Source organism: Castanea sativa, chromosome 12, assembly GCF_040712315.1.
Source record: "Castanea sativa cultivar Marrone di Chiusa Pesio chromosome 12, ASM4071231v1".
Taxonomy (NCBI): Eukaryota; Viridiplantae; Streptophyta; class Magnoliopsida; order Fagales; family Fagaceae; genus Castanea; species Castanea sativa.
This window is the reverse complement of record NC_134024.1, coordinates 2,469,976-2,758,333: the sequence shown is the minus strand read 5'-3', so window position 1 is coordinate 2,758,333 and position 288,358 is coordinate 2,469,976. Positions and strand designations below refer to the sequence as shown.

Below are 288,358 nucleotides of genomic sequence, written 5' to 3'. Positions count from 1 at the left end.
TACACTTTCTTCACTTCTATTTTTTTTAATAAGGGATTAAATTATTTGCATATTGCACTAATTAAGTTCATCCCATATGATATGGCACCTTTAAAGAAGAAAACCAAAAAAGCAAAGTCAGGAGTAAATGCATTTAAGAATAACTGGTCGGGGTATTAATTAAAGATAAAAGAAAAGTAACTTTAGAACGGTATGCAGAAGCATTGTTTTAAGAGGTTCTAGAGCTTTATATCCAATTGTACACATTTATGTCTTTTATTTCCCTCCTTGAAATAAAAATCTCCACAACAAAATGTTTTCCCTCTTCTCTAATTTATCTTCCTTCTAATTGTTTTACTTCAGTTTTAAATTTTATTTGAATGTACTTTTTGTATAAAATTGTGGTTCTAAGATTTATTGGTATATACTACGATTTATTCCTTTGGGTTTAGTGGGTCGGTGGATTTTGTGATTTGGGTCAATGCAAAGTAAAGTATTAAAACCAAAGTAGGTAGAATTTTCCACCGAAAGTACTGGCATTTAATATTTATTGATGATCAAGCTTTTCAACTTTCCACAAAGTACAGGCTTTTCCATGTAGCATAAGTGAAAATGACGAGGAAGGAATCATGTAGACTTTTCTTTTCAGGTCAATTCGCTGAAGGTCAAGAAGGGGACACCAATGGAGTTCCCTCTCCTTTAACGGAAGATGCTGAGAAATTATCATAGTGAGGAAAAGTTGTTTGGTAATTGCAGATAAAGTGGCTTTGTAGAGGTCACAAAGTGAATGGATTGCTTTTGTTTTTATTAAAGTAACTAATCAAGATTAATGCTGCAAGGGAATCTTTATCCAACTATCTGAACTATATTACATGGTATAGTTGAAATAACATTAGATTATTTATTTATTTATATTTAAATTAAAAATAAAATAAAATCTGCAATAGATATGCTCTTTCTTTTTTCTTTTTTTCTTTTTTGATAAAGTTTCAAACTTCAACTTATGGTATTTATTTCTGATGATTATATCTTTTATCATCAGAAGAAGACACTAATTGGTTTTTGATATAATCAAAAATTGAACTTTAGATATCTTATTCAATTATTAGAAACTTCGGACTTTGTATTGGCCTAATTTAGTCGTGGTTAACCAATTATGGGTGTGTGGGGTTCCAACTACAATAGAACCAAGGGAATCTAGCGGGTTTCTGTTATATCAAATTAAAATCTAATGTTCACAAGTTATAAAAAAAGGTAAATAAATAAATATAGAAGAAAAAATTATAATTCAAGAGGAAAAAGATATAAAACTAATTGTCTACCTTTCAAAAGTGTTATGAGTTTAACTTTAAATTATTTATGTTTTGATTTTTTTTTCATAAAAATGTATAACTAATAAAATTTGGAACTAATTATATAAACTTAAAAGAAAATGATATTCTTTTCTTTAAAAGTTTAGACGCACAAATGGTTACTATATGGTTTAAAATTGTAATAATTTAATCATTTTATGAGTCTAACAAAAACGGATATAAATTGTATTTATGATCATGAAATTATTAAAAATCATTATTGAGAATTATAAGTGAAATTTTGACTAAGAAAATACAATACAACTTACTCTTTTATATATATATTTTGACTGAGAAATAGTTTGACGAGACAAATTTCTTATATCCAAAAAAAAATAAAAAATCAAATTATGCTTACCATTCCTTATAATAGCCTCTATATTATATTATAGAAAAGCAAAATAAATTGGAATTTTTTCCTGGTCACACACTCACGTGATGACATCATACAGGGGTGTGTCTTGATGGTAGGGGTCCTTATCCCAACACTCAGAGATAACTGGTTTGAGCGATAGCACCAACAAGGGCCGTTTGGTACACATAGTATTACTTATTGCCGTTGCGTGGTGTGGGGTTGATGAGCCCATGCCGGAAACCCTTTTTTTCATTCAGCAGACAAAAGAAAAAAATTACTCACATGATGACAATGTGTGTCTTCTATTTTCTCTATTTCCACACATGTACATGTCTCACATGGTTGAAAATAGATGCCCCATCATATCATCTTTTCCCAAAAATGGGTCATGGAGGTGAACACAAAAAATCAAAAAGAGCACGAAAGTCTCGTCAAAAAAAAAAAAAAAAAAAGCACGAAAGTGCATAGAGTTTACCTCACTCCATTGGATAATCTTCCCTGGAACTAGAAGTGGGCCAAAGTAGAACACTACAATCAAGGAGAGTAGAGTTTTCCTCCCATATTGATGATCAAATTCTATTAAAGCATTTTTGCATCCACACTATGATTACTACTTCTAAATAGAAAAAATCAATATCAACATACTTTTAGCAGATAACCATGAAGCTACACCTATTTTCCCACTTCCCATTTTTTTTTTGTTTTTTTTAAAGCCGATGACCCCTAAAAAATTACTATTATAAAGTTTAGAGTAAACTACGTATTTGGTTCCTATCTTATACATCATATTTCAATTTGATCCCTAACCTTTTAATTGTGTCAATTTGGTCCCTAACCTTTCAATACCGTGTCAATTTAATCCCTACAGTTATCTTTTAGATGAAAATTAATGACGTGTCTAATGACCAAAATAAAAAATTAGCTTCTATTGATGTGACAATAAACTAAAATTTTATTTTGGCTGTTTGCTATGTAAGAAATTTTCATCTAATATATAATGGTAAAGACTAAATTGACACGACACTAAAAGATTAAGGATCAAATTGACATAATTGAAAGGTTAAGGACCAAATTAAAATATGGTGTAAAGGTTAGGGACTAAATATGTAGTTTACCCTCAAGTTTAATATAACCTTAGTATACAACACATAATATAACCAGTTGTTTTAATTGCTGGACTTCAGTGTATTGTTCTTGTTTAATTGGTTGGTAGTACCAATGAGCTAAGTAGTAAGGAGTTTTTTTTTTGTTGATGGGAAGTAGTAAGGAGTTGTGTCATATGTTTAATGGTTGCTCCACCAAACCAAAGTGACCAACTTATTAGTAAACTTATTATAAAGAATAGAATTCGCTAAAAAGCATTATGAAAAGAATCTAAAATTGTTCAACAGTTTAATTTGTTAAAATTTCGCCTTCGCCTCAGTATATAAGTTTCATGGTCAGATAATATTTTTGTTTTTATTTTTTTAATAATTCTTAGAGATTTCACGTTATGAAAATCATGAAAATAATAAAAAGTCAGTAACTTTGATATTTTTAATTATTTTAGGAGTGGAGTAAGTGGAAGGAAATCAAAGAAAGCTCAATTATCTAGTCGCAACAATCGACTAATTTCCGATCAATTTTACTCTACTCCCTTTCCCTCCCCTCAATTTAAAGGAGCAATAAAAGTCAGATAATATATTATTTTGATTTTAGAAATTTTACATGATCTCTTTCTATATATATACATATATATATATATATATATATATATATATATATATAATTTTAAAAAATATTAAAATCATATTGTGTCATTTAAAAAATTAATTAATTTTTTTCTTTTTCAGCTTCTTGGAATAACACTTATTTTCCTGCTTGACCACTGGCTAACCTAAAAAAAAAGTAATTATTGCATATAAATTTTAAAAATATTATGATTTTTTTATCCTTAAAACATATTTGTGACATTGACCATCTTAAAATTTTTTAGACTCAACATAATTAAAAAATAATTAATTGAATTTAAAAAAAGATCTCTAAATAAATTTGTTACTAGAAATAAACCAGTTATGACAAAAAACTTTAGTCCACTAATCTCACAAGTAAACAAAAAATTTATATAAAAAAATTGTTAGAATATAATGAAATGATACAACAGGAAGTTGAGAATAAAAAATAATTATAATGATGTTCAAATAGATTGTAATATAAAAATTCTTGATAATAACATCAAAATATAAGAAAAATAAATTTTAAATAAAAAATTATTAATATTTAATAGAGATTTAAATAATAAATAAAAAACTCCTTTTAAAATAACACGTTTGGCCTCAAATAGCTTGAGCCAGCCTGTATATAGCATTAAACAAATCAATAGATCTTTTCTTGGGTCTATCTTTTTTCTTGGGTCCGTCTAAATTAATTATGGAATTCACCATTATCATGACGTCACTTTTTCTTATTTAATCATTGTCATGATGTTACATAATTGCTTCAAATAATCGTCAATGACTTATTTCTTAAAATATATATATATATATATATATATTTATTTTGATAGGATCCAAAAGATACGTTGCTATGACTAGACTTATTTACCTTATGAAAATCATAAAAAGCATAAATAAAGTTATAATTTTGATAAATAGAGGAAGGAAAATAGGGTGAAAAATATTGTTTTTTACTGTTCGTTTGGGGAAGGAAAATAGGAAGAAGAGAAAACTGGGGAGAAAGTTTTCTCTCCGGGTTCACATTTTTTTTCCTTCCAAATCGGAAAGAAAATCTGGAGAGAAAAATGTTATGGTAGCACTTTTACAAAAATACCCTCTTCCCACATTTTTTTTTTCAACGTTCTCTTCTCTTTCTTTTTCTTTTTTTCCTTTTTTTTTTCAACGTGACCTGATCTTCAACGTTCTTTTTTTTTTTTTTTTTTTTTTTCAACGTTCAGGTAATGTTTCTCTTCTTCTCAACATGACCTGAACGTTTTTTTTCTTCTCAACGTGACCTGAACGTTTTTTTTTCTTCGACGTAACCTAATCTAATTTTTACATTATAATAATAAAAATAAAAATTTATATATATGATGTGATAAATTTTATATTATGTAATGAATATAAATAAATATATTTCTTATATATTATGTAACAAGAGTATAATAGTCAATTTATATAAATTACATTTTTCATCCTTTCATTTTTCTCTCCAATCGAACAAAAGAATTTTCCACCCTCCTACTTTTCCACCCCTCCAACCGAACATACAAGAGGGAAAACTAATTATTTTCCATCCTCCCACAATATTCCATCCTCCCACTTTTCCACTCCTCCAACCGAACGGACCCTAAGAGTCAATCCGGAAACTTCGAGGAACTTTCCTAAGCTCTCTAACATGAACAAAACTCAACACTTCATTAATGTACAAACCATTATTGTCCACAAGTTCTCGATCCGATAGGTATTACACTGGGTGCAATTCACCTTCCTTTGTCTCACAATTTTTTTTTCACATTTTACTTCTCCTAAATCTTTTCTTAACGTTTTTTTAATCAATGATTGAGATTGAAAGTTGCTTGTTTACAACTATCAATCTCAACTATTTATAGTAATTGCACTAATGATCTCAATCCATGCTGGCCACCAAGAAGTAAATTCCAATCATGAAGCTTCCTACAACTTTCCTCTCAACTCTTCAACTTAATACTAATAGTTTTCCTCTTCAATTATTGTCTCTCTATTTTTTTTTTTTTTTTTTGTCTTCTCAGACTATGAAACTGAGCACAAGGAAAGTTTTAGTTAGGTATATAATTTTCCCAAATCACAGTGTCAATCTCTTTGTTCTTAATCACATAGGGGTCTAAACCTAATCATTTATCATATTTTTAAAATCGGTTGATAATCATCTCTCTCTTGAAGCCACTCAATCAATCCAAAAATAACAATTAAAAATTAAATACATTCTTATAAAATAAAGTGACTAGGGTCTTATAAAACGGAGTCTTATAAAACGGATCTAGCTAAGGTAGAAGCATTGCCTTACAGTATCTTCATCATACATTGTCCTAGTGAAAGGTATGAACTTTGTACAAAAGGGAAAAGATTAATGGCAACATCACTCACAAAGTTCAAAAAATGACAAATTGTGCAGTTATATACATACTTTGCAGTCTACAAAGAAATAAGCCCAATATAATCCTACTTGGTGAAATTTTTACTTTTTACCTCATATAAATGTAAAAGTTTTTCTCTAAAATTTGAAAAATCGACAAACAATTCAATGAAAAAAATGGAACCAATGACAACACTTCATGAAAAGGCATGGAACAGATTAATTTGCTATTACCAGCCTGGATTTTTTGGACACCCTTTCATTAATTGGCATGTTCAATTTTTTAAAGAACAATTAGGTTATTTGCCGAATGATCCTAGTATTCATTTTAAAGAAGCATAGTCATCAATTTGAAATGGTAAAGATTCTTCAGTTGATGTTAAAGCAACTCTAATATCAATGATCTTGATGTCGGCTATGAACTTTGCTTGCTTCTAATTCTCACTTTTTTTTCTCACATTATTTGTTCTTAAATAAATGTCTAAGTCACCCTATATGTGTACTTTTTTTCTCAAATTATTTGTGACCTGAAGTGCATAGTTATTTTGCACTCTGTTTATATTAAATTAATTAGTGGTTGTTGTAAGTGCACAATTGCGCCTGGACCCAAAAACACACGTGGGCTCAGGCCCAATGAGCTTTAAACAATGAAATTTGTAGAGGTGGGCTCGCAATCTAGTTTAGTGATATTTGAAACTTGATGAACAGGCTAAAATATTACAGTATTTGCAAATAATAAACAAACGGGGCAAAATAAACCTCTTCGGACGTAAGCCAAGGACAAATTATATATTATTTCTCTTTTTTCTCTCAAAGGTCACAGTTCTTAATATTTGTCTCTCCCCTTTCTTTACTCTCTTTTCTCCTTAAATACTTCTTCTTCTTCCCTCTTTATCCACGTGTAACACAAATCACCCTATTAGACATCTGTCCCATCCACCACCCTCTGGAAGTCTTTAAATTATAGCAAGAAGGCTGACTTCTACTATTCAGGGGTCACTCTCCCATTAATGCGGCCAGGGAGGTAGGTGCAGGGTCTTTAATGTGGAGGTAGCAGCCTTTTTCTAGGATATTTCTCTCACACCGTTGCGTCTGGAGGGTGCTTAAATCTCCCTCTTAACCAACGGTTTTTCCAGAACTCTGCCTTGATCTTTTTGGCGAATCCTAGGGTCATCGTGGGTCTGTCTGAAGAGATATTCGTCCTCAGACGAATCCTCGGACTCTGGACTCATGGGCCGACCTACAGTTCTAGGAGGTTTTTAGTCTAAAACAAACTAGCGCCCATCAACAAAGCCCAAGGCCCAAACACTTACTTAGGTCCTTTTAGTCCCCACAGTTGTATTACTTATAAAGTTTCCAGATTTCACTAAACATTTAAATAAAAATAACTTTATAATTTTTCAAAAAAAAATTAGAACAGGACTTCTAGAAAATTACGTAGAATGTGTAGCAGTAATTGTCATCTCATTTCTCATAAAGCCTAAACAATACTTTACTAATTAACTGAAACTTATCTTTCTTCTCTTTTCTTAATGGGAGAGTAAATTACTTGCATATAGCTCTAATTAAGTTCATCCCATGTCTCACAAGAGCACAAATTAGGTACTCTCGGAGCACGGAGAATGGTGCTCCCTCCTCTCACATTCATGGTAGGGTCTGTTCATTAAATTCATGGTGTGGTCCACTATGAATGTAAGAGAAGGAAGCACCATTTCATTATACTCTGAGACTACCTAAGAATTTCCCGTCTCACAATATCACATGTTCGAAAATGGTTTTGCTCCATTAGATAATATTTCTAAAATAATTGGTCAATGCAAGGTCAACACACACACCAAAAAAAAAAAAAAAAAAAAAAAGAGCACCGAAAGTCCATAGAATTTACCTCTCTCCATGAGAAAATTTCCCTGGAAGTGGAAGTGAGCCCCACTTGGAGGGTAGAATTTTCCACCGAAAGTACTGGCATTTAATATTTATTGACGATAAGCTTTTCAACTTTCCACGTACAAAACTGGTATTTAAAAATAAAATAAATAAAAAAGTTTTCCGCTAGAGCATTTATGCAGTCCACGATGAAATGAAATTGAAGAAAACAATATTAACAAACTTTACAGCGGATAACCATGAAGCTAAACCTACTCTGTTTAAATAAATAAACAAACGAGTGTTGTTGACTGAAAACAGAGGATGTGAGTCCCCCTCTTCTCTTTCACAAACACACAAATAATAGAGGCCATTCCCTTATTAAAAAGGCAATTACATAATAGGATCTGAATCCGACATTGTTTCCAAAAAAATTAAAAATATCTCTAAACAAAACTTTATACTAGTTACCAGCAACTTACTCATTCTTCTCTTTTATTTTCTTTATGGAGTAAGTTACTTGCATATAGCACTAATAATTACGTTCATCCCACATGCCCCACATCTAAAAGAAACCAAAAAGCAAAGTCAAGAGTAAATGCATTTAATAAGTCGGTGGTAGTAAGGATAAAAGAAGACATTGGAATATTTTTTTTCCTCATACAAAGGTGAGAGCATTGCCTAAGCACAATAACAAATACTACAAAATAAGAAAATTTTCTATTACAACTCTATTCAGGAGCGTTGTTTCAAGAGGTTTTAGAGCTTTACTTCACGACAGCCAATTGCTGCAGTTCTCCATATCCGTAAGTTCTTACTCTTCTACTTCTTGCTCGTATTCATGTCTTTTGTTTCTCTCCTTTCACTCCCTCTCTGAAAAAAAAGAAAAAGAAAAAAAAAACACATCGAATCGTTTTTTCTTATTCCTTGAACTATTTTCCTATTATTTATTTTCTTCAGTTTTAATTGATACCTAATCTATGCTCTTATATGGTTAATTCCTTACAATTTGGATGAGAAAATGTCTAATCTATTGGTGATGTTCTTATATACCAAACACAATCTTAGTGGGTGTTTGTGTCTAGTGAAGCATTTATGCTGTTCACATCACAATAATTCTGTAGAGATAGTCATAGAACAAAGCAATATGAATAGAATTTTTTTTTTTTTTTAATGAAAATATGAATAGAACTTTATAGTTGGTCAAAACGAGATATATATATATATATATATATATATATATATATAACTTATATAACTACCACCAGGAGGTTATTCTTTCCTCTTTTTGGGAACGCTGAGTGTGTTGACACTTGACGGTATTTGTCATCAAATCTTTACTCCACAAAAGTACTTACCTGCGAGAGATACAATTTTAGGCCCCAATATTACAGCTGAAGTCAATTTTAAGCTAATTACATAATTAAGTCCAATTGTTTAAGTCATTAGCCAATAGAAATATGTGTGGACATTAAACACAACAATAAATCCCAATCACAACACAAACACCCCACACAGTGTTTTCAAAGAGAAAACCCCGAAATCTGGGCAAAAAAACTCTCAAGATCTGTAGCACCAAACAATCCACTAAACAAGAATAGTTGCAATACAAATCACTTAACAAAACTTGGTAAGTTAAGTAATGACTATAAACTTGAGCCTCCAGCAACAACTAGCAACTAATTTCTCAAATCTTTTTTTTAAGTTAGTCTCTGGATCTGTGAATTTAACCACCAATATCAAGACAAAGTCTCCTTAGCCACTCAAAGGCCCCTTAGAGATTTAGGGATTGCTTCAATGTTTGGTAGAGTAGTTTGAGTAATGTTGTTTGAGTATTTTTGATATACATGTGAAGGAAAAAGTGTGTTGAAATGTGTGTAAGTGTGTTTAAAATGTGTTGTTTTGTGTTTGAGTATGCTTACCAAACGGGGCCCAAATAGCACCAAGAACTTAAAAGGTTTCTTTGTGCGTATTGGATTTAGTCTCTTCAAATGGAATTGGCAATTAAAGAGGGAGAAGTTTGATAGAATTGAGAAGGTCTTAGCTCTAGGCTTTTAGGTCACTCCACAGCTCTTCAATATAGAAATTGGGTTTAAAATTTTGTGAGAAATTGGGCTCATAAAGTGGAGTCTAAGGGTCCGTTTGGTTGGAGGAGTGGAAATTAAAGTGGAAGGATAGAAGAAATTTAGTTTTCTCTCTTGTATGTTTGGTTTAAGGGGAAGAAAAGTGGAGAGATGAAAAACTCATTTACTGGGATGAGAAGAAAAGTGAAAAGATAGAAAATAAAGTTTGTATAAAATTTCTCTCATACCCCTATTACATAATATAAAAAATAATTTCCTTCCAATCATTAAAAAAATACTTATTATCAATAAAAATTTAAAGAATAACATATTATAAAAATTAATATACTATTAATATTATATTATTATTTTTTGCTATTTTATTTATATATAACAATTAGAGGTGCTTTCTTAAATAATAATATATAAAAAAAAGAGTGAAAGCCCCCCATTTGATAACACCACCGTTGATTAAAAAAAGGGAAAAACAAAAAGCCAAAAATGCAAAAGCAACTGTTTAAAGCTTTGAATAAAAATGCAATACGAATTCAGAAAAAGAAAAAAGAAATAAATAAAAGAAGAAGAAGAAGAAGAAGAAGAAAAAGAAGAAGAAGAAGAATAAAGCAAGACATTGAAAATAAAAAAAAGAACACAATGTGAACGTAATTCAATGCATAAACAATATGCATAGTCGTTACACTGAAAAGAGGGGTAAATCTAGTATTAGGCTAGCATGGTGTTTTCTCCCAAATTGGGGATAAAACATTTTGGTGGGCTCAGGGAAAAAATACTCGAGCCCTACCAATTTTTTTTTCCTCTTCTCCCTCTAACCAAACAACCATCAAAAGTGTTTTCTCTCTCTTTTTCTCTCATTTTTTTTTTCATCCTCCCTAAAATCCACCCAACCAAACATACCCTAAGGGCCCATTTGGATTGAAGGAGGAATGAGGGCGAATAGAGTAGATTTGGCTGAAAATAGGCTAATAAATTATAACTAATTTCTCTCGAGTTTTGAGCAGTGAGAGGCGACAAAGAGGCAAGGATGCTGCCTCAGGCTTTCAGTAATAATTTAAACACTTTTTCCAATAAAGTATTACATTTTATATAATATACTTCAATTATATTCCAAAATTTTAAATCTATCAAATCTAATTATCAAAATACCAAAATTAATCAAACTAAAAAAAAAAAGAATATAAAATAAACTCATATACATAGTGGGTTGGGTTGGGTTATATGGGTTGAAAAAATTATAAACTTGACATGACTGAAGGCTCCAAACATGTCTTTTTCCCAAAAAGAAAAAAAAAATAGAAATAGAGTGCAAACAAAGTAACCTTTGTCTTTATCAACGATCTGAAGTGCAATATTAGGTAGCAGATAAAAGAAAAATAAAGTAATTATGCACTGCTTGTACCTTTCTTCAGCTACTTTACACATATTGCTTATACTAAATTAATTAGTGGATGTATTATTAGTCATAAAGTTTCCAGATTCTACTAGGGCATGTTTGGTTCACTGAAATATGCCCTTAATATAATACACATTACGATTATGTGATATTAAAATTTTTGGTTTATTTAATTTTTTTTAATATTACTATAATTTAAAATTACAAAATATATCACATCACCTTAGTCTTATCACATTCCTAAACAATGTAATATTGTATTCTTGTATTGAGATTACATTAATGTAAGATTACAATAACGTAATATTACGGTGTAATATAACATCACAGCGAACCAAAAGCCCCTTAAGCGTTTATGAGTGTCACATCACGATCAGTGGCATTTGGAATATATAGAAAGATAGCAATATGAATAAAACCTTATAGTTTTTTTTCTTTTAAGTGAATAGAACTTATTGTCCCGTCTCAAAAAAAAATCTTTATTGTTGATAAAAAAAATCAATATAAATACTATAAATACGACTTTATAGCCGCCAGGAAATTCCTTGTCATCAAATTTCCACTAAAGCACTCAAAAATAAAAAAATTTCACTAAAGCAAGTAAAAAAGCTAGAGAAAGTAATATAAAGTATAAACAAAACTTTAGTTAAAATTTAAAAAGACCGAATGAGATTTGGTTCAATTGCAAACACATTCCCTGCACTTTTAATTTTGTATTGACCATTTTATTTCGGTAATGACAAAATTCTTATTTCAAGTAATCATGTATAGTGCACGTGACCATTTTATTTTATAATCATTAAAAAAATTATTGTTTGTAACGAATTATAATAATAAAAATTCTTTCTAAATTAAAGTTTAATAAACAAATTCTTGAAATGCAAACTGGCGGTATTGGTTTGAGGGCTATTTGTATTTGGTGGCGTTTCCATGGATTTATGGGTCATTACTGAAAGCCTTAAGGTGTATGATACAAAATTAAAAGCACAGAGGATGTGTTTTGAAATTGACCCAAACCTCGGGGATATTTATGCAAATTGTTTGTCCTCTTCGCCAATCTATTTTCATTTCAAGTACTTTGTTTCTTCAATTTTGCCTGATTGTACTTTTTATGTAATTTTTGGTTCAAGATTTTCTAGGATAATTTCAATGGCTTCCATGAGCACTGGAAGAGCCTTCTCACCATCATCATCTTCTTCTTTTACACCTCGATGGAAATACGATGTGTTCCTAAGTTTTCGAGGCAAGGATACCCGGAATAATTTTACAGACCATCTATATTTAGCTTTGAAACAGAAGGGTATTTTCACTTTTAGAGATGATGAAAAACTAGAGAGAGGAAAATCAATTTCACCAGAGCTCTCAAAAGCAATAGAAGAATCAAGGCTTGCTATTGTCATATTCTCAAGAAACTATGCATTTTCTACATGGTGCCTAGATGAACTTGCAAAGATCATTGGATGTGTGAAAGAGACGGGAATGACAGTTTTACCAATTTTTTATAATGTGGATCCATCTGATATACGAAAACAAATCGGAACTTTTGCAGAAGCTTTTGCTAAACACGAAGAACGTTTTGAGAAGAACATAAAGAAAGTGCAGAAATGGAGAGATGCTTTGAGAGAAGCGGGCAATCTCTCTGGGTGGCACTTACAAGATAGGTAATTTAATTTGAGATATATTTTTCTTCCGTATGTGTCAAACATATCTCCCTATATTTACCATGTGAATTATACTGCCAAACATATACACAAGATTTTGACCATAGTATATTCCACATTTAATATGTGAACATTATATTTCTTATGTAATCTATACTATATCAATAAAATAGGATTTTTTTACTCAAAAAAAAAAAAGGATTTGATGGTTTCGCTTTTAATTTAGGAAAACAATATTCATTAAATAATAAGAAATAAAATTATAGAATTTTAAAGAACAAAATATCATGACCTTAAATGTCGGATAATAATAATAAAATGTTGGAAAGTGTGAGAAAAACACAGAGGTATAAAGAGGTGGTTATCTCTTAAAATCAAACTATCCATACATACATATAAAGTGGAGGAGTTAATGATAGTTATAAAAATTAGGGAAAATAACAATTTATTAAAAAAATATCTCCAAATAAGCTTTTTACTAACTTGTAACTCTACATATTCATGGACACATTTAAGAATAAATACAATTAGATAAATATTAAACATTCATATCTAAGCTTAATACAACTGATATTCATTTTAGTATTTTTGTTAATTCTTTAACAATACTTTGTAATGATAACTTTGAATAGAGTATGCACATTTTTTATTATGAATTCCTTGATTTTATTTTTTATTTTGAAGAAAAGGTAATTTGACTATTTATATACTTAAGTTTGATTTACTTTTGAACGTAATTTTTGTTAATTTTAACAGAATGAAATTACTTAATGTTTAAAATTTCAAATAATGAATATGTTATGAAAATTGAGTTGATATAAAAATATAAAGAAGATAACAACCAATTCTTTAGAACACTATAGAATTTTTCATTGACATTTATGCATGAATTAAAAACAAGTTTTAAGGCCAAAAAGTTCAATTCAAAAAGTCTATATTTTACCCACAATAGAAAACTCTAAAACAAATAAATTCAATCTCAAAATCAAAGCACATAGTAATCCATCTTATCTCCAAAATCAACCTGGGTGACTCATAGTATGTTAATAAATTCAATAGATGTTAACATAAAAATTAGCTATGTATATAGAAACAATAGCTCAAATCATATGAATAGCAAAGAATAAACTTAGTATCACAAATAAGACATTTAAGATGTCATGTCATGTGTATAGTCCCTACAGGATGGGTCACACCCACATACTGCCCCCATCGATAGGGTCACTAGAAAATAAACAACTGCCAATTAAAATCACAACATCACAACTTCCACAACACGAACAAATTATAATCCGGATAGTGTACAAAGATCAAATGAGTTTCACAAATGCAATAGCAATAGCTCAAAGATATAAGAATGGAATTTGAGATTAAAAGGGTCACATGAGATGGTACAATGTGTAAAGAAAATGGCAATGAGTTGAGGACACTAAAAAAACATGGAAATTTATCAAGAATGAACTTTTAAATGGGTTCATCAATGAATATGGTAAAACAAGAGGAATAGTGTGTAAAGTCCCACTTATATATTTGGATCCATAAAAACCTCAAGAGGAGAGATTGTTATTTATATAAATGTATGGGAGGAGCGTCATCTTGATTCTTGATAAAACTTGAGGAATGTTGGTGGAATTTACTCTAATTTTAATTATTATAGTATATGTATGATATGATTTTGAGATGAGCTTATATATATAATATCTAATTTTAATGTGAATGTTTTGGTGCCAATAACTAAATGACTAATTGTTATATAATTCTAAAACTCTCATATATTGTACCAAATATATAATTTCAAATATATATCTTATAATTTCACATGGAATGATTTTTTTTAAAGATAGATTTGAGTCAAAAGTTATTTCAAATTTTGTTATTTTTAGTCAATAGTAACTTATTAAGGGCACAAATCGAAACAATTAAAAAGGTTAATGGTTTTCGTTGAAAATTTTAGAAATTGAAGGTTAATTTGAAACCAATCCAAGCTTTATGGGAATTATGTAATTTATAATTCTAACACAACTCCTAATTAGATTAATATTCTGACAATCAAAATAATTCCGCTATTAGATCACACGTTCTAGTAGGTGTAATTTTAAGTTGGCTTTCCACTGTTCAATGGCCAACAAGGATAATGACCGTTGCTATCATAAGAAATAGGATTGGATGATGACATTAAATTTCCTCATTTCTAAATATTTTGCAGCTGCTCTCTTCCCTCTCTTTTGTAGGCTTTCTTCTTCTTCTTCTAATTGTATAGTTAAAATACGGGTAGTTCTTTGGATTTTGGCTTGAAGCATTCATTTACATTATTATCAAAAAAAATAAAAAAAGAGGCATTCAATTACATAAATTCAACCCAATTTCAGATTTAACCAACTAAACTTAATGCCACATGTCTACATAATTTTTTTGTTGGATATATCCTGTCCTTGTAAATTCAGATTCACAACTTATTGTTCTCTCTTCTTTGTAGGTCTGAGGCAGAATGTATCGAAGACATTGTGCAAGTGATATTAAATATATTGAGAAATACATTCTCAGCACATACAATGGGACTAATAGGAATAGAATCCCGAGTGGAGAAATTGAAGTCATACTTAGCTATAGAGTCAAATGATGTTCGCATTATAGGAATTTGGGGGACAGGAGGAATGGGTAAGACAACTCTTGCAAGAGTTGTTTATAGTATGGTTTCCAATCATTTTGAAGCTTGCTGTTTTATTGCTAATGTTAGGGAAGAATCTAAAAAATGTGGTTTATGTAAGTTACAAAAAATACTTTTGAAAAAACTTTTGATGCTAGAAAAATTGAATCTACAAGATGTCGATGATGGAGTTCAAATGATCAAGAATAGGTTACATAACAAAAAGATTCTTCTTGTTCTTGATGACGTAAATGAATTAGACCAATTGAAGAAGTTAGCTGGGGAGCATTGTTGGTTTGGTTCAGGTAGTAGAATTATGATAACAACAAGAGATAGGCATTTGTTGGTGAATCATGAAGTAAATGAAATATATGAGGCTGAAGTGTTGAATCATGATGAAGCTCTTAAACTTTTTAGGTTGAAAGCTTTTAAAAAGGACCATCCGGCTGAAGATTATGAAAAGCTATCTCAAGCTTTTGTAGATTATTCTAAGGGGCTTCCTTTGGCCCTTGAAGTTTTGGGTTCTTTCTTGTTTAGAAAAAGCATTGATGAATGGAAAAGTGGACTGGATAGGCTCACCAAATTTGGTGAAAGAAGAATTCTCAATGTGCTTCGAATAAGTTTTGATGAACTACAACCACCAGAGAATGAAATTTTCTTATATATTGCATGCTTTTTTAATCACAAGAATCAAGATGAGGTCATAAAAATACTAGACTATCTTGGGCTTTGTCCTACATATGCATTAAGTGTTCTCATTGATAAATCTCTAGTAAAATTGCATGAAAATAAATTGTGGATGCATGATTTACTACAAGAATTGGGCAGAGATATAGTTCGTCAAGAGTGCCCTAAAGACCCTGGAAAACGTAGTAGATTGTGGTTGTTTGAAGATATTGACAATGTGTTGACAAAAAATACGGTAAGGGGCTATTGAAAGAAACTAAGCATATATCTTATTTTATTATTCAACTTAATTTCTTTTATAAAGAATGATATGGAGTTTAAATTATATTAGTCGAGTAATAATATAATACATTTTATACTAATCCCTCTTATTCTTATTAATAGGGAACGGAGGCAATTCAAGGCATAGTACTAAAGTTGCATGAACCAAAAAAGGTATATTGGAATCCTGAAGCCTTTTCAAAGATGGGAGATCTAAAATTGCTTAAAATTTATGGTGTTCAACTTATGCATGATCTCAAACATCTTCCTAATAGCTTAAGGGTTCTTGATTGGAGAGGGTACCCTTCAAAATCGTTGACATCAAGTTCCCAATCAAAGGTAATTTAGGTACCCTTATACTACTTTTTTTTATATATATAATAAGTTTGTTTGTAGAAACTAATTATTTTACTCTCTTTTTCTTTTTTGTCTTTTAACAGAGTTTTGAGAATTTGAAATTCATTGAGCTGAGTGAATCTCTAAAACTTATTGAAGCCCCAGACATCATTGAAATCCCAAATCTTGAGAGTTTGGTTCTTCAAGATTGTAAAAATTTATGTAGGATTCACCCATCAATTGGAATTCATAAAAAGCTTACTATTCTTAATTTAGATGGGTGCAAGAACCTCAGATGTCTTCCAAGCAAGTTTGAAATGGAGTGTCTCACGGAACTTAGACTTTCTGGTTGCTCAAAAATAACAAAAATTCCAGAATTTGGGAGAAACATGAAACGTGTACGCAGCCTTTATTTGAGTGGTACTGCGATTACAACACTACCCACGTCAATTGAGCATTTGACTGACCTTTTTTTGTTGAATTTAAATAATTGCAAAAATCTTGTGCATTTACCTGATACCATTTTTAATTTAAAGCGGATTGCAATAGTCAATCTTGAGGGATGCTCAAAACTGGATAGACTGCCAGAGAACCTAGGGAATGCCGAAAGTCTAGGCCTATTGTATTTGAGCAAAACTGCTATAAGAAAGGTCCCTTCTTCCATTGGTCTCTTAAAACATCTTGATTTGCTAGATTTCACAGGATGCAAGGGGTTATCATCTAATAAATCGAGGTATGAGTTCCTCCCGTTTTTTTCAATGCCAACAATTCCTCATCCCATCGACTTGCTATTATATTATCTTCTCTATCAGGTGCGTCTCTTTTGTGCCAATTGCATTTAGATAACTGCAATCTCAAGGAAATCTCCAATGATATCGGTTCCTTATTCTCTTTAAAATGGTTGGTTCTAAGTGGAAATGATTTTGTTTGCCTTCCGGAAAGCATCATTCAACTTTCAAATTTGGAATGGATGGACTTGAATAATTGCACAAGTCTTCGATCATTGCCAAAGCTTCCATTGAATCTTGAACGCGTTGAGGCAGAAGGTTGTATCTCACTGGAAATGTTACCAGATCCATTAAAACCAAGCGATTCATTGGAACCATCTCTCAGTCTTAAAAATTGCTTTCAATTGGCTGACAATCTAAGCTGCGTAGACTGGTTTATCTCAGGGATAAAAAAATCCCTCAAGCTCTCTCCCTCTCTCCCTCTCCGATTCCCAAAATCCCAGCCTTCTTATCCATGTGTCATTAAAATTTCTATTCCTGGAAGTGAAATTCCTGAGTGGTTTAGCCACCAAAGCATGGGGAATGAAGTGAACATAAAACAACCTTTTCATTTGTGTAAGAACGTGGGAATTGCTATTTGCGTTGTGTTTTGTAGGAATGATGATTACTATCCCAATCTTAGTTATTCGTTGATAGCAAATGGAAAAAGAATTCATATTGAAAACTCTAAATCATTCGACAAGGTTTCATCAGATCACGTTTCGCTAGCCTATGTGGTTCCTAAATTCTTCGACAAGGAATCAAATAAATTATTGTGGGAAGGAGAGGTGAATGGATTCAGTCAGATTAGAATTCAAATTAAAACCACAGATTCAAGAATGAAGATAAAAAAATGGGGGATCCGTATGATACACAAGAAAGACATAGAAGATCTTGATCGAACAATGGTCCAGTACAGCAACAACAGCATCACTCCTTATGATGGCATGGATGTTCTCCATCATAATTTTGACAATTCGTCAGTGGTAGTGGAATGTCACAAAGTCAAGCACAGTCGTGATGATTACAATGGGGCTGAACCCAGTGGAGAAAGAAGCTCAAAAAGGATTAAAAGGCACACAGAAACCAATGGTAACTCTGATTCTGAGGAGTCAAGTGAGTACATGGACTGTGATGAGGAGTTAAGGGATTGTGAAGAATCTAATGAACGAAACCCTGATGGTTAATCAACTTTTCAGTAAGTCACTGTCTTTCCCCTGTTGGTTTCTGCGTTTTCTTTTTCTTTTAGTGTACATTTTTTAATGGATTGCCCACCACATGTTTGAGTAGAGTTGTCAATGAGACTCCTAGTGGTTTGACAACAAAGAATGGCAAGAAAATGCTTTTGTTGGTGTTTTAAAAGCATGCTTTTAATGTGATTAAAAGTGAGTAAACATCAAAATTGGAAGTTTTTGCTGCCAAATCTCATCTTAAATAGACATATCTTTTTCCTTTGCATTTTCTTACCTAGACTTTTTTTTTCCTATTCTATTTTTTCCTCCCCAGACATTTAGGAGCTTAACAGAATATATATAATGTCAAGTTTGAATGGAAAGGGTGCTATAGCCTATCACATGTATTGCCTCCATCTGTAATATAATTACCTCATTTATCTATGATATTAATACTTTAAAACTCATTTTATAATTGCTTTTTAATTATGGAAGTGTTTGACATATGATTATTGTTCTTTGGCTCTTGATATTCTTGAAATTTTCCAGGTTGTTTCGGATCATAACCAAGTTCAACCACCCATGCCCATCTCACATGTTCATCTTTATAGTAATTAGACCCAAGCAGGCAAGCAAGTATTTAACAAGATTGAAAATGGGAGAAGGTAGCATGCTTAGATTCGTAAACCCCACTTTACTTGTTATTGTCGTTTTGATGCATTACACCTACAATTTAAGTTTTGTCACATTTTTGTCATTGTTTTGCCATTTTAGCCTGATTTATTACATCTCATAGTAAATTGATAATATACCTTTATAGACATCCAAGTATATACATATGGTTCTAATTTTTTTGCATGTCAACAAAGGGGTGTCCTATGAAATTGTTTAGGTTCTGTAAATGTTGTAGCAGATGTGCTAGTCAAAGATACTTTTAGCCGGGGTGGAATTCTGGATTCATTTGAAAAGTCTTTAGCCAAAATGATTCTAAGAGAATTTTACAAATTCATGTTTGTATTGCTGACAAGCTCATAAGGTCTCATTTTAAATCTGGTGCTTATTTGGTTGAAAAGGATAATGGCTGTTGCTTAGCAGAAATTGTAGAAACCATGCCGGCAGGTCCTTTTTTTATCTTACTAGCACAATCATAAGTGAAGACCTTGAGCATTGGAGCCATTTTGTAGGTTACAATCACCTTCTAAAATTATTGTCGTTCTTTGGAGGATTTTATTGAATTTTCTTCTTGTGAGGGCAGAATTGAGAAGACTTGTGAGGACTTTTTCCTGTGTGTCAAAGATGTAGAAACCGTAGACCTTATTTTTTTCCCTTGTCATCTAGAGAAATCTGGTTTGGTTTGATCTATCCATTAGAACTTATTTCATTCAGCCTTACTTGATTCAAGCATGGATGAAGAGAAATCAGGGAAATTTAGAGAACTTAAAGTACTTCTCGTTGTCTTTTGTCTCTATTTTATGGTCTATTTGGACTTATAGGAACAAGGCAACCGTGAAGAAAGAGCCTTTCTCTGCCACTAATGTGGCCAAGTTTTTTAAAAGTTTGTTTGATTTCAATGTGCAGGGTAACTAATAGTTCAAAAAATAAAGAAAAGCCTCAACAGCAGCAAGAAAAGCAAATCCAGACCTTTAGAGAGGGTTCAATTGCAACCAATCCTGTTGGAGGAGAGCTGCAAGGGTAGGGGATGGAACTAGGGGGATCCAATTTCTTTTTTAAAAATAGAGAATATGCATGTCCATAGCTGCTTGTGAGGAGTCAAGTGAGTGATTAGTGACCTGAGGTTTTTTCATTGGAAGGAATTTTGTGAAGTGACCCAGAAGGTTGATCAACGTTTTTCTCTCTATTGCTCGTAAGTCACCATCCTTCTAAATTCGAGTTTTGTTGGTTGATGCATCATCGCTTTCCCTTTCCTTTGGCATATACTTGTACTCTTTTGGGTTAATTTTAACTTCAAAAAAGTTTCTTGCTAGCTGTACCTTAGTTAATTATTAGCACTTATTCAAACTCCCTTCTAGTTTGTTTAATCAAAAAACACAAAGCAATACTCCTAGCTAATTTGATATGCATATAAAAAATTGAGTCTTATGAAAGAAATAATGATTAGGGCCATCTTGGTTTAGTGATTGTGTTACTTGTTTGTGCTGGTTGCCCCCTTGATGTTGGATCATTGGACTATTTCATGAGGTGAATCTGTCACATGCCAAGAGACAAAAAGATAAGTGCAGTCTGTTGTATGCTTTTTAATTTCTCTCGTCATTGTTTTAAAAATTTTCAAGGTGCAAAAACAATATATGCATGCCACTGCAAACATTACAATCGAAATTATTTTTTATCTCATTACATATCATATATGTAAAGTTATGCATAGATTGCAGTCAGAATGATTAGTCTAGCTAGGAGTAGCATCTAGCTTCCTCCCTAGTTGAAAGTTCTCTAAAGTTGTGTACTAACCTTCGACCAAAGAAAATGCTCTTTTTTTTTTCTTTTTCTTTTTTTCTGTTTAAGAGAACAGCTGCGTTTTCTGTTCTAGTTCTTGTTCCTTTTATTTTTGTTTTGCTTCGAAAATTCTTATTAATTTAAAGTATGACAACAGTTATATAACTTTTCCCCACTCCACTTGCTATATAGCTAAAGACAATCAGGATTCCAATTCTAAAATGTACAAACTTTACAATCAAATGTAGTTATAAAATTTAAAATCTTCAGCAACGAGGAACTTGATAATAACTTTTATGAGGAATTGATTTGGATATTTAAAATATCTGTAAAGAACAAATCATTAAAACAAGTTCTTGATACGTCCAAATATCAACATTATTGACAATTGATCGTATCGGAACTGATATTAGTCTTCCAAATATCAACATTGTTGAAGGTTTTTTAGGGTTGTTTACTAACTTGAAACCAAAGCAGATGCTCTTTTTCTAATTAAGAGAATAACTGATTTTTCTATTCATTTCTTTTTATTTTTTGCTTTTGCTTTTCTCTGAATTTTTATTATTTAAAAGTACGACAACAATCATAAAGTTACTAAAATGACTTGTATTAGCATGTTTGAGGACATTGTTATTGCAATTCTCATAATGCAACAATCGTTAGAATCAAATCATGGTTAGTGATGGTTCAAAATTTTCAACCATGAGGAGCTTGATCATAACTTACCTTATGGGGATTTAATTTTGATACGCAAAATTTCTTCAATGACCAAGTCATTACCACGTTCTTGATACATCCAAATATTGTCATGTTGTTGACAATTGATCAGTTCATTGATCAACAGAGAAAGGTCTGCAACAGCAGCAGTAATATTCTTGGTGAACTACTTAAACTATCAGCATTGGGAACCTAAACTTGTACCTATATGTTAATAGATTTGCCATCACCAACTAATTGAGAAGCTCTCACAGGAGACAATCTTCAAAGTTAAAAGCATTTAGTCCAATTTTATGTGTCACCAAAAAAATGTTGTGACTGACTGCATATTACTCAATTGTTAGACCTGTCTTGTCAGATCTGTGATTTACCATTAGAGTAGTGTATTTGGATCTATTACTAAATGACCTTAAGCCAACTGATGCCTTTATTCAATGTTGGGAAATCATCAAAGACTTCATCTTCCCATGTAATGCTTGTCAAGAAGAATTGGTAAGACCTTTATAATATTTGAATTTCATTTTTAAAGTGTCATATCTTTCTTCCTTTGATTTCTTATTTAGATATTTCTTTCATTCATTCTTTCTTCTCCTTCCTCTTTTACTTCAGAGATTTAGGAGTTTAATAGGTGCCCGTGACATATCTTTTTTCTCTTGTGCTTTCTTGTATATATAATTTAGTAGACAGGTACTACCACATGTAAGTGCCCCGTTACTTTTTAATAGTAATAGTTTGAAACTCTTTTTATATGTAGTACTGCTCTTTAATTGTTTAAGCTTTTACCAAATAAATTTTGTGCTATTTCCTCTTGATGTTCTTGAAGTTTTCTACCTTTTATACCTTTAACTCTAAATGAAATTATTGACTGAAATTTGTACTTACCCATATCAGATCACGAGCAGGGCAAAACTGTACATGCTCATTTCACAGGATAAAACAAACCAAAAGACTTATCTCGATAGGTAACTAAGCTTGGCTACCCTATCAAAGTGACTCAACTAGAATTAGAATCAAAGGATAACAGAAGTTAAACCTGAGCATACAACAAACTTAGCCATAAATTACTAACCTAATTCTCTGGTGCATATTCAATCAGGCAAGCAACTGTGCAGAAAAGGTTGAAAAATAAAGAAGGTATCCTGCTTTGATTGATAAGCCTTGCTCTAATTGTTATCGTTGTTTTGATGCGTTACATCCAGAATATAAGTTTTCATATTTTTCTGCTTGGTTGTCTTTTTAGCCTGATGTATTGTATTTTGTAGTGGAAAGATCCTACAGTTTCATTTTGATGTGTTTTGTCCAGAATTTAAGTTTAGTCGTGTATGTGTGTGTCAATCTTTTTCAATAATACTAAAAATATTATTTCGCTAGGTTATAAAACCCATGCTTTAGTAATCCCTCAATTAAGTCAAAATAAGCTACTACTATTAATAGGTATTTAAACTTATCTTTACACTTTGGGTTGAAAACAGGACCTGATTAGAGAGTTGTATTCTCCAGAAGTGGCTGCTCAAATTTTAGCTATCCCTATCTCAAGCTGTTAAGTTACTGATAAGCTGCTATGGCCACATACAACACAACATAGTGAGTGAAACCAAGTGTCTTGTGCAATGAGGAAGAGAACTTGGATCGTTTATTCCTAAAGCACAGTCTTGCTTGGGCCGTATAGCCTCAACACAATTGTGTTTGAGGGACGAGGGTGCAAAACAGTTACTCATGATGTGCTAATGCTCAGTAAAGTTTTGTTTTGTAGGTATGCACAAGCCTATGATGCACAACATGTTGATTAGAGAAACTACTAGAGTGTCCCAGGGCAAGTGTGTCCAGTCGTGGAAGGATGGCAAGTGTTGCTGACAGTTGAAGGGCACTGGCAGAGCAGGTGCAAATGGGTTTGTTTTGCCTATGTAGCTAAATCATGTGCTGGCAGATAATTTTTTGGCTGTTCCAGTAATGCTGTATGCAAACGAGTGGAAGCTTACTGTTTGAGGAGCATTTTTTCCAGGCTTGTATTTTTGGTTAGTGGAAGATTGGAGGACCTGTGTTTGGAAAAGAAGAAGGTTCCTTGGCAACTTGCTGCGCTGACTGAAGAACACAAGTGCAAGGGAGTTGGAGAACGCCAGTGGTGTACATTGGCTGTGCATGGGAGTCACTAATGAGGCTAAAGCCCAGGTTACTCTTGCTTCTAACTCTTTTATGAACATTTTTGGGGCTTGTAACTCTATTACTAGAGTTAACTTTAGTAGTCTGGATAATATATAGCCAATTTGTTTCAATAGTGGGACTTTAGAGTTACTTTCAGCAAAAACTGTTCATGTTTAGTTGATATTCTCCACATGTTAATAGATAGTCAAAATTGCCAATGAGCTGGGTAGCTCAAATGTTATTTTCTACCCCCTCAAATTTTATACCAACAGGTAATCACAAGGCTCATGAACCTGAGAGTTGCCTTGGAACGTCAATCAACAAGGCTAGCCAAATTTGGATAACAATGGTAAATTACTGATTCTCTCAAAAGTTTAAGCTATTAGGAAATTGTGAATTTAATCATTTAACCATAATTTTAACACTTCCTCTCACATGTGGACCTAAACCTCTTCCTAAAAAGTAGGGCCCAACTTGTGGGGTTTTTAACATTTTAAATTAAAGATAGAGTGGAGATAGGATTGAACTAAGGATCTCTTGCTCTTATAGCATAGTAAATTACATATTCACCTAAAAAGATAATAATTACTTAATTAGTAATTTATCAAAGAGTGGAGACAGGATTGAACTAAGGATCTTGTGTTCGTATAGTTGTAAGTCGCAACTCAAGAGTTATCAATAGCAAAGTTGAAAATTACTAGATTATAAGTGAATCTAGCTAAGGAAGAAGCATTGCCTTGCAGGCTTGCATTTAAAGTAGATAAAAAATTAGCTCACAGTTTCTCTTAGCATCTTCATCATACATTTTGTTATAGTGAAAGGTCTGAACTTTGTACAAAAGGGCAAAGATTAATGGCAACATCACTCAAAAAGATCAAAAATTGACAAACAATGCAATTATATATAATCCTATCTGGTGACATTTTTACTTTTTACCTCATATAAATGTAAAAGAAAACTAAAGTAATATGACCTGCTTGAACACTTTCTTCAGCTACTTTACACTGCTAATACTAAATTAATTAGTGGATGTATTAGTCATAAAGTTTCCAGATTTCACTAAAGCATTTGTACATGATACATCATGATGGAACCTTGATTGTGAATAGATAGATAGAAAGAAAGCCATACGAATAAAAAAAAGTTTATAGCTTTTCAAAAAATGTATTACGAGCAGGACTTATATAGCTTGGCACTAGGAAATTACGCAAAATGTGTAGGAGTAATTGTCATCAAATTTCCACTGCAGTACTAATCCAGTAAAAAAAAAAAAAGTTTTCATAAAAGCATGATAAAGTATATTCATCCCATTACCGCCACCACCAGCAGAAGATTTTGATTCATTAGAACCTACTCATGCATGTGTCTCACTCTCTCACATCTTTGAAAATAGTTTTGCCCCATTAGTTAATCTTCTTGAAAAATGGGTCAATGCAAGGTCAACACAAAAATTTAAACTTTGACTTGGAACACAGGACCTGGTTAGGAAGCTATACTCTCCTGAAGTAGTGAAGTGGCTGCTCAAATTTTAGCCACCCCTATCTCAAGGTGAGGAGCTACTAATAAACAAATGTCACCTCAATGTAACACATGGTGATATCAAAATTAAGCTACTGTTGAAAGTAGGGGGAATTCAGGTAATGGATTCTCATTGGAGGGTCATAGCTCTTAGATGGAGACGTCAGTAGGAATTGAAGCTTCCTTTGAAGTTAATAATTGCTATGTGGAAGTTTGGCATGAGGACTTACTGATTAAAGCAAAATAGTGAAATGAAACATAGTGAGTGATAGAAATTGTGTGAGGAAGAGGAAAACTTGGTTCATTTATTCTTGAAATGCAATCTTGCTTGGGCTGTATTGTTTGGATAGATTTGAGCCTTAGAACTGAGTTCATTTCTCCCTGCTCTTTGAAGCGGTGGTTGGCTCAGTGGATGGAGGATCCAAATTTTCAAAAATAGGAATATATTATGTTCTCTAGATTGATGTTTAAGGGTGCAAAATAGCTTCTAAAGAAGTGCTAATGGTTTGTTTTGCAGGTCTGCACAAGTCTTTAATGCACAACAAGCAGATCAGAGTAACTGCAGGAAAGTACCAAGGCAGGTGTTTCAAGTTGTGGAGGGTTGTAGGTTGCTGACAATTGAGGGACACTAGTAGAGATAGTGTGAACGGGATGGTTTTGACTTTGTAGCCAAATCAAGTGTCGGCAAGCTGTTGCAGTTCTTCCATATGCAATCAAATGGCAGGTAGCTAGATGCCACTGTTCAGAAAGCATTAACTAAGGCTATACAGCTTGGTTTTTATTGACTTGTTTCCATAATTTGTATGAGTGGAGGACCTCTTTTTGAGAAGAAGGTTTCCTTGGCAACTTGCTGTGCTGATTGAAGACCACAAGTGCATGGAAGTTGGAGAACACTAGTGATTGTATATTTTGTGCATAAGGGAGTTGCTATGTTGGGGCCTTGTTGTTGCTTCAAAGTCTTTGAATATTTTTGGACTATACTACCAGCCAACGCTTCAGACATTATTTTGTATTAATCAACCGTACCCAAAAAGAAAAGAGAAGACGAAAAGAAAGAAGTTAAATTAACACCTTTTCTGGACTAATTTAAGCTATGGCATGCAACTACATGCAATCATTAACATTGTAAGACATCATATAAGAGATTCATGTCCTTGTGTGAAAATCATATTCAACTCTCCTTTTAGATTCAAATAAGAGCAATTGAATTAACTATCTAATGGCTCTGACCTAGAAGCATGCTTTATTTTTTTGGTGCCGTACAAATGGATTGTTATGTCAAACTTCTATCAAATACAAAAATTGAAATTTCTCTTCCTTATGTAAAGGTTGTTATATATTTCGATTGTTTTTATTTTTCCCCATCTGGATCTTTTGGGTCACGTTAAAATAATTTTTTAACAGAAATTTGGCTCCAACCGAAGTCACATTAAATAATTTTTTTACATAAAAACTTGGCTCAAATTGGCCAGAGGGTAATGATAAGAAGATAAATGAAGTTTAGAATGACATACATTTTGTTTGTTATTGGAAGGTTGAAATTTGCTTAATTGATTTCCAATTTAAATGGATCTAAGCAAAATCACCTAGTCTTTTCAAGCAAAAAAATGGTTAATTTCTGCCATGCTGCAAAAACATGAGCATTTGGTTTCAAATAAGGTTAGGCAAAACGTATTAAGAAATCTCATTAGTACTTGATCTTTTCTGTTTCAATAAATATCACCAGTGAACTTATTGAAACTCTCATATAGCTCATGATGCAAGTCCATTTGCAAAGTCAAAAAATTCTATGGAAGGGTTCCCACTGAAGTTTTAGAATACATTTTCAATCTTTCAGATATTATAAATTCTCCAAAAAAGAAATCTTTCAAATATTAAAAATAATTTGAAACAGTTACATCTAAAATTAGTAATAAGTCTTCAACTGCCTTCTAAATACCCCCCCTGCCCTCCTTCCATTTCCTTTTTTTTAAATCTCTTTTTCAACGAACGCGGCGAGCTTTCTCTTCTTGTCCTATCCCTAACGATTTTTGGGCATTTGCTATACCTTCTGGATCTGCAATACAACAAATCATATAAACTACATTACACATCAAAAATCAGCTATTCTGTAATGGAAGGGAAACATGTCAAAGGTTTGATCGCACGACACAACTTTTTTTTTTTTTTTTACTTTCAAGTAACTTGAGTGCAATCATGAGACCAAGATTAGCATGTTTTTAAAAAAATTTATAATAAGCGTGAGACAAAGTTAGCTATTGTTTGAAAAGATCAAACCAAAATATAGAATCAAGAGAAATGTCTAACAATTCTAAGTTTAAAAGTTTTGCAATTTAAATCACTTGATTGGACATTGAAAATCTTTCTAAATTAGTTGTATTCCCTGAATTTATATTTCTCAGTCCTTCTAAAAGATGTAGGAGTCAATCCCATTGTAACTTTCAGTGAAGTTATAGACTTGATAGCCCCAAATGCATTGAAAAAAGGTTCAGACCTTCAACAAGCATATACTCATTATGCTGAAGAAATTGCACAACTCTAGGTTCAGTGAAAGAAACAGATTACTAGACAAATAGAAATAAAAGAGAGAAAAAAGAGTCGGGGGGAGCAGAAACAGAAGCTGCAAAGGAAGACTAGGAAAAAGAACCCTCAAAAGTAATTAAGAGTGACATCGTTATCTTGTTCTATAGAATTTGTAATATATCCCATCTTCTCTGCTAGCTATAAATGACACAAAGAAATCAATACTCACCAAAGAATTGAGTGAAAATGCGCGTAAAGAAGTTCAAGTTGCGGGAAACATTGTAGGCTGTGGCAGGTGGAAGAGGTTTCACAATGGTGTCAATGCTGAATACTCGTTGAAGAAACTGCATACACAAAACTCAAAAGAAGTACCATATCACAAACTCAATTATGAACAAATTTAGATGCAAAATTATACAAAGTAAGCAGATGGAAGAAGAATAGAGGAGTAAAGATATTATTGAGAGCCAAACAAACATAGATGTAAACTGAATAAATTCCAAGCGTGAGTGATGGATAGGCTATAAAAGTCTCAATCAACAGAAAAACAGAACATGACAATAAAGACTATATCAATTAATTGATACATACATCCTACAGACATGCCCTTGCCCATAATAACAATGTGGATATTGATGGCATTCACACACACACACACACACACACACACACAAAAACCCTCAATCAATTTCAGTTATCTACATCATAGAAGGCACAAATATGTAACCTCACTTCACAAAACTTAGGCTTCAACCATATTAAGAATCAACTATATGAAGCCTCAATAATAAGAAGCTTCAACCTCAGGTTAGTTGCCTTACCACTTATAACAAAAGCTTAAACGATTAAGAAATAGTAGATTTAATCATCTAACCATTATTACAACACTTTCTCTCACAAGTGGGTCAATACTCCCCTTTAATAAGTAAGAGCCCAGCAGATTTGATTTTGAACTTTTTTTAATTGAGACGGTAGAACAAAGATAGGGTTAGCTCAAGACCACCTAATTTGATACTATAATAAATTATCAGATGTCCCAAAAGCTGAAACTGTTAGAAAATAGTGAGTTTAATCATTTAACTATTACTCTAATTGTTTGAAACAAAATGACCTGCCATGATCTATCAACTTGAAACTATATATTGGGTAAAAGTTCTCATCCACTGCAAGAATAAATTGCTTCTTTCTTTCCTTCTGCTTTCAGTTTTCCCTGCTGGGTAGAAGTTATCAACCACTACTACAATGGGTTATCCCAAGTTGTATTTCTAATTTGGTTTATTATAGTAATACTGAGGTTTTGAGTAGTTTAACCCAGAGATATCATAGAGTTGCAACACATTGGCCAACTGGTAGGAGCTCACATTCCCAATTTATCCTTAAACAAATTAAAAATCTCTCATATAACACATAACTCAAATCTATTAAAACACAATTGAGAACAACCAGGAATCCCCAACACTGCAAAAGGGTACACTACTAATGACAAAGACATGAACTTTAAACAACCAATAGCAAGTTACTAGGAAACTAAGAATTGGGTAACCAAAGATACACAAATTAAACCAAGTAATCCAGAATGTTCTCAAGTGGGTAACCAAAGAAACACAATTTAAAGCAAGTAATCAAGAAACTAAGAATTGGGTAACTAAAGAAACAAAATTTAAAGCAAGAAATCAAGAAACTGATAATTGGGTAACCAAAGAAAAAAACTTTAAAGCAAGAAATCAAGAATTCTCTCAACTGGGTAAGCAAACAAAAAAAAAAAAAAAAACTAAGAAACAAAAATGAAAATCAAGAAAATAGAGACCTGGTAGTTACGTTGAAAGTTGTAGCAAAGCTGGGGATCAATCTCGACGAGTGAATCATCATCGTAATTGTTGTGGTCGTGGCGTTTGGACTAGTCTTTCTTCTTGCGAGGCACGTGTATCACTGACTCGGCTCCAGGCTGCTGCTTTGTGACTTTGAGCTTCGCGTCTTGGAGCTCTTCCGCGGCTTCCTCTTCGTCCCTCCATGGCGCCGATGACTCAACTTCTTCCCAATTGCCATTTTTATTCGTCGGAGTTTACACACAGAGAGAGGTGTAGTGTTGTTTGAATAGGTGATAAAGGTTTGTGTTTGGCTTTGTGGGTTTTTATTGCTTGCATTCTATGTTGGGTTAAAGCCCATTCCTGTTTCGTTCGACCTTTAAATAAGAAGGAATAGTTATAGACTTAAGCTTCGTGTGAATAGTACCGTATGACCCATTTTTAATAAAAAAAATTGCTAAAAAGTGAGGTTTGTAGGTCTCGTGAACAGTACACGAGACCCACTGGTGTGCATTATTCACACAGAAAAAGTCAACAATCATGACTCCAAAAAAAAGCAAACGTTGGACGTGGGAAGCACGTTTTGCACTTCCCAAACACTCCTCAAGTCACCAAATTGGTTTTGGTATACTAAGATTTTGGGGGAATCTAGATGCGCATTAGTATTTAGATTCCTTTGAGCTCTTTGCAATAAAATATAAGAATGTATCTTTTTTTTAAGATTATTGTAAATTGTAAGTGTTAATTTAAACCAAACAATTTTTGAATTAGTAAAAGTTCAGCAGAAATTGCTTGTGTAACTCATAATTGATGGTGCAAAAATGGAATATTAAGGCCTGATTATTGTCACATGTTAGCCCTGTGGTGTGTGTCCAATTCTTGGAGTTCCATGTTGTTGATTAGAAGTGTGCTCATATTTGAGTTTATTTACACTATTATGCACTTCTCTTGGTATCTTTTAGACAAGAGACCTAGCTTGGGCATGGCCTTATCTATATCATACATGATACATGTGCATCCTATCTTGTCTCATGCATGTGAATTTGGTTTAAACCATTCAGTTTTGCTTTGACCCATTTATCTTTCATCCTTTTATAGACTTTTGGCTATTGGGCTTTTTATTGCCATTGGTGTTGGCCCATTGATACTTAGCTTATTTTGTGAAGTTAATTAGTTATTTAATATAAAAAAAAAAATTTGCCACACCATTGCGTTATTACTTAACACACCACCAGAGCTTTTGTCTCTCAACTTTATCTTCTCTAAAATAAATCAGATTTGTAAAATTTAATATGATCTATGACTATAAATCCAGGACAGACAACACGAGTTGTGCAAGTTGATTCAGGCAAATTTCTTGAAAGTTTCAGCATAAACATGGGGTGCATTACAAATGAAATGGCTGAGTTCTTATCCCAAGAAAGGACCATGAAAACTTGATTTTTCTCAATCTCCTTTGTGAATTTTTTTTGCCATAATGATGATAGAATGGTAAAAAATTTCCACTATACAATGTCGGGCAACAAACTATGGTGGTTGTTAGTCATTATCGGGGGAAAACATTAATTGATTTGATAATTGTTCAACTGTAGTGCATGTCACTTTTTCCCCCCTTTTTCTATGCTGTTGGTGATGTTATTTGCCAAGCTAAGTTGATGATTTAAAAAGGAACCCATGATTTGCGGTCATTAAAAGATAATTGTTTTATATATATATGAAGGATCTTAAAAATAATTGTTAAAAATGATTATTCCATCCTTTTCTATTTTGATTACTAACTGATTTTCTATTCTGGAATGTCCCACTTTAAAAGCTTAATAACACAATTTTATAATTTTTCAAACTAGTCCTTTATCATTTGAAAAGTCAATACTGATTTCCATTTGCTTCATTTGAGTTTTAATTAAGACTGGTAGCTTTGTGTTTTTTTTTTTTGAAAATTAAAACTGAAAATTTTCAGTTTTAGAATTTAATAACTTTTTTTTTCTTTATTTCCAAGATAATATTCCCATAAAATGTATTTTTTAAGTAACAAAAAATGGGAGAGAAAATATAAATGACCAATGCAAAAAATATTTGAATTTGTATCATAACGCTTCAAGGTAAATATATTTAAAACAATTTGATAGCTACATCTTTATTATATGTCTTGTTCGTGTTATAATGAATTCGATGTAAAGTTCACTCAATCCTCCTGCTTCTAGGTTCCCAAATCTAAGGATTCTAGTACTTAGATTTGTAGAGTTTGCAAACTCTGAGAATCTCTCCCCACCCTCCTCACTGCCCTCCCTATCCCCATTTTAGAAATCCACAAGCAAAATCTCATTTTGTTTGCATGACAGGTTTTTCAAAATGAATAAAGTAGAATTCCATGAATTTATGATTGCAATTGAGGATAAAGTACAAAAAATTAATAATGTCACTAATTTTAATCAACAAATTAGATGAAGATGCAAGAGGCACACACCATAAATTAATAATTGTGATTGAAGAAAAAGTTCAAAAAGGTAGTAATGTCACTAATGGAAATCACAAATATTGTGAATAATAGATAGTATTGAACACTAAGTATTACAAAGACTTAATAATTTCTCAACACGTTCTGATTTTTCCCTTTTTCGTTTTATATATTTTGTTTTCTGTGAAATTCAATAAGCAAGAAGGAGAAAAAGAAGAAAATTGCACGGTGAGTTTCAATTCAATGTTCTGAACAGCGTAACCAGTGGTAGAGAATTCACACAGGAGCAAGTACAAAGCAAGCTCACTCTAGTGAACTTACTAAAACCCTACAGGCATAGCTCATGCGGTACAGCAATTCCTTTTGCAAGGTCATTAATTTTTTAAAAACATGTACGTACGAAGGAAATCTACTGAATTTTAAGATTAAATTTTCAATATTTAGAGATATGTTAAACAGTGTAAAATTAGTTACTGACAACATCAAAAACAAATGAGTTAAATCTAAAAATTTCCAATAAGCTCTTCACCTAGATCACTATATATTAAACAAAGAAAAATAGTTGGCACGTTCAATGTTTTAATTAAAGAATAATCAGGCTGTTGGGCGAGATCCCTAATTGCTTTTTGTACTACATGTTGATGAAGAGCTTTGCACCCAGCCGTCATTGTAGTCTCTCATAATTATATTCCTTTTTTATTTTATATAGTTGAACTGTGTCCTCATTTACAGCTCTATCAGTTTATCTCTTCGATTCCCATGCCCATTTTCTAATACACTCTTAATGTTTGGGATTACTTACATTTTACACCTTGAAGATTGCTTAGATTTTACACCTTTAAGTTTAGTTCTGTTAGCAAAACTTCACTATCCGTTAGTTTTAAACTATTAAGTGATATGCTGGCATGTTAATGTGTGATTTTTTTTTTGTTTAGTGCCAAATTAGCTTTCGAAAATGGAGTTGTTTCACTTAAAACAAAGAGCACTGCTGGTGCTTCCAAAACGGTGTTATTTTAGGAGGCTAATTTAGGGGGAAAAGAATACACATCAATACGCCAACATGTTATTTAACAACCAAAACTTACGAAGGGTGGGGTTCTACTAGCAGAACTAAACTTTAAGGTGTAAAATACAATTTCTCAAATTTCAGAATGTAAAATTCAAACAACCCTAAATTTTAGGAGTGTACTTTGCAATTTATCCTAATTTTAACAAGCATTTATGTAATATGCAGTTATGCACTGAATTTGGCTTTCAAATGAATTAACAAATTGGAATCAGAAGTTGGTTTTAGCAAAAATGGTCAAAACTTTGTGGTTTGTTTTTTTTTTTTTTTTGCTTTGTCTTTGTTTTTAAAAAAAAAATCAAAATAGTCAAAATGAACGAAATCCATTGTCAATGATCCATAACCGAACTAAAGGCATTTTGGACAATTTTAAGTTTTGTTGTTGTTAATTCGTTTTTCCTTGAAGATAAAAAGAAGCCAGCAAGCAACGTGCACGCCTATATACACTGACGGTGGTGGCTATAGATAACGTCGTTACATATTGCTAATTAAGTTCATCCCATGTTTTTCTCAAAAAAAAAAAAAAAAAAAAGTTCATCACATGTGCTACGCTTAAAGAAGCCAAATAGGGGGAAATAAAAGAAGGGTTCAAGACCAAATTGCATTAAAAGCTCAACAAAGGTGGTGGTTATAGGTTTTTTTTTTTTCCAAAAAAAAAAGTGAATAGAACAAAAGATAGTTGGTCAAAAATCAATATAAATACAACTTTATAGCTGATCACCAGGAAATTACTCTTTCTCCTCTTTTCGAGAACTTACTCAGTACGTTTCATCAAATTTCCACTTAACTACACTTATGACTTATACCAAAAAATAAATAAATAAATAAAAAGTCTTCACTAAAGCAAGCAAAAAAAGCTAAAGAAAGTAATATAAAGTATATAAACAAAAGTTCAGGGTGAATTCAAAAAGACCAAATGAGGTTTGGATCAATAGCAAATACATTCCCTGCGCTTCTAATTTTGTGTTATTCACCCCTAAGCTTTCAGTAATGACAAAATTCTTATTTCAGGATCACGCGTGGTGCACGTGACCATTTCATCATATAAAAAAAAAAGTCGGCCTTCAGTTTGAGGCCCCCACCATATATGTACAATTCAACTCTTAAGAAATTACGCTATGAGACAATTATTCTTATTACCAGCTCATAGTCATGTCCTAAAGAATGTTGTCTAACAAGTTGATGAATGTTAGTGACCTCAAATGCTTGTATTTTTTATTATGTCCGGCTAAAACCTCTGCTTAAATTCTATTTCTGGTTCCAAGTATATATAGCATGTTGCATCAAATGCATTGTTGCTCCCTTTCACACTAGAGTTGCTGGAATCGTGTTAAGAGTTGAGGCCTCAAGTTGTGAAAGAATTGAAGGGATGACATCAACATCATTATCACATGTTCGTATTTCCAACATCACTTTTATTAACATCAATAAGCAAAACACACTATCTCAAGAGTTGTAAAAAGTATTAAGAAAATTTGGATATCTTGTAATTAAGCCGAATCTTATACCTAAGAGCACTAGCATCTGAGTGGCCAAAAAAATTCTATTTTACAACTTAAAAGTTACTTTATCTATTATACTAACTCATTTTACAATACATCCAACATCCCAGTTTTTATATTTATACCATCTCATTTAAATATTCAATTTTATTCATTCTTTATTTTTTCTTTATTTATACCATCTCAATTTTATTCATTCTTTAATCTTTTTCCATTAAAATAATATTATTATTTTACAACCAAGTGAATAGTAGGTTCTATATATACAAACCCACTGCTCACAGGTTGCAAAAAATTTTAAGAACTCATACTCGGATGGTGGGTAATTTTTGAGCTTTTAGATGCAAAATAGAAACTAGGGGGTGTTTACAACCCATGCTAGTGCTCTAATCATCAGGAATTACTCAACGTCCTATTGTCTTCTTTTCATGAATGTAGAGTGTGGGTCACACTACTCATAAGCCTTCCTTGCCAACCTAGTTAAGTTTGACCAAAAGAAAGAAAGTTACTACCAGTACCTCAGATTCTACTGTAATGATGCATGTTGTCCACGCCATAATGATCTTTTCAAAAACGTGGAAAGTAGGCTAAGCTTGAAAATTTGTTGGAGTAATTTTAGCACTACCTAAAAAGTTATAATTTTTATTCTAATTAATTTATATGACAGATTGCGATTAATTACATGTCATTTTCATATGATCTTAATATTTTTTACTCACCATTCATAACTTGCCACGTAGATAATTATGGCAAAAATTATACTCTTTTTATGCTACTAGATTTTTTGGACTCATTGTTAAAGGTACCGAGGAGCAAAAATAATAAATCATTGTTATAGGTAATGTAATTTTTTATCAAATTAATTTGAAGAAAAATTCTTCAACTCATTGCTTGTCAATTTCAATAACTATTTATTGTACTATTCATTTCCTAGATTATTAAAAGGCGAAAAACTCATTTTAGTCTCTACATTTTTATGCGATTTCCACTTGGGTTCTTATATTTTTTTTTTCATCATTTTTAGTACCTAGTTAGAAAAACACTTTTTATTTTCGTCTTTTTTGTCAATGCCCTAACGACAAAATTCTACGTTACAGACGAAACTATTAAAATAATAATAAAATTTTTTATTTTGACATTAAAAAATGTAACGTCAGCATCTAAATTAAAAAAATCAATTTATAAATTTTAACTAAATAAAAAAATTAAAAACAGAACTAAAAACCAAAAATCACATAAATTGAGATTTAAGTGTGTCTTGAACAAGAACAACAAAAACACAAACCCAAATCTAAGAACACAAAATTAAAATTCAAAAATCACAAGCCCAAAAAATAAGAACAAAAAATTAAACTATAGATCCACGTAAAAACACATGCCCAAATGTTCTAGCATTTTCTTGCCCTTTCTTGTCAACCAAACACAAAAACACAAACACAAACGGATTTCCACCAAGACCAAAACCAAAAACACAAACCCAACAACAGATCTTCCTTGTCAACCAAACACAAAACCAACAAACACAAACCCAGTTAGAAGCAAACAATTAAAAACAGTCTCTGACTCTCTCTCTCTCTCACTGGCCACTACTCTCCCTCACTCACACTCTCTGCTATCTCTCTCTCTTTCTCTCACGGCTTGAACATCCATGGACAAACTCAAGTTGTGCTACTCCTTCCTCAAACCACCGTTCACCATCTCTGGAGTTCACCGTTGTGCATCTCTCTCTCTCTCTCTCTCTCAATTGCAACCAAATTAGTCAAAATTGTCTTGGGTTAATTGATTTCGCCATTGATGATGGTCGTCTAAGTGTGGGTTGGTTGATTAGGCAGTGGGTGTGGAGTATTCAAGTTGGTTGGGTCACGATCTGGGTGGAGGTGGTGGCTGGGTCGTGATTTGGCGTCTAAGCATGTGTCATTGTCGTGGATTGTTGGGTAGCACTGGTGGTGCGTTGCCATCGTGGTCACCGTGTGTGGGTTTTGTTTTTGTTGAATTGTGTTTGTTTGATTTGTGGTTGGGTTGATCTGTGTTTCTTTTGCTTTGGTTTGGTTTGGTTGTTGATGTTGTGACTTGATTGTTTGATTTGGGTATGAGCATGGTTTTAAAAACCGGTACAGTGAACGAACCGGAAAAGCAGCTAATTACCGGTTTTAAGGTCAGACCCTGATGGTCGAACTGATGACGTCATAAATAATTTAATTATTATTTATTTAAATTATATAAATAATTAATAAAAATTTTTAAGAAGTATATAACATTTTTTAAAGAATTTAACATAAAAACATTACAAAAAAATCGTGCTTAACATAATAAACTTTCAACAAAACCAAATAAATAAGTTCATTAGTCATTATATTTACATCCAAATGGCAAATAACAAATAAGTTCATTACATCCAAATAGCAAATAAGTTTTAAAGTTTCAAACAAACAACTAATAAGTTTGAAGACTCAAGCATCATTTGTTATGAAGAAAATTGAAATCAATATTATCATGTGAACCAAATGCTCCACCATTAGCATCATTATCATCATCCTCATCCTCATCTTCTTCATCTTCAATAGGAATAGGATGATTTTTATCTCTAAATCCAGGAGGAGCATCATCTTCATCACCAAATGATTCCAAATTGATGTCATCATCATTCTCAATCACTTCATTATCCATATCTATACAAATTCCAAAACCAAAGAACAATAAATGAAATAACGATTCTAATAATCATTTATCATAAATTATAAATAGTCTAATTAAAATATGCAATTAGGCAAAGAATTGTTATAAGCTAACCTCTTTGTACATGACTAGAAGACCCTTCTTTGATTGGATGAGCTCCCTCTTCATATAATGCATTCTCTATCTCCTCATGATCCAGAAATGGAGGTTCCTCATCTTCCACTACCCAAAATTCAGTTTTATCGATACTTGTATAATCAATAGGATCAAAATTGAACTTCTTCCTTTTGACTCTATATCACAAAATGAACATAATGAATAATTGATAACCAAATCACTTATATTTCACAATCACAAAGAACTCACTTGACCAAATTAGTGAATCACTCATATTTTCCCACAACAATGTTAGTTAAAAGAGATTATATAATATATACCTTTCTTTCAATCGATAGTTATAATGAACATACACAAGATCATTAAGTCATTGATGCTCCAATCTATTTCTTCTTTTGCTATGTATTTGTTAAAAAACACTCCAATTCCGCTCATATCCTGAAGAGGCAGCTATTTGGCTAAGGATCCGAATTGCAAACTTTTATAAGGTTGGAGCACAAGATCCAAACAACTTCCACCACTCATCTAAGTTCCTTATACAACACAAAACAAAGATACAATGAATCAATAAACACACTTATCCCAAAAATATAAAAAAGAGCTATGAACTTTAAAACATAATTAGCTAAAGTAAATAATATTTTACCCGGCTGAGATGTCTTGGCTGATTCTTGAGCAAGTTGGGTTCCAAAAGTTTGTTCACACTCTCGAAATAGCCTTAATTCCTCCACCATCTTCAATCGGCCAACTGAAACTTTTGATCCAATAACATCTGTCACAGCAGATTGTGTCTCTAGCCTCTTATTAAAAGTAGATGAGTCATATTGGAATGCAGGATTCAACCAATAAGCAGCAGCATGAATATCTCTATAGAATTGATTATCCCAACGATCCTTGATAATATTAACATAAGGCTCCCATAGTCTCTTCTTGTCCTTAAATTTTTTTTTGATTCCATCAATTACTTTATACATGCCATCATATACATAACCCATAGCTGGTTTTTCATCAGAATCAACAATGCGTAATAAACGAATCAATGGTGACATAATATGCACAATTACATGACAATCATTCCAAAATTGATTGTCAAGAATGATTTTCACTACTGCCTTTACTTTCTTATCTTTTGCATATCTTGATTCAACATAAAATTTGCTAGTCACCAATGCTTGTAAGTCATACTTATGTTCCTTAAGACTCCCTAAAGCAATGAAAGTAGTAGCAAACCTAGTTGGCCTTGGACGCACAATTTCCGTCCAATTTTTCCTAGTCCTCAACCAAGCTTGCAAAGCCACATGATTATAGATGAACACTGTGATCTTGGATGCATGCTTTGCAAGTTTAGCTACATGATCCATCTTCCCAGTCTCCTTAAAAATTAAGTTTAGACAATGTGCTACACAAGGTAACCAACTAATGTTCCTATATTTTCCACACAAAATTCTTCCAGCAGCTACATAATTTGTAGCATTGTCAGTAACCAAATGTACTATATTTGCAAGACCAACCTAATTAACAATTTCATCAAACAAGTTACTCAAATTAATAGCATCCTTAACCAAGTCAGAAGCATCAACAGAGCGTATAAAAACAATTCATTTAGGACAATAGACAAGGAAATTAATCAATGTTCTATGCCTAGTATCAGTCCACCCATCAACCATTATTGTACAACCAGTGTCAACCCAATATGAACAATGAGAATCAACAATCAATTGGACTTCTCTTTTTGCTTCTCTCAACAAAGGCACTCGAAGGGCATGATAATTTGGGCCTCTATATCCAGGACCATAAGAAGCTACAGCATTGAGCATAGGTTGATAATAACTAGAATTCACAGCATTAATTGGAATGCAAGCATCATACATCCATCTTGCTACAGCCATATCAACCCTTAATTTCTTTTCTTTGCCAGCAAAAACACTTTTAATAGAAGGTTAAGCTCCCGGTGTTATTCTAGGAGCGAAGTAATTACCAATGTCACCAACGTCACCAACCTTTCTCTTGCCAAAATTGAATCTTGATGGAAAACTACTAGGACCACCACTTCTATTTCCCCTACATAACCTCCTACCTCTAGGAGTAATTTCTTGGACATCTTCACATTCTGGTGAGTCCTCTAATGGCGAATAATTAGATGCTTCTTGATCCTTTTTTGTTTGTTCTTTAGATTTAGTAATTTCCTTCAAATTCTCAACCATTTGAAACCTAACATCATAAGGTACACCCATGCATGCAGCCACATCACTTTTAATTCCAGCTAGATGTCTTTTCATCCTATTGATGCCCCCTCCTTTATAACTTTTCCCACAATGTATACATCTATAACTACTTTTTCCGTCTTTCAACTCTTTAGTCACATGATCCCATGCAGGATCACATTTCGCTCTCACAGGTGAAGAATTAGCATTAGACCCGGTTGTAGAAGCATGTTCATTAGATGGTACAGAGGCGGACTCAATTTCACTCAACAATTTCAGACTTGCAGCAACTATTTTATCAACAAATAAATTCATCAACACAACAATCAACATAGTGACATACACAAACAATCGTATAATTCTCTATAAAAAATATTTCACAAACAATGATCTCTGTAAATCAAATCCACAACAAATCCACATCATACAGAGAATCCACAACATGATCAAAAGCAAAATCAAAAGGAAAGAATTTTACCTGATGAAGCCGAGCCGAGAAACAGAGAGCAGCACTTCAAAGGAAAAAAAAAGCCCAGCACTTCAGACTTCAGAGTCCACGATCACAACCATAAATTTCTCCTGCAAACGAGAATTGAAGCATGGAAATGAGAAATTTAAGTGAAAAAAGAAAAGAAAAATGAAAAGAAAGAAAGGGAAATTGAAATGAAAAAACAAAGGGAAAAATGAAAAACGAAATTGAACCATACCCATTTTTAATTTCCATCAGGTCGCAGACGCCGTTATGTGTGGAGGCAGAGAGAGTGATGGTGGGCGTGGCGGCATGCGTGGAGAGACGAGGGCTGCGAGGCAGAGAGGGTGAGGTTGCGAGGCAAAGAGGCTGAGGGAGTGAAGGGCGAGGCAGAGAGAATGATGGTGGGTCGCGAGGGGGCGAGGGGCTGGGGCTGAGAGAGGGCGAGCGCGAGGGGCGAGGGGCGCATGAGGGGGCGAAGGGCTGAGAAAGGGCGAGTGCGAGGGGGCGAAGGGCTGGGGCGTGCGCGCGCGCGCACGTGAGGGGGTGAGCCATGAGGGGCTGAGGGCGTGAGGGAGAGTGTGACTGTGAGAGGCTGAGAGCTTGAGGAATGAGGAGGCTGGAGGCGTGAGGACTGAGGAGAAGTGAGACTGTGAGAGAGCTGAATCTAATAGGTTAGGAACTTAGGAGTTAGGGTTAATTTTTTAGGGCAAAACGACACAGTTTTGCCTGATGACCGGTTCCCGGTTCGACCGGCCGATTTTGCAGTTCTTAAGGTTGAACCGGCCGCTCAGAACTATTCAGGGTTTTTTGCATTATTTTCGGTTTTATGTCATAACCGGACCGGATTTAAGGCCGGTTCCCGGTTGAACCGATCGGACTGACCGGTTCGGTTTTTAAAACTATGGGTATGAGGCATGGCTATGATGGGTTTTCATTTTAATTTACTAGAGCAGGGCTATGATGGTTTGAGAAGAAATGGGTCCGAGGTAGAGAAATTTGCTAAAAAGTGAAATTTCCGATGCGTTTGAGGTGCTCCTTCCCGAGGCGTTTTGAGTCGTACTCTCTCACAATAGCCCCAGTGACCCATCCCAGTGCCGATTTTCTTGTGTTTTTGTTTTTGATTTTCTGGGTTTGTGCTTGAAATTTCTGGGTTTGTGTTAATTTTCTAGGTTTGTATTCTTTGGGTTTTGAAAATTTTGGGTGCTCAATCTAGGTTTTTTCTCTCATCTCACATTAGATTTTTTTTTTTTTTTTAATTTTTCTTAACCAATCTATGGTATTTATGGGTTTTGGCTAATCGTGTGTGTTTCAGCTGATATTGTGTTTGGTTGCCAACAAAACAATGACTGAGTTCGTGTACTTGTTTGTTTTTGCTAAGAATAAAACTAGATCTCAATTTATATTATTTTTTGTTTTTATTTCTGTTTTTTCCTTTTTCTCATTTAGTTAAAATTCATAAATTTTTTTTAAAGATGATGTGGCATTTTTAATGCTGACGTCAGCATTTAGTGTGTCAACGATACATTCTTGTCACGTAGGATTTTGCCATTAGGGTACTGACGGAAAGGACGAAAATGAAAGGCATTTTTCTAAATAGGAACTAAAGGCAGTGAAAAAAAAAAAAGATAGGGACCAAAGTGAGAATCGCATGAAAATATAGTCTTATTAAAATCATACGGTCGTGTCTTGATTGGACATGCAACCATTATCATATGAAAAAGATGGGATTGGATTTTGTGAAATAATTGCATTGCAAGTTGCAATTATCGTGATGTAAAAATTAAAAGGTCTTGCAAGTTGCAAGACTAGAACATTGAATATTTTTTTTTAGAAACAAACATATACAAGGAAGAGAAGAAAAAAAAAAGTTATAACACAAAAACACATCACAAACTACACTCCAAAGTCATGGTAACTTTTAAGGGAATGAGTAAAACATTGAATAGTTAAAAAAAAAATTATGATCTAAATGTAGAAATTAAAAGTGAATTTTCAATTTTCAATCTTACCTATAAATTCACTATTCCATGCTTAATAACATGTATTATTGCACCTTCACTTAATTATGAAAGTATTCTTTTCTCAAAAAAAGGAAAATTATGAAAGTATTTTAGTCTAAACCTGGAAAATGTATTCGCTATTTTATTCAATGGATGGGATAAATCAACACAATACAACTAAAAATATTATTTATTAGGTTAACAATTAAATACTTAAAAATTTAATCAAATAATATTTTTGCTATCTTTAAATTATTATTTTTGTTATCAACTTGTGTGTATATATATTAAAATAAATTTTGTAGATAACATTTTATTTTAAAAAAAAAAAAAACAGTGGACTTGGTCAAGTGGCTATGTAAAAGCCACAAACCAACTAGTTAGTACTTTCAAATAACCTACATTGTAATAACCTAGTGTGTATGGGAGTTTATGGGAAAGGAGATTGTACATGCCTTAGTGAATAGTGAAATATTAAAAGAAATCTTTTTTTTTTCTTTTTTTGAGAGAGAGTTTTAACTTATGAGATTCACTCCTGATAATAGTTCTTTATCATCAAACCAAGATACCAATCGATTTTTAGTGTAGGCGGAGATTGAATCCCAGATTTATTAAAAGAAACCTAAATACCTATGTTTGTAAAAAAAAGTACTTTCAAGTAAGACAATGGACGTGGACTATCAAATAAGGTGAAGAAATGCAAGTTGTGTATTGTATACAAGAAACAAGCAAAAGATTTCAACCCATTTATGGCTAAGAGAGGAAACAATGGCTTCACTCCTCATGAGGGCTTCGATATTCCCCAAAATAATTTCGCCATTACGACAGTGATAGTGGAAGATTACAAAGCCATGTGACGTCATGGTAACTCTAATTCTGAGGAGTCAAGTGAGTACAAGGAATGTGGTCAAGAATCTAGTGCGAGTGACCTCGCAAGTTGATAAATTTTTTTTTCTCTTAATTACCTTTATGTCACTGTCTTTCTTCTCAATTCAAGCTTTGTTGGTTGTTGCAATTTCTTTTTGTACATTTGTTAATGGATTGCCCACCATCTATTTGATTAGAGGTGTCTCAATGGCAATCCTAGTATTGAAGACAAAGTTCAAAAGGTTAATAATGTTACTTATGGAAATCAACAAATACTGTTAATATATTCTTCTTCTTTTTTCTATGTTCTTGTTTTCAGACATTTAGTACCTTAATAGATTATAAAAATATAATGTCAAGTTTGAATGGAAACGGTGCTATCAGCCTATCACATGCATTGCCTCATTGATCTGTAATATTAATAGTTAAGCAAGGAGTATTGGAGGAAATCACTATTGAAGGATTCCAAAGATTCTAGGACAATTACAATAGGAAGGCAAGCGGCACGCTTGTAAAGGTTATATAGAGTTTGTGCCTTAAAGGTGTCCCCTTAGTGGTTTTTTCCATTTAAGAAGTTTTCCTATGGTTTTCCACTTCGTAAACAAATGATCGTGTCAATCTCTTTTTTCATAATCACATTAGGGTCTAAATCTAATCATTTATCATATTTTTAAAATTGGTTGATAATCATCTCTCTCTAGAAGCTACTCAGTCAATCAAAAAATAACAATTAAAAATTAAAAACAGAGTCTTATAAAATAAAATGACTAAGGTCTTATAAAACAGTTTTATAATCAAATCTATAGCCAGGGTAGAAGCATTGCCTTGTAGTATCTTCATTATGCATTCTCATAGTGAAAGGTTTGACCTTTGTACAAAAGGGAAAAGATTAATGACAACATCATTCACAAAGATCAAAAATTGACAAACAATGCAGTTATATACATACTCTACAATCTGCAAAGAATTAAGCCCAATATAATCCTAACTGGTGACATTTTTACTTTTTACCATATATAAATGTAAAAGTTTTTCTCTAAAATTTGAAAAATCAACAAACAATTCAATGAAAAGAAATGGAACCAATGAAGTCATTTCATGAGAAGGCATGGAACAAATTAACTTGTTATTACCAGCCTCGATTTTTTGGACACCCCTTCATTAATTGGCATGTTCTGTTTTTTAATGAACAATTATGTTATTTGCAGAGTGATCCCATTATTCATTTTCAAGAAGCATAGTCATTACCACCGCGCACCCTTGGTGCGATGGTCACTCCACAGATATAAGTGCTTGTGGGGTGTGGGGGGCAAAAGCTAGAGTTCAAGTCTCCCTCTTGATGTCAAAACAGCTCTAATATAAATAATCTTGATGTCAATTACATACTTTCCTTGCTCCTAGCCTTCACTTTTTTTCCCCACATTATTTTTTACTCTCTTCATTTTCAATTTCTAAATGTCTAAGTCATCCTATCCGTGTACTTCTATATTTTGGTTGCACCCTTTGCCTTTTGTCATAAAATTATTCCTACTTATCATAGAGAGACCAAAAAATAAAAATCAGCCTTAATAAAAAAACCCCAAATGAAATTACTCTAAATAGGAAAGAAAAAAAAAGTAAAACAAAAACCGAGTGCAAACCATGAGATAATTTCCACTAAGCTTTTCAACTTTCCACTTAGCCTAGTATTTAAAAATAAATAAATAAATAAAAAGTTTTCCACTAGAGTATCTATGCCATCCACGAGACGACAACATCTAAATTGAAGAAAGTTATATTAACAAACTTCACAGAGGATAACCATGAAGCTAAATTTATTGTCCCACAATTTTTTTTAAAGCCTATTGCCCCTAAAAACTTGCCACTAGAAAACTTAAGTTATTATAGAAAATTTTATGCTACAAAAAAAGTTTTTATAGGAAATTTAACATAACTTTAGAATATGTTACAAAATATAATTGTAACTTTCATATATACGTACAAAACATACATTAAAAAGAATTTAGAAAGAAATAGAAATCCATAGGATTTTAAGGCTGTGTTTCTTTTGGGAGTAAATGATTTCCGAAAAATATTTTACACCCGGCTCCATGTTTGGCACCACTTGAAAATAGAATTCAGTTTGACCAAAAAAATCCTTGCCAACCCGTAAAATCATTTCCGTTCCTATTTTACCTTCAAATGCTTTCCGGAATTGCTCACTCCTCACACACTCCTCTCACACACACACCAACCGCATTTCAGCTCTAGCCCACGTACCAACCTCAACTCCACACACAGTCCGACGCCAAGCTCTGGCCGCCCAGCCAAGCCAAGGCCAACACAGATCGTGCTGCCCCCTCTGCCCAGATCACGTCGCACCACCGAGATCGTACCCTAGCATCGGCTCGTTCGCACCAAGATCGCACCCTAGCACCTACGAGATCTCACCCACTCAACCTCACCGCCATGCTCCACTGCTGCATGTCTCCGATCCACAACCGCCATCAACACCCCCACCATCATCAAAGCTACCCTCCTCCAGCTCCATGAGCTCCGATCCACATCCAAGCTACCCATCTACCCACATAACTCAATCCCCATTTCGGCAAACCCACACCCACCTTGTCCGATCCACACCCACCCGATCTAGTTGCCACCGTCCTCCGTTGGTATCAATCTCTCTATTTCCCAATCTGGCCACCGCCGTCCTCCGTTGATACCGATCTCTTTCTTTCCCGATCTATCTCTCACTCTTTCTTCCTCCTCTCATTGAGTATATTATGTATATATTGTGAATAAATGATTTTATTTTTATTTTTGGTTGTGTTGATTGTATATTTTGAAATTATTCTGTTATAAAATTTGTTTGGAAACTGAGAATATGGTTGAGAAAATGTGAAGCATTTGTAGGAAAATAGCATTTTTAGAACGTTACCAAACACCAAAAATCGTTTTCCAGACTATTTTCCATTGCAGAACCAAACACTTAGATTTCATTTTCCTTACGGGAATTCATTCTCCCCTGCATTCATTTTACACTTGGAATTCGATTTACATTGAACCAAACACAGCCTAAGATTACATTTTGCTGTTTAGAGAGAAATTCCTTATAATATATGTTGATGACGACAAACGGTAAGGCTATTCTAAGGACTTGATTTGGTTCCTAAGCCTAAAGGAAGAAGGATTGAGGCCCAAAGCAATACAATAAATTTATAGAGAATGGGTTGGGAGACTAGGTTTTAATGGATCAAACAATGATCGTAGTGAGCCGAGATGAAATGAAGAACTAGAATACAACTATTTTGCACGAAATAAATCGTCATCGGCACAGTCCGAGGAGAGTGAATCTTATATATATATATATATATATATATATATATATATATATATATATATATATATATATATATATATATATCCTTTTCTTCAATTGGGTTACAAGTTTTGTTCTTATTACTACATTTTTTCTTCTCTTTCTTCCACCCTCTTCTTTTGTAAGGGGCTTCCTTCCTCATTATATATTCTTCCTTTCTCCTTCTCCATCATCCACGTATAGGTCAAGATGTTGGCTTTGATCCCTGTCCCATCAACACTTTCCTGAAGTCTTTGGGAGTAGCTGTAAGGCTACTGACCACTGTTCAGGTATCACTTCCACGTTAATGTGGCTAGGAGATTAGCTGCAAAGTATTCAATGCGGTGGTAGTAGCTTTCTCCTAGATATTTCACAGCCTCTCTTCGTTTTATGCTTCCATGATGTTTACCCTTATTAGTAGAACCTTTTGGAATGTTGCCCTTGATGGCAAACCAATCCTCCTCACCTCTGCTTTGATTAGCCGATGAGGCATTCCTCCTTAGACTATTTTCCACAACTCTTGCAGCTATAACTTGTTCGTGGTATTCTATCTTTTATGCCTTCCCTGTTGCCTCTATGTCCTTGGACCACTAAGTGTCCTCAGACAAGGCCTACGGCCCAACATCCTTCCCTGGGCCTTCATCCCTACAACTGTCATTTTAGTGTCTCATAATTATCTTCCAATTCGTTTAACATAGTTGAATAATTTTCTCACTTTTGCACCTGCTTACTTTGTGTTTAACAATTGATTTGTTGACTCTCTCTTTGATATCAATATGGCAATACCCAATGCCCATTCTTAAATTTATTAGTAGAATAGTTTTAGTTGTTGTTTATGATTTTGCTTTCTTTAAAACATGGAAAGCCCACTTTACATTAAACAACACTATTTTATCATTTTTATTTTATTTTTGCTAAGAAAAACACCATTTTATAATTTAATGGCACGACAGAGTTGACAACATTTTGCCATTAAAGAAGAGCTATATATATAATTAAAAAAATTAAATAATTTTTTACTTTTTCAACTCCTCTAAATAATACTTATTTTCCTTCTTTTTGGTACCGCTAGTTAACTTGGAAAAAAGTAATTATTATATATAAATTTAAAAAATATTTGTGACCATCTTAAATTTTTTTAGGCACAACATAATTAAAAAATAATTAATTGAATTTCGAAAAAGATCTCTAAATAAATTTAATACTAGCAATTAAATAAGGAAGTAGTTGGTTTGCCACATGTTCAATCTTTTTTAAAGAAAATTGTTGTTGCACATATGAATATGCACACAACCATACACAGTACACGAGGCAAAATTTCAGTTCTAATTTTGAAATAGTGAAATTGTGTTTTGTACAAAACACAATTATATTATATTATCAAGAAAGCTCCTGGTAACCTAGCGGCAAGGACACGCTCAATTCCACCAATCCCAGCCCAGGTTCGATCCATAGTGATGCCCTTTTGTTTTTTTCTCTCCTTATTACCAAAACCACGTAGTTTTGGGTTTGCTTTATAACCCTGCTAACCCTATTTTTCAGCATTTGTCTCTCTCACTTCAACAGCATTCGTTCTCCCTTTTCACTCTCCAGTCATTCTCTTCCTCCCCATCTCTCTCTTTCTCTCATAGTTTTCCTCTTCAATTATTGTCTCTCTGTTTTTTCTCTTCTCAAACTGAGCTCACGGAAAGTTTTTTTTTTTTTACCACCAATTGTTCAAGCTTATTCGTCTCCTCGATCTTCACAACGTGATCCGCATACTCAAGGTCCTCTCTTTTCTCTTATTCAATGCTTTGTGTAAATTCTTTGATTTTTTTTTTGAATTGATATTTAGTTTGCGATTCAATTTATATTTGGATGATGACAAAGATTTTTATCCTGGGTTTTGTGTTTCACTTTTGTTTTTATAGTATTAGTATCTGAAATTCTCCTCTTATACCAACTGCGATTGTTAAATTACAAACGTTCTTCTCTTAATACTATTTTGTGAAAAGCTAACTGTATATAGGATCAAGAGGATTGATGCTTAAAGAAATCATTGAAAACACAGAGGATGCTTTTTTAATGATTTTACGTTAGTTAATTAAATTTCTGCAAAAGTAATAACTATAATAACGTGAGTTAAATAATTTTCAGTTTGAGATTCCCACATCCACTTTGTTTAAAAAATAAACAGAAAAAAATAAAAAATGTAGACTTCACTGAAAACAGAGGATGTGAATGGCCAACAATGCTAGGATCGCCACAAAATTCACAAGAATTTACAATACCCAATTTCACTGCTACCCTTTACTTGGGCCTATCACTATTAATTAATTAATTTTATTTTTTTAATGGCCCATGTGCGAGGTAGTTGGCAAATTGAGTGTAGTTGTAAGATTGTTGTGAATTTTGTGGTGACCTTAGTTTTAGTAATGCCTCCCTCCTCTCTCTCTCACAAAGTCGCAAGCAAAAGAAAGAATGGTGATCATTCATTTATTAAACATGAAATTATATAATAGGAATTGAATTATGTGTTGTTTCTACTTTCTAAGAGATAGTGATAGGCCTGTTATCTCTTAGAATAGTGAGCTTTACAAATTACAATCACTGCTGCAAATTCATTTCTCATATTTGTAAGTTTTCACTTTTCATACATGTCCATCTCTTTTATTCAGTACTTTCAGTCAAAGAAATGAAAAGTTTAAACTATAAGAAAATGATGTAATATTTAATAATTTAACCATATACTTTTAACAAAATTTATTATTGATAATGTTCATGTTATAGTTGTAGTAGAAACAGGAGCAAGAAGAGTAAATATAAGGTACAATCACTTTATAAACAAGTTAGAAGGTTGTTGATATTTCTTAAACTTTGCTAACCACTTCACACAATTTAGAAAGAAATATGATGAATAAAGAACACGTGTGTTACAAGAGCATGCGTGCACAAACACATATAAGGCAAGAAATTAATTTTAAATAGAATTGAAAGAGCAAGCTCGCTTAAAGCATTAGTCCCTTATTTTTCAATTTGGCCTCAATATATTGATTATGAAAAGATTGTTTTCTTAAATGATTTAAAGTGCATCATTTGGCTGATAAAAGAAAAATAAAATAATTATGCACTACTTATGTACTTTCTTTAGCAACTTCACCCACTTTTTTGTATTTTTTTGGATAATCACTTCACACACTGCATATGTTAAAGTAATTAGTGGATGTATTATTAGTTGTAAAGTTTCCAGATTCCACTAAGGGGGCATTTGGTTCACCATGATATTACATTATACCGTAATATTACGTTATTGGAATATTACATTAATGTAATTTCAATACAAGAATACAACATTATATTGTTTAGGAAGATAATGAGATTAAGATGATATGATATATTTTGTAATTTTATATTATGTAATGTTAGAAAAAATAAATAAAAAAATCTTAATGCCACATTATTGTAATGTGCATTACATCCAAAGCACGTCACAATGAACCAAACTCTCCCTAAAGTGTTTATGTATGTCACATTTGATGGCATCTGGATTCCGAATAGATAGAAAGAAAGCAATATGAATAGAGCTTTATAGTTTGTCTAAATTAATATAAATAAATAGGACTTTATAGCTGGCCACCTTGAAGTTACTCTTTCTCTTCTTTTCCACCATGCATAGGAGAAATTGTCATCAAATTTCCACCAAAGTATATACTTTGTAACAGGTTTTAGATGACAAGTTGTCACTTGCTGTTACTAGTTGGCAAAAAAATAATTTTAGTGATGGATTCATGTTAAAAACCCATAACAACCTACTATTTAGAATTTATTGTGAAAAAGTTGAGTGTGGAAGTAGCACTTCTCAAAGTACTTATTTCAAAAAAAAAAAAAAAAGTTTCCTCTAGACTAAAGCAAGTAAAAAAGTGGATAAAAAGGAAAAAAGAAGTGTAAATGAAACTTTAGACTAGTTACCAGGAACTTACTCTTTCTTCTCTTTTCTTTTCTTAGTGGAGGAGTACATTACTTGCATCCCACGCACCACGCCTAAAGAAACCGAAAAAGAAAAGTCAAGAGTAAATGCATTAAGAAGTCTGTGGTAGTAAACAACAAAGGTGACAGTATTGTCTAAGCACAATAACAAATACAACAGAATAAGAAATTCTTCTATTAGAACTCTATTCAAGAGCGTTGTTTCAAGAGGTTTTGTTTCTCTCAGTTCACTTCCTCTTTGAAAAAAAAAAAATCCACATCAAATCGTTTTTTCTTCTTCCTTACTCTATTTTCCTTTCTTCTTTTTTTCATCAGTGTTAATTGATACCTAATCTATTGGAGATGCTCTTATATGATTAATTTATTACAATTTGTGTGAAAAAATGCCTTATTTATTGAAGATACTCTTATATGTAAGGGAAAAATTAATTCCTTGCATTATGGAGTGGTTTTTTTTTTTTTTGAGAGAGTATGGAGTGGGTAATTACATAGTAAGAAACAATTCATTTTTTTTTGTATATAAATTAAAATGAGGAAGTTACTAATAGAGAAAGGGTTCTCAACCACAAATCAACAATTTTATTTCTCTCAACGGAATACATTCCCAGAGTAAAATTACCAAACACAATCCTAGTGGATGTATGTGTCACCAAGTTTCCAGTGAAGCATTTATGCTGTTCACATTACATTTGGTATCCAAAGAGGTAGAACAAAGCAATATAAATAGAACTCAGGTTTTACTTCAGAAAATTTTTTATAGAAAAATAAAAAGTACCTCATTTTTTTATTACAGCTTTTTCAATTTTTATCTAATTTTTCATAAAAAGTTTTCTAAAATTGATAATTAATGTATGATGCTCTTATAGTTGGTCAAAATGCAAGATATAATGTGCATACAGATGGTCCCTAATTCTTGTGCAACAAACAACGGGTATAGCCTAAGCTAATCACATCATAATGACATATCAGAAAAAGAAAGAAATCATGCACTGCTTGTGCCCCTTATTCAGCATTTATGCATATCACATCATAATGGCATCTGAATTCTGAACAGATAGAACAAAAGCAATATGAAAAGAACTTAAGTTGGTCAAAAAGAATAGAAGATAGGACATTACTACTGGAACGAGGAAGTTTCTCTTTCTCCAATTTCTTCTATTATAAACTTTTTCTCGTATCAGATACCCACTCGCGTTGTTTCAAGAGATTTTTTGAGCTTTATAATACTCACTGCAATTCACCAAATCTGCAAGTTCTCACTTTTCTTTCATGCGTCCGTATCTTTTATTTCTTTCTTTTCCTATTTCCTAATTTATTTTCCTTGTTATTTGATCTTCCGTTTTAATTGAGTTTACATTTTATCTAAATTGTGATTGAAACTTTATCAGGATATTTTCAATGGCTTCCATGAAGACCGAAAGAGTCTCATCATCTTCCTCTTTTACCCATCGATTGACATATGAAGTATTCCTCAGTTTTAGAGGTGAGGACACTCGCAGTGGTTTTACGAGCCATTTATATACTGCTTTGGATCAAAAGGGCATTTGCACCTTTATAGATGATGAAAAACTTGAGAGGGGAAAATCAATTTCACCTACACTCATGAAAGCAATAAAAGAATCGAGATTTGCTATTGTCATTCTCTCAAAAAATTATGCATCTTCAACATGGTGCCTAGAGGAACTTGAAGAGATCATTGGATGCATAACCAAGACGGGAATGATAGTTTTACCTATTTTTTATAATGTGGATCCATCTGATGTACGAAAGCAGTCAGGAACTTTCAAACAAGCTTTTGATGAACACGAACAACGTTTCAAGGAGAACACAGAGAAGGTGCAGAAATGGAGAGCTGTTTTGAAAGAAGTGGCCAATACCTCAGGATGGCATTTACCAAAGAGGTAATTTAATTCAAAATATTTATGTTTAAATAACATTTAGTTGCTTTGGATGGTTTTAGTTAATGCAAGTCAAGTCCATGATTTTTCAAAACTTACCAACTTGGTCCTAATTATTGTAAGAAATGAGAAAATGAGTAACAGATTAGGGTTCAAGTTGGATTTACCAATTTAGAGACTAAGGTTATGTTTAGTAACAATTTTTTTTTCTATTTTCAAAAAATTGTTTTTGAGAATATAAAGAAAAAACAATTTTCTTGTATTTTTGAAATCAAAAACATGTTTGGTTAGTTGAAATTAAAAAAAAGTAGTTTTTTTTTTAAGAAATAATAGAAAATACTAAAATATGTTGTTACTAAAATTTGAACTTTAGTCTTAACTCATTAAATGAGACAGATTCATTAAATCAAATGCGTGTTTTCATTAAATTTTAAAATTAGAAATTGAAAACAACATTTTGCATATTTTCAGTTTCTTTCACAAATTGAATTTGAGAACAGTTTTTGTTTTTTGTCTATTTTGAGTTGCCAAACAAGTTTTTTAGTTTTAAAAATAAAAATTTTTTTTTGGAAACAAAAAATAAGGGGAAAAACAGTTACTAAACATACCCTAAATTAGTTAATTTTAAAAAGTCTTAAATCTAGCCGGCATTAATAAATCTATACCCTTTTAAAACCAACTTTTATTACATAGAGTATAATGTACTCTATACAAATATAAAAACAAAATATTATATGATGGTTTAATCTTTTAATTACTAAAAAAGTTATCATTAAATAGTTAAAAGGTAACATGACAAAATTTGAGGTACAAAATATGATGAGTTTACTTTAAAAGAAAAAGAAAAGAAGAGACTATGATGAGCTTAAACTTATCAAAATAAAAAGATACTATATATATATATATAAACAGGATAGAGGAACAATCTTATATGTTGAAAGGTGGGAGAAAAAAGAAGAAGAGTGATGTGTTTTTTTTAGATAGAGATAGTTATATTTTAAAATCAAAACTTCTTATTGATTTTAGTAGTGTAAAATAAAAGTGACTTTAGTTGTGAGTTCATGTGAAAGTATGTTCCTATAAAAGAAATTGTAAAAAAAATTGTGGAATAAATTATGTTCATAGCAAAGTTGTATAATTCCCACTGTGCAAAGATAACATTAAATAACCCACACAATGCGATCTCTCTTAAAAAAAAAAAAAAAAAAAAAAAAAAACCATACAATGCGCAGGTATTTTCCTTTTATTATTTATATTGACTACACTGGTTTCCCTCTAAGCAAAGTCAAATAAAGAAAAGGGTAGACAATCCCAAGTTTTGCCATTACAATCAGAAATCACTTCTTGCTTACGTTTTATTGAAATTATTACACACAAACAACTATGTAAAGAAAGGTACGTTAGGCCCTTTTGTAGTTGTACTCTGGTTAAATAATGTATTATAAACCCGGTTTAAAATATTAATATTATTATTTTCGTGTGTGTTCTAACAAGTATTACTGTTTACAAAAAAAAAAAAAAAAAAACTATGTAAAGAAAAAGGTAATTTAGATATAAGACGCTTTCACAATAAAGTTTAATTATGTTAGGAAGAGTGTATTAAACCAGGTCAATATTTTTATTCTGTTTATATTGACCACATGACATAAGGAGATAAAAAAAACAATAATAATAAATAACTGGACATCCATTGGACCCAATCACAACCTTTAGAAACCATATAAAATTGCCTGGTGCACAAAATTTAATTTACATCTTCTTCTTATATCTTCCATGCTTGCAAAATTTTTAGAAAATTAAAGATCAATAGCTATGGTATTAATAAATTGTTTAAATTGCTAGTTTTTGTCATTCAAAATTATGTATAGTAAAATATAAAATATAAACTTATAGATCATATAGTAAATAATATTTGATTGACACAAAATTTGACATGTATATTAAGAGTATAAAGAACATACAATTTAATGGTTAGATTTTCAAAATATATAGTAATATTTATTTTATTGAGTAAGTTTGTAGCCTTAGGTTACAACCAATTTTGTAACTAAACTTTGTCTATAGTAAATTGTAATTTATAATATATTATGATATATATATATAGAGAGAGAGAGAGAGAGGATAAAATTTAGGTATTGTACCATATATGCTGTTTCTTAGGTTCTCATCTTAAGATTTAGCCTTGTAGCTATATAACTAAAAAATATACTTTTATCTCATGAGAAAAAATTCACATAGCCAAATTTTAAGAGGGGAACGTAAGGAACAACACATAAGTACTATACCTAAATTTTACCCATATATATATATAGACACACACAAGCACGATAAGTATAAGTACTTGTGGGACGTGGAGGGGCAAGAGTCGGAGTTCAAGTCTCCAGGGAAGAGCTTCACACACATATACATCTAGATTAGGTTAGAGTAAAATTTCTATCTTGTATATAAAAAATAAAAAAAAACTTTTAAGAGTTTTAAATGCAAAATATTTATAACATACCATTAATTTAGGATTAAATGTATTGCCACATGTCAAATGTGATATGTTATGAACAAATTGCTACTTGTCATGTGGCACTATTAGTCCATGTCATTCTAAATATATAAAAAATTGTGCCACTTGTCATTGTTTTGTGCATCCACCAGTTGTAGGATCCAATATATATATATAAAAGAGGATTCGCCTCTTTAAACTGGACTTTTATGTAGTTTTAAAATACCTTCATTAATAAAGGGTAATTTCATTTAATAATAGAGTCATAAATGTCAAATAACAAATTTGATTTTGAATTCAAAAAGAGAATTTTTAAAATTTAGGATTTTTTTTCTTCCACGTTCAAAAAAGAAATTACAATTACGGCTTATCTTTGAAATTTGTCTTTTTGCCCACGGCAAATGCTTTGTACCATGACTCTTTACATATTAATGAATGATTGAAATCTTTGCTCTCAAATTTATCTTTTCATTTGTTTGAAAAAAAAATGTATTTCTAAATTATAATAGATGCAAATTATTAATTTTTACCAAAAAAATAGAAGCGGGTGATTGTGCCACTTGTTGTGTGCATCCACTAGTTGTAGGATCCAATATATATATATATATATATATATATATATATATATATTTGAAAAGACTTTTATAATATATTATAGATAGATAAATAGATAGATAGAGATTGATATTGATTTTGTGGTTGCTTGTTTTCCCTCTCTTTCATTGATTTTCTTCTTCTTCCTAACTCCCTAGAAATTTAAGCTCTAGTTTGAAGAGCCATGATCTTGGGAATTAGGGAAGCGTTTTAGACGAAATTATACATAAAGAGGTAAAACATGTTAAAGATTGAGGATGTAAAATCTAGGAACCTTCAACCACAATAATTGAAGAAAATTAAGAAAGGAATCAAGGAACGGTCCATAATTGTATTATTAAAAATGAACGATAGTTTCCCGATACTTATATGGATAGTTCTTTGGATTTTGTTTCTCCAAAGAAAAAAAAATCTTTGGATTTTGGTCTGAAGCATTCAATTGCATTATTATAAAAAAAATATATATATATATATATATATATAAAATAGAGGCATTCAATTACATTTATTTGTCCCAATTTCAGTTTTAAGCTACTAAACTTAATGTCATAGATTCAGATTCATAGTTATTGTTCTTTCTTCTCTGTAGGTCTGAGGTAGAATGTATCCAAGACATTGTGGAAGTGATATTAAATAAATTGAGTAATACCTTCTCAGAACATACCACGGGACTAATAGGAATGGAATCCCGAGTTGAGAAATTGAAGTCACACTTAGCTATAGAGTCAAATGATGTTCGCATTATAGGAATTTGGGGGACAGGAGGAATGGGCAAGACAACTCTTGCAAGAGTTGTTTATAGAATGGTTTCCAATAAATTTGAAGCTTGCTGTTTCATTGCTAATGTTAGGGAAGAATCTAAAAAATGTGGTTTATGTAAGTTACAAAAAATACTTTTGAAAAAACTTTTGATGCTCAAAAATTTGAATGTACAAGATGTTGATGATGGAGTTCGAATGATCAAGAATAGGTTACGTAACAAAAAGATTTTTCTTGTTATTGATGACGTAAATGAATTAGACCAATTGAAAAAGTTAGCTGGGGAGCGTTGTTGGTTTGGTTCAGGTAGTAGAATTGTGATAACAACAAGAGATAGGCATTTGTTGGTGAATCATGAAGTAACTGAAATATATGAGGCTGAAGTATTGAATCATGATGAAGCTCTTAAACTTTTTAGTTTGAAAGCTTTTAAAATGGACCATCCAATTGAAGATTATGGAAAGCTATCTCAAGCTTTTGTAGATTATTCTAAGGGGCTTCCTTTGGCCCTTGAAGTTTTGGGTTCTTTCTTGTTCAAAAAAAGCATTGATGAATGGAAAAGTGAATTGGATAGGCTCATGATTGAATTTTGTGACAGAGGAATTCTCAATGTGCTTCGAATAAGTTTTGATGAACTAGGTCAAACAGAGAAGGATATTTTCTTAAATATTGCATGCTTTTTTAATCACAAGAAACGAGATGACGTCATAAAAATGCTAGACTATCTTGGGCTTCATGCTATAATTGGATTGAGGGTTCTTATTGATAAGTCTCTCATTAAATTGCATGAAAATCTATTGTGGATGCATGATTTATTACAAGAAATGGGTCGAGATATAGTTTGTCAAGAGTGCAAAGATCCTGAGGAACGTAGTAGATTGTGGTCATTTAAAGATATCGACAATGTGCTGGTAGAAAATACGGTAAGGGGTTATTGAAAGAAACTAATAAGCATATATTTTATTATATTATTCAACATAATTTTTTTTATAAGTAATAATGGAGTTTAAATTATATTATTCTAGTAATTATACATTTTATACTAATCCCTCTTATTTTTATTATTAGGGAACAAAGCAAATTCAAGGCATAGTACTAGAGATGCATGAACCAAAAAATGTAGATTGGAATCCTGAGGCCTTTTCAAAGATGCGAAATCTAAAATTGCTTAAAATTTGTGGTGTTCAACTTACACATGATCTCAAACATCTTCCTACAAGCTTAAGAATTCTTGATTGGAGAGGGTACCCTTCAAAATCGTTGATATCAAGTTCCCAATCAAAGGTAATTTAGGTACCTTTATACTACTTTTTTTTTTTTTTTTATATATATATAATAAGTTTGTTTGTAGAAGCTAATTGTTTTACTATTTTCTTTTTCTTTTTTTGGCTTTTAAAAGAATTTTGAGGATTTGAAATTCATTGAGCTGAGTGAATCTCAAAAACTTATTGAAGCCCCAGACATCATTGAAGTCCCAAATATTGAGAGTTTGGTTCTTGTAGGTTGCATAAATTTACGTACTATTCACCCATCAATTGGAATTCATAAAAAGCTTACCATTCTTAATTTACAAGGATGCAAGAACCTCACAAGTCTTCCAAGCAAGTTTGAAATGGAGTGTCTTACGGACCTTGATCTTCATGGTTGCTCAAAAATAACAAAAATTCCAGAATTTGGGAGAAACATGAAACGTGTACAGAGTCTTCTATTGAGTGCTACTGCAATTACAACACTGCCCAAGTCAATTGAGCATTTGACCGACCTTGTTATTTTGAATTTAAGTGACAGCAAAAATCTTGTGTGTTTACCTCATACAATTTTTAATTTTAAGTTTATTAGATACGCCATTCTTGCGAGATGCTCAAAACTGGATACACTGCCAGAGAACCTAGGGAATGCTGAAAGTCTACAGCGGTTGGATTTGAGAGGAACTGCTATAAGAAAGGTCCCTCCTTCCATTGGTCTCTTAAAAAAACTTAAATCGCTATCTATCCATGGATGTAAGGGGTTATCATCTAATAAATTGTGGTATAAGGTCCTCCCGTTTTATTCAATGCCAACAAGTCCTGATCCCATGGACTTGCTATTGTCTTCTCTATCTCTATCAAATTGTGCATCTTCTTTGACTAGCTTGTTTTTGAATGACTGCAATCTCAAGGCAATCTCCAATGACATTGGTTCCTTATTCTCTTTAATGTGGTTGGATCTAAGTGGAAATGATTTTGTTTGCCTTCCGGAAAGCATCATTCAACTTTCAAAATTGAAATTGATGAACTTGAATAATTGCACAAGTCTTCGATCATTGCCAAAGCTTCCATTGAATATTGCCGAAGTTGAGGCAGAAGGTTGTATCTCACTGGAAATGTTAACAGATCCATTAAAACAAAGAGATTCATTGGAACCATCTCTCTATCTTCGAAATTGCTTTCAATTGGTTGACAATCAAAGTTGCATAGATTGGTTTATCTTAGGGATAAAAAAGTCCCTCAAGCTCTCTCCCTCTCTCCGTCTCTCAATCCTAAAAGATTCATATAACATTGTTATTCCTGGAAGTGAAATTCCTGAGTGGTTTAGCCACCAAAGCATGGGGAATGAAGTGAAAATAAAACAACCTTCTCATTTGTATAAGAAGGTGGGAATTGCTATTTGCGTTGTGTTTTGTACGCATTATGTTGTTCCAAATCAAATTTACTCTCTTCCCTGTTCGTTGACAAATAATGGAAAAACACTCGCCTTTTAGTAGCCGTTCCTTAATTGATAAGGTTTTATCGATCACCTTTGGCTAGGCTATGTGGCTACTCAATTCTTAGACGAGGAATTTAATAAATTATGGTCGGGAGGTGATGCGAATGGATTCTCGTCAGATTGGAATTGAATTTCGAACCAAAGACTCAATCTGGAAGGTAAAAAAATGCGGGTTGCGTGTGATTTATGAAAAAGACATAGAAGATCTTGACCGAACAATGGTCCAAGATAGCAACAACAGCATCACTCCTTATGGGGACTTGGATGTTTTCCATCACAATTTCAACAATTCGACAGTGGTAGTGGAATGTCACAAAGTCAAGTGCGCCGTGATGATTGTGACGGGGCCGGACCTAGTGGAGAAGGAAGCTCTAATGACATACCAAACCCAAAAAGAATTAAATGGCAACACGTAAACCCATGGTAACTCGATTCTCGAAGAGTCAAGTGAGTACAAGGATTGTCTGAAGAGTTAAGTGACCGTGATGCTTAATCAACGTTTCGCAAGTCACTGTCTTTCCTCTGTTGGTTTTTGCATTTTCTTTTTCTTTTAGTGTACAGTTTTTAATGGATTACCCACCACATGTTTGAGTAGAGTTGTCAATGAGACTCCTAGCTATTTGACAACAATGAATGACAAGAAAATGCTTCTGTTGGTGTTTTAAAAGCAGAAGAAATAATGTGATTAAAAGTGAGTAAACATCAAAACTGGAAGTTTTTGCTTCCAAATCTCATCTTAAAATGACATCTTTTTCCTTTGCATTTTCTTAGCTAGACTTTTTCTTTTCTTTTCTTTTCCCCTATTCTTTTTTCCTCCCCAAACATGTAGGAGCTTAACAGAATGAATATATATATATATATATATATATATATAATGTCAAGTAATGGAAAGGGTACCATAGCCTGTCACATGCATTGCCTCCTTCATCTATAATATAATTACCTCATTGATCTATGATATTAATACTTTAAACCTCATTTTATAATTGCTCTTTACTTATGGAAGTATTTGACATATGATTATTGTTCTTTGGCTCTTGATGTTCTTGAAATTTTCCAGGCTCATTTCAGATCATGACCAAGTCCAACCACCCATGCCCATTTCACATGTTCATCTTTATTGTAATTAGACCCATGCAAGCAAGCAAATATTTAACAAGATTGAAAATGGGATAAGGTAGTATGCTAGATTTGTAAACCCTGCTTTACTTGTTATTTTCATTTTGATGCATTACGCCTACAAGTATATACCTTTATAGTAAATTGATAATATACCTTTGTAGACATCCAAGTATATACATATGGTTCCAATTTTTTTGCATGTCAACAAAGGTGTTCTATGAAACTGTTTAGGTTTTGTAAATATTGTGGCAGATGTGCTAGTCAAAGATACTTTTAGCTCGGGTGGATGTGCAGTGGTAACTAACGAGTTCAAAAAACAAACATTAGCCTAAACAGCCCAAGATAAGCAAATCCGTACCTTCAAAGAGGGTTCAACCGCAACCAATCCCATTAGAGGAGAGCTGCAAGGGTAGGGGATGGAAATAGCGGGGATCCAATTCCTTTTTAAAAAATAGAGAATGGTCATGTTCATAGCTGCTTGTGAGTAGTCAAGCGAGTGATTAGTGACTTGAGATTTTTTCATTGGAAGTAATTTTGTGATGTGGCCAGAAGGTTAATCAACTTTTTTCTCTTTATCACCGGTAAGTCACCATCCTTCTTAATTTGAGTTTTGTTGGTTGATGCATCATCACTTTCCCTTACCATTGGCATATACTTATACTTTTTTGGTTAATTTTAACTTCGTAATAGTTTCTTGCCGGTTGTACCTTAGTTAATTATTGGCACTTATTCAAACTCCCATCTAGTTTGTTTCCTTAATCAAAAAAGACAAAGTAATACTCCTAGCTAATTTAATATGCATATAAAAAACAGTCTTATGAAATAAACAATGATTAGGGTCATCTTGGTTTAGTGATTGTGTTACTTGTTTTGTGCTGGTTGCCTCCTTGATGTTGGATTATTGGACTATTTCATGAGGTGAAACTATCACATGGCCAAGAGACAAAAATATAAGTGCAGTCTGTTGTATGTCTTTACTCTCTCGTCATTTTTAAAAAAAATTTCAAGGTGCAAAAACAATATATGCATGCCACTGCAAACATTACAATCGAAATTAAATATTGAAAAGATGGACGCAAGATGCAAAGGCTGGTTCTATCAAGGACTATCATGGCATTGATATTAAAGGTAATGCTCAAGAGTCGATAGGAAAACGCTACTATTATTTGAGTCACAATGCTCGTGAAATTTCCACACTTGCAGCAGAGAATAAGATAATGTATGAACATACCAAAGAATGTTTTGAAAAATTAATGAGGGATTTGTAAGAGATTAGAAAAAAAAAATGTCATTCGAATAATATGGAGAGTTGCATAGAGGTCCATGGTGATGTTATTGTTGGGCTTTGGAGAATTTAGTTGTGTTTGATCCGGTTGACGACTAGACCCGACTCAAATAATGTTGCGTGGTTTTTAATGGGAGATTTTCTAAGGCTTAATCCATGGAGCGGAGGTTTGAGCCAAGAGGCCCAAGCCAGAGATTTTTGGCCCGTTTTGTAGCCCATTGTGAATCTTGTGTGCAAGATGTAGAAAACATTTTTTTTTGTGATTAGGGTTTATTGTTATCGGTTTTTTGAGAGAGAAAACAAAAACTGTAGCCGCACTTTGAATTTTTTTCCTGATAATAGTGAAATACCTGCAACTCCGTGGATATAGGCAAATTGCCGAATCACGTAAATACTGTTGTAGGGGTATTGGGCCCAATAGTATATGAAGGATGGCCCAACGAAGTATTTTGGGCTGGAAACCCAAAATCCGAAGACATCAAAATGGTCGTGGACTATTTACATATCCAAACACGTCCGAGGAGTAGATTTGTCCTCGGATTGCAAGGCCGAGGACATAGAAAGAGAAGTTTGGTATCCCTGGGTTATATTATAATGAGTCCTACAATTATGGGGATGCACGGTATACGTGGAGGGCGAGAGAAAGAACGGTGGAATGTCTAAAAATAAAGCTGCTACCACCGCCCATACATTAAAAGCTCTGTAAATTGATACGCTGACTGTATAGATGGAAGGATGGGACCTGAACATCGAGCTTGGAACTTGGTCCCTAATCCCAGCGGGCTTTAGGGAAGAATGGATGGGACAAGTATCCAAAAAGGGGGATTGCAACCAGGAAAGTGGAAGGTGATGAAGGGAAAGGAAAGGATATAAATAGGAGGAAAGGCATACGAAGAAGAAAAAGGACTTTTCTGAGTAAAAGAGATAGAGCCAATAGTAAATGATAATCAACACTTGTATCCAAACTTGAGAAATATCATTAGAAACCATCCTCGGACACAATCCGAGGACGATTTCTCAGTCTTACTCTTTGCAAACGATTCTTTGTTCTGTTCTATTGGGCCCAAAGCCCGTTCTTTTTGTAATTGTCTAAACCATCCTTGAAATCTAAATTACAAGCCCATCATCTACAAATTCATTGTAAAGAAAGGCCTTTCAAGCCCATTTTTCTCCCAGTCGTAGTTTGGGAACTTGAATTGTGTCCTTACAATTGGCGCCGTCTGTGGGAATTTAGTCTTTAAGGAAGTTTAGGACATCATGGTAGGATCAGGACCACAACGCAGTGCGGAGTCCGTGGGCTCTCAGCGTGAGGATCTCTCCTTGCATCCTGATCACGGAGAGAACCGAGAGGGAAGTGTACATACTACACATACCATCAGAAGTGCAAGTCATTCGCAAGGAGGAAGCAGAGCTCCTTATGAAAGAAATGCCAGGGCCATGCAGAAGGAGATTGACGGCCTAAAGAGGAGATTGCGCCACGAGAGGCGAAGGAGAACTCCTCCGACCTCTGACCCCTCTTCGGAAGGATCCGAGGATGACAATTACGGGCAAAGATCCAGAACTCCCCCAGGTGAATATGCCTCTTCCGAAGAAGACAATCTGCATGGGAGACGTGGCAGAGACTACCCCCCTAGGGGCTTAGGAAATGACGCAATGGGAAGAGCATTGCACCAAATCTCCAGGTCACCCTTCGCGCGCAGATTGGAAGAAGGAAGGTTGCCTCGGCGCTTCACACAACCGGCCTTCACTCTTTACAATGGTCGGACGGATCCCGTAGAGCACGTAAGCCACTTCGGCCCGGAGAATGGCGGTGCATTCCAGAATGAAACTTTGTTATGCAAGATTTTTCCTTCTAGCCTAGGGCCCGTAGCCATGAGATGGTTTGACGGCTTAAGGGCGGGCTCCATTGATTCTTTCAAAGAGCTTACTAGGGCATTTGGTTCTCGCTCTATCACGTGCGGTAGAGTTCCTCGTCCATTGGATTCTTTACTATCCATGGCCATGAGGGAAGGGGAAACCCCGAAAACATATTCGGACCGGATCGGGAAATGTTCAACGAAATTGACGGAGACTTTGACGATGTAGCAATAAGGACCTTCAAGGTCGGCCTACCAACGGAGCATGACTTGAGGAAATCCTTAATGAAGAAACCTGTCAGAAGCGTACGTCGACTGATGGATCGCATCGACGAGTACAAAAGGGTTGAGGAAGATCGGCAGCGAGGGGAAAGGGCAAGGCGAAGGTTATCCCACAAGAAAGGAGGGATTTCGGGTCGGACCGATACAACAACAATAGGCCTACGCGGGATTTTTCCAGCAGGCTGGCCACATACCCCCACAAGTGGTCAACACCGTCTTCGGGGAGCCGGTGCGGCGAGCTGTTGGAGAAAATAAGGCATGAGCCTTTTTTCAAATGGCCAAATAAAATGGCAGGGGACCCTTTGAGACGCAACCAAAATCTCCACTGCCATTATCACCAGGAGAAAGGTCATACCACCGAGGACTGTCGCACTTTGTGGAATCATCTGGAACAATTGGTTAAAGAGGGAAAGTCAAGCAGCTTCGTACCAACCCAACGGGCGAGGAAACCAATCGGGAGTGGCAAACCACGACGGTCCTTCATCCGGACCTCCTCTAGGTACTATCAACGTCATTTTTGCGGCACCCGGTAGGACCGGCTCGGCTCCTTTCGGGGTAATGTCGGTTGCTCGAACATTGGCCGAGGAGTCACGGGATCGCCCGAAGAGGATCAAGGCAAGTATCCTGCCAGTCCTAAGTTTCTCTGAAGAGGACAAGATGGGGACCATCCAGCCTCATGATGATGCCTTAGTGGTAACCCTCGAATTGGGAACTATGATGTAAAGAGGGTAATGGTTGATCAAGGTAGTGGTGCGGATATCATGTACCCCGACCTATTTAGAGGCTTGAAGTTAAGAGTTGAAGATCTTATGCCATATGACTCACCCTTGATAAGCTTCGAAGGGAGAGCTGTCGTTCCAAAGGGACAGATTAGACCGCTCGTGCAATCGAGTCCGGAGGTAGTAGACGTAGATTTCATCGTGGTCGATGCCTACTCTCCCTATACGGCTATTGTGGCGAGACCTTGGCTGCATGCGTTAGGGGCTGTTTCCTCAACCTTGCATGTCAAAATCAAATTTCATTCTGGAGATCGTGTGGTGGAGTTACTTGGGAGTCGGCCTGTGGCTCGACGGTGTGTCACGGCCGCAATTCTGCGTCGACCAAACCGGACTCCCGTCCTCGGCTAACGGTGAAGCATAGCAATCAAAGTCTCTTCCCATAGCCGAGGTAGATGAAGCAACGTGTGAAGAATTGGAGAAAATTATCATAGACAATGATCCTGAAAAGTTCTTCCAGGTTGGAGTTCAATTGCCGCAGGAAGAGAAGACAGAGCTGATTTTATTTTTAAAGAAAAATATGGATGTATTTGCTTGGAACGCGTATGAGGCCCCTGGGGTTGATCCGAACTTCATATGTCATCATTTAAGGGGTCAATCCAACTGTAGTGCCGAGGAGGCAACCACCTCGGAGGTCCTCAAAGGAACATTCGGAAGCCGTCAAAGAGGAAGTGCTCAAACTCAAAGCGGCAGGGGCTATCAAAGAAGTGTTTTATCCTGAATGGTTAGCCCATACTGTGGTGGTGAAAAAGAAGAATGGGAAGTGGAGAGTATGTGTAGATTTCACAGATTTAAACAAGGCTTGCCCAAAGGACTCATTCCCGATGCCTCGGATTGATCAACCGGTTGACGCCATCGTTGGACATCCTCGGATGAGTTTTCTTGATGCTTTCCAAGGTTATCACCAAATACCTTTAGCCGTTGAGGACCAGGAGAAGACAGCATTCGTCACTCCTACGGGAAATTATCATTATAAGGTAATGCCTTTTGGCTTGAAAAACGCAGGGGCTACCTACCAAAGGATGATGACGAGGATGTTTGAGGCACAGCTAGGAAAAAATATTGAGGTATACGTGGACGATATGGTAGTAAAGAGTAAAGAAGTTTTTGCACATCTGGAAGATCTGAGCAACACTTTTCAGAGGCTAAGAGAGTATAAATTGCGGCTCAATGCCTCTAAATGCTCTTTCGGTGTGGGGTCGGGCAAGTTTCTAGGATATATGGTGACTCACCGAGGAATTGAAGTGAATCCTGCTCAGGTTAAGGCAATAAACAGCTTACACCCACCTCGGAATCCTAAAGAGGTGCAAAGGCTAACAGTATGACCGTCGCTCTCAACCGATTTATATCTCGGTCCGCGGACAGATGCGGTGCCTTTCTTTCGGTTATTAAATAAATGGAAGGGTTTTGAATGGACCGAGGAGTGTGCAACAGCTTTCCAACAACCTAAAAGAATATCTCTCGCGACCACCAGTTATGTCTCGACCGTAGGTTGATGAGATTCGTTTGCATATATTGCGGTGGCTAAACATGCGCTAGTCCGGTTCTTATCCGAGATGACAATAACATCCAGAGACCGGTGTACTATGTAAGCAAATCTCTCGTACGAGGCCGAGCCGAGTTATTTGCCACCGGAAAAAGCTATCTTGGCCGTGGTACATGCTACACGAAGACTTCCCCATTACTTCCAGTCTCATACGGTTGTTGTTCTTACACAACTCCCTCTCAAATCAATTTTGCGAAGTGCGGATTATATGGGAAGAATTGCCAAATGGGGAACTGTCCTAGGAGCTTTCGATATCAAGTATATGCCTCGCACCTCTATAAAGGGGCAGGTCATCGCGGACCTTGTGGCAGAGTTTGCCGAGCCTTCGTTAGAAGACTATCAAGAAGGCATGGGTACAAAATCGGTAGGCATGATTTCGTGTGAAGGGCCTCCGTTATGGAAAGTCCATGTTGATGGAGCAGCAAATCGAGGGGATCGGGTATCGGATTAGTTTTGATATCCCCGCAGGGTATTACTTTTGAGAAATCCCCGAGATTAGGATTCTCGGCCACCAACAACGAAGCAGAGTATGAAGCGGTCCTCGCAGGATGAACATGGTTCATAAAATGGGAGGAAAGGCGGTGCAAATGTTCTCGGACTCACTATTGGTGGTAGGCCAAGTAGAAGGGAAGCTAGAAGCAAGGGATTCCAGAATGCGAGAATACCTAACCCAGGTCGGGTTTATGCAATCTAAATTTGAGTCTTTTCTACTATTGCATGTATCCGGATGTGGCAATACCCATGCCGACTCATTAGCCACGCTCGCGACGTCCTCGGCACAAAGTCTACCACGAGTTATCCTCGTTGAAGATCCGTTGAAGCCCACCGGACGGATGGTAACTCCACTCAAATTCTTCAAATTAGGACAGACCTAGTTGGATGGATCAAATAGTAACATTTCTCGAAATGACATCCTACCTGGAGAAAAAGCCGAAGCGAGATAAGGTTCGCAGAAAAGCCACTCGTTTCGGTTATCCGAGGACCAAAAATTGTACAAACGTTCCTTTTCGGGACCATATTTGCTATGCATACACCCCGAGGCAACAGAGCTACTTTTGGAAGAGCTACACGAAGGGATTTGCGGAAGTCACACGGGAGGAAGGTCTTTAGCTCACGGGGCCCTTACTCGGGGCTATTGGTGGCCAAATATGCAGAGAGAAGCGCAAGATTATGCAAAGAAATGTGACCAATGTCAAAGGTTCGCTCCAAATATACATCAACCAGGTGGAGTCCTGAATCCAGTATCTAGCCCATGGCCTTTTGCCGAATGGGGCTTGGTCTTTGTTGGACCCTTCCCCAAAGCAACGGGAAACCGACGGTGGCTTCTCGTGGGAACAGTTACTTTACCAAATGGGTTGAAGCCGAGCCATTATCAAACATCGAGACACGGAAGCAAAAAAGTTTGTATGGAAGAATATCGTTACCGGGTTCGGCATCCCTCATACTCTCATTTCGGATAACGGTTTACAATTTGATAGCAAAGCCTTTCGGAAATACCGCCGTGATCTCGGGCATTACGAATAGATATTCCACTCCGGCTTATCCCCAAGGAAATGGGCAAGCCGAAGCCGTCAACAAAGTAATAGTGAGCGGACTCAAAAAGAGGTTGGGTGACGCCAAGGGGAGGTGGGTGGAAGAACTGCCACATGTCTTGTGGACGTATAGAACTACACCACGAAGATCCACAAGTGAAACACCCTTCGCCATGACTTATGGAGCCGAGGCAGTAATCCCCTTAGCAACTGTGTTCCCAACCCTGCTGAAAAGCTCCTTTATTTCGGATAGCAATGATGATCTATTAATGAGAAACTTAGACTTAGTTGAGGAACGGCGAGAAAGCGCCTTGGTTCAACGAGCTTTTTATCAACAGAAGCTCAAGCAGGGATATGATTCTCATGTGAAACTTCGACCTCTTGGACCAGGTGACTTAGTATTAAGGAAAGTTTTGGGCACGATGAAGAATCCTGCGTGGGGAAAATTGGGGCCCAACATGGAAGGACCTTAACGTATTACTTCGGTCGCGGGGAATAGGGGCCTACAATCCGGAAGATTTGGACGAGAATGTTGTACAACGTCCCTGGAATGTAAATAATCTACGAAGGTACTATTACTAAATAAAGGGCACTTCGGCCGTTCTTTGTTGTAAACTACATTATATTCGTTATCTTCATTCGTCTAAGTATCAAGCTGAAACTTGGTATGCCTGGATCCTCGGACCACATACCTCGTCTAAATTGATATTCTTTACTAAGTGTTAAACAGAACCTAAGTTACGTCTGGTCCTCGGATCATCTACTTTGGGAAAATTAACACTTTAAATTTATTCATCTAAGTATCAAGCTGAAACTTGGTATGCCCGGATCCTCGGACCACATACCTCGTCTAAATTGATATTCTTTACTTAGTGTTAAACGAGAACCTAAGTTACGTCTGGTCCTCGGATCATCTACTTTGGGAAAATTAACATTTTAAATTTATTCATCTAAGTGTCAAGCTGAAACTTGGTATGCCTGGATCCTCGGACCACATACCTCGTCTAAATTGATATTCTTTACTAAGTGTTAAACAGAACCTAAGTTACGTCTGGTCCTCGGATCATCTACTTTGGGAAAATTAACATTTTAAATTTATTCATCTAAGTGTCAAGCTGAAACTTGGTATGCCTGGATCCTCGGACCACATACCTCGTCTAAATTGATATTCTTTACTAAGTGTTAAACAGAACCTAAGTTACGTCTGGTCCTCGGATCATCTACTTTGGGAAAATTAACATTTTAAATTTATTCATCTAAGTGTCAAGCTGAAACTTGGTATGCCTGGATCCTCGGACCACATACCTCGTCTAAGTTGATATTCTTTACTAAGTGTTAAACAGAACCTAAGTTACGTCTGGTCCTCGGATCATCTACTTTGGGAAAATTAACATTTTAAATTTATTCATCTAAGTGTCAAGCTGAAACTTGGTATGCCTCGATCCTCGGATCAATTACTTGGGAAAAATTAATACTTCTGTTCTTTTTTGACATAAACATCAGATATTTGCATAGACCATATGCCTTATCTTTACATAGTTCAAACTAGAGATCCAAAATGAAGAATCAAATACTCAAAAAACATCACTTAATGCAGTTCCCGGCATAATTAAACCCTCCTGGAGTATCAAATTTCAATTCAAGTTGTTGCTAATAACTTTGGTAAAAGACAAGAAGATGATATTTATGGAATGATATGATCAGCATAAAAACAAAAAAAATATATGTATAAGAATCATCTAAAAACAAACATTCATTCTTGTATTAAATTCCAAAAAAGTACTTTTGCACCTATACTTAGGTATTACACTTGGAGACAAAATAAAAATAAAGAAAGGAAAGACAACAAGCAAGTCACTGTTTCAGCTTAATCTTCAGAGGGCCTTTGGAGTCTTGAGGAGATGGAAGCTGAGCCGAGGACTCAACGGCAATTCCTTTGCCTTTGGGATCATCTATCAAGGTTATTGGGTTAGCTTGATCACCCAACTCATCCTTTGAAGATTCCCGAAGATCACTTGAAGGCTGTACGTCTTCAATTGCCTTTTCTTGTGCAGGGTCAAGTTGTTCGGGGGCATCTTCGGGAAGAGTTGAGTCTTCAGCCAAATCACCCCCTTATCCTCGGATGATCCCCGGCGGCTTCTTGTGCGGTGTCGGGAATGGAAGAAGCGCGAATTGCGGGAGGATAGTAGACACTCTCTGCTTTCCAAAGAGTGGAAGAGGCATCAACCCCGGCTTGGGAAAGTGCCTCATTCCACACTTGGAGGCGATAGTGCCTACATACCTCGGGAACCCGAGCCTTGAAGGTTTCGGTGACCTCCTTCACGCCTATATCATAACCGTCTTGTTCGGCTTGGTCCCTCGAGTTCTCGGCCTCTTCCTTTGCTTTCTCGGCCTTTTTCTTCTCCTCAATGGCTTCTTCTTTGCCCTTGATGGCTTCTTCTTTGGCCTTCTCGGACTCGTTCGGATCTTTCTTAAGATCCTCTACGAGCCTTCGTGCTACTAAGAGGTTATCCTCGGCTTGGCGAAGCATTAGGCACGCGATCCTCGGCTGTTTAGTCGTCGTTTTCGGATCAGCCTCTAAGCCCGCCTTGGCACTCTCAACCTTAGCCAATTTTGCCGTGACCTCCTGCAGTTTCTTCTTATGAAGGTCCGAGATCTTTTGAGCGGTTTCACGCCCGGACTCCTCGGCCCTCGGAGACTTGTAGGAATTAATGGCAATCTCTTCCGCCCTACGGCGAATTGAACGGCCTACAAAAAAAACATATAAAACTTAGACGTATAGATATATATAGGAAATAAAAACAAAAGTCAATGTTTTAGAGAAAACTCAACATTGCAAGCTCCTTCTTCAAAGTCATGAAGACTGTGTGGTCCCTTTTCTTTCTAAGCTCAATCATATCCTCGGGGAGTAACGAGTGCTTGCTCCAAAGCATCTGCGACGCATGCCGCTGTCCCTTCATCGGAATTTCTAATGGACGCATCCACGGTAATGACCTCATCGTCCATAGAAAGGTCAGGAAGCCATACAGGGGCGCGTACGACCGCCTGTTGGTCGGTTCTTCTTTCCGACCTAGTCTGTATGGTGCGGGCTTGCTTTGCACCCTTTTCAACCTCGGGCTCCTTGGATACGAGAACCCTTTCCTACCTCCACAACTTCCTTCCCTTTCGGCTGATCCCTTTTTCTTTTGAGATCAACTATGTTGGCACGTTGAGTTTGGGAGGATGGAGGAGGAGGAGGAAGCCTAGCTTCAGGGCGTTTGTCAGCACCCTTTTCTTGAGTCCGAGGGCGCACCTCTTTTGGAGGTTCTTGGACTCTAGGGTCCTTGTCAGCGCCCTCAAGGACATCTTTCGGCTGGGTTTAATCTTTCGTTGAATGCCCATAACGTCAAGTTCTTCGGTAGTAACCTTTGAGATTTGGGTAGAAGTGCCGAGGATGGAAGTTGAGTCTTCGGGAGAGTAGAGTTGATTAAAAACCTCGAACTCGTCCTCGGAATCTGGTACGTCAACTTCTTCTTCTTCTTCTTCTTCCTTTACGGTAAGGTAGGAAGATGCGGCTTCACCGGCAGGTTAAAATTGTGGAGAAAGGAACTGTGGGAATCCCAACCGGAACAAATGGTGGCGGTTGGATTGGTTGGGTGACCAAGGTACCTTGAGGAATGGTAGTCCCCCCGGTAGCAAAAAACCCTCCACAGCAACGCTAATCCGAGGAAGACGAGGATCGCGGGCTTTAATCACGCACTTCGGCGCCTGAAAGGCTTGTGATAGTGGAGGGTAGCCGAGGCTCCGAGGAGCCGCACGGAGTTGACCGTCGGTGTGCACGAAGATCTCGGCTTGAAGGATCCTATCCAATCGCCCGAAATCCACAAGGTTAGGATGACGATCCGCCGCGTGTGGATCCGCAGTTGTCCAAGTAAAAGTGGGTAAGAGTAAGTAAAAAGACGAAAGATAAAAGTATGTAAAAGAAACTTCACCTGGAGTCCCTTCCCTTGTCGGACGGGGAGGCCGTCGTGCCAATTTCTGATATGATCGGGAAGTCATTTTTTAGGCCCTTATTTGATTCAGCGGACATTGAATTAGCCTCGACTTCGGGTGTCTAGACTTTAGGTAATATTCATCTTTTTTGCTTAGGTGATGGAGGTTATAAACCCAGCTTCACGTCATGGTGAGTGAGCCCTAGGTTCATCTTCTCATTTAAAGCGTCTATGGAACCTAAGATCCTAAAGACATTTGGGGCACACCGGGTGGGAGCCAACCTAAAAGCCCTAAGATAATCCCTAGTCACGGTTCCCATGGGGATTTTCATTCCCCCTTCGATGAACGCAATCATCGGGATTACAACTTCCCCCGTTTTTCTTTTTGTATAAAACTCTTCCTCGTTACGATACCTAATGGATACATCCGAGGGAATTTTGTACTTAACCTTAAACTGTTCTATTTTTTCGTTTGAATCCACCAGGGACGCAAATCTACCCATTCTTTTTGAAAAAGGGGGTGTGGAGAAAAAATAACTATGCCGAGGATGAAAGACACAGTGAAAAAGAGAAGATGGGAAAGAAAAGAAACAAAAGAAACAAAAAAGCTGATAAGGAGGGCGAGTATTGAAGAACTTACTTTTAAAAAGGAAGAAAGCACGGTCACCTCGGACGGGGTACTTGATAGACGAGAGAGAGAGTACGGGGAGATGAAAAGTGTGGCAGTACGTTATGAGGTTTCGTAGTGTGAAGAATTTTGAAGAAAATTAGTATTTATATGTCGAAGGTGTTTTAAAGCGGGCGAATTCCCGCCTCAACCCAGAATCGCTCTCGACCGTTGGATATGTGTCATATTAATGAAACGTGGGGGACATAGAAGTGCCAACAATCAATTCGGGGGCGTTTCGCATACCGAAGCATTGGGAACACGCGATGGGTGATTCGAAGTTATTTCGTCAACAATGTTGCCAAAAGTCCGGGGTAACGGGGTCTTTTTAAGTCGAGATTCTATTTTTCTCCCGAGGTGAAAAAATAAAGAAACTCGAGGGGCTATTGTAGGGGTATTGGGCCCAATAGTATATGAAGGATGGCCCAACGAAGTATTTTGGGCTGGAAACCCAAAATCCGAAGACATCAAAATGGTCGTGGACTATTTACATATCCAAACACGTCCGAGGAGTAGATTTGTCCTCGGATTGCAAGGCCGAGGACATAGAAAGAGAAGTTTGGTATCCCTGGGTTATATTATAATGAGTCCTACAATTATGGGGATGCACGGTATACGTGGAGGGCGAGAGAAAGAACGGTGGAATGTCTAAAAATAAAGCTGCTACCACCGCCCATACATTAAAAGCTCTGTAAATTGATACGCTGACTGTATAGATGGAAGGATGGGACCTGAACATCGAGCTTGGAACTTGGTCCCTAATCCCAGCGGGCTTTAGGGAAGAATGGATGGGACAAGTATCCAAAAAGGGGGATTGCAACCAGGAAAGTGGAAGGTGATGAAGGGAAAGGAAAGGATATAAATAGGAGGAAAGGCATACGAAGAAGAAAAAGGACTTTTCTGAGTAAAAGAGATAAAGCCAATAGTAAATGATAATCAACACTTGTATCCAAACTTGAGAAATATCATTAGAAACCATCCTCGGACACAATCCGAGGACGATTTCTCAGTCTTACTCTTTGCAAACGATTCTTTGTTCTGTTCTATTGGGCCCAAAGCCCGTTCTTTTTGTAATTGTCTAAACCATCCTTGAAATCTAAATTACAAGCCCATCCTCTACAAATTCATTGTAAAGAAAGGCCTTTCAAGCCCATTTTTCTCCCAGTCGTAGTTTGGGAACTTGAATTGTGTCCTTACAACTGTCTTGTGCGTGTGATTATTTTTTTCTTTGGCGTGTGTTTTTCTCTATATTTTGTTTCTCACATGTTGGGATTTCATGGTAATTCCCTACAATTGGTATCAGAGCCCATGGTTGTGTGCGGTGAAGGTGGTGAGGTGTGCATGGTCCTTACTCAACAAGGACAGAGAAAGCCTAAAAGGTCCACACACAAAGATCTTGGATGACGCAAGCGGATGTGTCAATAATTAGGGCGGACGTGGCAGAATGATGTCAGCAATGACGTCCGCAGGCTGCTATTGGCGCGTGGAAGCATGTGAGGGTGCGTGATCAACAGTGGTGGCGCGTAAGGGTGCGTGGCAGTACTACCGAGATTAGCAACGGCACGTGGAGGTGTGTGGCTTTCGACGCAGATTACTTTGGAGGCGCGTGTGAACTTCGTTGGCTGCGGGACTTCCACGAGTGAGTAGATCGGCACAAGACGATCTCAGTGGTACTTGCAGAAAATTAATCGAAGTAATTTTGGAGTCGGTGATGAGAAGAGCAGTGGTCTTTGTGGTGTAGGACTCCTCAACGGCAGCGGTTACAGGTCCGGAACCTAAGGACGACGGTTGGGAGACGTCGGAGGTTCAACGGCGAAAGGCTGCAGCTGCTATGACGGCAGAAGTGATGTTGAGAATGGAGTAACACCAATAAAGACAAGATTACTAGGAAAAAGTTAGAGCAGTAGCTCTGATACTATATTAGAAATACTGAATGACTGTATTGTATTTTTCCACTAAAGAATATACATGTATGTCTTTTATATAGGAGGCATAGGAGTGCAGTATAAGTAAAGTGTAGTACAAGAATGTGTGCTATACAAGTAATTTAGTTGGGCCTAAAGCCCATAACACTATACACGTTAACAAATCTCTTGCTGACAATAATTATAAATAAAAAAAAAACAACAACAACAACAACTAGGATTGTGTTCTTGGTTTTCTTGTTTTTCTATAAAAAAAAAAAAAAATTTCACTAATGACCTGTTTGGTAGAGTGGTTTAAACCTACTTTACCAAATTTTAAACAACTTTATACACTTTTTTACATACTTTTTTTCCCACATGTATTTTAAAAAACTACAAACAACCAACTCAAACTCCTCTACCAAAGAGACTAATGAGGAAACTTCCTTTTATTTACCCAAAATTCTCCAACATACATACCCCACCCCCATCAGGTTAGTGGAAAGAGAACTATATAACGTCACCACGAAATTACTTGCTACTCTCGTCTTCTTGTTCTTGGTAGGTGGGAAAAAGAGAAAAAGGGGAAGATGCATGCGCTAAAGATAGTGGGGGAATCAATGACTTGCTGCAAGTCTTGCATATATAGCGTTAAAGACTGTAAAAGTCAAGGGTACAAGCACTCAAATAAAGCCTGTAAAAGAAAAAGAAAAAGAAAAAAAAAAAAAAAAAGAAGAAGAAGATGCAGACATACTTGTAAGAAGTTGAAGTTAAAATAGTATGAAATATAACTGAAGAAAACTTCAAATCTTGTGGGACGAAGAATTGCCTATCAGAAAAACCCACATAAATTATGTTCATAATTTCCTTCAGCGCTTTCATTAAACACAGTGTTTTAACACTTGTGAGTTACTCAAATATGCATTTATAAGCATGACATCATTAGCTACACAATATTTATATAATTGGTATATTTTGTGGTTTGTATAGTTCGAATCCTATCTCTAATAGTCTGTTTTGAAATTGAAACTGAAACTGAATTTTTTTTTGAAAGTACTATAAACAAAGTTAAGAGCTAACTGAAATAGTACAGTAGGACCCATGAATAATTTTAAAATATGCAATAAAACTCATAAATAATAATAAATAAATAATTCTGTCGTTTTAAGCTAATACCAATTGCAACCTAACTTTCCCTCCCCATTATCAAAATCAACTTATAATAAAAATATTTAAGCAAACTGGAAAACTTGGCACAATTGGGTTATTAAAAAAATTTAATTAAATTTTTGCCACCTGTGTTCAGATTGTCCTCCTTTGGTTGACTGTAGTTGTGTGACTGGCTGTACTAGTATCAAGTCTACATTTTATGTCTTGGGTTACGTTAGATCAATTGGTAATTCTTTTGTGATTAAATAAAAAATTTAGATTTAAATTTTATTTACACTAAAAATAAAATTCAATTTTTATCTATGTTTGGTGATTAAAAAAAATTATTATTAAAAAAAACCTTCTCCTCTCTTCCGTGTATGTTAAAAATATTTAGTATTCTAAAAAAAAACCTCTTATCATATAAAAAAAGAAAAAAAAATAATTGTATTTACCATTAACACTAAAGCAATTTATGCAGCTCATTCCATTTCCATAGATAAATTGTTCGTACTTTATGCTTTATAGCTAAGCTCCATATAATGAGATCTTCATGAACTCCCTCATTGCATTCTATCCGACTATATTTGTCATATATTCACTAAGTTTATTTAAAGCAAGTCTAACTTTTTTCCATTAGAAATATTCTTATAGTCAAATTAATAATCTAAATCAAGTAATCAATTAATCAAGAAATCTTCTCTATAAAAATAAAGATTAAAAGTTACCATTCTTTTATAAGACTTATAAAAACCTCACTTACTAGTAGGTTGCTCATGAGTTACGTGGAAACGACATTTATCCTTATTTTTTTTATGCTCCAACAGTACTATTTTAATAAAGATATTTGCAAGTGCTGGCTCTATGTCATGTAATACTTGCTAAGTGTCACATTGATCATGATAGTGAATAATTTTCATCATTAGAATTGCTACCATCTCATATGTTATCCACTAAACTAAGATAAGTTAAGGTTTTGATACCAATTGATGTTGTGAGTGTGGAAGTTATAGGAAACATAACACAGTCTTTTTTTTTTTTTTTTTTTTAATCCAGTTCATCAGAAAATAATAGTGAAAAACTCTAATTTTTATTAAATTAAATCTAAATTGTTAAAAGACGTTTAGAATAAACTTGAAGACTTATTTAAAAACTTAGTAAAACTTGATAAACAAAAATATATTTTAAAATAAGTTTTAATTAGTATTTTACCATGATAGAAATAGTTTAACTCTAAACTAAAAATAACAAAAATGATATAAAAAATACTAAATTATAAAAATTAAATCGTAAATTCTGTGATATAAATATACCAAGATCACATGTATTTTGTTTTCTTTTAAAAACGACGGTGGACGTGGCTTTCAAGAAAGAAAAAGACTCGTTTATTTATTGTTCTACTTTGTCAGTACGTTCACTTCTTAGTTCTTTCACAAAGAAAAAAAATAAAACTTTCATGGTACTTTCTTGTTTTTCATGTGTTGACAAATTGACTTGGACTTGTACGGTAAGTAATCAAGCTTTTTCAGCCACACATTTCACATCGAAAAAACACAACAAACTAAAAAAAAAAAAAGGGTGCGTACTAGATAAAGCTGGTTCACATATCACAATTCACACTTCATTTTACACGAATAAAGCAATCAGCCAATGACAATTGACTAAACACTGGTTTGAACTCTGAAGTTAAAGTTGGCTAGGCTTGACTACGACATTGAATTGTCGTTGAAGGCATTGAGTTTTTAGAGGAGAAAATATCTAGGGGCTTTTCGGGAAAGTGCATGGAAAGGGGTTAACTTATTCACGAGTATCCAAAAGCCATGATTATTCGACTAATTTTTAGGTGTAAATGTACTTTTAGCTCTTATATTTTGATATTTTTTCATTTTAATTTTTATATTTTATTTTTATCACTCTTAGTCCCTAAACCAATTAGCGTATGTTATTTTCATTAGTCAACTGACGAAAATAGCTGAGATGGTAGTCAGAGACATTAAAATATTATTAAAAATGTCACATCAGTATTTATTTTTTTTTAAAAAATTTGTCAATTTTAATTAAATAAAAAACGAAAATAAAACAAAAAATCACTAAAATTAAGATTAAAAAGTATCTTTACTCTCTTTGGTGTTTTCTCTACCATCTCATTTTCTTAAATTAGTTTTGCTTCTCTCTCTCTCTCTCTCTCTTTCATTCGTGTCTCACTTTCTCTCAAATTTTCTCATTCTCTTCTCTTTCTCTCTCTCTCTCTCTTATTCGTGTTTCTCACTCGTGATAATTGATGGTGCAGTGGCTCGTGGTGGCTGTGGTGGGTTGAGATTGGGGTGGGATGGGTTGAGACCGACTAGGGTGGCTTGAGTCAGGGTGGCTGGGGTTGAGTTTGGGTTGAGGTGGGTGGGTTGTGGGTAGGCGTGGGTTCGTGAGGCCAAACTCCTCTAACCTCTCTCTTCTTTTACTTCTTTCTTTTTCTTTTTTTTCTCATCTCTTTCCCTCACACTCTCTACTCTCTTCCTCGGTGAAGCTTCTCTCTTCTCAAGATGGGTTTTGGGTGGGTGGGCTTCAGATCGGTGTGGGGTCGTTGGAGTTGTGGGTGGTTGTGGGTAGGTGTGGGTTCGTGGGGGCGGGGGTAGCCATAGGTGGGTGGTTTTGCACACTGTGGGGTTGTGAGTAGCCATGAGTGGGTGGTTTTGCTCACCATGGGCGTGGGTAGTCGTGGGGTTGTGGGTCTTGTGCATGTTATGGATTGGTGTTGGCGTTGGTGGGTTGTTGTTGTTGGTGGTGGATGTGGGGTTTCTGTTGTGGGTTGTCGTTGCTGTTGTTGGTTGCAGGTGATGGGTATTTGGCTGTGATTTGTTCTATGGGTTCAGATTTGGTTGGGTTTGGTTTTTGAATTTTAGTTTGGGTTTTGGGGTTTGATTTAATGTTTAAATGGAATTTTAGAGGTGGTGGTGGTTGGGTTGCAATAGTGGGTTGGGTTTTTTCTTCTTGTTTTCATTTATGTCCTAGTGATCTGGGTTTGGGTTCTTGGGTTGCTAGGTTTTTGTTCTTGTGATGGGTTTGAGTTCTTGGTTGCTGGATTTGATTTGAGAAGAATATGAAAAACAAGTTGTAAAATGAAGAACAATTTGAAGAACATGATGAACAATCTTAATTAATGTGAATTTTAGTTTTTAATTCTATTTTTATTTTTATTATTTAGTTAAAATTAATAAATTAATTTTTAAAATTTATATGCTGATGTGTCATTGGTGACATGACATTTTTTATAATTTTTTAATTCCTCCGGCAGCCACCTCGGTAATTTCGTCAATTGATCGACGGAAAGGATAAAAATAACACGCATTAATTGGTTTAGGGACTAAAAGTGGTAAAATTAAAATGTAAGTCTAAATAGAAAAACGTCAAAATGTAGGGACTAAAAGTACATTTAGAGGAAAAAATATCTAAGGGCTTTTCAGGAAAGTGCATGGAAGGGGGTTAACTTATTCACGAATATCTAAAAGCCATGATTATTTGACTAATTTTTAATAATAAATATTAATTATTATCCTATTCATATTTTAGAATGATTGTATAGGGTATTGGCTTAAAAGCTAGTCTTTTTTACTATTTAATTTATTTTTACTGCTATTCAGTTTATTTTTACTATTATTCATTGATCTTATTACACTTTTTAGTACTATTTATAGGTCACACTATATTATTTCGGCTACCTTTTAGCTTTATTTATAGTACTTTCAGTATAAAAAAAAATAGTTTCAACTAAATAAGCTATTCCCAAACGGACGTTAAATTAATTGAAAAATCAAAGCATACTTTACATGATTCTAGTGCGCTCACTTAGAGCACTTGTAGCAGTGGAGCTAAAAAACTATATAGTTATTTTAGCTCCACCAAAACACAAAAAACCATCATCCAGCAATAGAGCTATAGCTATTTTTTTTAGCTTCATTGCATTATGCACATCTATCTATAGATGTGCACTATAGCTTAGAGCTATAAAAAAAAAAAAAAAATTATTCCCTACTCGGTTGTGTGTGTGGCTGTGATGGTTGTGTGTAGCGGATATATTATTTTATTGTAGTAGATATCTTATTTTATTGTGATGTTTATATTATTTTATTATGTTGAAAGCTAAAATAGATTCATTGCTGCAACATGTGTGTAGGTAAAATAGATAAAGTAACTTTTTGTAGTGCCAAATAACTAAATTTTTTGCTTCACTACTATGGATGCTCTTATAAGCTATAGTTTCACAAGTTATGCATAGTGAAAAATTATTACGAAAAAACACTAGTTTAGACCCTAATTACCACTAATTACCAATTACCTTTGAAACGAAAAAAGAAAGGTTGTAAATGACAAAAAGAATTGGGAAGAAGGGACTTAATATCGTATCAGAGGTCATTTTAATTTGATAAAACAAAAAAAACAAAATATTTCGATACTAATTAATTCCGGTGTATCATTTCGGAATTATTACTAATTTTATGTAATAAAGGAGAGCATGCATTATACTACTACATTATAAGGCTCTTGACTTTTACATGGTGACTTTTTATTTATTTATTAAATGGCTAATTATCATGATTGCTTACTCTAGCTTAATCAAAATTTTTGAATTCCAATCACAATTTTTAATGAGACAAAAATTTCCCTCTCTTTCACATTGTATCTCCCACCAATTTCTCACTTTTTCAATATATTTTTTTTATTTCACTTTGCATCACTACTTTACCAACATAAAAATTAAAAAATAAAGGGAAATGTTAACAGATTCTCTAAGGGTATTGGTTAGTGAATCATTTTAGAAAAGTTTTTATAAGAAAAAAAAAATAATTAATATTTTGACGAACTTTTTACGTTTTCCATAAAAGTGATGTCAAATATTTTCTAAAATAGTTTGTTAACAATTGCCCTAAAGATATCATTTACACGACCCAAAAATAAAAAAATAAAACAATAGAAAATACTTGGGAAGGATTTGGGAAAGACTAATCATTATAGTTACTAAAATATTATAAATTATTTAGCAACACATGCAATACACGAGAAATATAACATAATTTTTTTTTTTAAATTTGAAATTTGATAATTATGGTAGTTATTAATAGAAATTTATTATGATTATGTTTGTACGTGGAACTTTATATTCTAGCATGAGGCATTCATTAAAATTGTGTTTGCATAAAGAATTTATATTCTACTATTTAAAGAAAGCATGAAATACTAAGATTATAATGGAATATTTAAATAAAGAATAAAATTTAAATTCAATTAAAAAAATATATATAACAATAATGACTGGTAAATTGTGAGGTCTTAAAAGTTTATGTGGCATAATAATATTATAAAGTTAACCAAAAGTCAAATAGCTTCCACTTATATATTTTGTAGATAGATTATAGATAATGTAAAATTATTAAAAAAATATAGTTTATTTTTGGGTAAAATACTATTTTGGTTCTTAAACTTTACCAAAAGTTTATTTTTTGTCCATAAACTTTAAAAAGTTCTTTTTTTTATCCCTAAACTTTGTAAAGATTTTTTTTTAATAGTTTAGAGACAAAAATAGGGATGAAAAATAAAAATAATTTTTTTTAATAGTTTAGTAAGGGAAAATAAATAAATTTTTGATAAAGTTTATGGACCAAAATAGTATTTTACCCTTTATTTTTTAATATTCAACTTTTATTATATAATATATACCTTTAGTTATTTTTTTTGTTTATATAAATTTAGTTCAGTTTTCACAGATCCTTATACAAGATTATACAAGACTATTTTTTTCCCTAGACCCATTTAAATATTTCTTTTTATCAATTTTCTCTTTTTAGTTTATTTATTCTTTAATGAGTAGGATAATTAATTTCATTCTAAGATTAAGAAAAAGTAAATACCACCACCAGTTCATCACAATTAGAAAGAACAGTACATCACCCTCAAACATTTTTTTTTCCCTTTATAGCATTGATGGGAACTTTTTTTTTTTTTTTTTTAAATGTAAACGGTAGAAAGAGTTTATAAGCAGTATGAAAATGTCCATAATATATTAATTACGTGAAAATACCATTTTAGCCACTAAAGTTTGGGGTTATTGTCATTTTTTTTTTATGAGAGTTATTGTCAATTTGGTTCCCTACATTTTGTTATTGCCAATTTGGTAGTTGTTGTTTTCAATTTTAAATCAGTTTTTCTTAATGAGTTGTTGGTAAAGATTAATTTCCTACAACTTAAAAATAATATAAATTAAATTGACGATAATATATATATATATATATATATATATATATATATATATATATATATATATATATATATATATATATGTAGAGAGAGAGAGTAAATGTACAGGAAACTACTTGAAAGGACTCCCACAATACAAATGTTCCAATAACTCTTCTCTTTATATATATATATATATATAAATTTTTGGAATGAAATCTGACATGTAGTTAACAATTCCAAGAAACTGTTGGATCTGTTTGGTCTTTGGTGAGTGTATCTGGAAATTCACCGAGAGAGACCGCTATGTGAGGCTGCGAGTGTACTTTCCATCTGAAATGTTTACTCCCAAGAAATCAATAGAGGATACTCCTATGACCATTTTCTTTTCTGAAAGCATTATCCCCTGAGCTTTTACTAAATTGTAGAATTCAGTAAGCAAATTTTCATGGGATTCTGCATCTTTTGAGAATAGGAGGATATCATCTACATAGATCAATGTATTTGACAACAGTAGTTGAAACAGAGTTACCATTGCTTTTTGGAACTGGGATGGAGCATTTTTTAAGCCGAAAGGCATTACCGTCCATTGATAATGGTGGTTTGGAATGCAAAATGCTGTCTTGTATCTTTCTTCTGGATGGATTCCTAATTGCCAAAATCCTGCTTTGAGATCAAACTTTGAAAATACTTTGGCATTGGAAAGATGCTGGAAGAGAGCACTTTTGTTTGGCAGTGGAAACTTGTCATCAGTAAGGAAATGATTAAGATCTTGGTAATTGATTACCAATCTGAGCTTTTCTCGAACTTGTTCTGCATGCTTGTTAATATAGAAGGCTTCACATGCCCATGGAGAAGTTGTGGGTTCAATGAGGTTTTCTGAAAGAAGGGTAGCTAACTCCTACTTAGCTAGGGACAAGTGTTCTGGGTTCATACCTCTATGACTAGCTTTTGTAGGGTTAACATTTTCATTCTTTTTGAAGGGGAGGGTTATGAAAAAGGCCGGGTTTTTCCACAAAGGATTTGGGTTTTTGAGGAGGAATTCGAGTGGGTGGCTGCACAACATTCATTGATAATCTGGGCTTTTAAAGAGTCAAAAGGGTTTATTGAGAAAAAATGTGGTACTGGGTCCATGTGAGAAGGTGTTGTTTATGTAAGAGGCCTTTTGAGGACCATCGAGGTGGGTATCTAGTGAAGGAGGTTAAATCCTATGAGGAGGTCTCTGTCTGTGAGGGGGGATCCAAGAACTTGGTAAGGGTTGGGAATATTCTAATGTGAATGAGTTTGCTTTTCTAGGTAATCAGGAATGTTTCTCCATTGGCTGCTCTGAACATCTGATGATGGGGTAACCAAAAATCTTCGGGTAAAATCTTAGGGTGAAGGATTGTTGCTGCTGCTCCTGTATCAAACAAAGCTATTACTGGGATGGGTCTGGAATAGGTATCAAGGAGGATGTGAACTTGGGCTATTGGTGTGGGCCAATTATTGGGGCTATAAGAGGCTGAGATGTGTATATGGTTTGGATTTCTGGGTCTGAATCATATGTAATGTTTGAATCTGACTCATCTTCTAAGATTGAATAAGCCATGACTACCAAGGCTTGGGGAGTATAATCGTTATCAAGGGAAAATAGTGATTCAACATCTGAAAATGGAGTATCATCTGCATGAATCTGGGCTTGCTCCAAAAGCTTTGCTGTTTTTTCTCTTTTTGGACAATTTTTTGCAAAATGACCAGGCTTTCTATATACAAAACAAACTTTTGGAGTTTTGCCTTTGAACTGCTTTCTTCTGAGAAACTTCCATTTCTTTTTTCTGAAAAATTTCTTCTTTGGATGAGAATGTTTGTTCTTCCAAGAGTACTTCTTGTAATGATCTCTTTTCTTTGTTGGACAAGAACATGTTTTGTCATAACACTTGATCTGCAAATCTTTCCTTTTACAATTGTCTTTAAGCTTGCTGTGGATCTTGTCAATCTCTGAAAGAAACTTTCTTTGATTGCAAAGTTTTTCCAAAGCAATAAGGACATGGTGATAAATCTCACCTAAAGAGGCTTGCTGCAAAGTGATTTTTTGAAAATTCATCATACGAAGAGTCTCATCACCAAGTAGTTCTGGGAATGAATTCAAGAAAGTGTGCTTGGAATTCACATCATCCATGCCATTAAAGGCGTAGTATCTGCTGGACATTCTGTCAAAATGTTTCTCCAAATCTTTCCTTTCAAAAGAACAACATTTCATCAGTAGGAATTCATCTCTCGCTATTTCAGTGTAATGGGCTAATGAACCAAGAAATTCATTACAGAGGATCGTGAAAAAATCCTCGAGTGTGTTACACTGGGCTGCTTGTCTTTGCCTATATTCTCCAAGGTTAATCCACCATTGTCTCAGTCTACCTGTGAGTCTTGCTACAAATTTGACAATAATCTGGGCAACTGTATTGTTTGGGGCTTGAAGTTTTGCTGTACACCATGAATATATGTTGAAAATCTCATCATGCCATTTTGAAGGAGGATTGTTATCAAGGGTAAACAAGTGCTTTGAATCTGTGGTTGATGAGTAGGTTAATTTTGAAGTTCTCTTTATAACCCGGTCAATCGGTCATCATGCTCGTTGGCCCGCATGCACGAAAGTCCCTAATTCTAAGCCAAGTTCACACTGCAGTCTGTAGGTTGTTGTGCTGCGTTCTAAGCCAAGTGCAAGCCTTCGATATCTTTTTTTTTTTTTCCTAAAGAAAATAGCACTAATTTAAAAAGTCCAAAAATACAATAAAATGTGACAATTTTTTTACAATATTATTTGTTTTTAATTGCAGTCAATTTTAGGGTCCATTTGGATTGAACTTATTGCTGAACTGAAAACTGAAATTACTGTAACAAAATAATTTTAAAAAGTGTGAATAGTGCTGCAAGACCCATTTTTAATAAAAGTACATAAACAGTATTGTGAATAGTATCGTGAACAGTGTCCGTCAGTGATGAACAATATTTTTGTTCCTTAAAAGCTGAAAAACTGCTTTGAAAAAAAAAAAAAGTGCTGAAACGTGAACGGGAAAACGTAGACGCAGATAATTTGTATCCAAACAGATACTTAGGCTGAGTTTGGATAGTTGAACGCACTTTTTTTTTTTTTTTCTGTCACGTTTTAGAAAAGCAGGAAACAAAATGCACAACGCACATTGTGTGCATACTGTGCACGCACTGTTTACATACTTTTCCAGTAATTTTTTATTAAAAATAGATCCAATATAATTCATTTATTTATAAATTATTTTATTATATTTTTAGTTTTCAATTTTCAATTTAATACTTCAACTGTTTTGAAATTTTTGTGATAATTTATTGTGTCCTAGTCCAGTTGTAATTTTCATTTTGTAAATTTCCTTGTATGGACACGTATTCCACTCTACCTTTTACTTTTATTTATTTTTTATTTTTTTATTTTTTTCTTAACCACACGTTTCCTTTCGACCTTATCTTCTTCCCCCTTTATATTCTCCCATCCTTATCTTCTTTCTCTGCTTCTCATCTTCTTTCTGCTTCTCATCTTCTCTAATAGAGCTAGATTTACGTTCCTTGCCATAGGGCATTCTACTTACAGAAAGTAAGATCTCATAAAGCCCTGATAACTCTCTTTCAAGGTTTCCATTTTCTTTGTTCTGCAACTTTCTTTGTAACTTTTCCACAAAAAAGCTAGTTACTAAGTTTCCAATGGCTTTCACTAGCTCCGAAACACCCTCTTTACTTGGTTCGAACTACGTTGTTTTTCTCAGTTTTCGGGGTGAGGACACCCGCCATAGCTTTACAGACCATTTATACGAGGCATTTAGATTGAGAGGCATTGAAGCCTTTAGAGACAGCGAAAAACTCCAACTAGGAAAAGAAATTGCTTCTGAGCTCATACAAGCAATAGAAAAATCCCAGTATGCCATCGTTGTTTTCTCAAAAAAATATGCCGATTCCAAGTGGTGCTTGGATGAACTTGCTAAAATTGTTGAATGCAAAAAAAATAAGGGACTTACAGTGGTGCCCGTCTTTTACCACGTAGATCCCTCCGACGTACGGAAGCAGACTGGGCCATTTGAAGAAGCCTTTGACAGGCATCAGAAAAATGAAAAAATCGACAGAGAGGAGATCCGGAAATGGAAGGATGCTATGAGAGAAGTGGGGTATCTATCCGGCGAGTACTTACTTCCGCATCAAAGGTAAAATCATGGTTTTTTTAGTAGCGTTTTTTACTCTTACACGCGTTTAAAGCATTAGCATTAACTTGTTTAAAAGTTATGTCTACTTTAGAATAAAAATTTCCCTATTTGTCTTATTTATTCACTTTTTAAAATTTTTAATATCAAATTATCTATTTTATAAAATATTTCATTTAAAATACTAATTTTTGTTAATTTTTTGTCTTTCTTTCGCGTTCAAAAACCATCATTACCTTTTTTTTTCTTTTTTTTTTCCTTTTTTTTTCTTTCATTTTATAAATAAATAAAAAATTAAATACAAAATAAATAATATCAGAATAAATTTTCATGGTAACTATAATAACTATGTATTTTTATAGGACTTTACATTACTTTTGTGATGGTAAATTTTAGACTTAATTAACTAAAATGCAGTTCTTTTCCTATTATACAAACAACTAAAATGGTGACTCTAAGTCATTTCAAGCAAAATCGTACTATTTCAAGCGTGTATGACAACTTTTATTCTTTTTCTTTTACTTTATCTGCAATTTATGTTTCTTTTACCACCCAGTCAAAAAAGCTGTCTCCTTGGGAATTTTTTTTTTTTTAAAATGGAAGAAAACTTCAAACATAAAGAATGAAAAAAAATATATAATAAAAGTAAGACTAGGTGAATACTCTATATGTTTACATGGAATTTTAGTATCTGGCCCAAATTCTTCTTGGCCCCCTAGAATCTAATTTCGATTCTAAATTGAACTTTCTTTTTAGCTTTCATTTTAATTTAATATACATAATGATTTGGATTTTTATTGAACTTTCACTTTAATATATTATACACATAACTACATTTATAGCGGGGAGGGGCCTAATGATGGTTGTAGTAATTAGACAAATAGGTAATCCTATTTGACATAATTCTTTCTATTAAATAATAAAAAGAATACTCCTTATCTTTAGTCCTTTTTTGAACCGTAAACATACCTACATACATGTTCATGGTGACATATTGAATCACAGGATGGTAGAATCATGATAAAAGGCTCATATTTAATTTTTATTGTGAATTGGATAGAAAAGAAAGTTCACATCTGCCATGTAATACAAGATTTCATACTGAATCATAAAATTAATTTTGTGCTTTTAAGACTCTTTTGGAATAATTTTACTACAGTAGTTTGGGTTGTTGCTTTATCTTAAATTTTAGATAGCTTATATAATCCTCTTCAATTTTCTAGATTTTCTTAGGGGGTTTGAATCCAAGTATGGAGAGAACTAAGCAATTGCATTGAGTTACAAGGCTCTTGACATTTCTTTGTTATCAAAATGTTGTGTGGAAAAGAAAAGAAAAGAAGTAGGAATCCCGTGTTTGATTATGTTGACTGAATAGAAAACTATATATTAATTGGCTTAAGACAAAATAGAATCCCAATTTCAGTTTTAACCTACTAAACTTAATGCCATAGATTTAGATTCACAACTTATTGTTCTCTCTTCTTTGTAGGTCTGAGGCAGAATGTATCCAAGACATTGTGGAAGTGATATTAAATAAAGTGAGAAATACATTCTCAGCACATACCACAGAACTAATAGGAATGAAATCCCGAGTTGAGAAATTGAAGTCATACTTAGCTATAGAGTCAAATGATGTTCGCATTATAGGAATTTGGGGGACAGGAGGAATGGGTAAGACAACTCTTGCAAGAGTTGTTTATAGTATGGTTTCCAATCATTTTGAAGCTTGCTGTTTTATTGCTAATATTAGGGAAGAATCTAAAAGATGTGGTTTATGTAAGTTACAAGAAATACTTTTGAAAGAACTTTTGATGCTAAAAAAGTTGAATGTTCAAAATGTTGATGATGGAGTTCAAATGATCAAGAATAGGTTACATAACAAAAAGATTCTTCTTGTTCTTGATGACGTAAATGAATTAGACCAATTGGAGAAGTTATTAGGGGAGCATTGTTGGTTTGGTTCAGGTAGCAGAATTATGATAACAACAAGAGATAGACATTTGTTGGTGTATCATGAAGTAACTGAAATATATGAGGCTGAAGTATTGAATAATGATGAAGCTCTTAAACTTTTTAGTTTGAAAGCTTTTAAAATGGACCATCCAATCGAAGATTATGGAAAGCTATCTCAAGCTTTTGTAGATTATTCTAAGGGGCTTCCTTTGGCCCTTGAAGTTTTGGGTTCTCTCTTGTTCGAAAAAAGCATTGATGAATGGAAAAGTGAATTGGATAGGCTCATGAATGAATTTTTTGACAGAGAAATTCTCAATGTGCTTCAAATAAGTTTTGATGGGCTACAACCAAAAGAGAAGGATATTTTCTTAAATATCGCATGCTTTTTTAATCTCAAGAATAGAGATTATGTCATAAAAATACTAGACTATCTTGAGCTTCATGCTGAAATTGGATTGAGGGTTCTTATTGATAAGTCTCTCATTAAATTGGATAAAAATCAATTGTGGATGCATGATTTGCTACAAAAAATGGGTCGATATATAGTTTGTCAAGAGTGCCAATACCCTGCGGAACGTAGTAGATTGTGGTCATTTAAAGATATCGACAATGTGCTGACAAAAAATACGGTAAGGGGTTATTGAAAGAAACTAAGCACATATCTTATTATATTATTCAACATAATTTTTTTTTACAAATAATAATGGAGTTTAAATTATATTAGTCTAGTAATTATACATTTTATACTAATCCCTTGTATTTTTATTATTAGGGAACAAAGGAAATTCAAGGCATAGTGCTAGAGTTGCATGAACCAAAAAATGTAAAATGGAATCCTGAGGCCTTTTCAAAGATGCAAAATTTAAAATTGCTTAAAATTTGTGGTGTTCAACTTATGCATGATCTCAGACATCTTCCTAGTAGCTTAAGAGTTCTTCATTGGAGAGAGTACCCTTCAAAATCGTTGAAATCAAGTTTCCTATCAAAGGTAATTTAGGTACCCTTATACTACTTTTTTCTTTTTTCTTTTTTTATAATAAGTTTGTTTGTAGAAGCTAATTGTTTTACTCTTTTTTTTTCTTTTTCTTTTTTGGCTTTTAACGAGTGTTTTGAGAATTTGAAATTCATTGCTCTAAAACTTATTGAAGCCCCAGACAACATTAACCTCCCAAATCTTAAGAGTTTGGTTCTTAAAGATTGTATAAATTTACGTAGGATTCATCCATCAATTGGAATTCATAAAAAGCTTACTATTCTTAATTTATATGGATGCAAGAACCTTACAAGTCTTCCAAGCAAGTTTGAAATAGAGTGTCTTACGGAACTTAATCTTTGTTGGTGTTCAAAAATAACAAAAATTCCAGAATTTGGGAGAAACATGAAACGTGTACGCAGACTTAATTTAAGTGGTTCTGCAATTACAACACTACCCACATCAATTGAACATTTGACTGCCCTTGGTTCTTTGAGGTTAGACTATTGCAAAAATCTTGTGCGTTTACCTAATACCGTTTTTAATTTAAAGTTGGTTGGATTCATCAATCTTCATGGATGCTCAAAACTGGATAGACTGCCAGAGAACCTAGGGAATGCCGAAAGTCTAATGGAGTTGGTTTTGAGCAAAACTGCTATCAGAAAGGTCCCTTCTTCCATTGGTCTCTTAAAAAATCTTAAACAGCTATTTATCTTTGGATGTAAGGGGTTATCATCTAATAAATTGTGGTATGAGCTCCTCCCGTTTTATTCAATGCCAACAAGTCCTCATCCCATTGACTTGCTATTCTCTTCTCTATCTCTATCACCTGCGTCTTCTTTGATTAGCTTGCATTTAGATGACTGCAATCTCAAGGCAATCTCTAATGATATTGGTTCCTTATTCTCTTTGAAAGAATTGGATCTAAGTGGAAATGATTTTGTTTGCCTTCCGGAAAGTATCATTCGACTTTCAAAATTGAAATGGATGAACTTGATTAATTGCACAAGTCTTCGATCATTGCCAAAGCTTCCATTGAATATCGTCGAAGTTACGAGTGAAGGTTGTATCTCACTGGAAATGTTACCAGATCCATTAAAACAAAGCGATTCATTGGAGCCATCTCTCTATCTTCAAAATTGCTTTAAATTGGCTGACAATCAAAGCTACATAGACAGGTTTATCTCAGGAATAAAAAAGTCCCTCAAGCTCTCTCCCTCTCTCCCTCTCTCAGTCCTAAAAGAGGAATATAACATTGTTATTCCTGGAAGTGAAATTCCTGAGTGGTTTAGCCACCAAAGCATGGGGAATGAAGTGAAAATAAAACTACCTTCTCATTTGTGTAAGAACGTGGGAATTGCAATTTGTGTTGTGTTTTGTACGGATGATTTTGCTCCCTTTCTTAGATATTCGTTGATAGCCAATGGAAAAAGAATTTTTATTGGTGACCATCAATCATTTGATTACCTTTCATCTGATCACCTTTGGCTAGTCTATGTGACTCCTCAATTCTTCGACGAGGAATCAAATAAATTATTGTGGGAAGGTGACGTGAATGGATTCAGTCAGATTAGAATTAAAATTGAAACCTATTATTCAAGCGTGAAGGTAAAAAAATGGGGGTTCCGTATGATATACAAAGTCAAGCGCAGTCGTGATGATTACAATGGGGCTGGACCCAGCAGAGAAGGAAGCTCTACTGACATACCAAACCCAAAAAGGATTAAAAGCCACACAGAAGCCCATGGTAAATCTGACTGTGAGGAGTCAAGTGAGTACAAGGATTGTGGTGAGGAGTTAAGCCATTGGGACGATTCTAATGACAGTAACCCCGATGCTTAATCAACTTTTCAGTAAGTAACTGTCTTTCCTCTGTTGGTTTTTGCATTTTCTTTTTCTTTTTTCTTTTAGTGTACATTTATTAATGGATTGCGCACCATATAATTGACTAGAGTTGTCAATGAGACTCCTAGCGATTTGACAACAAAGAATGGCAAGAAAATGCTTTTGTTGGTGTTTTAAAAGTATGCTTTTAATGTGATTAAAAGTGAGTAAACGTCAAAACTAGTAGTTTTTGCTGCCAAATCTCATCTAAAATAGACATATCTTTTTCCTTTGCATTTTCTTAAATAGACTTTTTTTTTCCTATTCTATTTTTTCCTCCCCAGACATTTAGGAGCTTAACATAATATATATAATGTCAAGTTTGAATGGAAAGGGTGCTATAGCCTATCACATGTATTGCCTCCATTTGTAATATAATTACCTCATTTATCTGTGATATTAATACTTAAAACTCATTTTATAATTGCTCTTTAATTATGTAAGTGTTTGACATATGATTATTGTTCTTTGGCTCTTGATATTCTTGAAATTTTCCAGGTTTTTTCAAATCATGACCAAGTTCAACCACCCATGCCCATCTCACATATTTAGCTTTATAGTAATTAGACCCAAGTAGACAATCAAGTATTTAACAAAATTGAAAATGGGAGAAGGAAGTATGCTTAGATTTGTAAACCCCACTTTACTTGTTATTGTCGTTTTGATGCATTACACCTACAATTTAAGTTTTGTCACATTTTCGTCATTGTTTTGCCATTTTAGCCTGATTTATTACATCTCATAGTAAATTGATAATATACCTTTATAGACATCCTAGTATATACATATGGTTCCAACTTTTTTGCACGTCAATAAAGGGGTGTCCTAGGAAACTGTTTAGTTTCTGTAAATGTTGTGGCAGGTGTGCTAGTCAAAGATATTTTTAGCCCGGGTGGAATTCTGGATTCGTTTGAAAACTCTATAGCCAAAATGATTCTGAGAGAATTTTACAAATTCATGTTTGTATTGTTGACAAGCTCATAAGGTCTCATTTTGAATCTAGTGCTTATTTGGTTGAAAAGGATAATGGCTGTTGCTTAGCAGAAATCGTAGAAACCATGTCGGCAGGTCCTTTTTTGATCTCACTAGCACAACCATAAGTGAAGACCTTGAGCATTGGAGCCATTTTGTAGGTTACAATCACCTTCTAAAGTTATTGTCGTTCTTTGGAGGATTTTATTGAATTTTCTTCTTGTGAGGACTTTTTTCCTGTGTGTCAAAGATGTAGAAACCTTAGACCTTATTTTTTCCCCTTGTCATCTAGAGAAATCTGGTTTGGTTTGATCTGTCCATTAGAACTAATTTCATTCAGCCTTTCTTGATTCAGGCATGGATGAGGAGAAATCAGGGCAATTTAGAGAACTTAAAGTACTTCTCGTTGTCTTTTGTCTCTATCTTATGGTCTATTTGGACTTATAGGAAGAAGGCAACCGTGAAGAAAGAGCCTTTCTCTGCCACTAATGTGGCCATGTTTTTTAAAAGTTTGTTTGATTTCAATGTGTAGGGTAACTAACAGTTCAAAAAACAAAGAAAAGCCTCAACAGCAGCAAGAAAAGCAAATTTAGACCTTTAGAGAGGGTTCAACTGCAACCAATCCTGTTGGAGGAGAGCTGCAAGGGTAGGGGATGGAAATAGAGGGGATCCAATTTCTTTTTTAAAAATAGAGAATATACATGTCCATAGCTGCTTGTGAGGAGTCAAGTGTGTGATTAGTGACCTGAGATTTTTACATTGGAAGGAATTTTGTGAAGTGACCCAAAAGGTTGATCAACGTTTTTCTCTCTATCGCCCGTAAGTCACCATCCTTCTTAATTTGAGTTTTGTTGGTTGATGCATCATTACTTTCCCTTTCCTTTGGCATATACTTGTACTCATTTGGGTTAATTTTAACTTCAAAAAAGTTTCTTGCTAGCTGTACCTTAGTTAACTATTAGCACTTATTCAAACTCCCTTCTCCCTTCTGGTTTGTTTCCTTAATCAAAAAACACAAAGCAATACTCCTAGCTAATTTAATACGCATATAAAAAACAGAGTCTTATGAAATAAACAATGATTAGGGTCATCTTGGTTTAGTGATTGTGTTACTTGTTGGTGCTGGTTGCCCCCTTGATGTTGGATCATTGGACTATTTCATGAGGTGAATCTATCACATGGCCAAGAGACAAAAAGACAAGTGCAGTCCGTTGTATGCTTTTTAATTTCTCTCGTCATTGTTTTAAAATTTTTCAAGGTGCAAAAACAATATATGCATGCCACTGCAAACATTACAATCAAAATTATTTTTTATCTCTTTACATATTATATATGTGAAGTCATGCATAGATTGCAGTCAGAATGATTAGTCTAGCTAGGGGTAGCATCTAGCCTCCTCCCTAGTTGAAAGTTCTCTAAAGTTGTGTACTAACCTTCAACCAAAGAAAATGCTTTTTTCTTTTTCTTTTTTTCCCTTTTTTTTTTTTTTTTTTTTTTTTTTTTTTTTTTTTTTTTTTTTTTTTTTTTTAAGAGAACAGCTGCGTTTTCTGTTCTAGTTCTAGTTCTAGTTCTTGTTCCTTTTATTTTTGTTTTGCTCCAAGAATTCTTATTAATTTAAAGTATGACAACAGTTATATAACTTTTCTCCACTCCACTTGCTATATAGCTAAGACAATCAGGATTCCAGTTCTAAAATGTACAAACTTTACAATCAAATGTAGTTATAAAATTTAAAATCTTCAGCACTGAGGAACTTGATAATAACTTTTATGAGGAATTAATTTGGATATTTATAATATCTGTAAAGAACAAATCATTAAAACAAGTTCTTGATACATTCAAATATCAACATTATTGACAATTGATCGTATCGGATAATTAGTCTTCCTAGAGGTTGTGTCTAGCTTCCTCCCTTGTTGAAGGTTTTTTAGGGTTGTTTACTAACTTGAAACCAAAGCAGATGCTCTTTTTCTGATTTAAGAGAATAACTGATTTTTCTATTCATTTCTTTTTATTTTTTGCTTTTGCTTTTCTCTGAATTTTTATTATTTAAAAGTATGACAACAATCATAAAGTTACTAAAATGACTTGTATTAGCATGTTTGAGGACATTGTTATTGCAATTTTCATAATGCAACAATCTTTATAATCAAATCATGGTTAGTGATGGTTCAAAATTTTCAACCATGAGGAGCTTGATCATAACTTACCTTAATGGGGATTTAATTTTGATATGCAAAATTTCTTCAATGACCAAGTCATTACCATGTTCTTGATATATCCATATATTGTCATGTTGTTGACAATTGATCAGTTCATTGATCAACAAAGAAAGGTCTGCATTAGTAGTAGTAATATTCTTGGTGAACTGCTTAAACTATCAGCATTGGGAACCTAAGCTTGTACCTATTAATATGTTAATAGATTTGCCATCACCAACTAATTGAGAAGCTCTCACGGGAGACAATCTTCAAAGTTAAAAGCATTTAGTCCAATTTTATGTGTCACCAAAAAAATGTTGTGAATGATTGCATATTACTCAATTGTTAGACCTGTCTTGTCAGATTTGTGATTTACCATAAGAGAAGCGCGTTTGGATCTATTACTAAATGACCTTAGCCATCTGATGCCTTTATTCAATGTTGGGAAATCATCAAAGACTTCATCTTCCCATGTAATGCTTGTGGAGAAGAATTGGTGAGACCTTTATCATATTTGAATTTCATTTTTAAAGTGTCATATCTTTCTTCCTTTGATTTCTTATTTAGATATTTCTTTCATTCATTCTTTCTTCTCCTTTCTCTTTTACTTCAGAGATTTAGGAGTTTAATAGGTGCCCTGTGACATATCTTTTTTCTATTGGGCTTTCTTATATATATAATTTAGTAGACAAGTACTACCACATGTAAATGCCCCGTTACTTTTTAATAATAATAGTTTAAAACTCTTTTTATATGTAGTACTGCTCTTTAATTGTTTAAGCTTTTACCAAATAAATTTTGTGCTATTTCCTCTTGATGTTCTTGAAGTTTTCTAACTTTTATACCTGTAACTCTAAATGAAATTATTGACGGAAATTTGTACTTACCCATATCAGATCACGAGCTGGGCAAAACTGTTCATCCTCATTTCACATGATAAAACAAACCAAAAGACTTATCTCCATTGGTAACTTAGCTTGGCTACCCTATCAAAGTGACTCAACTAGAATTAGAATCAAAGGATAATAGAAATTAAACCTGAGCATACAACAAACTTAGCCATAAATTACTAACCTAATTCCCTGGTGCATATTCAATCAGGCAAGCAACTATGCAGAAAAAGTTGAAAAATAGAGAAGGTATCCTGCTTTGATTGATAAGCCTTGCTCTAATTGTTATCATTGTTTTGATGCGTTACATCCAGAATATAAGTTTTCATATTTTTCTGCTTGGTTGTCTTTTTAGCCTGATGTATTGTATTTTGTAGCGGAAAGATCCTACAGTTTTATTTTGATGTGTTTTGTCCAGAATTTAAGTTTAGTCATGCATGTGTGTATCAATCTTTTTCAATAATACAAAAAATATTATTTTGCTAGGTTATAAAACCCATACTTTAGTAATCCCTCAATTAAGTCAAAATAAGCTACTACTATCAATAGGTATTTAAACTTATCTTTACACTTTGGCTTGAAAACAGGACCTGATTAGAGAGCTGTACTCTCCAGAAGTGGCTGCTCAAATTTATGCTATCCCTATCTCAAGCTGTTGAGTTACTGATAAGCTGCTATGTCCTCATACAACAAAACATAGTGAGTGAAACCAAGTGTCTTATGCAATGAGGAAGAGAACTTGGATCATTTATTCCTAAAGCACAATCTTGCTTGGGCTGTATACCCTCAACACAATGATGTTTGAGGGACGAGGGTGCAAAACAGTGTACTTGTGATGTGCTAATGCTCAGTAAAGTTTTGTTTTGTAGGTATGCACAAGCCTATGATGCGCAACATGTTGATTAGAGTAACTACTAGAGTGTACCAGGGCAAGTGTGTTCAGTCGTGAAGGATGGCAAGTGTTGCTGAGAGTTGAAGGGCACTGGCAGAGCAGGTGCAAATGGGTTTGTTTTGCCTATGTAGCTAAATCATGTGCTGGCAGATAATTTTTTGGCTCTTCCAATAATGCCGTATGCAAACGAGTGGAAGCTTACTGTTTGAGAAGCATTTTTTCCAGGCTTGTTTTGGTTAGTGGAAGATTGGAGGACCTGTGTTTGGAAAAGAAGAAGGTTCCTTGGCAACTTGCTGCGCTGACTGAAGAACACGAGTGCAAGGGAGTTGGAGAACGCCAGTGGTGTACATTGGCTATGCATGGGAGTCACTAATGAGGCTAAAGCCCAGGTTCTCTTGCTTCTAACTCTCTTATGAACATTTTTTGAGCTTGTAACTCTATTACTAGAGAGTTAACTTTAGCAGTCTGGATAATATATAGCCAATTTGTTTCAATAGTGGGACTTTAGAGTTACTTTCAGCAAAAATTGTTCATGTTTAGTTGATATTCTCCGCATGTTAATAGATAGTCAAAATTGCCAATGAGCTAGGTAGCTCAAATGGTATTTTCTACCCCCAAATTTTATACCAACAGGTAATCACAAGGCTCATGAGCCTGAGAGTTGGCTTGGAACGTCAATCAACAAGGCTAGCCAAATTTGGATAACATGGGTAAATTACTGATTCTCCTAAAAGTTTAAATTGTTAAGAAATTGTGAATTTAATCATTTAACCATAATTTTAACACTTCCCCTCACATGTGGACCTAAACCTCTTCCTAAGAAGTAGGGCCCAACTTGTGGGGTTTTTAACATTTTAAATTAAAGATAGAGTGGAGACAGGATTGAAATAAGGATCTCATGTTTTTATACCATGGTAAATTACATGTTCACCTAAAAACATAATAATTACTGAATTAGTAATTTATCAAAGAGTGGAGACAGGATTGAACTAAGGTATCTATACTTAATTAGTATAGTTGCAAGTTGCAACTCAAGAGTTATCTATAGCAAAGTAGAAAATTACTAGATTATAAACGAATCTAGCTAAGGAAGAAGCATTGCCTTGCAGGCTTGCATTTAAAGCGAGATAAAACATTAGCTCACAGTTTCTCTTAGCATCATCATACATTTTGTCATAGTGAAAGGTCTGAACTTTGTACAAAAGGACAATGATTAATGGCAACATCACTCAAAAAGATCAAAAATTGACAAACAATGCAATTATATATAATCCTATCTGGTGACATTTTTACTTTTTACCTCATATAAATGTAAAAGAAAACTAAAGTAATATGATCTGCTTGAACACTTTCTTCAGCTACTTTACACTGCTAATACTAAATTAATTAGTGGATGTATTAGTCATAAAGTTTCCAGATTCCACTAAAGCATTTGCACGTGATACATCATGGTGGAACCTTGATTGTGAATAGATAGATAGAAAGAAAGCCATACGTATAAAAATAAGTTTATAGCTTTTCAAAAAAAGTAATACAAGCAGGACTTTATATAGCTGGGCACTAGGAAATTACGCAAAATGTGTAGGAGTAATTGTCATCAAATTTCCACTACAGTACTAATCCTAGAAAATGGAAAAAAAAAAAAAAAAATCATAAAAGCATGATAAAGCATATTCATCCCATTACCACCACCACCAGCAGAAGATTTTGATTCATTAGAATCTACTCATGCATGTGTCTCACTCTCTCACATGTTTGAAAATAGTTTTGCCCCAATAGTTAATCTTTTTGAAAAATGGGTCAATGCAAGGTCAACACAAAAATTTACACTTTGACTTGGAACACAGGACCTGGTTAGGGAGCTATACTCTCCTGAAGTAGTGAAGTGGCTGCTCAAATTTTAGCCACCCCTATCTCAAGGTGAGGACCTACTAATAAACAAATATCGCCTCAATGTAACACATGGTGATATCAAAATTAAGCTACTGTTGAAAGTAGGGGGGAATTCAAGTAATGGATTCTCATTGGAGGGTCATAGCTCTTAGATGGAGACGTCTATGGGAATTGAAGCTTCCTTTGAAGTTAATAATTGTTATGTGGAAGTTTGGCATGAGGACTTCCTAATTAATACAGAATAGTGAAATGAAACATAGTGAGCGATAGTAATTGTGTGAGGAAGAGGAAAACTTGGTTCATTTATTCTTGAAATGCAATCTTGCTTGGGCTGTATTGTTTGGATAGATTTGAGCCTTAGAACTGAGTTCATTTCTCCCTGCTCTTTGAAGCGGTGGTTGCCTCAGTGGATGGAGGATCCAAATTTTCAAAAACAGGAATATATTATGTTCTCTAGATTGATGTTTAAGGGTGCAAAGTAGCTTCTAAAGAAGTGCTAATGCTTTGCTTTGCAGGTCTGCACAAGTCTTTAATGCACAACAAGCAGATCAAAGTAACTGCAGGAAAGTACCAAGGTAGGTGTTTCAAGTTGTGGAGGGTTGTAGGAGTTGCTGACAATTTAGGGACACTAGCAGAGATAGTGTGAACGGGATGGTTTTGGCTTTGTAGCCAAATCAAGTGTCGGCAGGCTGTTGCAGTTCTTCCATATGCAATCAAATGGCATACAGCTAGATGCCACTGTTCTGAAAGCATTAACTAAGGCTATACACCATGTTTTTGTAGACTTGTTTCCATAATTTCTATGAGTGGAGGACCTATTTTTGAGAAGAAGGTTTCCTCGGCAACTTGCTGTGCTGATTGAAGACCACAAGTGCATGGAAGTTGGAGAACGCTAGTGGTTGTATATTTTGTGCATAAGAGAGTTGCTACAGATGTTGGGGCCTTGCTTCAAATTCTTTTGAACATTTTTGGACTCTACTACCAGCCAACGCTTCAGACATTATTGTATTAATAACCATACCCAAAAAGAAAAAAGAAGATGAAAAGAAATAAGTTAAATTAACACCTTTTCTGGACTAATTTAAGCTATGGCATGCAACTACATGCAATCATTAACATTGTACGACATCATGTAAAAGATTCATGTACTTAACGTGAAAATCATATTCAACTCTCCTTTTAGATTCAAATAAGAGCAATTGAATTAACTATCTAATGGCTCTGACCGATTAACATGCTTTTTATTTTTGTGCCCTTCAAGTGGATTGTTCTGTTAAACTTCTATTAAATAAAAAAATTGAAATTTCTCTTCCTTATGAAAAGGTTGTTATATAATTCGATTGTTTTTATTTTTCCCCACGATAATCCAAAATATTTCATTTGTGTCTTGTGGGTCACATTAAATAATTTTTTAACAGAAAATTTTGGCTCCAACCAAAGTCACATTAAATAATTTTTAACATGACTTGGCTCAAATTGGCTAGAGGGTAATGATAAGAAGATAAATGAAGTTTAGAATAGCGTACTTTTTGCTTTTTAATGGAAGGTTGAAATTTGCCTAATTGATTTTCAATTTAAAAGGATTTAGAGCAGAATTATCTAGTCTTTGAAGCAAAAAAAAGAAAAAAAAAAAAGAAAAAAAAAAAGAAAGATAATTTCTGCTATGCTGCAAAACATGAGCATTTGATTTCATCCAAGGTTAGGCAAAACATATTAAATTAGTAACATTTACTAATGAGAAATCTCATTAGTACTTTTTTTTTGTTCAATAAATGTCATCATTGAAACTCTCATATAGCTCATGATGCAAGTCCATTTGCAAAGTCAAAAAATTTTATGAAAGGGTTCCCACTGAATTTTTAGATTACATTTTCAATCTTCAGATATTATAGATTCTCCAAAAAAGATATCTTCGGATATTAAAAATAATTTTAAACAATTACATCTAAAATCAGCAATAGGTCTTCAACTGTTTTTTAAATCCAACCCCCCCTCCCCCACCCCGCGGCAGCCCTCCTTCATTTTCCCTTTTTTTTTCTCTCTTTTTCAACGAACGCGGAGAGCTTTCTCTTCCTATCCTATCCCTAATGATTTTTGGGCATTTGCAATACCTTCTAGATCTGCAATACAATAAATCACATAAACTACATTACACATAAAAAAATCAGCTATTTTGTAACAATCATCAATGCATTAATGGAAGGGAAACATGCCAAAGGTTTGATCACATGACACAATTTTTTTTTTTTTTTTTTTTACTTTTAAAGAACTTGGGTGCAATCATGAGACCAAGATTAGCTTCTTCTTCTTCTTCTTTTCATAATAAGCATGAGACCAGGTTAGCTATTCTTTGAAAAGATCAAACCAAAATATAGAATCAAGTGAAATGTCTACCAATTCTAAGTTTAAAAGGTTTGCAATGTAAAATACATGATTGGACATTGAAAATCTCTCCAAACCAGTTGTATTCCCTGAATTTATATAGTTCTTAGTCCTTCTAAAAGATGTAGGAGTCAAGCCCATTGTAACTTCCAGTGAAGTTATAAAAGGAAGACTAGGAAAAAGAACCCTCAAAAGTAATTAAGAGTGACATCATTATCTTGTTCAATCTTTGTTGCCCATAAATGGCACAAAGATATCAAAACTCACCAAAGAACTGCGTGAAAATGCGCGTGAAGAAGTTCAAGTTGCGGGAAACATTGTAGGCCATGACAGGCGAAAGAGGTTTCACAATGGTGTCAATGCTGAATACTTGTTGAAGAAACTGCATACACAAAACTCAAAATATCATATCACAAACTCAATTATGAACGGATTTAGATGCAAAATTATACAAAGTAAGCAAATGAAAGAAGAAAAGAGGAGTAAAAATAGTATTGAGAGCCAAACAAACATAGATGTAAACTGTATAATTCCAAGCAGTGAGTGATGGATAGGCTATAAAAGTGTCAATCAACAGAAAAACAGAACATGACAATAAAGACCATATCAATTAATTGATATACATCCTACAGACATGCCCTTGCCCATAATAACAATGTGGATATTGATGGCATTCACACACAAACCAAAAAACCCTCAATCAATTTCAGTGATCTACATCATAGAAATCACAAATACGTAACCTCTCTTCATAAAACTGAGGCTTCAACCATATTAAGAATCAACTATATGAAGCCTCAATAATAAGAGGCTTCAACCTCATGTTAGTTGCGTTACTACTTATAAAAAAAGCTTAAACTATTAAGAAATAGTAGATTTAATCATTTAACCATTATTGCAACACTTTCTCTAACATGTGGGTTTATACTCCCCTTTAATAAATAAAGCCCAAAAGATTTGATTTTTAACATTTTTTTTGAATGAGAGGGTAGAGCAAAGATAGGGTTCAAACTCAAGACGACCTACTTTGATACTAAACTATCTGATGTCCCAAAAGTTTGAAGTGTTAGAAAATAGCGAGCTTAATCATTTAACCATTATTCTAACTGTTTGAAACAAAATGACCTGCCGGGGTATATCAACTTGAAACTATATATTGGACAAAAGTTATCATCTGCTAAAAGAATAAAAATTTCTTCTTTCTTTCCTTCTGTTTTCATTTTTCTCTGCTGGGTAGAAGTTATCAACCACTACTACAATGGGTTTTCCCCAGTTGTATTTCTAATTTGGTTTATTATAGTAGAGATATCATTGAGTTGCAACACATTGGCCAACTGGTAGGAGCTCACATTCCCAATTTATCCTTAAACAAATTAACAATCTCTCATATAACACATAACTCAAATCTATTAAAACACAATTGAGAACAACCAGGAATCCCCCAACACTGCAAAAGGGTACACTACTAATGACAAAGACATGAACTTTAAACAACCAATAGCAAGTAATCAGGAAACTAAGAATTGGGTAACCAAAAATACACAAATTAAACCAAGTAATCCAGAATTTTCTCAACTGGGTAACCAAAGAAACACAATTTAAAGCAAGTAATCATGAAACTAAGAATTGGGTAACCAAAGAAAGAAAATTTAAAGCAAGAAATCAAGAATTCTCTCAACTGGGTTAGCAAAATATTAAAAACAAAAACCAAGAAACAGAAATGAAAATCAAGAAAATAGAGACCTGGTAGTTACGTTGAATGCTGTAGCGAAGCTGGGGGTCAATCTCGACGAGGGATTCATCATCGTAATCGTCATGGTTGTGGCGTTTGGACTTGTCTTTCTCCTTGCGAAGCACGTGCATCACTGACTCAGTTTCAGGAACTCTTCTGCTTTGTGACTTTGAGCTTCGCGTCTTGAAACTCTTCGGCGGCTTCCTCTTTGCCCCTCCATGGCGCCGATGACATCAACTTCTTCTTCCCAATTGCCATTTTTATTCAATCGGAGTTTACACACAGAGATAGAGAGAGAGAGGTGAGGTGTTGTTTTGTTTGCATAGGTGATAAGGTTTGTGTTCGGCTATGTGGGTTATTATTGCTTGCATTCTATGTTAGGTTAGGTTAAGTCCATTCCTGTTTAGCGTAACCTTTAATTAAGAGGGAATCATTATAGACTTGCTTCAGTATTGGCACTTATTCGGTTCAAAAAAGTATTGGCACTTATTCCAATAACTGCTTCATTGGTGTTTAGTAGAGTAATTTGAGATGAGATTTTTGTAATTTTTTGAAATAAGTGTGGATAAAAAAGTGTGTAAAAAAATGTAAAATATTATTTAAAATGTGAAAATGTGAGTTTGGAATTACACAACAAACAAGCCCTTAAGATTGTTGAACTTGTTTACTTTTTTCTTAATTAACTTTTTCTCTCTTGATTTTGTGTAAGTCAGTGTTTTTCCTTCATAGTTAAAGTTTTATTGGTAGCTGCATTATCTTTTTTTTTCCTTTCCTTTCGACACATTAAGGGTATGTTTGAAAACCACTTATTGCTAAAAATTAAAAACTGAAAACATTGTAGCAAAATAATTTTTAAATTTGTGATTAGTACTGTGGGATCCAATTTTAAAGTTATATTTGTTAAATTTCATACTTGCGAGTCCTGTAAATAGTATACAAGACCTACAGAAAAAAACGCAGACGCGCAAAGCAACGCAAATTTGTTGCTCTCCAAACCCAGCCCAATTTTAAGTTCAAAATATAATTTTGCTAGTCGTGCTTTAGCTTCATTATTGGCACTTATTCCAACTCTCATCTGTTCTATTTCCTTGATCAAATAACATTGTTGTACACCTAGCTAATTTAATATGCATAGTATTAAACGTTATGGATCTGTACAATTGGTAAAAGAGTCACCCCCATTCTTGAAGCAACTCATTTAATCCAAAAACATTATTTAAAAAAAAAACATATTTTTATAAAATAAGAAATGATTAGGGTAGTTTTGGATCAGTGATTTGTGTTGGCAGCCCCCTTGATGTAGGATTGTTGGACTTGTTCATGAGGAGAAACTGTCACATGGCCCAGAGACAAGAAGACAAGTGCAGTTCATTGTATGCTTTTGATTTTCGCTCTAGCTAATAGATTGCAAGGTAAAATCTGCACTCTTGTTGCATTTTAGTGCATCTTTTTAAACTTTTTTGTTAAAATTACAAAAGCAATATATGCATGGCACTCCAAACATTATTATTGCACTTGATTAAATTTGTCATTACATATTATATGTATTATATATATGAACTCATGTATAGATCGCAATCAGAATGATTAGTCTAGCTAGACATGGCATCTAACTTCCTTGTTGAAGGTTTTCTATGATTGTGTGCTAACATTCAACCAAAAAAAATGCTCTTTTTTCTAATAAAGAGACCGGGTGATTTTTCTATTCTTTTTTTTTTTCTCTAAATTTTTATTTATTTATTTTTGAAAGAGTTTCAATCCATAACATCCGCTCCTGAGAGTAACTCTTTATCATCAAACCAAGACATTAATTGGTTTTTGGTATAGGCGGGGATTGAAATTTTTATTCTAATGTAAGATATCAATCATAGAAGTCACTAAAATGATTTGTCTTAGTTGTTCGAGGACATTATTATTGTAATTCTCATAATGCAACAAACTCTACAATCAAGTCGCAGTGGTGAATGTTCAAAATTTCAAACATTAGGAGTTTGATTATAACTTACTTTTTTATGAGGAATTGATGTGGATATGCAAAATTTCAGCATTGACCAAATCATTAAACCGAGTTCTTGACATATCAAAATAATGTCAACATTGTTCATAATTGATTGATCCATGGGTCAACTAAAAAAAGGATCTGCATCAGCATAAGTTATGTTTTTGGTATTTTGCCTAATATATCATCATTAGAAACCTAAGCTTGTACCTTCATGTAAATAGATGTGTGATAACCAACTACATAAAAAGTTCTCACAGGAGACAGCCTTCAAAGCTAAAAGCATTTAGTTTCAATTTTTCCTCACCAAAACAGTGTTATGAATGACTATATATTGCTCGATTGTTAGACATGTCGTGATGGTTCAGTGATTTACAATAATTGAAAATTGAATAGTAAGTAGTAATAAATGGCCTTAGCTATGTGCTGCTTTATTCTACAATGTAAAGGAAATCATCATTCATGTCACCGTCCTATGTAATGCTTGTGTAGAAGCATCTTATTTCAATCCCGCTTAAAGAGTAACAACTAACATCCTTTTCTCTACCTTTTGTTACTGGGTTATATATATATATAAGATTAGTGATTTAAAACTCCTTTAATATGAAGCGGCTGTTTAATTATATAAGTTTATACCATATGACTTTTGTGCTTTTGCCCCTTGATGTACTAGAAAGTTTTTCCACCTTTTTAAAAACTTTCGCAAATCAAATTATTGGCTGAAAGTTGTCCATACCCATTTTAGATTGTAACCAGGCAAAAGCTGAAATGAACCAAATGACCTATCTCTTACTTAATTGGGTTAGACCTTGTCAAAGAGACTCGACAAGAATTAGAATTGAAGGACAGCAGTAGACATAGAGAAACCTGACCATAAAACAAACTTGATTATATATTACCGACCATAACATCTGAGGCAAAATTGTCTTAACAGTACTCAGACTTGAGAAGGCAAGCAAATATGTAGACAAGGTTGAAAAATGTAGAAGGTAGCCTGCTTAGGTAAGCCCTCCTATTGTACTTGCTATCATTGTTGTATTATATCTATAAATTAAGTTTTCTCACAGTCTCGAATGTATTAAATTTCACAGTGGAATGATGCTACACTTTGATAACCATTGTCATTCATTTTTGAAAATTTTAAAATCTTTATATAATATTTGGGGTTTCCCTTAGATAAGTCAAAAGAATCTGCATCTTTTAATAGGTATTTAAAGATATCTTTACTCTTCGTCTTTGGAAACAGGATTTGGTTAGGGAACAATACTCTCTTGAAGTTGCTGCTCAATTTTTAGCCACCCCTATCTCAAGGTGAGGAGCTACTAATAAGCTGATATGGCCTCAATGTAACACATGGTTGATATAAGGTCATAATTAAGCTATTATTGAAAGTGGGGGGAATTCAGGTAATGAATTCTCAAGGGAAGGGCATAGCTCTTAGATGGAGGCATCTGTGGGGATTGAAGCTTCCTTTGAAGTTTATAACTTTTGTGCGGAAGTTTTGGCATGAAGACTCATTAACACATAATAGTGAAATGAAACATAGTGAGTGATAGTGAGTGTTATGCAATAAAAAAGAGGAAAACTAGGATTATTTATTCCTGAAGTGCATCTTGCTTGGGCTGTATTGTTTGGATTAGATTTGAGCGTTAGAACTAAATTCATTTCTCCTTGCTCTTTGAAGCAGTGGTTGGCTCAATGGATAGAGGATCCAAAATTTTAAAAACTGGAATATTTGGTGTTCTCTAGATTGATGTTTAAGGGTGCAAAAAAATCTGCTTAAGAAGTTCTAATGCTTTGCTTTGCAGGTATGCACAAGTCTTTAATGCACAACAGCAAGATCAGAGTAACTGCAGGAAAGTACCAAGGCAAAAGTGTCCAGGTGTGGCTAACTATTGTGGGACACTAGCAGAGATGGAGGGTGGTTTTGGTTATGTAACCAAATCCAGCGCTGGCAGTCTGTTGTTGTTCTTCCATATGCAACCAAATGGCATGCAGCTAGATCAGATGCCCAGCTATACAGCTTGTTTTTGCAGATTTGTTTCGATAATTTGAGAAAGAAGGTTCCTTGGCAACTTGTTATGCTGATTGAAGACCTCAATTGCATCAAATTTGGAGAACGCTAGTGGTTATATATGTTGTGCATAAGAGAGTCACTGTAGATGTTGGGTCCTTGGCTACTCTTGCTTCAAAGTCCTATAAACATTTTTGGACTCTACTACTAGCCAACTCTTCTGACATTATTGTATCAGAAAACCAAACCCAAAAAGAAGAAGAGGAAGTTATCTTTACACCTTTTATGGACTAATTTATGCCTTTGGCACATGTCTGCTTGCAATCATTAGAAGCAACAAATCCTTTTCCTCTGCAATTTATTGGTAAGATTTTTCTTTTTCTTTCTTTTTTTCCTCCCGTCATCTTCTTTTCAGACATTTAGGAGTTTGGTAGAATATATATAATGTCAAGTTTGAATGGAAATGGGTGCTATCACTTGATTTTCTCATCAACTCGTAACATTAATAGCATTGCTCTTAAATAATGCATGTTTTTACAATATGACTTTTGTGCTTTTGACATGCTTTTAAGGCCTCTTTCTAACAGTGTGATTTATTTGGTTTAAAAAGTATACTGGCTGTTGCATGCTAGGAATTGTTGAAATCAAGCAGGCAGGTTTGTTGTTGATCTTATTGACACAAGTTTAAGTGAGGACATTAAGCTTTGGAACCAGTTATGTAGGTTATAATTACCTTCTAAACTACTAAACTAATCAGACTTCATTAGCAATACAAACTAATCAGACATTGCTACTAATTAAACTACCAAACTACTAAACTTGGCTTTAACTACCTTCCAGCTATACTTAACAATCAAATACACAGTCAAGACCCCAATTTGATCAAATTTGTCTAACTTGCTATGCATGAAAGGAAAATGTTTGAAACAGCAGGACCGGCCATCGTCTATCACTTGAAACTCTAGTGTACTACAGTTGTACCTAGAAAAAAATGACTTTAAAAAGTTGCGCATTAGCAAATATGCTAAAAAGATGAAAGCTAAAAGCAGATCCAACACGCACTCAGCCAGTCAGCCATTGTATTATAGACTATAGTTCTCATTAACTAGTAGAATAGATTTGTTCTTTCTTTTCTGTTTATCAATTTTCTCTGATGGCAAGAAGTTCTCATCCTCTACTAATAAGTTGGATTGTTGTGGCAATACTAAGGTTTTAAGTTCCTTAATTCAGAGTCGTACTCATATCACAGAGTTACAACACATTGCCAACTGGTAAGATCTCACATTCCCAAATGATCCTTAAACAAAAACATTAAGAACCTCTCATACAACACAACTCAAATCTATAAAAACACAATTAAGAACCACCAGGAATCCCCCAACACTGCAAAAGGGTATCTACTAATGACAAAGACACGAACTTTAAACAACCAATAGCGAGTAATTTAGAAACTAATAAATGGGTAACCAAAGAAACACAATTTAAAGCCAGTAATCAAGAATTCTCTCAACAGCAAAACAAAAAAAAAAAAAAAAAACCCACAAAATAGAGACTTAGTAGTTACCTCGACAAGGGAATCATCAATCGTTATCGTCTTGGAACTCTTCTGTGGCTTCCTCTATTTGCCCCTCCATGGCGCCGATGACATCAGCTTCTTCTTCTTCGCTGTTGTCATTTTCATTCAATTGCTATTACAGAGAGAGAGGTAGCGTTGTCGGAAACTCAGAATACGTTATAGAAAGAGTTTACCGTGAGAATTGTTTGGTAAACCTATTGTTAACGCTTCTATCACACAAGCTTTATGAAAACCAAAATAAGCTCTTTACACAACTTGGACCAAAATCATATAAAAGCCGAGAAGGGCCAATTGGCCCAATTCATGAACTCGCCGTAAGACCAAACTGGCCTAGGCCTAGAAACAGTCTTTAGTTTAACATAAGATTGGGCCCTATCCAAAATGAGCTCAGTTTATACGAAAATGGCTAGGCCTAAAAGCATTGACTTTTGCTTTTAATAAGATTATGTCCAACCCAAAATGAGTTAAAAGTTCAAAAATCGGCGTTCGGTCAAAAGTGTTAGAGCCTAACCAATAACGTAAACATTGAGCCCGCAACTACATAAACCCAACACGTCTGGACCTGGTCAAGAAAAATAGGATTGTAGAACAAGTTTGAATTGGGATAAATTTGAAATTAGAGATTAAACCAAAGTAAAATTTTAAAAAAGGAACAAATTTCAGTCAAACTTGAAGAGTTCAATTTGTATTTTAGCCTGTAGTTTTTTTTTTTTTTTTTTGAGAATCAATTGTGATTGATTTCAAGATGGAAAGATGACAAAATTTTCATCTCTTTGACGCCCCAAATCAGCGGGGGGCCAATTTGCTATCAAGGACAGAAAAAAATCATGGGGTTGCTGCCACCAACCCTCCCTAGTTGACTTGTTTTATGTGGACTTGGCTTTGTTTTAGTTCATACTTCATAGTTCATACAACCTTGGTTGCAGCAAGTCTTGCATAATGTGTGAACGTGAGAGAGAGAGGGATGAGTGTTAAGAGAGAGGGGTGAGAGAGAGGAGTAAGAAACACTAACTGGACGGGAGTCATTTTAACATATTGCCACATCCACTTTTATGCAGGACTTCCTGCAACCAAGGTTGCAACAAATCCTTGTCCTTAAATATATGCCACAGATTGCTCCAATGCGATTACAGGTGATTGCCTATGAAGTTTTTGCAGACATCATTTGGAGAGTTGTGACAACCTTTTTTTTATTTTACTTGTTCCTTTGCCAAAACAGTTTGGCTGCAAAACTTAAGCTTACTAAGATATCCAATTCCCTACAAGAAGTTTCAAGACTGTTATGTGCAAAAATAATCAATTTCTAAGTTGACTATTGATGCACCAAGAAGATGGGACGCTGAACTACTACACCAGTTATACTCTCCAGATGATAGGGCTCTCATCAATTTGTTGTAAAATTGTTATGAAAATATTTTGGACATAACATTTTTAATTTATTTATCAACTTTATAACCTCTAATTTGTCTTAACAATTATTTTCAAGGAAAATTTTCTTTTGATATTTAATACTAAAAATAAAAATAAATAAAGAAGAGTCAGGTTTGATACTTTAGTAACGAAAAATTTCGAAATTTGATCGTGAGAAACTATTCTCTATCCCTAATTTGTGTTTGTTTCTAAAGAGAAACGAAAGAAGTGTCGTTAATGTAAATGGTTTAGATAACTGGACTGACTATACCGATTGGCCCAATTAAAAAGCCCAATGCAGAATACATAACATACCGAGTCCAAAGCGGTAGAATATATTAAAAATAAAAAAAAATTGTGGCGCTTGAGCGGAATAAGGACGGCGGTGATCGGCTGCGAACGACAGCACCGTGAGCTCCTTCAATTACGAGTGCACTCTTTCTGTTTGATTAAAATTTTAGAGATTCTATACCGCTTGATGACAATTAGTTTATGCAGTTAGAGCCATCGGTGAAATTGGTAATCAGTTGGGAAAGAGAGACTGGAATTTCAAAGTGGACCCGTGCACTAGTAATGACCAAAGCTGGTGGACAACACACGTCAATTCAAATCAGCCGTTCTACTACAACAATACTCTCATCTGCGATTGCAACCTCACTAACGATGGTGTATTTAAAAAAATAGAACTCTAATTTTTTATTATGTAGGAAGAGATAACTGTAGATTGGTTGTTATCACCAGTTGTTTGTATTTGTAATTTGAACTTCTGATATAACTGTCATATGCCTTATTTCAAAGGGCAGAACGTATTAATGAAGAAAAGCAATAGACCAACAACCCTTCATTTAACTCTACAAACATCAGGTTTTAACAGTATGTACAGATTATATGCACTAATAAATGTATAACAAGATTTAACCCTTTAATATAACCATAAAACCATCTAAGTGAAATATCCAACCATTCCTCGAAAGCATATTTCAAAATGCACTAACACAAACTTGTTTTCTCCTTATACACTCAACATTTTCTTTCCTGGCCAGACAAATATCTGTCTATGTGCCATCATTGCTGTCGTTTTATCTGAACAAAAGAAAAATTAAAGAATAAGTCAATCACGAATGTTAAGAACTTTGATTAACTCAATAATCAATAATGAAAAAATATACTAAATGTAACACACGTCTATTTTTAAAAAAAAAAAAATCCAATTCATCATAAAATAATAGAGAAAAACTCTAATTTTTACTAAACTAAATCTGAATTGTTAAAAAAAAAAAAAGTTAGAAAACGTTTACAAAACAAACTTAAAGACCTATTTAAAAACTTAGTAAAACTTAATAAATAAAAAATATATTTTAAAATAAGTTTTAATCAATATTTAACCATGATTGAAATAGACCTAAAAAACTTTAAAAGCAACTAAAAATTAGAAAATATTAACTCTAAACTAAAAATAACAAAAATTATATAAAAAATACTAAAATTAATAAATTATAAAAATTAAATAGTAAATTATGTGATATAAATATACCAAGATCACGTGTATTTTGTTTTCTTTTAAAAAAGACAGTGGACGTGGCTTTTAAGAAAGAAAAAGACTCGTCGTTTTATTGTTTTACTTTGCCAGTACGTTCACTTCTTTCACAAAGAAAAACAATAAATAAAACTTTCATGGTACTTTCTTGTTTTTCATGTGTTGACAAATTGACTTGGACTTGTACGTACGGTAGTAACCCAGCTTTTATAGCCACACATTTCATATTGAAAAAACACAACAAACTAAAATAAAGAAAGAAAAAAAGGTATGTACTGGATAAAGCTGGTTCACACTTCACACTTCATTTGACACGGTTAAAGCAATCAGCCAATGACAATTGACTAAACACTGGTCTGAAGTTAAAGCTATGTCCTACTCAGGAACTTGCATGGAAAGTTGGCTAGGCTTTTGACTACGAGATTGAATTGTCGTTAAAGATATTGAGTTTTTCCAGGTGAAAATATCTAAGGCCTTTCCAGGAAAGTGCATGGAAAGGGGTTAACTTATTCTCGAATATCCAAAAGCATTGACTAATATTTAATATTAAATATTAATTATTATCCTATTCATATTTAAAAATGATTGTTATCAACCGTTTAAGAACGTTATGGGTGGGTTTGCCATTGGCTTAAAAGCCAGTTTAAGAACATTAAAAGTCAGATTTATTTACTATTTAATTTATTTTTATTGTTATTTAATTTATTTTTGATACTATTTATTAATTTTATTGTATTTTTGGTACAATTTATAAGTTATACTGTACTATTTTAATTACTTTTTAATTTTATTTATGATATTTTCAGCAAAAAATATTCAATTTCAACTAAATAAGCTATTCCCAAACGGATGCTAAATTAATTCAAAAATCAAAGCATAGATTCAAGTGGGCGCTAATAAGCTATAGTTTCACAAAGCATGCATAGTGAAAAATTATTACGAAAATACACTACTTCAGACCCCAATTACCACTAACCAGTAACTACCAACATATATATATATATATATATATATATATATATATATATATATATATATATATATATATCTTAGTATCAAACTAATAAATTACCTTGTATATCTTAGTATCAAACTAATAAATTACCTTGTAAAAGATTTCATAATTAAATTTCTGCTACCTGTACAGATTGTACTCCTTTGATTGACTGTAATTATGTGACTGGTTGTACTAGTCACCAGGTCTACAGTTTATGACTTGGGTTGCGTTAGATCAATAGGTAATTCTTTTGTGATTCAATAAAAAATTTAGATTTAAATTTTTTTACACTAAAAATAAAAATCAATTTTTATCTATGTATGGTGATAAAAAAAATTATTATTATAAAATTGATAGTTTGATACTATAAACTTAACTCTTATCATATAAAAAAGGAAAAAAAAAAATTGTAGTTACCAGTAACACTAAAGCAATTTATGCAGCACATTCCAATTTATCAAACTATCTGTAATTATTAGTATGGCACTGCCATCCTAATAGATTACCTTGTAATTAAAAAATTTTATACTTGGGATTGAAGGCTGAATCTTCACTTTTTAGGAAAACTATCGAATGCAAGGAGGTGAATAAACTTTTATCATGACCCTTATCGTATTAAGCCATCGATTATGTTTTAATTTGATATTTAGGATTTTTCTAATTTTTAATAGATTAATAAGCCAACAGGGATCAAAAAGCTTGTAAGAATTTCGTTGATTAAATTATATGCTTGTCTGGGTCTTCAAGGTTTTGGCCCCACAAAGATTCACTTTTTTTGTCAAATCTATTGAATATAGATTTTGTTTTTCATTCTTCTATTGTTTTTTCCTCATTTCACATCTATAATCAAAAGTTTGGTTGATATACAAATTTGAGTGTGAAGCTTTTGTGGCCAGTTTTGGTCCAGAGTAGATGGAAGATAAGGAGGGGAAAAATTAAGAATCTTGCAAGTGTTTCATTTTTCGTTTTTGTGACATGGAGAATTATCAATTCTTTTACCCCTTTTTATATGATAGTTAATGCTGTTTACCAATCATATAGTTCAACTGAGCCTCTCATGTTGAAGCACCAATTTTTGCATCACTAAACAGAAATCATTTTAGTTTGCTATGCTAAAAAAGTATGGTATTCTAAAATTTTGAATGTAAGAGGTACAAATTAAATGACACAACTACAGATCCTATGAGTTCTCTAAGAAATGATGGTTGAATAAAATATTGAAAATTTAAATACCGTTTACACCAAAAACTAATTGGTATCTTAGTCTAATGATAAAAATCAATTATCATGGAGCAGATGTCATATATTGAAATTGTATCTTATCTATATAAAAATAAAATAAAATAATTTTCTTTTATTCATGTGTGTTAAGTTTCAACTAAGGTATTTACGCAATCGACACTAAAAAATGGCTTGCATAGAAAAAAGGAACATAACAAGATTTTTCCTTAAACAATTTGGTGAATAAAACAAAGTAATAAAATTTCTGCTCAATTAGTAAATTTTCTTGTTGATCCAATAAAAAATTTAAGTTTGAATTCCACTTACACTCTCAAAAAAAAAAAAAAAATTTCTAGACTTCTAGTTACCCAAATCTCAAAAAAGGATTTCTAGTTAACACAAAAATCAAGTGCTATTTTAATATAATGATAAAGTGTATTTATTGAACGGATATCATAAAATTGAAATACTATCATATCTATTAGAAAAATGGAATCTTAATTTGATTATTAAAAAATCAATCATCATCATAGAACCAATACTATAAGTTAAATTCATATGATATCTATAAAATAAAAATAAAAATAATAAAAAATGTTAGGAACACACCCAACTCCATCCAAATTCACAACATACTTCACCTTATGATTAGTATACTTAATTTTTTATATTTATTAACAAGTATCACGTGTAAGTGTTGAAATCTAATCATAAATTGACGAAAATTGTGAAATTGAATTTAAACTTTTATTTTTGAGAGTCAAATTGAATTTAAACTTGGGTGTACTATTACCACTAAAGCAATTTATACAGACCATTCCATCTCCATTTATATGAATTGAACTTTATGCTTTATAGCTGGTCACCATTTAGGTCAATTTGTGTCCTATTTTCCTCTGTTCGAAAGAGTGAAAAGTGATTCATAGTTAAACACTAAAATCAAAAGGAAAAGACAACGTAGAAAGTGGACCATGGTTAAATGCACAAATTAAGAGAGACGCAGATCAACCAAACTTTAAAGGCTGGTGACTTAAGCTAGCTATGTCCTTCTGTCCTCTTTTCAAGAACGTGGAAAGTGGGCTAGCTTGACTATGGAATTATCATTAAGAGAAAGAAAAGAAAAACATATTTTTAGAAAATTTTAATTAAAAAAATTGATTTTTTTTACAATTTTTTATTTTTTTTATATTTTTCAATATAAAAACTTTTTAAAAATAATTCATTAACAAATATCCTAACCACACTTTTTAATCAGTCACACACATATGTATTGTTAAAGGTAAACATAATTGTCTTTTAAATCAATTTGAAGGAAAAATTTTAAACTCACTGGATGTCAATTTAAATAACTATTTGTTTGTGTGTTTTAACTCCATGGCTTATAAAAATCATATTAATTTATGGAAAATTATTGTGTATTTTCGGAGTACCATAAATGCTTACTCCCTCCTTTCACGTGAATGGTGAGTCCCACTAATTAAATTCATGATAGAACCCACTATTTATGTGAGAGGGGGAGTATGCATTTATGATATTCCGAGAGTACCTAATAATTTTCCTAAACTTATTTACGAGTCATTATGTCTTTGTCCAACATGTAACCATTGACATAAGAAAATGGATTAACTTATTCTTGAATATCCAAAAGCCATGATTATTTGACTAATTTTTAGTAATAAATATTAATTATTATCCTATTAATATTTAAAAATAATTGTTATCAACACTTTAAGAACATAAAATTAATACAAAATTCAATAGATCTTTTCTTGGGTCCATTTTTTTTTGGGGAATTTGGGTTATCTAAATTATTTATTGAATTCACCATTATCGCAATGCCTCATTTTTTTTATTTATTTAATCATTGTCACTATGTCACATAATTGCTTTGAATAATAGCCATTGTCAATGACTTATTTCTTAAAAAAAAAAATTACTTGTGGACTAAGAGTCAATCAGGAAACTTTGGAGGAACTTTCCTAAACTCTCTAACATGAACAGAAACAACAATTCATTAAAGTAGAAACCATTACTGTCCACAAGTTCTCAATGACATACGTTTTGTCTCTATTATTTTCTCTTCTCTCAAACTCAGCGCGCACACACAAAAAAGCAATTATGTGCATGTCATACGATGACATCTAGACTCTGAATAGTTAAAAAAAGAAAGTAATATGAGTAGAACTTTATAATTTATCAAAAAGTAATATAAACAGAACTTTATAACTGTCTACCAAAAAGTTAATATCAGTCAAGGAAACTTCCTACAACTTTCCTCCACTCTTCAACTTAATACCAATATTTTTCCTCTTCAATTATTGTCTCTCCGTTGTTTTTTCTTCTGCACAAGGAAAGTTTTGTACCACCAATTGTTCAAGCTTATTCGTTTCCTGTTGTATCAAATTAAATATAGAAGAAAAAAGTATAATTCAAGAGGAAAAAGATACAAAACCGATTGTCTACCTTTCGAAAGTGTTATGAGTTAAACTTTAAATTATTTATGTTTTGATTTTTTTTTTCATAAAAATGTATAACTAACGAAATTCGGAAATAATTATATAAACTTAAAAAAATGATATTCTTTTCCTTAAAAGTTTAGAAGCACAAATGGTTACTATATGGTTTAAAATTGTAATAATTTAATCATTTTATGAGTCTAACAAAAACTGATATAAACTGTACTGATGATTATGAAATTATTTAAAATCATAATTGAGATTTATAAGTGGAATTTTGACTATGAAAATACAATACAGCTTTGCCCACTTGTGGTTTGCTCGAAAAACACTTTACCTACATGTGGTTTAAAATTTGACACTTTACCTACCTGAGGTTAGCTCTGTTTATCTCCCGTTATCCACATCTATTAAAAACAAGGGTAAATTTGTATTTTTGTTACCTTTTATGTCTCTCTCCTCTCAAAACATAAAAAACTAAAAAATCAAAGGAAAAGAATATCTAAAAGCCAGGTGTCGTAAAAATTATTATTATAAAATTGATAGTTTGATACTATAAACTTAACTCTTATTGTGAGGTTCCGAGGACCCAAGAACCCGAAGACCCGAGGAAGGGATGGGCGACATGCGTTAAGCAAGATAAAGTAAAGGAGTAAGGGAAATTATCTGGGGATACCCGAAGATGATGTGGCATGGGCACCGCTGACATAAGGATTACAAATATCCGAAGGCGGCAGGCTAATTTAGAGGGTTGCATTAAATGCCCGGCAACAACCATGCTGGTCGCATTAATTGGAGGATACCAACTCAATCTGTTGCATTAATGAGGATATGACCTGAGCAGTGCTGAACGCGAAGTTAGAGCTTTGCACCATTGCCGACAGACAGGTGTCAGAGGGACAAGCAAAAGTACATTGTGAGGTGTAGGGCCACGATGAAAGGAACAAATGATATAAATAAGAGTCAGGACACTACGGATAGAGGGATTTTTTTGTTGTTGAACCCTCTCTACCAAATGTATTGTATGAGGACCTTTAGTGAATAAAAAGACAGCACAGTCTTTAAGAAGATTTTATGCGTTTTTGGTCCTTACAATTGGCGCCGTCTGTGGGAACAACAACAACGTATCACGTTCCATCTAGAAGTGTATGGCGGAGGTGTATCTAGAAGGGGAAGAATCAGTAAGTTCACGAAGCAGGGACGTAGCTGTAAGTCTCCAGCGTGACAAAGGGATGGGACATACCTCAGGGGTGGTGAAAGCACATGATGGCGGTCAGGGGGCTGAGCAACGATCACTAACTGAGGGGCATATGTCTCGCGACGATGTATTGCAACAGATGCAATCTGAGATAGATTACTTACGCAAGTGCGTGGATAGTAGAAAGCGGAGACGTAAGGGTAATGCTAGTTCTTCTAGTGACAGTTCGGAAGCAAACCTTGGAGGAATTCATTCCCCAGTATTTGAGCCTACTCAAAGTGTGTCCCGTGCCAGCGTGTCTTCGGGCGCTAGGGCAAAGCAGGAGAAGGAGGCGAGGATGCCTAATATTGATGGGATATATCACGATGACGGGAGTAATGCAATGGGTAAAGCCTTGAAGCAGATTGCCAAATCCCCTTTTGTGGCTAGGATAAATAGGGCAAAGTTACCTCGTAGGTTTTCTCAGCCCATCTTTACTATGTATAACGGGAGGACTGACCCTGTAGAGCACGTTAGTCATTTTAGTCAGAAGATGGCCGTATATTCGAATAATGAGGCATTGATGTGCAGAGTTTTTCCCTCCAGTTTGGGGCCCGTGGCTATGAGGTGGTTTGATGCTTTGGCAGAGGGTTCTCTGAGGTCTTTTGAGGAATTGACTAGGGCATTTGGAGCAAGGTTCATAACTTGTACTAGGATTCCAAAACCTTTGGACTCTCTACTGTCTATGTCTATGAGGGAAGGCGAAACACTCAAAACCTATTCTGACCGATACTGGGAAACGTATAATGAAATTGATGGGGATGTGGAAAGTGTAGCCGTGAGAACTTTCAAGGTAGGTCTTCCCGCGGAGCATGGGTTAAGGAAGTCTTTGACAATGAAGGCCGCGATAGACATGCGACAGCTCATGGACCGGATAGATAAGTATCAATGGGTAGAGGAAGATCAGATGCAAAGCAAAGGAAAAATGAAAGGGTATCTGGAGAGGAAGGATCTTCGGGGAGGGGGGTTTCAGGGTTTTTGGCCCAAACGAGACTTTACAAGCCATCCGAGGACCGCCGAGTCTCCTCTAGTCAACTCACTATTTAAGGAACCCGTGCATCACATACTGGAGAAAATTCGGCATGAGCCATATTTTAGGCCACCAAACAAAATGAGTGGAGATGCATCCACGAGAAACCAAAACCTCCACTGCCATTACCACCAGGATAAGGGGCACACCACGGAGAAGTTCCGGACACTGCGCGACCATTTGAATCAATTGATTAGGGCCGGGAAGATCAATCACTTATTGGCAAAGCCGGATGGGAATCAGGAACAACTAGATACTCGGAAATATTGGGGCCAAGCCCCTCAACCATCTCTAGGTACTATTAACGTCATCTTGACCCAGCCGAGAGGAGACTTTGGGAATCCTTCTCGGGTCATGACCGTTCAAAACAAGTGTGGGAATGAGGACGTGGAAGAGAATCATCACACAAACAAAAGAATGAGATCCTCGGTGACGCCTATTTTGGGTTTTTCTGATAAGGATAAAGAGGGAACGTTTCAACCCCACGATGATGCCTTGGTCGTCACAGTTCGTATCGGGGGATACGATGTGAAACGAGTCTTGGTGGATGATGGAAGTGGTGCCGAGATTATGTATCCGGACCTATTCAATGGATTAAAGTTGAAAGAGGAAAACTTGGAAAAAAACGACCATCCGTTGGTCGGTTTTGATGGAAACCAGGTGATCCCACGAGGAATGATTAGGCTGCCCGTGCAGGTGGAGGGTTCCGAAGTACAGGTGAACTTCATAGTTGTTATGGCATATTCTCCATACACGGCCATTTTGGCTAGACCATGGTTGCATGCAATGGAGGCAGTTTCATCTACCTTACATGTGATGGTGAAGTACCCTATACGAGGAAGCGTGGGAGTGTTACATGGCAGTCAAACGGTGGCCAGGCAATGTCTAACGTCTGCCACTATTCGTACAGGCCGAGGTTCGTTGGAAGGAGAAGTTCCTGAGACATCATAGCAATTAAAGGAGGCTGCTCGGGAAGTCGGCCTAGTTGAGGATGAAGGATCTGCCGAGAAGCTAACCAAGGTAATTATTGGGGAAGATAAAGAGAAATATTTTCAAGTCGGATCCAAGCTGCCGATACAGGAAAGAGAAGAGTTGATTCAATTCTTGCGAGATAATATTGATGTTTTTGCATGGACGACTTATGATGTACCAGGAATTAATCCAGAAGTGATCTGCCATCATTTGAATATTAACCCCCATGCGACGCCTAGACAGCAGCCTCCTCGGCGAGCATCTCAAGAGCACGCAGAGGCAGTTAAGGAGGAGGTTGGTAAACTAAAGCAAGCTGGTGCGATCAAGGAGATCTTCTATCCCGAGTGGCTGGCCAATACTGTCGTGGTAAGAAAGAAGAATGGGAAATGGAGAGTCTGTATTGACTTTACAGATTTGAATAAGGCGTGTCCCAAGGATCCTTTCCCTATACCCAGAATTGATCAATTGGTGGATGCAACTGTGGGGCACCCCCGAATGAGCTTCTTGGATGCATTCCAAGGGTACCATCAAATCCCTTTGTCACTAAATGATCAGGAGAAGACGGCTTTTCGTGCCCCCAATGGTAATTACCATTACCGAGTGATGCCCTTTGGTCTAAAGAATGCAGGGTCCACTTATCAACGAATGGTGACTAGAATGTTTGATGCGCAATTGGGGCGTAATATGGAAGCTTACATCGATGACATGGTAATCAAAAGTAAGAAGATAGAAGACCATTTGACAGATTTACAGGAGACCTTCTCGGTGTTAAGAAAGTATAAATTACGCTTGAATGCATCAAAATGCTCCTTCGGGGTAGGCTCGGGAAAGTTTTTAGGATATATGATTACTCATCGGGGAATTGAAGTTAATCCTGATCAAATTAAGGCTGTCTTAGGTTTGCATCCCCCTCAGAACCCGAAAGAAGTGCAGAAGTTAGCTGGTATGATTGCAGCCTTGAACAGGTTCATTTCACGGTCTGCAGACAGGTGCCGCCCATTTTATCGTCTTTTGCACAGGTGGAAAGATTTCCAATGGTCTAATGAATGCAACTTGGCTTTTGAAGATTTAAAGCAATACCTATCTAGACCACCGGTATTATCGACGCCCGAGAAGGAAGAAGTGTTATATGCTTATCTAGCCGTCACAAATCACTCCGTAAGTCTTGTCTTGATACGGAATGATGATGGGGTTCAGAAACCAATATATTATATCAGCAAGTCTTTGCAAGAAGTAGAACAGCGATATCTACTGCTGGAAAAAGCGCTTCTAGCCGTGGTGCATGCAACAAGGAAATTGCCTCATTACTTCCAAGCTCACACCGTGGTGATACTCACTCAATTGCCACTGCAAGCTATCATGAGGAAGTCGGATTATACGGGTCGTGTAGCAAAGTGGGGAACCAAGCTGGGAGCTTATGATATCAAGTATATGCCCCGGACAGCTATCAAAGGGCAAATCCTTGCCGACTTCGTGGCCGAGTTCACGGAAGGTCAGGCTAACCACGAAGATGCCGTGATGACAATAATGTCCATTAGGATGGAAAGTTTTACTCCTTGGGAAGTCTACACGGATGGGGCGTCAAATCGAAAAGGAGCCGGAGTTGGAGTCGTGTTGATATCTCCCGAGAAACTAGTCATTGAAAAGTCATTAAGGTTAGGATTCCCAGCCACTAATAATGAGGCCGAGTACGAGGCTCTCCTAGTGGGCTCTCAGATGGTTAGACATTTGGGAGGGAAGGCAGTGAGGATATACTGTGATTCCCGATTGGTGGTGGGGCAAGTTAATGGAGTGTTTGAAGCAAAAGATGAACGGATGAGAGGCTATCTTAAACGAGTCCAAGGGGTGTTGGGTTTGTTTGACAGTTTCAAGGTACAACAGGTCCCAAGGGGACATAACTCTCATGCTGATGCGTTAGCGATGTTAGCCACTTCACTGGGTTCGAAGTTACCGCGTATGGTTATGGTGGAGGATTTATTGTCCTCTAGCTTGACCAGCGTCTCGGCAATACGGGTTCACAGCGTTCATGTAGGCCCAAGCTGGATGGACCCAATTATAGCTTTCTTGCAGCACGGAATACTACCTGAAGATGGAACAATGGCCGAGAAGGTACGAAGAAGTGCTCCCCGTTACTGGCTATCAGAGGAGCAAAAACTCTATAGGCGTTCCTATGCAGGGCCGTACCTCCTTTGCGTACATCCTGAAGCCGTAGAACCTTTGCTGGAAGAATTGCATGAAGGTGTGTGTGGGAGCCACACTGGAGGAAGATCATTAGCTCATAGAGCCATGACCCAAGGATATTGGTGGTCAAACATGCAGAGAGCCTCTCAAGATTATGCCAAGAAGTGTGATCAATGTCAAAGGTTTGCGCCAAACATACATCAACCAGGAGGTAACTTAAATCCGTTGTCCAACCCATGGCCTTTCGCTAAGTGGGGTTTAGATATCGTAGGACCTTTTCCTCGGGCAACGGGTAATAGGAGATGGCTCATCGTCGGCACGGATTACTTCACGAAATGGGTGGAGGCCGAGCCGTTAGCCAACATTAGGGATGTGGATGCAAAAAGATTCGTTTGGAAAAATATCATAACTCGCTTCGGAGTCCCTCACACCTTGATATCTGATAATGGTCTTCAATTTGATAGCAAGGCTTTCCGGCGATACTGCGCAGAAATGGGAATAAGAAATGGATATTCAACACCGTCTTATCCTCAAGGAAATGGACAGGCCAAAGCAACAAATAAAGTCATTTTGGCAGGTTTGAAGAAACGACTGGATGACGCTAAAGGAGGCTGGGTAGAGGAATTACCTCATGTATTATGGGCTTATCGCACTACACCCCGAAGATCGACAGGCGAGACTCCCTTTTCAGTGACGTATGGAATGGAAGCTATAATACCATTAGAGTCGGGTTTTCCCACCCTAAAGTCCGACCAGTATGACGAAGCGAGCAATCACGATAGGATATATGATTGTTTGAATACAATTGAGGAAAGGAGAGAAATAGCCAGTGTAAAGATGGGCAACTATCAGCAGAAGCTCAAGCGGACATATGACAAGGGAGTTAGGACCAGGCCCTTGGTACCAGGAGATTTGGTACTGAGAAAAGTAGTGGGGACAGCAAAGAATCCTGCTTGGGGAAAGTTGGGTCCTAATTGGGAGGGGCCATATAAAATTATCTCAATAGCAGGTGTAGGGGCTTATCGTTTAGAAGATCTAGATGGAAGGGTAGTTCCTTGCCCTTGGAATGTAAATAACTTGCGACGATATTATTATTAAGAAAAGAATCTCCTTTTGTGTGTAGCTGCTGTTCATTTCAGTTATGTACCAATAAAAACACAAGTGTTAAACTGACCTTAGTTCTTGTTCGGCTCCTCGGGCCACAAGTCTAAGAGAAATTAATCACTTGCAAAAAACACAAGTGTTAAACTGACCTTAGTTCTTGTTCGGCTCCTCGGGCCACAAGTCTAAGAGAAATTAATCACTTGCAAGAAACCCAAGTGTTAAACTGACCTTAGTTCTTGTTCGGCTCCTCGGGCCACAAGTCTAAGAGAAATTAATCACTTGCAAGAAAACACAAGTGTTAAGCTGACCTTAGCTCTTGTTCGGCTCCACGGACTACAAGTCTAAGAAGAATTAAACGCTTGCGAAAACATAAGTACTAAACTGATTTTTTGTTCTTTTTTGGTCTAAAGGATCTCAAGCATCTAAAGCGTTAGCATAAATGAATCATTAAGCCTCGTTGCTCATTATCATATTGAATCTCATGCCTTCTCTTTCAAACGTCAAAAAAGATTAAGTAGTGGAATTATGGTGCCCAGGTTAAGTTTTACGTGTTTCTCCAAATCACAAGTATGATGAACAATTTAAAGTAATATTATGATTTTTAAGGTAAGCTTATGAATTCGTATAAAGTGACAGTCGGATGGTAGCACATTGTAACAAGACTTGTATGTGAAACAAAAAGAGAAGAACTAAATATTAATTTCTTAACAAATACTCGTTACAAAATTGGGGCAATCATGTAGCCCCTTACATCCGTAAAAAAAAAAAAACACAAACAACAACAACAACAAAAGAAGGAGACAGCCATGATAGAATGACTAAGTAACAGGCTGCTTGTCCTTCCTTTTCTCTGGTTCTTTGTCTTTTTTCTTCTTTTTTGGCTCTTCGGCCACATCACCCTCAATTGCTTCTTCCACGGGCTGAACTGTGGGAGAAGGGCCCTTTGAGGCTGCTGCATCAGAAGGATCAGGAACAGGAATAGGCTCAGCTGGTTCACTTGGTGGCATAGGGGGAGTAGGAGCAAGCCGAAGTGCTGTGGGGTAGTAAACACTATCTGGGGCTCGAAGTTCAGTATCTGCAGCTACCCCAGCAGCGTCCAAGGCTTGACCCCATACCTCCAAGCAAAACGCCCTAGCAACCCCTTTGAGTTGGGCAGTCAGGCTATCCGAAGCCTTTTTCATTCCCGCATCGTATGCAGCTTGTTCCGCTGCAGCCTGTTCCTGCTCCTTGGCGGCCAATTTCTCTTGCGCTTGCTTGAGCTCAACAACAGTTAAAGCGAGCCTACTTTGGGCTTGTTTTTGAGCCTCAAGAGCAAGGTTTGCTTGAGATTCGTAGCTTTTCAGGGCCGACTCAGCATTCTTGTGAGCCTTTTCTACCTCGGACAGGTGAGTAAGGGTCTCTTTCAAGTTCAACTCAGCTTCTTTTTGTGCCCTCACTGCCGCCTCGGCATTCTGATCAGCTTTTCGGGCAAGATCCAGTGAGTGATCTACCCATTCCTCAGCCATAAATGAAGCTTGGACCGCCTATGATGCATTCGAGTAAAAACAAAAGAGTTAGTCATAATAAAGAGTTAAATTCATGTATAAACTGTGCAAAGGCTTAAAAAAATACCTTGGCTAAGTCCTGCTTCAAAGACAAGAAAACCTCCCTCTTACGGAAGGATCGTAACTCTGCCATATCTTCTGGAAGGCAAAGAGCCTTCTCTAGACACTCGGCCACCAGGCTCGAGCTTCCCTTCTTCGGGTCCCTCAGGTTCGCGTCATCCATGACAGGGCTGCCCGAACTGAGAGTGAAGTTGGGTCGCCAGGCTGACGCCTTCTTTGTAGGCTCACTACTGGGGTCCTTAGACGAACCAGTAGGAGCAACTTTCTTGGAAAGGGCTTTCGTAGCCCTGGTATCTTTAACGGAAGGGTCGAGATTCTCCCCTTCTTCGATTTCTATTATATGCTTGCTACTTTGGCCCCTTTTCCATTTCTTATCCGTCGTCTCCGAGGAAAGTGCACGGGTAGTAGCTGGAGTGATCGGACGAGGTGGGACCGGAACTGCCGGTGAAGAGTCGCCTGCGTGCGCCTGCAGCAAGGCCAACAAGTCGGGCTCCTTCTCCTGAAAACCCATTTCGCTGGTTGACGGATTGGAGCTGGAAGGAGCGTCTGGACGGTAGAACACTTCAAAATCCTTCTCGGTCACCTCGGGAGGATTTGGCTCGGGCGTATCAACTCTTTCCTCGGCTACAAGATTAGTAGCCTGGTCCAAGGGGGGATAAAGTAACTGAGCCGCAAGAGGAGCTGGAAGCTGTGCGTCTTGAGTTCCTGCAGGAGGAGGTGCGAGCAATAGGAATCCAGGGGCCGCAACGTCAATCCGAGCTAAACGTAGATCTCTTGCTCTGATTACGTTCTTCGGGCTTTGGAAGCATTTAGTGGATGGTGTGTACCCGAGGATAATGTGGGCTGCTCGGAGTTGTCCGTCCCGGTGCACAAATATCTCTGATCGTAGAATCCGGTTTAGATCAGCTCGATTTACAGCAGATAAATTCGGAGCAGTATGGAAATCGTCTGCAATAAGGAATGAAATGGTTAGAATGAATAAATTAAACAAAGAAGAACACATGAAAATTGTGGTCATTCCTAAATGCCAGGTCAGTCCTCGGGAACACTACCTGGCGTCCCATCTCGGGTAGGGCAGTGTAAGCCGTCATGCCAGTTGCCCGAGACGACAAGGTAATCTTCATCCATCCCTTTACTCGAGTCGGGTAAGCAAGAGATCAGCCTAACGGAAGGGAATCTACATTTCATGTAATATTTAGTCCTATCCCCTTTTTGGCAATTGTACACCCAATTTACATCTTGCCATGTCAAATTGGTCCCCATCTTTCGGTTAAGCGCGTCTACACATCCTAAAATTCTAAGGACGTTTGGGGAACATTGTGAGGGGGTGAGCCTATAGTTTATTAAAAAATCCCTGGTTACTCTACCCATAGGAATCTCCATGCCCCCCTCTATAAACGCAATCATGGGAATCAAGACGGACTCAGGGGGGCGAGGTGCGAGTGGAATCTCTTCTTCCTCACAATACGTTATGTTTACGTCATCAGGGATCCTATATCGGTTTTTAAAGGCAGCCTTTGCCTCATCCGTGTTTACTAACTTGGTGTACCTACCCATTAAACCCCGCGGCAAGAAGGGAAAAGCAAGCAAAATAGAGAGAAACGAACGGAAATGAACACACCTCTGAAGATCGCTTAAAGATGGTCCTCGGGAGCTCACTCTTCTTTCAATCCTTCAGAATGCCAAAATGAGCTACATCCAGCCAAAGGGTTTGCTTTTATAGGGGGGTAAAAGAAATAAGGGCGGTAACTTTCCCGCTCATAATTGAAAGCGGGATCTGAACCGTGCATTACCCATCCAACCGTAGAACGTGCGCGGAAAAAGAAATGCCAGACTCCATAAATGCTCCATCGTGGGATACGAGGCGCCAGACGCGGGTCATGGGGCAGTGAAAAGACGGCTGTACGTGTGAAAACGAGGGGAATGTAAGAAGCGTGTGTAAGAGGTTAAAACTTGGTTATTAACTGATCATTAATAACTCAAGTGTTAAAGGGGCTGTTGTGAGGTTCCGAGGACCCAAGAACCCGAAGACCCGAGGAAGGGATGGCCGACATGCGTTAAGCAAGATAAAGTAAAGGAGTAAGGGAAATTATCTGGGGATGCCCGAAGATGATGTGGCATGGGCACCGCTGACATAAGGATTACAAATATCCAAAGGCGGCAGGCTAATTTAGAGGGTTGCATTAAATGCCCGGCAACAACCATGCTGGTCGCATTAATTGGAGGATACCAACTCAATCTGTTGCATTAATGAGGATATGACCTGAGCAGTGCTGAACGCGAAGTTAGAGCTTTGCACCATTGCCGACAGACAGGTGTCAGAGGGACAAGCAAAAGTACATTGTGAGGTGTAGGGCCACGATGAAAGGAACAAATGATATAAATAAGAGTCAGGACACTACGGATAGAGGGATTTTTTTGTTGTTGAACCCTCTCTACCAAATGTATTGTATGAGGACCTTTAGTGAATAAAAAGACAGCACAGTCTTTAAGAAGATTTTATGCGTTTTTGGTCCTTACACTTATCATATAAAAAAAGGGAAAAAAATCATATTTACCATTAACACTAAAGCAATTTCTGCAGCTCATTCCATTTCCATAGATAAATTGTACTTTATGCTCTATAGCTAAGCTCCATATAGTTCTTCATGAATTTCCCCTTCATATTCTATCAGATTATATTTGTCATATATTTCCTAAGTTTATGCAAAGGAAGTGTGACTTCTTTTCATTAGAAATATTCTCATAGTCAAATTAATAATCCAAATCAAGTAATCAATTAATCAAGAAATCTTCTCTATAAAAATAAAGATTAAAAGTTACCATTCTTTTATAAGACTTATAAAAACCTCGCTTACTAGTAGGTTGCCCATGAGTTATGTTTCCACAACATTTATCCTTATTGTTTCTACGTTCCAATGACGCCATTTTAATAAAGATATTTGCAAGTGTTGGTTTTACGTCATATAATATTTGCTACTTGTCACATTGATATTGAATAATTTCCAACCTCAGAATTGCTACTGTTTCATATCTTAGCCACCAAATCAAGATAAGTTATGTGAGGACCCGAGGACCTAAGAACCCGAAGACCCGAAGAAAGGAAGGCCAAAATTTAGAATGAAAGATAAGGTCTCTCCAGGTGTGCCCGAAGATGAGGTGGCGTGGACGATAACTAAACAAGGGGCATGTTACAAATATCTGGTTGTAATAGGCTGATTTGGAAGGTTGCGAGGTTGCATTAAATGCTGGGCAACAACCATTCTGGCCGCATTAATTAGCAAGCATCTCCTCTATCCGTCGCATTAATGTGGACATGACCTAAACAGTACGGGATGCAAAGTGGAATCTTGTTCCATTGTCGACGGACAAGTGTCACGGGAAAAGGACCGCAGATTGCAAGGTGTAAGGCTACGATGAAAGCAAAGAATAGTATAAATAGGAATCAAGAGATTACGAGAAGGGGCTTTTGGTTGTTGAACCCTCTCTACCAAATGTATTGTATGAGGACTCTTAAGTGAATAGAGCAACAATAACGTTTTTAAGATTGATTTTATGAGCTTTTGGTCCTTACAATTGGCGCCGTCTGTGGGAACAACAACAGCGTAGCATATTCCTTTTAGAAGTGTATGGCGGAGGTGTATGTGGAAGGGGAAGAATCAGTAAGCTCACGAGGCAGGGACGTAGCTGCGAGTTTCCAACGTGATAAAGGGAAAGGACATACTTCGGGGGTGGTGAAGGCATATGATGGCGATCATAGGGCTGAGCAACGATCGTTAACTGAGGGGCATATGTCTCGCGACGACGTGTTGCGGCAGATGCAATCTGAGATAGCGTACTTACGCAAGCGTTTGGATAGTAAGAAGCGGAGACGCAAGGATAATGCAAGCTCTTCCAGTGATAATTCAGAAGCGAACCCAGGAGGAATTCATCCCCCAATGTTTGAGCCTACTCGAAGTATGACCCATGCTAGTGTGTCTTCGGGTGTTAGGGCGAAGCAGCTGAAAGTGACGAAGATGCCCGATACTGATGGAATATATCGCGAGGACGGGAGTGATGCAATGGGTAAAGCTCTGAGACAAATTGCCAAATCCCCTTTTGTGACAAGGATAAACAGAGCAAAGCTACCTCGTAGGTTTTCCCAACCCCTTTTTACTGTCTATAACGGGAGGACTGACCCTGTAGAGCACGTTAGTCATTTTTGTCAGAAGATGGCCGTTCATTCGAATAATGAGGCATTGATGTGTAGAGTTTTTCCTTCCAGTTTGGGGCTCGTGGCTATGAGGTGGTTTGATGCTTTGGCAGAGGGTTCCCTGAGGTCCTTTGAGGAATTGACTAGGGCATTTGGAGCAAGGTTCATAACTTGTACTAGGATTCCAAAACCTTTGGATGCTCTACTGTCTATGTCTATGAGGGAAGGTGAAACACTCAAAACCTATTCTGACCGATACTGGGAAACGTATAATGAAATCGATGGGGATGTGGAGGGTGTAGCTGTGAGAACTTTCAAGGTGGGTCTTCCCACGGAACATGGGTTAAGGAAGTCTTTGACAATGAAGGCCGCGGTAGACATGCGTCAGCTTATGGATCGGATAGATAAATATAAGCGGGTGGAAGAGGATCAGATGCAAAGCAAAGGCAAAATGAAAGGGTATCTAGAGAGGAAAGATCTTCGGGTGGAAGGGTTTCAAGGTATTCGGCCCAAACGCGACTTTACAAGCCATCCGAGGACCGCCGAGGCTCCTCTAGTTAACTCACTATTTAAGGAGCCTGTGCATCACATATTGGAGAAAATTCGGCATGAGCCATATTTTAGGCCACCAAACAAAATAAGTGGAGATGCATCTACGAGGAACCAAAACCTCCACTGCCATTACCACCAGGACAAGGGACACACCACGGAGAAATGCCGGACGTTGCGTGACCATTTAAATCAATTGATTAGGGCCGGGAAGATCAATCACTTGTTGGCAAAGCCGAATGGGAATCAGGAACAACTAGATACTCGGAAATATTGGGGTCAGGCCCCTCAACCATCTTTAGGCACTATTAACGTTATCTTGACCCAGCCAAGAGGAGACTTTGGGAAGTTTCCTCGGGTTATGACCGTTCAAAACAAATGTGGGACTGAAGACGTGGAAGAGAATCATCAAACAAACAAAAGACTCAAATCCTCGGTGGCACTTACTTTGGGTTTTTCTTATAAGGATAAAGAGGGAACATTTCAACCCCATGATGATGCCTTGGTGGTCATGGTTCGTATTGGGGGATATGATGTGAAACGTGTATTGGTGGATGATGGAAGTGGTGCCAAGATTATGTATCCGGACCTATTCAATGGGTTAAAGTTGAAAGAGGAGGACTTGGAAAAATACGACCATCCCTTGGTTGGTTTTGATGGAAACCAGGTGATCCCACGAGGAATGATTAGGCTGCCCGTGCAGGTGGAGGGTTCCGAGGTACAGGTAAACTTCATAGTTGTTATGGCATATTCTCCATACACGGCCATTTTGGCTAGACCCTGGTTGCATGCAATGGAGGCAGTTTCATCAACTTTACATGTGATGGTGAAGTACCCTACAGGGGGAAGCGTGGGAGTGTTACATGGCAGTCAAACGGTGGCTAGGCAATGTCTAATGTCTGCCACTATTCGCACAGGCCGGGGTTCGTTGGAGGCGGAAGTTCCTGAGACATCATAGCAATTAAAGGAGGCTCCTCGGGAAGTCGGCCCAGTTGAAGATGAAGGGTCTGCCGAGGAGCTAACCAAGGTAATTATTGGGGAAGATAAAGAGAAGTATTTTCAGGTCGGATCCAAGTTGCCGATACAGGAAAGAGAAGAGTTGATTCAATTCTTGCGAGATAACATTGATGTTTTTGCATGGACGACTTATGATGTGCCAGGAATTAATCCAGAAGTTATCTGCCATCATTTGAATGTTAACCCTCATGCGACGCCTAGACAGCAACCTCCTCGGCGAGCATCTCTCGAGCACGCCGAGGCAGTTAAAGAGGAGGTTGGTAAGCTAAAGCAAGCTGGTGCGATCAAGGAGATCTTCTATCCTGAATGGCTGGCCAATACTGTCGTAGTGAAAAAGAAGAATGGAAAATGGAGAGTCTGTATTGACTTTACGGATCTAAATAGGACATGTCCCAAGGATCCCTTTCCTGTTCCTAGAATTGACCAATTGGTGGATGCAACTGTGGGACACCCCCGAATGAGCTTCTTGGACGCATTTCAAGGGTATCATCAAATCCCGTTGTCACTGAATGATCAGGAGAAGACAACTTTTTGTGCCCCGAATGGTAATTACCATTACCGAGTAATGCCCTTCGGTCTAAAGAATGCAGGGTCCACTTATCAACGAATGGTGACCAGAATGTTCGATGCGCAGTTAGGACGTAACATGGAAGCTTATATCGATGATATGGTAATCAAAAGTAAGAAGACAGAAGACCATTTGACAGATTTGCAGGAGACCTTCTCGGTGTTAAGAAAGTATAAATTACGTTTGAATGCATCAAAGTGTTCTTTCGGAGTGGGCTCGGGAAAATTTTTGGGGTACATGATTACTCATCGGGGAATTGAAGTTAATCCTGACCAAATTAAGGCTGTCTTAGGGTTGCATCCTCCTCGGAGCCCTAAAGAGGTGCAGATGTTAGCTGGCATGATTGCAGCCTTGAACAAGTTCATTTCGCGGTCGGCAGATAGGTGCCGCCCATTTTATCGCCTTTTGCACAGGTGGAAAGATTTCCAGTGGTCTAACGAGTGCAATTTGGCTTTTGAGGATTTAAAGCAATACCTATCTAGACCGCCGATACTATCAACGCCCGAGAAGGAAGAAGTGCTATATGCTTATCTAGCCGTCACAAATCACTCCGTAAGTCTTGTCTTAATACGGAATGATGATGGGGTCCAGAAACCAATATATTATGTCAGCAAGTCCTTGCAAGAAGTTGAACAGCGATACTTACCGCTGGAAAAAGCGCTTCTAGCCGTGGTGCATGCAACAAGGAAATTGCCTCATTACTTCCAAGCTCACACCGTGGTGATACTCACTCAGTTGCCTCTACAAGCTATCACACGGAAATCGGATTATACGGGTCGCGTAGCAAAGTGGGGAACCAAGCTGGGAGCTTATGATATCAAGTATATGCCCCGGACGGCTATCAAAGGGCAAATTCTTGCCGACTTCGTAGCCGAGTTCACGGACGGTCAGGCTTATCCCGAGGATGCCGTGATGTCAATAATGTCCATTGGAACGGAAAACATCACTCCATGGGAAGTCTACACGGATGGGGCATCAAATCGAAAGGGAGCCGGGGTTGGAATTGTGTTAATATCCCCCGAGAAACTAGTCATTGAAAAGTCATTGAGATTGGGATTCCCAGCAACTAATAATGAGGCCGAGTACGAGGCTCTTTTAGTGGGCTCCCAGATGGTTAGACATTTGGGAGGAAAAGTAGTGAGGTTGTTCTGTGATTCCCGATTGGTGGTCGGGCAAGTTAATGGAGAGTTTGAGGCAAAAGATGAGCGGATGAAAAGCTATTTGAAACGAGTCCAAGGGGTGTTGGGTTTGTTTGACAGTTTCAAGGTACAACAAGTCCCAAGGGGACATAACTCTCATGCTGATTCATTAGCAATGTTAGCCACTTCGTTGGGATCGAAGTTACCGCGTATGGTTATGGTGGAGGATTTGTTGTCTTCTAGCTTAACCAGCATCCCGGCAGTACGGGTTCACAGCATTCATGTAGGCCCAAGCTGGATGGACCCAATTTTAGCTTTCTTACAGCACGGAATACTACCTGAGGATAGAAAGATGGCCGAGTCGATACGAAGAAGCGCACCCCGTTACTGGTTATCGGAGGAGAAAAAACTCTATAGGCGTTCCTATGCAGGTCCATACCTCCTTTGCGTACATCCTGAGGCCGTTGAACCTTTACTGGAAGAATTGCATGAGGGTGTGTGTGGGAGCCACACTGGAGGAAGATCATTAGCTCATAGAGCCATGACCCAAGGGTATTGGTGGCCAAGCATGCAGAGAACCTCTCAAGAGTATGCCAAGAAGTGTGATCAATGTCAAAGGTTTGCACCCAATGTACATCAACCAGGAGGGAACTTAAATCCGTTGTCCAGCCCATGGCCCTTTGCTAAGTGGGGTTTAGATATCGTCGGGCCGTTTCCTCGGGCAACAGGTAATAGGAGATGGCTCATCGTCGGTACGGATTACTTCACGAAATGGGTGGAGGCCGAGGCATTAGCCAACATTAGGGATGTGGATGCAAAAAGATTCATCTGGAAAAATATCATAACTCGATTCGGGGTCCCACACACCTTGATATCTGATAATGGTCTTCAATTTGACAGTAAAGTTTTCCGGCGGTACTGCGCAGAAATGGGAATAAGAAATGGATATTCCACACCGTACTATCCTCAACGTGGGATACGAGGCGCCAGATGCGGATCATGGGGCAGTGAAGAGACGTATGTACGTGTGAAAGCATAAAGTAGGTAAGAAGCGTGTATAAGAAGTTAAAACTTAGTCATGAATACATGATTCATAACTCAAGTATTAAAGGGGCTGTTGTGAGGACCCGAGGACCTAAGAACCCGAAGACCCGAAGAAAGGAAGGCCAAAATTTAGAATGAAAGATGAGGTCTCTCCAGGTGTGCCCGAAGATGAGGTGGCGTGGACGATAACTAAACAAGGGGCATGTTACAAATATCTGGTTGTAATAGGCTGATTTGGAAGGTTGCGAGGTTGCATTAAATGCTGGGCAACAACCATTCTGGCCGCATTAATTAGCAAGCATCTCCTCTATCCGTCGCATTAATGTGGACATGACCTGAACAGTACGGGATGCAAAGTGGAATCTTGTTCCATTGCCGACGGACAAGTGTCACGGGAAAAGGACCGCAGATTGCAAGGTGTAAGGCTACGATGAAAGCAAAGAATAGTATAAATAGGAATCAAGAGATTACGAGAAAGGGGCTTTTTGTTGTTGAACCCTCTCTACCAAATGTATTGTATGAGGACTCTTAAGTGAATAGAGCAACAATAACGTTTTTAAGATTGATTTTATGAGCTTTTGGTCCTTACAAGTTAAGGTTTTGATACCAATTGATGTTGTGAGTGTGGAAGTTATAAGAAACGTAACCCACGTCTATTTTTTAAAAATAATATCCAATTTATCATAAAATAATAGAAAAAAACTCTAATTTTTACTAAACTAAATTTGAATTGTAAAAAAAGAAGAAGTAAAAAACATTTACAAAACAAACTTTTAAAGACTTATTTAAAAACTCAGTAGAACTTGATAAATAAGAAAATATATTTTAAAATAAGTTTTAATTAATATTTAACCATGATAGAAATAAACCTAAAAAGCTTTAAAAGCAACTAAAAATTAAAAAATATTAACTCTAAACTAAAAATAACAAAAATTATATAAAAAATACTAAAATTAATAAATTATAAAAATTAAATCGTAAATTCTGTGATATAAATTTACCAAGATCACGTGTATTTTGTTTTCTTTTAAAAACAGACAGTGGGCGTGGCTTTCAAGAAAGAAAAAGACTCGTCTTTTTTATTGTTTTACATTGTCAGTACCTTCACTTGTTTCACAAAGAAAAACAATAAATAAAACTTTCATGGTACTCTCTTGTTTTTCATGTGTTGACAAATTGACTTGGACTTGTACGTACGGTAGTAACTAGTAACCCAGCTTTTATAGCCACACATTTCACATTCAAAACAACACAACAAAGTAAAAAAAAAAAAAAAAAAAGGTGTGTACTGGATAAAGCTAGTTCAGAGTTCACACTTCATTTGTCACGGATAAAGCAATCAGCCAATGATAATTGACTAAACACTGGTCTGAACTTAAAGCTATGCCCTTCTCAGGAAATTGCATGGAAAGTTTGCTAGGCTTTTGACTGCGAGATTGGGTATTGAGTTTTAAAGGCCTTTTCAGGAAAGTGCATGGAAAGGGATTAACTTATTCTCGGTTATCCAAAAGCATTGACTAATATTTAATATTAATTATTATCCTATTCATATTTAAAAATGATTGTTATCAACCACTTCACAACGTTATGGTTACATTTGCCATTGGCTTAAAAGTGTTTAAGAACATTAAAAGTTAAGTTTATTTATTATTTAATTTATTTTTGTTATTATTTAATTTATATTTGCTATTATTTATTAGTCTCATTATACTTTTTAATACTATTCATTAGTCACGATATATTATTTCAACTACTTTTTTAGCTTTATTTACAATATTTTCAGTAAAAAATATTTAGTTTCAGCTAAATAAACTGTTCCTAAATAGACGTTAAATTAATTAAAAAATCAAAGTATACTTTACATGATTCTAGTCGGCGCTTATAAGCTATAGTTTCACAAGGCATGCATAGTGAAAAATTATTACCAAAAAACACTAGTTTAGACCCCAATTACCACTAACTAGTAACTACCAACATATACATATTCTAGTTCTTAGTATCAAACTGATAAATTACCTTGTAAAAGATTTCATAATTAAATTTCTGCTACCTGTACAGATTGTACACCTTTGGTTGACTGTAATTATGTGACTGGCTGTGCTAGTCATCGAGTCTTCAGTTTATGTCTTTGGTTACTTTAGATCGATTGGTAATTCTATTGTGATTAAATAAAAAATTTAGATTTAAATTTTATTTACACTAAAAATAAAAATAAAAATTTATCTTTGTCTGGTGATAAAAAAAATTATTAATATAAAATTGATAGTTTGATACTATAAACTTAACTCTTATAATATAAAAAAAAGGAAAAAAAATAATTGTAGTTACCAATAACACTAAAGCAATTTATGCAGCACATTCCAATCTTATCAAACTATTTGTAATTATTAGTATGGTACTGCCATCCTAATAAATTACCTTGTAAAAAATTTTATAGTTGAGATTGAAGGCCTGAAGCTTCACTTCCTAAGAAAACTATCGAATGCATAGAGCTGAATAAACTTTTATCCTGACCACTATCGAAATAAGCCATCGATTATGTTTTAGTTTGATATTTAGGATTCTTCTAATTTTTACTAGATTAATAAGCCAACAGGGATCAAAAAGGAACATAACAAGATTTTTCCTTACACAATTTGGTGAATAAAACAAAGTAATAAAATTTCTGCTCTAGCCAAATAGCCTGTTCTCCTTTGACTTTTTTTTTTTTTTTTTTTTTTTGAGAAACCCTTTGACTACTTCCTTGATTGTGATAATGTGACTAAGTTAGAGCAATTAGTAAATTTTTTTGTTGACCCAATAAAAAATTTATGTTTGAATTCCACTTACCTAGAAAAAAAGTAATTATTATATACAAATTTTAATAATATTATGATTTTTTTTATCCTTAAAACATATTTGTGACACTAACCACCCTAAATTTTTTTAGGCTCAACATAATTAAAAAATAATTAATTGAATTTAAAAAAGATCTCTAAATAAATTTGTTACTAGAAATAAACCAGTTATGTCAAAAAACTTTAGTTCACTAATCTCAAAAGTAAACAAGAAATTTATATTAAAAAATTGTTAGAATATAATGAAATGATACAACAGCAAGTTGAGAATAAAAAATAATTATAATGATGTTCAAATAGATTGTAATATAAAAATTCTTGATAAGAACATCAAAATATAAGCAAAATAAATTTTAAATAAAAAATTATTGATATTTAATAGACATTTAAATAATAAATAAAAAAAACCTTTTAAAATATCACCTTTGGCGGCAAAAATGGGCAAATGCCCCTCTTTTGAAACTCAATTTTCTCAAAATCGAGTTAAAAAAAAATTTCTGGAATCCTATAATAACGTTTTAAGGAGTCTATAGCAACATTTTAAAGACCTATAGTAGCGTTTTGTAACTCAAGATCGAGTTAGAAAACGTTGCTATAGGGCTTAACTCAATTTTGAGAAAATCGAGTTTCAAAAAAGGAACATTTCTCTAATTAGTTTGAAAAATGAAACATAATGCTATTTTTTTTGTGCGAAAAGGGCATTTACTTATTTTGACCCACCTTTGGCCCCAAATAGCTTGAGCCAGCTTGTATATAGCATTAAACAAATCAATAGATCTTTTCTTGGGTCTGCCTAATTTTTTTTTTTTTTTTTTGAGGGAACTTGGGTCCGTCTAAATTAATTATGGAATTCACCATTATCACGACGTCACTTTTTCTTATTTAATCATTGTCATGATGTCACATAATTGATTGGAATAATTGTCAATGACTTATTTCTTATATATATATATATATATATATATATATATATATATATATATATATCTTGATAGGATCCAAAAGATACTGCTATGACTAGACTTATTTACCTTATGAAAATCAGGAAAAGTGTAAATAAAGTTATAATTTTGATATTTTTATGAGTGGACTAAGAGTCTATCCGGAAACTTCGAGGAACTTTCCTAAGCGCTCTAACATGATAGAACTTAACACTTCATTAAAGTACAAATGTACAAACCATTCCTGTCCACAAGTTCTCGATCCAGTAGGTATTGCACGGGGTGCAATTCACCTTCCTTTGTCTCACAATTTTTAATTTTTATTTTTTACTTCTCATAAATCTTTTCTTAACTTTTTTTAATCAATGGTTGAGATTGAAGTTTTTTTTTTTTTTTTGCAACTATCAATCTCAACCATTTTTAATAATTGCATCAATGATCTCAATCCATGCTGGCCACCAAGAAGTTAATTTCAATCATGAAGCTTCCTACAACTTTCCTCAACTTTTCAACTTAATACTATAGCTTTCCTCTTCAATTATTGTGTCTCTGTTTTTTGTTTTTTGTTTTTTCAAACTATGAAACTGAGCACAAGGAAAGTTTTAGTTAGGTTTATAATTTTCCCAAATCACAGTGTCAATCTCTTGGTTCTTAATCACATAGGGGTTTAAATCTAATCGTTTATCATATTTTTAAAATTGGTTGATAATCATCTCTCTCTTGAAGCCACTCAGTCAATCCAAAAATAACAATTAAAAATTAAATACAGTCTTATAAAATAAAGTGACTAGGGTCTTATAAAACTGAGTCTTATAAACGGATCTAGCTAAGGCAGAAGCATTGCCTTGCAGTATCTTCATCATACATTGTCCTAGTGAAAGGTATGAGCTTTGTACAAAAGGGAAAAGATTAATGGCAACATCACTCACAAAGATCAAAAATTGACAAACAATGCAGTTATATACATACTCTGCAGTCTGTAAAGAAATAAGCCCAATATAATCCTACTTGGTGAAAATTTTACTTTTTACCTTGTATAAATGTAAAAGTTTTTCTCTAAAATTTGAAAAATCAACATACAATTCAATGAAAAAAAAAATGGAACTAATGATGACACTTCATGAAAAGGCATGGAACATATTAATTTCCTGGATTTTTTGGACACCCTTTCATTTATTGGCATGTTTAGTTTTTAAAGAACAATTACGTTATTTGCAGAGTGATCCCATTATTCATTTTAAAGAAGCATAGCCATTAATTTGAAAGGGTAAAAATTCTTCAGTTGATGTTAAAGCAGCTCTAATATCAATGATCTTGATGTCGATAATGAGCTTTGCTTGCTCCTAGTTCTCACTTTTTTTTTCTCACATTATTTGTTCTTAAATAAATGTCTAAGTCACCCTATATGTGTCCTTTTTTTTTTTTCTCAAATTATTTGTGACCTAAAGTGCATAGTTATTTTTTACTTTGCTTATATTAAATTAATTAGTGGATGCATTAGTCATAAAGTTTCTAAATTCCACCAAGCATTTAAATAGGTATAACTTTATAGTTTTTCAAAAAACAATTAGAGCAGGACTTTCAAGAAATTACGCAGAATGTGTAAGAATAATTGTCATCCAATGTCCCATAAAAGCATGATAAAGCATATACAAAACTTTACTAGTTACCTTAAACTAATCTTTCTTCTCTTTTCTTAATAGGGGTAGTAAATTACTTGCATATAGCTCTAATTAAGTTCATCCCATGTCTCACACTCTCACATGTTCGAAAATAATTTTGTCCCATTGGATAATCTTTCTAAAAAACGGGTCAAAGCAAGGTCAACACAAAAATAAAAAAGAGCACCGAAAGTCCATAGAATTTACCTCGCTCCCTGACAAAATTTCCCCTGAAAGTGGAAGTGAGCCCCACATGGAGGGTAGAATTTTCCACCGAAAGTACTATTATTTAATATTTATTGGTGATCAAGCTTTTCAACTTTCTACGTACAAAGCTGGTATTTAAAAATAAAATAAATAAAAAAGTTTTCCACCAGAGAATTTATGCAGTCCACGATGGAATGAAATTGAAGAAAACAAATTAACAAACTTTACAACGGATAACCATGAAGCTAAACCTACTCTGTTTAAATAAATAAACAAACGAGTGTTGTTGACTGAAAACAGAGGATGTGAGTCCCCCTCTTCTCTTTCACAAACACACAAATAATAGAGGCCATTCCTTTATTAAAAAGGCAATTATATAATAGGATCTGAATCCGACATTGTTTCCAAAAAAATTAAAAATTTCTCTAAACAAAACTTTATACTAGTTACCAGCAACTTACTCATTCTTATCTTATATTTTCTTTATGGAGTAAATTACTTGGATATAGCAGTAATAATTACGTTCATCCCACATGCCCCACACCTAAAAGAAACCAAAAAAGCAAAGTCAAGAGTAAATGCATTTAATAAGTCGGTGGTAGTAAGGATAAAAGAAGACATTGGAATCTTTTTTTTCCTCATACAAAGGTGAGAGCATTGCCTAAGCACAATAACAAATACTACAAAGTAAGAAAATTTTCTATTACAACTCTATTCAGGAGCGTTGTTTCAAGAGGTTTTAGAGCTTTACTTCACGACAGCCAATTGCTGCAGTTCTCCATATCCGTAAGTTCTTACTCTTCTACTTCTTGCTCGTATTCATGTCTTTTGTTTCTCTCCTTTCACTCCCTCTCTGAAAAAAAAGAAAAAGAAAAAAAAAAACACATCGAATCGTTTTTTCTTATTCCTTGAACTATTTTCCTATTATTTATTTTCTTCAGTTTTAATTGATACCTAATCTATGCTCTTTTATGGTTAATTCCTTACAATTTGGATGAGAAAATGTCTAATCTATTGGTGATGTTCTTATATACCAAACACAATCTTAGTGGGTGTTTGTGTCTAGTGAAGCATTTATGCTGTTCACATCACAATAATTCTGTAGAGATAGTCATAGAACAAAGCAATATGAATAGATTTTTTTTTTTTTAAATGAAAATATGAATAGAACTTTATAGTTGGTCAAAACGCAATAAATATATATATATATATATAGAACTTATATAACTACCACCAGGAGGTTATTCTTTGCTCTTTTTGGGAACGCTGAGTGTGTTGACACTTGACGGTATTTGTCATCAAATCTTTACTCCACAAAAGTACTTACCTGCGAGAGATACAATTTTAGGCCCCATTATTACAGCTGAAGTCAATTTTAAGCTAATTACATAATTAAGTCCAATTGTTTAAGTCATTAGCCAATAGAAATATGTGTGGACATTAAACACAACAATAAATCCCAATCACAACACAAACGCCCCACACAGTGTTTTCAAAGAGAAAACCTCGAAATTTGGGCAAAAAAACTCTCAAGATCTGTAGCACCAAACAATCCACTAAACAAGAATAGTTGCAATACAAATCACTTAACAAAACTTGGTAAGTTAAGTAATGACTATAAACTTGAGCCTCCAGCAACAACTAGCAACTAATTTCTCAAATCTTTTTTTTAAGTTTGTCTCTGGATCTGTGAATTTAACCACCAATATCAAGACAAAGTCTCCTTAGCCACTCAAAGGCCCCTTAGAGATTTAGGGATTGCTTCAATGTTTGGTAGAGTAGTTTGAGTAATGTTGTTTGAGTATTTTTGATATACATGTGAAGGAAAAAGTGTGTTGAAATGTGTGTAAGTGTGTTTAAAATGTGTTGTTTTGTGTTTGAGTATACTTACCATACGGGGCCCAAATAGCACCAAGAACTTAAAAGGTTTCTTTGTGCGTATTGGATTTAGTCTCTTCAAATGGAATTGGCAATTAAAGAGGGAGAAGTTTGATAGAATTGAGAAGGTCTTAGCTCTAGGCTTTTAGGTCACTCCACAGCTCTTCAATATAGAAATTGGGTTTAAAATTTTGTGAGAAATTGGGCTCATAAAGTGGAGTCTAAGGGTCCGTTTGGTTGGAGGAGTGGAAATTAAAGTGGAAGGATAGAAGAAATTTAGTTTTCTCTCTTGTATGTTTGGTTTAAGGGGAAGAAAAGTTGAGAGATGAAAAACTCATTTACTGGGATGAGAAGAAAAGTGGAAAGATAGAAAATAAAATTTGTATAAAATTTCTCTCTTACCCCTATTACATAATATAAAAAATAATTTCCTTCCAATCATTAAAAAAATACTTATTATCAATAAAAATTAAAAGAATAACATATTATAAAAATTAATATACTATTAATATTATATTATTATTTTTTGCTATTTTATTTATATATAACAATTAGAGGTGCTTTCTTAAATAATAATATATAAAAAAAAGAGTGAAAGCCCCCCATTTGATAACACCACCGTTGATTAAAAAAAGGGAAAAACAAAAAGCCAAAAATGCAAAAGCAACTGTTTAAAGCTTTGAATAAAAATGCAATACGAATTCAGAAAAAGAAAAAATAAATAAATAAAAGAAGAAGAAGAAGAAGAAGAAGAATAAAGCAAGACATTGAAAATAAAAAAAAGAACACAATGTGAACGTAATTCAATGCATAAACAATATGCATAGTCGTTACACTGAAAAGAGGGGTAAATCTAGTATTAGGCTAGCATGGTGTTTTCTCCCAAATTGGGGATAAAACATTTTGGTGGGCTCAGGGAAAAAATACTCGAGCCCCACCAATTTTTTTTTCCTCTTCTCCCTCTAACCAAACAACCATCAAAAGTGTTTTCTCTCCCTTTTTCTCTCATTTTTTTTTTTCATCCTCCCTAAAATCCACCCAACCAAACATACCCTAAGGGCCCATTTGAATGGAAGGAGGAATAAGAGCAAATAGAGTAGATTTGGCTGAAAATAGGCTAATAAATTATAACTAATTTCTCTCGAGTTTTGAGCAGTGAGAGGCGACAAAGAGACAAGGATGCTGCCTCAGGCTTTCAGTAATAATTTAAACACTTTTTCCAATAAAGTATTACATTTTATATAATATACTTCAATTATATTCCAAAATTTTAAATCTATCAAATCTAATTATCAAAATACCAAAATTAATCAAACTAAAAAAAAAAAGAATATAAAATAAACTCATATACATAGTGGGTTGGGTTGGGTTATATGGGTTGAAAAAATTATAAACTTGACATGACTGAAGGCTCCAAACATGTCTTTTTCCCAAAAAGAAAAAAAAAAATAGAAATAGAGTGCAAACAAAGTAACCTTTGTCTTTATCAACGATCTGAAGTGCAATATTAGGTAGCAGATAAAAGAAAAATAAAGTAATTATGCACTGCTTGTACCTTTCTTCAGCTACTTTACACATATTGCTTATACTAAATTAATTAGTGGATGTATTATTAGTCATAAAGTTTCCAGATTCTACTGGGGCATGTTTGGTTACTGTAATATGCCCTTAATATAATACACATTACGATTATGTGACATTAAAATTTTTGGTTTATTTTTTTTTTTTAATATTACTATAATTTAAAATTACAAAATATATCACATCACCTTAGTCTTATCACATTCCTAAACAATGTAATATTGTATTCTTGTATTGAGATTACATTAATGTAAGATTACAATAACGTAATATTACGGTGTAATGTAACATCACGGCGAACCAAAAGCCCCTTAAGCGTTTATGCGTGTCACATCACGATCAGTGGCATTTGGAATATATAGAAAGATAGCAATATGAATAAAACCTTATAGTTTTTTTTCTTTTAAGTGAATAGAACTTATTGTCCCGTCTCAAAAAAAAATCTTTATTGTTGATAAAAAAATCAATATAAATACTATAAATACGACTTTATAGCCGCCAGGAAATTCCTTGTCATCAAATTTCCACTAAAGCACTCAAAAATAAAAAAATTTCACTAAAGCAAGTAAAAAAGCTAGAGAAAGTAATATAAAGTATAAACAAAACTTTAGTTAAAATTTAAAAAGACCGAATGAGATTTGGTTCAATTGCAAACACATTCCCTGCACTTTTAATTTTGTATTGTTCATTTCGGTAATGACAAAATTCTTATTTCAAGTAATCATGTATAGTGCACGTGACCATTTTATTTTATAATCATTAAAAAAATTATTGTTTGTAACGAATTATAATAATAAAAATTCTTTCTAAATTAAAGTTTAATAAACAAATTCTTGAAATGCAAACTGGCGGTATTGGTTTGAGGGCTATTTGTATTTGGTGGCGTTTCCATGGATTTATGGGTCATTACTGAAAGCCTTAAGGTGTATGATACAAAATTAAAAGCACAGAGGATGTGTTTTGAAATTGACCCAAACCTCGGGGATATTTATGCAAATTGTTTGTCCTCTTCGCCAATCTATTTTCATTTCAAGTACTTTGTTTCTTCAATTTTGCCTGATTGTACTTTTTATGTAATTTTTGGTTCAAGATTTTCTAGGATAATTTCAATGGCTTCCATGAGCACTGGAAGAGCCATCTCACCATCATCATCTTCTTCTTTTACACCTCGATGGAAATACGATGTGTTCCTAAGTTTTCGAGGCAAGGATACCCGGAATAATTTTACAGACCATCTATATTTAGCTTTGAAACAGAAGGGTATTTTCACTTTTAGAGATGATGAAAAACTAGAGAGAGGAAAATCAATTTCACCAGAGCTCTCAAAAGCAATAGAAGAATCAAGGCTTGCTATTGTCATATTCTCAAGAAACTATGCATTTTCTACATGGTGCCTAGATGAACTTGCAAAGATCATTGGATGTGTGAAAGAGACGGGAATGACAGTTTTACCAATTTTTTATAATGTGGATCCATCTGATATACGAAAACAAATTGGAACTTTTGCAGAAGCTTTTGCTAAACACGAAGAACGTTTTGAGAAGAACATAAAGAAAGTGCAGAAATGGAGAGATGCTTTGAGAGAAGCGGGCAATCTCTCTGGGTGGTACTTACAAGATAGGTAATTTAATTTGAGATATATTTTTCTTCCGTATGTGTCAAACATATCTCCCTATATTTACCATGTGAATTATACTGCCAAACATATACACAAGATTTTGACTATAGTATATTCCACATTTAATATGTGAACATTATATTTCTTATGTAATCTATACTATATCAATAAAATAGGATTTTTTTTCTCAAAAAAAAAAAAGGATTTGATGGTTTCACTTTTAATTTAGGAAAACAATATTCATTAAATAATAAGAAATAAAATTATAGAATTTGAAAGAACAAAATATCATGACCTTAAATGTCGGATAATAATAATAATAAAATGTTGGAAAGTGTGAGAAAAACACAGAGGTATAAAGAGATGGTTATCTCTTAAAATCAAACTATCCATACATACATATAAAGTGGAGGAGTTAATGATAGTTATAAAAATTAGGGAAAATAACAATTTATTAAAAAAATATCTCCAAATAAGCTTTTTATTAACTTGTAACTCTACATATTCACGGACACATTTAAGAATAAATACAATTAGATAAATATTAAACATTCATATCTAAGCTTAATACAACTGATATTCATTTTAGTATTTTTGTTAATTCTTTAACAATACTTTGTAATGATAACTTTGAATAGAGTATGCAAATTTTTTATTATGAATTCCTTGATTTTATTTTTTATTTTGAAGAAAAGGTAATTTGACTATTTATATACTTAAGTTTGATTTACTTTTGAACGTAATTTTTGTTAATTTTAACAGAATGAAATTACTTAATGTTTAAAATTTCAAATAATGAATATGTTATGAAAATTGAGTTGATATAAAAATATAAAGAAGATAACAACCAATTCTTTAGAACACTATAGAATTTTTCATTGACATTTATGCATGAATTAAAAACAAGTTTTAAGGCCAAAAAGTTCAATTCAAAAAGTCTATATTTTACCCACAATAGAAAACTCTAAAACAAATAAATTCAATCGCAAAATCAAAGCACATAGTAATCCATCCTATCTCCAAAATCAACCTGGGTGACTCATAGTATGTTAATAAATTCAATAGATGTTAACATAAAAATTAGCTATGTATATAGAAACAATAGCTCAAATCATATGAATAGCAAAGAATAAACTTAGTATCACAAATAAGACATTGAAGATGTCATGTCATGTGTATAGTCCCTACAGGATGGGTCACACCCACATACTGCCCCCATCGATAGGGTCACTAGAAAATAAACAACTGCCAATTAAAATCACAACATCACAACTTCCACAACACGAACGAATTATAATCCGGATAGTGTACAAAGATCAAATGAGTTTCACAAATGCAATAGCAATAGCTCAAAGATATAAGAATGGAATTTGAGATTAAAAGGGTCACATGAGATGGTACAATGTGTAAAGAAAATGGCAATGAGTTGAGGACACTAAAAAAACATGGAAATTTATCAAGAATGAACTTTTAAATGGGTTCATCAATGAATATGGTAAAACAAGAGGAATAGTGTGTAAAGTCCCACTTATATATTTGGATCTATAAAAACCTCAAGAGGAGAGATTGTTATTTATATAAATGTATGGGAGGAGCGTCATCTTGATTCTTGATAAAACTTGAGGAATGTTGGTGGAATTTACTCTAATTTTAATTATTATAGTATATGTATGATATGATTTTGAGATGAGCTTATATATATATAATATCTAATTTTAATGTGAATGTTTTGGTGCCAATAACTAAATGACTAATTGTTATATAATTCTAAAACTCTCATATATTGTACCAAATATCTTATAATTTCACATGGAATGATTTTTTTTAAAGATAGGTTTGAGTCAAAAGTTATTTCAAATTTTGTTATTTTTAGTCAATAGTAACTTATTAAGGGCACAAATCGAAACAATTAAAAAGGTTAATGGTTTTAGTTGAAAATTTTAGAAATTGAAGGTTAATTTGAAACCAATCCAAGCCTTATGGGAATTATGTAATTTATAATTCTAACACAACTCCTAATTAGATTAATATTCTGACAATCAAAATAATTCCGCTATTAGATCACACGTTCTAGTAGGTGTAATTTTAAGTTGGCTTTCCACTGTTTAATGGCCAACAAGGATAATGACCATTGCTATCATAAGAAATAGGATTGGATGATGACATTAAATTTCCTCATTTCTAAATATTTTGCAGCTGCGCTCTTCCCTCTCTTTTGTAGGCTTTCTTCTTCTTCTTCTTCTAATTGTATAGTTAAAATACGGGTAGTTCTTTGGATTTTGGCTTGAAGCATTCATTTACATTATTATAAAAAAAAAAAAAAAAAAAGAGGCATTCAATTACATAAATTCAACCCAATTTCAGATTTAACCAACTAAACTTAATGCCACATGTCTACATAATGTTTTTGTTGGATATATCCTGTCCTTGTAAATTCAGATTCACAACTTATAGTTCTCTCTTCTTTGTAGGTCTGAGGCAGAATGTATCCAAGACATTGTGCAAGTGATATTAAATAAATTGAGAAATACATTCTCAGCACATACAATGGGACTCATAGGAATAGAATCCCGAGTGGAGAAATTGAAGTCATACTTAGCTATAGAGTCAAATGATGTTCGCATTATAGGAATTTGGGGGACAGGAGGAATGGGTAAGACAACTCTTGCAAGAGTTGTTTATAGTATGGTTTCCAATCATTTTGAAGCTTGCTGTTTTATTGCTAATGTTAGGGAAGAATCTAAAAAATGTGGTTTATGTAAGTTACAAAAAATACTTTTGAAAAAACTTTTGATGCTAGAAAATTTGAATCTACAAGATGTCGATGATGGAGTTCAAATGATCAAGAATAGGTTACATAACAAAAAGATTCTTCTTGTTCTTGATGACGTAAATGAATTAGACCAATTGAAGAAGTTAGCTGGGGAGCATTGTTGGTTTGGTTCAGGCAGTAGAATTATGATAACAACAAGAGATAAGCATTTGTTGGTGAATCCTGAAGTAAATGAAATATATGAGGCTGAAGTATTGAATCATGATGAAGCTCTTAAACTTTTTAGTTTGAAAGCTTTTAAAAAGGACCATCCAGCTGAAGATTATGAAAAGCTATCTCAAGCTTTTGTAGATTATTCTAAGGGGCTTCCTTTGGCCCTTGAAGTTTTGGGTTCTTTCTTGTGCAAAAAAAACATTGATGAATGGGAAAGTGAACTGAATAGGCTCACCGAATTTCCTGAAAGAAGAATTCTCGATGTGCTTCAAATAAGTTTTGATGGACTACAACCAATAGAAAAGGAAATTTTCTTAAATATTGCATGTTTTTTTAATCACATGTATCAAGATGTTGTCATAAAAATACTAGATGATCTTGGGCTTTATCCTAAAATTGGATTAAGGGTTCTCATTGATAAATCTCTAGTAAAATTGCATGAAAATCAATTGTGGATGCATGATTTACTACAACAATTGGGCCGAGATATAGTTCATCAAGAGTGCCCTAAAGACCCCGGGAAACGTAGTAGATTGTGGTTGTTTGAAGATATTGACAATGTGTTGACAAAAAATACGGTAAGGGGTTATTGAAATAAACTAAGCATATATCTTATTTTATTATTCAACATATATTTTTTTTTATAAAGAATGGTATGGAGTATAAATTATATTAGTCTAGCAATAATATAATACATTTTATACTAATCTCTCTTGTTCTTATTAATAGGGAACGGAGGCAATTCAAAGCATGGTACTAAAGTTGCATGAACCAAAAAAGGTATATTGGAATCCTGAAGCCTTTTCAAAGATGGGAGATCTAAAATTGCTTGAAATTTGTGGTGTTCAACTTATGCATGATCTCAAACATCTTCCTAATAGCTTAAGGGTTCTTGATTGGAGAGGGTACCCTTCAAAATCGTTGACATCAAGTTCCCAATCAAAGGTAATTTAGGTACCCTTATACTACTTTTTTTTTTATATATATAATAAGTTTGTTTGTAGAAACTAATTATTTTACTCTCTTTTTCTTTTTTGGCTTTTAACAGAGTTTTGAGAATTTGAAATTCATTGGGCTGAGTAGATCTCTAAAACTTATTGAAACCCCAGACATCAATGAAATCCCAAATCTTGAGAGTTTGGTTCTTAGATATTGTAGAAATTTACGTAGGATTCACCAATCAATTGGAATTCATAAAAAGCTTACTATTCTTAATTTAGATAGGTGCGAGAACCTCAGATGTCTTCCAAGCAAGTTTGAAATGGAGTGTCTCACGAAACTCAGACTTAATGGTTGCTCAAAAATAACAAAAATTCCAAAATTTGGGAGAAACATGAAACGTGTAGACTGCCTTTGTTTGAGTGGTACTGCAATTACAACACTACCCACGTCAATTGAGCATTTGACTAACCTTTGTGAATTGGATTTACGTAATTGCAAAAATCTTGTGCATTTACCTGATACCATTTTTAAGTTAAAGTCGATTATGATGGTCGATCTTTATGGATGCTCAAAACTGGATAGACTGCCAGAGAACCTAGGGAATGCCAAAAGTCTAAGCATATTGTTTTTGGGCGAAACTGCTATAAGAAAGGTCCCTTCTTCCATTGGTCTCTTAAAATATCTTTGTTGGCTAGATTTCAGAGGATGCAAGGGGTTATCATCTAATAAATCGAGGTATGAGCTCCTCCCGTTTTATTCAATGCCAACAATTCCTCATCCCATCGACTTGCTATTCTCTTCTCTATCTCTATCACCTGCGTCTTCTTTGAGGTACTTGGATTTAGAAGACTGCAATCTCAAGGCAATCTCCAATGATATTGGTTCCTTATTCTCTTTAGAATTGTTGGATCTAAGTGGAAATGATTTTGTTTGCCTTCCGGAAAGCATCATTCGACTTTCGAAATTGACATTGATGAACTTGAATAATTGCACAAGTCTTCGATCATTGCCAAAGCTTCCATTGAATATTCTACGCGTTGAGGCAGGAGGTTGTATCTCACTGGAAATGTTACCAGATCCATTAAAACCAAGCGATTCATTGGAACCATCTCTCTGTCTTCAAAATTGCTTTCAATTGGCTGACAATCAAAGCTGCGTAGACTGGTTTATCTCAGGGATAAAAAAATCCCTCAAGCTCTCTCCCTCTCTCCCTCTCCCAGTCCTAAAACCCTACCATTATTATCCATATGTCATTGTTATTCCTGGAAGTGAAATTCCTGAGTGGTTTAGCCACCAAAGCATGGGGAATGAAGTGAAAATAAAACAACCTTCTCATTTGTGTAAGAACGTGGGGATTGCTATTTGCGTTGTGTTTTGTACGATTGATGATCCACATCAAGTCATCCCCGATCTTAGTTATTATTTGATAGCCAATGGAAAAACAATTCCTATTGATAACTATCTCTCAATTGTTAAGCTTTCATCAGATCACGTTTCGCTAGCCTATGTGGTTCCTCAATTCTTCGACGAGGAATCAAATAAATTATTGTGGGAAGGAGACGTGAATGGATTCAGTCAGATTAGAATTCAAATTGAAACCATGATTCCAAGCACGATGATAAAAAAATGGGGGATCCGTATGATACACAAGAAAGACATAGAAGATCTTGATCGAACAATGGTCCAGTACAGCAACAGCAGCATCTCTCCTTATGATGGCATGGATGTTCTCCATCATAATTTCGACAATTCGTCAGTGGCAGTGGAATGTCACAAAGTCAAGCGCAGTCGTGATGATTACAATGGGGCTAAACCCAGTGGAGAAAGAAGCTCAAAAAGGATTAAAAGACACACAGAAACCAATGGTAACTCTGATTCTGAGGAGTCAAGTGAGTACAAGGACTGTGATGAGGAGTTAAGCGATTATGAAGAATCTAATGAACGAAACCCTGATGGTTAATCAACTTTTCAGTAAGTCACTGTCTTTTCCCTGTTGGTTTCTGCATTTTCTTTTTCTTTTAGTGTACATTTTTTAATGGATTGCCCACCACATGTTTGAGTAGAGTTGTCAATGAGACTCCTAGTGGTTTGACAACAAAGAATGGCAAGAAAATGGTTTTGTTGGTGTTTTAAAAGCATGCTTTTAATGTGATTAAAAGTGAGTAAACATCAAAACTGGAAGTTTTTGCTGCCAAATCTCATCTTAAATAGACATATCTTTTTCCTTTGCATTTTCTTAGCTAGACTTTTTTTTTCCTATTCTATTTTTTCCTCCCTAGACATTTAGGAGCTTAACAGAATATATATAATGTCAAGTTTGAATGGAAAGGGTGCTATAGCCTATCACATGTATTGCCTCCATCTGTAATATAATTACCTCATTTATCTGTGATATTAATACTTTAAAACTCATTTTATAATTGCTTTTTAATTATGGAAGTGTTTGACATATGATTATTGTTCTTTGGCTCTTGATATTCTTGAAATTTTCCAGGTTGTTTCGGATCATGACCAAGTTCAACCACCCATGCCCATCTCACGTGTTCATCTTTATAGTAATTAGACCCAAGCTGGCAAGCAAGTATTTAACAAGATTGAAAATGGGAGAAGGTAGTATGCTTAGATTTGTAAACCCCACTTTACTTGTTATTGTCGTTTTGATGCATTACACCTACAATTTAAGTTTTGTCACATTTTTGTCATTGTTTTGCCATTTTAGCCTGATTTATTACATCTCATAGTAAATTGATAATATACCTTTATAGACATCCAAGTATATACATATGGTTCCAATTTTTTTGCATGTCAACAAAGGGGTGTCCTATGAAACTGTTTAGGTTCTGTAAATGTTGTAGCAGATGTGCTAGTCAAAGATACTTTTAGCCGGGGTGGAATTCTGGATTCGTTTGAAAACTCTTTAGCCAAAATGATTCTGAGAGAATTTTACAAATTCATGTTTGTGTTGCTGACAAGCTCATAAGGTCTCATTTTAAATCTGGTGCTTATTTGGTTGAAAAGGATAATGGCTGTTGCTTAGCAGAAATTGTAGAAACCATGTCGGCAGGTCCTTTTTTTTTTATCTTACTAGTACAACCATAAGTGAAGACCTTGAGCATTGGAGCCATTTTGTAGGTTACAATCACCTTCTAAAATTATTGTCGTTCTTTGGAGGATTTTATTGAATTTTCTTCTTGTGAGGGCAGAATTGAGAAGACTTGTGAGGACTTTTTCCTATTTGTCAAAGATGCAGAAACCTTAGACCTTATTTTTTTTCCCTTGTCATCTAGAGAAATCTGGTTTGGTTTGATCTATCCATTAGAACTAATTTCATTCAGCCTTACTTGATTCAAGCATGGATGAAGAGAAATCAGGGCAATTTAGAGAACTTAAAGTACTTCTCGTTGTCTTTTGTCTCTATCTTATGGTCTATTTGGACTTATAGGAACACGGAAACCGTGAAGAAAGAGCCTTTCTCTGCCACTAATGTGGCCAAGTTTTTTAAAAGTTTGTTTGATTTCAATGTGCAGGGTAACTAATAGTTCAAAAAACAAAGAAAAGCCTCAACAGCAGCAAGAAAAGCAAATCCAGACCTTTAGAGAGGGTTCAATTGCAACCAATCCTGTTGGAGGAGAGCTGCAAGGGTAGGGGATGGAACTAGGGGGATCCAATTTCTTTTTTAAAAATAGAGAATATGCATGTCCATAGCTGCTTGTGAGGAGTCAAGTGAGTGATTAGTGACCTGAGATTTTTTCATTGGAAGGAATTTTGTGAAGTGACCCAGAAGGTTGATCAACATTTTTCTCTCTATTGCCCGTAAGTCACCATCCTTCTAAATTCGAGTTTTGTTGGTTGATGCATCATCGCTTTCCCTTTCCTTTGGCATATACTTGTACTCTTTTGGGTTAATTTTAACTTCAAAAAAGTTTATTGCTAGCTGTACCTTAGTTAATTATTAGCACTTATTCAAACTCCCTTCTAGTTTGTTTAATCAAAAAACACAAAGCAATACTCCTAGCTAATTTGATATGCATATAAAAAACTGAGTCTCATGAAAGAAATAATGATTAGGGCCATCTTGGTTTAGTGATTGTGTTACTTGTTTGTCCTGGTTGCCCCCCTTGATGTTGGATCATTGGACTATTTCATAAGGTGAATCTGTCACATGGCCAAGAGACAAAAGATAAGTGCAGTCCGTTGTATGCTTTTTAATTTCTCTCGTCATTGTTTTAAAAATTTTCAAGGTGCAAAAACAATATATGCATGCCACTACAAACATTACAATCGAAATTATTTTTTATCTCATTACATATCATATATGTAAAGTCATGCATAGATTGCAGTCAGAATGATTAGTCTAGCTAGGAGTAGCATCTAGCTTCCTCCCTAGTTGAAAGTTCTCTAAAGTTGTGTACTAACCTTCAACCAAAGAAAGTGCTCTTTTTTTTTTTCTTTTTCTTTTTTTCTGTTTTAGAGAACAGCAGCGTTTTCTGTTCTAGTTCTTGTTCCTTTTATTTTTGTTTTGCTCTGAAAATTCTTATTAATTTAAAGTATGACAACAGTTATATAACTTTTCCCCACTCCACTTGTTATATAGCTAAAGACAATCAGGATTCCAATTCTAAAATGTACAAACTTTACAATCAAATGTAGTTATAAAATTTAAAATCTTCAGCAACGAGGAACTTGATAATAACTTTTATGGGGAATTGATTTGGATATTTAAAATATCTGTAAAGAACAAATCATTAAAACAAGTTCTTGATACGTCCAAATATCAACATTATTAACAATTGATCGTATCGGAATTAGTCTTCCTAGAGGTTGTGTCTAGCTTCCTCCCTTGTTGAAGGTTTTTTAGGGTTGTTTACTAACTTGAAACCAAAGCAGATGCTCTTTTTCTAATTAAGAGAATAACTGATTTTTCTATTCATTTCTTTTTATTTTTTGCTTTTCCTTTTCTCTGAATTTTTATTATTTAAAAGTACAACAACAATCATAAAGTTACTAAAATGACTTGTATTAGCATGTTTGAGGACATTGTTATTGCAATTCTCATAATGCAACAATCGTTAGAATCAAATCATGGTTAGTGATGGTTCAAAATTTTCAACCATGAGGAGCTTGATCATAACTTACCTTAATGGGGATTTAATTTTGATACGCAAAATTTCTTCAATGACCAAGTCATTACCACGTTCTTGATACATCCAAATATTGTCATGTTGTTGACAATTGATCAGTTCATTGATCAACAGAGAAAGGTCTGCATCAGCAGCAGTAATATTCTTGGTGAACTGCTTAAACTATCAGCATTGGGAACCTAAACTTGTACCTATATGTTAATAGATTTGCCATCACCAACTAATTGAGAAGCTCTCACAGGAGACAATCTTCAAAGTTAAAAGCATTTAGTCCAATTTTATGTGTCACCAAAAAAATGTTGTGAATGACTGCATATTACTCAATTGTTAGACCTGTCTTGTCAGATCTGTCTTGTCAGATCTGTGATTTACCATAAGAGTAGCGCATTTGGATCTATTACTAAATGACCGTAAGGCATCTGATGCCTTTATTCAATGTTGGGAAATCATCAAAGACTTCATCTTCCCATGTAATGCTTGTCAAGAAGAATTGGTGAGACCTTTATAATATTTGAATTTCATTTTTAAAGTGTCATATCTTTCTTCCTTTGATTTCTTATTTAGATATTTCTTTCATTCATTCTTTCTTCTCCTTCCTCTTTTACTTCAGAGATTTAGGAGTTTAATAGGTGCCCGTGACATATCTTTTTTCTATTGTGCTTTCTTGTATATATAATTTAGTAGACAGGTACTACCACATGTAAGTGCCCCGTTACTTTTTAATAGTAATAGTTTGAAACTCTTTTTATATGTAGTACTGCTCTTTAATTGTTTAAGCTTTTACCAAATAAATTTTGTGCTATTTCCTCTTGATGTTCTTGAAGTTTTCTAACTTTTATACCTTTAACTCTAAATGAAATTATTGACTGAAATTTGTACTTACCCATATCAGATCACGAGCAGGGCAAAACTGTACATGCTCATTTCACAGGATAAAACAAACCAAAGACTTATCTCCATAGGTAACCAAGCTTGGCTACCCTATCAAAGTGACTCAACTAGAATTAGAATCAAAGGATAACAGAAGTTAAACCTGAGCATACAACAAACTTAGCCATAAATTACTAACCTAATTCTCTGGTGCATATTCAATCAGGCAAGCAACTGTGCAGAAAAGGTTGAAAAATAAAGAAGGTATCCTGCTTTGATTGATAAGCCTTGCTCTAATTGTTATCGTTGTTTTGATGCGATACATCCAGAATATAAGTTTTCATATTTTTCTGCTTGGTTGTCTTTTTAGCCAGATGTATTGTATTTTGTAGTGGAAAGATCCTACAGTTTCATTTTGATGTGTTTTGTCCAGAATTTAAGTTTAGTCGTGTATGTGTGTCAATCTTTTTCAATAATACTAAAAATATTATTTCGCTAGGTTATAAAACCCATACTTTAGTAATCCCTCAATTAAGTCAAAATAAGCTACTACTATTAATAGGTATTTAAACTTATCTTTACACTTTGGCTTGAAAACAGGACCTGATTAGAGAGCTGTACTCTCCAGAAGTGGCTGCTCAAATTTTAGCTATCCCTATCTCAAGCTGTTGAGTTACTGATAAGCTGCTATGGCCACATACAACACAACATAGTGAGTGAAACCAAGTGTCTTGTGCAATGAGGAAGAGAACTTGGATCGTTTATTCCTAAAGCACAGTCTTGCTTGGGCTGTATAGCCTCAACACAATGGTGTTTGAGGGACGAGGGTGCAAAACAGTGTACTCATGATGTGCTAATGCTCAGTAAAGTTTTGTTTTGTAGGTATGCACAAGCCTATGATGCACAACATGTTGATTAGAGAAACTACTAGAGTGTCCCAGGGCAAGTGTGTCCAGTCGTGGAAGGATGGCAAGTGTTGCTGACAGTTGAAGGGCACTGGCAGAGCAGGTGCAAATGGGTTTGTTTTGCCTATGTAGCTAAATCATGTGCTGGCAGATAATTTTTGGGCTGTTCCAGTAATGCTGTATGCAAACAAGTGGAAGCTTACTGTTTGAGGAGCATTTTTTCCAGGCTTGTATTTTTGGTTAGTGGAAGATTGGAGGACCTGTGTTTGGAAAAGAAGAAGGTTCCTTGGCAGCTTGCTGCGCTGACTGAAGAACACAAGTGCAAGGGAGTGAGAACGCCAGTGGTGTACATTGGCTGTGCATGGGAGTCACTAATGAGACTAAAGCCCAGGTTACTCTTGCTTCTAACTCTTTTATGAACATTTTTTGGGCTTGCAACTCTATTACTAGAGTTAACTTTAGCAGTCTGGATAATATATAGCCAATTTGTTTCAATAGTGGGACTTTAGAGTTACTTTCAACAAAAACTGTTCATGTTTAGTTGATATTCTCCACATGTTAATAGATAGTCAAAATTGCCAATGAGCTGGGTAGCTCAAATGTTATTTTCTGCCCCCTCAAATTTTATACCAACAGGTAATCACAAGGCTCATGAACTTGAGAGTTGCCTTGGAACGTCAATCAACAAGGCTAGCCAAATTTGGATAACAATGGTAAATTACTGATTCTCCCAAAAGTTTAAGCTATTAAGAAATTGTAAATTTAATCATTTAACCATAATTTTAACACTTCCTCTCACATGTGGACCTAAACCTCTTCCTAAAAAGTAGGGCCCAACTTGTGGGGTTTTTAACATTTTAAATTAAAGATAGAGTGGAGATAGGATTGAACTAAGGATCTCGTGCTCTTATACCATAGTAAATTACATATTCACCTAAAAACATAATAATTACTTAATTAGTAATTTATCAAAGAGTGGAGATAGGATGGAACTAAGGATCTTGTGTTCGTATAGTTGCAAGTCGCAACTCAAGAGTTATCAATAGCAAAGTTGAAAATTACTAGATTATAAGCGAATCTAGCTAAGGAAGAAGCATTGCCTTGCAGGCTTGCATTTAAAGTAGATAAAAAATTAGCTCACAGTTTCTCTTAGCATCTTCATCATACATTTTGTCATGGTGAAAGGTCTGAACTTTGTACAAAAGGGAAGATTAATGGCAACATCACTCAAAAAGATCAAAAATTGACAAACAATGCAATTATGTATAATCCTATCTGGTGACATTTTTACTTTTTACCTCATATAAATGTAAAAGAAAACTAAAGTAATATGACCTGCTTGAACACTTTCTTCAGCTACTTTACACTGCTAATACTAAATTAATTAGTGGATGTATTAGTCATAAAGTTTCCAGATTTCACTAAAGCATTTGTACATGATACATCATGATGGAACCTTGATTGTGAATAGATAGATAGAAAGAAAGCCATACGAATAAAAAAAAAGTTTATAACTTTTCAAAAAATGTATTACGACCAGGACTTATATAGCTTGGCACTAGGAAATTGCGCAAAATGTGTAGGAGTAATTGTCATCAAATTTCCACTACAGTACTAATCCCAGGAAAAAAAAAAGTTTTCATAAAAGCATGATAAAGCATATTCATCCCATTACCACCACCACCAACAGAAGATTTTGATTCATTAGAATCTACTCATGCATGTGTCTCACTCTCTCACATCTTTGAAAATAGTTTTGCCCCATTAGTTAATCTTCTTGAAAATGGGTCAATGCAAGGTCAACACAAAAATTTACACTTTGACTTGGAACACAGGGCCTGGTTAGGAAGCTATACTCTCCTGAAGTAGTGAAGTGGCTGCTCAAATTTTAGCCACCCCTATCTCAAGGTGAGGAGCTACTAATTAAACAAATATCACCTCAATGTAACACATGGTGATATCAAAATTAAGCTACTGTTGAAAGTAGGGGGAATTCAGGTAATGGATTCTCATTGGAGGGTCATAGCTCTTAGATGGAGACGTCAGTAGGAATTGAAGCTTCCTTTGAAGTTAATAATTGCTATGTGGAAGTTTGGCATGAGGACTTACTGATTAAAGCAAAATAGTGAAATGAAACATAGTGAGTGATAGAAATTGTGTGAGGAAGAGGAAAACTTGGTTCATTTATTCTTGAAATGCAATCTTGCTTGGGCTGTATTGTTTGGATAGATTTGAGCCTTAGAACTGAGTTCATTTCTCCCTGCTCTTTGAAGCGGTGGTTGGCTCAGTGGATGGAGGATCCAAATTTTCAAAAACAGGAATATATTATGTTCTCTAGATTGATGTTTAAGGGTGCAAAATAGCTTCTAAAGAAGTGCTAATGCTTTGTTTTGCAGGTCTGCACAAGTCTTTAATGCACAACAAGCAGATCAGAGTAACTGCAGGAAAGTACCAAGGCAGGTGTTTCAAGTTGTGGAGGGTTGTAGGTTGCTGACAATTGAGGGACACTAGTAGAGATAGTGTGAACGGGATGGTTTTGACTTTGTAGCCAAATCAAGTGTCGGCAGGCTGTTGCAGTTCTTCCATATGCAATCAAATGGCATGCAGCTAGATGCCACTGTTCGGAAAGCATTAACTAAGGCTATACAGCTTGGTTTTTGTAGACTTGTTTCCATAATTTCTATGAGTGGAGGACCTCTTTTTGAGAAGAAGGTTTCCTTGGCAACTTGCTGTGCTGATTGAAGACCACAAGTGCATGGAAGTTGGAGAACACTAGTGGTTGTATATTTTGTGCATAAGGGAATTGCTATGTTGGGGCCTTGCTGTTGCTTCAAAGTCTTTGAATATTTTTGGACTCTACTACCCGCCAACGCTTCAGACATTATTTTGTATTAATCAACCATACCCAAAAAGAAAAGAGAAGACGAAAAGAAAGAAGTTAAATTAACACCTTTTGTGGACTAATTTAAGCTATGGCATGCAACTACATGCAATCATTAACATTGTAAGACATCATATAAGAGATTCATGTCCTTGCGTGAAAATCATATTCAACTCTCCTTTTAGATTCAAATAAGAGCAATTGAATTAACTATCTAATGGCTCTGACCTAGTAGCATGCTTTATTTTTTTGGTGCAGTACAAATGGATTGTTATGCAAACTTCTATCAAATACAGCAATTGAAATTTCTCTTCCTTATGTAAAGGTTGTTATATATTTCGATTGTTTTTATTTTTCCCCATCTGGGTCTTTTGGGTCACATTAAAATAATTTTTTAACAGAAATTTGGCTCCAGCCAAAGTCACATTAAATAATTTTTTTACATAAAAACTTGGCTCAAATTGGCCAGAGGGTAATGATAAGAAGATAAATGAAGTTTAGAATGACATACATTTTGTTTGTTATTGGAAGGTTGAAATTTGCTTAATTGATTTCCAATTTAAATGGATCTAAGCAAAATCACCTAGTCTTTTCAAGCAAAAAAATGGTTGATTTCTGCCATGCTGCAAAAACATGAGCATTGGGTTTCATCCAAGGTTAGGCAAAACGTATTAAGAAATCTCATTAGTACTCGTTCTTTTTTGTTTCAATAAATATCACCAGTGAACTTATTGAAAAATCTCATTAGTACTCGTTCTTTTTTGTTTCAATAAATATCACCAGTGAACTTATTGAAACTCTCATATAGCTCATGATGCAAGTCCATTTGCAAAGTCAAAAAATTTGATGGAAGGGTTCCCACTGAAGTTTTAGAATACAATTTCAATCTTCAGATATTATAAATTCTCCAAAAAAGAAATCTTTCAAATATTAAAAATAATTTGAAACAGTTACATCTAAAATTAGTAATAAGTCTTCAACTGCCTTCTAAATACCCACCCCCCCTGCCCTCCTTCCATTTCCTTTTTTTAAAATCTCTTTTTCAACGAACGCGGCGAGCTTTCTCTTCTTGTCCTATCCCTAACGATTTTTGGGCATTTGCTATACCTTCTGGATCTGCAATACAGCAAATCACATAAACTACATTACACATCGAAAATCAGCTATCCTGTAATGGAAGGGAAACATGTCAAAGGTTTGATCGCACGACACAACTTTTTTTTTTTTTTTTTTTGACTTTCAAAGAACTTGAGTGCAATCATGAGACCAAGATTAGCATTTTAAAAAAAAAAAATTATAATAAGCATGAGACAAAGTTAGCTATTGTTTGAAAAGATCAAACCAAAATATAGAATCAACAGAAATGTCTACCAATTCTAAGTTTAAAAGTTTTGCAATTTAAATCACTTGATTGGACATTGAAAATCTTTCTAAATTAGTTGTATTCCCTGAATTTATATTTCTTAGTCCTTCTAAAAGATGTAGGAGTCAATCCCATTGTAACTTTCAGTGAAGTTATAGACTTGATAGCCCCAAATGCATTGAAAAAAGGTTCAGACCTTCAACAAGCATATACTCATTATGCTGAAGAAATTGCACAACTCTAGGTTCAGTGAAAGAAACAGATTACTAGAAAAATAGAAATAAAAGAGAGAAAAAAGAGTCGGGGGGAGCAAAAACAGAAGCTGCAAAGGAAGACTAGGAAAAAGAACCCTCAAAAGTAATTAAGAGTGACATCGTTATCTTGTTCTATAGAATTTGTAATATATCCCATCTTCTCTGCTACCTATAAATGGCACAAAGAAATCAATACTCACCAAAGAATTGAGTGAAAATGCGCGTAAAGAAGTTCAAGTTGCGGGAAACATTGTAGGCCATGGCAGGTGGAAGAGGTTTCACAATGGTGTCAATGCTGAATACTCGTTGAAGAAACTGCATACACAAAACTCAAAAGAAGTACCATATCACAAACTCAATTATGAACGAATTTAGATGCAAAATTATACAAAGTAAGCAGATGGAAGAAGAAAAGAGGAGTAAAGTTATTATTGAGAGCCAAACAAACATAGATGTAAACTGAATAAATTCCAAGCAGTGAGTGATGGATAGGCTATAAAAGTCTCAATCAACAGAAAAACAGAACATGACAATAAAGGCTATATCAATTAATTGATATACATCCTACAGACATGCCCTTGCCCATAATAACAATGTGGATATTGATGGCATTCACACACACACACACACACACACAAAAAAACCCTCAATCAATTTCAGTGATCTACATCATAGAAGGCACAAATATGTAACCTCACTTCACAAAACTGAGGCTTCAACCATATTAAGAATCAACTATATGAAGCCTCAATAATAAGAAGCTTCAACCTCAGGTTAGTTGCCTTACCACTTATAACAAAAGCTTAAACGATTAAGAAATAGTAGATTTAATCATCTAACCATTATTACAACACTTTCTCTCACAAGTGGGTCAATACTCCCCTTTAATAAGTAGAGCCCAGCAGATTTGATTTTGAACTTTTTTTAATTGAGACAGTAAAACAAAGATAGGGTTAGCTCAAGACCACGTAATTTGATACTATAATAAACTATCAGATGTCCCAAAAGCTGTTAGATAATAGTGAGCTTAATCATTTAACTATTACTCTAATTGTTTGAAACAAAATGACCTGCCATGGACTATCAACTTGAAACTCTATATTGGGTAAAAGTTCTCATCCACTGCAAGAAAAAATTTCTTATTTCTTTCCTTCTGCTTTCAGTTTTCCCTGCTGGGTAGAAGTTATCAACCACTACTACAATGGGATATCCCCAGTTGTATTTCTAATTTGGTTTATTATAGTAATACTGAGGCTTTGAGTAGTTTAACCCAGAGATATCATAGAATTGCAACACATTGGCCAACTAATAGGAGCTCACATTCCCAATTTATCCTAAAACAAATTAACAATCTCTCATATAACACATAACTCAAATCTATTTAAACACAATTGAGAACAACCAGGAATCCCCAACACTGCAAAAGGGTACACTACTAATGACAAAGACATGAACTTTAAACAACCAATAGCAAGTAACTAGGAAACTAAGAATTGGGTAACCAAAGATACACAAATATACCAAGTAATCCAGAATTTTCTCAACTGGGTAACCAAAGAAACACAATTTAAAGCAAGAAATTAAGAATTCTCTCAACTGGGTTAGCAAAAAACCAGGAAACAAAAATGAAAATAAAGAAAATAGAGACCTGGTAGTTACGTTGAAAGCTGTAGCGAAGCTGGGGGTCAATCTCTACGAGGGAATCATCATCGTAATCGTCATGGTCGTGGCGTTTGGACTTGTCTTTCTTCTTGCGAGGCACGTGCATCACTGACTCGGCTCCAGGCTGCTGCTTTGTGACTTTGAGCTTCGCGTCTTGGAACTCTTCGGCGGCTTCCTCTTCGCCCCTCCATGGCGCCGATGACATCAACTTCTTCTTCCCAATTGCCATTTTTATTCAGTCGGAGTTTACACAGAGAGAGAGGGAGAGAGATAGAGAGAGAGGTGTAGTGTTGTTTGTATAGGTGATAAGGTTTGTGTTTGGCTATGTGCCTATGTGGGTTATTGTTGCTTGCATTCTATGTTTAGGTTAAAGCCCGTTCCTGTTTAGTGTAACCTTTAAATAAGAGGGAATAGTTATAGACATAAACTTGATGTTTGGTTAGGAGCATCTAATTCATGAAGATTAATGATTTAATGTTACAGATACAATTTCCTCAACCAAAAAAAAAAAAATACAGATACAACAATTTTCAAAATAGTAGACTTGTCAGGTTTTTATTGATTTGGGCCCTATTTTTATTTACTTATAATAACCAGGTACTTTGACAATTGCAAATTTTTTTTGAACATTTGAACTTATTGTTTTTCATAAATATGATGTTTTGGAACTTTAATGCATGCATATGTAACTATAAGTATACCTTCTTTTGGTTTATAAATCTATAAGTTCCTAAAAAAAAATACTAATCTATAAGTTCCCCATTGTTTTAAAAACCGGACCAGGCCAGCTGGTCTGATCGGTTTAACCGGGAATCGAGAGCCAGTCCGATCCGGTGAAAATTGGTCAAAAACTGGGTTGAACTGGGAATTTTGAAAAAAATTGTTTGACTCTCGGTTCGATTTTTAAAACTATGAAGTTCCCCAAAAATGTGAGTTAATAATGATTGCTTACGTCCACTCACCAAATTGGTTTTGGGTGAGTCTAGATGCACTTTAGTATCTTGAGCTATTTGCAATAAAACATGGGAATGTATTTTTTCAAAATTATTGTAATTGTAAATGTTTATTTAAACCAAACGATTTTTCAATTGGTAAATGTCCAGCGGAAATTGCTTGTACAACTCAAAATTGATGGTGCAAAATGGAGAATGGAGATCCGATTATTTTCATTTCACATGTTAGCTCCAGTGGTGTGTGTCCAATTCTTAGAGTTCCATGTTGATTAGAAGTGTACCCATATTTGAGTTTACATGCATTATGTGTGTACCCAAAATGTAGCTATTGGGCTTAAACTATATCTGGACATCACAATTTATTTATGTAGTGGGCTTTTGGATTTCTTACAATGGGTAGTCCTATGCTCGGTGACCCAAATGTCTATTTTCCCATAATTACTCTCCATTTTTTCTCCAAAGTGATCTCCCTCTTTTCTTAGTATTTTTCTCTCAAAAATCCAACCCCCTGTCCGAAATTTCCTTCTCCTATTTATAGCTGAGGTTAGTGGAAAGGCGATAATTATTTTCTTGGTGAATGGAAGGAGAGGTCCAGTGTTGTTTTCTTTAAGTGGAAGTTTAGTTTTGAGTGGGATGCAGTGAGAGTGGCATTGGAACTTGTTTTGCCGCTAGAGGGGTTGTTCGGCAGAGACATTATCTAGGTAATGGAATGAAAGTCCAATGATATCACTTTTAAGTGTATGTTTAGTTGTGAATGGAAAACGGTGAGAGTGGCATTGGAACTTGTTCTGCCGTTAGAGGGATTGTTTGGTAGAGACATTCCTTAGGTAATTGAATGAAGGTCCAATGATATCACTTTTAAGTGTATGTTTAGTTGTGAATGGGAAACGGTGAGAGTAGCATTGGAACTTGTTCTGCCGTTAGAGGGATTGCCCGGTAGTGGTACACCCCAAGTGATGCCGTGAACTCCGCGTTTCACCTGCCCGGGAAATGTATTCATTGAAGGTGACGGGACCTCACCTTCGTTGTTCACGTCGTAAACGTTTTTATCTCTTGGTATTGGGCTTTAGATGGGCATCAGAGCTTGCTTGGAATGAGCCCGTGGATTAGATCTATGTAAGGTCATACACGTGGCATCATTATGATGAGTTTTTACGAACAAATGGGCTTGAAGGGGAGTAACACTCTGTACACATTATTATGAACTTCTCTTGGTATCTTTTAGACAAGAGGACTAACTTTGGCATATGGCCTTATCTATACCATACACGTGTTGATGTGCACCCTATCTTGTCTCTCACGGATGTGAATTTGGTTCAAACTGTTCCGTTTTTCTTTGACCCATTTATCCTTCCTCCTTTCTAGACTTTTAGCTATTGGGCTTTTTATAGCCATCTGTGAACATTGGTTTTGGCCCATTGAAACTTAGCTTATTTTGTGATCATAGAATGGTAAAATTTTTAAAATTTAATATGATCTATGAACAACGAAGGAGTTGTACAAGTTGATTCAGGCAAATTTCTTGAAAGTTTCATGAACATGGGGTGCATTACAAATGGAATTGCTGAGTTCTTATCCCGAGAAAAGGACCATGAAAACTTGATTTTTCTCAATCCTTGTCTCCTTTGTGATTTTTTTTTACCACAATGATGATAGAATGGTAAAAAATTTCCACTATACAATGTTGGACGACAAACTATGGTGGTTGTTAATTTGATTTGATAATTGTTCAACTGTGCATGTCACTTTTTTGCCTTTTTCTATGCTGTTGTTGGTGATGTTATTTGCCAAGCTGTTGATGATTAGAAAAAGAACCCATGATTTGCGATCATCAGAAGAATAATTGTTTTTTTAATATAGGATCTTAAAACTAATTGTTACAAATGATTATTCCATTCTTATCTATTTTGTTTACTTACTCATATTCTATTATGAAATGTCCCACTTTAAAAGCTTAATAACACAATTTTATAATTTTTCTAACTAGTCCTTTATCATTTGAAAAGTCAATACTAATTTCCTTTTGAGATTAAATTAAGACCGGTAGCTTTGATTTTTTTTTTTTTTTTTGAAAATAAAGACTGAAAACCTTCAGTTTTAGAATTTAATAACTTTTTTTCTTCATTTCCATGACAATATTCCCATAAAAAGTATTTTTTAAGTAAAAAAACAAAATGGGAAAGAAAATATTAATGAACCAATGTAAAAAATAATTAAATTTATATTGTAAACATTCCAGATAAATATATTTTAAGCTCCATTTTTACTATATGACTTGTTGGTGTTATAATGAATTCAATATAGAGTTTATATAGTAGAGAATCATTGGTTCACCCTATACCAATCCAAAAGCTAGTTTGCTAGTTCTATAATTATATGGACCTACAATAAGCTTGGGTCTCTAATAAAACTAACCAAACTTTAAGGCTTAGTTTGTTATAATTTCCTATTTTTAGGGTTTAATTTGAACCACCTCTGAAGTATAGGGTTTAAAATCTATTTTGCTCTAAGATTTATTGACATTTGTTGCCTATATATTTCTCAATATGATAGACTACTTTTCTTTAGTCCTACTGTTTAGTTTTTTTTTTTCTCTTTTTATTTTAACATAATAAGACAATATTGTTTTGTTAAGAACTTTGCAACTCAATTGCATTATCTAATCTTATTTAGGAGAACCGGAATTTGAAATCCCCATACACCACTTTTTAGTAACAATTGAATTTAAAAAATAAAAACTCACTGTTGTTTTTATAGTACAATACATTGTATTTCTAATTTAAAGGCAGGGGGAGTTTATTCTGATCACTCTTTTGTACTCCTATTCTATTTTCTCATCAATTCCCCATCCAAACAAAGGTATATGTACATAAAAATGTCAATTTATCCATTGGTAGAACCGTTTTAATTGGAAATGCCTTCTGATTTTTCATATAGCAACTTTTGAATTTAATAAGGACCCCACTATCAGTTGCCATCTTTTGAAGTTTCATGTGCATAGAACCGTGGTGGATCTATTAACCCCTATAGATAAGTTATACCTACTACATTTATTGCTAAGAAAATGAAGTAGTTATAAGTAGTTATAACTACTACATTGAACACACAGACACAATTCCCATTTCCCAGCAATGCAATTAGTTGGATAGTAAACTTTTTCTGCCCAAATTGGTAGTATTAAGGACCAAAGATGGTCACCCCACATTATGTTTATTTAGTAATTCTCAGTAGTATAATTCATCCAATAAAAATTTGTAACGACTGAAAATATATATGAAAGGAAAATCCCAGCTCCAATTCTCTCAAGTAAATAATAAATCTATGACAAAACAAGAATTGTGGTAAAAATAAAATACAGGCAAAAGAAAAAGGACAGAATGAAACCTCTATGGACAAAAGGGTCTACCAAGGCGAGCCCTGTGACTTGGGATAGTGAAGTGCCTTATTCTCCCTTCTTGTTCTGTCAAATATCCTTCACAGAGAAAAGCCTTAGAGAACTTGTCCTCCACAACTCTATCAACATCATGCACAAACACATCAGTCTCACCCTCCTCTCTATTCCTAGCCATCAACCCAGCTGTGTATATAGCATTCATTCTTCCTGGGGCATTATCATGGTACCCAGTAGGTGCATCCACCATGATCAAGTCCCATTCTATGTCATACACTTCACTTGGAAAGCCTTTGAGTGCAAGTTGGCACTTTGAGAATCTTGGATCACTCACAACTTTGCAGTCTTCTTCCATTCCAATCTTGATGAGTTGGTCAGCTTGGTGAACCTTGGTGTCGTACTCAACATGGTATGACTCTAATGTGGGCAAACGTTCAAGGATTTGCTCGATCCATGACTTGTCTTCTTCTAGGAAAACCGTGCGGCCACCATGGTTGAGTGAGGTCCACATGAGACTGTCATGGCCTAGGCCAAAGACTAGGAAGTTACATGGTGATTTTTTGGCTAGGATTCTTGCTGAAACTGAGATTTCTTTAAAGGTTTGTTGTGGGGTTATGTTTGTTGTTGCATAGTGGATGAGAGCATTGGCTAGGGAAGGTGGGGTTTTGGAGCAAGTTTGCGATAAGGGTAAGGATGGACATGGTGTTGTTGTTGATGATTGTGGCTCTTGAGTGGTGCTTGTTGAGTTTGAGAGATGGGTTTCTGAGATTGGTTGCTGGGAAGACGAAAAACTTGATCTTGTTACTAAGATGAGGATCAAGAGAAAGAAAAAGCAGAGAAGGATGAGCTTGAGGTTGATTGAGAATGGAGTTTTAGACTTCATGATGGTTCTTGATGGCCTTGAATTTTGTTTTGGGAGAGAGAGAGAGAGAGAGGGATATCAAAAAATGGGTTCTTTGAGTTTTAGGTATATGATTTTGATCTGAGGTTATAATCAAAAACAGAGGGGCTTGAGACTTGAGGAAGAGGAGACAAGAAATTATTTGATTCTGTTTTTAGTGGTGAGAAATGGAGTGGTAGATGAAATTTGGCTACGTGTAAGACAAAGAGGACAATAAGGTCCAACGTAATTGTCACACTGGGGCAACAGTTTTCCTTTTCATATAAAGGATGGTTACAACCAAGGCTTGTGATTCAACTATATTTTGATCAAGGAGATGGTATATTCATTGTGAGTTAGGACTTGAGGTTATAGAAGAGGTGACTTGAAAGGGAAGGGAGGAGACCTAAGCAAATGATTGTTTCTAGTATATGATTTTTAAATCTTTTTTTTAGAGATGAAGCAAAGAAGGTAGCTTTGATGTTGACATGAAAGCCACTATGATCATAAAACATGGTTGGTAGTTCTACAAGTGTTTTTTGAATTATTGTGTACCAATTATTATTTCCTTTCTCCAATATCGAAGATGTGATGTGGTTGGAGGTTTTGATGATTAAAAAAAAAAAGATATTGCATTGTGATAAATTAATGCCTTTGGAAGGGATTCGTTTGCTGGCTTTGGGAAACAAACATCAGGTTCAAGAATCGAAAAGGCAAAAGAGTAGCTAGCTTTAATGTCTTTTATTATAAAAAAGTTTTGCACCTAATCATGAAAGTGTTTGATTTTGATTAGGGTTTTTTTTTTTTTTTGAGAAAATAATTTGATTAGGTAATAATAATACAGAGTACGTCTATTAGGACTTAGGTAATTATATTATTAAAAGGCACTCAAAGTATTATCCATCCCCTCTCCCTTTATGTGTTTGTTTCTAAATGAGGAAAAAAAAAACTCTAGGTGTAAATCTTGTACAAGAAACATGTATTATCTTGTTTTATTTTTCTAAGGGAAAACTTACATTTATTCCGTGGTTTCTATGAAAAATCTTATGTGAATATAGTTTATCGCCTTTTTGCTTTTAATTTCTCTTATTTAGTTTAGCATGAAATAAAGTAAAATAACTTTATCTCACACCAAAAATTTAATAAAAATAATCTTTCAACTCATTTTAAGGTTGCTATTAAATATAAGAAAATAAAATTGATTTCTAAAAAATAAAATTTTAAAAATTATTAATTTCTCCCTAAATGTTATTATCAAAATAATCGGAGAAAGTGTAATATATTGGGTGTATAGAGTAATTTTTCCAACCTTACATAACACCTGCTAGATACAATTACAAATATTCTGACCTAACCCAATATATCAATTTACTCTTTTACGCATGCAATATTCAACCCCTAAACTCCACAAATTTAGGGGTCAAATTCAGGTTCAAGAACACAACTGGCGGTGTGGTGTCATTGTGACCCCATATTTAAGGTAGAAAATAAAATAGCAACCAACAGTCAGCAGCCAATTGTGTAAAGGCATGTATTGCTTTCTAGTCTTTGATGGACCTTCAATTTATCTTCATTAATTCTCAGTCTCTTTCAAACCGTAAACTAGTGTGCAGTATATACAATGATTCAACCTCAGTACACACATCTATTTTTTTTCTACATTAATCTGAAGAAGAAAACATTTTGTAAAAATCCTTATTATGTCAAAAGGCTTATGTTTTTTAGGATTTTTTTTTCCCACAAGTTATTAATTATCATTTCTCAACAACCTTCACTGTCTCTCTATTATGTCAGTTTATAACTTTTTTTTCACCATATTGCTACTTGAATGATTCTTGGGAAATTGTTTGATTATGGAATTTATTATACTTATGTTAATATCTTTAAGCAAGCACTACCACCACAAGTTTCACAAAAAGTTGTTGACTTTTTCATCTAGAATTTTGACCCAGTTGCTTCAAGTCTTCAAATATAGTAAGAGTTAAAGACTACTAGACAGATTTTAGTTTAAATATATAAAATTTGGAAAAAGAAAATTAAATGGGGAAATTAAAAGAAATTGTCTAAGCTTGTCATTTTAACTTAAATCAAACGAAACTTACACAATTCTAAACTCTATATATTAGCTGACATTCTATGAACCTAATTTTTGTTTGTTATCGGGCATATTTTATTCAACTTACACAACTTTTTCTTTTTCTATTTTGCTTTTCCAGAAATGAGAAAATGTTCAGTTTAGCATAATATGCAACAAACTAGCATCTATAATTTAACAACAATCTTGTGTTTAAAGTTTAAACACAAGATTATTTTTTTAACTCTTCAGTAAAATATTCTTGCGAGTAATTCTTGTGCCACATGAAATAGCATAACATTGACCATAACTCGCTTATGTGGCAAATTGTGATTGGTGGAAAGGTGTTTATGGCCCCATGTGAGGACATCTCTCCACCAACCACAACTCACAACATAAACGAGTTGTGATAAATATTGTACCACTTGATGTGGCACCAGAATTTTTCTATTCTTGCACATGCATGAAAAGATTTACACAACTTATTATATTATATAAGTATAAACAAATGAAGAATCTTAATCTGGTGGATTCAGTTCGCAACAAACATGTACGACCTAGTTATTATACTTTTTTTTTTACCTCACTAGTGACTTGTTGATTCTTGTAACACTTGCCATGATATTTGCAACTTTTGCAGTTTTCACACATAATTAATATAAATATAGTACTATATTGCATTGCATCCAAGCCATCCATCTTTTAGGTGGTAGGACTCGGAATTCTTCTACAACCTGGAACAACACCTTGAAATTTGTTGCAGCTTGGAAAGCTAACATATTATAGAAGTATATGTATGGAATTTTAAAAGTCTATTTTATTTTGGGGAAAGATGAACCGGTCATAGAGATTCTTTTTTATGGGAGAGGACGGTGATTGAGATTCAATTGAATTAAAAGATAAATTGATGATGTGCAATCTATATATTTATATATATATATATATATATATGATTGAGATTCAATTGAATTAAAAGATAAATTGATGATGTGCAATCTATATATTTATATATATAATAATAGGTGAAGTTAGAGAAACTCAAATTAAAGTTTCAATTTTGCGTCATATGTCTTAAACTATTTATTCTTAAAGAGTTTTATTTCTTAACTTTAGAATCATATGTGGGACCACATCATAAATATTCCTCAAAGTGAGTTATTAAGTACAAAAATCAAAGAGTTTAGAATAAATAAATTGTAAAAAAAAAAGTGCTTCACAGTAATTATGAAAAAAAACATGGACAATTTACATTTTATACCTAATAATATCCATACAAAATTTTTTAAAGAGTTAACAAAATATAAAAATAACTATCAATAGTATTTAAATTATATATATAGGAATTATATTATACATTTTATTGTGTATCTTTAAGTATATTCATGCATATGTATGGGGTTACAAGCTAGTACATATAAATATAACAAGGTAAATGTTAACGAATGTTTTAAGGAAATTGGTTTAGGAACTATTTTTATAAATATTTTATAGGAAAATGACAAAACAATTAATTTTGTTAACAATTTTTTATATTTTTCATAAAAGTGGTATCAAAATTTTCTAAATATTGTTTTATTAACAATTACTCTAAGAGCACCTGTTAACATGACCCGTGTATTTGAAATTTGCAGGATGTATATATATTGATACTTAAAGATAGATCTAGAAAATCTATTTACTTAATTTTTAAAAATAAAAATTCAATTTCCTTCCGATTATAAATTTAGAGAGGGAAGAATTACCCCATTAAGTAAATTAAGATCATCTTTTTTCTTTTTTCTTTTTTGGGGAGACAGAAAAAGAAAGAAGACCATGACTATAAATGTCATGCTGAGGGGCTAACTTGCATGACATGTATAGTCAATTGACACAGTTGAGACTTAAGATTGTACTAATTTTTCTGTTTTAGTCTTTTCGTCGTGCAATTATTAGAGACCCCTATAGTTTTCTCAAAAATAAAAATTAGACACTCTTATGGCATGGTACTTATTTATTATGCCGGCGAAAATGTACTTTTGGTCCCTACATTTTGGGTCAATTCTCATTTTGGTCCCAAAATTGATTTCGTTACAAATGTAGTCCCTAAAAAAAGAAAATCGTTTTTAAAATGGTCCCTTCCGTCAACCCACTGACGGAAACCTCCTACATGGCAGACGGAGTTCCTTGTTTGCTGACGTGGCGCTGATGTGGCAAAAAATTATTATTAAAAATAATTATTTGGCATTTTTTTAATGCCACATCATATTTAAATTCAAAAAAATTTTAATTCCTCAATTTTAATATAATTAATATAATTAAATTAAATTAAATATAAAAACATTTCTTCTTTACATTAATATAAAACTAAACATTAATATAATTAAATTAATTTTTTTTTTACATTTTTTTTTTCGTAAGAATATTTCTTCTTTTCCAGAACATGAACTTCATGTTCTTCCCTGGCAAACAAACTAGCAAACCCAAAAATTTTCTTAAGAAACAAACACACAAAAAAAACCCAAAAAATTCAGCTAAAAAACAAAATCATAAATCTCAAATCCACCATTTTTTCAAACACCAACAAAATCATCAAATCCCAAAGCCCCAAAGTACCAAATTAATCCAAAAATACAACATAACCAACCTAAACAAAAAAAATCTCAAACCCAGAAAAACCCATCTTAGGCAAGTTGAACCCAGCAAATCTAGCAATCCCACCTCAGAAACCAGAAAGTCGAACCAAGAAATCGACCTTAGAACCCAGTAAATCCCACCAAGTTGAACCCAGCAATCCAACAAGTCGAACCCACTAAAAAAAGTAACACAAACAAACAAACAAACAAAGAATTTCAGATTTGAGATTCAGAAAAATCAACAACAATGGAGGACATTTGGAAGAGAGCGAAAGGCTTGGCAGAAGAAGCGGCGAGGAGATCTCAGACTTCCGTCAACATTTCCGATTTGGTCACCAAAACCACCAAGAAGGCCGATCAGACGACGGACCTAGGTCCCCCCACCCTCCGACGAGCAGCACCGCCGATTAGACGCGAAACACTTCTCTCAAACCCACCCTCTACAATACCCGATCCACCCAAGACCGATCTCATCGCCGCTGCTGAAGAACGTCGCCGCCGCTGGAGACTGATCTTGTTGACCCGATCTCCATCTCTTTCCCGATCTATCTCTCTTTCCCTCAATCTCTCACTCTTTCTTCCTCCTTCAATCTCTCTTCGCTTGGCAATTCTTTTGCCTCAATCTTTAATCTAAAAAAAAGTATTTTTTTTGGGTTTGTTTTTAATTAAAACTAAATTTAAGGAATTAAATTTTTTTTGAATTTTCTGATCTGGCCTTTTTTTTAATGTTTTATTAATTTAAATCTGATGTGGCATTAAAAAAAATGCCAAATAATTATTTTTAATAATAATTTTTTGCCACATCAGCACCACGTCAGCAAACAAGGAACTCCGTCTGCCATGTAGGAGGTTTCCGTCAGTGGGTTGACAGAAGGGACCATTTTAAAAACGATTTTCTTTTTTTAGGGACTACATTTGTAACGAAATCAATTTTGGGACCAAAATAAGAATTGACCCAAAATGTAGGGACCAAAAGTGCATTTTCGCCTTATTATGCCTGATAAAAACACGACATTCATGCTACGTGTCAGCTTGAAATATAAATTAAGTCTTTAAAATTTGGTCGAGAACATGCTTTCTTAGAAAAATAATTTTTAGCCTCAATAGCCTTCAACTGGTGAAAATGACCTCTTAAAAAAAAAAAAAATAGTGAAAATTATCTCTTACGCTCGCTTTATGTAGCAAACCACATGTATGTGGGTCTCATATATGTGAGATCCACGTATTTGTAAGAGGCCAACTCCATGGAATGGATGCAATAAATATTTTTTTCCCAACCTTTTTTTGTGACCCTTTTCCAACATTAATCAAAGACATTACAAATATATACTCTTCGCTTTATGGGTACTTTTAAATCAACTAAGGCTGATTTGTTGTACTAAATTTCAAAAAAAAAAAAAAAAACTATATCGGTCTCACATAAATGAAACACTTTTTTTTTTCCTCATGCTCCAAACTTACAATTTTTTTTCGTAAATAGTAATATTTATTAGAACACACATAAAAATAGTAATACTAGTGTTTTAAACCGGCTTATAATACATTATATAACTAGAATATAACTACAAAATGACCTAACTTTTGTAGTTGTAGATTTGGATTATAAACAGTGGACACTAGACACATACAACCAATGTGAGATAAAACATCCCTATTATTTTTTTTTTAGTAAACAATAATACTTATTAGATCACACACAAAAATAGTAATACTTAAACTGGGATTATAATACATTACATAATCAGGGTACATCTACAAAAGGGCCTACCATTTGTAGTTATAGATTAAGGTTATAAAGACACTAAACATTCACAACCAATGTAGAATAAAACATCCTTATTTCTCATCTAATTAACACTCCTAACTTTGAGGTGTGATACATAAATCCTTGTAATCAGGTTTTACCTGTGAGGACTAATAGGTTGGGAAATACTCTTTTCAACAACTAGAAGTCTATAACCCCAAAAATAGGCCTATCATCCCAAAATTCAATACTTTTAAATTCTCCTATTTCTTGATAAGCTATGCATCTATAAGATATATACATTTTTCTTTTCCCAATACATGGATTCCACATAATAGTAAATCCCAAACATCATGAGAAAGAGGATGCATATCTTCAATGCAAAAGATAATTATTAATCTATGAATAGCTCTTTTTAGAGAAATATACACAAATCCCTTATAGTATTATCATAAAAACATAAAACCTCTTGAAGTTTTAAGTTTAACACTTAACTCACTTGATATTGTTAAATATAGAAATAATTAAACATCCATGAAAGTTAAAACATGAGTTGTTCATCTAATAACATGCATTTATATTATTTGGGCCAAAATGGCCAAATACCACTATTTGGCAAAATATATAAAAATCTATCACAAATATATATGGATGTACCACTTTTATGAAACTTGAGTTTGTGAACTCGAGTTTGCTATGTAACTTGAGTTTCTAGAACTTGAGTTCTTTGAAAAAATAGTCTTTAAGTTTACCATGCTATTTTTTATAAAACTCAAGTTTGTGAAATTCGAGTTTCATAAATTCAAGTTTTAAAAAAGTAGTAGATCTCTAATGATTTTACAAACAGCAGTAGACTTCAATATATTTTGCCAAATAGTGGTACTTGGTCATTTTGGCCTATTATTTGTGCATAAAATATTACCATAGAGGTTTAGTGAGTGTGGTACACGCAAACCCGCAAAAGTCAAGTGTTATACGATTAACTATAGAGAAATGATATGTTCACAATATTTTTACAACAAATCCTAAGTGGCAGATTGTTACTGGTTGTTATTGTTAGGGCAAAAAAGTAATCTTAGTGTTAGATTCAAATTTGAACCAATAAAAACTAACCACCTGTAATTTGTTGTGAAAATATTGTAAAAATATTGTGAACGTAGCATCCCTCTTAACTATTTATACATAAAATAATATCATAGAGAATTAAGTTTTTACATTCAAAGCTCCATGATTCTGTGTTTTATGAGGAAACCACAAAAGGTTTCTTTTAAAAAAAATTTACTTTTCTTGTTATTTTTATTTAGGGTAAATTCTAATGACATACATTGAGATTTGGGTCAATGCCAATCAAGTCCAAAACTTTTCAAAATTGACTAATTAGATCCTTAAAGCCAACTTTTAGTCCCTAAAAAACAGTTAAGAAAAATGATTAACATGTCTAATAATATTTAGGGATTTAGTTGGCATTAAGAATCAAATTGGTCAGTTTTAAAAAGTTTTGAAGCTGATTGCTTTACCCCAAATCTCAAAATATGTTACTGAATTTAACCCTTTTATTTATAATAATCCTAGTTGAGAGCCCAAACGTGGGAAAATCAAAAGCAATATTGGGCTTGGATTCAGCCCACCCAAAATTATTGCTCGCAGCTTTAGGTACCTATAGGGTTTAAGAGCCTGTTCAAAGTTTCAAACAAACAAAACAGAACAGAACAGAGGGTTTGATTTTAGGAGCAAAACCCAACGTTTTTCTTCCTCAGCTTTCCCCAAAAAAGAAAAGGACTTTGTTGTCTCCCTCAAGTACAAGACACAGAGAGAGAGAGAGAGAGAGAGAGAGAGCATGAAGTTTGCAGTGAAAGCATGGAGCAATGGAAGTGCAAGGGCAGGGGTGGTCCAGTTGGGCAACTTTCCTCACCCAATAGAGACACCTTGTCTTCTCCTTTCCACACGTAAAGGGCTGCCCTTTTTCATCTCCCCTGACCTTCTTCCCTCTCTTCCTTCTCCTGACTCTCACCTCCTTCAAGTTTGCCCACTTCACTTGTATGTATTCACAACTCCACCCCAATTCTGTTTATTTATCTCTTTTGGGTGTTTGGTTTTTTTTTTTTTAATGTACATTGAATGGTTGGTTTGTTTATTGGACATGTATAAAGAAATTGCCTTTTAGGTGTTAAGTGAATTGGGTTTGTTTTGAGCTTGTGTTATTGAAGTTTTTGTTATGTTTTGCAAACTAATATACAATGAGTGCCTGGTTTGTTCCTTTTGGGTGTTTAGTGAATTGGGTTTGTTTGAGAAGCTTGTGTTATTGAAGTTTGTGTTATGTTTTGCACACTAATTCACAATGAGTGTCTTGGTTTCTTTCTTGGACATGTATAAAGTGAGTGCCTGTTTAGGCTTTCAGTGAATTGGGCTTGTTTGAGCTTGTGTTATTGAAGTTTTTGTTATGTTTTGCACACATATACAGTGAGTGCTTGGTTTCCTTCTTGGACATGAATAAAGTATGTGCCCTTTAGATGTTTAGCGAATTGGGTTTGTTTGAGCTTGTGTTGTTGAAGTTTTTGTTATGTTTTGCACACTTAGATATTGTACACGAGTAATGCGGTAATGGCCTTTGTAGTAAAGTGGTACTTTTTTATTTTATGAATTAGTAAAGTGGTACTTATTTTTCTTAAAAATTGTTTAAACAGTGGAAAGTGAGAGCCTTTTGGGATGAAAGATTGCTGCTCTGTTACTTATTAAAAAAAAGAGATCGCTACCCTGTTGAAACTGTGTATTCTTCTATGTATGTTTTATCAAGTAATAGGGATTGAAACAATTCCAAGAGAGATGCATAGTTTAACATTGCATAAATGATTATTCATTGAGCTAGCTACATAATTAAATTCTGCAGCTTGGAAGGCCTTTCACCAAAAACAATATCAAATAGTGGAGGACTTCATCAAATGCTTGGTCTGCATGATTATGGATTTGCAGCTGTAACAAGAGATTCTATTCAATGCCTTCCAGAATATAACAGCACGAACAAAGTTGGAGCATCGTTTGAGACTCCTTGCGGGCGTCTTTTGGTAATTGGCCTGTATTGCTTCTCGTATGCTTAAAAAAGTCTAATTGATAATATTTTAGTGATCAACTTGAAAATATTTCTAAATAAAATTGTTTGCTCTCAGATCAAACCTGTAGAATACATGGAATTGATTTCTTCCATGAGGCCGAACATATGGGCCACTTTAGCTGATGAAGTGCCTACATGGGTATCTGACAAGAGAAACAGGACATCAGTGGATCGAACTGTGAGATGGCTTGATGACTGCATTGCATTAAGTCCAGTAAGAACTATACATGTTTTTCCCCCATATTTGGACATTATGATTTATGAGTTACTGTATTAAGATGTTTCTGAGTTATCAATTGCTAGTCAATATTCATCGTTTGAGATTTCAAATGAAATTTGATTAATCAATATTATGGCAATTTAAAAATCTTTAGCTGCTATGCTGTGTGGGAATCTCCCTACTAATGAGTGTTGCACACATTCATGGACATGAAACCCACTTTCCCTTCCCAGAAGGTTTTCACAAATTCCTAGCTGCTTGCTCTCCCACCTTGTGGTTTCCATTCAATTTTGTTAGTAGAATCATGTAAATTGTGAGCTGACTGCTGAGTATTGACATGTTTTAGATCAATTTGACAGATCCCTTGTTGTATAGATTGGTCAATAATGGGCTTGTTTTAACCCATATATGTAGGCAGGCGGAGCAGTATTTGGAGCCATTGTTGGAGGTTCTAATGTAGAAGAACGCCGCCGATGTGCACAAGAGGTAGCCAAGCGAAATGTATCAGGTTTCAAAAAAAATTTAGACTTGTCTATCTAATTAGAATTTGATCCCAAATCAATCATCATCGTTTAATTTATGTTACTTTTTGGTCTACAAAATAGAACCCATGAGTAGAATAGTTATCATAATTCTAATTTTTTTGTTCACTCATGCTACATATATTTGTAAATATGAGCAGAACACTATCAGAGTACTTCTCTGCTGCAGTAACTGTAGGTTCAATTATGTCCTGCATTTATTGTAATTAGGAAATTAGACTTGTCTAATGCTTGCTTGGCATGCGTAACACTTCAATTATTTTTGAAGAAGGTTGACTCATAGCTTAAAGAAGTTTCAGATGATTATATTAATATATTCACTTATGTTTTTGTATTGATAAAAAAATATTTTTAAAAAATATTCTCTGCAGTCTCTCACTATGTCTTGTGTTCATGCTGCCAATATCCTAATTTAAACATTAGGCTTATATTTTCTTGTTGTGCTGTTTTTTGTGGCAACTATTGAACATTGTTGTTTCTGTGTAGGTTTGTGCAACAATTAGGAAATAGAACTCATCTTAATTTTATGATATTGACTAGTTTCAATTGGATTATTATAGGAATTTGGTTTCCTTCTAAAATTATTTTTGGTTATCTATTTTTTCTTAACTTGGCCACAACATATCTTCTGCAGGTTACTGGATTGGAGGCTTTGGGCTAGGAGAGAGCAGGGATGAGCGCCCTGCTCTCCTTAATACTATTACTGTAAGACACTCAATTCTAAGTATTGGCTCTTTAATTAATCTCCTGATTTTGTCAATAAACTGGACCACGTATTACAAAAGCAGCTACGTGAATGATTAGTTGATTACTAACATCAATGCATTTTTCTACCAAGCTGAGTTTGTCAGCTGATCCCTTGACATTCCCTGATACATGAAAGGGTTTTTTCATATATTGAAACTGATTGTTTCCTTTATTGATTCCGAAATCTAATGCTGCTGCCAAATACTCAGGATATTTTACCAGAGGAAAAGCCGCGCCTGATATGTGGGCTTGGACTTCCAGGTATCAGCTTCATCATTAATAAAACTTTGATTAAATATCAGGTTTTTCATCAACCAGGAGATACTATAAACTTACTTTGATTAAATATCAGGTTTTTCATCAACCAGGAGATACTATAAACTTACTTTTATTTATTTGTTAAAATTCTTTTAATTGGTATGTATCACTTACGAAAATTTTATCAGAGCTTGAATTCAAAATGAATCATGCGACCTGTCTTGTATGCAGCCTATTAAAAAAAATTATGAATTTCAGATTAGCATTTAAAAGAATTGAGGATCTGATGCTCGATCTTTAAACTCTGATGTTAGGTCTAGAGGGTGTATAGTTGGTTCATGACTTGCAGCGTGCTCATAGTAACTGCTCGTGCATATGCACTTAGTTATCATTAGGACAATGCATCTATGGAACATTTTTTGATACTCAAATGTATCTTTATTTAAATTTATCAGTATGGATTCATAATTATTCTGCGAATAAAATCTTTTCTTAATCTCACAGAGGAGGTCTTGCAGGGGGTTGCTTCAGGCATTGATCTTTTTGACTCAGTGTATGTAGCTTATTTCACTTTTTATCATCTCTGAGCTTCTCTTTCTTGTGCTAAGTTCACCATTATCTGAATAATATATGCAACTTTTTGCAGGTATATATATCACCTTACCCTTGGAGGCTTTGCACTTACCTTTCCATTGAATGGAGTTGATGCAAATGAATCTGATTTTCAGCTGAGTGATAATGGAAGTGACCGGACAAAGATAAATTTAAGGGCAACTGTTTATAGGTAACTAATAAGATCTTTTTCTACTTCCAACATTACTACTTGAATAATTCAAAAAATTGTTGATCTTAGCCTTTTGGCCGCAGGATTCACAATTTTGATCATCATACATTCCATGTTATATATTGAGGTTAAGAGATTTTATCCACTAAGTTAAGTTGGAAATTTGATGAAATCCGTATGAGACTCCAAATATCTATCACATAATAATTTCTTTCTCATGTCTGATTAAAATATCCTTTCTGGTGGTATCTATGAGTACTTTCCATCAACCCTCATTATAGTGTATGTCCGTGCAATGCACAAATTAATTTAAATTCATATGTGAAGTAAAGAAAAGGTGTCCACTTTTCATAACCATGGTTTCTAAGACCCTACTTTTATTATATAGTATACATGATTTCTGATATCATGTTCAATTTAAGTTCTTGCCTAATGTTTGGTCGCCATTGACCAAAAATGTGAAATTAATGTTATTGCTTGAAAATTGTGATGGCGATTTTTTTTGCTCCACTCATGTCATTTTCCAGTTTCATGTACTTGTGTTTGTTTCCTTAGTAATTTGGAGATTAATGGATGCATGAAATGACAATTCTATGTGTCAGAACTCATGATTTACCTTTATTAATGTGCTTTTTATTCAGGAAAGATGCTTCACCAATCGTTGAAGGATGTTGCTGCTATACATGCCAGAACCATACTAAAGCATACATTAATCACCTGCTCAACGTTCACGAAATGCTGGCTCAGACACTAATAGAAATGTACAAGTTTTCATTGGTCCCAATGATAATGATAATTGTTATTATTGTTTTAGCAATAATCATAATCCTGTCCTTGATGTTGCAGACACAACACACACCATTATCTGGGATTCTTCCGTGCAATAAGAGAAGCAATTAAGACAGGAAACTTTGAGCAATTTCACCGACAGTTTATTGAGGGAAGGCGTAATTGTGTTGCAGTGGCTGCTATGCATGCATGAGTTTTTTTGTTAAAAGGTAAATAGGAGGGATCAAATCCCAGATATTAACCCATGAAGGGCAACGAGGCAAGTCAATAGGCCAGATGGCCATCGGCAATCATGCATTAGTTCTAGTACAATATAGTTATCTTTGAAGATGGTTCCTTTTTGTGAGTGTAATAGTTCAACTAAATTATGTAATGACTTGGAAAAGAAAAGATATGTACTGTTTATCAATCTGATAACCCCTTGACATTTGGTTGATGCAATTTTTCTCCTATCAACTTCAAGTTAGATTTGGTTGCAGAAATTAACTATGTTATCATTGAGTGACTAAGCTTATACATGAAACATATTGGCCATCATCACTCATGTCCTACAATGATCAATGATTGTGTGCAGTACTCATCCATGTGTCCTACAATAACCAATCTTGATTTGTATTCTTTTGGTGTTTTTTGCGCGAGACTGTGCTAATCATTAAATTATTTCATTTGAAAGCAAAAACGACACGACTTTAGGTGGGGAAAGCCAAATGAAGCTGAGGCCAGACCATTCCAGAATATTACAATGGATTTTGATCATAGCCTTGCATACCAGAATAACGAGGCTTTCTTTATGGTTCTTCAATCATTGATACTAGCAAACTCAGTAACCTACTTCAAAGTTCAAATTTGGAAAAACATAGCCTTGCATACCAGTATTCCAACTAGCATCTTCCATTATGAATGTTTACTAAGTTAATCAAATAGAGGGGCAAAAAAGACCAGAAAGGCCTCTTTGTGCTGCTACTTTCTTCACCTTTTCTGAGGCTTGACTATCACATTTACTAGTTTGAGTCGCAGGAAAAATAAATATATAAAAAATAGTATTCTGTGAGAAGGGAAAGTTTCTAGACTTATTAGTTGGTTATCAAAATGAATTTGGCAACAAGAAATGGTAGAGGAGTTATGGAAGGCATTACTTCATACTGTAACCTCAACAAAGCTAAATTTAAACTTGTTTCTCTTAAGTGTCACCAGTTAACACTGTATGTTTTCATAGTGAACATATCCTTTGGAACTCTTGAGGGAGTGAAACCATGGAACATATAATGCCACTGAAGTAAAACCTCACAAATATTTACAAAAAATTACGTTAAAATGCATTATAAGTGTTTCCTCAATATGGTCAAGATTACCATCAGAAATTTAATTGTCTACCATCACCATGCTCTCAATATATAAACTGTAAAAGTTCAACATATTAAGTGCCAGCTATGTGGCTTTATAATTGACCACTCCGATTGATAAAGGAGATAATGATACTTCTAGGAAAGCAAACCCTATATGGACATTTACAACCATGACCTAGCAATTATTGGTTATCACCATCAGCTTGGAGAGTTTCTTTTACAGCATATTCAGAATTGAATTTAGCTACAAAAATATCTACAACTAGTGAGACATTTTCTTTTTTGGTAAGCAATACATTTACCCCAGGGTGAAAAAAAAAGTATACAGGCATGGGGCATACCCTAGACAAACAAAAGAAGGCTATATACACATAGAATTTAGTACTAGAGGTTAAAACTATACAGTGGCTGCTGAATATGTCTGGAACAAATAAGACAAGATCTTCTTGTAGTCACCAAATTGAGCACCAGTATTGGGATCAATAAAGTAAGGTACCTGAAAGATGACAAACTTTCCTTAGTAATGCTTAAAGTCCCCTGTAGGTGAAAAAACATGCATGCAGGAAAGCAAAATACCTTCAAGTCTTCAACTTACAATGCAAGCTGTTAACAATTTTCTGTGTGTGTGTGTGTGTTCTCCCTATATCACAAGGTTACATGGCCTAGGCCATTGGACAGGCAATGCACATAAACAGATTTAAAATCCGCAAGAGTTTATTTCTGCCTAATTAAGGTAGGAGTACATTCAAGTATCTCTATCTCAGGATGGCAGCAGAGTCTCAAGGCCAATGGAAAAACACTATAACTAGTCTATTCAGACAAGCAAAATACCAGCAAAATTGAATTCATCTCAAGTACAATATGTCATAGATATTAAGAATGACTAAATATTGTAACAAAACTAACCTCTTTGGATTGAGATGCATCAAGAAGTAACTTTGTCCGTGTGGAACCTTCTCCCACATTATGGAGGATGTACGCAAGCTCCAACTCACATAGTGCCTCCCGCACAATTCTTGCATACTGTAAAGAAGTGTAAGTTTGGAAAAAAGGAAGTGAAACATATTACACTATATCATGGAATGCTTAAACTACTAGAAGATACTTAAAAGTATGACTAACATGGCAGGTCTAGAAATTGATTCTGTGCACTCTGCTGGTCCTAGTATTTTTGACTTATTTTACACCCAATTTGACAATCTTGCACACTGTCTGAGTTTTTTTCTTTTTTCCAGGTTCTTTAGTTGACAACTCAGGGATGTATGGTATCCAAACTTTGCACAAATGAAAGTGTTGTTACCTCTCTGAATGAGTACATGCCTTGATTTAGCAAAATGAAGGCCATTAATCAAACTTAGCTAGGTATAGTGAGCGTACACTTTGACTTCAAAAAAAAGAAGAAAAGAGGATACCCTTTATTTACTACTTAAAACTCCAACAGACCTCTGTTTTCCTGACCTACTTACTCAAAAACAAAGGGGGGAAAATAAAGAAACAAAAATACTTATTTTCCATCATACTATGATGTTAGCCCTGTTACATAATACAGAAGTGAAATAAATACCATTCATATTATAAAACACAATCATCTAGACAATAAAGGGAGTAGGCGGACATTATCTTACCGCATTATTTTCATAAGAGAAAAGTTCCAACTTTTTTGGTGGTGGGTCTTGTCTGGCTTTTTCCCACAATGTCATTCCTCTTCCAGCCCGAAGAATTGTTGGCATCCATCCTGTGAACAGTGTGCTGCATGAGAGAGAGGAAGAGAGAACGAGAATGAGAGCCAAGTGAACACAGGATTGATATGACTACAAGCTCTAATTCAAATGAGACTTTCCTCCTCCATAAAAATGGATGAACGGTGGGGTCATGGGTTTAGGACCTATTTACAATTTACCAATAATAATAGATTAAAAAAAAAAGTGATACCACTGACACTGGGTATTGATCATACATCCAATACAGGCCAAAATCCATTTGAACCTCAAAACTGTCATCTTCATACTTTGAAATGCATATAATAATCATATTCATACCCTCAAAGTGCATATGATGATTATAGACCTAGTAAAAATTTCTAGTCATTGCCTTTCTATTACGGATAACATCAGCAAAGATATGTTGTGTTACATCAAGGGAGAATTTATTTTGAAGAAAATATTCTTCATTTGATCAAATGGGAAGTTCAAAGGAGAATTAAAGGGAATGGATACTTTGCTAACTCTATTCAAAACAGTCTTGTGCCATGCATGGGAAATTTCTTTAGATGCTCCTAAATCCTCTTCTTCTTAATTCCTTTCTACTGTTGTAGCTAGGTGATTGTTTCCCTTGTATATGAGTTAGAATTGATATTTTAAATGGTATTCCAGTTTTGCTAATAGGTGCTGTCACATGAACTTTGTACCCTATTCACTTGATGTAATAAAATATTCTCATTCATCCAAAAAAAAAGTGCAATATCGCAAAAAGACAGGAGTACACTAAACAATTTAACATCATATTATGGTAAGTGTGTACTTGATTATCGCAAAATAATTATAAGAAGACATGGAAGATAACATCAATTGATAAATTCGTAAGTCTCAAAGCTGTGTAATTGATTATCTCAAAATAACTATAAGAAGACATGGAAAATACCAGCAATTGATAACTTCATCTCAAGTCTCAAAGTTGTACTCATAAAAAATACAAAATCCTTGACCATTGAGACAATTTCTGATGTCCATACCTTTCCAAAAGTCCTGTTGATGGGCTTCTCCCTTTACCATATTGCTGAAATAGGTAATTCACAATATCACCTAACATCCAAAGTTAGAAAAAAATGCATGTTAAAGAACATGTGAACTTGATATCCAGAATGCAATTAGGTACAAGATAAATTACAAATGCAGACTTTCATCAACCAGTTGTGTCTGCTTTATTGACCAAGAATTCACTTTATTTTTCGAATAAATTATAAATTGACATAGTCCTCATCATCAGTACTACGCCAAATCAGGGAATGGTTCCATAGGTCCAATTTATCCAAAAAATTATTTCTTCAATTTTGTGTGAGGTTTTATCCTCAAATTCCTCGGTGGGCTATCTATGTATAGATTGGTCAAACCCAATTATCTAATTACCCTCTGGTCAATATTTTATATATTACTCAGGTAAAAAAAATTATATATTTCAAATTTAATGTGTGAAACTAGAACACCATTTCCTACAGGATAATCAATTGTTTCTGACATTGCTTATATTTTGATGTAATACACTAAATGCACCAAGAGGTCTTGACATGTTTATGCATCTAGTCAGTCCTGCTCCTGCATGGCATTCCATAATGAGTTTCAAACAAGCATGCTACTATACAGATCTACTGGCACTTTAAGAATCTTGCAGCTTTTGGCTAATTGTGCCGATAAAAACCATAGACACTATTTGGGAATGCCTCATTAAGGAATAACATAAATAATTTTAAAGAGATTACAAGAATCACCTTTACAACAATAATCACACTCAATAAATGAGAATACATAGTTAAGGCATCCATTATCAACAAATTTGCTCATACGAGATCTGAAAATAAGACTAAGCTTTATACTTACCACTTTCATACAATGAAATACCAGTATTTGGATCAATGAGGAAAGGAAACCTGCATGGAAAATAAGAAGCTCTATAAATATGCAAAATTTTGTGAAGGTAGAGAAGCAAAAGAAGGAAGACACCTTATCCTTTTCTCAAAGAATAAATGTCCAAAACAAATTAAGGATATCAACATCATAAAGGTTCATACTGGACCAAATTAAAAATGACATGCTGACCTCATACGCATAACTGATTGTTACAGAACAAGTTCATATATGAAATTTGGTAGAGAATTAATTACATACTGCTCTTTGCCACCGGACCTTCTAACCATTTCTCTATGTCTTAGAGAGCCTTTTGGACAGGGATAGACCTATATATATTTGCCATTGAGTTCAAATTAGGAAAGTAAATGACAAAAGAGCACCAATAAGAAAATAATTTCCAAGTTTTACAAACAAGGCTGAAAAATAAAGGGCATAAATTAGTTAATCCACAAATATACTAGACACAATGTCTTCTCTAAAAAAAATCACATTCAGCTATACAAGCCAGTTTTAACAAATTATCAAGATCTGCTTGAATGAGTTTGAACTAAGACTTCCACTAGGTGTGTGGGATAATCATCAGCTTGATCATGCAATATCTATATTTCGTTTATAAAAGAATGTAATATTAGCTATATCCAGATATTTGGATCAGGTTTGGTAACCTGATGAGTTATCGCTTTCAACCCATTTTGCCCCAAAACTAAGTTTATATCAGGGCTTAATTAATTATCTGACAAGCAAAAAATAAGAAATGAAGGAGGAGTGAAATTAATCTTATTGTGTTAATCTATCTGATATTCAGAAGGTAAAGTTCCATTTTCAGATTCAACAGCCTGATCCAAGTATCGCTCTGAACCGACTAGTTTTAGTTGTACCACTATTACAAAGTTACTCCTACCATTTTCCATGCCAAGTATGAAAACCTTCTTTATTTCCATTTTACATAACAGATACATGCTGGACCTAGAATCAAGTCCACAATTCTCAGCTTAAGCACGGGCTCAAACTGTCTATGACTTTCCTTATTTAATGTTTTTCATGATGAAGGAATATGCCTAGAATTCAAAATAGAATGGTGTCAAATCAATGAGACAGCAAAGATAATGATTGTGCACTCTAACAATTGGACAGCTACCAAGCATGGGAAATTGAGGTAAGCAATGGTTTGGTGATTATATCTAAAGTATCCATTCTTACCTCTACAGAAAGATCTAGCTCAGTCATGGCCTCTCGAACCCTCCGGCAAAAGGGGCACGCCTCTGTTGACAAATAATATTTGAAAGATTAAAGTTACAGAAAAAAGCCAATCCCTGAAAACAATCTGCAACACATGATATGAGAACTTAGTTGAGGAATCCTTATCCGAAAAAAAAGTATCAGGACTACCTAGACCAGTATATGACTTGATTCTTCATTATGGTCTAGTCATACCTATATCTAAGCTTATAGCCTGTATTCAATCATATTGACACATTCAAGCAGTATAAATCATGTTCCAAAAGTATTCTTGATCTTCATAATTTAAAAAGTGCGTGAAACAGAAGGTATTTTTCCACTAGCAACAAAATTGATTATCACTTTATGGATGATTAGCCAACAGTCTTATCAGGGAGAAGCTTACCAAATTCAAAGAGTTGCAAATGCATAGGTGGATCTAAAGTGGCGATCTCTTCACTATATAAATTGTCTGATAATGCTTTTGATCCCCATGGAAGTCTTGCCAGAGTGGACAGTGAAGATGTTGCTAACTAAATTCAGAAACAAAAGCAAGGATGTATGAGTAAGCTAGCAATTGAAGCCCACCAAGCGCAAAGTTGATATTACTATGCAAATGTATGGATCCATGCATGCCTACATGCATACATATCATAAAGAGAAGTACTTGCAGGGGCACAAGAAAGGAGATACAAAGTAAAATGCATGTTAAACTTATTGAACAGTATAGATGCTGATAATCTTGATAGGTTTTTCAAAGTATTCTCTTCTACGCATCTAGAGAAGTTACACAAACTAAATGTTGTTCGTGCCACAAGATTCATCTAGTCACCATATTGATTACTTCATCCAGGGTATTTTTATAGTTATTTCATTTTTGATGTATGTTCTATGAAAAGATGAAAGACGTAAAGCGTCAACTAAGAATGAAAATAGTGAAAAGGCAAAAAGAAGAATAGCGGCAAGAAAAATCCACATAAAGCAATATTAAATTTGAGTTCTGAAAATAAGAAACTCTTAAAAGAGATTACCTCCAAACTATAATTCCGTTCTTGAGAAGGATCTCCTCCCTGAAAGAAAGAAGACAAACATAATGGTATATATAAATGACAAAAAAGAAAACAAACAAGAAGTTTGGACCTGTACTATACATAACAAAATCAAAAGAAGAATTATGCAACTGGGTACTACAATAAAAGGTTGCATATTTACAGAATAGATTAAATCATGCATACAACAGAATTTTCAAGGTAAGTAGCATTAATTAGTGATTTAATACAATATGTCAAGTTAAAGATCTTTTTTTTTATGCAATTGCTAGAATTGCAAGTTATAGGGTATTTGGCTGTACCCATCAGGGAATTTCGGCTGCATAGGCTCCTTACATCTCAATTTTTACAGGTGCAATTCTGTGGCTGTACTCCTCTATGCTAATATGCCTAGTTGAAGTGACCTTATCAAAATTAATCCATCCACTTGATGGGGAGAACAACAAGAACCTAAAATTTGATAAACACTACTTCAACCTTGTCTGTTACCTTATGGGACCTTTAAATCCTTCCTCTTAGTCATATGATGCAGATAACACCAACACCACAATCATATGATATCTGTATCCCAAGTATGTGCTCATGCAACATGTAACATTGACTAATGCTGAAATTCTTCTATACATTCCCCAGTTAGGAGTAACAATTGACTGTAAACCCAAAATTCCAATATTTTATCCAGCATAATCCACTTCATCACACATGTTGGATGCTAATTCCAATACCCCAAATCCATTTTACAATAATTACCAGTTCCATAAACACATTCTCTTGGACCAATTGAAACATAGGAATTTCCATCTAGATGACTACTATGTTCTGACAATTGTATTTCATCCTATGTCAATAAATACTATAGCACTAAACAGATTTACCATATAAGATGCATAAAGGTTTCAACTTTCCATAGTTTAATTTAAAAAGAAAAAGGGGGGGGGGGGGAATTAAGAGACTTACAGAGAAGAGCTTGAGCAGAGGACAAAGAATGGACAGAAAACTGGTTGATGGGTTGCCACTACTATTGGAAACTGTACCATTTTCCTGGGAAACTTGGGCGGATGGCTGGTTGGCATTGGGTTCTGAGTCAGCAGATTTTGCATGAAATCTGTTTCTGTGAGAAACCCAGTTCCCATTTCCCAACAACCTTTGAGAAAATGGGGAGAATTTCAAAGTAGCAGCTCGAGTTGAAGAAGTACTTGGGAATGGAAAATTCTTAAACTTTGTAGGAAGATGTTGAGGTGGTGAAGTTGAGAAATAGATAGACTGAGAGCATGTCAAAGATAGCAGTAACATTGCTTTAGTACTCTGATTGGTTAGCGTAGAATGTCTCCGTATCAGTGTAGTGTTACATTGTACTACACTAGTACAGGGCACATGGGCTTTGCTCTAACCTGTTAATGGATCGGGTTCAGTAGAATAGGGTCGGTTCATACTTGGTGCGGGTCAAAGCTATCTGAGTTTGAACGTCCATTTTTCCTGCACCAATGCACATTTGGATTTCTTGTAGCCTGTTACGCTCTCAAAAAAGGTTTTTGTTAACTGGTGCATTTAGCTAATGAAAAACTGGTCTCATTGAATTGAGATTCGAAAAAGTAACAAAAACAAATGAATAATTTTTTTTCTTTTATAAATAAAATGTTGTGCAATCCCTAAAAATACTAAATTACTAATCAATAGCAATAAAAATTTGAATTTTAATCAATACCTTATTTAAATAAATTGTTAACGGACTTATCTATAACAATATGAGACCACAAATGCTAAAAAGCACTTGGTCCTTCAAATGTTGACATTGTTTTACTTGTGTAAAAGTATAATGATATTTAAAAACAAGGTATACATAAGTGTCAACGGACAAAAACTAGACTCCCGTGTATCACCTCAAATTACAGTTAAAAGTTTCACACAATTTACTTATAATTGAACAGTTGGGAATAAACACTCCACAATGGGAAGCTTAAACAATTGATTTCATTGATCATAAATAATTACAAGTAAACTCTCAATATTTCCTTTACAAAAATCCCCTTATCCCCATGGAATTGAACATCTCTCTCTCAGATGGGTTACTCTCCTTATTTATAGGCATACTTCTTGTTCCTATCTTTACAGTTGTCTTATTGCCAGCCCAACTCTCAGGGATATTTTTCTTACTTTATCGGTTTTCTCCCCTCTCTTATCCTTGAACTCTGTTTTCTCAGGACTGTTCAAGCTGTCTCATATGTATTTAATGCGGTAGAGGTTAGGTAGGGGCTCTCAAATTAATGAAGACATAAAAATCTTCAATCTTCTTACGTGTTCTAGAAGTTTTCCAAGGTCCTGGGCACCATCTGGAAGCTACACATGGATCATTCGTGCACCTTGCTTCAAGCAAAGTTAATACCTCACCTTCTCCACAGGTACCATTTTCTCATGGTGTTTTCCTTTCTTGGGTACGAGGGTTAGTTCAGGTTTTTTTTTTTTTACAGCCCATTGCCTTCTTGGATTCCCCTTATGCATACAAGTTTGGCCCAGTTCATTCCCGCGGCCCAATCCATTACTGGGCGTAAAGTCTGGACATAGATTCTTGTACTCCTCACAATAAGGTATTGGGTAAAACCATTCATGCAAAAATCACCCTCAATGCTCATCTTGTCAGAGTAAGAATAAAAAGTGAGTCATGCATATTTTATAGACACAATGGACTTCCAATGAAGAAAATAAAATATCACCCCATTAACCTGTTTGGAAAAATTAAATCTTAAAATTAGTTTGTTTGTAAAATGCTTGTGGGTTTTTTTTTTTAATTTTTTTTTTGGGTTTGTGAACTGTTGGAAAAGAAGGAACTTTAAATAGTGTTAATTATTGTTTTTCTTAGGAAATAAATTGAATATTTTTTACTTAAAAAAAAAAGTAAATAGCTGAATATCTTTAAAATGTTTTGATAGAATTTATTATTATCCTAAACCTCAAATATGAATTTTCTCATTAGAGGTTGGATTTATCATCCGTTTGAGAATTATTTATTTTTTTTAGTTTATTTACAAAATATATATTTTTAAATTAATAGTTTTTATGCTAAATGTAATACAGAAAATTAGTTAGTTTTTTTTTATTTTTTAAATCCCATAAAAAAAGTCTATTTTTCTTATCTAGAGTCAAATTTATTTCAAAAAAATTAAAAAATCTAATAATTGTAAAAAAAAATTTAAACAAAAAGCATATTTTTTAGAAGTGTAAAAAAAAAGAAAAGAAAAAGAACAGAAACAAAAACAAAACAAAACTGAATGAGAAGAACAACAAAGAAAGAAAGAAATGACAGGGTTGCTATCTATGTACCAGAGAAGCTCATTGTCACTATGGAGAAGAACAACAACATTAACAACAACAAATGAACCGTACCGTATATTGTTGTCCGGTTCTTTCAGCACAGACCCAGATGGGAACCAAAGCTCAAAAGTCAATATCTTCGATCGCCAACTCAAACGCAAACAGGTTCACAAACAATTATAATTATAAATTCTGTGACTAAACCCATTTTTTTGTCTACCCATTTCACAATTCATTTTTGTAATTCAATTAAAAAAAAAAAGCACTTACTTACCAAACAATGAATTACTTTATAACGTTTTTTAAAGTTTAGACCTTTTTGTTGGGGTTTTTTTTTTTTTGTTCTTCTTTGTTTGGCTTGTGGGAAAATTTGGGAAAGGAAAGGAAATGTTTTGTTTTGATTTTCTTTTGTAGTTAAGAATAAGCTAGAAAGATAATGCTTAATGTGAGTTGTGTTAGGCTGAGGAAATTATTCTTTAGAAGTCTGCCAATGAGTTCTGTTTGGTTGTGAGGAAAATGAGAGAAAGGATAGGAATTTTAAAGTTGGATTTTTTTTTTTTGAAAACTTGCTGTGTTGTGTTAAAATTTTTTGAGATAGTGTAATATTTATTGTATTTCATTTTTTTAAATAAATTTGAGTGTATCTTTTAGTTGAACTTTTTGTTTTTATTTTTGGTTGCATTAAGATGTGAGTTCTGATTGGTTGCAAGGAAATGTGGGAACTAAAAGGAAAGGAAAGGAAAGTTAAAGTTTTTTTTGGGTAAAGATGTTGTGTTAGATAAATTTTTTGAGAAAGTGTTAGGGATGTGTATGAAGAAATTGAGTTCAGCATTTTTTGTTCATAAATTTGAGTAAATCTTTTAGTTGAACTTATTTTTATTACATTAAGATGTGAAAGAAATACATTTTAAAGTTATATGCTACTCTTTTCGTCAAATCTTTTAGAAATGAGGTGGTTAGGCTACACCATTTAAGGTTTATCAAAATTTGATGCTTCTTTCTGCCACTTGCAGAAATTAGATAGTGAAATTTGGATGAAAAGACTAAGGAAGGAGATCTAATCATGTTGAAATTCTACGCTCTTGCTGTCTTGCCTTTGATTGATCTTACTCGGGCTCTGTCTGGTTCAGGATTTGTATTCCATCTTTTCAATGGATAATCTAATTTCTAAAGCCTGCAATAGAAAATCTTGTGATGGTTTTTGAGCAATAACAAGAAGTCCACAAAAGTTAATCACCTGAGAAGGGAAATAATTGAATTCTTTAGTAGCCCTGTAAATTTTTGGGACTAAGGCTTGGATGCCGTTGTTATTGTTGTTGCTGTATCTGTTCATGGGTTGTTTCTTGGTGGCAGCGTGATCGAGCTGCTTGGTTGATGCGTCCAAATGATTCTTTTGTTGATGCTGTTGCTGAGAATCTGTTGGATCGCTTGGAGGTAGTAATAAGTATCTTTATAATTTAATCTTTTTCCATTCTCTTCAGTAACGCTGAAGGGTTGCATGTTCTTCTGTTGGGCAAAGCTCTCAAGTTTGGGTAAATATTTGTAATATGCAAAGCTGATTTCACTTCCAAAGTTTGAGTTTCTACTACTTGGAATTTCAAATGCAAGTCTTAAATATTTTGTGCCTGTTATAACTTCAGAATTGTTTCCTCATTAGGTGTATGTTGGCTATGCGTTTGCCTTTTGCAGGATTGTAAAAAATCATTTCCAACAGCATTATGTTTGGGTGGTTCATTGGAAGCTGTCAGGCGTCTGTTAGGTGGTCGTGGTAAGAATTTAAAGTTTCATTTTTTTCCTCCAACCATTTATCTACCGTTTACTCTCTGTTTGCTGTGTAATTAGTTGTCTGAAATCACTTTAAAAGATTAAAGAATTATTTGGGATGTGAATTAGGAAGCACTAGGATGTAATGGACGTGATAGTTTGGAGTTGATGCCTTGATGGAATTATGGGAATTAGAATTTGCATTAAGGCTATCCTTTTAATTGCATAGGAATTAGTACAGTGGTTTTTTATTTTTACTTTTGTTGGACAACATATTAATGCTCTATTGAGGAAGATGCTACCTGTGCAATTAGGGCAAGGTGGTCAGTTGTCTTTTTAGTGATCATTACAGCAATGTTGTTTTTTGTTTTACGTGTCTTCTTCTTCTTCTTCTTCTTCTTCTTCTTCTTCTTCTTCTTCTTTTTTTTTTTTTTTTTTTTTTTTTTCCCTTCTTGTACATTATTTTTAATTCCAAGATGCTCCCACTAATAGATTGTAATATCATAAACACTTTCCCTGATGTCAGGTGGCATTGAAAAGCTCATTATGATGGATACATCATATGACATGATAAAACTCTGTAAGGATACTGAAAAAGATGTGCACAATGAAAACATTGAAACGTCCTACATGGTTGGCGATGAGGAGTTTTTGCCTCTTAAAGAAAGGTGTGCATGTATTCTTCTTTCCCCTTTATGGATTCATGTGCAGTACACTAAACGAGGGATTTTTAATTTACTTATATAAAATGTATTTGTGGTTTGAAGTTCAGTAGATGTGGTATTAAGCTGCTTGGGGCTACACTGGACAAATGATCTTCCAGGTTCCATGATACAGGTATGCGATCTCAGTGTAAACTTCAGTGGTCCATTATGCAACAAATTCATTAGAATTTTGATTGCAAAACTCAATAAGTTCTTTAATATAATGGGAAAGTTGTATTGGAACAAATGCCTAATCATTGTATTGTATGTTTATTTCTTTATGTTGTCAGAAGCACAAAGATCAAGTACATATACGAAAGATTACATGTTGTAAAAATAATATGCAGAGGAAATGCCTCTAAAGCTATCAGTTGGTCTTCATCTTGATGTATTTTCTTTCATTGATTAAAAAACTTCGAAAGTTTTCAATCATAAATTAAACACAAAGAAATATCAGGTATTTCTTTATTTAAAAATTTGACCACCAAAGCATCAAATGTGTGTACATGCATTGAACAAAGAGTAGTTCGTGTGCATGTGCGCACACAGATATCTATTGATAACCTACATGGTTTTAAAGAAAATTAAAAACTTTGTTTTTGGCAACTTAAAAAAAAAAAAATATATATATATATATATATATATATATATATATATATATATATATATATATATATATATATTGTATCTCTCCTTAAAGGCTTGAAACGTTGTGTGAGTCAAAGTTGTCCTTCCATCTTTTCCTCCCAAATTCTAATCCTTTCATATATATAAAGGGATCCTTGCTGGATTCATTTCTAACAAATGTTTATCTTTGCCAGTGTAGATTAGCATTGAAGCCGGATGGCATATTTTTAGGAGCTATTCTTGGTGGAGAAACCTTAAAGTTGCCTATTCCTTTTCAATTATTTCTTTATTTACTTATCTGAAGTTAAAATTATACATCAATGCTTGAAATGCCTGGTTGATTTTTCTAATTGCTCGTACTTGTGACTAGGGAGCTGAGAATAGCATGCACTGTCGCACAAATGGAGCGTGAAGGAGGCATCAGTCCACGAATATCACCTCTGGCACAAGTATTTTTTTTATTTTTTATTTTTTGAAGAATTTGTCACAGTTTCTTTATTGAAAAAAATATATTTTTATATCTTTTTCAAGTGAATCCATGCAGTTTTATTTCATCCTGATTAATGTTGCTATCTAGGGCCCGTTTGGTACACAAGTTTAAACACATGTCTTCAGTTTTTGAACAATATTACGCGTATTTTCATACACTTTTTCATCCACACGTATTTCCAAAAAGACTGAAAAATTTTGTTTAAACACACGTACCAAACGGTCCCCTAATTGTCTTAGCTTCCATGACCACTCAAATTAATTTTTTTTCAATAATTTTAATTTGAAAATTCTTGAGAAATGGACACAAACTTATATGCCCTATTTCACATTGTGGACCAGTCAACAGATTTTTTGCTTATCCTGTTTAGGTGCGGGATGCAGGCAATCTTTTGTCTAGGGCTGGCTTCGCCCTGCCAGGTGTTGATGTTGATGAATACGTTGTTAAATATCAAAGTGGTAAGAATTTTCTCATCCTCTTTTGATGTTTATTTAGCAAAAATGGAACTTTTAGAACAAAAATTAATTGCTGGTTTACAAATTCAGTGGTCAATGAATTGGTGTTCACCAAAATACCCTTTATTGTATATGAACTACAAGCATCAAATGAGTTCAAGGCTTCAAGCTTTTGATTTCATGTTACTATGATGTCTCACTTGCTCTCTTTATTTAATATTGTGGTGGGGGCAAGGCTTTCTTTCCTATGAATAATAAAGAATAATGCTGGGAAGTTAATACACAGATGTGGTCAAACTCCTGCAATTTATTTTCACAAGAGGGGTAGAGTGTTGTTGAGGGTTAACATAATTTTCTCATGAAATATTACCAAAGAAAATGGCATAAAACTCATTCTTCAGTGTAAAGCCCGGTTTGGCATCAAATGATGCAAGCACATAAGAGATAGTGTATCCTCTTCATCAATGTTCTATTGAGTTGCGGAATTAGTGGCATTGAATTGCATATCAGTGCTGACATTTAAAATTTAATTAAAAAGCCGGTACTTGATCCACCTTTGTCTTTGAAATATATCTTTCTATTCTTTTTTTATTGCTTATCACTTAATTTCAATATAAACCCTTTAGAATGATAGTTATCTAGCCCTTTTTTTCTTTTCCTTTTTAATATTCTTTTTTCTCTCTATTTGGTGTAGCTCTGGAGCTGATAGAACATTTGCGTTCAATGGGTGAAACTAATGCTCTCCTGCAAAGGAATAATGTGAGAGTTTTTATATTTGTTAAATGCTGAATATCCTTTCTTTCCAATGACTCAAGTATAGAGCATGAGCTAGTTTGGAAATCTCAATTGAAATTTGATGTTTTCATTGATGAAACCAGATGCTAAACAGAGAAACAGCACTGGCAACTGCAGCTATTTATGACTCAATGTTTGCTGCAGAAGATGGCACCATCCCTGCAACCTTCCAGGTGAGCATAGTAGATTACTTATTCACCATTGACTTTTTTCCTTGCTAATATCTAATGAAACTTGGGAAATTACAAATAATCCCATATATGGCTAAACAATATTAGTGAGATCATATATAAAATAACATAAGCAAGATATCACTTTCTTTAAAAATATAGGGAATGCACCAATGAAGACTCTGGAGTTGTCTGTGATTAGTACAATATTTGCCATCAACAATGGTCCTGGGTACTCTTAAATCATTATGCTTCTATATACTCAGTCACAAGATATGTTATATGTGCATAGCCAAAAAGGAATATATCATGTTGCTAGAAGCTTTTGATACAAGGCACTCCAAATATATATATATTTTTTTTGGGTGGAAAAATAGTCTCTTCATTTTTGACAGAAAGGTAACAGTTCAATATTTCCAGTCCACATATTGATAATGTGGTTAGTTTTTCACATTGAATCTATTTGGTCTTTTTAATACACAATCTATTTTTGTTAAGGGCGGCTATATGTTATGTAAATAGGGTTAACTGGCTATTTCATGTGACACTATGCCAATGATAGATCTCTGTAACCACTGCCAGAACCCAGCTTCAATAACCTTCAAAACACCTTCTTTTGCTTGGTGACTTTCATATTATCTATTGGAAAACTTGGAAACTAGATGCAGAGGGAGTCTGCTCTCTCGCTCTTTCTCTCAGTGTGACCTGGAAACTATAAAATTTGCTCATTTTTCAATGTAGAAGTTGTATTCATTCATTAGTGTTGTACACAATTGTTTGCTTGGAATATATCATGGCACAAATTTTTCTTGGTTATTTGTGGGGCAGTTAATTGAATTTAGACCTCTAATGACACTCAAATACTTGAAAGGAAAAGGAAAAAAGAAAATACAGTTTACTATTCTTAACATAGATTGTAAATATGCAAATCTGTGTGGACTAGTATCCAGCATTCCAATTCCTATTTCTTTCCGTAATAGGAAGTAGAGTACTACTGAAAGTAAAATCCTCTTCCCTGGCCGTATACTACTTTTGACACTGCTCTTGGTTGTAGGTAATTTTCATGACAGGGTGGAGGGAACATTCTTCTCAGCAGAAGGCCAAAAGGAGGGGGTCTGCCACTGTATCTTTCAAGGATATCCAGAAGAAATTTGGAAATGGGAACTGAACACTCTTTCTCTCTCTCTCTCTCCCCAGTATACCTTGGATGAACAAAGAGTTGAAAAAATAAAAACTGTAATAGCTTTTCTTTTTCATTTTTCAGTGCTTTTTTTTCTTTTCTTTTTTAAATTCTCCACTTGTTAAACTGATAAAACATTGTTAATAAAATTCTTGATGAGTTGGTTCCTAATTGATTAAAGATAGGCCACACTGTGTTCAATTCCTTGATGATGAGCTTGCAACCTGAAACCTTTACTTCTGAGTTGGTTACCAAGTGATGAAAGATAGACAACAGCATGGTTCATATTCAGCATAAAATGGGGGTAAACCTTTATTAAGCAAAATATTTCTGAAGTACAACATGAAATGCCATCTCTAATTGTTTCTTGTTTTCTTTTTTTACTTGCATACAAATTATGCCTTTGGCATCACTTTTACTTTCAAATTTTGGGACACCAATATGTTTGACAAGTACACTTATTGTTTTATGTTTTATAATCAAGGCTATCAAGCCGCTGTATTGGCAATTGCAGTATGTGTCACAGTGCAGATTTCTCAGACATAGATAACAATCAACCGTTTGTATGAATCAACAATACAATTCAAAAGCATGCACAATTAGATTGATGAAAAACACAAAATCTTTATTACTTTTACTACAAAGTACAAGGACACTCTTAAAGTTATAGTACAAAACCTGCCTTAGCCTAGATCAGCCACCAACGGTTACAAACATAGAGTTTTACAATGGTTCCCAACATAGTATACTGTTTTAAGTTTTTTTTTTTTTTCATGTTGACTCATCTAATAGTTTTAAGTAAACATACACGAAATAGTTTTTGCAGTGGTTGCTTGCTAAGTAACTACACCTAGACTTGTTACCACAATCTTGGAAGTGCCTGTTTGTCTTGGCACTTTTTCATGTTTTAACATATGCACTACTTGTGCACATGTTCCAGCCCATCACAAGTCTTGCAAATACTCTTGACAACCAGAGTAAATGCCTAAAAACTCAACCTTGGAGGGCTTGGCTCATGTCAATGCCATCTCCAAAGTCCAAATCTAATCAACACAACCCACACGGCTTACACAACACATCACTACCTATATGCAACCCAGCCACACTTCGCCAAGCAAGCTAAAACCCAACAATAAGCTAATGCCCAAGCCCACGGTAAGACTATTGTGCCTTACTTATTGCACGTGTTGACCACACCACAGCATACACATGGCGTCTAATCTACCAAGCCATGACAAAGAGTCCATCACCTTTACAAAACCACTGTCACATGGCCATTCAATCAACAAGACTATGCATGCACCACAACAAGGTAGTATATAGCTTGTTGCTGTTTCAAGGAACTTACTCAGTTCACGGCATATGCCTCCTTCATGTCCATAGGTTTGTGCATGACTAACATTCTTAGATAAATCACAAGAACACACAAATCACACATAAAAGGTTGGGAAAAAAACAATTACTCGAGCAAATCTTCACAGAAATTTCAAGTGAAATAAAATACTACAAGAGAGAGACTATCATAATATCCTTGATTACAATTCTGAAATGTGAGTGGATAAATTCTGAAATCCACCTTAGCAAAAATTTGAGTGGATAAATTCTGAAATCCACCTTAACAAACACAATAAGTTAACAAGTTCTACATGTCAAAACAACTATAATAAAATGATATTGTAGGTTTTGGCTAAAAGGATAATAATTAAATCTAGTGACACAAAAGTTAAGTTCTACATTTATCTAATGATTTATGAAAAAAACTTGTAGGTTTTGGCAGAGATGATAATTTGCCGTATTCCTCCTATGGGTGCAAGGACTGCTATCAAAACTCCGATGATGATCGAAATCTGAAATTACACACAAATATGTTAAATTAGTTACAAACAAAGAAATACCCATTACTAGTTTTGAATAATGGAATAATATAGTATGAATAGATTAAAGTTTTAAATGGAATTAAGCTTACCCAAGATGCAATCCAATGAAAGCTCCATCTATTTGGTTTTTTTAAGATAAGCCAAATGATACAAGGGGTCTGCATTGAGAAGTTACAAAAGTTACAATCAGTATATAATGTTGGTTTCAATTTTTTTCTCCTTTTTTCAAAGTTGAAAAAGGATATACAGTGTATTATAAACTTACAAAGTATGAGGTTGAGGCAAACACTAGTCCTCCAAAGAACCCCAACAATCCTCCAAAGAATGGAATACACATTGCAATGAACCCTGTTATGGCTGTTATAAAATTCACAATATGAATCAGTCATCAATAGTGATATATAGAGAAAGAAAATCTCTACAAAGTTTTTATTCATTTATTTTTTTGGTACCAAAATGCAAAATCATAAAGAACACCATTAATTAACCATACTTACCTACGTATGTGCTACGACCAGCGAGGCGTAGGGCTCGTCCAGGAGTGAAATGTAACTTTTGCACCAAACATGACTCAAGCATGTCGAATACAGGCATAGCAAAAACCTGAAAAAGGTAAGGGAAACAACAATATTTACTACATCATTGTTTCTCATTTTAAATCATTCTTAGCCACCTTTTTTTAGCTTTCCCTTTCTTTCTATAATGGGAAAAGTAATAGTATTTGGGCAGATACAAAATTTATGATAACCTTTTTTTTTTTTGTTACGATATGACATGTTTTAATTGGAGCAATTTCACTTTTAGATAAACATATTATTGGTACCGCTTTTATAATACCACTTTAACAATATAATAGATATAAATGTTTTATAATTATTAATTTGTAACTCATCAATTTATAAGACATACCTGATAGCTTCCTATGACATGTAAAAACACCATGAAGTTTGCAATGGCAATAAGCCAACGGGGTTGTTCAAGTGAAATGAGAATATCATCTTCAACAACGTTGCCAAAAGCCCAGAACCCAGAGATAGAGACTGCTAAATAGCAAAGGGCTACAATGATATAAGCCACCACGCAACCCTTCCACATGGGCTTCTTGGATGTGTTCTTTTGAGTCGAAGGGATTGTAGCCTGAATCTCTAAAGCCACACTGTGACCAGCAAATGCAAATGCTATGGTTCCAATACCATTTAGAACATCAAAGATTTGGCCGGCAGTTGTGTGAGATCGAACTCCATATGTTGCTGGATGGTGATGACTACCCCTAATGGTTGATGCTATAAAAGCCACCATTGAATAACTGCAACAATTTACCCATCACTTTTAAATCTTTTGTTTTGGGTAAGTAAACACAATCTGATTTACATTTTGTTTAGTAAGTTAAATACAAAAAGAAAATTAATCATTCAATTAAGTATTAAGCTATAAATTATATTGTACACGTGCACATGCCTTGTCAAAAAGCTATTTAAAATAGATCTATTCTATAATTTATATTAAATATTATAAATTTGACGCATATCTAATATCGTATTATTCAAAATTTTAAATAATATGACACTATGTATATTATTGGATACAAAATATAAAATATAAAAAGAAATCCTAATCTTAAAATAGACTCTTTCCACATGATCATATTCTTTTCACATGGCTATACTTGTGAGGCCATTGGCAAGTAGATATTCATCTTTGTGTTGTGCATATGAGTAGATTTGTGTGAAAGCTTTTGATTCTCGTTAGGTTTTTACCAAGGGGAACCCACCAATGAGATTCATCATCCACTAGATCATATACCAAAAAAAAATGTAGCATACATATTGATTTAACATATACAAACAAAAAAAAAAAAAACTATTTTACATATCTAATATATACATCATCTCTCTCATATTGTGTGACTTCCACTACTATACGAAATCTATACATTGTGAGATGATTAATACATATCTCGAATACATGAGTAATCTTATACAAAAGAGGAGAACGAAAAGTACCAGAATGACATCACTGCAGCAAGTAGGGAAACTCCTTTCAAGGAATTAAAATTAGGGGTTTGGGAGATGAAGACTTGCAGGCACGAAAAGAAGAGGATGAAATATGTTAGTCTAACATCAGCCACGCTTGGAATCAGCAGATCAAAGAACTTCTTCAATGACTTCCCACCTGTGACCGAATACACTATGGTTGTAGCCACTTGAACACACGTTTGCTGAGGCATAACAATCCAGTACCCTAATTTAGGACCAAAAGCATGCTCTCCCAATTCAGGGTACCTATCAAACCTCTTTCCAGGCACTGCTTCATGCAGTTCAACAAGTTGCCACAACGTATAAAAAGTGATCAACCATGAACCAAGAATTGCTACAATTCCAGGGATCCTACAAATTAATTAACCAAAGAACATATAAGTTCAAGTAAATGTAACACAATACAACAATAACAACGACAACAACCAAGTCTTACTCTTAAAATTTTGAGATCGGACTAATCAAGATCGATCACATATATATATAAAAAAACACAATATTCAATTAAATTTAGTTTTGTAAATGCTAATAAGTACGTACCAGCCAAGTTGGGATAGTGCAAAGGGTAAGCCAAGAACCCCAGCACCCACCATAGCCGTAACATTGTGGAAAGCTGAGTACCACCACTTTGCTTTTCTAGATGCAGTTATAGGCAGCCAACTATTAAGGTCTATCACTTGCTCAGTTTCCCTAGTCTGAGGAGCCATTTGATCACTTGCATTCCCATTGTTTTCCTGAAATTAGATTGTATAGCAATATTACATGAACATAACAACATATGTTTAAGTAAAGGATAAAGTTTAGCTACAAAATTAATTGTAGTCTAAAACTACAACCTTATTCAATAAAATAAACATTACTACATACATATTTTGAAAATCTAATTGTTGAATTGCATGTTTTTTACACTCTTAATACACATGTCAAATTTTGTGTCAATCAGATATTATTTACTATATGATCTATAAGTTAATATTTTATGTATAATTTTAAACTATAAAAACTTGCAATTTAAACAATTTATTGATGACAGCTATTAATCTTTAATTTTTTAGAAATTTTGTAAGCATGGAAGATATATAAAGAAGATGTAATCCAATTGTAAATTTGATAAAATTTACCTTCAATAAAATGATATTAAGTAAAATTATAACCTCATGCTACAACTAATTTTGTAACAACAAAACCAAATATTCATAGTACATAGTTTGTGTATGTGCATCATTGCATGGATATATAAGTAAGACATACCAATGAAGTCTCGTGGTTGCACATTCTCCTTTAGCACTTACTCTTTGGTGAGAGAGTTATAAGTTGAGTGTTTCTGAAACTATGATCTGCAGTGGTTTTAAAAACGAAAAGTTTGAGTTAATTAGATCTTAGGGGTATCTAATAGATCCTAATGTTGTGGTTCTTGAATTAGTCATGGAATCTCAACCACAATAAAAAAGACAAACAGATAAGCTTATCCTTCCTACAAAAGTGTACCGAAAAAAGCTCAGTCGGAGCAAAGATTTAGAGTAAGGAGAGAAAAAAAAATTTGTCACGTGTAAGTTTCAATATCAAAAAGTTTAAGAACTTGACAAAATCTCACAATATTTTTATAATATTCTTGTTTTGAGTTGTGGTAAGTTCAAATATAATTTTATTTTGACTTCTAATGATTTAACATCTCAACTTGTGAAAAAATTAGGAGATTTTGTAGAAGAACTCAACATCTAAGATATCCTAAAGACATGGGCTTACTCTATAAATTAACAGGTGGCTCTTGAAGAACTTGAACTAGTCATGGATACTCAGCAATAACTAAACTAATAGTTAAAAAAAATTATTTCTCTTTTCTTTCTAATTTTTTTTCTTGATAAATTGATTTATCGATCCATATGTATAATATCATTATGTACTACGGCATAAAAAATAAATAAAATTGACTCGTAGAATGTACCTCTTCTACTTCCTCTTCTTTCAGAGAGTCTATACGATATTCACAGCCTCTACTTCTTCTTCTTCTTCTTTCAGAGAGTCTATATTCACAGCCAAATGCTTTTTCTTCTTTCAAGAGTCTAAATTCACAGCCAAAAGCTAGGAGAAAAGAAATCACGAGCAATCCTAGCTCGAGAATGTAAAGGGTCTTTTATAAGAATCTTAAACGTCTCACTCCATTAAATAAATAAGAGAGGAAGATGAATATTAAAGTATATATAAACACGGATTGGTTATTTATATAGTTTTATTCGGAATACAACACTAATTAGTGTTATATATATTCACCAGTATCCTACTCCTATCCAAAATCCTTTATTGGGTTTATGACCTTTCATATGTATAGGATCACTGCCCAACTAATTTGTAACTAGAAAATTAAATAACATCTTTCCTCACTTCCCATAAATAATAAATAAATAACCATCTTTTCTCACCAGGATTATATCATCTCGACTTTCTTTGTTGATTTTTTGTGTCTTTCTGTTTTTAGTAATATAAAAAAGTTAGGTGAAAATTATCATTTAATTCCCCTTATTTTTTTTTTTTAGAATACTAAGTATTTTTAACACACACACGGAGAGAGGGGAGAAGATCTTAAAGAAACTTACAGTGGTGTATATCAAAAAGAGCCTCTTATCTATTCAATATATATATAATTAAAACCTCTAAAACTCTTTCAATTTTTCACGTCAGCACTATATTTAAATAAAATTATTTTTGTTTAATCCAAACTTAACAAGGAGTGAAAATCTATCTCTTCAACTAGTCTAACTTAAATTCAAACTTTTCATTATCATTTTTATTAAGCAAAATTATTTTTTGTTTAATCCAAACTTAACAATGAATGAAACTCTATCTCTTTAACAAGTCCAATTTAAACTTAAACTTAAACTCAAACTCAAATATTGATAATTTATCTCCAAATTTGAGAGGTTAATCATGAACACTATAAGGTGGCGTTTGGTATGGGGTAATGTTTTAGGATTTCCAGGAATGTTTAAAGATTCCCATGTTTGGTTGCAAATTACGCTAGGGAATCAGATGCCAGGGGAATCCTTAAACCTCTCTCAGTAGGAATGTGGATTCCTTTTAAAACAGGTGGGAATCCAGATTCCCAAACTTAAAAGAAATTATATTTTTTATAAATTGACAATTTTAACCCTTTTTCCTTATCATTTAAGCAATTAAGATAAACTATAAAACAAATTATCAATATCTTCTCTCTTGTCTTTATCTTTTCCCGCCAAAACAACATAAACAGGATAAATAACTCTGCTAATAGTTATTATTGTATTATTCTTGTCATTTTGAAATGTTAGATCACAGTTTTAATGAATGTGTTGCTAATTGATAGTTTATATAATGTTTTTTATCTATCTATTTAGAGTAAGATATTTTTTTAAAGGACTAATTAATAGTTTATATATATTTTTTCATTATTTATTTAAAGGAAGATTTTTTTTTTAATGGGCTTGGTACTTCACATTCAAATCTAAGGACAAAATGGGAAAAACAAATAATTCATTTAAGATTCCTGGGAATACACCAAACATTATCATCTCACATTCCTAGGAATATCCCAATGAAACCAAACATAGGAATAGCTACATTCCTAGGAATGTGATTCCTAGGAATCACATTCCTGGGAATCTAGATGCTAGGAGTAATGTGGATTCCCCGTACCAAACGCCACATAAAAGTAAAGCAAACCCCAATATATTTTTTTTAAAGCTGAGTAGAGGTATGAGCTCTTCTTATGTTATTTTCTTCTCATCTACTTTATTAAAAAAAAATTTATATTTTATGGTTTTTCATATATTTTTGTAAATGTAATTTTCGTACATGAACCACTAAACTCTCTTTAGCCATTTTTTACAACATAAAAAAGCTTGCAATAATTGAAATTATTATTTCGAATGTAATTCATCTTTTTCTTATATTTCTTTATTGTTTATTCATATATATATATATATATATATATATATTGTTTCAATAATTTCTTAGCAATCAATCATCTGATTCTTTATTATTTTTAGTCTTTCAGAAGTATTAATATCTGAATTTTTAAGTTATTTTTTGCAGTATTTGAATCTGTCTGACAAACTATTTGTAAGCTATTGCATGTTCAAGCAATGACTTCTTCATCAAATTGTAAAACAAATTGAAGTCTTACATGAGCAAATTATGTAATGATGTAGTTTCTTAAATTTTTTATAAAATTATTTTAGTCTATCTCACAAATATGTAAGTTTCTATGCATAGCACGGGTTAGAAACTAGTTTAACTTAGCATGAAGCATAATTGCTTTTTCACTAAAATTTTCTAAAAAATAACTTTATTTCATGACAAACTAAATAGTGGAAGTCAAAAGATAGTTATCCAATCCATTTTTAAGATTGCTATCAAACATGAAAAAATAAAATAATTATCTAGAAAATACTTTTGAAAAATAATTTATTTTTCATAAAATGTTTATAATGTCGAAATAAACGGACTCTTAGCCAATTGTTCTTAAAATTTGCATTTTGATGTTTTAATGGCGACGTTGCCGATTTCAAATATCATTTATTTAATGACTTTAAAATATTTGTTATGATCTGCCTTTGTTGAAGCGAACAAAATCATTGTAATGGCCACCTCAACAAGTTTCAAAATAATTTTAGAAACAATTTATTTTTCCCTCGCAAAATTTGTATATATTTTCCTTGGATTATTGAAATGAATTATATTACATGACTGTTGAACTACATGATATATTTATATTTCTAACCTTCTCAAAAAAAAAAAAATTATAATTTAGTTGGTTGGTAGCTCCTGATGTTTTCAAAAACATGTAAGATTCAAATCGTCTTACTCCATTGTAACTTTCAACTTATCCACACACAAAAAAAAAAAAATGGTATCTAATTCATAAATTCAAAGGATGAAAAAAAATTCAAATGCTTAAATTAAAACAATGCTGCAAATAAAAGCTTTTGTTGTTTTGGCTAAGTTATTATTATAGCTAAAAATTATTAAGATAAGTAATGTTAAGAACATAAATATTTTCACCTCCTTTTTTAAAAACTTGTTAAAAAGTAAACAATGTCACAACTTTCATTATACACTAATAACAAACCGTCGTATCAACAATTAAAAAAAATTGTAAAAATATCTTGTGCAATAACATATATATAAAATAGGGCATTATATGTTTGTTAAAGTACGTTATTTATATGCGTCATGTATTTCATGTGTTAAGTATGAACATATTTTAAAAATATGAACAACACATGTAAATTATGAACACTGTATCCATAGTATGCACAGAGTGTACTTTTTAAAGGAGTATGTAATAATATTTTCCCCTGAATTTCAAAAAAAAAAAAAAATGTAAACAGCCCAGTAGTCCACCATCTAATTTGTCCATATGTGTACAATAATTGGGCCACCATTTCATTAAATGTGAGCGACTTATATCATATTATGACTATTCATTCGATTGTAACTGCACGCATTATGTTTTGCGGTATAAGCGACAAATTCAATTTTTTTTTTCATGCTTAATTAGATGATTGGTAGTATGATTCTCTAAAAAACAATTGTGTAAAAAAAATTATTATCTAATAATAAGTGTATATTATATGTATTTATCAGGCTGATTTGGCCTATATTTCATTATTAATCAAAATTTCTTCTTCTCAAAATTATTTTTTTCAAATAATAGGTAGGTCTTTATTTTTTTACTTTTTATTTAATTATAAACTTATAAAGTTTGTTTCTATCTTTTAATTAATAATAATAATAATAATAATAATACGTTGCGGTTTCATATTAATCATTAAGCAAGCTCAACCCCCCACATTATTCAGCAAAAAAAAACCCACATTAAATGTTCCCTATTTAATTTCACTTGGAAGAGAAACAGATTCGTACGAATATTAACAACCATTATTTTTTTCATTAGACACGAGCTCATTTTTGTATTTTACTTTTTTATTTATTTGTATTTTAAAGAGTAGGTGTTGAGTATTGACCAACACGTAAAAATAAACGATTTATAATTCTTACGTGTCCATCTATATAACCGCAAAAGTCAAGGCATGATTTTATTTTATATTATTTAAAAAAAAAATCCTCAAGGCGTCACTCTTCTCTCTAGAACCTTAACCTTAAACCCTCATGTTTTAAGTTATTGTTTTAAAAAATGAAGTAAATCACTAATGAGTTTCTTAGTATATGGTAAATCTATTAAATTTCAAATAAGAATGGTTTCTTTTTTAATAGAATTTCAATTTATGACAGATATTTTTGATGATTACGCTTGTAAGTGCACAATTGCACCTGGACCCAAAGACAATTGTGGGCTCAGGCCCAATGATTGATTATTTGTTAAAGTATTTGCAAATAATGAATGATTATTGCAAAGGAACTTCCTCGGATATAAGCCGAGGACCATTTCTGTATTATTTCTCTTTCTTCTTTGAAGGTTACAATTCTTAGTTCCTTTTTTGATAACTGATCGATCCCCTTTTCTTTGGCCTCTCATCTTCTTAAATACTTCTTCTCTTGGTACTTTATCCACGTGTTGCACAAATCTTATCCTCTCTCTCTGACACCACCTTCTTCAAGTGTTTAAATAGTAGCCAGAAGGTTCAGTTCTACTGTTCAGGGGTCACTTCCCCATTAATGCGGCCAAAGAGGTAGGTGCAGGATCTTTAATGTGGAGGTGGCAGCCTTTTCCTAAGATATTTCTCTAACACCGGTGCATCTAGAGGACATAGGGATCCCCCTCTTAACCAACAGTCTTTCCGGAACTCTGCCTTGATCTTTCTAGCAAATCTCCAAGTTATCCCGGGTCTATCTGAGGAGAGATTCTTCTTCGGACGCATCCTCGGACCCTCGGCGTGTGGGCCGACTTGCAGTCCTAAAGGCCTTTAGTCAAGAATGAACTGACCCTTCTTATCAGAACCCAAATGCCCAAATACCTGCTCGGGTCCTTTTACTCCCCACAACGCTTTTTATAATCTAAGCAATACATCAATTGATTTTTGTGTAAGAGCAACCACATCAGTTTGTTTAAAATTTTTCGTCTATTTTACACTAAAAACTTACTTTTTTTATTTTACACTACCACATTTTCAAAACACCCACATTAGTTCATCTATTTTACACATCTATTCTAATTAAATAATATTATTTATTGTTTTATTATTATTATTATTTATTCATCCTCACTCCCTCACCGTTTCTTCTCCATTTTTCCTTTTTTAGCTCTCTTAAGTCTCACCTGTTCCTCTCCTTCCCTCACTCTCTCCCTCATAGCCGCCTCATCCAGCCTGTCGTCGCCGCCTCAGCCCTCCATTGATTCGGCCTCCCTCTTTCCTTCGCCACTCCCTCTCTCCTCCGCTACCGACCATTCGCCTCCCACCCCCAACCGACGAAATGAATGGAAGATCCAGCGGCAGCAATGGAAGACCTGACGGCAGCAGATCAGGCGGCAGCAATGGCAGCAGATCGGGCGGCAGATCCAACTCCGTTGAGTATTTCACGTGAGTTTTCCGTTGAGTATGGTTTGGGCTGGATTTTCCGATGGGTTTGGACTGTTTTTGGGTTGGGTTTACCGATGAGTTTTGATTTTTTTTGAGTTGAGTTTTCAGTGGGTTTGTCTTGATTTTGAGTTGGATTTTTCTAATTGCTTTTCCATTGATTTTGGGTTAATTTTATGTTGATTTTGGATTAATTCTCTGTGCTGTGGTGTTTGGTAGTGACGCTGGGTTTGGTGGTTATTCTGGTACGCTGGGTTGTTGTAATGGTTGGGGAAAAGAAGGAGTTTGACAGAGAGAGAAAAAAAGAATAAAACAATCGCTTAAACATGAACAGTAGCTGTGTATATTTACACGGTTTCTGTTCATTTACATAGCCGGGTGTATATTTTGCACCATTTTGCACCCTCTAATGTGAATGTTTTTTTTTATCAAAATATGTAAAAAGAACTATTTTTTGTATTTTAGAAGACTTTCCATGGACTGATGTGGATGCTCTAAACGGGAATTGAACCCAGATCATTTATTCCACGTTCATACCCATCATTAAGAAAAGTACAAAAGTAAAATAAATAAAAAAAGATCAAAAAAATTATGGAAACATCTCTATATGTGTTGCTATCGATTTCAGCCTCATCCAATTTTATAATTTAAACTTACATGGTTGTCAGTGTGGCCAATATGTTAAATTTTAAAATGTAGTATAATACCCAATACCACTTTGTTTTTATATTCTTATTTAGAAAATGAAAAATAACCAAAGACATAATTTTAGTGTTTTTTTTATGCAAGATATAAATTATATTTTAACATAATCTAAGTATATATGTATGTAAAACTTCCTCTTGGAGACTTAAACTCCAGTCCTTGCGCCCCATACCTCACAAATACTTATATTTGTAGAGTGACTATCGCGCCAAATGTGCACGGTGGTTTTTAGTGCATTTTTATTCACACTTGTGGGATACAATAATTATAGGCTATTTAATTGTTCAAGGGTGAATATCTATATATATATATTCAAAGTAATAAAGAGATTAGGAGGATTCAACCCAAACTTTATGAGAGGAGGACGTTCCAAGTGACCTACAAATTAATAGCAATTGCAAATTTTGGAAAAAGGCAAAGTTATTATTATTATTATTTTTTATTTTTTTGCAAAAGTTTTACAAACTAAAGTGATACTGATAATAGACATGATTAGTGACACATCAACATAATAAATAGTGGATTTCAGTTAACTCAGCTGGCAAAGTCTCTGATGGTTGTATAAGAGATCTGGGGTTCAATCCCCGCCTACACCAAAAACTGATTAGTGTCTTGGTCTAATAGTAAAGAGCTATTTTCAAGAGCGGATGCTATAGGTTAAAACTCTCTAAAAAAAAAACATAATAAATAAATTTTTGAATTTTTTTTGTGTGTTTAAAATTTAACACATCAATCTTTTAGGCTTATGTGTATATTTTGTTGTTACATCACTCACAAATTCTTATGTTTAAAACAACTCGAATGATTACAACCAAATTAGTTGAGCAATAAATAATTTAGCCATAAAACCAAGAATTTGAAACTAGATATAATTACAACTAGTCTCAAAATTAAAAAAGAGCTGATTATAAATATCAAAAAACTAGTTAGGGTTAAATGTATATATTCTTTTTAGCTATTCCATGCTACATGAAGTCATACTCATTAGTCATTACCACTTCCTTAATCGGTATGTCCTTTTTTCATTACTATTTTTTGTCTTCCATTATCTTTTTTATTTTTTCCATCAATTTCAACCAACTCACTTTTTTTCATTGGTGTATTAATATTTAGGTAGAATTACAGATTACCCACATGTGGTTTGCCTCAAATTTAACTTACCCACCCGTGGTTTTATTTTTGACACTTTACCCACCTGTGCTTCACTCTGTTACTTCATAACCCACCTCCATTTCAGACGTTACTCTTAACACATTTTTTTATCAAAAACAAAACTCAAAACAGATCAAACACTCATCTCTCTCGCTGTATCAAAAATAAAAACCCAGTCTTGCTTTGGGGTACAACGCAATCAAAAACCTAGAAAAAATATTTTTTTAAAAATAACAGAATTAATAAACCCAACCTCAAACCAACAACCAATATTCAAACATCTTAAGCTTCAAAACCATTACTAGAATCTGCATAAGAACCTAGCAATCAATCCCCATACACCCTGATTTTACATAGACACCAACACTAACACACCTATACCATCAAAGTACAAACCACAGATCTATCAAAATACAACCCCAAAACCCAAGTCAAAATACAAACATCAACACACTCACACACATCCAAACCCATGTATCCATTAGTAACCATGCCTCAAATCCCATTTTTCAAACCCCAACAACCAAAAAAACCCAATCCCTAAATCAAATAAATGGAGCAAAGCAACTGTGATGTCCATCTCCTCTACCCTTATCACCTGAAATCCTCGAGGAGTTTGAGCTTTTCAAGCTCTTCATTGCTTAGAAACTGACCTGTTTGAAATGGGTCTTTGAGAAATGAAGAGCTTGTTGTTGCTGTTGTTAAAGGAGTGGAGTGGGAGTAAGAAGAGGATTTGAAAGCATAGTGGTTGTGTTTGTGAGCAATAGTAAGAAGTGGGTATTTGGGGAAAAGAGGTAAGGAATTGAAAGGAAGAGTTTGGTGGGGTTTGAAGTGTGAAAAGTAGTGGTGTTGTGGTTATGGATCTAAGGAGAAAGAGAGTGAAACTGTTGCAGCCATAGAATGGAGGTGAAAGAGTGAAAGCCTGATTGGCCTTTCCAAGTTGATGAGACAAATAACATCCTTGTATAAACTCTAAACTGCTTTGGCTCATCCAAACTCCAAATTCTCATGTCTAGTTTTAGCCACATAAGCCTGAAACTATTTAACTTTGGGAGAAAGAGGAGTGTTTGATTTGTTTTGGGTTTTGTTTTTGATAAAAAATGTGTTAGAGTAACGTCTGAAAGGGAGGTGGGTTATAGAGTAGTAACGGAGGGAAGCACAGGTGGGTAAAGTGTCAAAAATGAAACTACGGGTGGGTAAGTTAAATTCGGGCTAAACCACAAGTGGGTAATCTGTAATTCCCCCTAATATTTATTCTTTAAACATGGCCAAACAATCTAAAATACTATTTTATCATTTTTTGCAACAATAAAGGTTACCTTTATCATCAAACAAATTCTCTTAATGGAGGGCAGTGGAGTTTATAGAAGAATATAAGGAGGCGCAACAGCACCTGGCTGTCTAATCGACGGCCGCGAGAGGTGCTACCTAGAGTCCACCACCAAAGAATTGCTTCAAACTCAACTTCGATGTAGCTATCTTTAATGACATAAATGCCTCGGGCTTCGGTGCAGTAATTCGCAATGAGCTGGGGGAAGTGATGGCTGCCATGACGGCAAAGGGTTCATCAGTTTCTGACAGCGAGGAGGTGAGGTGCTAGTGTGCCGCAAAGCATTAGAGTTTGCCATAGACTCGGGTTTTGTGGAGCTGATTATGGAGGGTGATAATGCAACAGTTATGCAGACAGTAGCATGTTCATGGGCTACTCTATCACATTTGGGTCACTTGTATGGAGATATCCAATGTATTAGTTCAGGCTTACGATCTGTGTCAGTAAGTTGTATGTGTTGTTCTACCAATTCTGTGGCTCACTCTTTGGCTAAATTTGCTAGAGGAATTGTGGATGAGATTGTTTGGTTGGAGGAATCCCCCCCACCTGCGTTAGAAGCATTGTATCTTGATTCATTTTAAATGAATGAAGTTGGTTCTACTTTCCCAAAAAAAAAAAACAAATTCCCTTAGTCGAACCCCATCTTTCTTTGTATGTTCGCTCATATGTCTTAACATTCTCCTTTAGCTACACTCTTTTTTATGAATATGTTGTTTTTTTAACAACCTAACATTCAATAGCACAGATCATAATTGATCTTATAGTCGTCTTTATATAAAATATAAAAAAATCTTTTAACTTAACAGGCATTCTATAATATACAATACTCATGTTGTGCTTCTCCTCTTAATCGACCATACTTTTATCCTATGATTTACATCATCTCCATTCTCTCATTCTCTTTGAATTATTGATCCAACATATCAAAAACTCCTATTGTTTGATATCTCTTAATCATAAAGTCTTAGACCCCTTAATCCTTGTTACTACCTTGACTAAACTTACATTTCATCTACTATGTTTTGGTCTTGCTTAAAAAAACCCCTTTACATTCCTCTCAAATCAATGTAATGAGCTTATTTATCACTAGCATAGTACCAAACAAATATATATATATATATATATATATATATATATATATATATATATATATATATATGAACTTAATGTTGATCCTTGATTCAAACTTATATTTATATATAGAAAACTTGTATTGTCTTAACTTGTTCTCACACTAATTACAACTTCACCAGACCACCATACCTATTTTAATTAATTGAATAATAAATATATATTGGAGTTTTTTTTTTCCTTACAAAATCCATTCGCATAACCTCTTTAAGGACCATATAAATTGAAAAGGGCGCTATTAACATGATAATCATTCAAGAAAGTCTATAGACACAAAATTTGACACTCACTAATGCCGCAGATTGTTAGTAGTAAGTAAAAAAAATAATGTCTATATATATATATATTTTGATGTGGATAGTGTCTATGTTGGCCTGAAATAAAAACTAATACATGCTTGCCAACTCAACTATTGTTAAAAAAAAAAAAATCTATTGTCAACTTTTTGTGTATGTACCATTAATTTAATCATTCAAATCGCTCACCGAAACACATAACATCTCTAGAAACCCTATTAACATACTTGGTTTTTAGCCAAAGTAATGTTACATTCACACAAAAAATTGATAACTTTTTTCATATTCATTAAATTCGCAAAATTTTACTAATTTTTATTTGAGCACACGGATATATTACTCTTAACTTAAGTTATGGATAATAATTTTGACACATCAACAAAGTGTCAATTTTTTGGCGTACTTAGATTTTCTCTTTTAGCCGTGTGAGAGAGAGAGAGAGAGAGAGAGGAACACCAATGATAGTTGTAAAGTGGGGCCTTAAATTACCCGCCGGCGCACATTAATGCAAGATTACACACAAAACAGCACTAACGTGAGCTTACAATGCGCACAACAAACAAAATCCTCCACACTCATCACACTCGTCACCACCAGTGCCACCCCATGAAGCATGACCCATCCACACACACACACACACACACAAACACAGTCACTCTCTCTCTCTCTCTCTCTCATTCTCTCATTCACAATTCGGTTATAATAAAGCATATTCTCTTTCTCTATTTCGCTCTCAATTTCTCACTCTCTCTCTCTCTCTCTCTCTCTCTCTTTCTCTTTTTTTGTTTTTTTTAGTATATAAAAATATATAAATTTTTATATATATCCGTTACTGATTATCTCACCATTCCTTTACTTTCTCATCGTTTCCAACGTCAAACAGTGAAAGAGAAAAAGAAAAGAAAAAAAAAAAGAAAACATACACACAGATTGAGATAAAGGCGGAATTTGGTTTTCAGGGAAAACAAAATCTTTTGGTGGTAGTGGTGGAGGAAGAAGAGGGATGGATTTGTGGGCGGTGCATCATGTAAAGAACACAACCCGGACCCCAGTCTTTCTCGGGAACTCGTTTTCCGAGAAACCCAATTCCTGGAACTTGGGAAAACCCAATTCTTGTAGCGGAACTGACTGTAAAGGCAAGGTCTTTGAGATCAGGGTTTTGAGGAGACGCAGGATTTCCACTTCTTCTTCTTCTTCCTTCGCTGTTAGAGCTATGGCAAAGAAGAATCATGAAAATTCTGGTATTGGGTTTTCTACTTCTTTTTCTTTTTTACTTTGCTTGAAATTTTGTTGGATTTTTGGTTCCTGGGATTCTTCGAATAGGTTTCGATTCTGGGTTTGTTTTGGTTTGATTGATGTGTGTGTGTTTTTTATTGGGTCTTATGGTGTTTGATTTTTGTTTAAAGTTGACTTTTTTAGTTCTGTTTGCTAGCTGACATGTTGGAGGGTTTTTGAAAGGAATGGTTTTTATGTTCAAAAACTCATAAACTAAAGGACTTGAAAAAAAAAAATGAAAGTTAGAATTTTTATGTTCGAAAATGCCCATCAACAAAAACTAGAAACTTTATTTTTATTTTAAGGCTTTTTGGGTGTCAGAGAGTGTGTCAATTAAGATTATTAGCTAGAAGCAAATGGGACTTGAATTGTTTGAACATGTGAGATTATTCACAGGAGGTTCAATTTTTATTAGAGGCTGTGGGAAGAGATAGTAAACAGAATTGTTATTGTGGGTTGTTAAATATGTTGGTGCTTGATGTGAGAGAGTGACTGTTGGTTTGAGACCGTTGAGATATTGGGCAGGCAAGTTAGTTGGTTAATTACTGAGATATTGCGTTATTATATCAGGTATCTATATAGCATTGAGGACTGATTTGAAAGCGGAACGTTTCTGATTACATAAAAAAAAAAATTTCTCCTTGAGGTCTGTAAAGTTAGTTAATCTATAGCGAAAAAATAAGGGCCGGATCTACTAGAGGTTTCAAATTGTTTGGAATAAACTTGCCTGGGTTGGTTTTTTAGCTAAATGGACTAGTTTAATCTGAGATTTGAATATTTTGTTACATGGTTGAGGCGGCCAAAAATGGTAGTGCTGTTGAATTATTGGCCTTAAGAGTCATCTATTTAAAAGGAAAAAAGAAAAAAGAAAAAGGCTATAGAGTCTTAGACATGGTAATTCAATAATAACACACTTCTTGTCCCTTCTTCTTTCTTTATATTTGTTTCTATTTAGTTAATTTAGAAGCATTTTAATGTGGAGACATGATGTTTTCTATGGGGAAAAAATGATTTGAGTGGTGATGTTCTGTTGTCTGGAAGCAGAATGGATAACTGTTGATGTTTTACTGAATCACTGAAAGAACCTGACCTGATAGCATTTGGACATTTGAAAGCTATGGATTTTATTTTGCCCCATGTGGATGATATGAGTTGCAGAACCAAAGCTCATTCTGGGAGTTCTTATATTTTGAAGCTTGTCTATCTGGTTGTTAGAGATTTCTTCAATCTCATACCCAAATGTCTAGAAGACGAGTTAAGAGTTTCTATACTTTGAAGAGCAAACTCATATTCTATGTGTGATCTCTCAATGCACAAGATTTTGCCTTTGTAGCTTGTTGACCTATACAAAAGCACATTTTGTGGTATCTGACCGGTGCCACTTTCTTGCACCGGATTCTAGATAGTTAGCTGATCATACTTCATACGGCTTATAACTTGGCTCTACTAAAAAATTTTTTGTCTCCTAGATCTAGTTTAATAAAGCAATAGGCAATGCTTCCATATCCTAGAATTCTCCTCATCCTCAATATGGTAGGTGATTGACTAGATTGTAAAAGCTGGTCTCTAAAGGCGTTCTGGATTACAAAAGAATGCATGGACAAATTTAATCAATCCCATTCAGGAGATGCAGCTAGCAATTTTTTATTAAGATTTTGAGTAATGATTTGGAATGAGGGTCCAGAAACTACCTCTTTTGCTTGAGAAGAAAGGCTTTAGAAATGAAATGAGGAAAAATCTTATGCCTCTTTATTTTTAGCTTACTTGATGATACTCCGTAAAACAAAACTAATAGTTGCTATAGTTTGGTGCTAAGAATCTTTTAAGCAGGGACAATTATAAAAGCATCTTTGATATACTTGACATTAAGAATACTTTGTTTATATATATACACACACACACACACACAAATTGTGGGAACATGTGCATGTGGATAATGCTGACATGAAAGAAAAGATGTTTGCGCGTTATCAAAACATGTAGTTGTCATAATTGATGCCTTGCCTTCCAAAAACTCTGCAAGGTGATGTTTTGTGTGTGTGTGTGTGTACACGTGCATTTATGTGCATGCATGTGTGCTTGTAACTTTGTTAAACAAATGCCATAAAATAAGTATACATGTGGTGTTATGGATTTCTTATTTCCAGTTTACTGTCTTGCATCATATTTTATTATTTTGCACATCTTTACTTACCACTGCATCCTTTGTTTTTAGGGTCTTCTTCTTGCCTCTGGCACCTTGTGTGTGAATCATATTACAAGTAATAGTTGTGATTCTAGCATATGACTAAACAATCTAAGTCATCTTTTGCAGAGCTTTGCTTATAAGCTGATGCTACTTCTCTTCTTATCAATGCGTTCATATTTTATAATCCTCTTCTTAAAATCTTTTTACCCAAGTTGCACTTATCGATCTTTCTTTTCCCATTGATTTTGGTTAATATTATTAACCATAAAGTATGTTCAGATTTACAGATTCTTTTTTTTCTTCTTTAAATTTCTTTTAATAGGTATAATGCAATCACTCTATTTAGACACACTTCTCTGCATGCTTTCTACTACTATATTTACATGGGTGGAATTCTGACCATATCCCCTTCTCATGAATAGTTTATTCAAGCTCTCCATCATCTTTTATTACTATTTCCTTGTTTTTTCTCCCAGTTTTGTGATGTTTTTTGTAGTCCTGTTACAAGTTTAGCTTAAAATTTAACAGTAATTTAGACTATTAAAATATTGTATAACTGTATGATTAGCAAACAGATAGGGCGTTGGTGTAATCTTTGGCATACGCTTATTTTGATTGGAAATTAATCTTCTCTCTTCTATTTCTTCACATGTTAGTAAATAGTCTATTATACTTGTCTCTGATTATATTGATATATTTGGCTGATACTTCTTTAAGGCTTTATATCATTGTTTCCCTAAATGTTTCTCTTTCCCCCATTAAGAGAATCATTAGCTTCTTATAAATTCCACCACTACTTATTTTTGTTGTGAAAATGTTAAATGATCAACTGACGCAGGTGCAAATGATTTTTTCATGAAATTTTTTGAGTCTTTAATTTCATTTATAATATGTTTCTTAATTAAATATACACTTGCTTCCTGAAAGATAATGTGTTCCTCCACTTCGGATAGAAGACATGTTTTGGTCACCATGTCAGAATCTGACATGTTGGTGCGTAGTTGCTGTCTATGTATGCTAGGTAACAACTCCACTAGAATTGTATGCCTAGACCTTACTTAAGCTGTTGTCTACTCTTTGGGAAAAATAGCGTCCTACCATTATAAAGATAATACGTCCAGTTTCGTGGGTAGAATTTAGGGTAGCATTGGAGGATTTATGATGTTTTCTCTTTAGTCACAAATTCCATGCGCAAAGATGATTGAGGGACCTTGAATATTGATCGAGGATTATGATTCATGAAAGTGTGGATTTTTTTTTTCTGGTCATTCTTACGAATTGATTCTAGGTGTATCAATTATGGAAATCAGAATGAGTTCTTCTTCAATGCAAAACGGAATGTTATTGCAAAATAGTGCAGATGTTAACGTTTGTATGGTACTGATTCTCATTGAGCGTGGAGTAGAATCTGATCTATTTTTGTCATTTTATAACTTAAAATTGAATACTTAACTGTGACCGAATAAGAAATATTTTGTATGTTAATGAATACAGGAAATGGTGATCGTTCTATTCCAGAAGGAGATGGGAAGAAAAAGAACAATTCTTCTGATGGAAACAAATCCAATGACACTGCTTCCAATAAATCTGAGCGTACAAGCTTGGACTGGAGAGAGTTCAGAGCAAACCTATTTGCCCGGGAGCAGGTGATATATTTCTCTCTTAGCGTAGCTGTTATCTTCCCGAAATTGAACGGTACTATTTGTAAAGTCCCAAATGTATCATATGTTTCACTCAATGTGATGTACAACATGAAGGCGCTGAGATAAGAGCTTTTTAGAAGTGCTAATGTTTGTATTAGATTGACCCTATCCGTTATGGGCTTGTCTGGTTTGTTGTTAATTATCTAGCCTTCCATGGGAGGGTAAGGCGATTAATTCGGATAGTTTGTGAAAAATTTCCTTACATGCCTTAGAGCTGGCACATTGCTGGGTTGTTGGGTCAAATAGTCACCTGCTTATAATCTGATTCCTCTGGGGTTCATTAGGTTTTGATGCCTGGCACAAATCTACCAGTTTGCAATTGTGGTGGATATTGGTTTGAGAGTTCAATTAGATGAGATTAACCTCCATCTATAAGGTTCTAGGAAATTTAGGCCCCCCTTTTTGGTTATGCGAACCACTTGTAAATGTTGAATTCTCGTGTGATTTAGCAAAGTAGACAAGATGGTTCAAAATCATGCTGCATAAACTGTAAAAATCACTTTTATTCTTTTGTAAAATTTAAATTCATACTCAAAATGATTATTTTTGCAGGCAGAAAAGGTAGAGACTGATACTCACAACCAGGATGTGAAACCCCATGAATCCAAACCTCTTGGCCTTAAATGGGCCCATCCTATTCCAGTACCTGAGACTGGCTGTGTCCTTGTTGCCACAGAAAAACTTGATGGAGTGCGAACTTTCGAGAGAACTGTTGTTCTCCTTCTTAGATCTGGAACCAGACACCCACAAGAAGGCCCGTTTGGGATTGTCATCAACCGTCCACTTCACAAAAAGATCAAACACATGAAACCCACTAATCTTGATCTAGCAACCACCTTTTCTGATTGTTCCTTGCATTTTGGGGGACCTCTTGAGGCAAGCATGTTTTTGTTAAAAACTGGGGAAAAATCAAAGCTTCCTGGATTTGAAGAGGTGATCCCTGGCCTGTGCTTTGGTGCTCGAAACTGTTTGGATGAAGCTGCAGTGCTGGTAAAGAAGGGTATTCTTAAGCCTCAGGATTTCAAATTCTTTGTTGGTTATGCTGGGTGGCAGCTGGACCAATTGAGAGAGGAGATTGAATCTGATTATTGGTATGTGGCTGCTTGCAGCTCAAATTTGATTTGTGGGGCTTCATCAGATTCTTCATCAGAAAGTTTGTGGGAGGAGATATTGCAACTAATGGGTGGTCACTATTCAGAATTGAGCCGGAAGCCTAAGCAAGATATGTAGTTATTGGATGAGCCTATGTTTGTTTACTAAATAAAAACCAATCCAAGAGTTGAAGGGAGACATGTAATCAAATTATTAGTGAAGCCAATTGTACAGAAAGTTATCTGGCTTTTCAAATCAGTAGATCTTCTTTCTGTTTCTTAAGCCTTTTGTTTTCTTTTTTCCCCCAGTTCTATTTTATTTTATTTATAATTAGAGAACCTTATATGTTTTTGTACGTAATGATACTCTTTAGGTTACCTCATTGATAAGAAGTTAAGCAATTACAAATAGCTTTGTAACATTGATGCAGTTTATTTCTGTAATTGGCTAATTGCTCTGGTGCTACAAGCTTTAGACATCATCAGAAATACTTTTGGGGAAGTTTAAGTCTAATGATGATAGTGATTTCCTTTGTTTTGAAATAAACTTCCACAGAGAGTGTTCATGATTCAATAGGTTAGGTGCAAGGGATACCCAAATGGATCCAGCACCTCTTGTGGTTCCTGGGCACTGAGGTTTGAATTCCACCAGCTTCTCTCCCTATTTTATTGGCAACACACACACACACACACGCACACTCTCTTCAGGCTACCACCAGAACCCCCCAGCCCCATGTTAGAATATTTGCAAGAGAATTTATTGCTGTCTTTCCAAGGATCAGACTGAAATAAGGAAAATAGTTATCCTTCACTAAACTGGAACAATTTGAGCACCTCTTAGCTGGATCATGTACGTGTGCACTTTAGTTATTCATGAAGGAGGCGAGAATGTTTCTAATGCTGACTAAGTGATCAACATTATTTTAGCAAGAGTTGACGCCATCAGAGAGAACAGGTCAGTAGGATGCAGAAGATGCCAAAAATATTAAATCCCTGAATCCAAATGACAATGATTATGAACACTGATCAAACTGCATTAGCATTCACTAATTTCTGCAGCCATTTGATGATCCATCAACAGAAGCAGTGCAGGTTTATACTTGGTGGCAACATTTTTGTGGAAAATATGACTAGGCTAGGAAAGTATCTAGCTCCTCTCCCAAGACTCAGCAAGACCAGAACTGAGTAATTGTCAGGTTCTGTATTTCTTTTTCCCAGCTTCCCCGTAAGATGTCTTTACATTGTTTGCAAAATTTGTATAGGCTACCACACAAATCATTTCAGAATCTATTAAGAAATTGGGGCTCCCAAAAAGTGCTTTTCTCAATGTTCCCCCCACCACCCCCTCTCCTCTTTATCCCTCATTCTTTTAACCAGTAATTACTAATTAGTAATTGATGTTGATCAAAAAATAAAATTTAAGATCTAAGATTTATTACTCATCAAACGCTGGTAACTAATGCCCAAAGCTGTTAACAGATTAGCACACTGACTAAAATTCTGTATATTCCTTTCTCGTAAGTACAAGTAAAATACATGAAAGGAAAATGAATATTTATACATTGCATGTATATACTGGCTTCAATTGAACAAACCCTTTCTACTATACAAAGCAAAAACCTGCACATAATGTCTAAGCAACCAAAGAAATAATCACAGATCCTTGTAACTTAACAATTTCAAAGCAACCCCGCAGCACATACAACTGTCTGAATGCCTTGTTTTCTTCTCTTTTCTTTTTCTTTTCTTCTTTAGGGGAGGAAGGTGGGGGCAGAACTATAATCACCTTATTCTTGGTTTAAACCTTAGTGGCATATTATCTCTATTCAGTATGTGGTGATCACGAAAGAAGCTTCCGGCTGGCGTGCACGATGAATTCACTGGTCAGAACAGCCAGGTCATAGAAAAATCCATTCCTACCAAGGAAGAGAAGTTTCAAATCTTGAGAATCATGAAACATTTCTTCAATGGTAACCATCGTAGTTTTTATTGGTTCTGGTCTTGTCAAGTCGTGCTTTACGAACAGCTTGTTGGATTTGTCTCTCATGCTCTTTGAGCATATCTTCAATGTTTCCTCCTGGAGGCATCAATGGTCCAGAGTAGTGGATTCTGTTCTTCTTTGGTACATATCCCTGTAATCAAACGAGGAGAGTCAGTAATCTTAAATTGAGTGCTGTCACAAGTAGCTTATATTATGATAGCCCAACAGTTCATGCATTAGTTTTCAGGTCCACAGTTTTGACTTGTGAAAGAAAAGTATATAGTTAAGGAAGGATTATGAGCAGAAAAAGTTAGTTATTACCATTTCAGGTTCTTTTCTAGCTACTCCTTCATCTTTATGCGGAGAATTGGACAGGTCTGCAGCTGCAGGAGGCATGTGAGACTTCTGTGCCTTTGACTCACCATTGTATCTTGCAGGGGCTCCAGGCCTGTTCAATGATGATCCTACTAAACTAGTGTGTACCACTGAACTACAATGAGTGAAGCCATTCTTCCTAGCTCCTCTAGGTGGCTCCATCCGGAAACCAGACCCACTTTCCTCCGTGGGATCGTACTTGTGACTGGAGGTTTTGGGATTAGTCTGCCCCTGTCACGTTTAAGTTAGCCACATAAGTGAAATGAAAATTACACTAATAATAATTAGTTGTCATTCAAGCCTTGAAATACCTTCAAAGAAACATCTCCCTGGGCGTTGAATTCTGGTGTTGGCACTGCCTTGGCATCTCTTAAACCCCTTCTGACAGACTCAGCACCACGACATTTTACATTTTCAGCTTTTCTCCTGAAATAAAAAAAGACTGCATTTATTGCAACATCCCAATAAAATTTCAAGGCATCACCACCTAGAAATTTCAACAAATTCTACAAAAAGGGACTCTAATTTCAAGCTCCGCAAAATGTTACATTTGAGGCTTCCACACAAATCAATCAATATCAATATATATATATATATATATATATATATATATAAAAGTAAAGATTTCACGTTAGAAAACATGGATTGTGCCAAGTGGCGCAATCTCTGAAGTTCTTTTTATTTAGGCTTCTAGAGTTTGCATTTATATCAAATTATTAGTTCATTAAATCAACTAATAGAGTAAATGTATATACTAATTATCTATAGTTGTGCATTAATTATTTATATTAAACAAATTTATAAGATTCTTTTTATAAACTTTAATTAAGAAATAATTTTAGTTGGAATAATAATATTAGATTTACAATATGACATTATTCCTCATGTTTAGTTGTTTTGACAAAAAGTGACACAAAAACTACCAAAAAAAAAAAAAAACATTTGTGAATTCACTAAAAATGAATCTGAACCCTTTAAATTTCTTGATTCTTTTTAGTGACATGTGATATATGTGTGTGTGTGTATGTATGTGGAACTAACATTGTGTTATTTATTTTATGTAATTAGAAAGATAACTAATAGAATGAATATGTTTATTTTGCTATATTAATTATTTTAAGCAAAATGAAATTTTAATATAATTTTTCTAAGATTTATAAGAGAAACAATTGATTTTTTTTTTTAAATTTTATGTGAGGAACAATTGATTTGAAATATGGTATTCTTACTAAAATTTTAGTTGTATTTACAACTATTGAAACAATGTCCAAGAAAAGGGAAAAAATAAATAACTTTACTAACACAAAATCCTGAATGTAAAAAGAAATAGTTGAAGGATATTTACATTTTTTGTAGGCATGAAACATGCCTATTTATATGACCCAATATATCATGCAATTTTCAATTTAAAAACACATATACATGCTATGATCAAATCACTATATTATTCTTAGTGTCTTTCTATTTTGTCTATAAAATAACTAAAGATTACATTTTTTTTACAAGGAAAGTTATTGATTTTTTTTTTAATATACATTGATAGTTGAGGGTGAGGGATATAAATTTGAATGTTTATATTAGAAATTGAAATACCAACTAGTTAAGATAAATTTTATTGAAATATTGAAAAAAACTAATAATGGGTTGTACTGTCAAGAACTCGACTAGTAATTACTAAAGCCAAAACCATATATGGTTCCAAACCGTCAAAATATCGTCTTGCACAAGTTTCAAAAGATTTTTTTATTTTTTTATTGGAAGTCTGTAGTATACAGTAATATTGAAGTTTCAATTATTTGATACGGTAGGTTTAATATTAAAAAGTCAAGATGTACATAACAACACATGTAATTAATATGATGTAGACAAATCAGGAGATGATGACTATTTTAAGATGGAGTAGATATATAAGAAGTTACACATACCATATTATCATTTGGGAAAGTCTTTTTTTTTTTTTTTTTTTGAAGCAAAAGCATTAAGACACAGCTTAAACTTAAGCTATTCATATCAAACAATTTTATTTCTCCTTTTGTATCTAAGAAATAGAAATAATACCATCAAAAAGCATACCTTCTTTCTTCCTCGTCTCGAAGCTTGGCATCAATCTCCTTGCATGGAGGATATTTTGGTAAACTTGATGGCTCCAAAGGTAGGGGCTTTGTTGTGAAGAACTGAAATGGAAAAGTCCAAATTATAAATCCAATAATTGAAACACACATAAATGAGGTTAATTGCCTCAAGTTAGGGGTAAGGTCCAAGGGATACAAAGGGAAACTCAAAGTTACCTCACTTCTAAGTGCAGATGCAGCTGATCCTCGTTTCTCTGGCTCTATTGAAAGGAGTTTATCAACAAGAGCCAAAGCAGAAGAGGGAAAGTCTTTGAATGTGTCAGCAACAAAACGCCTGTATCGATGTTGAGGTTTGAAACTAGTTGCATGAGGCAATTTTGATTTTTGCCAGTAGTCCTCAGAGGGTGACCCACAAAGCTTAAAAATCTTATGCATTTGTTCCACCTAGTAATAGTTGGGATGTTATTGACCACCATTAAAAAATATTTGAAGGAGTAAATGATATGTTTTTATGTTACTACTATATTAACACAAATGCAAAACCAGAATCAGCTCTGAGTTATCAGTGCTGATTAGCAGGCTGATTAGCAGGCTTGCGGGTATAGAAAGTAGGAAATAATACTTAACGAGCATAGATGGTGATGTTCGTTACACCTACAAAGTAAGCATACAATCCAAGCAATTTAATCCGGGGATTACCTCTGTTCTTCCAGGCATAATAGGCTTCCCAGCAAACAGTTCTGCTAGGATGCAACCCGAGCTCCACATATCAATAGCTGCCCCATACTCTGTAGCCCCAAGCAAGAGCTCAGGTGCTCTATACCACAGAGTTACAACACGGCTTGTCAACGGCTGCTCTTGATCAGGCTCATAAAAGGTGGCCAAACCAAAGTCTGCAATCTTAAGAACTCCATTATTGTCAATCAGAAGATTTGAACCCTTGATGTCCCGGTGAAGAATACCACGACTATGGCAGTGCTCAAGGCCACAAAGCAACTGTTGCATGTAACATTTAATCTGCAAGCACATCGTATAAATATCAATTTTAGACTAGCATCATTTCGAGCAAAGAAATCTGTTAAATGGAACAAGCAAAAAAAAGGAAAATTTCATGTCAATCTTTTCCCCATATGAAAATTACAGAGCATGAAGCATGTGGGCCAGAAGAGATGCCAAGTGCATATAAAATTCAAACTTCTGATATTTGTTGAAAAGGCGAATCAAACTGCCAGAAATGATTTATTTCCATGAATAATAAAAGGAAGAAATTAATGAACAAGAAAAAAAGACAAGGCAGAAGCTTAGTATCTTGATCATAGTGAAAAAATGCCCAAGGCAAAATAAATTTAATCAAAACCTCCATATAGCTTTGAATATTCTTCTTTTTGTCTATTTCAACTGGCTAGGTGTATCTCTCTTTTTAAAATAAAATAAATTAAATTCATCAAAATCTTTTTAATTGTTGAAAAAGAGATTAGGAAAGCTCTTGATGAACCATGAAATGTCTACCATTAACGGCTTAGTATATTACAGTCCAAACATAAATCTGGTAGGTCCACCATGTACCATGCTCAAAATGGATACCTTCAAATTTTTAAAAGTGATAGAAGATAAGGTACCTGTGGTTCAGTAAACTTGATGCTACGTGTTGCTGAGAGCCCAGCAAGGTCATGGTCCATGTACTCAAAGACAAGGTACAAGCTGCTTGACATCCTTGATGTAACTATTCCCTCAAGCTTCATAACATTTGGATGGTCAAGTTTACGCAGAATATGGATTTCCCTAGCCATAAAACGTACACTTTCTGGATCCATATTTAGAAATCGAACTTTCTTCAACGCAACGATTTTGCCAGTGTCAAGGTCACGAGCCTTATATACACTGCTGTAAGTTCCTTGTCCAATCTGCATTAATAGCATCCCATCTGGACATCAATATATAAGATATTGAACGACCCTATAACTACAAATAAAAATCCTATACCACAAAAAGAAAAACGATACCTCTATCAAGTAAAGAAAATAATTTTAGAACTTATAAAAGGAAGAAAAAAACTTCAAAGTTTTTGAATATTTATTACTATATTGAGATATCTTACTCTGATTGAAACTACAATTGCTAACCATTAATTTTTTTTTTCTCCTCCAAACTACTCAATTTTCACTTAAGCAACATGTAAGCAACATATATATACATATATATATATATATATATATATATATATATATATATAACTTAGCATTTTCAAGGAAATAACAATTATAGTCAATATATTTTTACTATAAATCTTAAGGAGTTGCAATACTTTCACATCCTGTTTTGTATGAATAAATTTTAATATGTTATTTTAGTTATTAAAATGGGATGAACCTCACATTTCTATCAAGTTAAGATATATAAGCTTGTCCCACTCCACCAATTTTGTTTCCTTTCATCAGTATCTCATTTTAAGAAATATTTATTCCTGAAAAAAAAATCTCATGCAGTTTAAAGAAAATGATATAGAAATATCATTTATACGTAGGATTTTTGTTGGTTCCTAGTTCATGGTTCATATAATTCTCATGCTAAAATCCATATACTTATCAGTATCACAAGATCGCATACAAGTCTCAAACATGATGACAAAACTATTCTTTCAAAACGGCCACTGACATCAACAAACGAGGACAGTGTTTCAATAGTAGAGGTCTATCTCAAAAAGAGAAACAATCAAAACATTATCAACATAATAAAACAAGGCATACATTGCACTCAATAAGAGACATTGAAAGAAGTGATCAATTAGAAAACTAACTTTGTCTAACTTCTCAAACGATTCTGCCCTTCGAGGCACCCAACCTTTGATGGCTTCTCCTGCAACTGCAGTTAACCAAGACGGCCACTCAGCCGCACTTTGCTCCCCTTTACCACCTTGGGGCGTGCTAATTATCTTAGACACCTCAGAATGTCTTCCACTTGATCCTAAATCCATTGTTGCCCATCTTTGGTGATGGCCATTGGTGGGTCTTTCCACAATCCTTTTTTTCTTCTCTTCAGTGTCCTTTGCCGACGTGATAGACCCCGAATTCACTCTTGAGGATGCCTTGGATTTCGGACGCAATGAACCATCAACTCCTCCACCACCTATTACCTCTACTACCACCTCCTGTCTCTTAGAGGGAGCTGGAGCTACCACTTGAACTGAGGACTTACTAAGCTCCTGTGCTCTCTCCCAATCAGCAATCTTTTCAGCGTCTGAGGCTCCTTTGGAGCAAATGCACCCCATATTCTCACCTCAGAATGTTCTGAATATATACAGCAACAACAACAACAACAACAATCCCTTTTGCAATGTTATAACCAATAATCAAATGGGTAGACCTGCATTTTTTTTTTCCTCAAAAGCCAAAGCTTCCAGTTTCAGCAAATCATATTTCCTCAAATTCTCAATCTGGGTGCTCTCACATTCAATTTGAAACCAGTAAAAGAATCAAGTTTCTGATTCTTTTTGAACAAAGAAAGCCCACTCCTATGTATAATTGCAATGCAATATGATTGACCTTAGGTTCCCAGACCCTTCAGAATAAAGGAAGTTGCAGCCTCAGAATTTTCTTCAAGCAGATCAATGCTCCAAAACTTTAGAGAACCCGATTGTAAAGTTTCAATCTTTAATCACAATGAGGGTGGGAAGGAAATCAATGAATCCAAGAATTGTAGAACAAAAGAAAAAAAAAATTGTGACAAAGAATGTTATAGGCTGTAAAATTTCAAAACTTAAATTGTACAATAAAAATCAACAAACAACAATACAATTTCAAAGGTTCAAAATTGATCTTGAAAAACCCAGACCAGAAAATCCTGCTTTGAACGTAAAAGAAATTAAAATGTGAAAAAAAAAATATGAAAAAGAAGAACAAAAAACAAATATGTTCTTGATGCAGGAGTTTCTGGGTTGCAGGCTTTTTCTGCTTTTGTTTTCAATTGAAGAAAGAATCAAAAGAGTTCAAATTAATGTATTTTTCCTTTAGTATATGCAAAGATTAGAGATTGAAGAAATGCAGAGGACATTAATGGAAAATCTCAAAAAAAAAAAAGGTATAAAAGTGAAAAAAGAATTGAAAAAAAATTAAGGGTCTTGGAGATTGCCCTGAGTTGGAATGTGGGTCATGTGTGAGAGAGACAGAGAGAGAGAGAGAGAGAGAGATTTGCGGAAGTGGGTTAGTCCTAGAAATGCGAAAAGCCAAAGGTTTTTGGGACATGACAGAGTGGTGCTTGTTTGAGCTGACCTAGCTTAACTCTCTCTTTCTCTCTTGACAGAGAGAGAGAGAGAGAAAGAGAGAGAGAATCTCTAAGGACAATGAACATGTATCTAGATAGATAGATACATGTATCATGTATGAAACAGAAATTGGAATGTTTTAGGAATCTGTGTCCTTCTGGCAGAGACACATAGAGATTGTAACTTGTAAGAGAGAGAGAGAGAGTTTGTGACTGTTTGCAAAAAAAGAAAAGAAAACAATGCAGACGTGCACTGCAGTATGTAGCAGAGAATCCACGTGTATCCATCTCAACTTAGGACTACTTGGCTCCACCTCACAAAATCTTTTCCTTTAATTTGTTTTTCTTTTCTTTTGTTTTTAATTTTATCCAAAGAAGATCTATTTTTTTTCCACTCATCTTGATTATGTCCAATTGTTACGTTTATATTTTTTGTCACGTGGCTTTTGAGGAATCACCTCATACTTCTAGTGATGGCATGGCAGGCCCTCTTCTGCTCAATCCGGAAATCCATCACCTAAAAATATCATCTCCAAAACACTTTTTTTTTTTTTTTAATGGTGTTGTAGTTACTTCTCCTTTGTTAATACGGCTAACGTGTTAAAAATTTGGGTATTATTTTATTACTTTCTTTCTACTCTATTAATAAATAAATAATTAAAAAAAATAAGGGTATATAATGTATTTGGTCTATATCTTATACACCATATTTTAATTTGGTTCATAACCTTTTAATTGTGTCAATTTGCTCCATAACCTTTCAGTACTATGTTACTTTAGTTTCTACCGTTATTTTTTGGATTAAAATTGATGACACGTCTAATGGCTAAAATAAAATATTAGCTTTCATTGATTTGAAAATATACTAAAATTTTATTTTGGCCATTTCCTATGTCATAAATTTTCATCCAAAAGATAATGACATGAATTAAATTAACATGACACTAAAATATTAGAGACCAAATTGAAATATGGTATATAGGATAGAGACCAAATATGTAGTTTACCCAAAAATTAAAAAAATAAATAAATAAAGTGATGAAAGAATAGAAGATATGGTGTAAGATGTATTGTTAAATGATGTGTTAAAATAGATAAAGTAACTTTTTAATGTGTCAAAATAACATTTTTTTTATACAAGATAGAATTTCTACTCTAACCTAATCTAAATATATATGTGTATGAAGCTCTCTTTTGGAGACTTGAATCTCGGCCCTTACCCCCCACACCCTAAAAGCACTTATACTTGTGGAGTGACCACCGCACCAAGGTTGTGTGGTGATAAAATAACATTTTTTTTAACACAACTGATATTAATACTCTTAGAGTCATTTCATTAAAGATGGAAAAATACGTTCCCTTGAGGGAAGAAAATGATATATATATATATATATATATATATATATATTACTATGTTTTTTAGGGTATGACCAATATAGGTAATTATTATGATCTTAATAATTTGTTTTAAAGTATTTTAATGTCTATTATTCCCTCATGAGTATAAATAAAATGATAAGATTAATACGGTTGAAATAAACCATTTCATCACAGTGGATATCATATCCTAGGCATACCATATAAGACAAATAATTTGATTCACTTTACCCTTTGGGAGAGAAGATTCTAAGAAAAGGAAAAAAATTGTGAAAGAAATATCTTTCCATCAATGATAAGTGGGAAAAAAAACATTTAGTCGTAGTTTTGTAGTCATGGTTTTGGTTGTAAATTAGTTGTTACTTATGGAAAAGCTGGAAAATATGAGTAAAATGGAAGTTTTTATTTATTTATTTATCGAAATATATAAATTTCAAAAGTTGTTACACCAAATAAGGGATAGTTATTGTTTTCAAAAAAAAAAAAAAAAGTTATTACAATCATTTTAGATAGAAATAGATTAATTATTTTTTTTAACAAATTTTGCAAATTATTTTATAACAAATTAACCAATTTGAAAGCGAGGAATAAATTTTGATTTTAAATTTAATGAAAAAAATATTCTTAAGAAAATATCTTATTCAGAAAATAAAATTCAAAATAATTTTTTTTAAGAGATTAAACTATTGAATATTGAATCTAAATTCCCACATTGGCCTGTTTTAACACATATTAGATTTATTGTCAGGCCCATAAGGTTGGGTCACATAGCCCATATGATTACTTCAAAAAAGAAAGAGGAGAATTCGGCCCATAATATTTTTTTCACAGTACTTAATTTCTAGGAGATAAAGTGCTGGTTTGGATCCAACTTATTATGTATTGCGTCTGCGTTTTGTTTTGTTTTTTTTTTTTTTTTTCTTCTGCTGCGGGGGACAAGCGCGCAGTGCGCGCACTGTTCATGTACGTTTTTAGCAATTTTTTATTAAAAATGGGTCCTGCAATACTATTTACATATTTAAAAATTATTTTGCTATAGTGTTTTCAGTTTTCAGCAATAAGTTCTATCCAAACGGACCCTTTGAAAGTCTCCGTCTAAAACTATTACAACTTGATTTTGCACATTCATCACTCTCATCAGTCTCTCGTCTCTCACACTCTCACACTAGATTCATTTTTATTTTTGAAAGTCTAAGGATAATCATAACAGCAAGCTCCATCATAAGCAGGGGTGCTTTTGCTTGTGTATTTCATATTTGTTACTTTGTTTTATGCAAGTTTTGAGTTATGACCATATCAGAGCTGCTCCTTTTTTTTTCTTTTTCTTTTTTGTGGTGACAGTGTTTCTTAATGGATGCAGGCAAATCCTTATTTTTGACCATGTAAATGTAATTGACTCTGATGAAGAGTTGGACCTGGCATCATTGGTAACTACTACTCCGGAAGGTTCATAATCACTAGTTGCTGCATATGAAACACATTATTCTGAATTGTGCATGTATTTTCTCCATGGTTTTGTTTGCTATTCATGTAAGAGGTTTCTTTCCCTTGCTAGCTGCGCTTTTCAAATCTCAAATTATGTCTTGAGCTCAGACGTAGTAGTTTTGGAGAAATACTTGCTTTTAAGATAACAATTGTCCCTATTTTTTTTTTTTCTTTTCCCTCTTGATACATGTTTTGTTTTCGGCCAACCCCAAAATTGCGCATGCGCATGTATTTTTAAACTGTACTTGATATCGTGTAAACAAAACCAACATCATATCACTTCTATTTATTCAAACTTACTGGAGAATCAATTACTGAGTAATATCAAAACAAAGTCCCCTCTCTCTCTCTCTCTCTCTCAAACTAGGTTTGCTTTCTTTATATTTGGTTTAAACAAGGGAAAGTGAGGGTTTTTTGGGATGTAAGATTGTTATCCTGTTAAGTTTGTGTAATCTTATGTCTCTTTTATCAAGTTATTGGGATTGAAACAACTCCATTAGAGTTTAATTAACATTGCATAATATGCTTATTCATTGAGCTAATTAATTTGTGCTCTCAGCCTACACAATTTTTTTTTTCCACATATTGCTGATGTTGTGAGCTGAATTTAGTGCTCCTAGCCTTTATTTTTTTAATTTTTTCAATGACTGGTTTTGTGAGCTTAAGTGTGAACTCCTAACCTTGGTCTTTTTTTTTTTTTTTTTTTTTGTGTGTGGTAATTGATGGTTGGTTTTGTGAATCTTAGACATGTACTCCCAACCACAACTATTTTGTTAAGGACAAAACTTAAATACAGTATTTCAGGTGTTGTTCCTTAAGTTCCCCTCTTAAGATTCAGCTATGTGGCTATTTAATTAAAAAAATACACTTTTATTCCATAAGTACAAATCCACATGGCAGAATCTTAAAAGGAGAACTTAAGAAATAGTACCAAGTATTATACCTAAGTCTTGCTTTTTTTTTTTATGATTTGGGGTGAAATTTTGTAGAAATACCGCTTATATAGTTAAATGCCCAATAGAGGAGCATAACACAACTGTGAAATGAACCCTTAGCCCCTGGTATCATGAGTAAAATAGAAGTTTTCATTTTTTTGAAATATATAAATTCCAAAAGTTGTTATACCTAACAAGGGATAGCTATTGTCTTCAACTAAAAAAAAAAAAAAAAGAGGAGGAATATTTATTATAAATTTACAACCATTTTACATAGTAATAGATTAATTATTTCTTGTAACAAAATTTGTCAATTATTTTATAACAAATTAACCCATTCTTGAGTTAAGTTTAATGGAAAAAATATTCTTGAGTAAGATCTTAGTAAGAAAATAAATTTTTTTTTACATATTAATAATTAGCTAATTAAACTATTGATGAATCATGAATCTAAATGCTCAATTCCTAAACTAGCTTGTTTCATTTGATTGTAATTAGGTTGGTTCAATCCATATTAGATTTATTGTGATCGAGGCCCATAAAGTTGGGTTCCATAGCCTATATGATTACTAAAAAAAAAGAAAGAGGAGAATTCCGCCCATAACGTTTGGAACCATTTTTTAAATGACACTTGATATCCAGGAAGTAAAGTACAGTCCAAAACAGTGTATATACTGTTTTAAAGAGTGGGTTTAAAAAAATAGTGTTTTTATAACTTGCGTTTTAAAAATACTATTTTTAAAACCATAGATAAACATTTGGTAAAATCGTGAAAATGTGCATTTTTTATTTTTAAGAACCAAAGTAAGTGTTTGGATAAGCTTTTAAAATTTGCATTTTTGGGTGTAAATTACAAAAAATGGCTGAACTATATTGTTAAGATTATTTTGTCATTTTTTTTTCCTATTGAGTATTTTTTTAAAGGATTAACAATTGCATTAATAATAATAAAAAATAATGATGATCATGATGTTGTTGAAATTCATGAAGAGAAGTTTCTCAAAGAAAAAAAATCATAAGGAGAAAGACATTAAAATGATTAGAAAAATAAATATATTAAAATGTTTATTACCCACAATATCAATACTTTGACCAGCCAGTCAATTATAACAATAATAATAAAATAAAATAAAAAAGCTCTTAACCAAAACATTAAAATTTGTCCAAAATAGAAATAACAAAAATATTGTATACAACCTACAGATGGATCGAGCTATATGGTCATGAATAGATTTCATCTTCTTATCATGTATATTCTCAATGTTTGCCTGATTGCTACTATATTCTTCACTAATATTACTTCCTGAATTGTCCAAATTATGCTCATCCTATTCAAATTCCTCATCCTTCTTATCATGTTTTTTAATAAAATTATGCAAAACACAAGTAACAACTATAATGTTTCTTTGGTCCTTAATGTCGTAAGATGTCATTTGTTTCAAAATTTTCCATCTATTTTTTCACGTTCCAAAAGTTCTCTCAATTGCACTTCTAAGTGATGAGTGAACATAGTTAAACCTTTCTTCTAGATGATTTCCATGACTAGCTTGTCAAAAATCTAGAAGATGGTACCTTTGTTTCTTATAAGGTGTCAAATATCATTTCCTTAAAGGGTATCCAGCATCAACTAAATAATATTTTCCTAGTAAAAGAAAAAAAAAAAAACACATAAGATGTGCATAAATAATATCCTTCATATACATTTAATATAAAAAATTATATACCTGGTGGTGATTTTGGAAAGTTGATAGATTGTCAACGAATAACATCTAAGAACATATGTGTATCATGTTCTGCACCTTCCCATCCAACCATAACAAATATGAAAAGTAAATTAAAATCACATGTCACCATCACATGTAAAGTTGGCACACCCTTTTTATTATAATATGAAGTTTTCATGTCTTCTGCAACAACAACTTGGATCTATGTACCATCAATGACACCAATACAATCCTAAAATAAAATACAAATTTTAGTAACTTAGGAAATAATCCTAGCAATTATTAGAAGCAAATTATACCTGAAAATGTGGCATGTACAATGGATTTTTTTGTATATGTCTTGGAACTACACTAAATGTAGGGTCAAAAGACTTGAGGATATCCATTAACATTATATTAAGGCGTTTCAAAACTCCATGAAAATATTTATGTATAGTCTTACCAGAATGTTAGGATCTTTCTTGAACTAATCTATTACATGCTCCTTGTCCAAGTATCATCAAACACATACCTACTGACTCTTCAAGCCTAACATGCCTTGTGTGCCGAAGTCTATATGTATGTTGTAAAACATTACACAATTGAAGGAAAATATATGGCTTCATTCTGAACATTTGGTGACATTTTGCTTCATTATTAGACAAACAATCCATCAACCACCTATAGCCAGGTTGTTCAAAATCTCTACAAGTTTATTGATAAGAATCTCTACAAGGTTCTTTATCAATACATTTCATATAATATGTCATTGCCAACAACAAGAAGATCATAGAATTTGTCATCATCTTCCACATCATAAGAATGATCATCGTCACTATTATCAATATAATCATTGTAATCCGTATGAATGACACCTATAAAATGATAACAAAAAATTAGATAAATCAAAATAAATAAATTGTTTAAACGATTAAAGAAATAATATCCATTAAAAATGTTGTTAAAATATCCCAACAAGTTCAAACACACCCTAACAATCACATTATTTAGATGACAAAATAATAAACCACGAAAAAACCTCACAAAAAACACATTTTAATCTTGCCTTCTCGTACAAAACTGAAGTTGCAAATGTGGTTCTCCCATCCACAGCTATTTTGTAATTGATGTTTGGTTTTGTGAATCTTAGACATGTACTTCCAAACATAGCTATTTTGTTATTAGGTTATTTATTTATTTTTATGGTTTGGAGTGAAATTTTGTAGAAATACCGCTTAAATTGTTAAATGCCCAATAGAGAAGCATAACACAATTGCGAAATGAACCCTTAACCCCTGGTATCATGAGTATGGAAGTTTTCATTTTTTTTGAAATATATAAATTCCAAAAGTTGTTATACCTAACAAGGGATAGCTACTGTTGTCCACTAAAAAAAAGAGAAGGAATATTTATTATAAATTTACAACCATTCCACGTAGTAATAGATTAATTATTTCTTATAATAAAATCTGTCAATTATTTTATAACAAATTAATCCATTTGAAAGTGAGAAATAAAGGTTGATTTTAAGTTTAATGAATAAAATATTCTTGAGTAAGATATTATTAAGAAAATATTTTTTTTACGGATTAAAAATTAGCTAATTAAACTATTGATGAATCATGAATCTAAATGATAAATTCCTAAACTAGCTTGTTTCATTTGTTTGTAATTAGGTTGGTTCAATCCATATTGGATTTATCAGATATTGTGAGGCCCATAAAGTTGGGTTCCATAGCCCACATGATTAATACAAAAAAGAAAATAGGATAATTCGGCCCATAATGTTGTGAGCCATTTTTTAAAGGATACTTGATATCTCAGAAATAAAGTACCGTATAAAACTTATTTTAATTGCACTTGATAGCGTGGAATCTGCTTGATTTGTTCTGATTGCAGCAAATAGCTTTTCAAAGAAGTATTGGAAGCTCAGGTTTGATATGGGTAATACGAGGAAAAAAAAAGGACTCTGATTTTAATGACATTTGTGACCTATTGCTTTTATGTGACAAGGTTGTGCTAATGGTTTGGTTTATTGACATACTTGTGTATTCTTCTTCAAAGGTTTGCAAAGTTGCTCCTATTCCTGGTGAGACTAAAGTGGCAGTATATTATCCTCACAAGTTACAAAGAGGAGCAATTTGATTGACAGCCCTGGAGTTGTTTGTAAGAGCAGTGACTCTGAAACAGATGTTGTACTGAAGGGTGTGGTATGTTCTAACTATGTACTTAAGTTTAACCAATTTTGAAACCCTTTTTTTTTTTTTTTTTTTTTTTTTTTTTCTGATGCTTGTTATAAGCTTGGTGCAAATGAAACAACCCCATCAAGATGACAATAAGTACTAACATTTATTTGTAAACCAATACTTGTAAGCCAATACTTAGTATTAGACACATTATATATATACGGCATTTATGTGTTTGTAATTAAAAATTTAAAAAGCAATTGATATATACTTATATGTGTGTTCGTAAGAAAACGAGCTCATAAAGACTTCCCAACTACAAGAGTAGCTGCAGAAATAATTTTTGGAGTTGAAATTGAAGGTAATGTTGATGGTTTAGGGGAGAAAATCTATATTTGTGTGTTACACTAAATTTATTGCAAAATTTTCACACAATAAATTTTTTTTTTTTTTAAATATATAAATTTCAAAAGTTGTTACACCAAATAAGGGATAGTTATTGTTTTCAACAAAAATAAAAAAAATTATTACGTACAATCATTTTAGATAGAAATAGATTAATTATTTTTTTTAACAAATTTTGCCAATTATTTTATAACAAATTAACCAATTTGAAAGCGAGGAATAAATTTTGATTTTAAATTTAATGAAAAAAAAAATTCTTAAGAAAATATCTTATCCAGAAAATAAAATTCAAAATAAATTTTTTTTTTAAGAGATTAAACTATTGAATATTGATAAATCATGAAACTAAATTTCCAAATTAGCCTGTTCTAACCCATATAAGATTTACTGTCAGGCCCATAAGGTTGGGTCACATAGCCCATATGATTATTACAAAAAAGAAAGAGGAGAATTCGGCCCAGCTATTTTTTTCACAGTACTTGATTCTAGGAGATAAAAAGTCTCCGTCTAAAACTATTACTACTTCATTTCGCTTATTCATCAGTCTCTCTCACTCTCTCACTCTGATGAAGAATTGGACCTGGCATCAATGGTAACTACTCCAGAAGGTTCATAATCACTAGTCGCTGCATGTGAAATACATTATTCTGAATTGTGCATGTATTTTCTCCATGGTTTTAGTCTTTTTCTAACAATTCCACCAACATTTCTAAAACTAGTTTGCTTTTAGCCATGTTTTGAACCTTTTTTTGGTTTGGTATTGCAATGGTATTTGAGAATTCTATGATTTTCTAAAGGAGTTGTGGTGCTTAGAAGATACCTATTGGCATTAGTTGTTGTTAACTGCATATGTGTTTTAGGATATAATACTTTAAAAAAAAAAATCAAACAAAAAGTGGTAAATTCTGTTTTCCTTTTCTTTAGAGATGTAATTAAGAGTTGATTTTTTGCTCCAAATGGTTCACTCTGGCCAAGGTATAGCTAGTTTCAACTTTCAACTACTTGCACTAGTTCTTTCTGCATTTATTAGGTCTATACACCATTAATAGATACACAGGATTACATAGATATTAGATTTTTAAACACTATATTGTGCAGGGTATGTGACTTTATTTTATTGTTGCACTTCTAGGAAATGTAATTGGTGGATAGACTGGTAAACCTTGTTGTATAACAGTGATCCTACTTTCACTTCACAATTCTGGAAGGAATTGATGCAATTGCAAGGAATAGAACTGGCCATGTCTTCAGCCTATCATCTGAGGGCATTTGCAGCTGATAAACCTACTGCTTGGGTTGATTGGTTGCCTTTAGCTGAATATTAGTTCAATACCAATTTTCACAACTCCACTAAAACAACTCCTTTTGAAGCCTTATATGGTTATCCACCACCAAGATTAATGGATTATGTCCTGGAACAACTAGAGTGGAGGCAGTTGATATGCATCTCAGGTCTAGACATCAGATATTGTCATTGCTAAGGCATAATTTGGTTTTAGCTCAAGAAAGAATGAAGCTACAAACTGATAGGCATGGGTCTGAAAGGTCATTTGAAGTGGGGGAGTGGGTGTATTTGAAGTTCTGCAGAAGATAGGTGAAGTGGCTTACAAGCTGAACCTACCCTCCGATGCCTTAATTCATCCTGTATTTCATGTGTCCTGCCTTAAGGCAAAACTAGGACAGCAAGTCACTCCCATTCCTACCTTACCAGATATTACTGCAGAAGGCATTGTTAACCCTGAACCTGTTGCAGTGCTACAAGAGAGGTCTCACAGGCTTCGAAACAGAACCATCACTCAGGTATTAGTCTAGTGGCAAGGAAGCAATCAAGATGATGCAACTTGGGAGAACTTATACAGTTTACAACAACAATTCCCTCACCTTGTGGGCAAGGTGCTTTAAAAAGGAGGGGGGGGGGGGGGGTGGGTGGGTAATGTTAGGATCATTGGCTAAGTGAGAGTGTAGGAAATTGTATAGTGAGCTGCTGTGCCATATAACTGCTAAACTATTAGTAGTTAGTTGAGATTCCTATTATGTTAGTTAGTTACAGCTAAGGGATAGACATGTACTAGTATATAGGGAGTACTTGATGTATGAGGGAATTAAGCAATGAAATAATCTCTTTTGTCAGTTACATTCTATTCCTATCTCTCTCTCTCTCTCTCTTTTCCCCAATTCTTGGAGGCTAGCTGCCCTCAAAGTCAGCTGCTCTATCATAGGTTCTGGTTTTGCAGAACCTTATCAGACAGAGCCATCTTCGAAAAAGAAAACAAGTCTGGCCTGGGAGTTGTTATGCGCAATCATGAAGAGATTTATTCCCCAGTTGACCACCTCCTCCCATTTATAGGGCATACTAGGAACTAAACTAAGCTCCATTATGGCTTGCCAAATTCTTTTGCTAAAAGGGCACTCAAAGAACAAGTGCTTCCTAGTTTCAATAATCATTCTGCAGTAGGAGCATAAGCTATCCACCCCCCCCCCCCCCCCCCGTGCTCTCTCCTCCCCCACTATCTACTTATAAAAAAACGTATTCATGAATTGGTGCTCAAGGATTTCCAACTCTTTCCATTTTTACATTTTGCTTGACTGGAAATCTAAATAGGAAGAATGGATTTATGCCACTGTTGAAGGATGTTCTCTGATTTTTTTTAATTAACCTTGTATGTTTTAATTACTGAATTTAAATCTTTTCATATTGTTTGCAGCATCATCTGTAATCTGTCCCAATGAAATGTCTTGTATGCCATGCAGGCAGGAGAGGAGAGATTCAAAATAAAGGGGCGTATGTTGTTCTGGAACCCCCTAATTTTGATAATCCAAAATTTTACAGCTTTGAAGCAGTTGCTCCAAGACCACAGGTATCACTCATTTTTTAATTGGGAAAAATTATGATTATTTTCGGGTTTTTCATCATTTTTATGATAGTCCAAGGATAATTATAGCAACAAGCTCCATCATAAGCGGGGGTGCTTTTGCTTATGTATTTCATATTTTTTAGTTTTTTTTTTTTTTATGCAAATTATGACCATATCAGAGCTGCTCCTTTTTTTTTTGGGTGACAATGTTTCTTAATGGATGCAGGCGAATTCCTCTTAGGACTATGTAGATGTGATTGACTCTGATGAAGAATTGGACCTGGCATTAATGGTAACTACTTCTGAAGGTTCATAATCAATTGCTGCAAATGAAATTCATTGTTTTGACTTGTGCATGTATTTTCTCCATTATTTTTCTTTTTATGTAAGAGGTTTCTTACACTTGGTTTCACTCACCATATTTGTGTTGTATTAGGCCACATCAGCTTATCAGTAACTCCACATCTCGAGACAGGGATAGCCAAAATTTGAGCAGCCACTTCTGGAGAGTACAGCTCTCTAGCCGTCCTGTTTTCAAGTCAAATTGTAAAGATAACATTAAATACCAATTAACAGATGTAGCTTGTTTTGATTTCTGTAAGGATTCCTAATTGCGTAACCTAGGTTCTTTCCAATTGAAAAATATTAATACACACACTTGAATATTTATAACAATGTAGGTTCTTTCCACTATGATAATACATGAGGCTGAAGCAACAAAACCAAGAGGAGGAATATGACCCAACTTAAATTTGGACATAACACTTCGGATCTTTCCACTACAAAATATAATACAGCAGGCTAAAACAACAAAACTAAGGGGAAAAGTATGAAAAAACATATATTCTGGACATGAACTCATCAAAACCACGATAACAACTAGGGCAGGACTTACTAATCAAAGGGTTGCTATAGAGTTAGTCACATACTGGGATTCGTGCAAAGAAGTAAGCCTGGTACTGGGATTTGCGCATCAAATTGGATAGTCACGTATTGGGAGTCGTGCATTTAAGGGTTCAACTGTAGGTTGGTAAGGTACTTGAGATTCCTTTACTTGTAATTACTTGTTGTGATAATAGTGGAATTTCAGGAATGGTGACCTTAAATTCATCCGGTGGAGTTTTTGCCATGTAGATTTTCCCCATTCGTAAATAAATCACCGTGTCAATTTATTTTCCGCTGCACTTTAGTTTAATTGATGATTTGTTTGTGCTACCACGAAATTTGCATGTTAATTTGATTAATTAATAACTTGGCTAATTAAACAATTAATCCATCACAAGGGGTCAATACGTCTTTGGCCTATCAGGCCAAATATGTCTCCAATTCCTTCACTCGAGATTCATTCCAATTCATTCCACCTCAAAACCAATTGGTGATGAGGAAGATATACTATAATTTTTTGTGGCATTTAACGTCATGCCCTACGAGCCTAGTTTTGGAGTGGTTGTAGAGTCAAATTGTCGTCTCCCTAACAATCCCTCCTCACAATGACACTCACACGACTCGAACCCATGACCTTAGCTCTAATACCATTTGTTGGACCGTAAGTCATGTCATTCCACCTCAAAACTAACTGGTAGTGAGAAAGACACATTCAAATCTTTTATAACATTCGATATCACACCCTACAGCCTTGTTTTTAGAGTGGTTATAGAGAGTTGAATTGTGGTCCTTCTAACACTCTTGACTTTACTTTTTTGGTTTTTTTAAACGTGTTTCATGGGATGAGCTTAATTAGTGCAAATTTAGTGCAAAATTAATTATAAATTCTTTCATGATTTACAAAGGACATCAAATTCAATTTTAACAAATAACTAATTAAAAATATATTAGAAAACAAATAAGTTGTATATTTTTTAATTAAAATTTTGAGAATTCCAGCAATTGTTTTTTGTAAAGCTCTAAAACCTTTCTCAAGGTTTTGGGCATAGGCAATGCTTTATAAAGAGATTTCTGAATTCATATAATGAAAGCATTGCATAAGAGAAGAGAGAGGACCTTGAGGGTACGGATCAGATGTCATGAAGAACTTTGTGTGTGCTCTGTTTGAGAAAAGAGAAGATGACGGTGACTAACTTTAAATGAAGTGTGGGGTTTTATTCATGTTAGAAAGTTTAGGAAAGTTCCAGGAAGTGTTCTGATTGACTCTAAAAATATCAAAATTATAATTTTATTTCTTTTCATTCCTAAAATCTCTAAAAAATTACTAAAAAAAAAATCAAAGTAGTGTCTGACTATTAAACTTATATATTGAGAATTGTGAAGGCGAAATTTTAACAAATCCAACTGTTGAACAATTTTAGATTCTTTTATGTTTATGCTATTCTATGCTTTACAAAAAGTTTACTAATTAGTTGGTCACTTTGGTTTGGTGGAGCAACCATTAAACATAGGACACAACCCCTTACTACTTAGCTCATTGGTAGTTTGGTACTATCAGTTACACAAGAACAATGATGGCAGGAATTAACTTTGAGGTCCTGCAATTGAAACAACTGGTTCTGTTATAAGTGCTTAAGTTAACCCCCCTAGTGCTTGACTTGTCTTCTTTTAGAGTAGTGGTCTTAAGTTTTCTAATAGCAAGTTTTTTGGGGCAATACTCAATAGGCTTAAAAATAAATAAATTTAATTCGTGGGACAATAGGTTTAGCTTCATGGTTATCCCCCGTAATTTTTTTTTTTAGAGTTGAGATAAGATTCTACTCAAAGCGTAATTCAAGTACATGTGTATAAAGCTTTCTTCAGGAAACTTGAATTTCAGCCTTTGGCCTCCCCACCCTATAAGTACTTATACTTGTAGAGTAACAGTCATGCCAAGGGTGTGTTGTAGTTATCTGATGCAATTTAGATGTCATTGTATCGTGGACTCCAAAAATGCTCAAGGAAAACTTAATGGAAAGTTTTATTTATTTGTTTTCAAAAACCAGCTTAGTGGAAAGTCAGCAGTAGAACCTTAATCATCAATAAATATTAAATGTCAGTACTAACGGAGAAGAAAACTCTACCCTCTTTGATTTTAAAGTAACGCTACAGACACAAACTATTTTACAACATTTATACAAAATGTTGATGTGGTCAACTTCAATTGGTTTTTATCTAAGCTCTTCATTAATATTACTTTTTCATTTACCAATAATCACTCAATGCATCAGCAGTTTGCAAAACAATTTGTAAAATAGTTTGTATCTCTAACATTATTCTTGATTTTATAATGCATTACTTTGGCTCACTTCCACTTCCTTGGGAAATTATCTCATGGAATGAGGTCAATTCTATGGACTTTAATTTACACCCACCAATAAAAATATGACATATCATCATATTACTAAAACATAAAGGGAAAGGCTTGTGTCCAGTGGAAGTTTTCACTGGACACGGCAGGATTTGGACACGTGTCCGCAATCCAACTTGTCCAGTGAAAACTTCACTGGACACAAGCCGCACCCAAACATAAATACATATAATCATGTTGGATAACATCTCAATAAACACCATATTTCAAGTTTTGAATAAAATGTTAATGTGGTGTTATTAGGTGTGATAAAATGTATTAAATTTTAAGTAAAAGTCTGATAAGATAATTTCTTATTGGATAATGTAAAATATGAGATTTAGGTCATTTTTACCAAATTCTGGCATTTGTTAATATTCTACCCTCTTTGATTTTAATGCTTTACTTGATCATAAATGCCACTACGTACTTTCTGTGGAAAATTCTACGCTCTTCGATTTTAATGCTTTACTTTGGCTCACTTACGCTTTCAGGGAAAATTTTAAGGAGTGAGGTAAATACACGGTACTTTATCTTTCAGATACAAAGTTTTGTTCAAAAAATACACACACTGTACTTGATCTTGCATATATAAAGTTAAAAAAAAAAAATACACGGTACTTGATCTTTCCGATATAAAGTTTTGTTAAAAAAAAATACACAGTACTTTATCTTTTAGATATAAAGTTTTGTTCAAAAAATTCATGATTAAAAAAAAATACACGGAGGGCATGCAAAGATATTCTTCCCACTAAAGAAAATTTAGTAAGGAGGAAAGTGATAACTGGAGGTACCTGTGAGATGTGCCAATCAGGGTTAGAGACGTCTGGCCATATGTTTTGGGAGTGTGAAAGGGTACGTGAAGCATGGGCCCTGTTGAAGATCTTCCCTGCTCATACAAACATCCAATTTCTCTCTTTCATGGATTTATTATGGTATGGTGCTTTTGAGGCAAAGTGGGACGCTCTGCAGCTAGAGAATATTGTCATTGTGACGTGGGCTTTATGGGCATCTCGAAATGAAGCTCGGACTGGTGGGGGGAAGAAAGGTGTCAGTAAGACTGTGAATGATGCATTGGAGTATCTGGCTGAGTATCAGGCATGTGTCAAAGACCCTGATAAAAAGCAGCTGGTGTGGGTGTTGTGGTTCGAGAGGCGGATGGTAATACTATTGGTGCTCTTAGCAAGAAGATTTGGGCCCCTTTAAAAGCAGTAGACGTAGAAGCAAAGGCGGTGGAGACTGGATTGCAATTTGCGAAAGACCTCCTCATTCAAGACTTCATTCTCGAAGGTGATTCTCTGCTAGTGATCAATGCGTTGAAGGAAATTTCACCCCCTCCTTCGTCTGTGGCTGCCTTTGTATACAGCTCCCTATCAGTTTCAACGGAGTTTCGACAGGTTGAGTTCTCCCATGTCCATAGGCAAGGGAATAAACCAGTTCATTTATTAGCAAAATATGCCCAAGGCATAAATGATTTTTCAGTTTGGTTAGGAGAGGATCCTTGTTCTATTGTACAAGCTCTTCTACAAGATGTAAACTGTATTTTTATGGTTCAATAAAAGTTTCCAGTATTTCCCATAAAAAAAAAAAAAAAACACCGTTCTTGATCTTTCAGATATAAAGTTCTAATAAAATACGCATTCCTTTATTTTTTAGATATAAAGTTTTGTTAAAAAAAATACACAGTACTCTGGTTAAATAATAGCTCGACAGTTTTTACGTTTTTTAGGGGTAATTATCATATCATATGGGCCGAATCACAGCTGAGGATGGAACAAACTCAACAAAGCACTGATTTTATAATAATGTAACTTACATTAAACACTTTTATTTTTTTAAAATAAATTGGATTCAATTAAAACTTACATTCAACACTTTTATTGTTTGAACTAGTTATGGCAGCATGTGCAAGGCACGTGCTTGCTGTGGAAAAAGAACAATGATTAAGATCAATTTCAGATTTTACTTGTATCACAAAAAAAAATATAAATCATTAAATATTTAAAGTACATAAAGATTTAGATTAATTAAAAGAGACATTAATTTTAATAATTTTGACAATTATGTCATAAAAAGTTAATCTCATTCGTATAAGAATTTCGATCAACCACAAAGTTACATATAAATATCTATTTTACTATAATGGTTTTTTAGTACCTATTTGCTAAAGTTAATATATCTACTCACTAAAAACTTCTAAGAATGATAATGAATATCATCACTTTCTAACAATAAACAACTGAGTTTTGCTAAGAAAAAAAAATAACGAAATGCATGTGTCATTGAATCTTCCATTAGATAAATTATAAGTTTCGAAAATTTAACACCTTATATCATCATTCCAACTTTTCAAGAATTATTACTATTTAAAAATCAAAATATGTGAAGAAAATTTTTGAGATGTTAAAATTTAGTGAGATTATTTTAGACATTGCACAATAAAATATTTTAAGAATCATAAGTTTTCATAGGGTTTAGCTCAGATAATAACAATATTGCATATTTGCTATTTTCCAAAATATTAAGGAAAAAATTTGCTTGAATTTAAAGTTTAAGAAGGAATTGTAAACTACCCCAAACATAAAGGATGAAAAGTGTTCTTATCCTAAGTTTTTTTTTTTTTTTTTGTATAAAATTATGTGGTTTTACTTAAAAATGGTGTGTAAAGAAAAAAAATTACAAAAAGTCAACCCAAGAAAATCGTATGTGAAATAGTGAATTTTGGTTTAATAAAATTGACTAAACGAACAAAAAATTTCTAAAAACACAACATAATGACACAACATTTTTATAATACCTTTATAATTTTGTTATATTTTATTTTGACTTGCAAAGAATTGACAGCTCAACAGTTTTGAAAATATTCTGAAGAAAGTAAGATGTCTTAACATTTTTAAAAGAAAAATGTTATGTCCACGGCATTTTCACAACAAATAATAAGTAGTAGGTTGTTAAAAGTTGTTATTGGTGGCCAAAAAAGTTGTTTCATTGGTAAGTTTAAATTGGAACCAAAAACAATTTACGACCTATAATTTGTTATGAAAGTATTGTGAAAAATATTGTGGATATAACACTTCTTTTTCCACAATACTTTTATTTTTAGTTGTGGTTGGTTCCATTATGATATTTTATCATTTTATTTTGACCTAAAAAGAATTAACACATCAACAATTGTGAAAATATTGTGCAAATTTTTTGTTTAATATTTTATTATAATGTGAAACAACACGAATTAGACAAACCAAAATAATGTAGCGAATCTACTGCAGGTTTACGCATTCACAAAAAAAAAAAAGAAAAAAAAAGTGAACAGCAAAACAGTAAAAATTGGACAAGCCAAAACTACTGTTGTGAAGCAATGGTAGCATTTCCCATTCACTCTTTTTATATATAGATTACTAAATTTGACTAAACCAAAAAAAAAAAGGTAAATTGCAAATTACACTCTAAAGTTTGGGAGTGATTAGATTTTATACCCTCAAGTTTCAGAATTTGAATTTTACAACCTGAAGTTTGGTGATGCTTGGATTTTACACCCTGGCGTTTTAGAATTTTTATTTTTTATGTTCTATAAGTGTTTTGATTTTACTCCCTAAAGTTTTAGGGTGTTTGGATTTTACATCCTAAAGTTTTAGAATTTGGGAGTGTAAAATCCAGACAACCCTAAACTTTAGGAAATAAAATCCAAACACCCTAAAACTTTAGGGAGTAAAATCTAAATTTTAAGAATATTTTTTTCTCTGTTTCATGTAGTCCATCATAACTTATTTTAAGTGCTTGGAGAATTGCACATTCAGGATATTCTTTAAGCCGCTTTAATGCACTATTCCACTAATTGATGCTTCTATTGAACAAAAAAAGAACCCAAAATCTCAATAGCTGAAGGAATGCCTTTAGCATATTGTACAACATCTTTGGATAGCGTTAGATAATCTTTGGGAGGATGGTCTTTTTTAAAAGCTTTCAAACATAGAAGATGAAGAATTTCATCATCATTCAATCCTTGAGCATCATATACTTCATTCAAGTATACGTAGTACTATAAAATTAGGACTATTAAATTAGGACTATAAATTCCAAATAAATACGAACAAATCACAACATTAAAGTCACAAACATGGTTTTTTTTTAAATAAATAAACTTCAGTAATGCAACCCAAACTTCCCAACCCGATAACCCCAAAGATCAAAACTTCTCTACCCACAACAGCCGCCACAAACCATCAAGCAATCAAGCTACCTTGGCACCCCTGAAAAAAATCTTAACTTCGCCACTAAACACAGGGTAGTTGTTGTTGTTGTTTTTATTTTATTTTATTTTTATTGATAGGAACATGGGGTAGTTTTGGTTGTGTATATGGGGTAGTGGGAATTGGGAGGTTTTTTTTTTTTTTTTTTTTTTTTTATTTGTATCTATATATTATCTAGTGAGGGGTTTTTGACCTTGTAGTTTTTTTTTTTTTTTTTTAATTCTTGTTTATTTACGGTTTTAATCTTTTTTTTTTTTTAATGTTATAGAAATAAGGATAATTTATCAATAAGGACAAGATAATTTATCAATCTCTTTGTTTGCTATATTGAAAGTGTCTTATAAAAGGAATATGTTAACTGTAAATGTTCAATATATTAGTATTCTTATAGTTACTTCCCCTTTGTTAGAGTGATTATCTCATTAAAGATGGCAAAATATGTTCTCCCGAAACATGGACATGATATATATGATCTAGATCGTTTGCACTGCGTCACCATCCTTACAATATATATATATATATATATATATATATATATATATATATATATATATATATATATATATGGCTATCATATAATTGGATAGAGGAGAAATTTTCTATAATTTTTAGGGTATGACCATTATAAGTAAGTATTATGATCATGATCATGTGTTTTAAAATATTTTAGTATCTATCATTCCCTGATTGAGTATAAATAAAATGATAAGATTAAAATAATTGAAATAAACAATTTTCATCAGAGTGGATATCATGTCCTAGGTATACCATAGAAGACGTATTATTTGATTCACTTTAGCAGATCTTTGAGAGAGAAGAAGAAACAAAAAAAAAATGTAAAAGAAAAATCATTCCATCAATGATAATTGAAAAAAAAAATGTTACACCCAATTATTAGTTTGTGACTGTAGCATTACTCAATTTTAAAAGTTGTTACACCCAATTAAGGAATAACTATTATACATACGAATATATTAGTTTTTTTTTTTTTTTTGAGAATCCGAATATATTAGTTAATCCTAATAACAAAATATAAGTTGAAGGCTAGTTAATCCTAGTGACTATATTCTTACTACAATGCCAATCCCACCCACTTCTCTATGCATTCCGGCGCTCAGATCTCGCTGGAGAAAAGTCTGGTGTCATTGGTATTGACATGGCAGAGAGATTGGGTTCAAATCTGACTTTAAAATTTTTTTAAACTAAAAATAAATTCAAAATGTGACATGTCCATTTTAATAACTGATGTGGAATCTATTTTTAAGGTTTTGTTTAAGAATTAATGACATGATGTAATCTGAACCATTGAATTTTAAATGAGAGGTCAAGATTAAAAGAACTTTATTTGATAGAGTATCCTAGGAATTCTAGAAGATCTGAATCCATGTAACCCAACCTTATGGGTCTGCCGATAAATCTAATATGAGTTGAAATAGGCCAATTTGGGAATTTAGATTCATGGTTCATTAATAGTTTAGGGTCTGTTTGATTGGTTAGTTTGAGTAATGTTGTTTGAGTGTTTTTTATATGCGTATGGGTGAAAAAGTGTGTTGAAATGTGTGTAAGGTTATTTAAAATGTGAAAATGTTGGTTAGAACTAACCAACCAAACAGTCCCTTAATCTCTTTAAAAAAAAAATTGTATTTTGTATTTTATTTTCTGAATAAGATATTTCCTTAAGAATATTTTTTCATTAAATTTTAAATCAAAATTTATTCCTCGCTTTCAAATTGGTTAATTTGTTATAAAATAATTGATGGATTAGGTTTCAAAAAATAATTAATCCATTTCTATATAAAATGGTTGATAACTTTTTTTTTATTTTATTGAAAACAATAACTATCCCTTATTATGTGTAACAAGTTTGGTATTTATATATGGACTACTATATATATTGTGGGGGGTGAAAACTATCGAATAAACGTTTGGGTTTTGGGCCTGATTGGCTAGTGCCAGTTTGTTTTTGTCAGGGGCCTCTAAGCCCACGAGTCAGCTTACACTACAAAGGTCCGAGGAGTTGTCCGAGAATGAATGTCTCCTCAGACAGGCTCGGCAAAGATCCTAGGAATTGCTAAACGGGTTAAAGGCAAGATTCTGGAAATAACTGGTAGGTAAGAGGGTGATCCCAGCACCCTTTAGACACAAGGATGTGAGAGAAATATCTAAGAAAAAGGCTGCTACCTCCACATTAAAGACCCTGTATCTACTTCTCTGGCCGCATTAATGGGGATATGACCTCTGAACAGTAGAATTCAGCCTTCCTGCTATTGTTTGAAGACTTCAAGAAGGTGGTGAATGGGACAAGTATCTAAGGGGAAGATTTGTATGACACGTGGAGGAACCAGAGAAGAAGAAGTATATAAGGAGAGAAGAGAGGAAAGAGAAGGGGATCGTCACTTTCTGCTAAGAAAAATATAGGAACTAAGGATTGTAATATTTGGCCTAGAGAGAGAATATTTATACGAATTGTCCTCGGCTTACATCTGAGGAGATCTATTTGTCATATTTGTTCATCATTTGCACAATTTGTAACATTCTAACCTGTTAATCGAACTTCCAACATCCCGAACCTAGATTTCTAACCCATACTCTACAAATTTTATTGTATAAGACTCATTGGGCCTGAGCCCAACATTCGTTTTTGGGTCCGGGTACAATTGTGCACTTACATATATGATCTAGATAAAAACATTTATCATAGATATATATATATATATATATATATATATATATATATATATATATATATATATATATATATATATATTTTGCCACAAATTTAAATCATGCGAACTTAATAATTTTATATTATGTGTTAGCATCTTCTTCTTCTTCTTCTTCCTCTCCTCAAAAATATTATGTATCATCTTTAAAGGATGCAACAATATTGATCTTATAGAAAAAGTTACCTAAAATATTGAGAAATTTTTATTTTCATACATTACAATCTACTAAAAATGCTTTTTAAATATTTAAACCTTTCTATTTTGTATATCACTAACATGTTTTACAACTACCACTTGTGGTAACTTAATTCCTAATAATCTCAAGTTGTTTCGGCAAAATTTAAAATAAAATAAAAATTGCCACAAAAGAGGAGTTTATGTGAAGTTTTTTGCACCAAAAAAAAAAAAAAAAAAAGACCTTTTACATTTCCTTGGAAATTCTTTTTTTTTTTTTTTTAACTTTGATATACCATTAATTGAACCACTTCCTACATTAAAAATATTTAAGGCTCATAATTACTTCCGTTAAGATAGTATAGTTGCCTTAATTAATTGAGACCAAACTAGAGAAATGCCTTCTATATTTCCTTGAAAATTCAGAAGAAAAAAATATTTTAAAAAAACCTTTGACATTTCACTTGCGTAACTATATCTATAGCCATTTAAGACATCTATGATATCTATTTCTTTTTGATAACCATAAAAATTATAGTGCTTTATTTCTTATTGATAACTATAAAAATTATAGTGCTTTATTGAGTAAATGCTTTAAAAAATATATAGGAAAAATTAGAAATAAAAAGGATAATGACATGGTTGCTAGTGATGCTCAACTGGACCACAGTAATAATAAACATTACACTTCTTGTACCAATCATTTTTATATCATTTCTTCCAAGTTTCTCTTTTTATTTCATTTTTTGGTACCAATCACTATTCTAAATTATGTAGTCAAATAATCAGGAAATAAAATCATTTGTTCCTCAAAAAAAAAAAAAAAATCATTTATGGGAAAAAAGTGTATAGTTGTCTTTTCAATGATACTATCCAATGAACCGAAATAGTATGAGAAAACTTTTAGGTAGTGAAATGACTTCGACACAACACTGAAGAATCATGTTAATGAGATCTTGTGGATTATTATGATTCTAATTAAAAATGGTTTAGACAAATGAGGAGATAAAATTGTCATAGAAGCCAAAATATTCGAAACTCTTTATCTTAATATAATTAGATCCTACTTAAATTCACATACTTTATGCAGGGCCGGCCCAAGGCCCCACCAAAAAAAAATTATCCCAGGGAAATTTTATATATTTAATGCTTGTGCACTTTATTTTATTAGTGATGCTAAAAATACCATAAATATTATCATAGGCTAACAAATTGACATGATATCAATCACAAAAAAGTAATTTAAACATTCATTAATTAGGTTGTTGAAGGTCATCAATCATAGTCATTATTACATAATATTGTGAACATTTTGTAATACCTTTAGTGCATTTTCCCTTTTCAGTTCTATCGTGACTTCCAAAATATAAGACCAATAGAAATCTAACCCAATTGAAACACTAAAATGTTTCAAAAAATGTTGTAAATATGTTAAATCATCAATTTTAAATTAATTTTTCCTAATAGTTTGAGACTTTAATTTTATAAACCAATACTACAAAGCCACAAACTAAATAATATCTATATCTCTCTTAAAAACAAGATATAAAATAAAAAATTAGATTACAACTTTACTTAACTATGTATCGTCATATAGTCAAATTAAATAAAGTATTTTTTAATCATAATATATTTTTATTAAAATTCAAGGATCAACTATAGTATTCAATTCTTTGTATGAAATTAACATTAATGTAGTTGGTATTATTCATCAAATTATGTATTTTAATGTATCAAACTAACCTTGATTTGATTAGTATTAAATAATTTTATTTAATTAATATTTACGTATAAAAGGTCTTGCCTGAATATTTCACCTTAGGCTCCTAAGAATATGTGCTTGCAGATTATATGATAATTATAGTATATGAGATAAGAGTGCAATAATTTCCAAAAAATATAGCGTTCATATCATAGTATAAAGTGAACATAACACAAGAAAGAGAAATTTCAATTTCTACATATGATGGATGCTTTATAGAACATTACATTGTATATTGTTTTGACTACCTTAAGGTAATATAATACCAAAATATCTTTTATTTATTATTGCAAAAAATATATTTTTTGGACAATGATTCGTATATTTATGTACTTGAATTTATATAATATTTAAAAACCATAATATTTATTGTAGCATTTTTTTTTTTATAGCATTTCAATCTATAAAGATTTTGAAGGACAATCTCCTTAGCTGAGCCACTAAGCTAGAATGATTTTTCTGTGGGTTTTCACTTTTTTGACTCCTTGTTTAAGACTAAACTTTAATAGGATTTTCAATTTTTTTGGCAACAATAGAGGTTAAGGGGACTATGCCCCATTTCCCCTGGTGGTTCAAACTTACACTTTCTTTTTGGGGACAGACAGAGGTATCATTTAAACTACAACATTCGATGGTCACTGTAGGATCAGTTTTGCTCTTTTTGCATCCCTAAAGATATAATTGGACTTACTAAACAATTTTAGAAATGAAGGCAAATTTTTAATAGACAAAGTTTTCCTCCAAACTATTGTAGAGGAATACCCTTCAACTTGATTAATAAAATTATTCATATGTATCAATAAATAAGGTAAAATTTATGCATTTTTTAAAATTTAGGAAAATAATAAAATTCAACATAACTTTTCAAACGAGATAGAACCCATTGTAAGGCTTCAATACTAAATTGAGAAGGGGGAGGGGGGGGGGGGGGAGAACGGAAGGAGTTATAAGGGGGATGGGGCATGGCACATTTCAAATTCTAACATAATGACATATCCATAGTACAATAGAACCCATGGTAAAATATCGATGGTATGTAGTCCACTAAATAGTAGCCCCAAAACAATTACACTGGAAGAGCATGTGAGCAAAAACTTGAAACTTTATCTTAATTTATTTATCCCTGACATTTGAAGCACATACCACCCATATTAAATGGAATCATTACACAAATGATGACATTGATAAATTTTCGATTCTCTCAAAAGTTTAAGACATTAGGACAATCGATAATTTAGTATCAAAGCCCAGAGGTTTGTTCAAGGACATACCGTACTAGCTGAACTAAAATGTTCAGTGAATTATAGTAGACTAGCTCAAAGCAATTACAAACCGGTTTCAGAACTTCACAATTTATCCAACTTTTTTTTTTAGAGAGTTTCATAACTTATGATGTTCGCTCCTGATGATAGCTCTTTATCATCAGACCCAGACACCAATCGATTTTTGGTATAGGTGGAGATTGAACCCCAAAAAACAAGCATATCATTTTTTGGTTGGTCTTAAGGTTCCATGCTCATTCTAATTGGTGGTCAATTTGAACATATATTCATAGTCTTTGTATGTGATTGCCTTATAATATTATAAAGTGAATTTTCCAACTTAGATTTAGAAACCTATCTGCACATGACTTGTGTATAAGATATTTTTCTTACAAAATTTTGTTATTGTTGTAAGATAGAAAAAAACTTTATTAGATGTTTTGCAAACCTCGGGTAATGGGAAGATTTTTGAATGCGAAATTGTATATTTTTATGGATTCTGAAAGTCATTTTAAATTATTCCTTGCAAACAGATTGTTCAAATTGAACATAATTTTGTCTTTGTGACAAATGTTAAATTTACAAATCCAAGACTTCTTCGGTTTTAACTAATATTATTTTCTTACCACTTTGAAAAGCCTATGAGTTTAGTGGAGCATATGTTACTTATATGTATAAAAGACGATTTTAATCCTAGTTTCAAATTTTGGACCTTGTGAAAGAAGGTTTCGTGTGACTATTTTGGTTTGAAAATCATTAGCTAGCTTTTTGGCCTAGTGCTATTATTCAACACTTGTGTTTGAAACTAGTCAAATACAAAATTTTATTTTCAAAGATTAAGTGGAATACTCCTATACTCTTGGTTTCAAGAATGGTTACTCTTAAATCCCTATATGAATTTAATCTTTATGATTTGAACTCCAAATTTTGGTTTGAAACTTAAGCCATTGGTTGAAGTAATCCTTGACCCTTTCAGTCGAAAGGTTTATGTTGAAAATGTTAATGCCAATGATTGCTCAGTTTTGTTTTGAGACACATAACTATGTTTATAATTTCAGGGACAAAATTCTTTCAAGGAGGGAAGAATGTAACACTCCAAGCCTTTTCCTTAAGAAAATTTAGATGTGCTTAATATCTCTTTAAGGCTCAATTTTTCATGTTTTGGCCCCTTTTGGGTTTGGAGCGTGACACCAAGTATAAAAGGAAAAATCCTAACTATGTTTTAGACATCTTTGCTGAGTTATGTGTTGAATCTTTTGTGAGATCTGAGAGGTGTTTACATTAATACACACACATAGAGTTATCAAGATCAAGATTCACGTCAAGAGCTTGATGATTGCTTCAGTTGCTGCATAAAGAACTGTAAAGAATATTTGAAACCTTTGAGAGGTGTCTCAAAGTCACAAGTAGGAGAACTTGTGGTTGCTACAGATCAAAGAAAGAAGTAGTTTATGGACTCGGAGCTGCTACGTGGTCGTGGTAGTAAGTTGTCTACAAGAGGTAGCAATAGGATGTTAGTAGTCTAAGTTTTATTGTAAACTTCAATTCTCTATAGTGGATTTGCTTTTTACCTTGAGGATAGCTAGGTTGAATCCTCTCCAGGTTTTCTACCAATTTGGTTTTCCTGGGTCATCATATCATTGTGTTCTTTATATTTTCCGCTATTTTACATGATATGACTTTATTGTTTTAGCTTAGATTTGAATAATAAACCTAAGTTCTCACTTGGTTAATTAATTAAGTTAAAAAATTTAGTTTACAGGGGTCTAAAACCTAACAATATTGATGATTCTTTAGGGAAAAAAATGATATGTATATATAGTATGTGTGATACTAAGTATAGGTATAAATAAAAAGAAGTATATATATGTGTACTAATTTTAGCAATTTTGTTTTATAAAATTACATTTTCCCCCTTAACAATATCATTAATTCTTTTAAGAATATTGTTACAATTATAAATTTTTTTACAACATTTTTACAACCGGTTAATGTAGCAAATTTTTCTACATTTTAAACGCTAAGGGCTGTGACGGTGCTTAGGTCAGTGGGAGAACTATGGCGTCGGCGTGAGGGGGATCTAATGTCTATGGCAGCAGTCTCTCTCTCTCTCTCTCTCTCTCTCTCTCTCTCTCTCTCTCTCTCTCTCTCTCTCTCTCTCTCTAAATTTGAGGTCGGTTTGTATAAGGGTTAATGATTTTTTTAACCTATTCTCTTACTTATAAAAGAAATTTTAAAAATTATTTAAAAACAAATAATTTTTCTTATAATTCAAACTGTAATTTTTGAAATATATATATATATATATATATATATAATATTAATATACGTATTCCTACCGTATAAAATATTTTATACGTATTCAAACTTTATTTCCAGCAATTGATCAATTGGTAAGTTGTAGATGCATATGTTAGTGATGTATCAAACATAATTTATCACCTCAATGAATTGTAAAAATTCTTGTGTCTTTACTCATGTAATTTATTAATGTTGTTTTTACATAATGGTTGACTATTAAACAATGCTATGGACACAACTTATTCCACAAATTTTTTTACAACCGGTTAAGATACCAAGTTTTTTTTTTTTTGAGGAAATGTTAAGATATCAAGTTGTGAGTGGTAGATAATTTCTTTCACATGGACTTACACTAACATCACTTTTATTTTCCACCCCATTATAACCTATCAATATTTCAACAAGTTGTAGAAAATGTTGATTTTAAAATAATCATCTCTTCTATAAAATAAAATTCCTCTCACTTTTAAAATTTTAAGATTTTTTTCTGTTTTTTTTTTTCATTTTACTTTTAATTATTTAATTTTGATAATTACACATGAATAAATAACACCACTACTTGTACATGAATATTCTAAGGTTTTGTGTAGCAAGTAATAAAGAGTCACTCAAGTGGACAGGTGTTCAATTCGACAAAGTACCAACAGGGTCTATCAGAATTCAAGCAGGAAAATCCAAACGCCTCTTCCATTCGTCACAAAATGAGCTTGCAACCACCACGTGTGCTAACATCCTTTATGCATGTAATCATGGTATCGAGCAGCTAGCACTATATGTCAAACCTCAAGCTCTCCTTCCTTATCTTGCTTCTTTATCTCTCTCAATTCACCTACCAAACTAAGCAATAATCTCTTCCTCTATAGCAATTGATCTTGAGTGAATTGAAGCTTTTTGGTGATGGCTATCTTTAACACTATATTGAATTGGGTGGTGCCTCCGGCAAGTTTGGTGATGCTAGCCTTTGCATGGCCAACTTTGTGCTTCATCAATGCTTGTGAGTGGGTCTACAGCTCCATATACAGTGAAAATATGGAAGATAAAGTGGTCATTATCACTGGAGCTTCCTCAGGAATAGGAGAGGTAAATTTCTCTTTTTCAAATTTTGCATATTCCTTGATGTTTAAATTACTTTCCATTTTTTAAAACTATTTTTATAGCTTTTATATGAAAGTTGAGATGTCATGAATTGAAATGCTTAAGTTGGTTAAAAATTAATTTGGGAGACTTCACATGTAAGATGGGTGAGATGACAGTAGAATTGCCAAATTGGTTAAAACTTTAAGAGACTGCATAAACAAAATTAAGATAGGTGAGATAGTTGAAAATTAATATCCAACAAATTACTGAACTAAGTTTCAAACTAACAGGGTATATTGGTTCCATTTATCTCAAGTAAAGTCTCTTGTAGTCTCACAAATAGTAAAGTCTCTTGGAGTGAATAAAGAAGTGAGCCTGCACTAAAATTTCAGCAATTGATGTTTTGACTTAATGATTAAAAAACAATGGATTTCATGGGTTCAATAATTAAGTATTTATTGAAAAAAGTATCAAATAAGATGATGAGCTTATGAGAATAAGTCAATTATTAATCTAAGAATAATCATAAATCAAATATGATTGAAATTGGTATTGGATCATTTTTCGGCACAGGGTTATGTTTCTAATTAAGATCATATGGTAATAAGCATATTCTTTGAAAATAGTTAAACCTAATACTAACTTTATCCAGCAATTTACCTGTTGAGGCTTGTATATTTAAATTTTGGGATTTAAGTAGTCATCTTACTATAGTGTGAGAATAATAATTAAATGATAAAATTCAAATTTTCTCAATTCCTTAAACTTTCTGTTTTAGGATAATTGTTAATTTATCATGGTATCAAAGTAGGTGGCATTGAACCCTAACCATCTCAACTCTACCTCCTTTTTAAAAAGTTTCTCAACTCTATCTCCTATTTAAAAAGTTAAAAATCTCTTTAAAAAAATCTTGCGTGGCATTGGCTTATTGAGGGAAGTTGGGATCCACACGTGGTTAAAGTATTAAACAATGGTTAGGTGATTTGATTTATGCTTAAATTTTTGGGGCAATTGGTAGTTTATTGTGTGATATGTCATTATTTTTTAGAGCAGGACGCTCAAACTTTGTCCCCTTGAGAAGCAAAAAATCACATTATAATTTAGTCAAGTTCCCAACAACAGTGACACACTGACACCACTCTTTAGGAATGCAAGAAAATAAGAATTAGAAGACAAGAAATGCTATTTCTTTTAAGAAGCTAACACTTTTGACAGATAACGAGCGCAAACAGAGTTATGCATTACCAATACATTCTAGGTTCATTTGACTCAAATAACATTATGATTCTCGCCCTTTTTTCCCCCTTATAAATAAGTTTAATAAGATCATGCTATATATTGGCTGTCTGTGATTGCAGCAAATTGCATATGAATATGCAAAGAGGAGGGCAAATCTTGTGTTGGTTGCCAGGAGAGAGCAAAGGCTCCAAATGATCAGTAGAACGCAAGGCGAATTGGTGCAAAGCATATCACAATTATAGCTGCAGATGTTGTCAAGGTAGAGGATTGTAGGAGATTTGTTAATGAGACAATAAACTTCTATGGGCATGGTATGTCTAGCTTAAAAGTGTTGGTTGAATGTTGACACTTGTATATAACATGGAGCTACCTGAATTCTGATTAAAACAAGTTTGTATCTGCACCGCAACAACTATAGTACGTGGCATCACATTCACAGCAGATGCACTGTTTACCATAGTGTGCACTTTGCACACTTTGATATGGCATGCCTTAAATGCTCAAAAAACTAGCTTGTTAGTTATGAATTGTTATGTGGCAAGCTTTTTTTCTTAATGTTCAACCTTTTCTAACAAACTACACTTTTGGAACAATTGGTAATTTATTATGGTGTCAAAGTAGATGGTCTTGAGTTCAAATCATTTCTCTTTCTACACATTCTTGAGAGCCATAATCTAACTAACCAAACTATTCCAGCTTTATGACAAGATAATGTTGCAAAAACTAGTCTTCACTTGCAAAGCATTACAGACTTCAATGTAGTAAATTAGAGATAATTTCTTGTTGTCGTGTGTGTGTGTGTGCGCGCATATATATATGTGTTTTAAACATGATTTCAATTTATTTCATTAACCTATGAAATTTCTTTCACTTATCTGAGGTGTATTTTTGGATTCTGATATCACTTTAATGCACACTCATATAAGAAGGCTTTTACTATTAGTATAGGCAGATCAATGGAGTTGTGACTTGTAAGGACGTTTGACTTCATAAATAAGCTTGTGTTTTATACCCCTGTATCAACGAACTTCTGTTGCATTTTCTCTTTTTCATCATTTTTTTGTTAAATTCTTGCAGTCGATCATCTTGTAAACGCTGCAAGTTTGGGGCACACATTCTACTTGGAGGAAGTGACTGATACATCCGTGTTTCCACATTTAATGGTAAGGACTACTAGTTGCATGAGTAGGAAATCATGTGAAGCAGCCTTAGCTTTTCAATAATATTGGTTCAAATAATACTTTTGATACAATGTGCACTTAATTTGTTTTCAGTTACTGCTACAATGGCATTGTGGTTTTGGAATTTTTTGTTTGCAGGACATAAACTTTCGGGGAAATGTCTATCCAACATATGTTGCTTTACCTTATCTACATTACAGCAATGGTCGAATTATTGTTAATGCCTCAGTCGAAAACTGGTTACCTCCGACAAGAATGAGTTTATATGCTGTGAGTAGGACTATGAACTTTGACTTGTTTGAGTTTCTTTCACTTTCTTTTCAGGTGGTTTTTTAATTATTTATTTTTATTCGAGGATAATTAATTAGGTAGTTTTGTTTTCTGTAGTATTTGTAAATAAAGCTTCAGATTAGACTCATTCGCCACCCAAAAAAAAAAAAAAGGTCAAGAAAGATTCTGAATGCCAATATTGACACATAAAAAAGAAAGCTAATGGGATAACTTTACCAGATTATGCAGAGGATAAAATTTAGTTATACAGCACCATTTTAGGAAGAAAATCTACATGTCATTAACTCATAGCTAGAAATGTCCTACAAGAATGAATATGATTCAATTTCATGGTCTTCCTAACTTTGTCATCATAGATATCAAAATTATATATCATAATGCACCTGGTTAAACACGCACACACGTCTCTGAGGTCAATTTTTATTTTTCCTCTATGCTGTCTCTTTTGCTTTTGGCTTTGTTTTACCTTCCTTCATCCCACTGTATGCCATGTTTTCTTAATCAGATAGCACTAATTGGTTTTCTTTTATTTCTGGTGTTTTGAACTACCAGGCTGCTACGGCAGCTCTTGTGAACTTCTATGAGACACTGAGATTTGAAGTGAAAGATGATGTTGGAATAACAATTGCAACACATGGTTGGATTGGAAGTGAAATAACTGGAGGCAAGTTCATGCTAGAGGATGGTGCAGAGATGCAATGGAAGGAAGAAAGAGAAGTAAGTCTTTAATTGATGGCTTTCATATCTCCACCATTATTGTTTAGCACACTTTTCTCTTTGTTAAGAATGAACTTCTACAATTGTTTAGCACACTTTTCTCTTCCTTGTTCCTAAAGTAATAGTTTAAATGTTGATTCATGGAAAAATTACTTTATATCAAAACTGATAAAACTAAGGGTCAACGTTGCAGTCACCCCAATTGAGTGCTCTCTTTAATTATATCTGGTGTATAGGAGAGAGAAGGTGGACTACAGACATCTCAGGTGCTCTAAGAGCCCTTGACACCTTTGGTTGCAGAAAGAGAATGCTAGTATTTCTTAGTGGAGGACACTTATTTTGTTTTTGTGACCAAATAAAGAAGAGGATATTAATGTTCAAATGCATGATACTCGCCTTTAAAATTAACCTTGAGAGACACACTGTAAAAAGGAAGAATGGGTGCCGGCTGAACCTATAGGCCATTTAGGCCACCGCCTAAGCCCCCACTTGTAAGAGGGCCCCAATAGTACTAATATATTATATAATATTGTGAAAAAAAAAAAAAAAAAAGAAGGCCCACCCCAAAGATTTAAGACCCACCCAAATTATTTAAGCCCTTAATTGAAAATTGAAAATAAACAAGTTATTTCTAACAGTTTCTAACAAGGAAGAATGGGTGCCGGCTGAACCTATAGGCCATTTAGGCCACCGCCTAAGCCCCCACTTGTAAGAGGGCCCCAATAGTACTAATATATTATATAATATTGTGAAAAAAAAAAAAAAAAAGAAGGCCCACCCCAAAGATTTAAGACCCACCCAAATTATTTAAGCCCTTAATTGAAAATTGAAAATAAACAAGTTATTTCTAACAGTTTCTAACAAAGCAAAAAGGCTGAAAGGACATGAAGTCCAATCAAATCACCAAATCTTTAGCTTTCTCAAAAAACAAAAAAAAAATCACCACATCCAAGTATCTTCTGGATCAAACCTTTGTACCACATTTCATTAAAAAAACTCATGTTTATTACTTGAAATGTAGAGAGGGAGAGAAAGAGAGACATTGATTTCCTCAATATACAAGTAACAAAATGCAAAAGAAAAGATACCAAAAGGCGGAAAAAAGAAAGAAGAAAAAAACTCACTCTCTCCATCTTGATTCAAAAAAAAAAAACTCTTTTTAGTTGGCTTACTCATCAATTGGTGTTGGCAATAGACTTGGTATGTTCACAAACCCTCATTTCAAGTTCGTTTTTTTTTTTTTTTTTTCTCTTCAGTCTTCCCTTTGCCTCCTTGGTCTTCTTCATGGTTTGTTGCTAGGTTTTTATTCTCCTTTTTTGCTTAACTTTCGTTGTACTCTTTAGTCTTTAGTCTTTTTTGTTTTTACTCTTAAAATTTGATTTCTTTAGTATTCTCTAGAAGACTATCAAATGGACCCACTTAAAGCATTGATCCTAGTCCTGCACATTTTGTTTTTTTTTTTTTATATATAAAGAAATCAGATTTAATGGTATGGATGGATAGTGAACTGGTCTTAATGGATCAAGTTTAGTATTTTCTAGAAAATTATAAATTTATAGTTAAATACAATAAAAAGCCCTGTTTAAAACTTTCGTCTAGGGCCCCAAATTTATTGAGCCAGCCCTAAATACATACATTTGATATTTATAGCTAATAGTTTGTTTTTTAGGTACATGTGACGGGTAGACCTGCGGAGGACTACGCTAGGTTGATTGTATCCGGGGCATGCCGAGGAGACTCATACGTGAATATTCCAAGTTGGTATGACATACTCCTTCTATACAGGGTTTTTGCACCAAACATTCTCAATTGGACACTCCGAATTCTGCTCTCAACTCATGGCTCAAGAAGAACGTCCCCTGTGGGCACAGGGAGGCCCCTTTTGGATTACAGTGGAAGGCCTCTCTTGGAGGGCACATCTCCTTGTAAATTTGTAGCTAGTCCCACTCATTATGCTCAATTCAGTCCTCAACAGGTAAAATGGGAATAAAAATGCTTTCAGAAGCATATGTATCCATGTACATAGTAGCATCTATTAGATTTAATATTCTATGTTGTTTAATTTTTGTTCAAGTTGGTCATGCTGGAAATTGGTGACATCAAAACATTATTACTATATTCAGTATATTTTTTTTCAATAAAAAATAAATTTCAGGCTCAAGCCTTGCTGGGGTCTTTTTGTATTGTACTGAATCTACTCATAGGCCATTGCTACATGTTTCGTGGTTGGATTTTGCGGGTCCTTTACTCCTCTAGCCCGGTTGTGGTGGTACAATTAATTGGTTTTGACGGGTCATTTAGCCCGGCTTGTGAAAAAAATAAAATGTTTGGGTCAAAAGCCCAATACTAAAAAGAGAGATATTGGACATAAGACCCAAAACCAATAGGTGGCCTTTTAAGTTTATTTTTGGGCTTTATGCAAGCTCAACACCAAGTTAACATCACATATATCTTTTCAACTTTTGTTAACATTATTATTGTGCTACCCTCCTTACGAGGGGGTCAAAAATAACAAAAAAATGAAAAATTAATAAAAATTTGGACTTTAACCTAAAGTAACTCGACTTCTACAAAAATTAGTTCAATTATATTATAAAATTTTATTTTAACAGGTGCATAAGAGAGTCCTATTGGCATTGGAAAATAGCAAAAATTTAAAAAAAAAATGTGATTTTTAAGTTAAAAGTGACTCGACTCTCCATAAAAAATAGTTTGATTATGTTATAATATTTTATTTTAACAAACGCATAAAAAGGTTCTATCAATATTGGAAAATAATAAATAAATAAAAACTAATAAAAATGTGAACTTTAAGTTGAAAGGGGCTCAACTCTCTATAAAAGTAGTTCAATTACATTATAAAATTTTAGTTTAACAAGTTCATAAGAGAGTCTTACGGAAAATAATAAAAACTAATAAATAAATAAATACTAAGCATAAATTAAAAAATAAGTAAATTTTAAGCTAAAAGTGACTTCACTAACTCGATTCTTTGACTCTTCATAAGAAGGAATTCAAACTTTATTATAAAATCAAAACTTTACTACAAGAGGAAGCTATCTTTTTAATCCATCCCATTACATATTCACATCATATCAATATCATGTGATTTGAGTTCTGAGTCCGGACCACCTGGATGGGATGGAACTTGGAGATGAATGCATGAAACCAACCAATCCCCCCCTTTGAAAACTTCAACTTCACCGACCGTGAAGCTTCTTGGAAGGTGACAATGTTAAGTTTAATGTACACTAACTTCTAAAATGTCGGTGTAATTTGATATTGATTTGTTTATCTTTTACGAACCTTCCATTTCTAAATAGCAACAAAAGGGGAGTAGGAGGGCCGAAGCCTAGAGCCATCTTTGTCTAGCCCTAGGGCTTGGGCCACTAAGGTTTGAAGGTCAGAAAGGGCACTGACTGAGTCCAATTACAAAAAGATTTCCATTGGATAAAAAAATTTCTTTCATTCCTCAAAAAAAAAAAAAAAACTCTCCAATAGCAATTACTAACAGAGTATTATATTTTATACATACATATTATAATACTTCAGTGCCACAAATTTTTATTATACATATTATAATTTTTTAAGTGATTGGTATAGTCGTATAGGTAGAATTACCATTTCAATTTATCAAGTTACCGTATTCAATACTTGTGGAAAGCTTGTAATACATAAAAATGGGATGGAAGGTGACCAATTGGGTCCAATTCGTTAAGAGGCACGACTAAAAAAGTCTCTTTCTTTTCTTTTTTTTCCTAAAAGTCGCTGTCAACGAATTTGCAAAATTGTACTATATACATTGAATATAAAAAATATATATTTTATGTGTTTTTCAGCACTCACGATTAATCATTTCAAGAATTATGAAATCATTTCAAGAATTATGAAATTTGTGATGAAAATTTTGTATGCGTATTATTTTTGCGTGTACGTGTTGTTATTTAGTCAAGAGCCTGGCTGGTCCATTAGCTTTGTCAAAAAGGCTAATTGATATTGATTAGTCTACTTGGTGGATGAGGGGGACTAGTGCATGGTCTATCACCACAAACTTCAAAATAACCACTTATTATTTCTCTTTCACACGGTCTGCAAGAGCAGGAGCAGGACCGTTCTAAGCAAGCACTAAAAACCGCTGTTAATATGAAATCAACCAGGAATATCTACCTTTCCCAGATGACAAAATGGTAGAAAGAAAATTCTAATTAGTATACATGGCTTACAAACAAGGAAAGCTTAACAAAAGCAATCTCTAAATCTAGCCGTGTCTTTGAAAGTTGAAACTGGAGAGGAAGCCAAAACACTGAGGAGTAATGTATATATATCATCAACTACTAGGGAATAATGACAGTACCATTGTCCCCCATTACATATCAAAAGATATGAAAAACATAACAATTTTCTTTATCTTTTTCAGAACAGATGAGATGATAAGTTACGATTGTTATCAACTTTGGTGTTTTTACTCCAATCATAAGTTATCAAGTCTGAAAAAAAAAGGGTAAATAGTTATGATTCAACCATTAATTAATACCTACCTATATACAAGCAAAAGCTACATATGATAATCATAAAACCAAAAACTACAAGCCAGTTAAAGGTAGTCTTCAATGGAAATGCTCAAATCCTCTTCTTCCTTAAACTCACTTCCTTGCCATGAAGTCATCCCATGATAATTATTGTCTCCCCCATTTACCCAAAACCCAGCCTCCAAACCATGACCTTCACCACCACCACCACCACCACCACTATGACCATGACCATGATCAAACACCTCCCGTTCATTACTTTCCGGCAACCTGTCTGTGATCAACTGGGCATCAATAGCCATGCCAGCATCCGATGCTGCCTTTTGCACTGACCTTGGAGACAAGTCAGTCCTCAAACTACAAGAAGGTAACATTGATGGAAAGTTAAGCTTTTCCAAAGTCGATGGCTTGTGAAGACAATAAAAGGCAACATCACGAGCCATAGCTGCAGCCTCTGCCGTTGAATAAGAACCAAGCCAGAGTCTCTCTTGCGTGCCTGGGACTCGAATTTCAGACACCCACTTGCCCCATTTCCTTTGACGAACCCCCTTGTATTTCTTTTGAGATGTGGATGCACCATTCTCTTCCGAGCTACAACTCATTCTGACTAAAATAATTAGTGAGAGAGGGAGAAGAAATTGAATAAGACTGCAATTGTGTGTGTATGTGCAAGCTAGTTAAGAAAGCTTTTGAAAAAAATAGAGTGAGGAAATGTTTATATAGGTTGAGAAAAAAAAAGTCAAAGATAGAGAGGGTCCAGATTTTCAAGGGTCAAAAGTATAGCAGGGGTTGGGGAGGCTCTTAAAAAAAAAAAAAAAAAGTGGGGTCGGTGAATATTTTTATGGTCACATTGATACCCATTCCAAGTTGTCGAGTGATGACGTGTACAGCAAAAAATACAGATACAAAAATACAGTTCGAAATATTTAATTTGAGGTTTGATTTATAAATTGCAAAAGGGATGGCTTGGTGTGGCTTTAGGCGGCAAAAACGTGTTGCAACATTTTTAGCCGCAAACTAAAAACCCCACGCAAAGACTCGGATTCTAGAAACTTTTGGTACATGCCATATTTATTACCAAGAAAATATACATTCATACTGCCTGGTCAAATAATAATATAATAAATTCATACGAGTATGTTACATTCTTTTTTTTTTTTTTGGTCAAAATTCAATTTGGTTCTTCTTTCTTTTTGGCTTTTATTGTAATTGTCAAATTAGTTTGTAAGGTTTAATTTTGTTAATTTGGTGTCTCAATTTGTCAAAATTAGCTAATCCAATATTTTTGTCTAACTTTATTAGTAAACAAAGTTTATATATTTTTTATGATTTAATTCAAAATATTCACAAGGTAAATAGGTCTTGTTGTTTAATGAGTACTATTTATATATATATATATACATACACACATATATAAATGGTTTTATTTACTTACAGATTTAGGTAGAATGAAAAAATTGGATCATTTTAACAAGGTGGGGATAAAAATTAAGAACTAATTTGAAAATTAAAGTAAAAATTAAGAGAATGAGTTGAATTTTAACCTAATTTTTTAATTATTTCTTCATAATTTACAAAAATAATAAATTATTTAAGATCCAATTACTGAGTGTGCGTCTATTAATCAATCATTTTAAGAAAAATATTATGAGAAATTGAAAAAATGGTCTAAAAAAAAGTATTTTTTTTAGTTTTAATTCTTAAAAAATTTATTATCCGTTAGTAAAATCCAATAATTTTGGAGGATTATCACTCCACTTTTATTAAAACATTTTCCGATCTCGACCGATCACTTCAGACATGAAAATACTAGATATGTACATTTAATTGTATTTTAGTCGGTTATAAAATCTAAATTTAATGTTGTTGTATGGTCGGAGATGTCTATTTTTGACACCTCAGGAATGATGTCATAACACACAAGTGGCAAGTCAATGTCTCTTGAACTCAGTCCAGTCACTCCTCTAAAAGAATTCAACCAACAGGAAAAAAGGTGACATTTGATTTATCAGATATAGGGACCAGGTGAGGATTATAGTAAAAAGTCATAGAAAATGGTAAAAAAGGAATCCAAAACGTGCAACTAGATAAAATTTGTTAGGGTGGCAAATTCTATCAATAATTATCACACTTTTTTTTTTTTTTTGATAAGGCATTCCTCGTTGAAGCTGGCGCCGCCTGGTGGCCCTAATTTGCACAATCTTATATACATTTTGTCATTACTATTCTATACAGTTTGTGATTGATGCAAAAAAAAAAAAAAAAAATGTAAGTCTCTGTGATAAACTAATAGTGACAGATAGCTAATTGTAATCTGTTTTATAAAACAGTTATAATAAAATGTGTGTATGAAAATGTGTGGTACAAATATTATTGAAATTCTATTAGTATGACTGTTGAATGCATGAATTTTAAGGGGTGGTCTAATTATGCTCAAATATCAGAAGGAAGAATTCAAATATATAGAAATATGACTATGGTTTAAAGGTGGATTGAAAGAAATTTGAAAGTGGTTATAATAATGACAATGTCAAAGGAAAATTCTAATGTGTATTGGAAAATTTTGAGTCCAGCCTAAAACATGCATGCATGAGTTAGTTAACTTTTCAAAGTTAAAATAAATAAATAAATAAAATGTTGTGATTATTAAACAAGGAAAAACAAACTTAGCATGTGTAATTGTGTATGCCATAGAGTTCAAGATTCTGATTCAACGTTAGGGCACCTAATTAAACTTTGAACTGCTAAGTGGAAAGACGTAATTAGTTTATGATTGATGGAAAAAAAAATGAAGATATTTAACTTTCTTAAGTTGACATTTGTGGTTGACTTTCAAATAATCTTGAATGTTTCTTTCTTAGTTTTCCTAACTTCTTAATATTTATAGTGTTGATTTTCAAATAATTTAACCGATTATGAGATTTAATTTTTAATTTTTAATTCTTCTAAAAAAAAAAACTTCTTAAAAAAGTAATTTATTTCTTATGTACATATATTCTTTGAACTTTGAATGGCACAAATCGTATCAAGTAATTTCTCACCTGATCCATTTGTGCTTTCGTCTTACCAAGTCACCATTATAATTAATTTCTCAAAAAAAAAAAAAAAAAAGACATTTTGACTATGCAAAAATAATTTTATTTTGAGTCTAGTTAACGTGTGCTTTAACAGCACACATTAAGTCATTTTTTTTTATAAAAAAATTTATTGAGAATTGAAAAAATTTGACAACTTTTTCAATTTGTAATAACTTTTTTCTTAAAATGATATATTATTGTGTGCTCTTAAGGCACGTATTAGTAAAATTTGTCTATTTTATAAGGCTGTAAACAGTAAATAGGAGGACAATTTCAATTTTCAGCGTTGCCTTTCCTGAATCCAAAAGACCGTACTTTCTCGATGAATAACTCACAGTTCACAGGTCTAACTTCTAATTGACCAGTCCATTCTATAGAAGGCAAAGTTGAAAACTTAAGCCATTACCTAGAGTAAAAAGGTGCAATTTTTGGTTTGTCTTATTTGAATATTTTTGATAAGCGTGATCCTTTGGACTATTTTCAGCCTAATAAATTAATAATAATCAATAACGAGGATATTTTTTGCTAAAAATAATCATAACCACAATAATCAAAAGAATTATGATTACGCTATAAATATATATATATATTTTTTTGGTTAAAAAAATACATCACTTTTTTTTTTCCAAATACTAGAATATTTTAATCCACATTAAGGACAAAATAATTTGTAAATTGTTAAATAAGTTGGTGCTAAACTAACACTTTATATAATCATATAATCTATCTTTTATTTGTGGAAATAAAATTAATCACAAATTTGACACAGCATTTCAATTGTCTTCTCTCTTTATTTTTGCTTTTTGGGGGTTTATTGACTTTATTCCATTAAAATTTTGCTCTTTGTATATATATATATATATATATATATAAAACATGTGGGGATATATTTTTCAAAAAGTAATTGAATGTCAATTGTCAATCCACCAAAACCACTTGTGGAAACTATGAGCATTTACAAATTGATTATCATATCCATAGATTTCTCAGGTAAACTAAGAAGTCACCCTGAAGTCAATGAATTTTTTTATATGGTCATGTATTTTATTTTATTTTTAAATTTACAGAATTAGAAACTTATTGGACTCATTAATCACGTGCTTGATCATCATAGTCCGTAGACTAATCATAAGTCATAACATACGGAGAAACACTGCATGAAAAAAAAAAAACTTGAGCATGTGTTCCACTATTTCCACCAATAAAAAAAAAAAGTCACCACCGCTCCCCCTTGATCCACTTTACAAGTATAAATTCTTGTGGGGTGTAGGGACAAGAGCTATGGTTCAAGTCTCCAGGAAGGAGCTTCATACACATATACACTTAGATTAGGTTAGAGTAGAAATTCAATCTTGTATTGAAAAAAAATTGTCAAATGGAAAAATTATATTATTATGGAAATTTTTTTTTTCTCTTTGACCAATTTGTGGACGATGGCAGCTACCAAATCGACTAGAATTTCAACCTTTCATTTATTGTGATTAAAGAAAATTGAATTTTTTTAAGAGAAAAAAACGAAATGATTTGAGGTCGATTTTTCACTTCCTAAAATAGAACCTATATTAAATAGGGTTGGGCTTATATCCAGTGATTAGTTTCACTGAACACATTAAGATGCAGACATGTGTCTATATCTTAGCATGTCCAGTGAAACTGGCCACTGGACACAAGCTACACCCTATTATATATAGTAGCCCGTGTAATGCACGGGCCTCACATTTCATACTCTAAAAATATTTTTTAATTAAAAAAAATAAAGGTACAATACTTTAGGTCAGTGTATGAAAATCTCCGATTAGCACCTAATTGTTTAATTTGAATTAATTGGTCTTGAATTTAATAACACTATGTTTCTCAAAAAACAAACAAAATAAAAAATTAATAACACTATTTGTGTTTTATTAGTTAATACTTAATACTCCATCCGTCCCATTTTGTTTGTCCTCTATTCCATTTTGGGATGTCCAAAAATATTTTTCTGTTTCTAAAAATAAAAGTTATTAGTTTACTAATGTTCCTATTATACCCCTATTTTCAAAACTATTTGAAAAGAAAACTAACTAATATATTTTTTTAAAATCAATCTAATTGGGACACCTTTTTAGTTGTCTCATTAAAAATAACTCTTTTTTAAAAAAGCTAATAGATTTATTTAAGGGTAGTTTTGGTAACTTATACATTTTTATAAGGCAGATAAGACAATAAATGGTGTTCTCTTAAAAAGTTTAACTTTTCAAATAAGGCAAACAAAGCGGGATGTAAGGAGTACAATCATGTGTTTGAATTAAATTAAGAACCTACTAAATTTTGCTCATTTTTAATTATCTTATTTAATTTCTTTCTTATTTTTAGGGTCCTCTTAAAGGGTACCCTAAGGATAATTGTTAACAAACCTTTTTAGAAAAATTTTGACACCACTTTCATAAAAAATTGTCAAAACAATTATTATTATTTTTTTTTTTTTACATAAAAAGTTGTTTAAAATAGTTTATAAACCAATGCCCTCAGGGCATCCTTTAATATTTCATTGTTTTTTTATGGGAGTTAATTACCTTATTCACATTTATTATGTATAAATTATTGTAAATAATAAAATTTTGAAAATGGAGGTTATGAATGATTAAGGTGATGTAAGTGGGCTCCAAAGTTTTATTTTTTTAAGAGAAAGAAAAAAGAGGGGGAAATACATCTCAAAATATTACATCATGGTTAATATAATAAAATTTTGAAAAATGAGGTTTTGAATGATTAAGGTGCTGTAAGTGTGCTCCAAAGTTTTATTTTTTTAAGAGAAAGAAAAAGGAGGGGAAATGTGGGGTACTAGAATTCCGAGTAAAGTCGTCGCGCCATGTGTCATGGCATGGCCGAGGAGGGCAATCACAGTGCTGAGGAGTCCGCGCCCTTAGATTCTATGGTCGCGTCATCAACCCGTCATCAGAGGAGGCCTTACTGTACAGAAAGAGCTTTGAGAAGTGGTCTAGCACTGACGTGATTGAAGAGCTGGAGGCTGCCACCCAATTAAATGTATTCCTGGCCGCATTTATGTGGAGAAGACCCTTGAACAGTGCTACCTTGGTTGCTACATCTCACAAAGGTACAGGGAAGGTGGTTGATGGGATTGGCACTTGAGTGGTGGCTTGTGTGATCAACAAACGGAAGGACAAAGGGCCTACATAAGGTAGAAGGTCCCCCTGAGAAAGGGATCGGAGAAAAACAGCAAAGAAAAATACTGAAACACGAAAGAAAGGAAATTGTATATAAGACAGATGGTGATATATTCAAGAACAAAACCTCATCAAACCTATCCAAGGAGAATTATCCTTCTTAATTCAGGAAATGCATTCTATTTTTCCTAGTCTCATTGTTATCTTTGGCCCATGGTAAACGCTATATCATCCATGAAAGCCTAGTTTAGGAGCCCACTCTCTAACAAATTCATTATGTTGGGCTATTTCGGTTTGGATCCTTCAATCATTTGGGCTTCAGCGCTAAATCTAGTCCTTACAGGGAAGAAGAAAAGGAAGAAGAAATACATCTCAAAATATTATATCATGGTTAAAGCATCTCCAGTAGATTCTCCAAATTTTTGCACTGTTTGGAGAATGAACAATGACTTTTACCTTTTAGCTACCCACTTTTTCAATTACACTTTCCAACAAATTCTCTATCCCATTCTTTATCTCATTTAAATATTATTTCTTCATTCATTCTTTATTCTTTTTTTATCATCATTTATTCTTCCTATATTCATTCCCAACAATTATATTTTTCAATGAAAAATATTATATTCATAACATTTTTCACAATACTTTCACAAGAATCACATCAAAATCTTATGTGGAAAGTTATTACTAGTTCTAATTTAAACTCACCGTTGAAATTATTTTTTTACTCACCAATATTAACTAATAACAATCTATTACTTCAAATTTATTGTGAAAATATTGTGGTAGCATTTCGCAATTAAGATTTTTTATTTTTTATATTATTTTTCCTTTCTTTCAATTCATTCTCGACCATATCTTTTTTTCTTTTTCTTTTTTCTTGTTTTTCTCCTCCACACACGTGTCCAGCCTATCTCTATCCCCTACCCCTTCTTTTATTTTCTTTTTCTCTCTCACATTCAAGAACATTCCAAACTCTCTCTTTCATTCTCTAGCTCTCTCATTTTTTACTTTTTCTATTTCTACTTGATTCTAGAACACTCTCTAGCATGATCTTTTGACTTATATTTTGGGTTATATTTTCTTTCATCTTCAGCTCACTTCACACACACATAGCCGACATCGTCTTCGTCTATCTTTTTTTTTTTTTTTTTTCTTCCTACTTTTCTTGTTCTGATTCACTTTGTTGTTACAATGGAGCTTAGATAGGCTTTCATGCTCTTGATCTGTTGTTTTTGTTTTGATTTTAGATTTGTTGTTCTAATTAAATTTGTATTTTTCCCTGTTCTTGATCCGTTGTTTCCATTCTGATTTTAGATTGTATTTGTGTTTGTGTTTTGATTGTGTTACCGTTTGAGAGAGAAACAATTGAACAAAGAAGAGAGGAGGAAAGAGAAAGAAATTTTTTTTTTTATTCAACCCGGTATTTTTTTAAGATAAAATAATAGTTTGAAGTTGCTACAGTGTACTCTAGATTAAGAGAATTATAGTAACAACTTCAAAAAAAATTTTGAAAAAAGTTTTGGATTTAGACATGCTGTTGGAGCATGAATAGTGAGTTTTTTTCTCCAAAAAGTAGAGATAGAGCATCTATTGGAGATGATCTTAATATAATAAAGATGAGTTTTATAAGCTTGTTTACACCATGTAACGTAAGTGTTACAAAGAGTACCACATATTTTCACTATGTAATATTTTATAAATATAATAAATTTTTGTAGATAGAAACTTTAGTAATAAATTTTTTGTTAGAAACTTGATAACGATGTATACTTTTTTTTTATTAGTTGAGATAAAAAGGTTTTTTTTTTTTTTCTTGATGTATGCAAAATAAATCAAATGTAGGCTTCACTAAAATTAATTGGTCTTTTTTTTTTTTTTAGTTAAAAACAACTAGCATAAAATGAAAGTTATAAGTTCAAATCTTATCATATTTACGAAGGAAAGAAAAAAAAAACTGATAAAATGTTTATAGAATAAAAGGGTAAAAAGAACTTTTCACATGGGCTAAGAGAGTAAAAGAAGAAAAAATATGAGAGGGCATCCATACGATATAACCACAACATGTAGGACATGTCTTTTGACATTTTATCATTTTTGTGTGAGATGAGAAATGACTTCACAAAGTACCAATGTTTCTTTTCCTCTTTTTCCTTTTCTCTCCACTAAGGACTTGTCGGCTGTCGCACATATTTTCGGATATTTTCCTCCACTAAACGACTTGTAGGCTTGTAGCACATACTTTCTGATCAAAATAATACCGTGATTTTAGTGGCTTGTAGCACAGGATCTTTTGGATACCATTCCTTCATTGCTCCAGTTCGGAGATCAAATGTGCTATCAGTTGTTGGACAAACTATACAGCCATCCTTTCAATAAAAGGAAAAAGGAAAACACAATCAGCCTTTTTTTTTTTTTTACTCATATGTACTATATATATATATATATATATATATATATATATATATATATATATATATATATATATATATCTATATTAATTTACAGAATTAGAAATTTATTGGACTCATTAATTACGTGCTTGATCATCAATCATCAATCATCATAGTCCGTTTACTAATCATAAGTCATAGCATACGGAGAATCACCGTATGAAAAAAAAAAGCTTCGTTGAACATAAATTCCACTATTCCCACCGACAAAAATATGGTCAAATGGATAAAGTTTTTTTTTATTATTATTATTAAGCCAACTTATTTTTTTCTCAGTGACCAATTTGTGGACGTTGGCAGCTACCAAATCGACTAGAGTTTCAACCTTCCATTTATTGCGATAAAAGAAAATGGATTTTTTTTTAAGAGAAAAAAAGGAAAAATGATTTGAGGTCAACTTTCGGTTTCCTAAAATAAAACATATATTATATAGGATTGAGCTTGTGTCCAATGGTTAGTTCCATTGGATATGTTAGAATTTTGGACATGTGTCCATATTCTAGTGTGCCGAGTGAAACTGGCCACTAGACACAAACCACACCCTATTATATATAGCAACCTGTATGATGCACGGATCCTACATTTTATACTCTAACAATATTTTACAATAAAAAAATAAAAGTGTATGAAAATCTCCAATTAACACCTCATTGTTTGAATTAATTGGTCTTGAATTCAATAACACTATGTTTCTAAAAATAAAAAAAATTAATAACACTATTTGTGTTTTATTAGTTAATACTTAATGCAATCATGTGTTTGAATTTAATTAATTAAGAACCTAATATACTACACCTAAATTTTGCTTATATTTTAATTATCTTATTTAATTTCTTCCTTATCTTTAGGATCCTATTAAAAGGTGCCCTTAGAATAATTGTTAACAAACTATTTTTAAAAAATTTTGACATTACTTTCATAAAAAATATAAAAAGTTGTCAAAACAATTGATTTTTTTTTTCACATAAAAAGTTGTTTAAAATAGTTTATAAATTAAACCAACGCCCTCGTGGCATCCTTTAACATTTCACTTCTTTATGGGAGTTAATTACCTTATTTTCATTTATTGCAAATAATAAACCCTCTTCTACCTTAAACTCACTTCCTTGCCATGAAGTCGTCCAATAATTATTGTCTCCCCCATTTTCCTGAAACCCAGTCTCCAAACCATGACCACCACCACTAAGACCATGACCATCATCAAACTCCTTCCTTTCATTACTTTCCGGCTACCTGTCTGTGATCAACTAGGCATCAATAGCCATGCCAGCATCCGATGCTGCCTTTTGCACTGACCTTGGAGACAAGTCAGTACTCAAACTACAAGAAGGTAACATTGATGGAAAGTTAAGCTTTTCCAAAGTTGATGGCTTGTGAAGACAATAAAAAAGCTACATCACGAGCCATAGCTGCAGCCTCTGGTGTTGAGTAAGAACCAAGCCAAAGCCTCTCTTGCGCGCCTGGGACTCGAATTTCAGACACACCCACTTGCCCCATTTCCTTTGACGAATCCCCTTGTATTTCTTCTGAGACGTGCATGCACCATTCTCTTCTGAGCTACAACTCATTCTGACTAAAATAATTAGTGAGAGAGAAAAAAAAATTGGAATAAGATTGCAATTTGTGTGTGTATGTGCAAGCTAGTTAAGAAAGCGTTTCAGAAAAATAGAGTGAGGAAGTGTTTATATAGGTTGAGATAAAAAAAAAAGTCAGAGGTAGAGAGGGTCAAAATTTTCAAGGGTCAAAAGTAAAGTAGGGGTTGGGGAGGCTCTTTTCATTTAAAAAAACTGGGGTTGGTGGACTTTTTTATGGTCGTATTGATACTCATTCCAAGTTGAAGATGACGTGTACAGTAGAAAATACAAATACAAAAATACAGCTGGAATATTTAGGACCCGTTTAATACATGTGTTTAAATAATAATTTTCAGTTTTTTTGGAAATACATGCGAGTAAAAAAGTATATGAAAATACATGTAATATTATTTAAAAACTAAAAATATATGTTTGGAAGTGTGTTCCAAACGGGCCATTAATTTGACGTTTGATTTATAAATTGCAGAAGGAAAGGGTTTGGTGTGGTTTAGGCGGCCAAAATGTGTTGCAACATTTATAGCCACAAATTAAAAACCCCACCACGAAGACTCGGATTCTAGGCACTTTTGGAGAAATTATAAGGTTTATATAATGGATAAGTGACGTGGTCCATCATTCCACTAAAAATCTCACACCTGTTTAAAATTGTTGAGTTAAAAAAAATTTAAAAACAAGAATTAATTACTGACTCAGCAATTTTAAATAAGTGAGAGTCTTTTAGTAGAATGTTGGACAAATGACGTTGTCCACCAGAGGATTGTATAGTTTCCCGTACTTTTGGTACATGCCATATTTATTTTTGCAATATATGTATATTACCAAAAAAAATATAAATTCATAATAAAGGGAAATGCTAACGAATGCTCTTAGGGCATTGGTTAATAATCATTTTAAAGAAAGTTTTTATGGGAAATGAAAAAAAAAATTAATATTTTGATAATTTTTTTCATTTCCCATAAAAATGGTATCAAAACTTTCCTAAAATGGATTGTTAACTAATGCCCTCAAAACTTTCCTATAATAAATTCAAACGAGTATGTTACATTTTTTTTTTTGGGGGGTCAAAATTCAATTTGGTTCTTCTTTCTTTTTGACTTTTACTGTAATTGTCAAATTAGTTTGTAAGGTTTAATTTTGTCAATTTAGTTTTTCAATTTGTCTAAATGAGCTAATCTTATTCTTCTTTCTTTATCCAACTTTATTGGTAACAATGTTTAAATATATATTTTTTGTGTTAAAAATAAATTAAAAATATTCACAAGATGCTCCATGTAAATAGATCTTGTCGTTTGATGAGTACTACTTACCTTGTTAAAATTGAGTTTCATTTGCTTACAGATTTGGACGAATAGGCTAAATTGACTTGTTTTAATAAGATGAAGATAAAATTAAGCCTTAATAAATAATTTCACTATTGAAGTAAAAATTAAGAGAATAGATTGTAATCTAAGGCGTGTTTGTTTCGCCTGAAAAGGATTTCAGGAAATTATTTTACACCAGATTATGTGTTTGGTACCTACAGAAAATTGGGCCAAACGGAAATTGTTTTACCCATTGACTGTAAAATAACCATTCTCACCCGTAAAACCATTTCCGTTCTTATTTTACCTTCAAAGCATTTCCGGATTTGGTGAGAGCTCACACACTTCTACACACTCCTCACACGGTCTGAAACTCATATCACCTCAGCTCTACCCCATGCACCAACGAGAGAGAGATGTCGCTCCACCCCACACGCAGACACTAGTCCGAGGTCCACCCACACTCCGAAGAGCAACGCCGCTGTTTTCCCCTCTGCGTTGGTGATTTTTCTCCCTTTTCTTCTCTTCTTTCACTCAACCTCACCTCCGCCCACTTCAATCTCCAAATGTACCCGATCCACCAAGGCAAAACTGTCCCATTTATGGTGTTGATTTCAAATAATTTACCTGATTATATGAGATTAAATTTTTTTTGGTTATGGATATTACTATCTATCATTTTCTTCTCATTTCCCCTTTATATCGAAGAAGTATACCATGCATCTGGTGTATGTACTCCTCCTCTCACATGAGGTGGGCCATGTACATGTGAGATTCATTTATATGTGAGAAGGAGGAAATATACACCAGATACATAGTGCATTTTTCTCCTTTATATGATGAGAGGGCTTTAAGAAAAAAAAAATGTTTTGCTTGGGGGTAATGAGTTTGATGGAAGATTAGGATGGTTTGGTTTTGTACTTATAAAGACAATATGGTTAAGCTTGCTCAATTTGGTTTGTTACCATAAAGGGAATGGTGTGGCTTTTAGATTAGCAAAATTGAATAGTAGATAGTGTGAACCTTTATTTAATAGGTAAGTGAGATAATTAGGTAATGTTTGGATAAGGCTGAACGCGTCCACGTTTTGTGAAATTGTGTTTCAGCCTTTTTTTTTTTTTTTTTTTGGTAGTGTTTCGGCTTTTAAGGAGACAAAAGTTACTGTTCACGCATTGTTCAGTCACTTTTTTTTTATTATTAAAAATGAGTCCTGCAGCACTATTCACACATTTAAAAATTATTTTGCTATAGTATTCTCAGTTTTCAGCTGTATCCAAACGGATCCTTAATGTAACATTGTTAATTGGGCTATGTACCTCTAAGAGCATCCACAACAGTGGAGCTAAAAATTTAGCTTAATTTTTAGCTTCACAAAAAGCTACTTTATCTATTTTACCTACTCACTTTACAAAATATGCTGCAACAGTCGAACTATTTTAGTTTTCAACACAATAAAATAATATAAATATTATAATAAAATAATATATCCACTACAATAAATAACAATCACAACCACTAGCAACCGCTGCCACTATCGCCAATGCCACCGCCACCACCGCTGCTACCAACTCTTTCACCGCCGCCACTGCCACCACCACTCCATCACTGCAATGATATTTTTTTACCACTTCAATTTAAAAAAAAAAATACCACTTCACCTAAATATCCCTTTTTTATTATCTCTTTCTCTCTTCTCCTCTCTGTCTCTTTCTCTTTCTTTGAACCAAGATGAACCAACAAACCTTGGTTCTTTCTTCTCAACTCAGCAAACCCAATGCCACCTAAACCCTGTTGAGGACCAAAATTCCACAAGAAATCTCATTCCATGAAAAGTAAGGAAAGACCATGAGTCTTAACAAAGAAGGCACAATTCATGAAACTAAGAAGGACCATGAAGGCCCAAAATCCCAAAAAGAAGAAAAATGAAAGAAATAATAATAATAATAATAATAATAATAATAAAAAAGGGTTCTTAGACAAGGATCTCGGCCAGAAGATCTCGGGCAAAGATCTTGGGCAGACCAGAGGACATGCAGCAAGGATCTCGGTTAGGCCAGAGGATATGCCGCAAGAAGAATCAATATCAAGGCCATATGCATGTTCAAATTTTCAGGAAAAAATCAAACCATTAAAAATCCAGCAAAAAACCAGGTATTATCTTTGTAACCCATGGTCCAAGCCTGTGGGATCTCGAGTGGATAGTAAGGGAGGAATGGTTTGGTCAGTAGGGGAGTGATTTTTGGTGAAAGGAGGATCTTGAAACTTTCCCTTGGTTCATATATTTGCTTGGAATGCATGAACCAATGGAAAGTTCAGTTCCCCCATATGCATGACACCTCCCCACATTTTCCTCTCAATTGTCACTTTCAACCAAAACTATCATCCATTGTATTGAGCAGCCCACCTCCTCTTTTGACTTTCCAAGAAGGAATCTTCCATCTGTAACTAAAGTTAAATGCCCATTTTGAGTTATAATTGCCTAAATAAGCTAAATCTTTGCCCAATGCACATTTTCAGGTCACAGAAGACATAGTTTTACTCAGTAGACCTAGGGCGTCCTCGCCCGGGGTACCGAACCAGGTCTGCTATAAAAAGAACACAAGGCATAGCAGAAAATGAGAGATTCAGATGAGAGAAAAATGGGGGTTAAAGGGAAGAGTTCAAAGGTTCAAAATACATATTCTTAAAGTTTCAAAACCCCAGCAAGGAAGAGAAAGAAAAACAAAATAAGAGAGCCATGGTGAAGGAAATTGTCCCATATTCTTGAGATCATTCAAAATATTACTTGGCCTCCAAAAAAACATATGTCAAAATATGCACACATCTTTGTTAAGTTTAACTTCTAAAATGTCGGTGTAATTTGATATTGATTTGTTTATCTTTTACGAACCTTCCATTTCTAAATAGCAACAAAATGGGAGTAGGAGGGCCTAAGCCTAGAGCCATCTTTGTCTAGCCCTAGGGCTTGGGCCACTAAGGTTTGAAGGTCAGAATGGGCATTGACTGAGTCTAATTACAAAAAGATTTCCATTGGATAAAAAAATTTCTTTCATTCCTAAACAAAACAAAAAAAAAAAAAAAAAAAAAAAACTCTCCAATAGCAATTACTAACAGAGTATTATATTTTATGCATACATATTATAATACTTCAGTGCCACAATTTTTTATTATACATATTATAATTTTTTAAGTGATTGGTATAGTCGTATAGGTAGAATTACCATTTCAATTTATCAAGTTACCGTATTCAATACTTGTGGAAAGCTTGTAATACATACAAATGGGATGGAAGGTGACCAATTGGGTCCAATTCGTTAAGAGGCACGACTAAAAAAGTCTCTTTCTTTTCATTTTTTTCCTAAAAGTCGCTGTTAACGAATTTGCAAAACTGTACTATATACATTGAAAGTAAAAAATAAATATTTATGTGTTTTTCATCACTCACAATTAATTATTTCAAGAATTATGAAATCATTTCAAGAATTATGAAATTTGTGATGAAAATTTTGTATGCATATTATTTTTGCGTGTACGTGTTGCTATTTAGTCAAGAGCCTGGCTGGTCCATTAGCTTTGTCAAAAAGGCTAATTGATACTGATTAGTCTACTTAGTGGATGAGGGGGACTAGTCGAGCATGGTCTATTACCTCAAACTTCAAAATAACCACTCATTATTTCTCTTTCACACGGTCTGCAAGAGCAGGAGAAGGACCGTTCTAAGCAAGCACTAAAAACCGCTGTTAATAAGAAATCAACCAGGAATATCTACCTTTCCCATATGACAAAATGGTAGAAAGAAAATTCTAATTAGTATACATGGCTTACAAACAAGGAAAGCTTAACAAAAGCAATCTCTAAATCTAGCCATGTCTTTGAAAGTTGAAACTGGAGAGGAAGCCAAAACACTGAGGAGTAATGTGTATATATCATCAACTACTTGGGAATAATGACAGTACCATTGTCCCCCATTACATATCAAAAGATATGAAAAACATAACAATTTTCTTAATCTTTTTCAGAACAGATGAGATGATAAGTTATGATTGTTATCGACTTTGGTGTTTTTACTCCAATCATAAGTTATCAAGTCTGAAAAAAAAAGGGTAAATAGTTATGATTCAACCATTAATTAATACCTACCTATATACGAGCAAAAGCTACATATGATAATCATAAAACCAAAAACTACAAGCCAGTTAAAGGTAGTCTTCAATGGAAATGCTCAAATCCTCTTCTTCCTTAAACTCACTTCCTTGCCATGAAGTCATCCCATAATAATTATTGTCTCCCCCATTTTCCCAAAACCCAGCCTCCAAACCATGACCTCCACCACCACCACCACCACTATGACCATGACCATGATCAAACACCTCCCGTTCATTACTTTCCGGCAACCTGTCTGTGATCAACTGGGCATCAATAGCCATGCCAGCATCCGATGCTGCCTTTTGCACTGACCTTGGAGACAAGTCAGTCCTCAAACTACAAGAAGGTAACATTGATGGAAAGTTAAGCTTTTCCAAAGTCGATGGCTTGTGAAGACAATAAAAGGCAACATCACGAGCCATAGCTGCAGCCTCTGGCGTTGAATAAGAACCAAGCCAGAGTCTCTCTTGTGTGCCTGGGACTCGAATTTCAGACACCCACTTGCCCCATTTCCTTTGACGAACCCCCTTGTATTTCTTCTGAGATGTGCATGCACCATTCTCTTCCGAGCTACAACTCATTCCGACTAAAATAATTAGTGAGAGAGAGAGAAAAAATTGAATAAGATTGCAATTGTGTGTATGTGCAAGCTAGTTAAGAAAGCTTTTGAAAAAAATAGAGTGAGGAAGTGTTTATATAGGTTGAGAAAAAAAAAAGTCAGAGGTAGTGAGGGTCAAAATTTTCAAAGGTCAGAAGTAAAGTAGAGGTTGGGGAGGCTCTTAAAAATAAAAAGTGGGGAGGCTCTTATAACGTGTTGCAACATTTATTGCCGCAAACAAAAAACCCCACGAAAAGACTCGGATTCTAGAAACTTTTGATACATGCCATACTTTTTTTTGCCGTTTATGTATATTACAAAAAAATATACATTCATACTACCTGGTCAAATAATAATATAATAAATTCATACGAGTATGATACTTTCTGTCTGTTTTTTTGGGGTCAAAATTCAATTTGGTTCTTCTTTCTTTTTTACTTTTATTGTAATTGTCGAATTAGTTTGTAAGGTTTAATTTTGTCAATTTAGTTTTTCAATTTGTCAAAATGAATCTTATTCTTCTTTCTTTGTCCAACTTTATTAGTAACAATGTTTGAATATTTTTTTTCTTATTAAAAATAAATTAAAAATATTCACAAGATGCTCCATGTAAATAGATCTTGTGTCATTTGATGAGTACGATGTACCTTGTTAAAATTGAGTTTCATTTGCTTACAGACAGGGTCAGAACTAGGATTCGCAATTGGGAGGGGGGGGAAGCTTACTATAATTTCATTGAATTTTGTACCGTCTATTAACATCTTAATCACATATTTGTGGACAAAAATATATAATCATGTTGCAATGAACTAATACTTATTTCATCAATAGTGATTCTTCAAAATGTTGTTCGATGATTTTCAGAAAATAGTAAATTAGTATGACTTCGAATTTATTTGTATTTTCTTTCAAAAAATCAAACATTATAGTTGATGTTTCCATTATCTAGAAATCATATAAAAAGAATAATGAAATATCTCAAAATTAATTAAATAAATAGTAGATGAGTACTCTTCATGTGTTATTTTGACATACCTTACACTTCTTCTTCTTCTTCTTTTTGTGGATGAGTACAGCTTTTATCATTAGTTACTTCTTTTGAAGCAAAATTTGACACATATATTACTCTATCTAGCACTATAGCTAACACGTGCCACAACCTCCTCTACCCATTTGGCATTCACAAGTTCACCATTCACACAACACAACACAATTTTATTTTATTTTCGATGAAAACCATAGCCACAAGTTCACACACTAATACACTATCTATTACTAGCATTTATCAAATAAAAACTAGTAAAAGATCTGTCTCACAGGCTCACACTACAGATCTTAGAAGAGCAAAGAGAGGATTGAGGAGACATTTAAGAGAAGAGAGAGGTCAAATTAGAGAAGGAAGAGTCTGATTTGCTATATTGCCTTAAGGGGTTTTTTTTTTTTTTTTTTAAGATTTGTGATTTGTTTGATTGTTTTTTTTTTTTTTTTTGGTTTGTTTGAAGTTTTTTTTTTTTTTTTTTTGGTTATTTTTGGGACAACTAGGCAAAAGGGTAGGTCAGATATTTTTTCTATTTGGGTTAATCTGTAAATTTTTTGGAAAGAATGGCCAAGTATATCAATTTTGGGATCATATTTTAAAAAATTTATTTAGATGCATACAAAAGTAAAATTTTTTAAAAAGTGGGGTGGGGGACATGGCCCCTTCAATCTAAACATAGTTCGGTCCCTGCTTACAGATTTGGACGAAAAGGCTAAATTGATTCATTTTAATAAGATAAAGATAAAATTAAGCCTTAATAAATAATTTGACAATTGAAGTAAAAATTAAGAGATTGAATAAATTGTAATCTAAATTTTTTTTTTTATAAAATTTTTTATTATAATTTATTATAATAGTAAATATTTAATTTATAGAGGTGCTGCTCATCACCCCACGTTTAATAAAAAATTTCCGATCTCGACCGATCACATCACACATAAAAATACTAAATATGTACATTTAATTGTATTTTAGTCGGTTTTAATAATCTAAATTTAACGTTGTTGTATGGTCGGAGATGTCTATTTTTGACACCTCAGGAATGATGTCATAACACACAAGTGGCAGGTCAATGTCCCTTGAACTCTTCTATCTTTTCAGTCAAAAAAATATATATATCTTGAACTCAGTCTAGTCACTCCTCTAAAAGAATTCAACCAACAGGAAAAAAAAGGTGACATTTGATTTATCATATATAGGGACCAGGTGAGGACTATAGTAAAAAGTCATAGACAATGGTAAAAAATGAGTCATCATCCAAAACGTGCAATTAGTTAAGAATTTTTAGGGTAGCAAATTCTATCAATAATTATCACACTTTTTTTCTTTTTCTTTTTTAATAAAGCATTCATCGTTGAAGCTGGCGCCGCCTGAAGTCACACATTTTTATATACATTTTGTCATTACTATTCTATGCAATTTGTGATTGATGCAAAAAAAATTTGTAAGTCTATGTGATAAACTAACAGTGACAGATAGCTAATTGTAATCTGCTTTATAAAATAGTTATAATAAAATGTGTATATGAAAATGTGTGGTACAAATATTATTGAAATTCTATTAGTATGATTGCCGAATGCATGAATTTTAAGGGGCAGTCTAATTATGCTCAAGCATCACAAGGAAGAATTCAAATATATAGAAATATTACTATGGTTTAAAAGTGGATTGAAAAAAATTTGAAAGTGGTTATAATAATGACAATGTCAAAGGAAAATTCTAATGTGCATTGGAAAATTTTGAGTCTGGCCTAAAACATGCATACATGAGTTAGTTAACTTTTCAAAGTTAAAATAAATAAATAAAATGTTGTGATTATTAAACAAAGAAATACGAATTTTGCATGTGTAATTGTGTATGCCATAGAGTTCAAGATTTTGATCCAATGTTAGGGCATCTAATTAAACTTTGAACTACTAAGTGGAAAGACGTAATTAGTACATTAACCCATAACTAAACACATCCCTATGGGAGATTCCTAACTTACTTAAGTTGACATTTGTGGTTGATTTTCAAATAATCTTGTTGATTTTTTCTTTCTTGTTTTTCCTAACTTCTTAATATAGGGACCAGGTGAGGATTATAGTAAAAAGTCATAGAAAATGGTAAAAAGGAGTCATCATCCAAAACGTGCAACTAGTTAAAAAATTTTAAGGTAGGTAATTCTATCAATAATTATCACACTTTTTTTTTTTGATAAGGCATTCCTCGTTGAAGCTGGCGCCGCCTGGAGGCCTAACTCGCACATTTTTATATACATTTTGTCATTACTATTCTATACAGTTTGTGATGGATGGAAAAAAAAATAGAGATATCTAACTTTCTTAAGTTGACATTTGTGGTTGACTTTCAAATAATCTTGAATGTTTCTTTCTTGTTTTTCCTAACTTCTTAATATTTACTGTTGAATTTCAAATAATTTACCCGATTATGAGATTTAATTTTTAATTTTTAATTCTTCTCAAATAAAAAATCTTCTTAAAAAAGTAATTTATTTCTTATGTACGTATATTCTTTGAACTTTGAATGGCACAAATCGTATCAAGTAATTTCTCACCTGATCCATTTGTGCTTTCGTCTTACCCAGTCACCATTATAATTAATTTCTCCAAAAAAAAAAAAAAAAAGAAGTCACAATTATAAGTAATTCTAGAAAATAGAAAGTTACCATTATAACGTATAAGGATTAAAAAAAAAAAAAAATGAAGGACATTTTGACTGAGCAAAAGTAATTTTATTTTATAAAGCTGTAAACAGTAAATAGGAGGACAATTTCAGCGTTGCCTTTCCTGAATCCAAAAGAACGTACTTTCTCGATGAATAACTCACAGCTCACAGGTCTAACTTCTAATTGACCAGTCCATTTTATAGAAGGCAAAGTTGAAAACTTAAGCCATTACCTGGAGTAAAAAGGTGCAATTTTTGGTTTGTCTTATTTGAATATTTTTGATAAGCGTGATCCTTGGACTATTATCAGCCTAATAAATTAATAATAATCATAACGAGGATTTTTTTTTTTTTTTGCTAAAAATAATCATAACGACAATAATCAAAAGAATTATGATTACGATATCGATATCTCTCTCTCTCTCTCTCTCTCTCTCTATATATATATATATATATATATATATATATTTTTTTTTTTTTTTTTTTTTTTTGGGTTAAAAAAATACATCACTTTTTTTTCCAAATACTAGAATATTTTAATCCACATTAAGGAGAAAATAATTTGTAAATTGTTAAATAAGTTGTTGCTAAACTAACACTTTATATAATCATATAATCTATCTTTTATTTGCGGAAATAAAACTAATCACAAATTCGACACAACATTTCAATTGTCTTCTCTCTTTATTTTTACTTTTTGGGGGTTTATTGACTTTATTCCATTAAAATTTTACACTTTATATATATATATATATATATATATATATATATATATATATATATATATATATATAAAACATGTGGGGATATATTTTTCAAAAATTAATTGCATGTCAATTGTCAATCCACCAAAACCACTTGTGAAACCTACGAGCATTTACAAATTCATTAACATATCCATAGATTTCTCAAGTAAACTAAGAAGTCACCCTGAAGTCAATGAATTTTTTTATATGGTCATGTATTTTATTTTATTTTTTAATTTACCTAATTAGAAACTTATTGGACTCATTAATCACGTGCTTGGTCATCATAGTCCGTAGACTAATCAAAACATACGGAGAATCACTGTATGAAAAAAAGAAGCTTGAGCAGGTTTTCCACTATTCCCACCAATTAAAAAAATGGTCAAATGGATAAATTATATTATTATTATTATGGCAACTTTTTTTTTTTTCCTTCTCTTTGGCCAATTTGTGGACGATGGCAGCTACCAAAACGACTAGAATTTCAACCTTTTATTTATTGCGATTAAAGAAAATTGAATTTTTTTAAGAGAAAAAAAAGGAAAAATTATTTGAGGTCAACTTTTCACTTCCTAAAATAGAACCTATATTTTATAGGATTGGGCTTGTGTCCAGTGATTAGGTTCACTAAACATGTTAAGATACATACACGCGTCTGTATCCTAGCGTATCTAATGGAATTGGCCACTGAACACAAGCGGCACCTTATTATATATAGCGGCTTGTATAATGCACAAGTCCTACATTTCATACTCTAACAATATTTTTTACTTAAAAAAATATAGGTATAATAGTTTGGGTCAGTGTATGAAAATCTCCAATTAGCACATTGTGGGGGTGATAGGCCTAAGAGTACATATTTATGTATCTATTGGGTTAGAGGCCCAACCCGAGGACATTAAGTTCGAATACAGGATAATATCTTCTTAAGGATCCATATTGGTAAGTAAAGGGGTGAAGTCTTATCAGGATTGTCCAAGAGGGTGGTCTGAGAAGGAATACGTCCTCGGCTGAGCAAAGTTGAGGTCGGGAGGTGTGGTCTGCCACCCAGAAGCAACTTTCCAGGAGATCATGTAGGTAAGGATATACATGGTAAGAGTACAAGACAAGGAAATACTGTGAAATATCTAAAAGGAAAGCTGCTACCACCGCATTGAATACTCTGTAGCTAACTCTCTGGCCACATTAATGAGGAAACGATGCATGTGCATCAGTGTGCAGCCTAAAAGCTACTCCTAAAAGCTTCAGGAAAGTGCTAACAGGACAAATATCCATACTAACAATATGATCCATACGTGAAGGATAGAGAGAGGGGGAAAGGATGGTATAAAAGGCAGAGGAAACCTTCAGAAAGAGAGATTAGAAAAAAAAGGAAAGGAAACACAGAACAATATTTGTAATCTATCTTTAAGAGAGATATACAGAAGAATTAGCCTCCTTGGATTGAGTCCGATGACGATTTTCCTTACATAAGTTTGTATCATCTTAACTTCTTAGTTATCTTGGCCCATGAAAATTAATAGACAAGCTCATTAGAACCTAAATTCCAAACCCACACTCTACAAATTCATTGTATTGGGCTTTTTGGGCCTATCCCCTACTTCTTTTGGGCTTAGGTGCAAAACGTGTCTTTATACACCTAATTGTTTAATTTGAATTAATTGGTCTTGAATTTAATAACACTATGTTTCTCAAAAAAAAAAACAAAACAAAAAAATTAATAACACTATTTGTTTTTTATTGTATTAGTTAATGTAAAATTTTTAAAACCCCTTAAAAGCACAATTGCATTAACCTAGCTAATCAGCCAAGTTATTACTTAGTTCAAATTCCAGATCTAGGTTAACACAATCATATAATCATATCATGCAAAGCAGCGGAAATATGAAGAACACAATGATATGATGACCTAGGAAAACCAAACCGGTAAAACCTGGGGAAGATTTAACCTAGCTATCCTCAAGGTAAAACTGAATCCACTCTGAAAGAATCAAAATTTGTATAATATCAACTTAGACCACCAACATTCTATTGCTACCCACCAGTAGAAAACTTACTGACACGACCACGTGCAAGCTCCGAGACCACAGACTCCGTATTTCTTGGATTCTCCAGCAAGTACAAGCACTTCCGCTTGTGTATCTTTAAACTCTTATGGCAGCAATTGAATAATCATCAAGCTCTTGAATAAATCTCCTTCTTGATGATCCTAAGCTTGTGTGAAGGCAAGAACATCTTAGATCTCACAAAAGATTCACACAAACAACAGTATGAGTAACATAAAAAACGTGACTAGGGTTTGCCTTTTATACCTATGGCAAAATATAAAACCCTACACGTCATATGGGCTTAGGGTTGAGTTGGAAATTCTGCAAAAATAAAAACAATTTGCACGACTTTCGATCAGTCGAGTCTAATTCTCAATTGATAGAGCCAGACAAATTTACACAGTAACTTCTGCAGTTAACTCAATTCCAATTTTACATGAATGACATACTTTGAACAAGTCTAAAACAAGACTAAACACCTGTTTTGATCATGGTTTGCCAATAATACACATTAGAGTTCTAATACATTAGTTCTTAAGTACTTAGAACCTAACAGTTAATACTTAATACAATCACGTGTTTGAATTAAATTAAAAACCTAATATACTACACCTAAATTTTGCTCATATTTTAATTATCTTATTCAATTTCTTCCTTATTTTTAGGGTTCTCTTAAAGGGTACCCTTAAGATAATTGTTAACAAACCATTTTAGGAAAATTTTGACACCATTTTCATAGAAAATATAAAAAACTATCAAAAAAATTAATTGTATTTTTTTTACATAAAAAATTATTTAAGATAGTTTATTAACCAATGCCCTAAAGGCATCCTTTAACATTTCATTTTTTTTATGGGAATTAATTACCTTATATTCATTTATTATGTATAAATTATTGTAAACAAGAAAATTTTGAAAAAGGAGGTTATAATGAATGATTAAGGTGATGTGAGTGGGCTCCAAAGTTTTATTTTTTAAGAGAAAGAAAAAGGAGGGGGAAGAAGAAGAAGAAATACATCTCAAAATATTATATCATGGTTAATATAATAAAATTTTGGAAAAGGAGGTTATGAATGATTAAGGTGATGTAAGTGGGCTCCAAAGTTTTATTTTTTTAAAAGAAAGAAAAAGGAGGGGAAAATGAAGAAGAAGAAATACATCTCAAAATATTATATCATGTTTAATATAATGAAGATGAGTTTTATAAGCATGTTTACACCATGTAATGTAAGTGTTACAAAAAGTACCTCATATTTTCACTATGTAACATTTCATAAATATAGTAAATTTTTGTAAAAGAAACTTTGGTAATATTTTTTTTTTGTTAGAGTAAGATTAACTTTTTAATGATGTATACTTTTTTTTATTAGTTGAGATAAAATGTTTTTTTTTTCTTGAAGAATGTACTATAAATCAAATATAGGCTTCACTTAAATTAATTGGTCTTTTTTTTATTAGTTAAAAAAGAGCTATCATAAAACGGGAGTTATAGGTTCAAATCATATCATATTTAAGAAAAAAAAAAGAGAAAAAAAAAAAATAACGATATAGAAGAAAAGGGTAAATAGAACTTTTCACATGGGCTAAGAGAGTAAAAGAATAAAAAATATGAGAGGGCATCCATATGATATAACCACAACATGTAGGACATATCTTTTCACATTTTATCATTTTGGTGTAAGATGAGAAATGACTTTAAAAAGTACCAATGTTTCTTTTCCTCTTTTTCCTTTTCTTTCCACTAACGACTTGTCGGCTGTCGCACATATTTTCGGATATTTTCCTCCACTAAACGACTTGTAGGCTTGTAGCACATACTTTCTGAACAAAATAATACCGTGATTTTAGTGGCTTGCAGCACAGGATCTTTTGGATACCATTCCTTCATTGCTCCAGTTCGGAGATCAAATGTGCTATCAGTTGTTGGACAAACTATACAGCCATCCTTTCAATAAAAGGAAAAAGGAAAACACAATCAGCCTTTTTTTTTTTACTCATATGTACTATATATATATATATATATATATATATATATATATATATATTAATTTACAGAATTAGAAATTTATTGGACTCATTAATTACGTGCTTGATCATCAATCATCATAGTCCGTTTACTAATCATAAGTCATAACATACGGAGAATCACCGTATGAAAAAAAAAGCTTCGTTGAACATAAATTCCACTATTCCCACCGACAAAAATATGGTCAAATGGATAAAGTTTTTTATTATTATTATTATTAAGCCAACTTATTTTTTTCTCAGTGACCAATTTGGGGACGTTGGCAGCTACCAAATCGACTAGAGTTTCAACCTTCCATTTATTGCGATAAAAGAAAATGGATTTTTTTTTAAGAGAAAAAAAGGAAAAATGATTTGAGTTCAACTTTCGGTTTCCTAAAATAAAACATATATTATATAGGGTTGAGCTTGTGTCCAATGGTTAGTTCCATTGGATATGTTAGAATTTTGGACATGTGTCCATATTCTAGTGTGCCGAGTGAAACTGGCCACTAGACACAAACTGCACCCTATTATATATAGCAACCTGTATGATGCACGGATCCTACATTTTATACTCTAACAATATTTTACAATAAAAAAATAAAAGTGTATGAAAATCTCCAATTAACACCTCATTGTTTGAATTAATTGGTCTTGAATTTAATAACACTATGTTTCTAAAAATAAAAAAAATTAATAACACTATTTGTGTTTTATTAGTTAATACTTAATGCAATCATGTGTTTGAATTTAATTAATTAAGAACCTAATATACTACACCTAAATTTTGCTTATATTTTAATTATCTTATTTAATTTCTTCCTTATCTTTAGGATCCTATTAAAAGGTGCCCTTAGAATAATTGTTAACAAACTATTTTTAAAAAATTTTGACATTACTTTCATAAAAAATATAAAAAATTGTCAAAACAATTAATTTTTTTTTTCACATAAAAAGTTGTTTAAAATAGTTTATAAATTAAACCAACGCCCTCGTGGCATCCTTTAACATTTCACTTCTTTATGGGAGTTAATTACCTTATTTTCATTTATTGCAAATAATAAACCCTCTTCTACCTTAAACTCACTTCCTTGCCATGAAGTCGTCCAATAATTATTGTCTCCCCCATTTTCCTGAAACCCAGTCTCCAAACCATGACCACCACCACTAAGACCATGACCATCATCAAACTCCTTCCTTTCATTACTTTCCGGCTACCTGTCTGTGATCAACTAGGCATCAATAGCCATGCCAGCATCCGATGCTGCCTTTTGCACTGACCTTGGAGACAAGTCAGTCCTCAAACTACAAGAAGGTAACATTGATGGAAAGTTAAGCTTTTCCAAAGTTAATGGCTTGTGAAGACAATAAAAAAGCTACATCACGAGCCATAGCTGCAGCCTCTGGTGTTGAGTAAGAACCAAGCCAAAGCCTCTCTTGCGCGCTTGGGACTCGAATTTCAGACACACCCACTTGCCCCATTTCCTTTGACGAATCCCCTTGTATTTCTTCTGAGACGTGCATGCACCATTCTCTTCTGAGCTACAACTCATTCTGACTAAAATAATTAGTGAGAGAGAAAAAAAAATTGGAATAAGATTGCAATTTGTGTGTGCATGTGCAAGCTAGTTAAGAAAGCTTTTCAGAAAAATAGAGTGAGGAAGTGTTTATGCTTTATATAGGTTGAGATAAAAAAAAAAAAAAAGTCAGAGGTAGCGAGGGTCAAAATTTTCAAGGGTCAAAAGTAAAGTAGGGGTTGGGGAGGCTCTTTTCATTTAAAAAAACTGGGGTCGGTGAACTTTTTTATGGTCGTATTGATACTCATTCCAAGCTGAAGATGACGTGTACAGTAGAAAATACAAATACAAAAATACAGTTGGAATATTTAGGATCCGTTTAATACATGTGTTTAAATAATAATTTTCAGTTTTTTTAAAAATACATGTGAGTAAAAAAGTATATGAAAATACATGTAATATTATTTAAAAACTAAAAATATATGTTTTGAAGTGTGTTCCAAACGGGCCATTAATTTGACATTTGATTTATAAATTGCAGAAGGAAAGGGTTTGGTGTGGTTTAGGCGGCCAAATGTGTTGCAACATTTATAGCCACAAATTAAAAACCCCACCACGAAGACTCGGATTCTAGGAACTTTTGGAGAAATTATAAGGTTTATATAATGGATAAGTGACGTGGTCCATCATTCCACTAAAAATCTCACACCTGTTTAAAATTGTTGAGTTAAAAAAAATTTAAAAACAAGAATTAATTACTGACTCAGCAATTTTAAATAAGTGAGAGTCTTTTAGTGGAATGTTGGACAAATGACGTTGTCCACCAGAGTACTGTATAGTTTCCCGTACTTTTGGTACATGCCATATTTATTTTTGCAGTATATGTATATTACAAAAAAAAATATAAATTCATAATAAAGGGAAATGCTAACGAATGCTATAACGAATGCTCTTAGGGCATTGGTTAATAATAATATAATAAAGGAAAATGCTAACGAATGCTCTTAGGGCATTGGTTAATAATCATTTTAAAGAAAGTTTTTATGGGAAATGAAAAAAACAATTAATGTTTTGACAATTTTTTTCATTTCCCATAAAAATGGTATCAAAACTTTCCTAAAATGGATTGTTAACTAATGCCCTCAAAACTTTCCTATAATAAATTCATACGAGTATGTTACATTTTTTTTTTTTTGGGGTCAAAATTCAATTTGGTTCTTCTTTCTTTTTTACTTTTACTGTAATTGTCAAATTAGTTTGTAAGGTTTAATTTTGTCAATTTAGGTTTTCAATTTGTCTAAATGAGCTAATCTTATTCTTCTTTCTTTATTCAACTTTATTGGTAACAATGTTTAAATATATTTTTTTTGTGTTAAAAATAAATTAAAAATATTCACAAGATGCTCCATGTAAATAGATCTTGTCGTTTGATGAGTACTACTTACCTTGTTAAAATTGAGTTTCATTTGCTTACAGATTTGGACGAATAGGCTAAATTGACTTGTTTTAATAAGATGAAGATAAAATTAAGCCTTGATAAATAATTTCACTATTGAAGTAAAAATTAAGAGAATAGATTGTAATCTAAGGCGTGTTTGTTTCGCCTGAAAAGGATTTCAGGAAATTATTTTACACCAG

General features: G+C 33.7%; 15 protein-coding genes, 2 long non-coding RNA genes and 5 pseudogenes across 38 annotated transcripts; 10 read left to right on the top strand and 12 right to left on the bottom strand.

The window, feature by feature from the left end:
- The first annotated feature begins 8,048 nt into the window (after positions 1-8,048).
- LOC142618894 (TMV resistance protein N-like) lies at positions 8,049-25,547 on the top strand (annotated as a pseudogene).
- A 1,704-nt stretch (positions 25,548-27,251) lies between these two features.
- Positions 27,252-28,442, bottom strand: LOC142618899 (uncharacterized). The gene is made up of 2 exons (XR_012841386.1): positions 28,224-28,442; positions 27,252-27,527 (listed from the first exon to the last, which is right to left on the bottom strand). It is a non-coding gene; the product is annotated as an uncharacterized LOC142618899 (long non-coding RNA).
- Positions 28,443-37,282: 8,840 nt separating this feature from the next.
- Positions 37,283-39,507, bottom strand: LOC142619492 (uncharacterized). Its single transcript, XM_075792611.1, has 4 exons — positions 39,235-39,507; positions 38,324-39,129; positions 37,616-37,794; positions 37,283-37,494 (listed from the first exon to the last, which is right to left on the bottom strand). Exons 1-4 carry the CDS (start codon positions 39,505-39,507, stop codon positions 37,283-37,285), a joined length of 1,470 nt encoding a protein of 489 aa, XP_075648726.1.
- Positions 39,508-48,055: 8,548 nt separating this feature from the next.
- LOC142618892 (TMV resistance protein N-like) lies at positions 48,056-155,753 on the top strand. 11 transcript variants are annotated; one of them, XM_075791937.1, is made up of 12 exons: positions 48,056-48,264; positions 137,453-137,519; positions 141,292-141,813; positions 144,282-145,374; positions 145,526-145,741; positions 145,845-147,709; positions 148,233-148,348; positions 149,266-149,551; positions 151,772-152,013; positions 152,350-152,757; positions 152,881-153,045; positions 155,051-155,753. In XM_075791937.1, exons 3-6 carry the CDS (start codon positions 141,302-141,304, stop codon positions 147,696-147,698), a joined length of 3,675 nt encoding a protein of 1,224 aa, XP_075648052.1. In that variant the 5' UTR covers positions 48,056-48,264; positions 137,453-137,519; positions 141,292-141,301; the 3' UTR covers positions 147,699-147,709; positions 148,233-148,348; positions 149,266-149,551; positions 151,772-152,013; positions 152,350-152,757; positions 152,881-153,045; positions 155,051-155,753. The 11 variants fall into 11 exon arrangements, with proteins under 11 accessions (XP_075648052.1, XP_075648049.1, XP_075648055.1 ...); XM_075791934.1 differs by having other exon boundaries at positions 148,233-149,551; positions 151,772-151,841; positions 151,976-152,013; XM_075791940.1 differs by having other exon boundaries at positions 148,233-149,551; positions 152,350-152,461; positions 152,632-152,757.
- Positions 50,625-59,447, top strand: LOC142618896 (TMV resistance protein N-like; annotated as a pseudogene).
- LOC142618898 (TMV resistance protein N-like) lies at positions 84,793-98,342 on the top strand. 12 transcript variants are annotated; one of them, XM_075791961.1, is made up of 10 exons: positions 84,793-85,471; positions 86,958-88,050; positions 88,194-88,409; positions 88,527-90,247; positions 91,783-92,069; positions 93,815-93,947; positions 94,929-95,040; positions 95,211-95,335; positions 95,459-95,622; positions 97,642-98,342. In XM_075791961.1, exons 1-4 carry the CDS (start codon positions 84,978-84,980, stop codon positions 90,234-90,236), a joined length of 3,513 nt encoding a protein of 1,170 aa, XP_075648076.1. In that variant the 5' UTR covers positions 84,793-84,977; the 3' UTR covers positions 90,237-90,247; positions 91,783-92,069; positions 93,815-93,947; positions 94,929-95,040; positions 95,211-95,335; positions 95,459-95,622; positions 97,642-98,342. The 12 variants fall into 12 exon arrangements, with proteins under 12 accessions (XP_075648076.1, XP_075648066.1, XP_075648065.1 ...); XM_075791951.1 differs by lacking the exon at positions 91,783-92,069 and adding an exon at positions 97,081-97,153 and having other exon boundaries at positions 95,211-95,622; XM_075791950.1 differs by having other exon boundaries at positions 95,211-95,622.
- On the bottom strand, positions 98,912-103,746 carry LOC142619194 (uncharacterized; annotated as a pseudogene).
- On the top strand, positions 116,031-117,668 carry LOC142619488 (uncharacterized). Its single transcript, XM_075792607.1, has one exon. It carries the CDS (start codon positions 116,031-116,033, stop codon positions 117,666-117,668), a length of 1,638 nt encoding a protein of 545 aa, XP_075648722.1.
- Positions 155,754-156,360: 607 nt separating the features above from the next.
- LOC142618278 (uncharacterized) lies at positions 156,361-159,201 on the bottom strand. Its single transcript, XM_075791186.1, has 3 exons — positions 158,801-159,201; positions 157,353-157,467; positions 156,361-156,651 (listed from the first exon to the last, which is right to left on the bottom strand). The coding sequence occupies exons 1-3, from the start codon at positions 159,041-159,043 to the stop codon at positions 156,578-156,580; spliced, it is 432 nt and encodes a 143-aa protein (XP_075647301.1). The 5' UTR covers positions 159,044-159,201; the 3' UTR covers positions 156,361-156,577.
- Positions 159,202-163,021: 3,820 nt separating this feature from the next.
- Positions 163,022-164,381, bottom strand: LOC142618738 (glucuronoxylan 4-O-methyltransferase 3-like). Its single transcript, XM_075791747.1, has one exon. The coding sequence runs from the start codon at positions 164,039-164,041 to the stop codon at positions 163,154-163,156; it is 888 nt and encodes a 295-aa protein (XP_075647862.1). The 5' UTR covers positions 164,042-164,381; the 3' UTR covers positions 163,022-163,153.
- Positions 164,382-172,166: 7,785 nt separating this feature from the next.
- Positions 172,167-177,411, top strand: LOC142618918 (uncharacterized). The gene is made up of 10 exons (XM_075791978.1): positions 172,167-172,505; positions 173,356-173,530; positions 173,633-173,791; positions 174,212-174,305; positions 174,974-175,044; positions 175,296-175,347; positions 175,849-175,897; positions 175,991-176,128; positions 176,770-176,889; positions 176,975-177,411. The coding sequence occupies exons 1-10, from the start codon at positions 172,306-172,308 to the stop codon at positions 177,108-177,110; spliced, it is 1,194 nt and encodes a 397-aa protein (XP_075648093.1). The 5' UTR covers positions 172,167-172,305; the 3' UTR covers positions 177,111-177,411.
- A 982-nt stretch (positions 177,412-178,393) lies between these two features.
- LOC142619041 (uncharacterized) lies at positions 178,394-185,514 on the bottom strand. Its single transcript, XM_075792116.1, has 10 exons — positions 185,111-185,514; positions 184,136-184,174; positions 183,511-183,637; positions 183,087-183,148; positions 182,145-182,212; positions 181,857-181,906; positions 180,995-181,064; positions 179,889-180,012; positions 179,170-179,286; positions 178,394-178,759 (listed from the first exon to the last, which is right to left on the bottom strand). The coding sequence occupies exons 1-10, from the start codon at positions 185,444-185,446 to the stop codon at positions 178,661-178,663; spliced, it is 1,092 nt and encodes a 363-aa protein (XP_075648231.1). The 5' UTR covers positions 185,447-185,514; the 3' UTR covers positions 178,394-178,660.
- Positions 185,515-187,398: 1,884 nt separating this feature from the next.
- LOC142618685 (putative methyltransferase At1g22800, mitochondrial) lies at positions 187,399-193,846 on the top strand. The gene is made up of 11 exons (XM_075791672.1): positions 187,399-187,627; positions 188,816-188,896; positions 189,152-189,230; positions 189,753-189,894; positions 189,994-190,063; positions 190,752-190,816; positions 190,928-191,006; positions 191,418-191,505; positions 192,197-192,261; positions 192,381-192,470; positions 193,522-193,846. The coding sequence occupies exons 1-11, from the start codon at positions 187,448-187,450 to the stop codon at positions 193,633-193,635; spliced, it is 1,053 nt and encodes a 350-aa protein (XP_075647787.1). The 5' UTR covers positions 187,399-187,447; the 3' UTR covers positions 193,636-193,846.
- Positions 193,847-195,335: 1,489 nt separating this feature from the next.
- Positions 195,336-199,581, bottom strand: LOC142621282 (lysine histidine transporter-like 5). Its single transcript, XM_075794604.1, has 9 exons — positions 199,506-199,581; positions 198,812-198,897; positions 198,101-198,294; positions 197,528-197,911; positions 196,434-196,830; positions 196,022-196,127; positions 195,790-195,881; positions 195,614-195,682; positions 195,336-195,494 (listed from the first exon to the last, which is right to left on the bottom strand). Exons 2-9 carry the CDS (start codon positions 198,833-198,835, stop codon positions 195,396-195,398), a joined length of 1,365 nt encoding a protein of 454 aa, XP_075650719.1. The 5' UTR covers positions 198,836-198,897; positions 199,506-199,581; the 3' UTR covers positions 195,336-195,395.
- Positions 199,582-210,265: 10,684 nt separating this feature from the next.
- LOC142619772 (uncharacterized) lies at positions 210,266-216,365 on the top strand. Its single transcript, XM_075793049.1, has 3 exons — positions 210,266-210,929; positions 214,646-214,797; positions 215,407-216,365. The coding sequence occupies exons 1-3, from the start codon at positions 210,692-210,694 to the stop codon at positions 216,082-216,084; spliced, it is 1,068 nt and encodes a 355-aa protein (XP_075649164.1). The 5' UTR covers positions 210,266-210,691; the 3' UTR covers positions 216,085-216,365.
- A 992-nt stretch (positions 216,366-217,357) lies between these two features.
- LOC142619008 (putative serine/threonine-protein kinase At1g54610) lies at positions 217,358-224,153 on the bottom strand. The gene is made up of 8 exons (XM_075792081.1): positions 223,171-224,153; positions 221,993-222,277; positions 221,073-221,390; positions 220,590-220,817; positions 220,375-220,475; positions 218,613-218,727; positions 218,248-218,532; positions 217,358-218,077 (listed from the first exon to the last, which is right to left on the bottom strand). The coding sequence occupies exons 1-8, from the start codon at positions 223,639-223,641 to the stop codon at positions 217,910-217,912; spliced, it is 1,971 nt and encodes a 656-aa protein (XP_075648196.1). The 5' UTR covers positions 223,642-224,153; the 3' UTR covers positions 217,358-217,909.
- A 9,094-nt stretch (positions 224,154-233,247) lies between these two features.
- On the top strand, positions 233,248-236,171 carry LOC142618316 (uncharacterized). The gene is made up of 4 exons (XR_012841258.1): positions 233,248-233,316; positions 235,476-235,582; positions 235,806-235,871; positions 236,016-236,171. It is a non-coding gene; the product is annotated as an uncharacterized LOC142618316 (long non-coding RNA).
- A 16,054-nt stretch (positions 236,172-252,225) lies between these two features.
- LOC142618449 (11-beta-hydroxysteroid dehydrogenase B) lies at positions 252,226-257,915 on the top strand. Its single transcript, XM_075791388.1, is given in 7 exon segments — positions 252,226-252,408; positions 253,764-253,842; positions 253,845-253,955; positions 254,722-254,807; positions 254,964-255,095; positions 255,669-255,833; positions 257,503-257,915. Coding segments are annotated over 7 exon segments (1,077 nt in total). The 3' UTR covers positions 257,824-257,915.
- A 2,208-nt stretch (positions 257,916-260,123) lies between these two features.
- Positions 260,124-261,036, bottom strand: LOC142621198 (ethylene-responsive transcription factor ERF020-like). The gene has a single exon (XM_075794518.1). The coding sequence runs from the start codon at positions 260,962-260,964 to the stop codon at positions 260,428-260,430; it is 537 nt and encodes a 178-aa protein (XP_075650633.1). The 5' UTR covers positions 260,965-261,036; the 3' UTR covers positions 260,124-260,427.
- A 5,489-nt stretch (positions 261,037-266,525) lies between these two features.
- LOC142619472 (uncharacterized) lies at positions 266,526-270,624 on the bottom strand (annotated as a pseudogene).
- A 5,047-nt stretch (positions 270,625-275,671) lies between these two features.
- LOC142621298 (ethylene-responsive transcription factor ERF020-like) lies at positions 275,672-276,733 on the bottom strand. Its single transcript, XM_075794618.1, has one exon. The coding sequence runs from the start codon at positions 276,677-276,679 to the stop codon at positions 276,149-276,151; it is 531 nt and encodes a 176-aa protein (XP_075650733.1). The 5' UTR covers positions 276,680-276,733; the 3' UTR covers positions 275,672-276,148.
- An 8,204-nt stretch (positions 276,734-284,937) lies between these two features.
- Positions 284,938-286,756, bottom strand: LOC142619471 (ethylene-responsive transcription factor RAP2-9-like; annotated as a pseudogene).
- Positions 286,757-288,358: the final 1,602 nt, after the last annotated feature.

Coding starts and splice junctions, on each gene's coding strand:
- LOC142619492 (XM_075792611.1), bottom strand. CDS start 39,507: ATGGCTGTAGCAAGATGGATGTATGATGCTTGCATTCCAATTAATGCT. Junction 37,795..38,323: donor GAATTAAGGCTATTTCGAGA/GTGTGAACAAAC, acceptor TTTGTGATATAG/AGTCAAAAGGAAGAAGTTCA. Junction 37,495..37,615: donor TTCTAGTCATGTACAAAGAG/GTTAGCTTATAA, acceptor GAATTTGTATAG/ATATGGATAATGAAGTGATT.
- LOC142618898 (XM_075791958.1), top strand. CDS start 84,978: ATGGCTTTCACTAGCTCCGAAACACCCTCTTTACTTGGTTCGAACTAC. Junction 85,472..86,957: donor TACTTACTTCCGCATCAAAG/GTAAAATCATGG, acceptor TCTTCTTTGTAG/GTCTGAGGCAGAATGTATCC. Junction 88,051..88,193: donor ATGTGCTGACAAAAAATACG/GTAAGGGGTTAT, acceptor TTTTATTATTAG/GGAACAAAGGAAATTCAAGG.
- LOC142619488 (XM_075792607.1), top strand. CDS start 116,031: ATGGGTAAAGCCTTGAAGCAGATTGCCAAATCCCCTTTTGTGGCTAGG.
- LOC142618892 (XM_075791938.1), top strand. CDS start 141,302: ATGGCTTCCATGAGCACTGGAAGAGCCATCTCACCATCATCATCTTCT. Junction 141,814..144,281: donor GGGTGGTACTTACAAGATAG/GTAATTTAATTT, acceptor TCTTCTTTGTAG/GTCTGAGGCAGAATGTATCC. Junction 145,742..145,844: donor CATCAAGTTCCCAATCAAAG/GTAATTTAGGTA, acceptor GGCTTTTAACAG/AGTTTTGAGAATTTGAAATT.
- LOC142618278 (XM_075791186.1), bottom strand. CDS start 159,043: ATGGCAATTGGGAAGAAGAAGTTGATGTCATCGGCGCCATGGAGGGGC. Junction 157,468..158,800: donor GCTTTCAACGTAACTACCAG/GTCTCTATTTTC, acceptor TTGTGTATGCAG/TTTCTTCAACGAGTATTCAG. Junction 156,652..157,352: donor CATTTTCACTCAATTCTTTG/GTGAGTATTGAT, acceptor GCTGTATTGCAG/ATCCAGAAGGTATAGCAAAT.
- LOC142618738 (XM_075791747.1), bottom strand. CDS start 164,041: ATGAAGTCTAAAACTCCATTCTCAATCAACCTCAAGCTCATCCTTCTC.
- LOC142618918 (XM_075791978.1), top strand. CDS start 172,306: ATGAAGTTTGCAGTGAAAGCATGGAGCAATGGAAGTGCAAGGGCAGGG. Junction 176,129..176,769: donor TTAAGGGCAACTGTTTATAG/GTAACTAATAAG, acceptor CTTTTTATTCAG/GAAAGATGCTTCACCAATCG. Junction 176,890..176,974: donor GCTCAGACACTAATAGAAAT/GTACAAGTTTTC, acceptor TTGATGTTGCAG/ACACAACACACACCATTATC.
- LOC142619041 (XM_075792116.1), bottom strand. CDS start 185,446: ATGTTACTGCTATCTTTGACATGCTCTCAGTCTATCTATTTCTCAACT. Junction 181,065..181,856: donor TATTTCATTGTATGAAAGTG/GTAAGTATAAAG, acceptor TTTGGATGTTAG/GTGATATTGTGAATTACCTA. Junction 179,287..179,888: donor TCTCTTATGAAAATAATGCG/GTAAGATAATGT, acceptor ACTTCTTTACAG/TATGCAAGAATTGTGCGGGA.
- LOC142618685 (XM_075791672.1), top strand. CDS start 187,448: ATGACAGGGTTGCTATCTATGTACCAGAGAAGCTCATTGTCACTATGG. Junction 189,231..189,752: donor GCGTCTGTTAGGTGGTCGTG/GTAAGAATTTAA, acceptor CCCTGATGTCAG/GTGGCATTGAAAAGCTCATT. Junction 192,262..192,380: donor CTCTCCTGCAAAGGAATAAT/GTGAGAGTTTTT, acceptor TGATGAAACCAG/ATGCTAAACAGAGAAACAGC.
- LOC142621282 (XM_075794604.1), bottom strand. CDS start 198,835: ATGTGCAACCACGAGACTTCATTG. Junction 196,128..196,433: donor ATGTCATAGGAAGCTATCAG/GTATGTCTTATA, acceptor TACCTTTTTCAG/GTTTTTGCTATGCCTGTATT. Junction 195,683..195,789: donor TTGCCTCAACCTCATACTTT/GTAAGTTTATAA, acceptor TTCTCAATGCAG/ACCCCTTGTATCATTTGGCT.
- LOC142619772 (XM_075793049.1), top strand. CDS start 210,692: ATGGATTTGTGGGCGGTGCATCATGTAAAGAACACAACCCGGACCCCA. Junction 210,930..214,645: donor GAAGAATCATGAAAATTCTG/GTATTGGGTTTT, acceptor TAATGAATACAG/GAAATGGTGATCGTTCTATT. Junction 214,798..215,406: donor ACCTATTTGCCCGGGAGCAG/GTGATATATTTC, acceptor TTATTTTTGCAG/GCAGAAAAGGTAGAGACTGA.
- LOC142619008 (XM_075792081.1), bottom strand. CDS start 223,641: ATGGGGTGCATTTGCTCCAAAGGAGCCTCAGACGCTGAAAAGATTGCT. Junction 220,818..221,072: donor TTATGCCTGGAAGAACAGAG/GTAATCCCCGGA, acceptor AACTATTACTAG/GTGGAACAAATGCATAAGAT. Junction 220,476..220,589: donor CATCTGCACTTAGAAGTGAG/GTAACTTTGAGT, acceptor TTTCCATTTCAG/TTCTTCACAACAAAGCCCCT.
- LOC142621198 (XM_075794518.1), bottom strand. CDS start 260,964: ATGAGTTGTAGCTCGGAAGAGAATGGTGCATCCACATCTCAAAAGAAA.
- LOC142621298 (XM_075794618.1), bottom strand. CDS start 276,679: ATGAGTTGTAGCTCGGAAGAGAATGGTGCATGCACATCTCAGAAGAAA.